The 281,341-nt window shown below is 49.4% G+C and overlaps 4 protein-coding genes and 1 long non-coding RNA gene across 8 annotated transcripts in view; 3 read left to right on the forward strand and 2 right to left on the reverse strand.

Moving 5' to 3' along the window:
* Positions 1-6,580: 6,580 nt before the first annotated feature.
* ITGB6 (integrin subunit beta 6) lies at positions 6,581-37,753 on the forward strand. Of its 3 annotated transcripts, XM_064167568.1 has the most exons (15): positions 6,581-6,641; positions 7,441-7,520; positions 8,939-9,143; positions 10,499-10,745; positions 12,556-12,721; positions 14,570-14,731; positions 16,094-16,189; positions 19,196-19,285; positions 25,378-25,512; positions 25,727-26,144; positions 27,041-27,263; positions 33,028-33,125; positions 34,625-34,744; positions 36,581-36,747; positions 37,383-37,753. In XM_064167568.1, the coding sequence occupies exons 1-15, from the start codon at positions 6,581-6,583 to the stop codon at positions 37,482-37,484; spliced, it is 2,370 nt and encodes a 789-aa protein (XP_064023638.1). In that variant the 3' UTR covers positions 37,485-37,753. The 3 variants fall into 3 exon arrangements, with proteins under 3 accessions (XP_064023638.1, XP_064023653.1, XP_064023646.1); XM_064167583.1 differs by lacking the exons at positions 27,041-27,263; positions 33,028-33,125; XM_064167576.1 differs by lacking the exons at positions 7,441-7,520; positions 8,939-9,143.
* Positions 37,754-45,842: 8,089 nt separating this feature from the next.
* PLA2R1 (phospholipase A2 receptor 1) lies at positions 45,843-104,643 on the forward strand. The gene is made up of 30 exons (XM_064164318.1): positions 45,843-45,976; positions 51,431-51,814; positions 54,550-54,717; positions 55,084-55,257; positions 57,189-57,302; positions 60,405-60,548; positions 62,115-62,303; positions 65,515-65,672; positions 68,212-68,319; positions 69,252-69,364; positions 73,100-73,269; positions 75,139-75,341; positions 76,157-76,302; positions 78,082-78,166; positions 80,463-80,595; positions 81,528-81,563; positions 82,604-82,761; positions 85,081-85,145; positions 85,647-85,750; positions 87,997-88,139; positions 90,704-90,821; positions 91,829-91,959; positions 93,196-93,340; positions 94,264-94,502; positions 95,611-95,779; positions 98,261-98,401; positions 99,577-99,693; positions 101,013-101,189; positions 102,737-102,766; positions 104,012-104,643. The coding sequence occupies exons 1-30, from the start codon at positions 45,874-45,876 to the stop codon at positions 104,227-104,229; spliced, it is 4,383 nt and encodes a 1,460-aa protein (XP_064020388.1). The 5' UTR covers positions 45,843-45,873; the 3' UTR covers positions 104,230-104,643.
* Positions 104,644-111,899: 7,256 nt separating this feature from the next.
* Positions 111,900-191,950, forward strand: LY75 (lymphocyte antigen 75). Of its 2 annotated transcripts, XM_064164264.1 has the most exons (37): positions 111,900-112,062; positions 116,098-116,157; positions 122,005-122,380; positions 127,083-127,457; positions 128,973-129,146; positions 129,960-130,124; positions 130,731-130,841; positions 133,737-133,877; positions 136,258-136,446; positions 137,986-138,143; positions 139,137-139,247; positions 140,235-140,323; positions 141,059-141,231; positions 141,388-141,584; positions 142,957-143,099; positions 152,170-152,251; positions 153,598-153,669; positions 154,935-155,058; positions 157,048-157,083; positions 157,349-157,524; positions 159,357-159,421; positions 161,101-161,177; positions 164,154-164,290; positions 165,852-165,957; positions 167,820-167,980; positions 168,973-169,102; positions 173,372-173,598; positions 178,016-178,184; positions 179,687-179,848; positions 181,842-181,964; positions 182,356-182,550; positions 183,659-183,879; positions 185,222-185,396; positions 186,730-186,897; positions 187,365-187,487; positions 189,875-190,042; positions 190,588-191,950. In XM_064164264.1, exons 3-37 carry the CDS (start codon positions 122,281-122,283, stop codon positions 190,770-190,772), a joined length of 5,208 nt encoding a protein of 1,735 aa, XP_064020334.1. In that variant the 5' UTR covers positions 111,900-112,062; positions 116,098-116,157; positions 122,005-122,280; the 3' UTR covers positions 190,773-191,950. The 2 variants fall into 2 exon arrangements, with proteins under 2 accessions (XP_064020334.1, XP_064020327.1); XM_064164257.1 differs by lacking the exons at positions 111,900-112,062; positions 116,098-116,157; positions 122,005-122,380; positions 127,083-127,457; positions 128,973-129,146 and having other exon boundaries at positions 129,972-130,124; positions 189,872-190,042.
* Positions 118,267-122,089, reverse strand: LOC135186540 (uncharacterized). Its single transcript, XR_010307014.1, has 3 exons — positions 121,993-122,089; positions 120,489-120,652; positions 118,267-119,261 (listed from the first exon to the last, which is right to left on the reverse strand). It is a non-coding gene; the product is annotated as an uncharacterized LOC135186540 (long non-coding RNA).
* Positions 191,951-200,756: 8,806 nt separating the features above from the next.
* Positions 200,757-281,341, reverse strand: part of LOC135186543 (unconventional myosin-X-like) — a 111,998-nt gene continuing 31,413 nt past the window's right edge. The window contains exons 6-41 of the mRNA XM_064164333.1: positions 281,091-281,215; positions 279,994-280,007; positions 279,267-279,351; positions 277,166-277,269; positions 276,004-276,133; positions 274,602-274,720; positions 271,104-271,250; positions 270,466-270,566; positions 266,032-266,098; positions 264,514-264,606; positions 256,688-256,756; positions 255,145-255,227; positions 254,015-254,123; positions 253,268-253,348; positions 252,077-252,201; positions 249,837-249,951; positions 242,295-242,401; positions 235,446-235,751; positions 233,616-233,655; positions 231,926-232,711; positions 230,538-230,661; positions 228,760-229,003; positions 227,201-227,296; positions 221,448-221,541; positions 219,857-219,912; positions 217,328-217,470; positions 214,475-214,669; positions 213,485-213,642; positions 212,423-212,546; positions 210,797-211,094; positions 208,297-208,504; positions 206,605-206,741; positions 205,558-205,681; positions 204,555-205,004; positions 203,584-203,775; positions 200,757-202,949 (exon numbers count right to left, since the gene is read on the reverse strand). Of these exons, the coding sequence (XP_064020403.1) occupies positions 202,836-202,949; positions 203,584-203,775; positions 204,555-205,004; positions 205,558-205,681; positions 206,605-206,741; positions 208,297-208,504; positions 210,797-211,094; positions 212,423-212,546; positions 213,485-213,642; positions 214,475-214,669; positions 217,328-217,470; positions 219,857-219,912; positions 221,448-221,541; positions 227,201-227,296; positions 228,760-229,003; positions 230,538-230,661; positions 231,926-232,711; positions 233,616-233,655; positions 235,446-235,751; positions 242,295-242,401; positions 249,837-249,951; positions 252,077-252,201; positions 253,268-253,348; positions 254,015-254,123; positions 255,145-255,227; positions 256,688-256,756; positions 264,514-264,606; positions 266,032-266,098; positions 270,466-270,566; positions 271,104-271,250; positions 274,602-274,720; positions 276,004-276,133; positions 277,166-277,269; positions 279,267-279,351; positions 279,994-280,007; positions 281,091-281,215 (5,563 nt within the window). The 3' untranslated portion in view covers positions 200,757-202,835. The remainder of the gene's footprint in view (positions 202,950-203,583; positions 203,776-204,554; positions 205,005-205,557; positions 205,682-206,604; positions 206,742-208,296; positions 208,505-210,796; positions 211,095-212,422; positions 212,547-213,484; positions 213,643-214,474; positions 214,670-217,327; positions 217,471-219,856; positions 219,913-221,447; positions 221,542-227,200; positions 227,297-228,759; positions 229,004-230,537; positions 230,662-231,925; positions 232,712-233,615; positions 233,656-235,445; positions 235,752-242,294; positions 242,402-249,836; positions 249,952-252,076; positions 252,202-253,267; positions 253,349-254,014; positions 254,124-255,144; positions 255,228-256,687; positions 256,757-264,513; positions 264,607-266,031; positions 266,099-270,465; positions 270,567-271,103; positions 271,251-274,601; positions 274,721-276,003; positions 276,134-277,165; positions 277,270-279,266; positions 279,352-279,993; positions 280,008-281,090; positions 281,216-281,341) is intronic.

A 281,341-nucleotide genomic window follows, 5' to 3' on the forward strand; every position in this document is an offset into this window, starting at 1 on the left:
AGGTGAGACAGGCACTTCCAAAAAGCACAGGACCTAAAAAATATCATTCTAACCTAACACAAATGACTAACTTGTTTAACAAAGGCAGCAGCATCTGCAAAGGCAGCAGCATCTGCAAAGGTAGAGCATCTGCAAAGGTAGCAGCATCTGCAGAGGCAGCAGCATCTGCAAAGGTAGCAGCATCTGCAGAGGCAGCAGCATCTGCAAAGGTAGCAGCATCTGCAGAGGCAGCAGCATCTGCAGAGGCAGCAGCATCTGCAGAGGTAGCAGCATCTGCAGAGGCAGCAGCATCTGCAAAGGTAGCAGCATCTGCAAAGGTAGCAGCATCTGCAGAGGCAGCAGCATCTCCAAAGGTAGCAGCATCTGCAGAGGCAGCAGCATCTGCAGAGGCAGCAGCATCTGCAAAGGTAGCAGCATCTGCAAAGGTAGCAGCATCTGCAGAGGCAGCAGCATCTCCAAAGGTAGCAGCACCTCCAAAGGTAGCAACACCTGCAGAGGCAGCAGCAGCATCTCCAAAGGCAGCAACATCTCCAAAGGTAGCAGCATCTCCAAAGGCAGCAAATGCAGCAAGGCAAAACACTGCTAAAGGTAGTAGGACAGTTAGCATCTGAAGACCTTCATACCTGAAATTTTTGCAGTAGTAATTCCTCTGCTCCAAAAGAGTAGCCATAAGATGGCAGCACTCTGACAAAGAGCTCCTAGAACCTCAAACCTTGTTTTGTTTTGGGTTTTGGTTGGGCTTTCCCCCCCCCCCCCCCCTCCCAGGAGGAAGGAGCAAGCAGCCCAAACGCTGCATGTCTGGAAATGGAAACTGTGCTGGCCAAGTTCAGAATAGCTCCTGGAAAGCTTCAGTAATGCAGCTGGATTCAGGCAATGCCTGAACCCATTTTCCTCAGCTTTTAGCAGCTGTTTGGGTGCTGAGCTAAATGTGCTTATCTGTTCAAGTTGCCTGCAGAAGAGGAGGCTCAGGGCAGAGCTCATTGCTGTCTGCAACTACTTGAAGGGAGGCTGTAGCCAGGTGGGGTTGGGCTCTGCTGCCAGGCAAGCAGTAACAGAACAAGGGGACAGAGTCTCAAGTTGTGCCAGGGGAGGTCTAGGCTGGATGTTAGGAGGAAGTTGTTGTCAGAGAGAGTGATTGGCATTGGAATGGGCTGCCCAGGGAGGTGGTGGAGTTGCCGTCCTTGGAGGTGTTGAAGCCAAGCCTGGATGAGGCACTTAGTGCCATGGTCTGGTTGATTGGCCAGGGCTGGGTGCTAGGTTGGACTGGATGAGCTTGGAGGTCTCTTCCAACCTGCTTGGTTCTATGATTCTATGATTCTAGATTAGCCTTATTCAAACCCTGTGTTCCAGCAAAGCACTGCACTTCTGTAGCTCTAGGTACAGCAAGATCAACTTCAGGTACATTTTTTTTCTGCAAGACCAGAGAAGAATCACTCTTTACAAGTGATTTAATCCCAGCTCAGTAGTTCAGAGTTTACACTTGGATAAATTAGTCCTGAATATATCCTAATTTGCACAAGTCTGCCTGTTTTCTCAAAAGCAAGTCCTCTCTCTGCACTAGTCAGCCAGCCCAGCTTGCTGCAGCACTGTGTTAAAGCTTTGCATTTCTCTTCAAATAATAGAATCAGGCAGGGTTGGAAGGGACCACAAGGAGCAGCCAGTTCCAAGCCCCCTGCCATGCCCAGGGACACCCTACCCTAGAGCAGGCTGCACACAGCCTCACCCAGCCTGGCCTCAAACACCTCCAGCCATGGGGCCTCAACCACCTCCCTGGGCAACCCATTCCAGCCTCTCACCACTCTCATGCTCAACAACTTCCTCCTCACAGCCAGTCTGAATGGAGCAAGTTACCAAAAGCTCTTCAGCTGAAGAGTGCAGCAGATGTGAAGTGCTGTGGGGTCACTGCTCGGCGCAGTTCCTGCCACCAGCGTGCTCAGGCTTGCAGCGGTACCCAATGGAGGTGCTTGCTCTGACGCCCCAGGACCATGTTTCAGAGCACAGGGAGGAGAAGGTGCAGCATGGAACTGCAAAAAGCAAACAGAAACTGAAGGCAGATTTGGGAGGCTGTGTGGAAGTCTCTGGCATGTTTTGAGTGCCATGGGCTGGCTGGCAGTCCTGCTTGAGCGCCGTGTGATTTCCCCCACTGGTTACTTCCGAGCCCTTCTGCAGTTTGGAGGTCTGGTTGCTTTTCTTGGAGTGTTAAGGTTGTATTCAAACCTGAAATTCAAGCAAATCTTTCAAGGTGCTCACTGATGTGAAGGAAACCGAGGACAAAGGTTTGCTCACGCCCTCGGCTGGAGCCAGCTGAGTCAGAGCTGTGGGCAAGATAAATAGAAGTTGAAAACACCCTGGATTGCTTTGCCTGCTGTTCCTTGCACAGTCGGTGAGCAATTTGTCCTTCCTCCTCTTTCCCTCTGTTTGTTCAGAGGTAGATTGTTTGCTTTACTCTCTGCCCTCCTCTAGCAGCAGCATGCTGCTCTGGGGGAGGAGACCAGAGCATGAATCACAGCCTGAGTCGTGAATCCCCACAGCCTCACTCTGCTCAGAGGTGGAAGGGAAAAATCTCTGTCCTCTCTCTGGCCCTTTGGCTCCCATGACCTGCTAGAAGGAGCAACAGAAACCCTCATCTTCTAAAGCTGCTTTTCATCATGCCTGCAAATAACTCCTGGAGAGGAGAGTGGGAGCAGCCTTTGCCTTTCCACACAGCAGCTCATATCTTGAGTGGGCTCTGTGGCTTACCCTATGCAGCAGTGTTCTGGTCCCAGGACTCTGGGTGGGTGTGATGTTAGTACATCCCAAAACGTGAGAGCTGGAGTGAAGCAGCTCAGTGCCTGCATGTTCAGATCTTTGCTTACTGCAGGGTCCATGTTGTTTGCACTGGGCCTGAATGCTTACAGCAGTTTCTTAAGGCTGATGTCATTTTTGTTTGGAGCAATACCCATCAGTGTGGGCAGCAGGACGAGGGAGGTTCTTCTGCCCCTGTGCTCAGCACTGCTCAGGCCACACCTTGAGTGCTGTGTCCAGTTCTGGGCTCCTCGATTCAAGAGAGATGTTGAGATGCTGGAAGGTGTCCAGAGAAGGGCAACAAAGCTGGTGAGGGGCCTGGAGCAGAGCCCTGTGAGGAGAGGCTGAGGGAGCTGGGGGTGTGCAGCCTGCAGCAGAGGAGGCTCAGGGCAGAGCTCATTGCTGTCTGCAGCTCCCTGAAGGGCGGCTGTAGCCAGGTGGGGTTGGGCTCTGCTGCCAGGCACCCAGCAACAGACGAAGGGGACACAGTCTCAAGCTGTGCCAGGGGAGGTCTAGGCTGGATGTTGTTAGGAAGTTGTTGTCAGAGAGAGTGATTGGCATTGGAATGGGCTGCTCAGGGAGGTGGTGGAGTGGCTGTCCCTGGAGGTGTTGAAGCCAAGCCTGGCTGGGGCACTTGGTGCCATGGTCTGGTTGCTTGGGCAGGGCTGGGTGCTAGGTTGGGCTGGCTGATTTTGGAAGTCTCTTCTAACCTGGTTGCTTCTATGATTCTATGTCAGGCATTCTCTGAAGCATCTCTCCTGGACTGGGTCTCTCAGGCTGGGTAGGGTTTTTCTGAAGCAAATGCCTTTCATTGCTGCTGGCCTATGAGTCTGGAACATCTGACTGTGTTCTACAGAAGGTTCTCTGTTGCAGAAACGTATTTTAAGCACTCATTCAGTAGAGTTCTGCACATTGTGGATGCCTCATCCCTGGAAGGATTTAAGACCAGGCTGGATGAGGTTTTGAGCAAGCTGGTCTAATAGAAGGCATCTCTGCCCACAGCAGAGGGTTTGGAATTAGATGATCTTTAAGGTCCCTTTCAACTCAAGCCATTCTGTGATTCTGTTCTATGATTTGGAAGCCAACCATGGATAGAATAATGTCACCATATGTTTCAAGGGCAAAGCAACCTGCCCTTTGCTTCTTCTGGATGCACTGAGGGGGTGAGTGTCACTCTGCATGATGGAGAGAAAACCCATCTGGCTGCTTCCAGTCCCACAAAAATCTCTGCTGATGGGCAAGAAGAGGGAAGTATTTTCTGAAGTGCAGGAGATGCTTCCCCACCCCAGCAAATATTCTGGGAGCTGCCTCAGCCTGTGGGACACTCAAGACTTCAACTTGCTCTGTATTTTTCCAGCTTTTCAGAGTGAGAGTGTGTACAAGAGGAGCAATGGAGATTAAGAGCTGGATTGTGTTTAGGCCAAGAGATCACTTACAAGAATTTCTCCTCCATATGGAGAGCTCTCCAGCTTTTAATTAAAAGAGATTTTCCTTGCTCTGCTGAGCTTGGAACATACTGATCCCTCCTGCTGACTGATCAGCTTTCACTGGAACTAACATGCCTCCCTTCTGAGGTTTTGTCTAGCACAAAAGGAGCTAACTGTTATTTTCTCTTGGGCTAGTCTTTCTGTACGGGCAGTTAAACTACACCAGTTCACATCCTATTTGCAGGAGAGGCTGCTGGTTTATCTACAATGAAACAATTTTTGGATTTGAAAGAGCCAGTGGCAAAAAACCTGCTTCTGAAGGCACACTTCCCACCCTGGAACCTTTGCAGACCCATCACCAAGCTGACTTGTGGCTTCAGCTCAGTTTTACAGAGAATCACAGAATCAGGCAGGGTTGGAAGGGACCACGAGGAGCAGCCAGCTGCAACCCCCCTGCCATGCCCAGGGACACCCTACCCTAGAGCAGGCTGCACACAGCCTCAGCCAGCCTGGCCTTAAACACCTCCAGCCATGGGGCCTCAACCTTCCCTGGGAAGGGAAGACTTGTTCTAGAGAGAAGAGCCTCCTATTATTAATGAAGTGCAACGTGAGTCTAGTGGGCTTTAGTTTCTTTTAGTCTCCATCCTCACCATTAGCTTTCTTTTTATCTGTTCCTCAATATTAAATGCTTGTTATCTGCCAGTGAATTTCATAGAATCATAGAATCAGTCAGGTTGGAAGAGACCTCCAAGCTCATCCAGTCCAACCTAGCACCCAGCCCTGGCCAATCCACTGGTCCGTGGCACAAAGTGCCTCATCCAGATTCATTGGATAAGCAGAATATCTTCTGTTGTTGCAGGCTGTTTGGTTGCTTGGTTTCTTGTTTGGCCACCGGGTTGCTGCGGGGCTGTTTGGCCGCCAGGTTGTTGCGGGGCTGTTTGGCCGCCAGATTGTGGCGGGGCTGTTTGGCCGCCAGGTTGCTGCGGGGCTGTTTGGCCGCCAGGTTGCTGCGGGGCTGTTTGGCCGCCAGGTTGCTGCGGGGCTGTTTGGCCGCCAGGTTGTTGCGGGGCTGTTTGGCCGCCAGGTTGCTGCGGGGCTGTTTGGATGCCAGGTTGTTGCGGGGCTGTTTGGCCGCCAGGTTGTTGCGGGGCTGTTTGGCCGCCAGGTTGTTGCGGGGCTGTTTGGCTGCCGGGTTGTTGCAGGGCTGTTTGGATGCCAGGTTGCTGCGGGGCTGTTTGGCCGCCAGGTTGTTGCGGGGCTGTTTGGTTGCCAGGTTGTTGCGGGGCTGTTTGGCCGCCGGGTTGTTGCGGGGCTGTTTGGTTGCCAGGTTGTTGCGGGGCTGTTTGGTTGCCAGGTTGTTGCGGGGCTGTTTGGCCGCCGGGTTGTTGCGGGGCTGTTTGGCCGCCAGGTTGTTGCGGGGCTGTTTGGTTGCCAGGTTGTTGCGGGGCTGTTTGGCCGCCAGGTTGTTGCGGGGCTGTTTGGCCGCCAGGTTGCTGCGGGGCTGTTTGGCCGCCAGGTTGTTGCGGGGCTGTTTGGATGCCAGGTTGCTGCGGGGCTGTTTGGCTGCCAGGTTGTGGCGGGGCTGTTTGGCCGCCGGGTTGTTGAGGGGCTGTTTGGCCGCCAGGTTGCTGCGGGGCTGTTTGGCCGCCAGGTTGTTGCGGGGCTGTTTGGATGCCAGGTTGCTGCGGGGCTGTTTGGCTGCCAGGTTGTGGCGGGGCTGTTTGGCCGCCGGGTTGTTGAGGGGCTGTTTGGCCGCCAGGTTGCTGCGGGGCTGTTTGGCCGCCAGGTTGTTGCGGGGCTGTTTGGCCGCCAGGTTGTTGCGGGGCTGTTTGGTCGCTGGTTTATTGTGGGGCTGTTTGGTCACAGGGAATGTGACCAGAGGGGATTTTTACATCTCTCCAGGTGCGCTCACTTGGCAATCACAATGATCTCTCTACCTAACCGAGTTTCTCAGGGAGCAACTAAAGTTGGTATTTCAGAAGAGCTTCTTAACACCTTCTGTTGACACAAAATCCCCTGCTCTCGGCTGGCTTGCTCTAGGACCCGGAGTGACTGGCACTGACAGAAATCTTCACCTGAATGAATTTCCCCTTTCTCCCTTATAAGGAGTCCAGGCAAAACAAGGAAGTGATAACCACCTTCACGTTACTCTGTGCAAAGCTTGTCCTCTTTACCTGCCCAGGTGGCTCTTGTTTTCACTTCTATTCATGCTCTGTTCCTGTAGGGTCGAGGCTTCCACGCGAGCTGGTGTAGGCGACACCCGAGAAGAGACCTTCTAGGAATGTGCTGTTCTTATGCCATTCTACCTTTGCGCAGACGATAACTGACAGGCTGAGATTTCCTTCTCCCTCAGTCAGCACTGAAAACGAATGGGGATTGAATTGCTCTGCCTCTGTTTCCTATTGCTGCAAAGAAATAACTATGTGCAAGGTAAGGCTCGGGGGGGAGAGAGATCTCTTTCAGAACTGCTTATGCCTTGCTGGAAGTGGATTCAAAAGTAGGTTTCTGTCTTTGTTTAGAAGTTCCTTTCTCTTTCAACACATTTATTCTTTTTGGACAGGCTGCTGTAGTGTGAAACTGCAAATTCACCTGAGATCTGCTATGATCATTACATAGAGATAGAAATTTGAGCAAAACAACTAACACTGTTCAACCCACTGAGGAACTTCACGCTGCACAAACGGCTGAGTGCTGCTTTTGGTACTTCACAGGCTCACAGGATGTTAGGGGTTGGAAGGGACCCAAGGAGACCATCGAGTCCAGCCCCCCTGCCAGAGCAGAACAATCCTATCTGACACAGATCACTTGAACAACAAAATCATAGCAAGTATCCGCAGCCCCAAGTGAGGCAATTTTAAGTGTGCAGAATGAGTATAAATCTCTTCTTTTAACATCTCCTCTTCTGTTGGAAATGTTTTACCACCCCAGAAACACTTTAATCAGGTGCACTAGGGAAAAATAAGGCAAGTCACCTTCTCAGTGAATGGCATCCATAAGGCACGCAAAGAGGATGTTAATTGCTGGCAATTGTGGGAGTTTAATGTCTGTTGCAGAGTTAATCATCTACCAAGAGAAATTCCATTAGGGAGGACTTTTATAAGTAACCCTAAATATGGCTAAATGTGTGCATTTTCCACCTCCTTCACTCTCTAAACGACAGGATTCTTCACCAAATGGAGTGATTAACCTGGTTATTAATAATCTTTTCTCTTCCTGGGCTTAAATCTAGGGACCTGTTCTCAGGAAAGCTCAGTGACTTGTGAAGATTGTTTGCTTTCCGGACCACACTGTGCTTGGTGTTTTCAAGAGGTAGAGTAAATTATATATACATGGATATAAAATATCAAAGTAAGCCTTGAAGTGTTTGTAGTAGCTCTGATTGATGAGGTCTTGACTTAATTGGGTCAGCTCCTGTTTCTGTAACGCATGCAGTGCTTAGTGGAGCCTCGTGGGGAAGCAAAAGTGGATTTCAATCCAGACTTTGTGGTTTATTCTTCATTGGGGGTTTGGTTGGGTTTTGTTTAAAAACAAACCCAAACCAACAACAACAACAACAACCCAACCCCCCCCCCCCAAAAAAAAAAAACAACAAAAAAAGAAACCCAAACACTTCATCTAAGGCAGAAATAAAAGTGCTATGAGAGGGGCTCAGGTCATCAGCCTCAGGGCTGCCTCGCCCACAGCCGCGATGCTGAAGCAGCAGACATCAAATCAGAGACCAGACTGCGCTCCCCGTGTTACATGCTGAGCCAGACAGTGTAAACAGAAAGTGCTCCAGTGAGTTTGCATCCACGAGTGATTCATCTGTGGTTGGTTTTAAATGTGACAAGTGTCCAGTTTGTAGTTAGTACAATGCTGCTGGAAGTGTGGTGGCTAAAAAATCTGGTTTAAATAAAAGAAAACAACCCATGTGCAAGTTAGAGCCTAGCTGGGGTATTATGGTGAGAGGAATTAGATGCTAGGCTGTGAAAAGGAAACAGTGCTGATGTCTGCTGCACTCATAGGCTTGCTGAGATGGATAAGAGCAAGAACATAAACATAGATAAGGCAGTTGTTTGCTCTCTGTTTTGGGGGCTGCACTTTTCTCTCTCTCTAACCTGCTGTCTGTGTGACTTAATCCATCTGCTTCCCAACCCCTCTGGCCAACCCTCCAAACTCACCTTGAACGTAAGGAAAAGTCTGGGATAAGGTAGAGAGGGGTGGGAGAAGGTGGAAGTGTGGTTGGGAGCCCCTCCTGGGCACTCTGGTTTCTAGGAGGGCTGCTGTGTTTCTGTATTACTTTTTAACTTGTCTGTTGCTGTCTCTAGCTGCAGAGATTGTTAATATCTGCCTGTGCATTGCGCTGAGCTGTAAAGCTTCATTCCTTAATTTCCATCTTGGCTGAGTCTAGTTTGGGTGATTTTCTTAAGTGTAGGGGGAGCAGGGAACACCCAAACCATCATACTGCTTGTATATTGTGCTAAGCTGTAAATATAAAGCTTAAATTCCAGCTCAGCTGAGTCTAGTCTGGGTGACTGGACAGGTGGGGTTGGTCTCTTCTGCCAGGTAAGCAGCAACAGAACAAGGGGACACAGTCTCAAGTTGTGTCGGGGGGAGGGGGGGGTGTTTGCATTCACTTGCACCTTTCTTTCTGCTCCTTGAATTGGACAGAGCTTTCATCAGCCAGGTGCTGGTGGCTGGTCAGTAAATATATTTAACTCATCCCTTCTTTCCCCTGTGTGCTTTAGAATTACATGAGCTTGGCTGGAGTTCATGGGAGGTGTGACACCCCAGGAAACCTCTTGGCGAAGGGATGCCAGTTGAGCGCGATCGAATTTCCCATCTCAGCAGTAGAGATGCACAAAAACAAGCCCCTAACTGTAGGCACCCAGAAGAACAATTCTGATGTCACACAGATTTCTCCTCAAAGAGTAACTCTCAGGCTGCGCCCAGGTAAGTCACTCAGGTCACAGGCGTGGGGCTATAGCTTATTTTTTCCTGCCATTGTGATATAGAATCATTGAACCAGTCAGAGTTGGAAGGGACCACAAGGATCATCCTCTTCCAACCCCTCTGCCGTGGGCAAGGACACCCTGCCCTAGATCAGGGTATGTTGATCAGATATGTTGAAGCTTCTTGGATTGAATGACAGAATAAAGATCAAAACCCCTGCTTTGAGTCCAAAGTTGTCACTTGTCAGAGAAAATCAGGTTCAGCTGAGTTCAAAATGCATTCACAGTGCTGCAGAAGTACACTATAAAAGTAAGGATACAATTTTTAACTCCAGTTCTGCTGTTCTCTTGCCACTGAAGTCACAGGGAGAGAATGGAAACTCCCTAGACCTGCCTACCCTACTCCTCTGCCTCTTCTCTGTAGATACAGCAGATTTTAGAGGCAGCACAAAACCTTGCTTTAAGGTTTCACAAGTTACCAGTGCTTATGGAAAGACTCCAGACCTGCTCTGGGGTCCTTGAGATGTGATTTGTTTCCTGGAGAAAATCTGAAGTAAAAAAATGTAAGAGACATCCTTGGGTCATGTCTTGCATCCAGCTCTGGAGCCCCCATTACAAGAGGGCTGTGGAGATGCTGGAGTGTGCCCAGAGCAGGGCCAGGAGGATGCTCAGAGGTTGCAGCAGCTCTGCTATGAGGACAGACTGAAAGAGTTGGGGCTGTGCAGGCTGGAGCAGAGGAGGCTCCCAGGTGACCTTCTGGTGGCCTTCCAGGATCTGAAGGGGGCTACAAAAAAGCTGGGGAGGGACTTTTGAGGCTGTCAGGGAGTGACAGGAGTGGGGGGAATGGAGCAAAGCTGGAGGTGGGGAGAGTCAGAGTGGACATCAGGAGGAAGTTGTTGAGCATGAGAGTGGTGAGAGGCTGGAATGGTCTCTTCTCCCAGACACCCAGCAACAGAACAAGGGGACACAGTCTGAAGTTGTGCCAGGGGAGGTCTAGGCTGGATGTTAGGAGGAAGTTGTTGTCAGAGAGAGTGATTGGCACTGGAATGGGCTGCCCAGGGAGGTGGTGGAGTCACCATCCTTGGAGGTGTTGAAACAAAGCCTGGCTGGGGCACTTAGTGCCATGGTCTGGTTGATTGGGCAGGGCTGGGTGCTAGGTTGGACTGGCTGAGCTTGGAGGTCTCTTCCAACCTGCTTGATTCTATGATTGTATAATTTTTACCATATATATATATATATAAATACATTGAGAAATTGGCATCTCTTGTAACCTCTGTGTAGCAGTGCTAATCTGCATGCCCTTTCCTGTGTAGCAGTGCTAATCTGCATGCCCCTTTCTCTTCATGACCTCAACAGGACATGAAGAGACAATTCAGCTCCAGGTTCGCCAAACAGAAGACTATCCAGTCGATCTCTATTACCTCATGGACCTTTCAGCCTCCATGGATGATGATCTCAATACAATCAAAGAGCTGGGCTCAACTCTTTCTAAAGAAATGTCAAAACTGACAAGCAACTTCAGGCTGGGCTTTGGATCCTTTGTTGAAAAACCAGTCTCACCCTTTATCAAAACAACAGCTGCGGAACTAAGCAACCCTTGCAGGTAGACTGGGGAAATGCCTACCCCTGTTTGCATGCCAACTTAAAGTCATAATGTGATTCAGGGTGACAGGAAATTCAGCAACCTCACTGGAACCTCTGCCCTCATCCAGGGTCAGTTTGGGAAATAAGATTTGTTGCTTTTCAGTTTTGCACTCTGATTGTTGTTCTCTTGAGTCCTGCGTTGCTTGGAGAGAGGAATCTGGGAGTGATCCTGCTCTGTAGCTTCTGCTGCTAGTTGTAAATGTGGTTAATGAGTTAACTAACAGGTGTGCCCAATCCTTTATTTGCTTTAATAGAATATATAGCATATATGGTCTCAAGGTGTGCCAGGGGAAGTATAGGCTGGATGTTAGGAGGAAGTTGTTGTCAGAGAGAGTGATTGGCATTGGAATGGGCTGCCCAGGGAGGTGGTGGAGTGGCTGTCCCTGGAGTTGTTGAAGCCAAGCCTGGCTGAGGCACTTAGTGCCATGGTCTGGTTGATTGGATAGGGCTGGGTGCTAGGTTGGGCTGGATGAGCTTGGAGGTCTCTTCCAACCTGGTTGATTCTATGTTTCTATATAACATTTTTATTGATAATTGATGACTAAGGAGGTGCAATCTCAAATGCACTGCAGAACAGCAGTTCCACATCGCCCAGCAGGACTAGATGCTAGGTTGAACTGGATAAGCTTGGAGGTCTCTTCCAACCTGGTTGATTCTATGATTCTATATAACATTTTTATTGATAATTGATGACTAAGGAGGTGCAACCTCAAATGCACTGCAGAACAGCAGTTTCACATCGCCCAGCAGGACTAGGTGCTAGGTTGAACTGGATAAGCTTGGAGGTCTCTTCCAACCTGGTTGATTCTATGATTCACACATCAGTGATGGTTTCCTTTAAGGCCTGGGAGTATCCCCCAAGCCCTAATCCTTTCCTAACCTAGGAGAAGCTGTGCTGAAGCTGGGCTGCAGAAGCTTGGTGGTGGTCCCCAGAAGTCATTAAGGGACTACAGATCCTAATGCGCTTCTATATATGACAGCAAGGTGCAGCAGGGAGCGCGGCAAGGACTGCATGCTGTTATCTGGCTGAACTGCTCTGCTCTAGGAGCCATTTCCCAGGCTTTATGCAGACCTCTTTACACTACCTACCCCGCTGGAAGCTTGTGATGGTTTGGGCTCTTACCTGCCCCCCCACACTTTTGGAATTGCCCCAGCTAACTGAGATGGCCTCTGGGAATATAAATGAAGCTATTTATTTTACAGCAGCAAATATACAAGCAGCTATTTACAATATATACAGTTGTATACAGAAATATACAAAGGATAAACAATACAGAAGCACAACTCCCCTCCCAGAAACCTGAGTCCCCAGGAGGGGCTCTCAAACCACCCCAACACCTCCCCTTGCCCTCTCAACCTTACCCCAGTTCTCAGGAAGAAGAGAGGTGCAGCCAAGAGGTTAGGGAGCAAGGTTAGTAGGAGCAAGGTTAATGAGATGTGACCAGGTCTGAAGGCAAAGGCAGAAGTGAAAAACAAAATGGGGAAAGTTTACTTCTTCTTCTTCCCAGAGTTCTCAGCATGACTGTGAGCGAAGAGACACAATTGTTTTTCATTTCACTGCCCGTTATCTAGTTATTTTACCAAAACATTCCAGCTTGCTTCAAACTAGCACAAAGCTCTCTGATTATCTTGTGTTTTTCACTAGATCCACCTCAGAGAGAGAGGAGAGATACACGACCAAACCCTAATCCATACCAGCCTGCAAAGTAGCCACTGTAGCGATTTTCCCCTTTGTGTTATGCATAAGCTCGTTCCCACTTATCTTGCAGAAGTGTTCCATACGAGTGCTTGCCCACCTTTGGCTACAAACATGTTTTGCCACTAACAAGTGATGCTGAAAGGTTCAATGACATCGTGAAAGGGCAGCGAATCTCTGCTAACATAGACACGCCAGAGGGAGGCTTTGATGCAATTATGCAGGCAGCTGTTTGTAAGGTAACTGAAACTTCCAGGTATAGTAGTCTTTATTTTCCTGGGTTCTCACTTCTGGCGTTATATGGTTGTGCTTGAAAGCACCAGATTGTTGTTATGCTAGACTTTTTCAGTGCATGGGATGGTTTGGGTGTTCCCTGCCCCCCCATGCTGAAGAAAATCACCCAGACTAGACTCAGCCAAGCTGGACGTTAAGGAATGAAGCTTTAGATGTGCAGCTTAGCACAATACACAAGCAGTGTGATGGTTTGGGTGTTCCCTGCCCCCCCACACTTAAGAAAGTCACCCAGACTAGACTCAGCCAAGCTGGACGTTAAGGAATGAAGCTTTAGATGTGCAGCTTAGCGCAATACACAAGCAGTGTGATGGTTTGGGTGTTACCTGCCCACCCCACACTTAAGAAAGTCACCCAGACTAGACTCAGATGAGCTGGAAATTAAGGAGTGAAGCTTTCTATGTACAGCTTAGCACAATACACAAGCAGATATTGACAATCTGTACAGATAGAGACAGAAACAGACAAGTTAAAAAGTAATACAGAAACACCACAGCTCTCCCAGAAACCACAGTCCCTAGGAGGGGCTCCCACCCACCCTTCCACCTTCTTCCCACCCCTGTACCTTATCCCAGACTATGCCTTATGTTCAAGGTGAGTTTGGAGGATTGGCCAGGGGGGTTAGGAAGCAGAAGAATTAGGTAGGCAACAAGTAAGAGAGAGAGAAGTGCATGCAGCCCAAAAGCCAGAGAGTAGCTCCTTTATGTTTGTGTTCTTGTTTTTATCCATCTCAGCAAGCCTGTGAGTGCAGCAGACATCAGCATTGCTTCCTTTTCACAGCCTAGCATCTAATTCCTCTCACTAAAATACCCCAGCTAGGCTCAAACCAGCACAATAGCCAGAAGTATTTTCACACAAATGTTATGGGGCTCTTGAACTGCCCTGTGCTGGTTTGAGCCTAGCTGGGGTATTTTAGTGAGAGGAATCAGATGCTAGGCTGTGAAAAGGAAACAGTGCTGATGTCTGCTGCACTCATAGGCTTGCTGAGATGGATAAATCAAGAACACAAACCTAGATAACAGAGTTGCTCTCTGGCTTTTGGGCTGCATGCACTTCTCTAACCTGACTAATCCTTCTGCTTCCTAACCTCCTTGGCCAACCCTTCAGACTCACCTTGAATATAAGGCAAAGTTGGGGGTAAGGTGGAGGGGTGGGAAGGAGGTGGAAGGGTGGTTGGGAGCCCCTCCTGGGCACTCTGGTTTCTGGGAGGGCTGCTGTGTGTCTATAATACTTTTTGCCTTGTCTATTTCTGTCCCTAGCTGTAGATACTGTAAATCTCTGCTTGTACATTGTGCTAAGCTGTAAACATAAAGCTTCATTCCTTCATTTCCAGCTCAGCTGAGTCTAGTCTGGGTGATGTTGTGAAGTGTGGAGGGGTGGGTAACACCCAAACCATCACAGCTACCTCAAGTAAAACATACATATTGCAATGTTTCAGTGTTTCTTTTGAATTGTCAGGGATAAAACAGCCCAGCAACATGCAACTATTTAATTACTGCATCTCTTTTCTTGATTGCTTCTTGTTTTTTCTCAATTTATCTTTGATTACCTATGTTTAGAATAGGAAGCAGGTTGGCAGGACTGTGTTCAGCCTGTTATTAAACACAAGAGACAAAATATTAGCCAAAGATAATGGAATGAAGATCATCTCTCGGGAGATGCTGTGATGGTTTTTTTCCTCTCCCTTGCAAATGAGTTCATTTATACTGAGATGTCCTTATCCAAATCACTTTTTCCTGCTCTTCTGTACTGTGAGTGCATTACACCCTGCTAAACTGATGTGTTTTTAATGACAGGAAAAAATTGGATGGAGGAACGATTCTCTTCACTTGCTGGTGTTCGTGAGTGATGCCGATTCCCATTTTGGGATGGACAGTAAACTGGCAGGGATTGTTATTCCCAATGATGGCAACTGTCATTTGGACCATAATAATGAGTACTCCATGTCAACTGTTCTGGTAATTGACTATGAATTTTGTGCAACTCTCACTCTGGAAATGTAAAGGTTAACACAAGAGACATAGAAAATTAATGACTATATATATATACACACACACCCCCCTACCTTTCTGACTGAGAGATGCTGGAGTTGAGGAATCCAGAGATTTTATCAATCTATTTTGTTTGTAATTGTGCAGTTCAGTAAAAAGAGAACAGTGTGAGAGGCCTGGAGCACAGCCCTGTGAGGAGAGGCTGAGGGAGCTGGGGGTGTGCAGCCTGCAGAAGAGGAGGCTCAAGGCAGAGCTCATTGCTGTCTGCAGCTCCCTGAAGGGAGGCTGTAGCCAGGTGGGGTTGGGCTCTTCTGCCAGGCAAGCAGCAACAGAAGAAGTGGACACAGTCTCAAGTTGTGCCTGGGAAGGTCTAGTCTGGATGTTAGGAGGAAGTTGTTGTCAGAGAGAGTGATTGGCATTGGAATGGGCTGCCCAGGGAGGTGCTGGAGTTGCCATCTCTGGAGGTGTTGAAGCCAAGCCTGGCTGAGGCACTTAGTGCCATGGTCTGGTTGACTGGCTAGGGCTGGGTGCTAGGTTGGCCTGGATGATCTTGGAGGTCTCTTCCAACCTGATTGATTCATATGATTCTATGATTATAGAGAAGAGAAAAATAAAGCACAAATCATACTCCTTTCCTGACAACCCAGAAAACACCTGGAATGGGACTGACTAATGTTTCCTTCTGCAGAGAAGGAAATATTTTTCATTAATTGTGGTCCCTATAAGAGTGTCAATTCAGGAGTTTAGAAATTTGTAGGACACTGCTGATATAGGAGAACCTTGCAGCTTAAGTACAGGCTTGATATTAGAAGGAAGTTCTTCACAGAGAGAGTGATTGGCATTGGAATGGGCTGCCCAGGGAGGTGGTGGAGTCGCTGTGGCTGGAGGTGTTGAAGCCAAGCCTGGCTGGGGCACTTAGTGCCATGGTCTGGTTGCTTGGGCAGAGCTGGGTGCTAGGTTGGACTGGGTGAGCTTGGAGGTCTCTTCCAACCTGGTGGATTCTATGATTCTAAATATATACACAATGGTGTTCAGTGTAAAGCTCTGGTGCAGTGCTAGTCTTTGGATTACACATACCTCACAGATGCCACTGAGCCAAAGGTCCCAGTATGGAGTCTGGAACTGTACTCTTCTGAGGGGGGTTTCCTTAAAAAGGACATGAGGAAATGCCATCCATGCTCTTTTACTTTGTATACATTTAGTGCCTAGTTATAGCTGATACTCTGCAGGGAATGCAGTGTCAATGATGACTGCTTAAATGTGTGTTTCCTGCCAGCTGATTAGCAACTGGCTGCACATGGAAAACCTGTTGATGTGGTTCTCTTGCAGGAGTACCCCACCATTGGACAACTAATTGAGAAACTGGTGCAAAACAATGTCCTGCTTATTTTTGCTGTGACCAATGAGCAAGTTCACACATATGAGGTGAGCAAACTAAAGATTTCAGTTCCCCATTATTCATTTCAAAGTTCAAACCTTTTTCACAGCTGATTCTGTGGTGCTGCTGTTAAGGGCTGGGTTCTGCAGGATGCTCAGGTAGTAACTGGCTGGGAACTTATATAAAGAGTCTTTTCTACCGAGGAAGTGCTTCTTCATTTTGCTAGTTTGAGCCTAGCTGGGATATTTTGGTGAGAGGAATTAGGTGATAGGCTGTGAAAAGGAAGCAATGCTAATGTCTGCTGCACTCATAGGCTTGCTGAGAAGGATAAAAACAAGAACATAAATATAGATAACAGAGTTGCCCTCTCTGGCTCTGGCTGCCTGCCCTTCTCTCCCTAACTTGCTGTCTAACTTAATCCCTCTGCTTCCAACCCCCCCTGGCCAATTCTCCAAACTCACCTTGAACATAAGGCAAAGTCTGGGATAAGGTAGAGGGGTGGGAAGAAGGTGGAAGGGTGGTTGGGAGCCCCTCCTGGGCACTCTGGTTTCTGGGAGGGCTGCTGTGCTTCTGTATTAACTTTAACTTGTCTGTTTCTGTCTCTAGCTGTAGAGATTGTCAAAATCTGCTTGTACATTGTGCTAAGCTGTAAATATAAAGCTTCATTCCTTAATGTCCATCTTGGCTGAGTCTAGTCTGGGTGGTTTCATAAGAGTGGGGGGGCAGGTAACACCCAAACCATCTCACTGCTTGTACATTGTGCTAAGCTGTGAATATAAAGCTTCATTCCTTAATGTCCAGCTTGGCTGAGTCTAGTCTGGGTGACTTTCTGAAGTGTAGGGGGGCAGGGAACACCCAAACCATCTCATTCATGTGTTGATGTTCTTAGGTAAGCCTTAAATTGGATTTCAAGCTGGCTCACACTAACTTTTGAAGTGGAGGATTGTCAGTCTAAGCATTGCTAAAGTGTCTATTTGCCATGGGAAGTAGATAGTTGGTGCAGTTTCCCCACACCTTCAAGGGCATGCACAGAATCTGCAAGCAGGGCAGTAGGGTTGTGTTCTGATCTGTGAGGTTTGAATCTGTCATCAATGCAAGCAAACAGGTGTCCATGATCAAGAACATCCTCCTGGTATCTGAAGGGGGCTACAAAAAAGCTGGGGAGGGACTTTTGAGGCCATCAGGGAGTGACAGGACTGGGGGAGAATGGAGCAAAGCTGGAGGTGGGGAGAGTCAGGCTGGAGGTGAGGAGGAAGTTGTTGAGCAGGAGAGTGGTGAGAGGCTGGAATGGGTTGCCCAGGGAGGTGGTTGAGGCCCCATGGCTGGAGGTGTTTGAGGCCAGGCTGGCTGAGGCTGTGTGCAGCCTGCTCTAGGGTAGGGTGTCCCTGGGCATGGCAGGGGGGGTGGAACTGGCTGCTCCTTGTGGTCCCTTCCAACCCTGCCTGATTCTAGGATCTATTCCAAAAGAACAAAGCAAGTCAGTGAGCATTGTCCTTGTGTGAAAGCCATTGCTGACAGAGCCTGGGGGAGCAGGGAGAGGGCCCTGAACTGGCACATGGGCACCACCATTGAACCATCTCAGTTTTACTCCTTTTTAAAGAGAAATTATTAAGATTCTGCAGTGTCCCTCAGGATAAAAAAAAAACCAACAACACCCTCCCAACCTTTTATATCCCTTGAGGTGGAAAGCCTCTCCCCAAATATCTCATCTTAAATCTGCTTCAACTCCACATCTAATTATATCAGACCCTGAAATTGACCCTTGCTATTTGCCATCCATTTCTTAGGAACAAAGGTGGACTAAAATGACTATGAGGACTTAGAAAGCAGCTCTTCAAATAGGCTTGTTAGATTCCATTAGTCTTAAGTGCAGTGTTCAGACTCTCAAATAGATATATTTTCTATTTCTAGCTCTGCATAATCCCCAGCAATTTAGACCAAAATAATTCAGCCCTTTAATATTCTTGATGCCCCTTCAACTGAATTTTCACTTTCTCTCTTCTCATGTATTGTGCATTAGTACTGGAGACACAAATAGGGTGGATTGGGCAGGCACAGCACATGTATGCTTGTAGCAGAGCTGCTGTTACCTACCTTTCCATGCAGCCACCTGCTGCACAGCAAACCTAAGAGAGGAGAAAAGTTTAGCTCTGCTTCTCTCCCTGACCACAAGAACTTCAAAAGCAGTATGTATAAAACCACTCAAAACTCAATACAAGAGAGAGGAGGAAGTTCCTTACACTGAGCTGTGATAATCTGGGATTATTTATTGAAAGGATTTCCACCCCCAGCCCAACCATAGCCAGCAGTGTGCACTTGCAGCCCAGAAAGCCAAGCAGAGCCTGGGCTGCAGCAGCAGAAGTGTGGCCAGCAGGGCCAGGGAGGTGATTCTCCCCCTCTGCTCTGCTCTGCTCTGCTCTGCTCTGCTCTGCTGAGACCTCACCTGGAGTACTGCATCCAGGTCTGGAGCCCCTGGGACAAGAGGGTTGTGGAGATGCTGGAGTGTGTCCAGAGCAGGGCCAGGAGGATGCTCAGAGGCTGCAGCAGCTCTGCTGTGAGCACAGACTGAAAGAGTTGGGGCTGTGCAGGCTGGAGCAGAGGAGGCTCCCAGGGGACCTTCTGGTGGCCTTCCAGGATCTGAAGGGGGCTACAAAAAAAAAAGCTGTGAGGGAGTGCCAGGACTGGGGGGAATGGAGCAAAGCTGGAGGTGGGGAGAGTCAGAGTGGAGGTGAGGAGGAAGTTGTTGAGCATGAGAGTGGTGAGAGGCTGGAATGGGTTGCCCAGGGAGGTGGTTGAGGCCCCATGGCTGGAGGTGTTTGAGGCCAGGCTGGCTGAGGCTGTGTGCAGCCTGCTCTAGGGTAGGGTGTCCCTGGGCATGGCAGGGGGGTTGGAACTGGCTGCTCCTCGTGGTCCCTTATTGAGCCCGCAGAGGTCCTTTAAACACCACAATTGTTTCTTTCAGTTGGCTCCAGTGTATTTTGGGGTTTGCCATATGGTAGCTTCTCGTTCTCATTTTTTTTGGTGTCCTTTAAATTCCTGTTTTATATTTGCAGAACTATGCAAAGCTTATTCCTGGAGCTACTGTTGGACGACTGCAGGAAGACTCTGGAAACATTCTTCAGCTGATCATTGCTGCTTACCAGGTAAGATTATTATGAAGTGTTTGGGTTTTTTTTTCTTGCATGTCTGCATTTCCAAAATCAGATTGGAGTTTGATAAGTGTCTTGGATTCTTCTTACACACTCCCCAGGGAGGTGGTGGAGTTGCTGTCCCTGGAGGTGTTGAAGCAAAGCCTGGCTGAGGCACTTAGTGCCATGGTCTAGATGACTGGCTAGGGCTGGGTGCTAGGTTGGGCTGGATGATCTTGGAGGTCTCTTCCAACCTACTTGATTCTGTGATTCTATGATTTTTGCCTTCTTAAATGCTGACCTTAACAACAGAAGTTGCATTCGTTATGAGGATTAAGTGAGCATGGAAACAAAATTCCAGTAACCTTCTGTCATTCCTTAGTTCTGCTGGAATTCCAAATGTGCATCAGTGCTCATCTGTCTCACCTTCTTCATAGTCTTATATAACACACCTACTCTTAAGCCTTCTTTATTATAGGTATTCCCCTGTGCTCAGCACTGGTCATGCCACATCGTGAATGCTGTGTCCAGGTCTGGGCTTCTCAGTTCAGGAGAGATGTTGAGGTGCTGGAAGGTGCCCAGAGAAGGGCAGCAAGGCTGGGGAGGGGCCTGGAGCACAGCCCTGTGAGGAGAGGCTGAGGGAGCTGGGGGTGTGCAGCCTGCAGAAGAGGAGGCTCAGGGCAGAGCTCATTGCTGTCTGCAGCTACCTGAAGGGAGGCTGTAGCCAGGTAGGATTGGGCTCTTCTGACTGTTCTTCTGTTGCAAGCAGCAATAGAACAAGTGGACACAGTCTCAAGTTATGCCAGGGCAGGTCTAGGCTGGATGTTAGGAGGAAGTTGTTGTCAGAGAGAGTGATTGGCATTGGAATGGGCTGCCCAGGGAGGTGGTGGAGTTGCCATCCCTGGAGGTGCTGAAGCCAAGCCTGGCTGAGACACTTAGTGCCATGGTCTGGTTGACTGGCTAGGGCTGGGTGCTAGGTTGGACTGGATGAGCTTGGAGCTCTCTTCCAACCTGGTTGATTCTACAATTCTGTTGTCCATGATTCTTTATTTTTCTGCTCTCTTTTTTTATCCTGAAGGTATTTTCAGTCTCCATTGCCTTCTGTGGTAAAAAAAAAGGTTAATTTGCACTGCATCAAGACAGAGTTTTGAGCTACTCTCTAAGTTTTAAAGTTTCACTTGAAAAGCTGTGGTCTTAAAAGAGTTTGGTGCATTTACCTTATCTTCATCTCTTTGTGATTTCATAATGTTTTACCACTGAGACACCTTCCACTCCCACCAATCTCCTTTCCAAATTAGACAATCCCAGCCTTTGAAGCCTGTCCTTGGCTGCTTCATCTCCTTAGTGACTTTAGTTGACATCCTGTTTACCCTCCCTGACTCCTCTGAGTCCTTCCTGAGATGTGGAAAGCAGAAGAGCTTGTGTTATGCACAGCAGGGCATGCTAAGGTTTCTAAGATGCCCTCTGCCTTGTTCTCAGCATTCTTGCTGATGACACCCACAACATTTTTGTCTTTTTAGCTGCTGAGTGCTTTGAGTAAATCATTTTCAGAGCTGTCAGTAGTGACCTCCGTGCAGCTCCTGGGTTGTTTCAACTGATCTTGGTTTCAGCCTACGGGCAGCATTGGTGCTCAGTCCTATCCCATAGTGTGAGGGATGCAGCTGCAGGCACTGTGCTCCTGCCTCCAAGCCTTGTGCCCTCGTTCAGGTACAGCATGTCTGGACCACGCACCGGAGCCGATCATAGGCTCTTAAAATCCCACACGCGTTGGGAGGCGCTCAAAGTGCGCAAGCAGCAACATGCCACACTCAGAATTTACTGGAGCCCATTCTATTAGACTTAGAGGCCAACAGCCCTATTGCTTCATGATGGAAAATTCTCCAAGCAGGAAGTACTGCAAACCACCTTATTTGACAGAAGTGAAGACATCTGCATTCTTTCGGGCTGGGAAGTGGGACAGGAGGGTAGGCTTATGGTTAAAAGGCACATGCAAAACAGAAAACCTAATTCCACTTCTGTCAGAGGCTTTTCACAGTATCACAGTATCATCAGGGTTGGAAGAGACCTCACAGATCATCAAGTCCAACCCTTTACCACAGAGCTCAAGGCCAGACCATGGCACCAAGTGCCACGTCCAATCCTGCCTTGAACAGCTCCAGGGACGGCGACTCCACCACCTCCCCGGGCAGCCCATTCCAGTGTCCAATGACTCTCTCAGTGAAGAACTTTCTTCTCACCTCCAGCCTAAATTTCCCCTGGCACAGCTTGAGGCTGTGTCCTCTTGTTCTGGTGCTGGCCACCTGAGAGAAGAGAGCAACCTCCTCCTGGCCACAACCACCCCTCAGGTAGTTGTAGACAGCAATAAGGTCACCCCTGAGCCTCCTCTTCTCCAGGCTAACCAATCCCAGCTCCCTCAGCCTCTCCTCGTAGGGCTGTGCTCAAGGTCTCTCACCAGCCTTGCTGCCCTTCTCTGGACACACTCAAGCATCTCAATGTCCCTCCTAAACTGGGGGGCCCAGAACTGAACACAGTACTCGAGGTGTGGTCTAACCAGTGCAGAGTACAGGGGCAGAATGACCTCCCTGCTCCTGCTGGCCACACCATTCCTGATGCAGGCCAGGATGCCACTGGCTCTCTTGGCCACCTGGGCACACTGCATACTCTCAGCAGTGCAATCCAATGCCCTCTGTCTCTGTTTCTTTACCCCCAGAAGAAGGAATAAATAACTGTTTTCCAGCCAAGAGCAGAATTAGGCTAAGCCTTCTAATGCTTTTCAAGTGCTTTCATCTTTGCTTGCCATACAAACATGAGGTTTGCTAATACCGTTCACCATGTGTCACTACCTAAAATCTTCAGAGAAGGAAGTAAGCAAGTTAGGAAACTCTGAGCTGTCAAAATATTTGTTGAGAGGAGTTCTTGTGTTCTTTCCAAGTGTGATTCATCTTCATCTCAAGTATATTTCTGTCTGCTTTGTTTGATATTGAAGTCTGCGTAGCTGCGTATTGCAGAGCTGTAGGCTAGAATGCAGTTGTGACAGCTACCAGGCTGTTGGGTTAATGTTATTTCAGGCTTTTAAATTTTCATTAAAATTCCACCTTTTTTTTTTTTTAAAGTAGTTGATTCATTCATTTAGAGGAAAATGAGCCCAAAGAAATAACATACCAAAAACCAGGTTTGTAACACTGCTTTGTCTGTGGTTTTGTTAAGGACAAAAAAACCCAAACCCTGTGAACCACAAATATTTCTCTGTGAACATCTTAAAGTTCACTAAAATGTATATTACTTGTCTCTAAACAATGGCCAAGCAGCTTGGTAAATGAGAATAGACTAGAGTCAATTAGGTTGGAAGAAACCTCCAAGCTCATCCAGTCCAACCTAGCACCCAGCCCTAGCCAGTCAACCAGACCATGGCACTAAGTGCCCCATCCAGGCTTTGCTTCAACACCTCCAGCCACAGTGACTCCACCACCTCCCTGGGCAGCCCATTCCAATGCCAATCACTCTCTCTGCCAACAACTTCCTCCTAACATCCAGCCTAGACCTCCCCTGCCACAACTTGAGAATCCTCAATTCAAGAGAGATGTTGAGATGCTGGAAGGTGTCCAGAGAAGGTCAACAAAGCTGGTGAGGGGCCTGGAGCACAGCCCTGTGGGGAGAGGCTGAAGGAGATGGAGTTGTTTAGCCTGCAGAAGAGGAGACTCAGAGTAGAGCTCATTGCTGTCTACAGGTACCTGAAGGGAAGCTGTAGCCAGGTGGGGTTGGTCTCTTCTCCCAGGCAACCAGCAACAGAACAAGGGGACACAGTCTCAAGTTGTGGCAGGGGAGGTCTAGGCTGGATGTTAGGAAGAAGTTCTTCACAGAGAGAGTGATTGGCATTGGAATGGGCTGCCCAGGGAGGTGGTGGAGTTGCTGTCCCTGGAGTTGTTGAAGCCAAGCCTGGCTGAGGCACTTAGTGCCATGGTCTGGTTGACTGGATAGGGCTGGGTGCTAGGTTGGGCTGGATGAGCTTGGAGGTCTCTTCCAACCTGCTTGATTCTGTGATTCTCTATTTGAGCCTCATAGTTTTGTAGCTGATGGCAGAAGGACTACTTGGTGACAGTCCCTGTAACGTTAGTGCATACCCAACATTCAGAGCTTTATCTGGAGCCTTGTTATGTTTGGCCCTTTTGTGAGAGCCCAGCTCTGGCAAACATACTGTTATCTAAGGCTCTCTGTGTTGTTTCAATAGTGGCATAAGCACCTAAATCTGAGTGTGAAGGGCAGAGTGGGCATATCTAGAGCTACCAACATTGCAAACCTGATGCCTGGAGCACAGTTTTACTGCTCTGGCTGTGTGCTGGAAAGAGCTCTGGGTATTACATGAATGTTTCTTGCATGCCATGTCTTGCATTGGTTTACTGGCAAAGTTTTCCTGATGAAAAGGTGTTACAGAAGTTCTACCAAGCACAACCCTAAGACAAATTTCCAGAGAACCCAGAACATGTACAAAGGACAGGGAGTAGCTGCTTGTGCAGGTTGATACCTATTCTACTGGTTTTACCCTACCAGACCTTTACTCCAGTGAGTCACCCTGATGCCTTTACTAGAATGACTCACTGAAGTCATGTCATTGGGCTGCCCCTGCCCTGATTGAAGTGCAGGGGGTATTTTGTGAAGCAATCAAGCTTGCAGGAGCACAAAGCCAAGACTTTTGCTTAGCAATTACTGAAGTACTTCTGAAAAATTCCCATTTACTGGCTCCACAGTCCAGTGAAGTCATAGGGAATTCCCCATGGTCTGCCACAGGCTTTGGATTAAGGTTAAGCTGTTTAAGCAGTGTGGCTGTAAAACATTTTCAAGAGTTAAGTATAAAAACTTGGTATGAGAGAGTTCAGGAAGTCAGGTTTTGATTTGAGAAATGAAATGTTCTGATACAAGACATGAGGACACTGCAAACTGTGATGTAAAATGTCTCATGGGACAGGAATTTCCATCAGGAGAAAAAAGGAAGGGACCAAACCCCCTCAGCTGCAGAAGCTTGTGGTGGAGCTTGTCTAGGGCTCGACCACTGGAAATTCTGGGCCAAACCTGAGCTCAGAGTCTGCCCTGTAAGGAGAGTGATTGTGAGATTTTATTCTATCAGAGCAGATAAAGAGGCAGCAATGTTGACACAGGGTGGCTAATCAGGAAAAGCCCAGTATGAGGAAGGCCAACAGGGACACAAATCTCTTCCTCTGTGAGACCAGACCCAAAGCAGAACCTCTATCAGTCAGCAGAGCACTTTGTGATGAAAGATGGTTTAATAAAACACTGAATCTGTGCTCCTGAAAGGGCAGTAAATAAGTCCCATGGCAGCAGACGTTAAACCAGTACCACCACTGCTTTCCACTGAAAGATGATTTTGTTGGCACTTGTGTTGTTTGGCCTGCTCCTCATTTCTCTTGCAACAGAAAAGGCTGTGCATGAAGTGCCAAACCCACACATTTGCTCAAGTGTAAGCTGGGATAAGTCGTGGTCTGTGTTAGGCAGATGTGGAGCATTAGCAGTACTTTGCAGTGTTTATTGCTCCATCCGTCTGGAGGTCAGACTGCTCAGGCCACCCCTTGAGTGCTGTGTCCAGTTCTGGGCTCCTCCATTCAAGAGAGATGTTGAGATGCTGGAAGGTGTTCAAAGAAGGGCAGCAAGGCTGGGGAGGGGCCTGGAACACAGCCCTGTGAGGAGAGGCTGAGGGAGCTGGGGGTGTGCAGCCTGCAGCAGAGGAGGCTCAGGGCAGAGCTCATTGCTGTCTGCAGCTACCTGAAGGGAGGCTGTAGCCAGGTGGGGTTGGGCTCTTCTGCCAGGCAAGCAGCAACAGAACAAGGGGACAGAGCCACAAGTTGTGCCAGGGGAGGTCTAGGCTGGATGTGAGGAGGAAGTTGTTGTCAGAGAGAGTGATTGGCATTGGAATGGGCTGCCCAGGGAGGTGGTGGAGTTGCCATCCCTGGAGGTGTTGCAGCCAAGCCTGGCTGGGGCACTTAGTGCCATGGTCTGGTTGCTTGGGCAGGGCTGGGTGCTAGGTTGGGCTGGATGAGCTTGGAGGTCTCTTCCAGCCTGTCTGATTCTATGATCTCACATCTTTTTCCTTTAAGGAGCTGAGGTCCGAGGTAGAGCTGGAGGTCTTGGGAGAGACAGGAGGGCTCAACCTGTCTTTCACAGCCATCTGTAACAACGGGACCGTTTCTCCACATCAGAGGAAATGTTCTCATGTGAAAGTGGGAGACACAGTAAGTAGAGAAGGACCTCTACAAAGACCTGAAGTCCAGCAAATTGAGGGCACCGGGGTAGAGAGTTTGCTCTCTGTCAATCTTCCCCCAGATAAGTCAAGAAGCAGTGGGTGGTATCCACCACCCTCTTGCTCTGTGCTCTGCATGTGCTTCCAGAGCACCCTGCAGCCTCACCTGTGCTGCAGCTCCGAACAGCCATCGCGTTGTGTTCCAGGTGTCTTTCAACCTGACCGTGAGCCTCTCCTCCTGCGAAAGAGGCAAAAGGCACATTGTGATCAAACCGGTGGGGCTCAGGGACACGCTGGAAATGGAAATTTATCCCCAGTGCAGCTGCAGCTGCCGGGCAGAGGCGGAGACGAACAGCCCAAAATGCAGCGGAGGGAAAGGCTCGTTCGAGTGCGGGGTGTGCGTCTGCAGCCCAGGGTACGTGGGGCCGCGCTGCGAGTGCCAGGAGAGCTCCCTCGGCGCCGGCTCCTGCAAGGGCTCGGCAGAGCAGAGCTCCTGCAGCGGCAGAGGCGACTGCTACTGCGGGCAGTGCGTGTGCCACCCGTCCCCGCACGGCAAGGTGTACGGGCCGCGCTGCGAGTGCGACGACTTCTCCTGCGGCAGGCACAGAGGGCTCCAGTGCGGAGGTACGGCCGCCCGGCGGAGCTGCGTGTCTCTCAGCTAGCACCTGGCGAAGCTGCAGCTTCACATATGCAGTGCAAGCAAGTCCATAGAAAGTGTAATCTGTTTCTGGGGGTGTGCAGCCTGCAGCAGAGGAGGCTCAGGGCAGAGCTCGTTGCTCTCTGCAGCTCCCTGAAGGGAGGCTGTAGCCAGGTGGGGTTGGGCTCTGCTGCCAGGCAAGCAGCAACAGAAGAAGGGGACACAGCCACAAGTTGTGCTGGGGGAGATTTAAGCTGGATGTTAGGAGGAAGTGCTTTGTAGAGAGAGAGTGATTGGCATTGGAATGGGCTGCCCAGGGAGGTGGTGGAGTTGCTGTGCCTGGAGGTGTTGAAGCAAAGCCTGGATGAGGCCCTTGGTACCATGGTCTCTTTGATTGGATAGGGCTGGAGGGGAGGTCGGACTGGATGAGCTTGGAGGTCTCTTCCAGCCTGGTTGAGTCTATGATTCTATGATCTAGCATCCTGTGATTCCATAGCTACTCTAAGTTGTTCTGGCTTTACTGGAGCATAATCAGCTACCTGGGTCAGATTTTTAATGGCTGTGTGTGACTGTAGCTCCAAGGATTTGGAAGTATATTGGCATACACCCATGTTAGGCAGTGTACAGTGTCACTCTGACATAATTATCACAGAATCAACCGGGGTGGAAGAGATCTCCAAGCTCATCCAGTCCAACCTATCCCCCAGCCCTATCCAATCAACCAGACCATGGCACTAAGTGCCTCAGCCAGGCTTTGCTTCAACACCTGCAAATAATAGAAGTTATTACTTACGTAGAAGTATGTTAAATGTTTTCCCAGGCAATGGTGGCTGTGGGGAGTGCACCTGCCACAGTGGATGAAGTATGTTAAATGTTTTCCCAGGCAATGGTGACTGTGACTGTGGGGAGTGCACCTGCCACAGTGGATGGACTGGAGAATACTGTAACTGCACAACCGACACCAGCGCCTGCGTTGCCGAGGACGGGATACTGTGCAGCGGCAGAGGCGACTGCGTCTGTGGGTCGTGTGCTTGCACCCATCCAGGTGCTTCAGGCCAAAGGTGTGAGAAATGCCCTCTCTGTGGTGACCCTTGCAGTTCCAGGAGGTAATGTCATAAGTTTATATCTCTGATGCTGATCTATTTCCTACAGTGCCTCAGGAGTGTGCTTACCGCTACTACTTGTGTGATGGTTTGGGGGTTACCTGTCCCCCACTCTGATGAAGTCACCCAGACTAGACTCAGCCAGCTGGAAGTTAAGGAATGAATCTTTATACTCTATGAGGAGAGGCTGAGGGAGCTGGGGTTGTTTAGCCTGGAGAAGAGGAGGCTCAAGGGTGACCTCATTGCTGTCTACAACTACCTGAAGGGAGGCTGTAGCCAGGTGGGGTTGGGCTCTGCTCCCAGACAACCAGCAATAGAACAAGGGGACACAGTCTCAGGTTGTGCCAGGGGAAGTATAGGCTGGATATTAGGAGGAAGTTCTTCACAGAGTGATTTGCCATTGGAATGGGCTGCCCAGGGATGTGGTGGAGTCGCCACCCCTGGAGGTGTCCAAGAAAAGCTGGATGAGGCAATTAGTGCCGTGGTCTAGATGACTGGATAGGGCTGGGTGCTAGGTTGGGCTGGATGAGCTTGGAGGTCTCTTCCAACCTGGCTGATTCTATGATTCTATATTTACAGCTTAGCACAATATACAAGCAGATACTTACAATCTATACAGCTATACCTGGAGGTGCTCAAGAAAAGCCTGGATGAGACACTTAGTGTCATGATCTGGTTGATTGGACAGGGCTGGGTGATAGGACGGACTGCATGATCTTGAAGGTCTCTTCCAGCCTGGTTGATTCTATGATTCCATATGCAGAACTATACAAGTTAAAAATAATACAGAAGCACAGCAGCCCTCCCAGAAACCAGAGTCCCCAGGAGGGGCTCTCAAGCACCCTTTCAACTTCTTTCCACCCCTTGACATTATCCCAGACTTTGCCTTACGTGCAAGGTGAATTTGCAGGATTGGCCAGGAAGGTTAGAAAGCAGAAGGATTAGTTGCACAGAAGTAGCCCAAGGAGAAAAAGCATAGTCTCCCAGAGACCCACACCAACTGTCTTATCTATCTTCATGTTCTTGTTTTTATCCATCTCAGCAAGCCTATGAGTGCAGCAGACATCACCACTGTTTCCTTTTCCCAGCCTATCATCTAATTCTTCTCACTAAAATATTCCAGCTAGCCTCAAACTAGCACAACGTGAAATTGGATTTGCAGACTAGAACCCAAGGGCTTCCATGCTATTTGAGAGAAGAATCAAGCAGGTTGAAAGAGACCTCCAAGCTCAGCCAGCCCAACCTAGCACCCAGCCCTGGCCAATCAACCAGATCATGGCACTAAGTGCCTCATGCAGGCTTTGCTTGAACACGTCCTGGGGCAACAACTCCACTATCTTCTATGACTCATGTATAGAGTCACAGAATCAGCCAGGTTGGGAGAGACCTCCAAGCTCATCCAGTCCAACCTATCCCCTAGCCCTATCCAATCAACCCAGACCATGGCACTAAGTGCCTCAGCCAGGCTTTGCTTCAACACCTCCAGGGATGAGGACTCCACCACCTCCCTGGGCAGCCCATTCCAATGCCAATCACTCTCTGTGCCAACAACTTCCTCATAACATCCAGCCTAGACCTCCCACAGCACCTCCTGTGCATCAACCATTTATTTCTTGTACAAACAGCTTTATGCAAAACAATTTAATCTCCTTCAAGCAGCACAAGTAAAACATCTTGCTTCTACTGCTGCCTCGGTTGTACAACTCATCAGAATGGTGGCCTCATAAAACCAGATGAACCTCAGTACAAAATAAAACCATCCCAGCATAGCTGCTACAGCAAAACTGAGGACTCACAGGGAAAAAAAATTAGCATTTGTATTACTGTTCTCAGGCATATGAATTAATAAGGTCACAGTGTCTGCTCAAGCCTTACACATGTACAGATTCATAGTCCACATTCAGTGAAGCTTGACTGAACTAGAAAAAAACCTCCCTCAACTGTGTCAAAGTAGGGCATAGTCTGGGATGAAATCCGTGGGTAGCAGTATGTCATGTATGTGGGTGATAAACTGGCAGTGCTGAAGTGCCTTCTGTTCACAGAGCATGCCAAATTGATGCAGCTTTCCTGCCATGGTGCATGCTCTATGCCAGGGTGCACGGAAAGAAAAGCACCCAAAGATGTGTCTGGCATAAGGGCTGGCCACTTTCAAGCAGGATGACTCTCAGCTGACCACCCATGCTTGTGTGACGTGAGCTCTTGTGGGACTCAAGTCAGCTCTAAGTGAGCAGTGCTCAGTAGAAATTGAAGCTGGAGGCTGAGTTAGGTTTTGTGTCATGCATGGCCCTGGTTTCGCTTGCTGAGCACCAAGGCAGTGTAAATGGCATTGCTGGTTCATGACAGTGTTGTGGTTATGATTTAGGGTTGAGGCTCATTTCTCTCCTAGACTTCCTCACCACTACTGTATGCCTGCTGACACTGCATCTGAGATGAGAAGTTACTCTCTGGCACGTAATTCTTCAGGCTGGAGCAGAGGAGGCTCCCAGGGGACCTTCTGGTGGCCTTCCAGCATCTGAAGGGGGTTACAGAAAAGCTGGGGAGGGACTTTTGAGGCTGTCAGGGAGTGACAGGACTGGGGGGAATGGAGCAAAGCTGGAGGTGGGAAGAGTCAGAGTGGAGGTGAGGAGGAAGTTGTTGAGCATGAGAGTGGTGAGAGGCTGGAATGGGTTGCCCAGGGAGGTGGTTGAGGGCCCCTGCATGGAGGTGTCTAAGGCCAGGCTGGCTGAGGCTGTGTGCAGCCTGCTCTAGGGTAGGGTGTCCCTGGGCATGGCAGGGGTTTGGAACTGGCTGCTCCTTGTGGTCCCTTCCAACCCTGACTGCTTCCCTGAAACACCTTTTATTTATTGTTGAAGTTAAATTTTCTCTTTTAACTTCCAAATCAAAGTGAGACTGTTTTGTCTGGGACTGTTCACCTTTCCCTCTCTACCTCTAATTCCCTTTCTTTGGAAAAAAAAAAAGGAGTGGAGAGGGAAATGCATCCTAGAAATTGTTATTGGTTCTATTACCTATATTTGAGTCTCTGTGATATTTAAACTAGAACAGAGACACCTTGCTAGAACGTGGGGCAAGGCAAGCCAAAAGAGACAGAAGGTTGGGAATACCTGGGTGGTGTAGCTGAGACAGCTGAAAGCCCAGGTCAGAGAAGGTGGAGAGCAATGCTGAAGAAGCTGAGAAGAATAATGGTAGCTTGAGAAACATGGCAAATATGACAAAACCACCAACACTGAATCTGTCTCCATGAGATAGAGGTTATCCCATTACCCTCTTCCACTCTTTGCTATCTCCAGAGCTAGTGATAAGGTCACAGGCTCACAGGATATTAGAGGGTGGAAGGGAACCAAGGAGATCATTGAGTCCAACCCCCTTGCCAGAGCAGGACAATCCTAACACAGATCACAGAGGAACACATCCAGACAGGCCTTGAAAGGCTCCAGAGAAGGAGACTCCACAGCCTCTCTGGGCAGCCTGTGTCAGTGTTCTGGGACCCTTACAGTCAAGAAGTTCCCCCTTGTGTTGAGGCAGAACCTCCTGTGCTGCAGCTTACACCCATTGCTCCTTGTCCTATCCCAGGGAGCAGTGAGCAGAGCCTGTGCCCCCCTCCTGGCCAGCCTACATCCCACACTTCCTCAGCTTGCTCACTAAAATGTCATGGGAGACTGTGTCAAAAACCTTGCTAAGGTCAAGGTAGACTACATCCAGTGGTCATCTCTATCCTCTGAAGATAAACATATTAGAATCATAGAATCAGCCAGGTTGGAAGAGACCTCCAAGCTCATCCAGTCCAACCTAGCACCCAGCCCCAGCCAATCAACCAGACCATGGCACCAAGTGCCTCATCCAGGCTTTCCTTGAACACCCCCAGGGATGGTGACTCCATGGATATATATTCCCATGGATATATCTAACTCAATGCCACAGGAGATGGCCATGGGTTTTCTTGCAATGTTTTGTTGCAGTTCCCTACCCTGTTTTTCAAGCAGTCTGTCCTTCAAACTGCTGCTCAGCATCTCAGCACTTCAATCTGGCTGAAGCTATTTATGGAGATCCAGCAAGAAACGTTTTACATCAAAAATGTTCAGCTAGGAATTACATTCCTTGTTTCCTCTTTCCATGCATAAACTCTGGATTTAGCAAAATCCACACTGAATTTATAGTAAGACTTTCAGAGGCTTCTAAAGGAACTGAATCAGATTCTGTGTTTTTAAAGAAAGCCCTGTGAGGAGAGGCTGAGGGAGCTGGGGGTGTGCAGCCTGCAGCAGAGGAGGCTCAGGGCAGAGCTCATTGCTGTCTGCAGCTGCCAGAAGGGAGGCTGTAGCCAGGTGGGGTTGGGCTCTGCTGCCAGGCAACCAGCAACAGAACAAGGGGACAGAGTCTCAAGTTGTGCCAGGGTAGGTCTAGTCTGGATGTTAGGAGGAAGTTGTTGTCAGAGAGAGTGATTGGCATTGGAATGGGCTGCCCAGGGAGGTGCTGGAGTTGCTGTCCCTGGAGATGTTGAAGCCAAGCCTGGCTGGGGCACTTAGTGCCATGGTCTGGTTGATTGGCCAGGGGTGGAGGTCTCTTCCAACCTGGCTGATTCTATGATAATTGTTTCAGTCATTCCACCTTCAAATAAAGTAAATAATTTCCCCATTGTGCTAGTTTGAGCCTAGCTGGAATATTTTGGTGAGAAGAATTAGGTGCTAGGCTGTGAATAGGAAACAGAGGTGATGTCTGCTGCACTCATAGGCTTGCTGAGATGCATGAAAACAAGAACATAAATATAGACAACAGAGTTGCTCTCTGGCTTTGGCTGCCTCCCTTCTCTCCCTAACCTGCTAACTAATCCATCTGCTTCCTAACCCCCCTGGCTGATTCTCCAAACTCATCTTGAACATAAGACAAAGTCTGGGATAAGGTAGAGGGGTGGGAGAAGGTGGAAGGGTGGTTGGGAGCCCCTCCTGGGCACTCTGGTTTCTGGGAGGGCTGCTGTGCTTCTGTATTACCTTTAACTTGTCTATTTCTGTCTCTAGCTGTACAGATTGTCAATAGCTGCTTGTGTATTATGCTAAGCTGTGGATATAAAACTTCATTCCTGAATTTTCAGTTCTGCTTAGTCCAGTCTGGGTGATTTTTCTTAAGTGTAGTGAGGTGGGGGGGCAGTTAACACCCAAACCATCACACCCATAAATTGCATTAGTATAATTAGGACCTTAATAATTCTTGAGGGATGTAATGATATTCAAGAGACATCTGTGGAGACACCTGAAAAGTGTCTTAATGCATTATTCAGCAGACTTTGAACAAAAGAAGATGTATAGGAGGTGCCCCAGCTTGATCTCTCTGAAGCCTATCTCAGATATTGTTCATCCCATAGGCATTCCTTCCACTGATATTTAGGATGAGCTCAGCTCAGAATATTTATGTCTGAAAATGAATGTTCTGTGTGAGTAACCTCAAGTCTTTGATAGACCTACGTGAATAATGCTGCCTGGGGTTCTGTTTGTTAGCTAATAAGCTGGGGAAGGAAAGAGGACAAGAAAGAGCACATCCACAATAGCTTTGTTCAGGTGGGTTTGGGATCTTTGGTGTTTTGTTGCTGGGGGTTATTTTTTGCTGTTTGGTTGGGTTTGGCTGGCAGTGCCTGTGATGTTTCTGAGCAGCACTGCATCCATGGCACAAGACCTTTTGTTTAGCTTCTCTTTTAAAATGCAGGCTCATCCACCCTGCCTTTTAGGTTGCTGCTGTGTGACAGGCACAGATTGATGGGCTGCTGAACTCTTTCCTGCAGGAGCTGTGTGGAATGTCACTTGGCTTCCCAAGGCAAGGCACCAGGAGAATGCAGGGAGAAATGCAAATTGGTGGATGCAACTGTCAGCACTGCAGAGGGTTGGTGCACTCAGTTTTCCTTCTCTCTCTGTGTGCATGGTTAATGGTGGCTTTCTCTTGTAGCCATTTTGTATTTGAAAGTAGTCTTGGGGTTGGCTATTAGGGGTTTTTTTTTGCCATGGAATTATATCAAGGATCATAAAGCACTTCCTGCCTACAGTTCTTCTGTGGTAAGCAGGAATCATGGAGTCATAGAGTCAAGCAGGTTGGAAGAGACCTCCAAGACCATAGAATTATAGACTGGTTAGGGTGGTGGAGCTCCTGTGGAGAGAATCATAGAATCAAGCAGGTTGGAAGAGACCTCCAAGCTCATCCAGTCCAACCTAGCACCCAGCCCTGGCCAATCAACCAGACCATGGCACTAAGTGCCTCAGCCAGGCTTGGCTTCAACACCTCCAGGGATGGCAATTCCACCACCTCCCTGGGCAGCCCATTCCAATGCCAATCACTTGTCCTGGTAGTAGTAGGATCAAACATTCCTGCCCTTTCTTACAGCTTATGACTTTGCTTTGAATGTCCTGGGCTTCACAGGCTATCCAGCAACTGCTGAACCACATTTAGCCATAGATACAACTCCTGCAAACCCACAGGGAGCTAGCAACAGATATTTGCAAGCTTGCCAAGACGTACCCTAATAGCTCAGTCATATCTCAGTGCTTTGAACCAGGCAGTTAGTGGGCAGGAAGCTGCTGGTTTCATGGACATGTTACGAAAGAGAAAGAAATGAGAGCCTGGGACATTGCTGTCACAGAATCAGGCAGATTGGAAGAGACTTCCAAGCTCATCCAGCCCAACCTAGCACCCAGCCCTGCCCAATCAACCAGACCATGGCACTAAGTGCCTCAGCCAGGCTTTGCTTCAACACCTCCAGGGACAGCGACTCCAGCACCTCCCTGGGCAGCCCATTCCAATGCCAATCACTCTCTCTGACAACAACTTCCTCCTAACATCCAGCCTAGACCTGCCCTGGCACAGCTTGAGACTGTGTCCCCTTGTTCTGTTGCTGCTTGCCTGGCAGAAGAGCCCAACCCAGGCACTTCCATTTCCCTGACATTCACACTCCCCTAGATCACCAAGATGCAGCAGAAGCTCAGTGCAGATTGATTACACCTGGAGCAGTCCCTCAGGAACAGAAGTGAAAAGTCAGAAACAAAACAAAGTTTGGGTTGGACAACATTTGTGACACTTGGTGGAAACTGACAGTATTGCTGTTTTCATCTTTCACTCCTTACCACCCACAGTTGAGGCTGTGACAAAGAATCATAGAATCAAGCAGGTTGGAAGAGACCTCCAAGCTCATCCAGCCCAACCTAGCACCCAGCTCTGTCCAGTCAACCAGACCATGGCACCAAGTGCCCCAGCCAGGCTTGGCTTCAGCACCTCCAGGCATGGTGACTCCACCACCTCCCTGATGGATGCCACCAGCCTCTCATGGTATGAGATGCTAAAGTCCATGTTATCTGAGCAATTCTATCCCCCCTCCCCCCATTTCTCTGCAGATTACCCAGAGGTTAAATCCATTCCCTGCTCTTTGCAGGGGGACAACGACTGCATAACCACGTTTCTGCTGGCTCTGGATGAGCAGGGAAGGACAGTCATTCACAGCATAAACCAGCAAGGTAGGCACTGAATGTTGCTTTTCCTAGGTGAAATCTGGTTTCAGAATATAGCAGAGTGAGCTGTGTGGAAGTGAGGGTTTTCTTTTCCTGCAGCACTGCACCTCCTTGTGATTGCAGCATTCCTCTGCTCAGTCAGAAGAGCACCTCCTCAAGTGTGGTGGAATCATAGAATCCAGCAGGTTGGCAGAGAAAGGAAGAACATGTTAAGGAATGCAGAGTTGATTACGTGGTGTGTAGTGACCCCACCACAACTCCACAGCTGCCACCTGCTGTTCAGCTCCTGGGCCTTTAAATCACAGTTTCACAGTATCACCAAGGTTGGAAGAGACCTCACAGAGCATCAAGTCCAACCCTTTACCACAGAGCTCAAGGCCAGACCATGGCACCAAGTGCCACGTCCAATCCTGCCTTGAACAGCCCCAGGGACGGCGACTCCACCACCTCCCCGGGCAGCCCATTCCAGTGTCCAATGACTCTCTCAGTGAAGAACTTTCTCCTCACCTCCAGCCTAAATCTCCCCTGGCACAGCCTGAGGCTGTGTCCTCTTGTTCTGGTGCTGGCCACCTGAGAGAAGAGAGCAACCTCCTCCTGGCCACAACCACCCCTCAGGTAGTTGCAGACAGCAATAAGGTCACCCCTGAGCCTCCTCTTCTCCAGGCTAACCAATCCCAGCTCCCTCAGCCTCTCCTCGTAGGGCTGTGCTCAAGGCCTCTCCCCAGCCTCGTTGCCCTTCTCTGCACACGCTCAAGCATCTCAATGTGTGGTGCTGCATGGGAATGTGTACTGAGCTGAGCCCTCCAGAAATTGATTTCATTTACAGAAATAAAGGCAAGGTGGCAGTGGGAGCCAGAGTGTTAAAGCACTGCTCAAACCAGACTCCTCTGAATTAGTGAAGTGATGACAACAGATACAAAAGTAAAGCGAAGCACAACCATGTGAGGCACAAAGTCTGAAATGACTTCTTCAATGTCCTTAAACCATGTTTCAGTAGAAGAGTTTGCAAAATAGTAGTGTTCACAGGATTTCATGAGCTGTCATAGAACCCACCAGGTTAAAAGAGACCTCCAAGCTCATCCAGCCCAACCTAGCACCCAGCCCTGCCCAGTCAACCAGACCATGGCACTAAGAGTCTCATCCAGGCTTGGCTTCAACACCTCCTAACATCCAGCCCAGACCTCCCCTGCCACAGCTTCAGACTGTGTCCCCTTGTTCTGTTGCTGCTTGCCTGGCAGCAGAGCCCAACCCCACCTGGCTACATCCTCCCTTCAGGCAGCTGCAGACAGCAATGAGCTCTGCCCTGAGCCTCCTCTTCTGTAGGCTGCACACCCCCAGCTCCCTCAGCCTCTCCTCACAGGGCTGTGCTCCAGGCGCCTCCTCAGCCTTGCTGCCCTTCTCTGGACATCTTCCAGCACCTCAACATCTCTCTTCATTTGAGGAGCCCAGAACTGGACACAGCACTCAAGGGGTGGCCTGAGCAGTGCTGAGCACAGGGGCAGAAGAACACTTTCATGCTCAACAACTTCCTCCTCACCTCCACTCTGACTCTCCCCACCTCCAGCTTTGCTCCATTTCCCCCACTCCTGTCACTCCCTGACAGCCTAAAAAGTCTCTCAGCCTTTTTGTAGTCCCCTTCAGATTCTGGAAGGCCACAAGAAGGTCACCTGGGAGCCTCCTCTTCTGCAGCCTGCACAGCCCCCCATGGCAGGGGGGTGGCAGTGAATGATATTGATGGTCCCTTCCAACCCATGCCATTCTGTGACTCTATGAATCTGCTGTGCTGTTTAATCAACTTAATTGATTGCCTATCCACAGTCCTATTTGGTTTTGCTCCCACAGACTGCCTGCAGCTGCCAAATATCCTGATGATAACAGTGGGTGTCACACTTGCTGTGCTCCTCATTGGCCTCGTGTTGCTTTGCATCTGGAAGTTACTGGTGTCAGTTCAAGACCAGAAAGAGGTGGCCAAGTTTGAAGCAGAAAAATCCAAAGTGAAATGGCAAACGGTAAGTTAAATGAGGTCCTTAATTGGGTTGCTGCTTGGTTGGTTGCATGGTGCACAGCTGCCTTTGAAATCTCCTGTCGTGGGTTTCTGCTTTCAAACTGAGGATGCTCAGAGGCTGCAGCAGCTCTGCTGTGAGCACAGACTGAAAGAGTTGGGGCTGTTGAGTCTGGAGCAGAGGAGGCTCCCAGGTGACCTTCTTGTGGCCTTCCAGGATCTGAAGGGGGCCTACAAAAAAAGCTGGGGAGGGACCTTTGAGGCTGTGAGGGAGTGGCAGGAGTGGGGGGAATGGAGCAAAGCTGGAGGTGGGGAGAGTCAGAGTGGAGGTGAGGAGGAAGTTGTTGAGCAGGAGAGTGGTGAGAGGCTGGAATGGGTTGCCCAGGGAGGTGGTTGAGGCCCCATGGCTGGAGGTGGTTGAGGCCAGGCTGGCTGAGGCTGTGTGCAGCCTGCTCTAGGGTAGGGTGTCCCTGGGCATGGCAGGGGGGTTGGAACTGGCTGCTCCTTGTGGTGCCTTCCAGCCCTGCCTGATGCTATGCTTCTATCTATCTGTTGGAGCTGAAACGATAGCAAGAGCAGTTAAAGAATTCTGACTCCCTTTGCTTCTGTTGCTTTTATTTTTGCTGTTGTTTTTGTTTTCAGGAAACAAATCCACTGTACAGAGGCTCAACAACTACCTTTAAAAACGTGACCTACAAGAACCAAGACAAGCAAAAAGGGGTCATGACTGCAGATCTCTATTAGCACTTCCAACACCACAGACCTAGTTTTACTGGCAAGAACCCTTGGAAGCCTTGTTTCTCCTCAGCTGATTATGTGACACCTGTCTCCTTGTTTGTAGTGCTATAGTCATTCTGCTAGAGAAAATATGCCCTGAGATGGGAAAACATGTTAGTGGGGGAGGTTGGTAGGAATGTTGAGAGCCCCTCACCTGAAAATATCACCACAACTACTTTTAATCTTAGCTCTGAGGATTGAGAATGATCATATAGAAAGCTACTTTTGTGGCAGTAGGTACCAGCAGTGTGTTGCATACTACTGTGCTCAAACACAGCATGCCACCTCTCTGTGTTTAGGAATGTTCTTGTACCAGTCATAGAATCATGGAATCAACCAGGTTGGAAGAGACCTCCAAGCTCATCCAGCCCAACCTAGCACCCAGCCCTGCCCAATTAACCAGACCATGGCACTAAGTGCCTCATCCAGGCTTGGCTTCAACACCTCCAGGGACAGCAACTCCAGCACCTCCCTGGGCAGCCCATTCCAATGCCAATCACTCTCTCTGCCAACAACTTCCTCCTAACATCCAGACTAGACCTCCCCTGGCACAGCTTCAGGCTGTGTCCCCTTGTTCTGTTGCTGCTTGCCTGGCAGCAGAGCCCAACCCCACCTGGCTACAGCCTCCCTTCAGGGAGCTGCAGGCAGCAATGAGCTCTGCCCTGAGCCTCCTCTTCTGCAGGCTGCACACCTCCAGCTCCCTCAGCCTCTCCTCACAGGGCTGTGCTCCAGGCTTGCTGCCCTTCTCCAAACACCTTCCAGCACCTCAACATCTCTCTTGAATTGAGGAGCCCAGAACTGGACACAGCACTCAAGGTGTGGCCTGAGCAGTGCTGAGCACAGGGGCAGAATAACCTCCCTTGTCCTGGCCACACTGTTCCTGAGCCAGCCCAGGATGCCATTGGCTCTCTTGGCCACCTGGGCACATTGCTGCCTCATCTTCAGCTACTATCTATCAGTACCCCCAGGTCCCTTTCCTTCTGGCTGCTTTCCAGCCACTCTGTCCCCAGCCTGTACTGCTGCTTGGGGTTGTTGTGGCCGAAGTGCAGAACCCTGCACTTGGCCTTGTTCAGTCTCACCCCATTGGCCTCTGCCCACCCATGCAGCCTGTCCAGGTCCCTCTGCAAGGCTCTCCTACCCTCCAACAGCTCCACACTGCTCCTAGCTTGGTGTCCTCTGCAAACTTACTGATGCTGGACTCAATCCCCTCGTCCAGATCCATTTGGGGGGGCTACTTTCAACATAAACAGATACTTTTTTCCCCAAGAAAGATATTTAAACTACTGAGGCTTCCTCACCTGTGTGCCTGAACAGATTTTTCACCATCTGCAAGGAGCATTATGGCCTATCTTCTGTTAGAGCTAAAGTATACAAAACCAGCACCTCTCTAATTCTTTTTTCTTGTCCTATTTCCCTCTTTCCATGTTGTTAGTGAGAGTTTGAGCTTACTACTTGCCATAAATGCTTACACTGTGTAATGCACAGCATCAGGAAACTAAAAGCCCCAAAGAAATCAAGTGCTGGCATAAACAGTTACAACATTTGGGCTAACAATGATGTGCTCTATTGTTTTATATCCTGTCCACTTTTCAGTACTCTGGAACAGATGAGTGATTTGGGACAATGAAGAAGGCAGGAATTACAACACAGGTAGTTAATTTTATTTCTGGAAAGCCCTGCCCACAAGTCTATACTAATAAGTTACATTTGGGTCCTAATTCAGTCAGAAAACTCCTCCCAAGGATGCTTCCGGGCAATTCATTCAGTTAGGAGAATCAGAAGAATTGGACAAGTTTAGCCACAAAATGGCTTTGCCTCACTTACAAATAGGCAGCCTGGAGCCCCAGGGCAAGTCTGTGCTGCTCACTGGGGGGGAGTAGGAATTTCAAGCTAGCTCCTGGCTCCTTTGTGGCAGAGTTGGAACTGCTCAGCCCTTGAGAGGCTTCCAGATCTTCCCAGGGTGCTGGGAAAGAGGCAGATGATCTCTGACCTGATCCTGGTTGCTCTTGGCACAGAGGTTTGCAGAGGTGCAGGCAGATCTCTTGCAGAGAGCACCATGTCAGTGGCACTTCTTGCCATGTGAGGCACTGAAATGTCTTCTCCTGGGAAACTTGAGGCACTTCAGTTTCCAGGTAGTTCAAGCCCAAAACATCAGGACTAAGGTGGTCTGAAGCACGAGGCAGAGCAGAACACATTGTCCAAGAGCAGTGAGCCAGAGGCAGCTCAAGTGCTTGCAACTTAACCCAATGTCTATTACTAGTCTGAGTGCAAAGGTTCCTTTGGCCACAGAGATTCACCAATCAAAATGGCATCTGCAAAACTGACTCTATCAGGTGAGCCCAGGGCTTGCTCACCCTTATTTGGGCAAGACACCAACAAGTACCTGTTTATCACTTTGGGAGGGGACATAATGGCCCCAGCCTTTGTTTTCCTCCCCCCCTACTTGCTTCCCCCATCAGGAGAAGGGTGAGGCAAGCCAGGACACTGGTCCAAATGTATATATGTATACACTTACAAAGGAGAACTTAGAGATCAAAGGTGCATTGACCCAGTCACAGGCAATTCTGTACATTCCCTATGGCAAATCCTGTATTTGATCTAAAAAAAATCAATGTGCATTTTGTAATAAATCTTCACAAAGTCTCTGTGACTTCATCCTCTATCCTCTGCAGTTCCAGGGTGTGAGACTGATCTGGTAGCTAGCTCTGAACCATGCCTGTTGTAGGGTCTGAGCCAAAGCCTGCTGGAATCAAGGGGTACAGATGAGGATCTAGTTTCAGTGAAACTATTCCTTTTGGTTTACAAAGACTGTTTGGTTTATACAAACTGCTTACTCCTACCTATTAGTGGAGGAAACCCTACAGCATCTATTTCCATGCAAAGAGAAACAAACAGTATCAGATGCCTTTGGGAAGAAGGTGATGCTCTAACCACACATTCATGACAAAATCATTGCCATGTAAAGGAGGTGCTGGCTGCCAGTAAACAGAGTGGATTGATTGCAGCCTGCTCTAGGGTAGGGTGTCCCTGGGCATGGCAGGGCAATTGGGGAACTGGCTGATCCTTGTGGTCTCTTCCAACCCTGACTGATTCTATGATTCTATACATTTCATGGTGAAAACTGTGCACAAAGACTTGCATCTGCAGCCCTTCCAACCACCAGATTCCCAGAGATGTCAGTGCAAGTTACGTGTGGGATCAGATCCTGTTTCCCTGGCACATGGATAAATTCCTGGGAGGCAAAGCTGGCCTCTGGATTTTATCTCAAATTCCACTTGAGTTAGAATTGCCTAAAGGACTAGAGAAATCTGGCTTTAGCCCATGTAAGTTATACCCAGGTATCTGTCCCACCTTACCTAGATATCTATCCCACCTTATTTAGATATCTGTCCCACCATATCTAGCTGTCTATCCCACCTTACCTAGATATCTATCCCACCATATCTAGATATCTATCCCACCATATCTAGATATCTATCCCACCTTACCTAGATATCTATCTCATCATACCTAGATATCTATCCCACCTTACCTAGGTATCTATCCCACCTTACCTAGATCTCTATCCCACCTTACCTAGATATCTATCCCACCTTACCTAGGTATCTATCCCACCATATCTAGATATCTATCCCACCTTACCTAGGTATCTATCCCACCTTACCTAGATATCTATCTCATCATACCTAGATATCTATCCCACCTTACCTAGATATCTATCCCACCTTACCTAGATATCTATCCCACCTTACCTAGGTATCTATCCCACCTTACTTAGGTAACTATCCTACCTTACCTAGGTATCTATCCCACCTTACCTAGATATCTATCCTACCTTACCTAGGTATCTATCCCACCATATCTAGATCTCTATCCCACCATATCTAGATATCTATCCCACCTTACCTAGGTATCTATCCCACCTTACCTAGATATCTATCTCATCATACCTAGATATCTATCCCACCTTACCTAGGTATCTATCCCACCTTACCTAGATCTCTATCCCACCTTACCTAGGTATCTATCCCACCTTACCTAGGTATCTATCCCACCTTACCTAGGTATCTATCCCACCATATCTAGATATCTATCCCACCTTACCTAGGTATCTATCCCACCTTACCTAGATATCTATCCCACCTTACCTAGGTAACTATCCTACCTTACCTAGGTATCTATCCCACCTTACCTAGGTATCTATCCCACCTTACCTAGATATCTATCCCACCTTACCTAGGTAACTATCCCACCTTACCTAGGTATCTATCCCACCTTACCTAGATATCTATCCCACCATACCCACATATCTATCTCACCATACTTATGTATCTATCCCACCTTACCTAGGTATCTATCCCACTGTACCTAGGTATCTATCCCACCAAGAGAACCTTTTAAGTTCCCTTTCTAAGAAGGCTGATTCTGCTGCTTACCATTAGGTTTGAAAGCCTTTTTTTTTTCTGTAGGTCACCAATTTCAATATTGAATGACATGTCAATATTCAAATGTTATTGGGAAAGTGATGTTTGCAGTTCATAGCAATCATTTGGTGGTCTCCATTCCCTTTTCCTGGAGGTTTAATTTCACAAAGCTCTACTGGCTCTCTTCCCATCACTTGTACTTTGTGATCCTCAGCAAAGATCCAATTTGGTCCTAGGGCAATGTCAACAGTCACAGGCTCACAGGATGTTAAGGGTTGGAAGGGACCCAAGGAGATCACTGAGTCCTGCCAGAGCAGGAGAATGCTACCTAACACAGACCACAGAGGAGCACATCCAGACAGTCCAGTTATTCCTCCTGGCAATCTGTCTCCAAATTACTCAGGCTATACAGAAATCAGCAGCAGGGTTTGCAGTTTCTCTGCTGCGACTGACTGTGCTCTAAATGTTCTGTGCACCTTCAAAATCATCAGGAGGAGATGATAGAATCACAGAATCAACCAGGTTGGAAGAGACCTCCAAGCTCATCCAGTCCATCCTATCCCCCAGCCCTATCCAATCACCTAGACCATGGCACTAAGTGCCTCATCCAGTCTTTTCTTGAACACCCCCAGGGACGGTGCCTCCACCACCTCCCTGGACAGCCCATTCCAGTGCCAATCACTCTCTCTGTGGGAATCATTAAAAATTAATCAAAAGAGAGAAAATAGAAGGCTTTGCTGAGGAAGGTCTCTTTGATTCAGGGATATCAAAGAACTAAGCTCATTCATATGAGCCACCCTCTTTAACTCCTACCACAAATTTTGACTAACCTCCCAGATTTCAACAGCTTTCAGTATCTCAGCTGGCATTCAGCCTAGCAAAAAGAGTGGTGATGGCTTTTTAAATTAACTCCACTGGTTTTAGCCTGTAGCATTTGGTTCCAAAGTCCTTGTTCCCATCTCTGTCTTCCCTGAGCTATGCGTGGTTTAGCTCATGGTGAGTGGGATGGAAAAGCCTTTCTGCCGTTTCCACAAGTGTTGTTTTGACCTAAGGCTGGACCTTGAGAGTGGCCAAAACAGTTTTTTTTTTGTTAATAGTAATACTTAGAATCATAGAATCAACCAGGTTGGAAGAGACCTCCAAGATCATCCAGTCCAACCTAGCACCCAGCCCTGGACAATCAACCAGACCATGGCACTAAGTGCCTCAGCCAGGCTTTGCTTGAAGACCCCCAGGGACGGTGACTCCACCACCTCCCTGGGCAGCCCATTCCAATGCCAATCACTCTCTCTGTGAAGAACTTCTTCCTAATATCCAGCCTATACCTCCCCTGGCACAACTTGAGACTGTGTCCCCTTGTTCTGGTTGCCTGGGAGAAGAGGCCACCCCCCACCTGGCTACAATGCCCCTTCAGGTAGTTGTAGACAGTAATAAGATCTCCCCTGAGATTAACTTCTTTTCGCTGAAGAGTTAAGCTGAATAAAAATAGAATAATCCTTAGCAGTTTGGTGGTATTTTGTGTACCTTTTACATCCTGCACATGCTGACTTAATGTATCTCGAAGGGATCGTTTTTCATTTGGTTGTATACAAATTGCATGTTAAACTGTATTGGACGTGTCCAGATTATGTTCAGCTTTGTTTCTGTGATAGTTTGGGTGTTAACTGCCCCCCTCCACTTTGGAAAATCGCCCAGACTAGACTCAGCAGAGCTGGAAATTAAGGAACGAAGCTTTATATTCACAGCTTAGCAAAATACACAAGCAGATATTGACAATATATACAGCTAGAGGCAGGAATAGACAAGGTAAAAAGTAATACAGAAACACAGCAGCCCTCCCAGAAACCAGAGTGCCCAGGAGGGGCTCCCAACCACCCTTCCACCTTCCTCCCACCCCTCTACCTTACCCAAGACTTCACCTTATGCTCAAGATAGTTTGGAGGGTCAGCCAGGGGGGTTAGGAAGCAGATAGATTAGTCACACAGACAGCAGGTTAGGTTAGAGAGAGAGGTACAGCCACAGAGAGTGACTGTTTATGTTCTTGTTCTTATACATCTCAGCAAGCCTATGAGTGAAGCAGACATCACCATTGTCTCCTTTTCACAGCCTAGGAAGTTGTTGGCAGAGAGAGTGATTGGCATTGGAATGGGCTGCCCAGGGAGGTGGTGAAGTTGTCATCCCTGGAGATGTTCAAGCCAAGCCTGGATGGGGCACTTAGTGCCATGGTCTAGGTGACTGGATAGGGCTGGGTGCTAGGTTGGGCTGGATGATCTTGGAGGTCTCTTCCAGCCTGGTTGGTTCTATGATTCCAAGTGTAGCCTTTGTTGATGACCCTGTGTGTCATTTCTGGGGTTTAGCACAATGGGTGACAGGCTTGTTTAGTGAACAAGTCTACAGTCCAATATTAGCTCTTCTGGGGAACACATTACCTGCTCTTTTTCAGCAAGTGTGTGCAAAAATTGCCTTATTCTACTATTGATTTTTTTCTTGGACAGGACTAAAAATCTAGGGCACACTAACCTCGACTTCAGCCATGCATGTTTTAAGCCTGCTGACCTGAGGTTAGCAAAGTCCTTATGTGTCTCTGTGACCTCCCAGATGTAGGCAGGCTTATCAGTCATTACAAGCACATAAATGTTTAACATTTAAACAACAAATTAGTTTCCCTGCCAGGATTGAAAAATAAAAGTTAAACAGGGGAAATTTAGGCTGGAGGTGAGGAGAAAGTTCTTCACTGAGAGAGTCATTGGACACTGGAATGGGCTGCCCGGGGAGGTGGTGGAGTCGCCGTCCCTGGAGCTGTTCAAGGCAGGATTGGACGTGGCACTTGGTGCCATGGTCTGGCCTTGAGCTCTGTGCTAAAGGGTTGGACTTGATGATCTGTGAGGTCTCTTCCAACCTTGGTGATACTGTGAAATCCTCCAAATGCTTTAACCAGTAGAGCAGCTGTGGGTTATGGTTCTCAGCTCTGTAAACCTATGCTAGGTAAGAGGCATAGGAGCACTTAGGAGTCCATGCCTAGGGCAATGAATTCAGATGTGGGACATATGAGAGTAGAAGCAGTTAAGAGCTACATGAAGACTGCAGGCAAAAGTAGTTCTACATAATAATGGCATGTAATTCCTCATTCTGTGGTGACTGTGTAATTGAGTTTTGTTCTACCTGTCCAAAGTGCCAACTTAACACTAGCTCTTATCAGAAGTTCAGCCAAGGGAATATCCAAGACTCCCCTGCACAGCGTGGCAGCATCCTCCCCCTCCAGCAGTGCAAGAGAGGATGCTCAAAGGGTAAGAGAGAACCAGAGTCACTCGCTTGTTTTCTTGGCACTTCCTGCAGAGATGCTGACAGCACGTTTGGGATGCTGCAAAGAGCTCTTTACACACTCTGTTTTACCCGCGTCCTTCTGGTCCCACTGCTGGGAGACACTTGGAGCTGCTGTGTGTGTAATTCGTATGCGTAGGAACAGCCACAGAAGTAGCAACCGTCCCCATGTCATGCCCGGGCAGAAATAGGAGCTGTCTAGCAGAGCTCTAGAATCACCCAGGCTGGAAGAGAGCTCCAAGCTCATCCAGCCCAACCTAGCACCCAGCCCCGGCCAATCAACCAGACCACGGCACTAAGTGCCCCAGCCAGGTGAATACAGAGCATTTTGTCCGCTTGCACCCACAGCCCCAGTCAGCCCGGCCGGCCCCAGCCGCACGCCCGGCGCTCCCAAGCCTCCTGCGATCCGCCCCTACCCGAGCAGCTGCGCTCCGGCGGCACCTGCGCGGCCCCCCTGCACCCTCCCCCGGGCCGCACGGAGAGAGCCCTCCGGGCCCGCCCCGGCCCTCCCCTCGGCCGCGGGGAGCCGCTGGGGTGGGGTCGCGCTTCTGCCCTCCCCGGGGCAGGGCTCGGCGAGGCCGGTTCGGCAGAGCGGGCGCAGTGCAGCGGCGATGCTAGGCTGGCGGCTTCTGGCTTGCTGCCTGCTGCTCGGCGGTGCCGGCTCGGCGCGGGGCGCCGCGGCCCTCGGCCAGGACGCGGTGCCCTCCCTTCGGAGTGAGTGACGCCGCCGTGGGCGGCCCGGGGAGGGAAGGGAAGGGAAGGGAAGGGAAGGGAAGGGAAGGGAAGGGAAGGGAAGGGAAGGGAAGGGAAGGGAAGGGAAGGGAAGGGAAGGGAAGGGAAGGGAAGGGAAGGGAAGGGAAGGGAAGGGAAGGGAAGGGAAGGGAAGGGAAGGGAAGGGAAGGGAAGGGAAGGGAAGGGAAGGGAAGGGAAGGGAAGGGAAGGGAAGGGAAGGGAAGGGAAGGGAAGGGAAGGGAAGGGAAGGGGCTGGCGGCGTGCAGCGTGCGCCCCGGGGGAGCTCACGGCGGGGCGCCGCCGGTCGGGCAGCGGCGAGCGTCCCTCTCCGCGCCGCGCTGGCGCTGCCCGGTGCCGTCCCTGCGTGCAGCGCTTGCAGGGGTGTGGGGGTCTGCGGATCTCCCCCTTGGGGTTCTGTTCCTCGGCCCCCTGCGGGGCCGCGGCGGCTCTCGGGGGCTGTGGGCTGCCACGACGTGTCAGGGCCGGGCGCGTCTCCTGCTGGGGCCAGCCCGACCTCGGCCGGCAGGTTTCGGGCAGGGCGAAGGTCTCGGCTCGCACAGGGGTGAGGGGTCCCGGGGGCGGACTCCGACCCAGCCCGGCCAGCTGTGCCTTTGCACCCTTTCTGTCCTGCTCACTTACATTGCTTTCATTGCACCTGGAAGGGGTACAGCTTTTTTTCGGTTTTTCTTTCTTCTTTCGCCTCTTTTCCCCCTCCTCCTTCCCAATAAATTGCAGTCATTTTCGGTATTGCCGCCTAAACAGCTGACACTGCCTTTAGGGAGGAAGGAGGTGGGGGTGAGGAGGAAGGAAACGAAGATCTCTTGTTCTCCTAGTTTTGTTACAGCTAATTTTTCACCCTTAGCGGTTCTGAACCGAAGTCATCAGGAGCTTGGAGGTACCGATCAGCTGTTAGCACTTCAGCTGTGGCTTCACATCAGCTTAAGGCTTTGCACCTGGGAGTTGCCTTTTGGCCCCTGGGAAGGGCTCGCAGATCAAAGCAGGGTGTTGCCCAGGGCCTCCCTCCACCTTGTCAGTGTCTACAGCGCAGGCTACCTCCTTGTCTCCCCTGGGGCTTGCGAGTTCATGGAGCCCCTCGCTGCTCTTCATCTGCAGGACTTTGGGTACAGACTTCTCCAGAGCCCAGGAGCTTTGTAACAACCTCCTCCTAAGAGAACACCTGTGAAGTGGTAGGCGTAGCTTCACAAGCTGAAAGGAGTAGAGCTTGAGAGGTGTTGTCGAGGTTTGGTGTTGCTCGGGTTGTGTCAATGCCTGACTTGGAAGGGCTGAGTTGGGGCCCGTCTGGAGCTGTCGCTCAGTCTGCCTGCTCTGGAGTCTTACTCTGCCTTGGCTTGGCTGTTGCCTGGGTCAGCAACGGTGTGAGCAGCAGGGGTAGGGAGATGCTCATGCCCCTGTGTGCAGCACTCGTGAGACCACACCTCGAGTACTGTGTCCAGTTTTGGTCAGCACAGCACAGGAGGGACACTGAGGTGCTGCAGCTGGGGCAGAGAAGGGCGATGAGGCTGAGGAGAGGGCAGGCAAACATGTCCTGTGAGGAGTGGCTGAGGGAGCTGGGGGTGTTTAGTCTGGAGGAGGCTGAGAGGGGACCTTATTGCCCTCTACAGCTGCCTAAAAGGAGGTTGCAGTGAGGCTGGAGCTGGTCTCTTCTCCTGAATTACTAATGATAGGACCAGAGAAAATGGCCTCAAGTTGTGTCAAGGGAGGTTTAGTTGGATGTTGGGAGGAAGCTCTTTACTGAGTGGGTGGTCAGGCACTGGAACAGGCTGCCCAGGGAGGTGGTGGAGTTGCCGTCCCTGGAGGTGTGTAAGGAAACAGTGGATGTGGAGCTTGAGGCTATGGTCTGGTGATGAAGGATGCTGGGATGAAGGTTGGACTGCCTGATCCTGGTGGTCCTTTCCAACCATAGTGATTCACAGTGCTGAGATGTTGTGCTGAGGGGTTTGGTTTAGTGAAGGACTTGTCAGTGTGAAACTCAGGGTTGAACTTGATGAGCTTGAGGGTCTTTTCCAATCTAAGAGATTCTGTGATTCTATTCTGTTGTGTTCTATTCTGCTGTGATCCTGGTGGTCCTTTCCAACCATAGCCATTCATAGTGATGAGATGTTGTGCTGAGGGGTTTGGTTTAGTGAAGGACTTGTCAGTGTGAAACTCAGGATTGGACTCAATGAGCTTGAAGGGCTTTCCCAGTCTAAGAGATGCTGTGATTCTGTGCTAGCACAGCTCTTGACAATGGCATTTTGTAGCTGGGGATCAGAAACAGCATTTTGAAGGGCACTGTGTGGCTCAAGGATTATGATCTGGTTGTTCTTGGCATAAGTTCCTGCAGAGTGAAAAAGAGGAGCATTCTGTTCTTGGTGGAGATCATCCAGATGGGTTGTTTGTGTAGATGGTAAAAGAGCCTTATCTTTTCTCAGCAGTCATTGCCACTTGTAAGGCTCTTACAGATAAAAGTATTCAGAGGTTGTGTGATGAAGGGGAATTAATTGATGCAAGGTGAGATTTATTTCAACACTGATATTGTTTATTAATTTTGGTACTTGGGAGTCTTGCCCCCTCTGACTACTAATTTTAATAATAATAATAGTTTCTTTAATTTAGAAAGGAGGCTGTAGCCAGGTGGGGTTGGGCTCCTCTGCCAGGCAAGCAGCAGCAAAACAAGGGGACACAGTCTGAAGTTGTGCCAGGGGAGGTCTAGGCTGGATGTTAGGAGGAAGTTGTTGGCAGAGAGAGTGATTGGCATTGGAATGGGCTGCCCAGGGAGGTGGTGGAGTCTCTGTGCCTGGAGGTGTTGAAGCCAAGCCTGGCTGGGGCACTTAGTGCCATGGTCTGGTTGATTGGCCAGGGCTGGGTGCTAGGTTGGGCTGGCTGAGCTTGGAGGTCTCTTCCAGCCTGGTTGATTCTATGGTAGATGTGAACTATATCAGTCTGAGAAGGCTTTTGTTGTTACTGCTTCAGAAGGCTAGGTGTAGTGAGTTAGAGCAGCTAGAAAGCACACGTGGCAGGAACTGTCACTGTGGAGCTTGAAGGGAAAATGGAAGTGCTGCTCAGGTGTTCAAGGCATAGGCTTCCAAGGCAGAAAATAAATATCCTGCTGTGATGGGAGGAGATCCAGGGGTTAATTACTCTTGGATTTCAGAGTGGACAAAATAGCTGAGCTGTGGTTTTGCTGATTTTCAGTTCCTCAGCTGCCCTCATTTTCTTTGCTCAGTCTATATGCCCAGTTAAACGTTTGCTCCCAAGACACCAAACAGCTGACTCCTTTTCACATACTTAGAATGTGATGTCACAGAGTTCAGTATATTTCTTAATGGTTCCAAGAAGGGCTGGATGTCAAGGCTAACCCCACAACATCTGCTGTGCTCTGAGGTAGCCAGATGTGGTTGAGCTATATGTGTCCAATAGGGGAGTGATACTCAGCCAGCAGCTCTCAGGGCATGGATGAAGTCTCCTTTTCTGTATCCTGTTTGCAATGCAGTTTGTTTTTCATAGAATCAGTCAGGGCTGGAAGGGACCAAAAGGATCATGTTTGGAGCAGTTGTGTGCATGAAGCTCTCTTTACTTAAAGCTTTGAACAAACTGATAGGTCAGATTTAGCACTAACAGAAGTGATGCTGTAATCATAGTATCAGTCAGGGCTGGAAGGGACCACAAGGATCATGTTTGGAGCAGTTGTGTGCATGAAGCTCTCTTTACTTAAAGCTTTGAACAAACTGATAGGTCAGATTTAGCACTAACAGAAGTGATGCTGTAATCATAGAATCAGTCAGGGCTGGAAGGGACCACAAGGATCATGTTTGGAGCAGTTGTGTGCATGAAGCTCTCTTTACTTAAAGCTTTGAACAAACTGATAGGTCAGATTTAGCACTAACAGAAGTGATGCTGTAATCATAGAATCAGTCAGGGCTGGAAGGGACCACAAGGATCATGTTTGGAGCAGTTGTGTGCATGAAGCTCTCTTTACTTAAAGCTTTGAACAAACTGATAGGTCAGATTTAGCACTAATACAAATGATGCTTTAATCATAGAATCAGTCAAGGCTGGAAGGCACCACAAGGAGCAGCCAGTTCCAAGCCCCCTGCCATGCCCAGGGACACCCTACCCTAGAGCAGGCTGCACACAGCCTCAGCCAGCCTGGCCTTAGACACCTCCATGCAGGGGCCCTCAACCAACTCCCTGGGCAACCCATTCCAGCCTCTCACCACTCTCATGCTCAACAACTTCCTCCTATCTCTGCCTCTATAGTTTCAGAGGGTGAAGAATGAATATGGCAGAGATTTTGCCAGTGTCAGCTGTAAACTTTTCAGTGTTTACTGTTAGTTGCACTTTCCAATCTGCTCTCCTACTTCCCCTCCAGGATTATTTTGCACTTTCCAGTGTGACTTCTTGTAAACTGGTGAATGAACCTTATTAATCAGTGTTTAATGATGCTAACAACATCCCAGCTTCTGCTTTTGTAGCAAATGAACAGAGTGTTTTATTGGTTGTCCACTATAGGAAACACATAAGCTAGCATAGAATCACAGAATGGTTTAGGTTGGAAGGGACCTCAAGGATCATCCAGTTCCAACCTCCTGCCATAGGCAGGGACACCTCCCACTAGGACAAGTTGCTCAGGGCAACTTGTTCTTTGAACATGATGGATGTCTTTGGGCATTCCTTTTTATCTAGTTAGCATTTATTTCTGTTATCCAGCATAGGAGTTGTTACATAGATTTGGTTTTGTGTCCTTCACATGCCAGAAACTAAACTGACAGTAGATTTAGAGCTGTAGTAGATTTAGAGCTGTAGTAGATTTAGAGCTGTAGTAGATTTAGAGCTGTAGTAGATTTAGAGCTGTAGTAGATTTAGAGCTGTAGTAGATTTAGAGCTGTAGTAGATTTAGAGCTGTAGTAGATTTAGAACTGTTATTTTCTTGAAGTGCCAGTTAATTCTGATGGATATTTTCAGTTCTCTTCCCAAACAGCTCCATCTCCAATATTTGTGTTTTGGTACTATTTGATCAATTGCAGTGTTCTGCAGACTGAAACTTCTTCTGGACAAGAGGAGGCTCAGGGGGAACCTCATTGCTGTCTACAACTACCTGAAGGGAGGTTGTAGCCGGGTGGGGGTTGATCTCTTCTCCCAGACAACCAGCAATGGAACAAGGGGGCACAGTCTCAAGTTGTGCCAGGGGAAAGTATAGGCTGGATGTTAGGAGGAAGTTCTTCACAGAGAGAATGATTGGCATTGGAATGGGCTGCCCAGGGAGGTGCTGGAGTTGCCATCCCTGGAGGTGCTGAAGCAAAGCCTGGATGAGGCACTTAGTGCCATGGTCTAGGTGACTGGACAGGGCTGGGTGCTAGGTTGGGCTGGCTGAGCTTGGAGGTCTCTTCCAACCTGCTTGATTCTATGATTCTTCTTTTTTTTTATTCCCTACAGATGAAGGGATGTTTATTATCCAAAGTGAAGACTCCAACTTGTGCATTCAAGTGGACACAGTTGGCCTTCATCTGGGAGACTGCACTCAGCTCTCCAAAGACATGCTGTGGAAATGGGTATCCAATCATCGTCTTTTCAACATAGGCAGAGGTACCTGCCTAGGACTGAACATCAGTAGACCAGAGCAGCCATTAAGTATGCTTGAATGTGATTCAACTCAGTACTCCTTAGGGTGGAACTGTGATGGAAAAGCATTGGTTGGTGCATCAGAATACAAATTAGCTGTTGAAAGTGACAAACGCCTTGTGGCCAAGAAAAGCTCTTCCTGTCAGTGGAAACAGTACATGTCCTATGGTGAAGACCTGTGTGAACACCCGTTTCAAGGTAAAAAAACATAGTCATGGGAATGCAGGTAGGAAAAGTAGTTTCAAAAGGTCTTCTGGAGCAAGAGCAGGTGCTTAGGATCCCTTAGAATCATAGAATCAGCCAGGTTGGAAGAGAGCTCCAAGCTCATCCAGCCCAACCTAGCACCCAGCCCTGGCCAATCAACCAGACCATGGCACTAAGTGCCTCATACAGGCTTTGCTTCGACACCTCCAGGGATGCAGCCTCAACCACCTCCCTGGGCAGCCCATTCCAACCTCTCACTACTCTCATTCTCAACAACTTTCTCCTCACCTCCACCCTGAATCTCCCCACCTCCAGCTTTGCTCCATTCCCCCCAGTCCTGTCACCCCCTGACAGCCTAAGAAGTCTCTCCCCAGCTTTTTTGTAGCCCCCTTCAGATCCTGGAAGGCCACAAGAAGGTCACCTGGGAGCCTCCTCCAGCCTGCACAGCTCCAGCTCTCTCAGTTTGTCCTCACAGCAGAGCTGCTGCAGCCCTCTGAGTGTTCCAGTGGATGCCCTTCTCTGGACATGCTCCAGCATCTCCACATCCTTCTTATCCAGAACTGCATGTGAATGAAGCTGGTGAGGGCCTGGAGCACAGCCCTGTGAGGAGAGGCTGAGGGAGCTGGGGGTGTGCAGCCTGCAGCAGAGGAGGCTCAGGGCAAAGCTCATTGCTGTCTGCAGCTGCCTGAAGGGAGGCTGTAGCCAGGTGGGGTTGGGCTCTGCTGCCAGGCAAGCAGCAACAGAAGAAGGGGACACAGTCTCAAGTTGTGCCAGGGGAGTTCTATGCTGGATGTTAGGAGGGAGTTGTTGTCAGAGAGAGTGATTGGCATTGGAATGGGCTGCCCAGGGATGTGGTGGAGTTGCCGTGCCTGGAGGTGTTGAAGTAAAGCCTGGCTGGGGCACTTAGTGCCATGGCTAGGGCTGGGTGCTAGGTTGGGCTGGATGCTCTTGGAGGTCTCTTCCAACCTGTTTGATTCTGTGGAACGGTGATTGTGGCTCTTGGACCTTTTGTAGAAGCTCTGAGGTTAAGCAGATACTCCCTGAAGAAGCTTGTAGAGGTTTCACTTGCACTGGATTCTCAATATTTTGGTGCTGGAGTGCAATAGAAAAATATTTTGACTGCTTGGTAAGACATTGATTGATTGTGTCAACAGATGTGTGCAACATCAGCTTTTATAGGTAGGTTGTTATTCCCTGTGGCATAAAAAAAGTCATTTGTAAAAGCTCCTTTGTCTGTTCACATTTCCTTTCCCATAGAGTGACAAAGAGAATAGAAAAAGCTTTAGGAAATCACTTTATGAATACTGGGAGGAGCAGGAGAAAATCATGTGGAATTGATCATTTGTCCTAGGCTAACAAGGGAAAAATAAGTAGGGTTTGCATCTGAGCATGTACTGAGTCTGCTAACTGTTGTTCTGTGTAGCCATTCTGAAATGGAAGAGCAGGTTTGATATGTTCATTGTTCAGGAATGGTTTGGGTTCTCTGTGTTTCCAGGGAAGTTATAAGAGTGTGCCTTGTTTCGTGGTGACAGAGTGCACAAACTGTTGTTTGCAGATTCTCTTCACCCAAATGATGCTGCTTATGCTTGTGATGTTGTGTTGTTGATTAGAAAGGGTATTTGTTGTTGCTGGTGGAGAAGGGAGCAGTGAAATGTGAGGGCAATGAAGTTGATGTGATCTTAATGTCTATGTGGAGGCAAGTGACAAGTGGAGCCCCTCAGGGATCAGTCCTGGGACCAGTCTTGTTCAGCATCTTTGTGGGTGCCATGGACAGAGGCACTGAGTGCAGCCTCAGCAACTCTGCTGATGACACCAAGCTGTGTGGTGCAGCAGCCAGGCTGGAGGGCAGGGATCCATCCAGAGGGACCTGGACAGGCTGCAGAGGTGGGCACAAGCCAAGCTCAGGAGGTTCAACAAGACCAAGTGCAAGGTCTTGCAGCTGGGTCGAGGCAATGCCAAGCAGAAATCCAGGCTGGGCAGTGGGTGGCTGGAGAGCAGCCCTGAGGAGAGGAACTTGGGTGTGCTGCTGGGGGAGAAGCTCAACAGGAGCCAGCAGTGTGCACTTGCAGCCCAGAAAGCCAAGCAGAGCCTGGGCTGCAGCAGTAGCAGTGTGGCCAGCAGGGCCAGGGAGGTGATTCTCCCCCTCTGCTGTGCTCTGCTGAGACCCCACCTGGAGTACTGCATCCAGTTCTGGAGCCCCTGGGACAAGAGGGATGTGGAGATGCTGGAGAGTGTCCAGAGCAGGGCCAGGAGGATGCTCAGAGGCTGCAGCAGCTCTGCTGTGAGCACAGACTGAAAGAGTTGGGGCTGTGCAGGCTGGAGCAGAGGAGGCTCCCAGGTGACCTTCTGGTGGCCTTCCAGGATCTGAAGGGGGCTACAAAAAAGCTGGGGAGGGACTTTGGAGGCTGTGAGGGAGTGGCAGGACTGGGGGGAATGGAGTAAAGCTGGAGGTGGGGAGAGTCAGAGTGAAGGTGAGGAGGAAGTTGTTGAGCAGGAGAGTGGTGAGAGGCTGGAATGGGTTGCCCAGGGAGGTGGTTGAGGCCCCATGGCTGGAGGTGTTTAAGGCCAGGCTGGCTGAGGCTGTGTGCAGCCTGCTCTAGGGTAGGGTGTCCCTGGCCATGGCAGAGGGGGTTAGAACTAACTGCTCCTTGTGGTCCCTTCCAACCCTGACTGATTCAGTGATTCTATGATCTGTGTTCTTGTAATCTCTCCCTTTTTGTTTATTCCAGAAACCTACACCTTGCTGGGGAACTCTTTTGGTTCTCCTTGTGTTTTCCCATTTCAGTATAACCAGAAGTGGTATTATGAGTGTACCAAAGATGGAAAAGGATTTGACTGGTGTGCCACGACGACTCACTATGACCAAGATGAGAAATGGGGGTTTTGCCCAAAGGCTGGTAAGATGTTGCTTGTCTTTTCTCTCCCCCCAGCCCCTGAGAGCATCTTGGAGTAACTCTAGGATGCACCCTGTTTTGAGTTACTTCCCTTTTGTTAGAGGAGCAAATAATCAGCTCGTAGAAATGAATCAAAAAAGAAAAGGTAGCTCTGTTGACTTCAGGAGAGCTTTGAAAGCCACCTGCAGATGCACTCCAGCAGCCATATGGAGCACAGCAGAGTATTTTATTCCTTTAAAGCCCTGTTTCCATGTGAGCTTTAACCAAGGAATGTGGAAGGAGTTCACGGTCACAGCTCTGCTGTCATAAATCGCCTTTCTACTCAGTTTGCAGTCTTGGGCTGTTGGTGACAAGTCTGTTTTTGAGCAGAGAGTGGCTGTGGCAGTTTCTGGAAGAAGAACCCTGACACTCAGCTTTGCTACCAGTTCAATCTTGTGTCTGCTTTGACCTGGCGCCAGGCACGGGCTGCCTGTCAGCTGCAAGGAGGAGACTTGCTGAGTGTCACCAACCCTGAGGAGCAGGACTACATAAGTAACTTAAGCAGTGAGTAGATGTTTCTTTAATGTCATAGCATCATAGAATCAAGCAGGTTGGAAGAGACCTCCAAACTCATCCAGTCCAGCCTAGCACCCAGCCCTGGCCAATCAACCAGACCATGGCACTAAGTGCCCCAGCCAAGCTTGGCTTCAACACCTCTGGGATGGTGTCCTTGTAGGAAACCTGCAGTTAGATCTTTACCAACAACAAAGTGGCAAGCTTTGGAGCTTTATGCTCTGTGAGATGTCTCTCCCATTGCTACTTGCGGGACTTGGTCATGTAGCACACCTCAGTAGAGCTGTCTGAAAAAGCAAGGTGAGTTACCACCCAGTAACCCAAGGGAAGAAGTGGTGGTATGAGTTATGTGAGAGTCATTGGCTTGATTCTGCCTTTGCACAGAGATTTCCATTCCTTCATGCAGCTGTCAGTAGGAATCATAATATCAGTCAGGGTTGGAAGGGACCACAAGGAGCAGCCAGTTCCAACCCCCTCTGCCATGCCCAGGGACACCCTACCCTAGAGCAGGCTGCACACAGCCTCAGCCAGCCTGGCCTTAAACACCTCCAGCCATGGGGCCTCAACCACCTCCCTGGGCAACCCATTCCAGCCTCTCACCACTCTCATGCTCAACAACTTCCTCCACTCTGACTCTCCCCACCTCCAGCTTTGCTCCATTCCCCCCAGTCCTGTCACTCTCTGACAGCCTCAAAAGTCCCTGCCCAGCTTTTTTGTAGCCCCCTTCAGATCCTGGAAGGCCACCAGAAGGTCCCCTGGGAGCCTCCTCTGCTCCAGCCTGCACAGCCCCAACTCTTTCAGTCTGTGCTCACAGCAGAGCTGCTGCAGCCCTCTGAGCATCCTCCTGGCCCTTCTCTGGACACACTCCAGCAACTCCACATCCCTCTTATAATGGGTGCTCCAGAGCTGGATGCAGGACTGCAGGTGGGGTCTCAGCAGAGCAGAGGGGGAGAATCACCTCCCTTATGGAGTCTGCCTGTTTTCTCTGGAGTATTGTACCAGTATTTACTTTCTCTGCAGCATACCCATGGGGGTCCCTTTCTCTCTCTTGCTCTTATTGCAAGTTGAACTTCCCCACATGTGAACGACAAGAACATTGTGTCAGGCTTGCAGTACATGTCTTGTATGTGAAAAATGGCAGCTCTGTTCTGACAAAAGGCTAACATTTCCTCTCTGGTAACCCTTTTGCTTTCCACCATGCAGTGAGCATCTCAGACAAATTTTGTGCAGCCTTCTGACAGCTTGGGTTTTGTGGGTGTTGCATTGCATGCAGAGAGGATCTAGTGGAGGAATGGGTGGTAGGGCTGTGATGTGAGAGGCTGCCTGAGGCTTCTTGCCCATTGCTGATTTTCAGTTGCAGGATAGAAGCAGAGAGGAGATGTCAAAAATACTTCTTTAGCTTTTTGATTATGAAAGGGCTGAAAGTTGTTTGGATGTGGAGAGCTGAAACAGGATAGCATTTTGTATCTGCTTCTTCTAGATTCAATTTCTAAGGTCAGCAACAACTTCTGCAAAGCCTTCCTGTGGAGTATCTTTTGAAGGATGCAGACTTCTGAGTTTATTCATTTCCATCTCTCTGTTGGTTAATAAAGTAATAGACTTTTCCTAAGGACAGAGAAAACTTCCTGGAGTGTGAGGTGATTTTTTTTTGTTGTTGTTGCTGGGGTTTTTTTTGTTTAGTATGGTTTTGATTTGTTGGGGACTTGCTTGTTTGTTGTTGTTTTATTCCTATTCTAAGGCACTTAGTGCCATGGTCTGGTTGATTGGGTAGGGCTGGGTGCTAGCTTGGACTGGATGAGCTTGGAAGTCTCTTCCAACCTGGTTGATTTTATGTTTCTATGACAGCAGATCTGTACCATTCAGGTATTTAATATCATGAGGGTAGTGTGAGGTATTACTTTGTTCATTTTCTTCTGTTTCAGGACAGCTAAATGCTACAGACAAAATGCTGTGGATGGGCTTGAGTCACCTGGCTGAAGATGCTGGCTGGCAGTGGTCAGATGGAGCGGCACTAGCGTTTGTCAACTGGAGAGCAAGTATGTGATGTTCCTCTTGGATGTGTTTGAGCAGAGCAGTTGTGTGCTGCCTGATACAACACTGCTGTTCCTACAGATAAATCATGCTCTGTAGTGTAGTATACCTATAGTATACATCTGGAGAGCAAGTCTGTGATGTCCCTCTTGGATGTCTTAGAGCAGTGCAGTTGTGTGCTGTCTGTAGCTGCAGCTTGATGCCACACTGCTGTTCCTACAGATACATCATACTCTGTAGTATAATATACCTGTAGTATACCTCTGGAGAGCAAGTCTGTGATGCTCCTATTGGATGTGTTAGGGCAGTGCAGTTGTGTGCTGTCTGTAGCTGCAGCTTGATGCCACACTGCTGTTCCTACAGATACATCATACTCTGTAGTATAATATACCTGTAGTATACCTCTGGAGAGCAAGTCTGTGATGTCCCTCTTGGATGTGTTAGGGCAGTGCAGTTGTGTGCTGTCTGTAGCTGCAGCTTGATGCCACATTACTGTTCCTACAGATAAATCATGCTCTCTAGTACTGCTATACCTATAGTATACATCTGGAGAGCAAGTCTGTGATGCTCCTTCTGGATGTGTTAGAGCAGTGCAGTTGTGTGCTGTCTGTAACTGCAGCTTGATGCCACACTGCTCTTCCTACAGATACATCATACTCTGTAGTATAATATAGCTGTAGTATACCTCTGGAGAGCAAGTCTGTGATGCTCCTATTGGATGTGTTAGGGCAGTGCAGTTGTGTGCTGTCTGTAGCTGCAGCTTGATGCCACACTGCTGTTCCTACAGATAAATCATGCTCTGTAGTACTGCTATACCTATAGTATACATCTGGAGAGCAAGTTTGTGATGTCCCTCTTGGATGTGTTAGAGCAGTGCAGTTGTGTGCTGTCTGTAGCTGCAGCTTGATGCCACACTGCTGTTCCTACAGATACATCATACTCTGTAGTATAATATACCTGTAGTATACCTCTGGAGAGCAAGTCTGTGATGTCCCTCTTGGATGTGTTAGAGCAGTGCAGTTGTGTGCTGTCTGTAACTGCAGCTTGATGCCACACTGCTGTTCCTACAGATACATCATACTCTGTAGTATAATATACCTGTAGTATACCTCTGGAGAGCAAGTCTGTGATGTCCCTCTTGGATGTGTTAGGGCAGTGCAGTTGTGTGCTGTCTGTAATTGCAGCTTGATGCCACACTGCTGTTCCTACAGATACATCATGCTCTGTAGTACTGCTATACCTATAGTATACATCTGGAGAGCAAGTTTGTGATGTCCCTCTTGGATGTGTTAGAGCAGTGCAGTTGTGTGCTGTCTGTAGCTGCAGCTTGATGCCACACTGCTGTTCCTACAGATAAATCATGCTCTGTAGTATAATATACCTGTAGTATACCTCTGGAGAGCAAGTCTGTGATGTCCCTCTTGGATGTGTTACGGCAGTGCAGTCGTGTGCTGTCTGTAACTGCAGCTTGATGCCACACTGCTGTTCCTACAGATAAATCATGCTCTGTAGAGTAGTATACCTATAGTATACCTCTGGAGAGCAAGTCTGTGATGTCCCTCTTGGATGTGTTAGAGCAGTGCAGTTGTGTGCTGTCTGTAATTGCAGCTTGATGCCACACTGCTGTTCCTACGGAGAACTCCTACTCTGCAGTACAGCACACATCTTATGTTGGGAGAAATTTGTATTCACATCCATGAACCAAAAGCCTCTTCTAGAGGTGTAGCATCACTTGGGGTGGATCTGTTCAAAGCATTACTGATATTAGTGATCTTGCCTTCTTGTCACTTACTTTTAAAGGTGTTTTTAAGATCCCAGTTGCATGTTGGAACACAAACCCTGTGAGGAGAGGCTGAGGGACTTGGAGTAGTTTAGCCTGGAGAAGAGGAGGCTCAGGGCAGACCTCATTGCTGTCTACAACTCCCTGAAGGGAGGCTGTAGCCAGGTGGGGTTGGGCTCTTCTGCCAGGCAAGCAGCAACAGAACAAGGGGACACAGTCTCAAGCTGTGCCAGGGGAGGTCTAGGCTGGATGTTAGGAGGAAGTTGTTGTCAGAGAGAGTGATTGGCATTGGAATGGGCTGCCCAGGGAGGTGGTGGAGTCACCATTCCTGGAGATGTTGAAGCCAAGCCTGGCTGGGGCACTTAGTGCTGTGGTCTGGTTGACTGGCTAGGACTGGGTACTAGGTTGGACTGGATGAGCTTGGAGGTCTTTTCCAACTTGTTTCCCGTTTGATTCTACGATTCCTAATGAAAAGTTATGCTCTAGCTCATTTCATGGGGAAAAGGAGTTTCAGTTTACATTAATATGCTGTAATCTACATTAATGTGCTGTAATTACCATTAACACATTATGATGAGCTATGCAATTAGCTTTGCTACAGTTTGAGGTGTGTCAGAGCTCAGATATAATCATAGAATCAAGCAGGTTGGAAGAGACCTCCAAGCTCAGCCAGTCCAACCTAGCACCCAGCCCTGTCCAATCAACCAGACCATGGCACTAAGTGCCTCATCCAGGCTTTGCTTCAACACCTCCAGGGATGGCAACTCCACCACCTCCCTGGGCAGCCCATTCCAATGCCAGTCACTCTCTCTGCCAACAACTTCCTCCTAACATCCAGCCTATACTTCCCCCAGCACAACTTGAGATTGTGTCCCCTTCTTCTGTTGCTGGTTGCCTGGCAGAAGAGCCCAACCCCACCTGGCTACAGCCTCCCTGCAGGTAGCTGCAGACAACAATGTGCTCTGCCCTGAGCCTCCTCTTCTGCAGACTGCACACCCCCAGCTCCCTCAGCCTCTCCTCACAGGGCTGTGCTCCAGGCCCCTCCCCAGCCTTGCTGCCCTTCTCTGGACACCTTCCAGCACCTCAACATAGACACCAAAGTTGATTGCAGCCTCTCATCAGTTAGAAGCAGCCAAGGAGGCGTTGCCACACATCTACAAATTGTGCTCAGTGTTCAGCTGTCTGTAGCATTGGTGTAACATTACTAGAAATGTGCAGAGATATTTCTACTTTGATTCAGTAAGACACAGAGAGCCACACAGCACCACTGCTCAAGTCCCAACTGATTTTTTTTGTGGTTCTGTGCTTCTCAAAAATGTGCTTGTAGATGTCTCTGATAAGCACTTGAAGGAACATCGTTGTGCAGTGATGAATGCGAACTGGAAGTACAGCTGGCAGAGCTATTGGTGTGACTCTGGATTGCCTTTTGTATGCAAAAAGCACTTAAATCAGACAGAGCATGAAACACTAGGTGAGTCTGGCAGTGTTGGCTGTGCTCTGTTTGGGGGGTGGAATGAGAACAAGGCAAAACCTCACGAGCATCAAGTCAGCAGAACAGAGTCTTAGCTGGGCTAAATACATGAGTTTACTCGTTTAAGTTGGACACAGTTTAACTCAAGTAATAACACTTCTGCTTCAATGCAGTCATGGTAAATGTGTTGGGAGTCTTAATATAAACATATTTTTTATGTACTTTATATTTGATTTGTTTGTGCACATGAGGCTTTCCCTTGTTCTCTGATCATTGAAGGAAGTCAGCAGAACAGAGTCTTAGCTGGACTAAATGCATGAGTTTGCTCCTTTAAGTTGGACAGGGTTTAACTCAAGTAGCAACACTTCCTCCTGCTTCAATGCAGTCATAGTAAATGTGTTGGGAGTCTTAATATGAACATAATTTTGATGTATATGGTATTTAATTGGTTCTTTACGTGATCAGAGAACAAGGAAAAGGCTCATGAGCATGAAGTCAGCAGAACAGAGTCTTAGCCGGACTAAATGCATGAGTTTGCTCGGTTAAGTCGGACAGGGTTTAACTCAAGTAGCAACACTTCCTCCTGCTTCAGTGCAGTCATGGGAAATGTGTTGGGAGTCTTAATATGAACATGATTTTGATGTACATGATATTTAAGTGGTTCCTTATGTGGGCAGAGAGCAAGGGAAAGGCTCATGAGCATGAAGTCAGCAGAACAGTCTTAGCTGGACTAAATACCTGAGTTTGCTCGTTTAAGTTGGACAGAGTTTAACTCAAGTAGCAACACTTCCTCCTGCTTCAGTACAGTCATGGGAAATGTGTTGGGATCTTAAAGTGAACAGAAGTTTTATGTACATGATATTTAATTGGCTCATGCACGTGAGGCGTTCCCTGATCGTGTAAGGAAGTCAGCAGAACAGATCTTAGCTGGACTAAATACGTGGGTTTGCTTACGTTGGACAGGGTTTAACTCAAGCAGTAACACTTCCTCCTGCTTAAATGCAGCACCTCCAAATCCCTCCTGTCCCAGGGGCTCCAGAACTGGATGCAGTACTCCAGGTGGGGTCTCAGCAGAGGGGGAGAATCACCTCCCTTGCCCTGCTGGCCACACTGCTCCTGATGCAGCCCAGACTCTGCTTGGCTTTCTGGGCTGCAAGTGCACACTGCTGGCTCCTGTTGAGCTTCTCCTCCAGCAGCACCCCCAAGTCCCTCTCCTCAGGGCTGCTTTCCAACTCAGCCAAGTATTTTGTAGGTAGTGCATCTGAAGAAGCTTTAGCTGGCTTTGGATCTGTTTCAGAGGTAACAATGGAGACATGTTTTAAGCTAAATAGGAGATTCTTTAGTGTATTTGCACTAGTCCAGAGCCCAAATGTTGACTCATTAATGAAAGTCAGTTTGCTTGGTAGGAGGTGTTGCATAGAGCATGAGTTTTGGCCTCCTCAGTTCTTCTTGGATGAACTGTTTCTAACATTTGAAGACTGAACAAAAAACAGCTCTGGATGTGTCATGAGCATGGGCTAACCTTGGCAATTCTATGTTTTATACACCAACTTGGTTAATTGAAAGATACATGGAAGTATTATGCCACCCACTGTGATGCTGGCTGGTACCCACACAATCGCTACTGCTACAGACTACATCGAGAGGAGAAGAACTGGAACGATGCTTTCATCTCCTGCCAGAGTGATGGTAGTGGACTCATTACTGTATCCTCCATGGCAGATGCAGAACTGCTCCTCAACCTGCTTGAAAGTGGTGAGTTTTGGGACTTAGTTTCACGTGTGTAATGTTTATTGAAGAGTTTTGTGATGCTCTTTTCATAGAACCATAAAATCAGTGGAAGGGACCACAAGGATCAGCCAGTTCCAAGCCCCCTGCCATGGGCAGGAACACCCTACCCTAGAGCAGGCTGCACACAGCCTCATCCTTAAAGACTGAATGAGGCACTTGGTGCCATGATCTAGTTGACTGGATGGGGCTGGGTGATAGGTTGGAGTGGATGATCTTGGAGGTCTCTTCCAACCTGGTTGATTCTATCCAGCCTGACATTAAACACCTCCAGCCATGAGGCCTCAACCACCTCCCTGGGCAACCCATTCCAGCCTCTCAGCACTCTCATGCTCAGCAACTTCCTCCTCGCCTCCACTCTGACTCTCCTCACCTCCAGCTTTGCTCCGTTCCCCCCACTCCTGTCACTCCCTGACAGCCTCAAAAATCCCTCCCCAGTTTTTTTGTATCCCCTTTTAGATCCTGGAAGGCCACCAGAAGGTCACCTGGGAGCCTCCTCTTCTCCAGACTGCACAGCCCCAACTCTTTCAGTCTGTGCTCACAGCAGAGCTGCTGCAGCCTCTGAGCATCCTCCTGGCCCTTCTCTGGGCTCCCTCCAGCATCTCCACATCCCTCTTGTAATGGGGGCTCCAGAGCTGGATGCAGTACTCCAGATGGGGTCTCAGCAGAGCACAGCAGAGGGGGAGAATCCCCTCCCTGGCCCTGCTGGCCACACTCCTCCTGCTGCAGCCCAGGCTCTGGTTGTGCACTCCTTTAACATCCTTGTCCCCTAAAGCATGTGGCTCACCCAAATGAAGCTTACAGAAATAGAAAGCATTCTGGGTGTTCCCTCTAGGGCTCTTCAGAAGGTACAGCATCACCTTCTTCAGTAAGCATACTTAAAATAAAGAAAGGGGTCAACAAAATCAACACAGTGAGGCCAGGTTAAACACACTAGGCTTTGTCCTTTGCTTTCCTGTTCTTGTCTGCTGGCTTGCAGAGCATGCAGTGATCACACTTATGCAAGAGTTGGACTGAGGAGCAACAACAGTTCAGCATGTCTTTTGTTCTCAGTCTGACCTTGTCCACATGGCCAAGTTGCTGCTGCTAGTTTGTTTGTAGAGTTGCTAGTCCACATTGTGCTAAGAGGTAGCACAGTTACACAAGGAGCTTCATGAACAAAGGCTCTGGTGCAGCACTGCCAAGACTTTTGTTGTCATAACATAGGCACAGCTTTTAGGAGGAAAAAAAGGAGGCTCAGGGGAGCCCTTATTGTTCTCTACAAGTACCTAAAACAAGGTTGTAGTGAGGTGGATGTTGGTCTCTTCTCCCAGGTAACAAGTGATGGGACGAGGGGAAGTGGTCTCAAGTTGTGCTAGGGGAAGATTTGGATGTTAGGACACATTTTTTCACCAAGAGGGTTGTTAAGCATTGGAACAGGCTGCCCAAAACAGTGGAGTCACCATTCCTGGAGGTATTTAAAACACATATAGATGTAGCACTTAAGGACACGATTTGGTGGTGGACTTAGCAGTGCTGGGTTAATGCTTGGACTCAATGGTCTTAAAGGTCTTTTCCAACCTAAATGATTCTATGGTTTTATAATAGTAGCAAAGTGACTGATTTGTGCACCCAGCTGACATCAGTGTGGTGGCAGAGCTGCACAGTTTGGCCATGAATTTAATCCTCCCAGAGCTGAGGCACAGTAATGTTTTTTTATCAACTTTGTCTCAGCAGGGATGGAGAGTTACTCTGGATTTACAGGACATCATCTCCCATTATCCTCTCTCCTGCCATCCATCCTCTTTGCTGCTGCCCTCTCTGTCTTTTTCTCAGGAGATAATGTAGTGGTTAATCTTCCTTAGCTCTTACCACCTTCCATAGACATTACTTCCTCAGATGCTCTAATGGATAGATTTAGTTGTTCTCTGCATTCAGCTTCAAAGTTGTCCACTTCTCTTTCAAACCTGCTTCAGGGTTCTCTTCAGAGGGGTTTCCATGCCCAGCAGCCTGTATACTTCTGGTTGTAATAACTGATCAAACCACAAGTCTTAACTTTCCTGTTTGGCAGCTCTTGTGGCTACAACTGTGTTATTGCTGGGACTTGAAAACATGACTCTGACAAAATGCAAAGCCCTGTGCCATGGAAGACTGTAAGAGGAAATCTTTCCCTTCCATGGCAGTTTCTGCCCTCTGCTCTTCAAAAAAGTGCATGTACTTTTGATTTGTATTTTCAGGATTTCAGAGCAGGTATCATCTATAGAGCCATAGAATCAGCCAGGTTGGAAGAGACCTCCAAGCCCATCCAGCCCAACCTAGCACCCAGCCCTGCCCAATCAACCAGACCATGGCACTAAGTGCCCCAGCCAGCCTTGGCTTCAACACCCCCAGGCACAGCGACTCCACCACCTCCCTGGGCAGCCCATTCCAATGCCAATCACTCTCTCTGCCAACAACTTCCTCCTAACATCCAGCCTAGACCTCCCCTGGCACAGCTTCAGACTGTGTCCCCTTCTTCTGTTGCTGGCTGCCTGGCAGCAGAGCCCAACCCCACCTGGCTACAGCCTCCCTTCAGGCAGCTGTAGACAGCAATGAGCTCTGCCCTGAGCCTCCTCTTCTGCAGGCTGCACACCCCCAGCTCCCTCAGCCTCTCCTCACAGGGCTGTGCTCCAGGCCCCTCCCCAGCCTTGCTGCCCTTCTCTGGACACCTTCCAGCACCTCAACATCTCTCTTGAATTCAGGAGCCCAGAACTGGGCACAGCACTCAAGAGGTGGCCTGAGCAGAGGGGCAGAAGAACCTCCCTTGTCCTGCTGGCCACACTGCTCCTGATGCAGCCCAGGATGCCATTGGCTCTGCTGCCCACCTGGGCACTGCTGCCTCCTCTTCAGCTCCTCTCTCCCAGCACCCCCAGCTCCCTCTCTGCCTGGCTGCTCTCAGCCCCTATGTCCCCATCCTGTAGTGCTGCTTGGGGTTGCTGTGGCCAAAGTGTATGTTCATCTCTTTTGGAAATAATGTGTTCTTCAGGGGCAGTAGAACATTATCTCATCCCTAAGGTTTCCTGAAGGTCACTCCTTTTTTTTTCTAACTTATTGTTTGTTTGTTTAAAATCTAATCCTTCCCAAAATCCCTTCATGTTCCGGGAACAACAGACAGAATTTCTTCACCATGCAAATCTGAAACTCTCTCACTCTTTTACAGAAAATGTCACTGAAACATGGATTGGGTTGCACAGTAATAACACCCCCATGGTTTTTGAGTGGTCAGATGGCACCTCAGTGAAGTTCTCTAACTGGCACAGCCAGGAGCCTAACACCTTGCAAAGAACAGGACAGCTCTGTGTTTCGGCTCAAGGATCTGTAAGTTTCCTTTCCTTCTGGAAGAATAATTGGACACTTCTACCTCATAGTTTTTCTCACTGTGGGTGTGTTTTAAAGCCATAACCTGTAGCATGACTTTGGTTTTGACTTGGAGTATATTCATGTTGTGGTAAATGCAATGTAGCCATCAGAAACCCATCAGTTTTGTAGTGCTGAAAGGGAAATGTGTTAGTCTGAGATGGTATTTTTCCCAAGGTGAATATCACAGTATCACAGTATCATCAGGGTTGGAAGAGACCTCACAGAGCATCAAGTCCAACCCTTTACCACAGAGCTCAAGGCCAGACCATGGCACCAAGTGCCACGTCCAATCTTGCCTTGAACAGCTCCAGGGACGGCGACTCCACCACCTCCCCGGGCAGCCCATTCCAGTGTCCAGTGACTCTCTCAGTGAAGAACTTTCTCCTCACCTCCAGCCTAAATTTCCCCTGGTGCAGCCTGAGGCTGTGTCCTCTTGTTCTGGTGCTGGCCACCTGAGAGAAGAGAGCAACCTCCTCCTGGCCACAACCACCCCTCAGGTAGTTGCAGACAGCAATAAGGTCACCCCTGAGCCTCCTCTTCTCCAGGCTAACCAATCCCAGCTCCCTCAGCCTCTCCTCGTAGGGCTGTACTCAAGGCCTCTCCCCAGCCTCGTTGCCCTTCTCTGGACACACTCAAGCATCTCAATGTCCCTCCTAAACTGGGGGGCCCAGAACTGAACACAGTACTCAAGGTGTGGTCTAACCAGTGCAGAGTACAGGGGCAGAATGACCTCCCTGCTCCTGCTGACCACACCATTCCTGATGCAGGCCAGGATGCCACTGGCTCTCTTGGCCACCTGGGCACACTGCTGGCTCATGTTCAGGCAGGTATCAATCAGCACCCCCAGATCCCTCTCTGTCTGGCTGCTCTCCAACCACTCCAACCCCAGCCTGTATCTCTGCATGGGGGTGTTGTGGCCAAAGTGCAGCACCCTGCACTTGGAGCTGTTGTTTATTCATTTTGAAATTCAGAACTTTTACCACCCCTGACCACTTGTTTTAATAATCTTGAGGTTCTTACATGGTCATGGAACTATTCTATAGGTAATATCTAGATCTAGTAACAACCAGCAAAATACAGAGTCATTACTTGAACTGGAAGAGAAGATTCCCATGGTCAAATGCTGCTTGTGGTCAGTGTACCTCTTGCTCACTAAATGGACTCAAGGAGCTCTTTCACAGCATTACAGTATCATCAGGGTTGGAAGAGACCTCACACATCATCAAGTCCAACCCTTTACCACAGAGCTCAAGGCCAGACCATGGCACCAAGTGCCACGTCCAATCCTGCCTTGAACAGCTCCAGGGACGGTGACTCCACCACCTCCCCGGGCAGCCCATTCCAGTGTCCAATGACTCTCTCAGTGAAGAACTTTCTCCTCACCTCCAGCCTAAATTTCCCCTGGTGCAGCCTGAGGCTGTGTCCTCTTGTTCTGGTGCTGGCCACCTGAGAGAAGAGAGCAACCTCCTCCTGGCCACAACCAACCCTCAGGTAGTTGTAGACAGCAATAAGGTCACCCCTGAGCCTCCTCTTCTCCAGGCTAACCAATCCCAGCTCCCTCAGCCTCTCCTCTGCTTGTGGTAGAAGGCAATGGAGAACTACAAAGAGGCTTTTAAGCTTTTACTCACAGAATTATTATTACTTGACTCACAGGAGCTAGCCACAGTCCAGACAGTGCCCAAACACTTTCAGCCAGCTCTGTTTGTTGGCTATTGAGACTTGATTCTTCCCAGGCTTCTGGGAAAAGGAGGCAGGCAGTCTCTGACCTTATCTCCTGGCTCCTCTGGGTGATCTATCTGTGTATCTCCAGGACTTCTAGTCTTAGCAGGAGACTTTCAGGTGCAGGCAGGATGTCTGCCATGTGCAGGCTGAGCACGATGTCACGCTGGCTGTGCAGTCTGATCGCGTGCAGGCATTTAGAGCCTGCTCCTGGTAAACCCATGGCAGCAGAGTTTCCTGCCAAACAATAAAGACACAGTCACAGGCAATTCTGTACATTCCCTATGGCCTATGAGCCTGCCAGGACAGCCTAGGAGCAAACAAATGAAAAGGAGGTTCAAGATAAAATTGTTCAAGAGTTATTTTTGATGCAGGTCCAATACGTTTAGTTGGCTGAAAATTTCATCATACAAAGTAACATCTTAAGTAAGGACAGTTGAAATCTGAACATTAACCTCACAAAGTGTTGGAGTGAGTAGGAAGAGAGTTCCTGTCTGTCCTGAAAAGTACCTGCTCTGACATGGCCACAGTGTTGGTGAATTAAGATGCATTGTTACATCCCAAGGAGTCCATCAAAGAGGCAAATTCTTTTGTGTCATTGATTCAAACCCACTTCTGCTTACAGTGCTGGTAGAAATAAATGCTCCATCTAAGGATGTGTAAATGGAAGGAGGAAAAATGGCTTATTTCTACTGAGAAGTCAAAGCAGGAGGGGGGACTGTGCATAGATAGGCATGAGAATGAGTGCTCACAGAACATACTGCTTTTTATCCTTCAGGAGGGACGCTGGAAGGTGAGAAAGTGTGAAGACAGATCTTTCTACATCTGCAAAAAAGCAGGGGAGTTTAGTAATGCCTCTGCTGAGCTGCAGTCTAACTGTCCAGAGGTAAGCAGCTTTGTGGTTTGGTTTCCTTTTGTGTTCTGTTTGGGATCCTTACTGACAGAAGTATATAAGAAACCTCTAAATGTAGCTATGGGACATGTGGATGTGAATAGATACTTAATTTTAGGGTTTCATGTTAAAGACCTACATATTTTGCTGGGGAAAAAAAATCTCCTTGCCCTAAAAAGCAGAACTGCACACAGTATAGCACCCTTGGAGCCATGTCCTCCTTGTGTTGGGGGCTCCAGAACTGCACACAGCCTGGCTCAGGAGCAGTGTGGTCAGGGAGGTTCTTCTTGCCCTGTACTCAACACTGCTTCAGGCCACACCTTGAATACTGTGTCCAGTTCTGGGCTCCTCAATTCAAGAGAGATGTTGAGGTGCTGGAAGGTGTCCAGAGAAGGGCAGCAAGGCTGGGGAGGGGCCTGGAGCAGAGCCCTGTGAGGAGAGGCTGAGGGAGCTGGGGGTGTGCAGCCTGCAGAAGAGGAGGCTCAGGGCAGAGCTCATTGCTGTCTGCAGCTGCCTGCAGGAAGGCTGTAGCCAGATGGGGTTGGGCTCTGCTGCCAGGCAAGCAGCAACAGAAGAAGGGGACACAGCCTGAAGTTGGCCAGGGCAGGTCTATGCTGGATGTTAGGAGGAAGTTGTTGTCAGAGAGAGTGATTGGCATTGGAATGGGCTGCCCAGGGAGGTGGTGGAGTTGCCGTGGCTGGAGGTGTTGAAGCCAAGCCTGGCTGAGGCACTTAGTGCCATGGTCTGGTTGATTGGGCAGGGCTGGGTGCTAGGTTGGACTGGATGAGCTTGGAGGTCTCTTCCAACCTGCTTGATTCTATGAGTGTATGTCAGTGGTGAGTGGACAGGAAGCACAGAAGGGGATCAGGTTTAAAACAACCATGTAATGGTTCCTAATCTATCAAATCATGTTTGTTTCTTTCAAGGGCTGGACAAGACATGGTGGATATTGTTACACCATTGACAGCACCCCTCGAAGTTTTGCCCATGCTGCCAGTGGTTATTTCTGCCCATCTGCACTTGTGTCAGTAACAAACAGGTAGTCCATCCTACTAGACATCACAAGGATGCCTCTAACAAGAGCTTCTAACTTTGCAAAGTGTTGCATGGCAAAAGATACTACCACTATGAAATAATATCTGCCTGAGGTGAGCACAGTTACTAACACTGGCTAAAATCAAAGGTGTGCTTTGCTTTATTTGATTTAACTGAAAGTAAATCTAGTTTAAAAAAGCCATTTTTTAGTCTCCTAAACATTCTAATCATAGAACCAAGCAGGTTGGAAGAGACCTCCAGGATCATCCAGTCCAACCTAGCACCCATCCCTGTCCAGTCAGCCAGACCATGGCACTAAGTTTCATAGCAATGTGCACATCTGAGCATGCAGCAAGCTAAAGAAAATCCTTTCTGCAGGATTGTGTCACATCTTGAAGGAACTTTAATAGTGGAAGAGCTGGAAACTGAGGAAAACAAAAAGGTGTTTAAGTTTCACAGCAGAAATGCATCCAATTCTAATCCAAATCAATTCATACTTTAGAAAGATTTCTACTTCTTCTCTACATTTGATGTGAGTGCTCGGCAAGCAGGAGGAGAGAATGAGTGTTTGAAAGCATTTGAGGTCTGTTGTCCCTTGCTTTGTTCCTGTTTGCCAGCTTCAGCAGAGGCTTCCTCTCCAGATGTCGGGTTTTCTCTGCTGTCTCTGTGGTTGACACTATGTGTTGGGTTCCCACTAAAGGTTAGGACATGCTGATAGATGCAGTACAGATATGCTTTAACTTTCACAAACAAAAAGAACATATGGAGGAACAGGAGCCAGCAGTGTGCCCAGGTGGGCAGCAGAGCCAATGGCAGGCTGGGCTGGCTCAGGAGCAGTGTGGGCAGCAGGACAAGGGAGGTTCTTCTGCCCCTGTACTCAGCACTGCTCAGGCCACCCCTTGAGTGCTGTGTCCAGTTCTGGGCTCCTCAATTCAAGAGAAATGTTGAGGTGCTGGAATGTGTCCATAGAAGGGCAGCAACGCTGGGGAGGGGCCTGGAGCAGAGCCCTGTGAGGAGAGGCTGAGGGAGCTGGAGGTGTGCAGCCTGCAGCAGAGGAGGCTCAAGGCAGAGCTCATTGCTGTCTACAACTCCCTGCAGGGAGGCTGTAGCCAGGTGGGGTTGGGCTGTTCTGCCAGGCAAGCAGCAACAGAAGAAGGGGACACAGTCTGAAGTTGTGCCAGGGGAGGTCTAGGCTGGATGTTAGGAGGAAGTTGTTGTCAGAGAGAGTGATTGGCATTGGAATGGGCTGCCCAGGGAGGTGGTGGAGTCACTGTCCCTGGAGGTGTTGAAGCCAAGGCTGGATGGGGCACTTAGTGCCATGGTCTGGTAGACTGGCCAGGGCTGGGTGCTAGGTTGGGCTGGCTGAGCTTGGAGGTCTCTTCCAACCTGGCTGATTCTATGCAATCTGCCCACCCTGAGAGATGAGGAGGAGAGAGGTACTGTAGTCAGCAGCCTTCAGACGAATGAGAGCTCGAAATGCAGGGAACACACAGACTGCCTCACGTGCAAGATCTGCACCAAGTGGAGTGTTGCCTGCCAGGTGGCTTCAGGATTGTGCCCAATGCATACAGTGCTGCTCTGCTGTGTGGCAGCAATCCTTACAGGGAGGATAGAGGACAAATTCTTGCAGCTCAAACAGAGGGAGCTGAGGGCGTGCTGCACATCACTGGAATCATGTCTGCTGGCTTCTTTGCTTGTTTGTTTCTGTTTGATGTTTGCTGGGTGTAGCCATCACTGTTTATTATGACAGTTCCTAGCTCCAGTGCTGGAGTGGCTGAGGAAGCCAATTGTTGGTTTAGCTTTGAGTTTGCCTTTTTTTTTCTTGACTGCTCTTGAGATTTGTTGTTCTGATGTGGAAAAAATCAAACAGGTTTCTAGTGTGGTGATCCTTAAATATTTGTTCCAAAGTAGGCTGAGGAGGAAGAGGAGGTGATTTTTGAAAAGAAAGACAACATGCAGAGGGAATGAAAGTTGAGAGTGACTGAAAGCTGTGATTTAGTGTTACCAATACATCTAGGGGTGTGCAGCCTGCAGAAGAGGAGGCTCAGGGGTGACCTCATTGCTGTCTGCAACTACCTGAAGGGAAGCTGTAGCCAGGTGGGGCAGGTTTTACATTGATGTCATCCTGGTGGTGTTCTTGTCACTTGTGTGTGAAACCAAGAAGTTCTCTGAGACCTTATCAAACTGGGAATTTCATAGCATCATAGAATCAGTCAGGGGTGGAAGGGAGCACAAGAAGCAGCCAGTTCCAACCCCCTGCCATGCCCAGGGACACCCTACCCTAGAGCAGGCTGCACACAGCCTCAGCCAGCCTGGCCTCAAACACCTCCAGCCATGGGGCCTCCACCACCTCCCTGGGCAACCCATTCCAGCCTCTCACCACTCTCCTGCTCAACAACTTCCTCCTCACCTTCACTCTGACTCTCTCCACCTCCAGCTTTGCTCCATTCCCTCCAGTCCTGTCACTCCCTGATGTCCTGGAAAGTCCCTCCCCAGCTTTTTTGTAGCCCCCTTTCAGATCCTGGAAGGCCACCAGAAGGTCACCTGGGAGCCTCCTCTTCTCCAGCCTGCACAGCCCCAACTCTTTCAGTCTGTGCTCACAGCAGAGCTGCTGCAGCCCTCTCAGCATCCTCCTGGCCCTGCTCTGGACACTCTCCAGCATCTCCACATTCCTCTTGTCCCAGGGGCTGCAGAACTGGATGCAGTTTGCTGTGTTCTCACAGGAACCCAATTAAATGTCCTCAGAAGCTGAATCTCTTTTTTTTGCATAATCCTATCCCAATTATATCTGAATGAATTACATTCAAGTGAGAAATCACTTACTATGTGCAACATTTATTACTTGCAAAAAGGTGTAAATCTCTCACAGAACTTTAAGGAACAAATTAAGGAAAGGAAAAGTGATTCCTTCTGCAGTTAGATCAGCTGCTGCTTTGAGACCTGCTTTCTTAGTGCTTTGTGTGTTCTGTTCCAGCACAATGCTTTTTTCTTTCCCCCCCTCCTTTCCTCTATAGCTTTTTCAGACCTCACTTTTTTTCTCTCATTTGTACAAGGGGATTCTTATTTTTATTTGAGCATCATTCCTACATGATCATAGTATCAACCACATTGGAAGCAACCTCCAAGGTCATAGAATCATAGTCACAGAATCAAGCAGGTTGGAAGAGATCTCCAAGGTCATAGAATCGTAGTCATAGAATCAACCAGGTTGGAAGAGACCTCCAAGATTTATAGGATCATAGAATCAACCAGGTTGGAAGAGACCTCCAAGATTTATAGGATCATAGAATCAACCAGGTTGGAAGAGACCTCCAAGTTCATCCAGTCCAACCTAGCACCCAGCCCTGTCCAGTCAACCAGACCATGGCACCAAGTGCCTCATTCAGGCTTTCCTTGAACACCTCCAGGGATGGTGACTCCACCACCTCCCTGGGCAGCCCATCCCAATGCCAATCACTCTCTCTGCCAACAGCTTCTTCCTAATATTCTGCCTTAACATCTTACAAACTCACAGCATTGAGTTTGTAAGATCTTAAACTGCTGTTTCTTCTATACACCCAAATGGAAGCTGCAGCTTTGTGCCTGGAGTCCCCCAGAGCATTCTGTAAGGAAGAACTGAATCCCCCCTTGTATTTCTCTCTTTTCTGCACCATTTAAATCACTGAATGAGAGCTGTTCACTCTAATACTAATGGACCTATTCTACTTAATAAACTCTTTGTCTTGGTTCTTTTGTTCAGGTTTGAGCAAGCTTTCATCAACAGCATGATTCGTAGCATGGTTCAATCTGAGAGAACTTACTTTTGGATAGGATTGCAAGACCTTAACAACACAGGAGAATACTTTTGGCTAAATGCAGCAGGAAATAATAGCTCTGTCAGCTACACAAACTGGAACAAGTATGAGCCACGTGAGTACTGTGCCAGTAACACCAGAAATGGCTTGGAGGATGTCAGTGCACTCCCTTTTCCTGCCACTAGTGCCTTAGCAGTCACTGGACAGTCCCAGTCCTTCCCTCACTGCCTGGCCAAGAGAGGAGAGAGGTAAACTTACATTTTCTATTGATTCTGCAAAGATGAGCTGGCCTTTGTGGAGAAGCCAGAGAGCCTCCCTGCTTCCCATCTGGGTGCTCTTGGCATGGGGATCCTGGTTGTGGCAGGGCAATGGGGGCCACTTAGAATCATAGAGCCAACCAGGCTGGAAGAGACCTCCAAGAGCATCCAGCCCCAACTAGCACCCAGCCCTGGCCAATCAACCAGACCATGGCACTAAGTGCCCCAGCCAGGCTTGGCTTCAACACCTCCTGGAATGGTGACTCCAGCACCTCCCTGGGCAGCCCATTCCAATGCCAATCACTCTCTCTGACAACAACTTCCTAACAACATCCAGCCTAGACCTCCCCTGGCACAGCTTGAGACTGTGTCCCCTTCTTCTGTTGCTGCTTGCCTGGCAGCAGAGCCCAACCCCACCTGGCTACAGCCTCCCTTCAGGTAGCTGCAGACAGCAATGAGCTCTGCCCTGAGCCTCCTCTTCTGCAGGCTGCACACCCCCAGCTCCCTCAGCCTCTCCTCACAGGGCTGTGCTCCAGGCCCCTCCCCAGCCTTGCTGCCCTTTTCTGGACACCTTCCAGCACCTCAGCTTCTTTCTGGAATTGAGGAGCCCTGACCTGGACACTTTTCCCACCTCCTGGTCTGGCAGGGGGGAAATTATCAACCGTGCTGCAGACACAGATAATTTTTGACAGTCTTCTGTGAGGTGCTTTAATTGATGACCTTTTCAGAGATGTCCTCAGGGCTTCCTGGGATTCCTATCAAAAGACTCCAGAGAAGTAATGAATTTTATTCAGTCAGTTTGTCATTTGTGTTTTATAGGGCAAACAAAAAGCTCCATTAGCTTAGTCTTAGCCACATTCCTGCCAGTAACACCACTGTGGAAGTTGTTTCTTCTTCCCCTTAGCTTTGCTAATACTTGGTTTGCTTGCTTGCTTTTGTTGCTTTATAGGATTCCAAAGAAAACATTCCAAGAAAACAAAAGCCAAAGAAATTAAATGGCTGCTCATTCTTGGAAATGTAAACTTAGCAACTGAGCATAGAGACAGAATAGCAGAGACTGCATTTCACTGATTGCTGCTCAGCTTCAGACTGTGCTTTATTGCTTCATGACTGCAGCTTGCAGTATTGTTGAGATGAGGAGGCTCAGGGCAGACCTCACTGCTGTCTACAGCTCCCTGAAGGGAGGCTGTAGCCAGGTGGGGTTGGGCTCTGCTGCCAGGCAACCAACAGCAGAAGAAGGGGACACAGTCTCAAGTTGTGGCAGGGCAGGTCTAGGCTGGATGTTAGGAGGAAGTTGTTGGCAGAGAGAGTGATTGGCATTGGAATGGGCTGCCCAGGGAGGTGGTGGAGTTGCTGTGCCTGGAGGTGTTGAAGCCAAGGCTGGCTGGGGCACTTAGTGCCATGGTCTGGTTGATTGGGCAGGGCTGGGTGCTAGGTTGGCCTGGCTGAGCTTGGAGGTCTCTCCCAACCTGGCTGATTCTGTGATTCTATGAAGCTGCATTAATCTGTGTTTGGTGAGAAGATTCCTTTGTCATGGTTCAGTATGCAGTAAGTTTGTAAGCCAATACAGGTTTATGAGCTGGTTGCTGAGCAGAGAAGTTGCTACATTTATAAGTTCATTGAGGCTTTATCCTGGAGGCTGATGCCAATGCAAGAGTCACTTCACTAAAAGGTCACAAAACTGAAATGTTTTATTCTGATTAGGAAACACTTATTGTCGTGTCTAGGCCGTTCTGGAGGGTGTGTGGCTATGAGAGGGCAGCAGCCTGTTGGTTACTGGGAGGTAAAAAGCTGCAGGAACTTCCAAGCAATGTCTTTGTGCAAGCAAAAAGTCAACTCTTTTGAAGAACCAGAGCTTACTTTCCAAAGACATTTGAGTTCCTGCTATTTTGGATGGGAGTCTGACACTCATCTGCTCAACTGTTACAAGGTACTTGAGAAATGTGGTTTGAATTTTTCAGATTCTGTATTGGTTTGGGGATAGACTAAACAGTGGCTGAGAGCAGCCAAGCAGAGAGGGACCTGGGGGTGCTGGGAGAGAGGAGCTGAGCATGAGCCAGCAGTGTGCTCAGGTAGCCAAGAGAGCCAATGGCATCCTGGGCTGGCTCAGGAGCAGTGTGGGCAGCAGGACAAGGGAGGTTCTTCTGCCCCTGTGCTCAGCACTGCTCAGGCCACCCCTTGAGTGCTGTGCCCAGTTAAGGGCTCCTGAATTGAAGAGAGATGTTGAGGTGCTGGAAGGTGTTTGGAGCAGGGCATCAAGGCTGGGGAGGGTCCTGGAGCAGAGCCCTGTGAGGAGAGGCTGAGGGAGCTGGGGGTGTGCAGCCTGCAGCAGAGGAGGCTCAGGGCAGAGCTCATTGCTGCCTGCAGCTGCCTGCAGGGAGGCTGTAGCCAGGTGGGGTTGGTCTCTTCTGCCAGGCAAGCAGCAACAGAAGAAGGGGACACAGCCTGAAGTTGTGCCAGGGGAGGTCTAGGCTGGATGTTAGGAGGAAGTTGTTGTCAGAGAGAGTGATTGGCATTGGAATGGGCTGCCCAGGGAGGTGGTGGAGTTGCCGTGGCTGGAGGTGTTGAAGCAAAGCCTGGCTGGGGCACTTAGTGCCATGGTGTAGTTAACTTGCCAGGGCTGGGTGCTAGGTTGGCCTGGACGATCTTAGAGGTCTATTCCAACCTGGTTGATTCTCTGATTGTTTGGCTTGCTGAAACAACTGCCCTCTAAAGTAATTTATGACAGTATCCATTTCATTGCAGGTATTTCACAATGAAAAAATACTGATGAGAAGAACATGGGAAGAAGCAGAAGAATTATGCCAAGATCTTGGTGCCCATCTTGCCAGTTTTAGCCACATCTATGAAGAGACTTATTTAAACAATTTATTGTACACAATTTTTGATAGGTAATTTATTATCTTGGTTTTGACACCAACAGTACTTAACTGTATTCTGTTTTTAACACCAACAAGGATACATCTTAAGGTGCATCTTATGTACAGTTAGTACTTAACTGTATTAATTTTGTCTTTGACACCAACAAGGATACATCTTAAGGTGCATCTTATGCACAGTTAGTACTTAACTGTATTAATTTTGTCTTTGACACCAATAAGAATGCATCTTAAGGTGCATCTTCTGTACAGTTAGTACTTAACTGTATTAATTTTGTCTTTGACACCAACAAGGATACATCTTAAGGTGCATCTTATGCACAGTTAGTACTTAACTGTATTAATTTTGTCTTTGACACCAATAAGAATGCATCTTAAGGTGCATCTTATGTACAGTTAGTACTTAACTGTATTAATTTTGTCTTTGACACCAACAAGGATACATCTTAAGGTGCATCTTATGCACAGTTAGTACTTAACTGTATTAATTTTGTCTTTGACACCAATAAGAATGCATCTTAAGGTGCATCTTATGTACAGTTAGTACTTAACTGTATTAATTTTGTCTTTGACACCAATAAGGATACATCCTAAGGTGCATCTTATGTACAGTTAGTACTTAACTGTATTAATTTTGTCTTTAACAGCACCAAGGATACATCCTAAGGTGCATCTTATGTACAGTTAGGACATAACTGTACTATTATGTAACAATTAACTACAATTTTGGTTCTTCCATGCCTATACTAGTGGACTAAGAAGTCTTGTCCCTAAAATGCCCTTAGAAATGCATGGAAGGACCTGTGTGAGCAACACTGTAATGTGATTCACCTATCCTGTAAGGACAGACTGAAAGAGTTGGGGCTGTTGAGTTTGGAGAAGAGGAGGCTCCCAGGTGACCTTCTTGTGGCCTTTCAGGATCTGAAAAGGGTCTACAAAAGCCTGGGATAGGACTTTTCAGGATATCAGGGAGTTACAGGACTAAAGGGAATGTTTGTGGAGGGATTTAAAAGCCATTCAGATGTGGTGCTGAGGGATGTAGGTTAGTGGTGACTTGGTCGTGCTGGGTTGATTGTTAAACTTGATGATCTTAAAGGTCTCTTCCAACCACAGTAATTCTGGGATTCTATGATTGAATAAAAGAGGAAAATCTAGAGGGGGAACTGTGAGTTAAAAGGCAGTTGAGGAGCTGATGTATCATCTTGCTGTGAGACCTGGTCTGGGAACTCTCACCATGAGAGTGGTGAAAGGCTGGAATGGGTTGCCCAGGGAGGTGATGGAGGCCCCATGGCTGGAGGTGTTTCATGCCAGGCTGGCTGAGGCTGTGTGCAGCCTGCTCTAGGGTAGGGTATCTGTGCCCATGGCAGGGGGGTTGGAACTGGCTGCTCCTTGTGGTCCCTTCCAACCCTGACTGATTCTATGATTCATCTTGAATATAATCTTCATAGTAGAGGTTGAGCAACTGTTAATGTCAAGGTGATAGTCTCAGGGGCTAACATTCTGTGTTGAAATGGAAACCTGGCTATTTTAACACTATTTTAAATGTTTTCATGTTTAAAAATAGAAGATTTATAGTAGGGAAACTCTTTTGATTCAAGGATTGAAGCAATGCATTGTCCATGTATGCATGTAAGACATTTCCTAATGCATTGCAGAGTGTAAATACATTTCTTTAGGCATTGCATTCAAGAGCAAGTGAATATGGGTATTTGCTGCATTTGAAGTATAAGTTCTGAAATAGCTAACAGAAGAAGTGCTTGAGGAATGCTGTTCTCTTTGTTCTCATCACAGGGCTGAAGAGAGACAGTTCTGGATTGGATTTAACAAAAGAAATGGGCTCTCCGGAGGGACGTGGCAGTGGTCGGACACAACACCTGTAACTATCTGCACACTCCAGATTGCAGCAGCCTTGAAAGTCACAGCTCTGCCTGAGCTCACGTAGATCAGCCTTATGAACAAACAGTGGCCAGGAGAACTGTTTGGTTTTGTGATGGTTTGGTGTTACCTGCCCCTCCCACCCCCCTTAAGAAAATCACCCAGGCTAGAGTCAGCCGAGCTGGAAGTGAAGGAATGAAGCTTCATATTCACAGCTTAGCACAATACACAAGCAGTGTGATGGTTTGGGTGTTCCCTGCCCCCCCTTTCTTATGAACTCACCCAGACTGGACTTAGCTGAGCTGGAAGTTAAGGGATGAAGCTTTGTATGTACAGCTTAGCACAATACACAAGCACTGTGATGGTTTGGGTGTTCCCTGTCCCCACTCTCTTATGAAATCACCCAGACTAGACTCAGCTGAGCTGGAAATTAAGGAATGAAGCTTTATATGTACATCTTAGCACAATACACAAGCAGTGTGATGGTTTGGGTGTTCCCTGCCTCCCCCCCCCTTATGAAATCACCCAGACTGGACTCAGCTGAGCTGGAAGTTAAGGGATGAAGCTTTGTATGTACAGCTTAGCACAATACACAAGCAGATATTGACAATCTCTACAGTTAGAGACAGAAATAGACAAGCTAAAAAGGTAATACAGAAGCACAGCAGCCCTCCCAGAAACCACAGTCCCCAGGAGGGGCTCCCAACCACCCTTCCACCTCCTTTCCACCCCTCTAATTTATCCCAGTCTTTACCTTATGTTCAAGGTGAGTTTGGAGAATCAGCCAGGGGGGTTAGGAAGCAGAAGGATTTGTTAGCAGGTTAGAGAGAGAGCTGCAGGCAGCCAAAGCCAGAGAGCAACTATGTTATCTATTTGTATGTTCATATCCATCTCAGCAAGCCTATGAGTGCAGCAGACATCAGCATTGCTTCCTTTTCACAGCCTAGCATCTAATTCTACTCAAAGTATCCCAGCTAGGCTCAAACTAGCCCAGGTTTTCATACACTTCACTTAAAGTTTTGGTTACAATAGTGTTAATACAATTAAAATAGCAGCCTGTGCAGAAGGGCTGTGCAGCTGTGAGAGGAGTTTGTTGGGATTGTGCAGAGTGAGCACATGCATGTTTTATGTGTTCTAAACATGAAAGGCCTGGATGAGGCACTTAGTGCCATGGTCTGGTTGACTGGACAGGGCTGGGTGCTAGGTTGGACTTAATGAACTTGGAGGTCTCTCCCAACCTGGTTGATTCTATGATGCTATATGTATACACTGGCACAGTTACTTGAGAGCCCTTGCATGAGCTCTGGATGTAAGCTTTATTTGTTCTGTGACTGTTAGGTTCCTGCCTGCATTCAGAGCTCTGTCTTTCAGTTTCTAAATACCATTGCTTGATTTTTGCATCCCTGAAGCCATTGGTGCCACATCACACTACTGCTTTAGTCCTTTGTATTGAAACACCAAACAAGTGCAGGGAGCTCAGTTTTCAGACTGTATTTGGTTTGCAGCCCTAAAGAACAAAATAACTCTGTTATGGTTACTGAAGTAATTGTGGAATGCAAGTAGAAATCTAAGTAATGAATGTATTGTACCAAAGGAAAGATCTCCACTACTGTCTATACCCTTCATAGCTGTTGCATTATTTTTCTGAAGGAGTCTCATGCAATATGGGAAGGATGCAGAGGACATGGAGGGAACATGAGTACTGACCCTGCTTTGCACAGTTTACTACCATAGTTTAGGTGGTCAGAGAATCAGCTAGGCTGGAAGAGACCTCCAAGCTCATCCAGTCCAACCTAGCACTCAGCCCTATCCAACCAGACCATGGCACTAAATGCCTCAGCCAGGCTTTTATTGAACACTCTAAGGCATGGCGACTCCACCACCTCCCTGGGCAGCCCATTCCAATGCCAATCACTCTCTCTGACAACAGCTTCCTCCTAACATCCAGCCTAGACTTGCCCTGGCACAACTTGAAACTGTGTCCCCTTGTTCTGTTGCTGCTTGCCTGGCAGCAGAGCCCAACCCCACCTGGCTACAGCCTCCCTGCAGGCAGCTGCAGACAGCAATGAGGTCTGCCCTGAGCCTCCAAACACCTTCCATCACCTCAACATCTCTCTTGAACTGAGTAGCTCAGAACTGGACACAGCACTCAAGGTGTAGCCTGCCCAGCGCTGGGTAGTTGCTTATGACGCTCTCACCACACACATCTCCAAAATCAGTCCTTTTTCCCCACAATGAACTATTGGAAGGCTTCATCTTGGCTTGTTGGAGAAGGATAACAAATGTGCTGTTCTCAGGTGGTCTCTTCGTTCTTGGAGAGCAAGTATGCTGGAGATGACTGGAGGAGCTGTGGTGTGTTCAGAGTGAACAGAACAGTGTTCCCAGCACGCTGCAGTGAGAGGCGTGAGTGGATATGCAAAATACCAAAAGGTGGGCTGGTAATTAACATCTTCTCTCTTACCCCCATTAATGGCAATTCAGGAGAGACAAGCAATAAGAAAAGGTTCTGAAAGCCTGCCTTTTACTTTGTTTCCCACATCTGGAGCTGTCCTCTTTGGTTTACTGCATGAAATCATGGCAGCCTTTAGGATTTGTTGGCCAGTTCTCAGGTCTAATATGTTCAGCCAGTTGAAGAATGGGTAGCAGTTAGGAGGAGTTATTGAAATCCTTGTTTGTAAAGGTGACTATTGTTCAGCAGGTGTGGCAGTTGTTTTGCTCAGTGTTTAACCCCTTTTAATCGCTCCTGAAGTAAAAGAGCAATGTTCTTCATTATTTTTGGTTATATCCTTGCCCTGTGGAGAAAGCAGCTCCAGTGAAATGTCTCTTTCCAATCATAGAATCAACCAGGCTGGAAGAGAGCTCCAAGCTCATCTAGTCCAACCTAGCACCCAGCCCTGTCCAATCAACCAGACCATGGCACTAAGTGCCCCAGCCAGACTTGGCTGCAACACCTCCAGGGATGGCAACTCCACCACCTCCCTGGGCAACCCATTCCAATGCCAATCACTCTCTCTGACAACAACTTCCTCCTAACATCCAGCACAGACCTCCCCTGCCACAACTTCAGACTGTGTCCCCTTGTTCTGTTGCTGGCTGAATGGCAGAAGAGCCCAACCCCACCTGGCTACAGCCTCCCTTCAGGTAGTTGTAGACAGCAATGAGCTCTGCCCTGAGCCTCCTCTTCTGCAGGCTGCATACCCCCAGCTCCCTCAGCCTCTCCTCACAGGGCTGTGCTCCAGGCCCCTCCCCAGCCTTGCTGCCCTTCTCTGGACACCTTCCAGCACCTCAACATCTCTCTTGAGTGAAATGTCTCTTTCCATTCTCAATCAGCAATGTTTTAATTTCTTTCTGTGTTTTTGCAGGTGTTAAACCAAAGAATCCAGATTGGTACCTAGCTGGTAAGAAAACATTTTGTGTTTTTCGCAGCTTGAAATGTTCTAACTTGGAAATACAATTTAAGACATTGGTAAAAATAAGTGTTCAGAGTTAAGAGTTCGCAGCAAGGAACTCCGTAGGTACTTGTGGCTGCAGATGAAAATTTGCCATTCCGGTTTAGAGTCAGAGAATCATAGGATCAACCAGATGGCAAGAAACATCCAAGCTCATCCAGCCCAACCTAGCACCCAGCCCTGGCCAACCAACCAGACCATGGCACTAAGTGCCCCAGCCAGGCTTTGCTTCAACACCTCCAGGGACAGCAACTCCACCACCTCCCTGGGCAGCCCATTCCAATGCCAATCACTCTCTCTGACAACAGCTTCCTCCTAACATCCAGCCTAGACCTCCACTAGTACAGCTTGGGGCTGTGTCCCCTTGTTGTGCTGCTGCTTGCCTGGCAGCAGAGCCCAACCCCACCTGGCTACAGCCTCCCTGCAGGTAGTTGCAGACAGCAATGAGCTCTGCCCTGAGCCTCCTCTTCTGCAGGCTGCACACCCCCAGCTCCCTCAGCCTCTCCTCACAGGGCTCTGCTCCAGGCCCCTCACCAGCCTTGCTGTCCTTCTCCAAACACCTTCCAGCACCTCAACATCTCTCTTGAATTGAGGAGCCCAGAACTGGACACAGCACTCAAGGGGTGGCCTGAGCAGTGCTGAGTACAGTACAGGGGACTATGTAGGAGCTCTGAAACATCAGACACTATTTGGCTTAAGGAAGAGAGTGTTGCCAGCAGTAAGCCCAGCCTCTGGGCTCCTCTCCATCATATTCAAACTGCCTTTTTTAAAGGCTGGGCACCTCTCCTAATGTTACTGCAATAGCATAGGATAGAGCAGAAAAGAAAAGTTTACTCCTAGCACAGTTTTCCCCCCGCTTAGGAGTTCATGTTAGGTGTAGGTCTTCTCTTATTTGTGGCAGATTTATCCTCTGAAAGCAGGCACAAAGAATGGCACTTGAAATGGAATTCTTACTTCTGCACACCACTGACTCTTCTGCTCTGTCCTAGAATTGCCATGGTCATACTACCAAGGAGCAGAGTACCTTTTCCATGTGGATCCTACAGACTGGGAAACCTACCAGTTCATCTGCAGCTGGCTTCGTGGGGCAGTGGCAACAATCAACTCTTCTGATGAGCAAGCCTTCATTCAAAACAAAATCAAGAAGGTAACAAAACCTTGCCCCTTGGGAAAACAAACTGATAGGCAGCCACTGGGTATTTTTCTGGTGCTTCTTTTGGACTATCTGCTTTCCAGGCCCCTCCCCAGCCTTGCTGCCCTGCTCTGGACACCTTCCAGCACCTCAACATCTCTCTGCAATTCAGGAGCCCAGAGCTGGACACAGCACTCCAGGTGTGTCCTGAGCAGTGCTGAGCACAGGGGCAGAAGAACCTCCCTTGTCCTGCTGCCCACACTGCTCCTGAGCCAGCCCAGGATGCCATTGGCTCTGCTGCCCACCTGGGCACTGCTGCCTCAGCTTCAGCTCCTCTCTGCCAGCACCCCCAGCTCCCTCTCTGCCTGGCTGCTCTCAGCCACTCTGGCCCCAGCCTGTAATGCTGCTTGGGGTTGTTGTGGCCAAAGTGTTGCACCCTACCCTTGGCCTTGTTCAATCTCATCCCATTGGCCTATGCCCATCCACCCAGCCTGTCTAGGTCCCTCTGCAGGGTTCTCCTACTCTCCAACAGCAGATCAAACAGCATTCCTGAGTCTCTTTGTCAGGAAGGTCTATTTTCTTCATTGGCCATTGCTATGTGAGTTGTAAGGTGGTGAAATCCAAATTATCACTGCAAGGATTGTGTGTTTGCCACAGCACAGGCTGCACTTCTGTTCTTTGAAGGAAAAAAATGCTTCTGAGAGGCAGTTGTGCTAGTTTGAGGCAAGCTGGAATGTTTTAGTAAGAAGAATTAGATTACAGGTTGTGAAAAGTAATCGTTGATGATGTCTGCTGCACTCATAGGCTTGCTGAGATGGATAAAAGCAAGAACATGAGTATTGCTGAGGGAGCTGCTCTCAGGCTTTTGGGCTGCATGCACTTCTCTCTCTAGATAAGACAGCATGTGTGTGTGTCTCTGTTGGAGCCTGTGCTTTGTCCCTGGGCTGCTTTCTCTGTAAGTAATCCTTCTGCTTTCTAACACCTTTGGCCAATCCTCCAAGCTCACCTTGCACATAAGGCAAAGTCTGGGATAAGGTAGAGGGGTGGAAAGGTGGTTGGGAGCCCCTCCTGGGGACTGTGGTTTCTGGGAGGGCTGCTGTGCTTCTGTATCACTTTTAACTTGTCTGTTTCTGTCTCTAACTGTAGAGATTGTCAATATCTGCCTGTGTATTGTGCTAAGCTGTGAATATAAAACTTCATTCCTTAACTCCCAGCTCAGCTGAGTCCAGTCTGGGTGATTTCATAAGGGGAAGGGCAGGTAACACCCAAACCATCACAACAAGTTATCTTTTACAGTGTCCTGCAAATTCAGAACTTTTTTGTTCTTGTTGCCTTTGTCCCTAAGTCCCAAAACCATGACTGTGGAGCAGCTAATCCTGAAAGTGAAGGCTGTTCATAGTTGAAGGCAGAATCAAGGCTAAATCAGGGAGTGCCAGGACTGGGGAGAGTCAGAGTGGCCATGAGGAGGAAGTTGTTGAGCAGGAGAGTGGTGAGAGGCTGGAATGGGTTCCCCAGGGAGGTGGTTGAGGCCCCATGGCTGGAGGTGTTTAAGGCCAGGCTGGCTGAGGCTGTGTGCAGCCTGCTCTAGGGTAGGGTGTCCCTGGGCATGGCAGGGGGGTTGGAACTGGCTGCTCCTTGTGCTCCCTTCTAACCCTGCCTGATTGTATGATTTAGCACCTGTTCTTCCTGTTAGAACCTCCTGGAGATGGCATATGTCTGAATACAGTCTGACTTTAGGAGCTTGTTAATGCTTTGAGAAGAGGGCAACATGTGCTGGTTTGAAGCTAGCTGGAATGTTTTGGTGAGAAGAACTAGATTACAGGCTGTGGAAGAAAAACAATGGTGATATCCGCTTCCCTCATAGGCTTGCTGAGAGATGTAAGAATAAGAATCCAAACATAGATAAGGCACTTTTACTGCTGGGGAGCTCCGAGCTGCATTTCTCTCTCTAACCTCTCTGCTGTTTCTCTGATTAATCCACTTTGCTTCCTAATCCCCTGGCTGAACCTCCATTCTTCCTTGGGACTGGGGTAAGGTTGAGAGGGGTAGGGGGAAGGTGCAGGGGTGGTTGGGAGCCCCTCCTGGGGACTCAGGTTTCTGGGAGGGCTGCTGTGTTTCTGTATTACCTTTTACCTTGTCTATTTCTGCCTATAACTGTATATACTGTAACTATCTGCTTGGATATTGTACAAAGCTGCAAATAATAAGCTTCATTCAGTTTCCAGAGCCATCTGAGTCTAGTCTGGGTGATTTCCAAAGTGTGGGGGGGGGCAGGGAACACCAAACCATCCCACAACAGCAGCTGAACAGCTGGGAACTCATTCTGTTTTGCAGCTGTCGAGCAGCGATGTGCGCTGGTGGATTGGGCTGCAAGCAGACAACCTCAGCGATGAGTTCCGGTAAGAACTGCCCCAGCTCTGCTCAGTGTGCCCTGTCTGCAGGCTGCTCTGCAGGTTGAGAGGCTAAGGATGACTGACTGAGAGGTTCTAAAACCAAACTTCACTTCTCAAGTAGATAGAATTCAGAATCTATTACCTTGGGTTTAGCTCCATGTTGCAGCATTGCTTTAGAAAGGCTTATAAAAGATAGGAGCTGAAGACATGAGCATTGCTGTTGGTTGCCTGGGCTTATTTTTAACCCTTAAAGAGCCATTTTCCACCTTGAACCTCCCTAAAAATGCTTTCAGTGGGGGTGTATTTTAGGTATCAACAGGAAAAAGTTTAACTAGAACCAACCAGGGAGGTGGTGGAGTCACCATCCCTGGAGGTGTTCAAGAGTAGACTGGATGAGGCAGTTGGTGCCATGGTGTAGTTGACTGGATGGGGCTGGGGGATAGGTTGGACTGGATGATCTTGGAGGTCTCTTCCAACCTGGTTGATTCTATGAACCCTTCTGTGCAGCTGGAGAGATAAATCACCACTAACATACCAGAACTGGAATGAAGAGAGGGGAAGAGATCCACAAACACCAGGGAAAAGATGTGGCTTCATTTCATCACAAACAGGTTTGTTCTGCATTTCCTTTTCCTACAGGAGTTGTGACAGCTGTCAGCTTCTGTTGGTGGCCAAACCATCTTTTTGGTTTCATTTTGAATGGCTCTCAAGAGGCAGAATCCACTTTAGAGTCCTCTTATGTATTTTTTTGTTCACGTAACTGCTTTTGTTGTCAGGAAAAACGTAGTAAATATCCTTGCTGTGCTCAGCAGCAGGGTTTGGCAATGCTGTTCATAGCTGCAGCAGAACTTGTGTTCAAGAGGCTGTCATGTGGCACAACAAGAATCAGAGATTCATAGAACCAAACAGGTCAGGAGAGTCCTCCAAGCTCATCCAGCCCAACCTAGCACCCAGCCCTGGCCAACCAACCAGACCATGGCACTAAGTGCCCCAGCCAGGCTTGGCTTCAACACCTCCAGGGATGGCAACTCCACCACCTCCCTGGGCAGCCCATTCCAATGCCAATCACTCTCTCTGCCAACAACTTCCTAACAACATCCAGCCCAGACCTCCCCTGGCACAGCTTCAGGCTGTGTCCCCTTGTTCTGTTGCTGGTTGCCTGGCAGCAGAGCCCAACCCCACCTGGCTACAGCCTCCCTTCAGGGAGCTGCGGACAGCAATGAGCTCTGCCCTGAGCCTCCTCACATGCAGGCTGCACACCCCCAGCTCCCTCAGCCTCTCCTCACAGGGCTGTGCTCCAGGACCCTCCCAGCCTTGCTGCCTTTCTCTAGACACCTTCCAGCACCTCAACATCTCTCTTGAATTCAGGAGCCCAGAACTGGATACAGCACTCAAGATGTGGCCTGAGCAGTGCTGAGCACAGGGGCAGAATAACCTCCCTTGTCCTGCTGCCCACACTGCTCCTGAGCCAGCCCAGGAGCCCTTGGTAGATGGTGTTTACACTCAGGGTTCCCTGTGGGGTTCCATGGAAGGGCCAACTACTCAGATGTGTGTTTGGGAGGAAAGATGAAAAAGAATTAACCTGGCTGCACTCCTAATTAACCTCAGCCTCAAAAGGCACAACTGAAAGCAGGTAAAACTTTACTTTGTACACATGTAACAGTGGGGGCTTGGTGCACGACCTTGGTGTGCTTGAGTCTGGCATTCCTGAAGTCACTACTGGATAAAAGGAAGTGACTTCACCTTCCCCCCTCCAACACACAGCAGATGGGAGCTGGCCAGCAACTTGTCGAGTGCACTGAAAAATGCAATTCTTCCTAATCAGGTCAGCATTCAGTGTCAGGACCTGCCCCTTGCCAAAACTTCTCAATGCAAGGAAGTCAAACTATTGTATCTGGCAGGCATTTTATCCCTAGGTTTTGAACATCCGTGATGATGTAGGCAGATGTTGTGTGACTCAGTCCTAACTTGGTAAAATCACACTGGGAATGCAAGCCTGAGCCCTATGGACCATCTAATCCACTGTGATGTGATAGGTCAGAGTGGCTGAGAGCAGCCATGCAGAGAGGGAGCTGGGGGTGCTGGGAGAGAGGAGCTGAAGATGAGGCAGCAGTGCCCAGGTGGGCAGCACAGCCAATGGCATCCTGGGCTGGCTCAGGAGCAGTGTGGGCAGCAGGACAAGGGAGGTTCTTGTGCCCCTGTGCTCAGCACTGCTCAGGCCACACCTGGAGTGCTGTGTCCAGTTCTGGGCTCCTCAATTCAAGAGAGATGTTGCAGTACTGGAAGGTGTCCACAGGAGGGCGCCAAAGCTGGGGAGGGGCCTGGAGCACAGCCCTGTGAGGAGAGGCTGAGGGAGCTGGGGGTGTGCAGCCTGCAGCAGAGGAGGCTCAGGGCAGAGCTCATTGCTGCCTGCAGCTGCCTGCAGGGAGGCTGTAGCCAGGTGGGGTTGGTCTCTTCTGCCAGGCAGCCAGCAACAGAAGAAGAGGACACAGTCTGAAGTTGTGCCAGGGGAGGTCTAGGCTGGATGTTAGGAGGAAGTTGTTGCCAGAGAGAGTGATTGGCATTGGAATGGGCTGCCCAGGGAGGTGGTGGAGTCACCATTCCAGGAGGTGTTGAAGCCAAGCCTGGCTGGGGCACTTAGTGCCATGGTCTGGTTGATTGGGCAGGGCTGGGTGCTAGGTTGGACTGGAAGATCTTGGAGGTCCCTCCCAACCTTCTTGGTTCTATGATTCTGTGTCCAAATATATTTGATCTTATCTTACTCAGCCCTTCTTATCACTATCTAAACTAGCTATAGAAAAATAAAACATTCCAGTTCTGGAGACAATATTGAACTGTGACTTTGCTTTTCACACAGGTCTCTGGGGTGATGAGAACTGTACTGTCTCTCTTCCCTGCATTTGTAAACGTAAAACTGCCTGGAAAATAGAGAAAAAGATTCCAAAAGACCAGAAACAACAAGGAGGATGTCCCAAAGGCTGGCTGCACTTCAGATTCAAAGTAGGTCTTTTTTTTTCTGCTGTTTGGTTGTTCAAAATGCTTCCATGTTTGCGACAGATATTGAAGGTCTTGAGGATTATTCAGTGCTTTAAGGTTTTATTCCTTTCTGAAATCAGGCAGGGTTGGAAGGGACCACAAGGATCAGCCAGTGCCAACCCCCCTGCCATGCCCAGGGACACCCTACCCTAGAGCAGGCTGCACACAGCCTCAGCCAGCCTGGCCTTAAACACCTCCAGCCATGGGGCCTCAACCACCTCCCTGGGCAACCCATTCCAGCCTCTAACCACTCTCATGCTCAACAACTTCCTCCTCACCTCCAGGCTGAATCTCCCCACCTCCAGCTTTGCTCCATTCCCCCCAGTCCTGGCACTCCCTGACAGCCTCAAAAGTCCCTCCCTAGCTTTTTTGTAGCTCCCTTCAGATGCTGGAAGGTCACCAGAAGGTCACCTGGGAGCCTCCTCTGCTCCAGCCTGCACAGCCCCAACTCTTTCAGTCTGTGCTCACAGCAGAGCTGCTGCAGCCCTCTGAGCATCCTCCTGGCCCTGCTCTGGACACACTCCAGCATCTCCACATTCATATTGTTCCAGGGGCTCCAGACCTGGATGCAGCACTCCAGGTGGGGTCTCAGCAGAGCGGAGTAGAGGGGGAGAATCACCTCCCTGGCCCTGCTGGCCACACTTCTGCTGCTGCAGCCCAGGCTCTGCTTGGCTTTCTGGGCTGCAAGTGCACACTGCTGGCTCCTGTTGAGCTTCTTCTCCAGCAGCACCCCCAGGTCCCTCTCCTCAGGGCTGCTCTCCAGCCACTCACTGCCCAGCTTGGCATTGCCTCGACCCAGCTGCAGGACCTTGCCCTTGGTCTTGTTGAACCTTCTGAGGTTTGCTTGTGGTTACCTCTGCAGCCTGTCCAGGTCCTGCTGGGTGTCATCTCTGCCCTCCTACCTGGCTGCTGCAGCACACAGCTTGGTGAGGTCAGCAAACCTGCTGAGGCTGCACTCAGTGCCTGTCCAACAACTGACTGGGTTATACAAAGGTTCTCTGTTATCATTATGTAGCTTTGCATGCAGAAGTTGTCTTAACATGTCCAGATCTCTCCTTGAGTTGCTGGAAGTAAATATTCATATCTGCAGAAGCCTTCTGAAGCCTATTTGTGCATTTGCTGTGAAGAGCCCACTTCATCCTGTCTCTTCCCATTTATGACAAATCCAAGAGTCTTTTCTGGTCTCTAAACAGATCTCTGAGCCTTTCTTGTGCTGAATGGATCCCTAACTGCTGCCCTCCTCTTAAAGACACTGTTTCAAATAGGCTTCATCCAACTCAATTACAAACCAAAGTCTGTATGCAGTCGAAGGTGGGAAGGCAATTATTTCATCAGGCTCCTCTTGAATACCTAAGTTCCTTAATTACAGCATGCATGGAGCTGACCAAATTTATCCCAGTGCTGAACAGCAGTGACTACAAAGATGATTTTAATCTAGATTGTGTTTGCCTTTAAACAGCAGATTTGAATCCAAGCCTGATTGTAGCTGACACCAAGCCTGTTGGTATCAGCTATTGCTGTTGTGTCTATTGCTCAACAGAGAAGCAATTGAGTATTTGATGCTCAGTAACAGCACTGTCTAGGTTCTAATTTAGTTTTTTCAGAGACCCAAATATAGTTGATAGAACCAATGACAATTTATAGGATGCTCTTCCACCTTCTTTCCCAAATGAAAGGGAATTAGATGGAGAGAGAGGAAAGGTAAAGCAGACCCAAAGAAAGAATCTCACTGAGATGTGGAAGTTAAAAGAAGAAATGTTTAACAATAAATACAAGGTATGTGAGGCAGGGAAGTTACAAAGCTATAGGGAAGGGAAAACAAGGTTCAAAACATGTAAATATACAACCAGGTTTGATGGCAATGGGTTTTGACTGCCTCCTGGTGATGGTGGCCACGTGGTGAGCAGCAGGAAAGAGGGATGGTGATGCAGGCAGAGAGCAAAACCAGCAAGTCCCCCTGCTTTTATGGATCTTAGAGAGGAAGGGGGAGTGGGCTGAACCACCATCACCTGGTGGTGTTCAGACCCACCCCTGGGGAAGGGTCAAGGCCACCTAGGGTCAGGTTCATGATCACTCCCCCCAGGGTGGTTCAAGGTTCAGAGCCACCTAGGGTCAGGTTCACAATGACTCCCCCCAGGATGGTTCAAGGTTCAGAGCCACCGAGGGTCAGGTTCACAATCAGTCCCTGCAGGATGGTTCAAGGTTCAGACCCACCAAGGGTCAGGTTCATGGTCACTTCCCCCAGGAGGGTTCAAGGCTCAGACCCACCTAGGGTCAGGTTCACAATCACTCCCTGCAGGAGGGTTCAAGGCTCAGACCCACCTAGGGTCAGGTTCACAATCACTCCCTGCAGGAGGGTTCAAGGTTCAGACCCACCAAGGGTCAGGTTCATGATCACTCCCCCCAGGAGGGTTAACCCTGTACACAGCATGTGAAATACTTAATTGATCACTCTTGCTGATTGCTAAGTAGATTTTAAAGTGGGGGGGAGGAAAATAAGCCTTTCTCAAACTCTCTTTCTAAAACAGTGCTTCTTGATACAAATTCCAAAGGAGCCAGAGCAGCTGAGAAGCTGGTACTCAGCCCAAGAGTTCTGCAGTAGCAGTGGTGGGTCACTTGCTTCCCTCAAAAATGAACTGGAGCAAGGTAGAGTACTGCAAGGATTGTTTCATAAATAAAACTTCATTAGGATGCTGTAGCAAAATCTCATCTTGGATGCATGTGGTGGTTTGGGTGTTACCCACCCACCCCCTCACTCTTAGGGAAATGAATTGGTTTGTGGTTGAACAATGATGACAGTGTTGGTCCAAAGTGAAGTATCTTCCTGGCATTCCCTTGCTGTAAATCCTACCTGTGAGTCAATTTTTCCCCATAAATTATTGACCATCAGGGTCTGGTTCATAGGAGAATGGAAAGAGAACTTTGATAATAGAAAAGGCACAGGAAGATTACTTACTCTGTCTATCAGAATTATAGAAGCAGTCAGGATTGGAAGGGACCACAAGGATCATCCAGTTCCAACCTCCTGCCATAGGCAAGGACACCTCCCACTAGAACAGGTCACTCAAGGCTTCATCCAACCTGGTCTTGAACACCTCCAAGCAGGGAGCAGCCACAGCCTCCCTGGGCAACCTGTGCCAGTGTCTCACCACCCTCACTGTAAAGAGCTTCTTCCTAACATCCAGTTTAAACCTCCCCTCTGCCAGTTTAAACCCATTCCCCCTTGTCCTGCCATTACCAGACCTTGTCAATAGTCCCAACCCTCCTGTAGTTCCCCTTCAGATACTGGAAGGCCACTTAAAGCCCCCTCCTCTGTAGCCTGTCCTCACAGCAGAGCTGCTGCAGCCCTCTGAGCATCTCTGTGGCCCTCCTCTGGACTGGCTCCAACAGTTCCATGTCCTTCCTGTGTTGGGGACTCCAGAACTGCACCCAGGACTCCAGGTGGGGCGTGAGGAGAGTAGAACAAAGGAGGAGACTCCCCTGCCTTGCTCTGCTGCCCACACTTAGGTGACACTGGAATGCCATCGGCGTCCTCAATTTCTAGTGATGTCACTGGTGAGGAATTAAATTTCTTAGTGCTTTAATGTGTTGGGAGAGGCTTTGTCTGTTCCTAAACAGCAACCAGTTAGCTTTCTTTCTGTTTCATTTCCCAGCTTTCATAACAATGAATCTATTTGGAAGGACAACGAGTGTTTGGATAGGTTTCCAGAGTGATGATTATGAAACAATGGTGAATGCAGACCCTCCGATGTATTCAAACTGGTCCCCAGCTGATGTAGTGCCTGTGAGTATTCCAGAGGGGCTAAGGTCAGAGAGAAGTTTGTTACAGCAACTGTCTTCTGTTAGATTTTGCCATTTCAGGCAGCCATAGGCACAGATTTATGGGCATAACTAGTGGCAGCCAAAAGGGCCCTTCTGAGACACTGACTGGAGTCACACTCCAGTGCAATTGCTTTCAAGCAGCAATGCTTGAATTACAGAGTCATAGAATCAACCAGGCTGGAAGAGACCTCCAAGTTCAGCCAGTCCAACCTAGCACCCAGCCCTGCCCAATCAACCAGACCATGGCACTAAGTGCCCCAGCCAGGCTTGGCTTCAACACCTCCAGGGACGGCCACTCCACCACCTCCCTGGGCAGCCCATTCCAATGCCAATCACTCTCTCTGACAACAACTTCCTCCTGACATCCAGCCTAGACCTCCCCTGGCACAACTTGAGACTGTGTCCCCTTGTTCTGTTGCTGGCTGAATGGCAGCAGAGCCCAACCCCACCTGGCTACAGCCTCCCTTCAGGGAGCTGCAGACAGCAATGAGCTCTGCCCTGAGCTTCCTCTGCTGCAGGCTGCACACCCCCAGCTCCCTCAGCCTCTCCTCACAGGGCTCTGCTCCAGGCCCCTCCCCAGCCTTGCTGCCCTTCTCTGGACACCTTCCAGCACCTCAACATCTCTCTTGAATTGAGGGGCCCAGAACTGGACACAGCACTCAAGCTGTGGTCTGAGCAGTGCTGAGCACAGGGGCAGAAGAACCTCCCTTGTCCTGCTGCCCACACTGCTCCTGAGCCAGCCCAGGATGCCATTGGCTCTGCTGCCCACCTGGGCACTGCTGCCTCTTCTTCAGCTCCTCTCTCCCAGCACCCCCAGCTCCCTCTCTGCCTGGCTGCTCTCAGCCACTCTGTCCCCAGCCTGTAGTGCTGCTTGGGGTTGTTGTGGCCAAAGTGTTGCACCCTGCCCTTGGCCTTGTTCAATCTCATCCCAGTAGCTCATGGTGGGTCTGAGCGAGGTTGCAGAAGAGAATGATTGATCTGGCACTGGTTTATGCCAAGGCAGTGCATGTTGGCCTTGGCACTGCAGTTTGCTCAAAGTCTTGGATGTTTTTATTCTGAGGTTATTGTTTAGAATTGTTTTTCTGGGAAGGTTCATTGTTGCACCCAAAGGTGTGTAGGCATTTATTCTTCCAAGTCTGGTGGAATAATCATTAATTGCTTTTGCAGAGTGTCTGATTAAGTTCTGTGTTGATTGCAGAGGCGACATTATAACAATGCCAACATGGAAGAACAACTTCCACTGTGTACATTAGTATCCAATAGCCCAAACTTTTATTTCACTGGAAAATGGTATTTGGAAAACTGTCAGAAAAGTTATGGATTTGTCTGCCAAAAGACTCAGGGTAAGGTTTTGTTTGCTTTGCTTTGCTTCTGGTCTGTTTTTTTCCACTAGGTGTGGCCGTTGGAGCTGGATCTCTAGCTCAGACTGAAATATGTCCAGAACTGAGAAACTTAAGAGTAGAAGCTCTGGGGGGAGAGGTGAACATTCAAGGGATAGGCCATATGCAGGGATGATCAAAGGGCTGCAGCAGCTCTGCTGTGAGCACAGACTGAAAGAGTTGGGGCTGTGCAGGCTGGAGCAGAGGAGGCTCCCAGGGGACCTTCTGGTGGCCTTCCAGGATCTGAAGGGGGCTACAAAAGAGCTGGGGAGGGACTTTTTAGGCTGCCTGGGAGTGCCAGGACTGGGGGGAATGGAGCAAAGCTGGAGGTGGGGAGAGTCAGAGTGGAGGTGAGGAGGAAGTTGTTGAGCAGGAGAGTGGTGAGAGGCTGGAATGGGTTGCCCAGGGAGGTGGTTGAGGCCCCATGGCTGGAGGTGTTTGAGGCCAGGCTGGCTGAGGCTGTGTGCAGCCTGCTCTAGGGTAGGGTGTCCCTGGGCATGGCAGGGGGGGTTGGAACTGGCTGCTCCTTGTGGTCCCTTCCAACCCTGCCTGATTCTACGATCCAGCTCTCAGAATAGCTCCTGTTGGGTGGTACTGATGATGGATTCGCCACACAGCTTGGTGTGGGCAGCAAACTTGCTGAAGCTGCACTCAATGCCTCTGTCCATGTCACCAACAAAGATGTTGAACAAGACTGGTCCCAGGACTGATCCCTGAGGGACTCCACTTGTCACTGGCCTCCACTTGGAAGTTCACAGTGCCTTCCTCAAACCAAGGAGATTACAAATTCAGATTAATTTATAACCATGGTTGTGGTATTTGAGAAGCTGTCCCACTGTGTTCAAGCTGTCTGCTTTAGAAGGTAACCAGATCCTTCCTTCTGGCAGGCATACCTGGACACGGCATCGGCGCATCTGAGACGCTCCCTGTGCTGCAGACGTTGGAGTATGGAAACCGAATGTACAGGCTGATCCAGGGGAACCTCACATGGTCTGCAGCTTTGAAAGCCTGCCTGGCAAATGGTGCTGAGTTGGTCAGCATTGCAGACCAGTACCACCAGGCTTTCCTCACAGTCCTTGTGAGTCGGCTGGGGTACAGCCACTGGATCGGGCTGTTCACGCTGGATGTACGTAGCGGACTCCCTGCCTCTGCACGTGAGGCTGCAGGGGAATGGTTTCCCAGTCATAGGCTAATGAGCTGTCTTGTTCATAGAATCAACCAGGTTGGAAAAGACCTCCCAGGTCATGAAATTATAGAATGAACCAGGTTGGAAGAGGCCTCCAAGGTCATAGAGTTATAGAATCAACCGAGTTGGAGGAGGGGTCCAAGATCATAGAATTATAGTCGTAGAATCAACCAGATTGGAAGAGACCTCCAAGGTCATAGAATCATAGTCATAGAATCAAGCAGGTTGGAAGAGCCCTCCAAGGTCATAGAATCATAGTCATAGAATCAAGCAGGTTGGAAGAGCCCTCCAAGGTCATAGAATCATAGTCATAGAATCAACCAGGTTGGAAGAGGCCTCCAAGGTCATAGAATCAATCAGGTTGGAAGATGCCTCCAAGGTCATAGAATCATAGTCATAGAATCAAGCAGGTTGGAAGAGCCCTCCAAGGTCATAGAATCATAGTCATAGAATCAAGCAGGTTGGAAGAGCCCTCCAAGGTCATAGAATCATAGTCATAGAATCAAGCAGGTTGGAAGAGCCCTCCAAGGTCATAGAATCATAGTCATAGAATCAACCAGGTTGGAAGAGGCCCCCAAGGTCATAGAATCAACCAGGTTGAAAGAGAGCTCCAAGATCATAGAATTATAGTCATAGAATCAACCAGATTGGATTAGACCTCCAAGATCATAGAATCATAGTCATAGAATCCACCAGGTTGGAAGAGATCTCTAAGATCATAGAATCAACCAGATTGGAAGAGACCTCCAAGATCATAGAATCATAGTCATAGAATCAACCAGATTGGATTAGACCTCCAAGATCATAGAAGCAACCAGGTTGAGAGGAGACCTCCAAGCTCATCCGGTCCAACCTAGCACCCAGCCCTATCCAGTCAACCAGACCATGGCACTAAGTGCCTCATCCAGGCTTTGCTTGAACAGCTCCAGGTCCTCACAGCAGAGGTGCTCCAGCCCTCTGATCATCCCCATGGCCAGAAGAAGATGAACTTGTATGGTACTGAGTGCCTCAGTTTGTCAGATTGCTGATGTGGCATTTGTTTTGGCAGGGTGGGCTTAGCTTTGGCTGGTCAGATGGCACCAGGTCGTGGTTTACCTTCTGGGCAGACGACGAGTCCCGGGCCTGGGGCAGCTGTGTTTACATCGACACCTCAGGGCACTGGAAAACTGCTAACTGTGAACGACTTCTGCAAGGAGCTGTTTGCCATGTGCCACCTGGTGAGTCAGAGTGAATTGTTGTGTCCAGTCTTTGCAGCTGCAAATGTGAGTACTGACAGTGGGGGGGATGCGAAAGGAAATGAATTGGTTCGAGGTCGAGCAGTGTTGGTCCAAAGTGAAGCACCTTTCTGGCATTCCCTTGCTGTAAACCCTACCTGTGAGCCAGTTTTAGTCCATAAATTATTGACCATCAGGGTCTGGCCCATAGGAGAATGGGAAGAAAACTTTCATAATAGAAGAGGCACAGGAAGGTTACTTACTCTGTCTCATCAGTGAACACTGCATTGTCTGCCAAAAATACAATCACACAATCAGGCAGGGCTGGAAGGGACCACAAGGAGCAGCCAGTTCCAACCCCCCTGCCATGCCCAGGGACACCCTACCCTAGAGCAGGCTGCACACAGCCTCAGCCAGCCTGGCCTCAAACACCTCCAGCCATGGGGCCTCAACCACCTCCCTGGGCAACCCATTGCAGACTCTCACCACTCTCCTGCTCAACAACTTCCTCCTCACCTCCTCTCTGACTCTCCCCACCTCCAGCTTTGCTCCATCCCCCCACTCCTGGCACTGCTAATAACATAGCTGTGATGGTTTGGGTGTTCCCTGCCCCTGCACTCTTATGAAATCACCCAGACTAGACTCAGCCAAGCTGGGAGTTAAGGAATGAAGCTTCATATTCACATCTTAGCACAATGCACAGGCAGATATTGACAATCTCTACAACTAGAGACAGAAATAGACAAGGTAAAAAGTAATACAGAAACACAGCAGCCCTCCCAGAAACCAGAGTGCCCAGGAGGGGCTCCCAACCACCCTTTCCACCTCCTTTCCACCCTTCTACCTTATCCCAGACTTTGGTTTACATCCAAAGTGTTCATGGATGGTTGGCAAAGGAGGTTAGAAAGCAGAAGGATTAGTTACAGGGAGAAAAGTACAGGCAGTAGGTGTGACAGAGACCCACTGCAACTGACCTGTTTGTGTTCTTGTTCTTATCCATCTCAGCAAGCCTCTGAGTGCAGCAGACATCAACATTGTTTCCTTCTCACAGCCTAGCATCTAATTCCTCTCACTAGAATATTCCAACTAGGCTACATACGTAGTTCAAAGGGAAATAAATTCATTTTGCTGCAGTTAACTGTGAGATGTGAGAAGAGAAGAATTTAGTGCTTTAGAGTCACTGATGGCACATGAAAAATTGGGCTTTCTTTTTTAAGGTAAAAATGTTTTCCTGTGTACTAAAATATGTAGCATTTCCTGCAACACTTCATTAGAATACAGAATTCAGGGCTACAGAATCTCTGGCAGCATCCATCCCCTGGAGCAGCTCTGCTATGAGGACAGGCTGAAAGAGTTGGGGCTGTGCAGGCTGGAGCAGAGGAGGCTCCCAGGTGACCTTCTGGATCTGAAGGGGGCTACAGAAAAGCTGGGGAGGGACTTTTGAGGCTGTCAGGGAGTGAGAGGACTGGGGGGAATGGAGCAAAGCTGGAGGTGGGGAGAGTCAGAGTGGAGGTGAGGAGGAAGTTGTTGAGCAGGAGAGTGGTGAGAGGCTGGAATGGGTTGCCCAGGGAGGTGGTTGAGGCCCCATGGCTGGAGGTGTTTGAGGCCAGGCTGGCTGAGGCTGTGTGCAGCCTGCTCTAGGGTAGGGTGTCCTTGGGCATGGCAGGGGGGTTGGAACTGGCTGCTCCTTGTGGTCCCTTCCAACCCTGACTGATTCTATGGTCCAGCTCTCAGAATAGCTCCTTTTGGGTGGCACTGATGATGGATAAGAAGCACTTACAATGGCTTCTGGGTGTGTTGAGGGGAAAGCTGGTTGGGAATCCTGCGAGTTAAAAATGACTCTGAGTGGTGCTGACTCATTTGTTTCTCAAGTGATGCAACTATACACAGCCCAAGATTTACTTGCCTTCTAAAAGCTGTGTTTTGCAGCTCAGCAGGATGACTGTGAGCCTGCAGGTAGTGTAGTTGAGTCTACAGCACTGCCAAAAAGTGATGCTGGGTATCGTAAAGCATCTTAAGGAGTTGTCCCGAGCCAGAGAGGCTCTTCACTGTGACACACTTCATACCAAAGTGGCTGAGTGCTGCATACTGATGGGAAACTCTGCACTGTGTCCTGGTATTTGGCATGAAATTATCTTTGTGGCTCAGTGGAGAAAAGCTCTGCAGCCCTTGGAAATCCCCAGTCCTCTGGGAGTTGCAGGGCAGCTCAGAGTGCTCTGACAGTGCCCGGAGTTTGCTCAGAACTCGCTCTGCCCTGGTTAGGTTGTCCTGGTATTGCTGTTGCAATCCAGCAAGGCTTTTGATCAGAAATAGCTCTTTAGCTCTTCTAAGGGTAGCATCTGTTTGTAATAGGTTTTCCCTGTGAAAAGCAGAGGCATAATGCAACAAGATTCTTAGTAGCATCACTCCAAGGCAGCGTGTGGAGCGTCCCATTCGTGCGTACCTTGTTGTGCCAATAAAGCTGTGCTGTTATTTCCATCACAGAGAAGAAACCCACTGCCCATAAAGGCTTGTGTCCAGAAAAGGCTGTTCCCTGGATCAAATTCAGAAGCAGCTGCTACAGCTTTTCTACAGTTCTGCAGGGCACAAATCTTGATACTGCATACAAAGTCTGCAGAAGTCAAGGTAAGAGATCATTTTGTAGCTCCAAAGCACCATCACAAGGGATGAAAAGAGCACATGTGTTCTGGAACAGCTGAAATCACACCATGCTGGCCACAGAACCCCAGGCAGTGCTGCAGGCTGGAGACAGAGTGGCTGAGAGCAGCCAGGAAGAAAGGGACCTGAAGGTTCTGGTAGATAGTAGGCTGAAGATGAGGCAGCAGTGTGCCCAGGTGGGCAGCAGAGCCAATGACATCCTGGGCTGGCTCAGGAGCAGTGTGGGCAGCAGGACAAGGGAGGTTCTTCTGCCCCTGTGCTCAGCACTGCTCAGGCCACCCCTTGAGTGCTGTGTCCAGTTCTGGGCTCCTCCATTGTAGAGAGATGTTGAGGTGCTGGAAGGTGTTTGGAGAAGGGCAGCAAGGCTGGGGAGGGGCCTGGAGCACAGCCCTGTGAGGAGAGGCTGAGGGAGCTGGGGGTGTGCAGCCTGCAGAAGAGGAGGCTCAGGGCAGACCTCATTACTGTCTACAACTACCTGCAGGGAGGCTGTAGCCAGGTGGGGTTGGTGTCTTCTGCCAGGCAGCCACCAACAGAAGAAGGGGACACAGTCTGAAGCTATGCCAGGGTAGGTCTAGGCTGGATGTTGTTAGGAAGTTGTTGTCAGAGAGAGTGATTGGCATTGGAATGGGCTGCCCAGGGAGGTGGTTGAGGCCCCATGGCTGGAGGTGTTTAAGGCCAGGCTGGCTGGGGCTGTGTGCAGCCTGCTCTAGGGTAGGGTGTCCCTGCCCATGGCAAGGGGGTTGGAACTGGCTGCTCCTTGTGGTCCCTTCCACCCCTGACTGATTCTGTCAGTATGTGAAGAGTGAGTGCCAAGGGCATGGAGCTGCTCTCGGCAGTGCCAGCGGCAGGCCAGGGGCAGTGGCTGGAAGCTGAGGTGTGGGAAGTTCCATAGCAACAGGAAGGAAAATGTTTTCACTGTGAGGGTGACTGAACACTGGAACAGGCTGCCCAGGGGTGTTGTGGAGCTCCCTCTCTGGAGATATTCAGGACCCACCTGGATCTGTTCCTGTGTGATCTGCTGTAGCAAATCCTGCTCTGCAAGAGGGGTTGGTCAGGATGAGCTTTGGAGCTCCCTTTCAGCCCCTGGCACTCTGTGAGTCTGTGATTTTTCATGGCTTGGATGTCCTGTGCTTACTTTGCAGGATCAAATCTTCTAACTATTGAGGATGAAGAAGAAAATGCCTTCATTCTGGAACAGCTGCACAGTGTTGGTTACTCTGTAGGGGTGATTTGGCTGAACACCTTGCTTCTTACAGACAGTAAGTTCTGGGTGGGAGATAACTGTGTAAGAGTCTGGTTTGGGTTTGGGTTGTTTTAATGTTGCTGTGACCATCTTCCAAGGAGCTATTAGTCTTTTGAGATTTGGGTTTTTTCCCTGTTTAGGGTAAACTTATGGTAAGCTTAGTAACAGCTCAGATTACTTAGTAATGGTTCAGAATGCTAACTAAGGATTCCAGCTTCCTGCCACTGTTACTTAGTAATATTCTGAATACTCAGTCTGTAAGCATGCATGTGAATGCCTGTGTTTTGTTCTTAAAGATGACACCACACTAGGAGCAGTGTGGAGCTGTTGGAGGGTAGCAGAGCCCTGCAGAGGGACCTGGCCAGGCTGGATGGATGGGCAGAGGCCAGTGGGGTGAGATTGAACAAGGCCAAGTGTAGAGTTCTACACTTTGACCACAGCAACCCCAAGCAGCACTACAGGCTGGGCACAGAGTGGCTGAGAGCAGCCAGGCAGAGAGGGAGCTGGGGGTGCTGGCAGAGAGGAGCTGAAGAGGAGGCAGCAGTGCCCAGGTGGGCAGCAGAGCCAATGGCATCCTGGGCTGGCTGAGGAGCAGTGTGGGCAGCAGGACAAGGGAGGTTCTTCTGCCCCTGTGCTCAGCACTGCTCAGGCCTCACCTTGAGTTCTGTGTCCAGTTCTGGGCTCCTCAATTCAAGAGAGATGTTGAGGTGCTGGAAGGTGTCCAGAGAAGGGCAGCAAGGCTGGGGAGGGTCCTGGAGCACAGCCCTGTGAGGAGAGGCTGAGGGAGCTGGGGGTGTGCAGCCTGCAGCAGAGGAGGCTCAGGGCAGAGCTCATTGCTGTCTACAACTCCCTGAAGGGAGGCTGTAGCCAGGTGGGGTTGGGCTCTGCTGCCAGGCAAGCAGCAACAGAACAAGGGGACACAGTCTGAAGCTGTGGCAGGGGAGGTCTAGGCTGGATGTTAGGAGGAAGTTGTTGTCAGAGAGAGTGATTGGCATTGGAATGGGCTGCCCGGGGAGGTGGTGGAGTCACCGTGCCTGGAGGTGTTGAAGCCAAGCCTGGCTGGGGCACTTAGTGCCATGGTCTGGTTGCTTGGCCAGGGCTGGGTGCTAGGTTGGACTGGATGAGCTTGGAGCTCTCTTCCAACCTGCCTGATTCTATGATTCTTTGTTTTTAAATCCTTAAGAGTAATCAAAAGTGCAGCTGTGGCCAAACAGACCACATCCTGGCATGCCACAGGAGAGTGTTTCTTTGGTGTAAGGATGAGTCCTACTCAAACAGAGATGTTTATCAAAATCTTGTGAGATTTTCATGGTGTCTTGTAACCTCTGTCCTTAGATGAGACAATCTCCTGGTCTGATGGTTCTCCCTTAAACTATTCTAACTGGGGCATCAGGGAGCCTGAATTTGATCATCTGAAAGGGAATTCCTGTATCAGCCTGAGGACCACAGATGGGGTTTGGCAATTATCACCATGCACAGAAAGAAAGGGCTTTGTCTGTAAAATGGATGCAGGTAGGTGCTTCAGGAAAGAAGGCAACTGGATCCTTACAGTCATTGTTTGCCCTCTTCCTTCTTGCTTCCTCACTTGTTCTTAGTTTTTATTTCAATAGTTCTGTTCCTTGGTATTAGAAAGAATAAAACAGAAATGCCCAACCAGGCAGCAGGACCTCCTCTGGAGAAACCTGGGCAGCCATTGTGGTATTGCCAGCTGTGACCAGGGCATTGAGTCAGCAGCAGTAGCTTTGCAGATGAGACCAATCTAGGAGCAGCTGTGGAGCTGTTGGAGGGTAGGAGAGCCCTGCAGAGGGACCTGGCCAGGCTGGGTGGGTGGGCAGAGGCCAGTGGGGTGAGACTGAACAAGGCCAAGGGCAGGGTTCTGCACTTTGGCCACAACAACCCCAAGCAGCACTGCAGGCTGGGGACAGAGTGGCTGAGAGCAGCCAGGAGGAAAGGGACCTGGGGATACTGATAGAGAGTAGCTGAAGCTGAGGCAGCAGTGTGCCCAGGTGGGCAGCAGAGCCAATGGCATCCTGGGCTGGCTGAGGAGCAGTGTGGCCAGCAGGACAAGGGAGGTTCTTCTGCCCCTGTACTCAGCACTGCTCAGGCCACCCCTTGAGTGCTGTGTCCAGTTCTGGGCTCCTCAATTCCAGAGAGATGCTGAGGTGCTGGGAGGTGTTTGGAGAAGGGCATCAAGGCTGGGGAGGGGCCTGGAGCACAGCCCTGTGAGGAGAGGCTGAGGGAGCTGGGGGTGGGCAGCCTGCAGCAGAGGAGGCTCAGGGCAGAGCTCATTGCTGTCTGCAGCTGCCTGCAGGGAGGCTGTAGCCAGGTGGGGTTGGGCTCTGCTGCCAGGCAAGCAGCAACAGAAGAAGGGGACGCAGTGTGAAGTTGTGCCAGGGGAGGTCTAAGCTGGATATTAGGAGGAAGTTGTTGGCAGAGAGAGTGATTGGCATTGGAATGGGCTGCCCAGGGAGGTGGTGGAGTCACCATTCTAGGAAGTGTTGAAGCCAAGCCTGGCTGGGGCACTTAGTGCCATGGTCTGGTTGATTGGGCAGGTCTGGGTGCTAGGTTGGCCTGGATGATCTTGGAGGGTCTCTTCCAACCTTATTCTATGATAAACTTTCTGTTGTGTGGCTGAGATGTGCAGAGCACTGAGCTGACCTCCATAGATGTGTAGTAAAGGCAGGCATAGCCCAGCAGAGCCCTGAGAGAGCTGAAGTGTTTCCAGAGCTCACCTCATGTGCCCAGGTCACTGCTGCACCACTGCACAGTTCTACTGCTGCATTTCTACTTCACATGTGGTTAAATACTACTGCTTATCCTTGCACAAAGCTCAGTGAATGTATTCTGCCAAGTTTAAGGTACTTTAGAAAGCAGATTAGGTGATGTTGAACTTGGTCAGTGGGAATCCCATTGGCATGAGAGAAGTTAAACAAAGAGCAACCTGCTCTTGTGTGCTGCTAGCTCCATTGTCTTCTCAGCAGCAGATTTGCCATGAGCATATAGAGTAACTTCTGTCAGCTCTGTGGGTAATTCTGTGCCTGTTCTGGATTCTGTTTCAGATATTGATGCAGCAGAACCCTCTGAAAATGGTGAGTTCTTTCTGTGGTTTGGTTTTGTTCCATAAGGAGCAATAAGACATCTGTGCTAGTTTGAGCCTAGCTGGAATGGTTTGGTGAGAGGAATTAGATCACAGGCTGTGAAAAGGAAACAGTGCTGATGTCTGCTGCACTCCTAGGCTTGCTGAGATGGATAAGATCATGAACATAAATACAGATAACAGAGTCACTCTCTGGGCTTTGTGGGCTGCACTTCTCTCTCTGGCCTAACCTGCTGTCTGTGTGACTAATCCATCTGCTCCCTACCCCTCTGGCCGACCCTCCAAGCTACCTTGGGCGTAAGGCAACATCTTGGGTAAGGTAGAGGGGTGGGAGGAAGGTGGAAGGGTGGTTGGGAGCCCCTCCTGGGGACTCTGGCTTCTGGGAGGGCTGCTGTGTTTCTGTATTACTTTTTACCTTGTCTGTTTCTGTCTAGATTGTAGCTATCTGCTTGTCTCTTGTGCTAAGCTGTAAGTATAAAGCTGCATTCAACTCCCAGAGCTGCTGAGTCTAGTCTGGGTGATTTCCAAAGTGTGAGGCAGGGCAGGGCAGGGCACACCCAAACCATCACAACATTTTAAGCTGATACCTTGCTGTGCTAGTTTGAAGCTAGCTAGAATGTTTTGGTGAGAAGAAGTAGACCACAGGCTGTGAAAGGAAACAGTGATGTCTGCTGCACTCATAGGCTTGCTGAGAGGCACAGGAACAAGAAATAAAACCACAGATAACCAATCTTACTTGGGCTGCTGGCTGAGCTGCATCTCTAACCTCACCCTCCATTTCTTTCCTAATCCACTTTGCTTCCTAACCCCACCCTGGCTGAACCTCCATTCTTCCTTGGGACTGGGGTAAGGTTGAGAGGAATAGGGAGAAGGTGGAAGGGTGGTTGGGAGCCCCTCCTGGGGACTCAGGTTTCTGGGAGGGCTGCTGTGTTTCTGTATTCCCTTTTACCTTGTCTATTTCTGTATCTAAATCTATATACTGTAAATCTCTGCTTGTCTATTGTGCTAGCTGTAAATATCAGCTTCATTCATATCTCCAGAGCTGGCTGAGTCTAGTCTGGGTGATTTCCAAAGTGTGTGTGGGGGGTGGGGAACACCCAAACCATCACAACATCATCAGCTGATACCATGTGAAGTGACCTCCTTCACTGTCCAGCCTGTGATGCAAACTGCATGACCTATCAACGTGCTGTGGTGCCCTTTGTGTTTAGAGTTGTGTCCTGTCCTTCTCTTGCAGCATCCTACCCGGGGCTGGCAGCTCTGGCTGTCCTGGTGACGTTGGTGATGCTGGCTGCCATTTCCCTCTTCCTCTGGTGCCTCTACAGGCAGAATACCCAGCTCTTCAGCAGGATGGTGTGGGTCAGAAACTCTTACTTGCCACAGATTGACAGTGACCTTCCTACTCTGGAAGAAAGCATCCTCATTTCTGATTTTGAGAGAAGCAGCAGCAGCTAAGTGGTCAGAAGTAGCAAGCTGTTGTGCCTTCCATATGGGACTTTGTGATCTACTATGGTTTCCTCCTTGTGAGTTCCTCAGGTAGACTTGCAGCCATCAGTATTAACACTGCAGAGGCTCCCTACCTTGGAGGACTTTCACTTCGTGGCAGGATGAGGCAAGAAGCACAGAGACATTGGCTCCTCTGGGAAAAGCCAGGAGCTGAAAGTATTCCCATGCCATAAACCTCCAACAGCACACGTGGAGCAGTCACATCTGAGGCCCTAGAGCACTGTGCCTTGTCCTGCAGCTTCTTCCTTCAGGGATGTTTGGGCTTCTGTGGTTTGGTTGGTTTGGTCTGTTTTTTATGTTCCAGAATCTGCTCTTGAGCCAACATTAAAATATGATCTTGACTTTAGCAACTCTGAAACACTTTTCAAGCATTATGGAGTAGGTCTTTTTTTTGTCTCTTCCTAACCATTCCTTCTGTGAAATGAATTCTTCAAGCAGGGGATTTTTGCCAAGTGGATTTCCAAGCTTTCAGAGTGGTGAAGTCACTTTTGACTTGGGAGTGACAGAGTTTTGGTAGTTTGGCCTGTGGTGCCTGGTTCATGTGGTAATAGTCTAGACATATAATGGCATATGAGCTCTGTCATCCTAAAGGTAATGTCCTGGCCAGTAGGACAAGGGAGGATCTTCTGCTCTTGTGCCCAGCACTGCTCAGGCCACCCCTTGAGTGCTGTGTCCAGTTCAGGGCTCCTCAATTCGAGAGAGATATTGAGGTGCTGGAAGGTGTCCAGAGCAAGGCAGCAAGGCTGGGGAGGGGCCTGGAGCACAGCCCTGTGAGGAGAGGCTGAGGGAGCTGGGGGTGTGCAGCCTGCAGCAGAGGAGGCTCAGGGCAGAGCTCATTGCTGCCTGCAACTACCTGAAGGGAGGCTGTAGCCAGGTGGGGTTGGTCTCTGCTGCCAGGCAAGCAGCAACAAAACAAGGGGACACAGCCTCAAGCTGTGCCAGGGGAGGTCTAGGTTGGATGTTAGGAGGAAGTTGTTGTCAGAGAGAGTGATTGGCATTGGAATGGGCTGCCCAGGGAGGTGGTGGAGTCTCTGTGGCTGGAGGTGTTGAAGCCAAGGCTGGCTGGGGCACTGAGTGCCATGGTCTGGTTGCTTGGGCAGGGCTGGGTGCTAGGTTGGGCTGGCTGAGCTTGGAGGTCTCTTCCAGCCTGGTTGATTCTGTGATTCTGAGTTTGTTTCCAGCCCTGGAGTTTTATCTTTGGGAATTATTTCAATGTGGAGTCCACTATCCAAGTTTGTAGACTGCAGTTTTTGCCTCTGCCTCATGGAGCTGCCTCTGCCTTGCTGCTTCTGCCTCACAGAGCTGCCTCTGCCTCACTGCTCTTGGACAATGTGTTCTGCTCTGCCTCGTGCATCGGAACAGCTTAGCCCTGATGTTTTGGAACTACCTGGAAGCTGAAGTGCCTCAAGTTTCCCAGGAGAAGGCATTTCAGTGCCTCACATGGCAAGAAGTGCCACTGACATGGTGCTCTCTGCACATCTGCAAGAGATCTGCCTGCACCTCTGCAAACCTCTGTGCCAAGAGCAACCAGGATCAGGTCAGAGATCATCTGCCTCTTTCCCAGCACCCTGGGAAGATCTGGAAGCCTCTCAAGGTCTGAGCAGTTCCAACTCTGCCACAAAGGAGCCAGGGACTAGCTTGAAATTCCTACTCCCCCCCAGTGAGCAGCACAGACTTGCCCTGGGGCTCCAGGCTGCCTATTTGCAAGTGAGGCAAAGCCATTTTGTGGCTAAACTTGTCCAATTCTTCTGATTCTCCTAACTGAATGAACTGCACAGAAGCATCCTTGGGAAGCTTTTCCTGTCCAGATCAGAACCTAAATTAGTATATAGTTGTGGGTGGGGCTTTCCAGAAATAAAATTAACTACGTGTTTCCTGATTCTTGCCTCCTTAATTGCCCCAACTGAATCAATATGCCTGAACTGTGATTCAAAGATGAAAAGAAGGTTGTGACTGTCTCTCCCTTCCTCAGGAGTATTTTGCCTATAACAGTTGAAGGAACTTAAACCACAAATGCTCTTCATCACCTGGAGTCCTGCATCGAGCTCTGGAGCCTCTATTACAAGAGACATTTGCAGATGCTGGAGTGTGTCCAGAGCAGGGCCAGGAGGATGCTCAGAGGCTGCAGCAGCTCTGCTGTGAGCACAGACTGAAAGAGTTGGGGCTGTGCAGGCTGGAGCAGAGGAGGCTCCCAGGTGACCTTCTGGTGGCCTTCCAGCATCTGAAGAGGACTACCAAAAAGCTGGGGAGGGACTTTATAGGCTGTCAGGGAGTGCCAGGAGTAGGGGGAATGGAGCAAAGCTGGAGGTGGGGAGGTTCGGAGTGGCCATGAGGAGGAAGTTGTTGAGCTTGAGAGTGGTGAGAGGCTGGAATGGGTTGCCCAGGGAGGTGGTTGAGGCCTCATGGCTGGAGGTGTTTGAGGCCAGGCTGGGTGAGGCTGTGTGCAGCCTGCTCTAGGGTAGGGTGTCCCTGGGCATGGCAGGGGGGTTGGAACTGGCTGCTCCTTGTGGTCCCTTCCAGCCCTGCCTGATGCCGTTTCTCGCCAGCCCGCTCTGGTGCCTGCAGTCTCGCTGTGGCCAGCAGGTGGCAGCAGTGCACACAGCGCGGACAAGGATGAGCTGCGAGGTAGCGCCGGGGGCTGCTGCGCATCCTTCAGGAGTTTAATCAAACGCGTAGCAAACCCTGGGATGTGCAGGACTGCAAATAGCAGTGCCAGCTCTTAGCTTTGGCTACGTCGTTCCAAAGCTCTCTTGGAAACGGTTTTCCAAGTCTCGGTGTTCATTCCAGCGGAGGGCTGAGAGGATGATGAGGGGACTGGAGGGCATGGCTGATGAGGAGAGGCTGAGGGACCTGGGATCTGGAGAAGAGAAGACTGAGAGGGGATTTAATCAATGTTTGTAAGCATCTGAGGGCTGGGGGTCTGGAGGGGGGGACAGGCTCTGCTCACTGCTCCCTGGGATAGGACAAGGAGCAATGGGTGTAAGTTTCAGCACAGGAGGTTCCAGCTCAACACAAGGGGGAACTTCTTTACTGTAAGGGTCCCAGAGCACTGGCACAGGCTTCCCAGAGAGGTTGTGGAGTCTCCTTCTCTGGAGACTTTCAAGGCCTGTCTGGATGTGTTCCTCTGTTACTTGTGCTAGATTGTGTGGTCCCGCTCTGGCAGGGGGGTTGGACTGGATGTTGCATCAGAGGAGGTTTAGGTTGGCTGTTGGGAGGAAGCTCTTTCCTGTGCAGATGGCCAGGCACTGCAACAGGCTGCCCAGGGAGGTGGTGGAGTCACCATCCCTGGAGGTGTTTAAAAGAAGAGTGGATGTGGTGCTTGAGGCTGTGGTCCAGTGATGAAGGATGCTGGGGTGCAGGTTGGACTGGCTGATCCTGGTGGTCCTTTCCCACCATAGCAATTCCTAGTGATAAGATGTTGTGCTGAGGGGTTTGGTTTAGTCAAGGACTTGTCAGTGTGAAACTCAGGATAGGACTCCATGAGCCTGAAGGTCTTTTCCAGTGTAAGAGATGCTGTGATCTCTTTGGGTCCCTTCCAAGGCCTGACATCCTGTGAGGCTGTGACAGAGAGAAACACTCAGGATGGGATAATTGAGGTCATTACATTGGTCCGTGGGATTTTCATTTGTCTGGAGGATGATGGGAACATCCACTTGGGGTCCTGAGTATTAACTAAGTAAACAAACAGGTCTTGGTGGAATGTTTTGGGTCTAATCCCTTTGATGGAAAAGTAGTTTACTGAAAGTTCTTCAGCCACATCTCTTTCTTGTAAATAGATTTGGCTTTGTGTTGTGTTTCTTCCTTGCATGAATGCAGGCATTGATACTTAGTAATTTATGTGGGAAAAGCAAGATAAAGAAACAAAAAAAAATTAGGTATTGCAGACATCCCTTGCATAAGGAATCATTGCACAGCACCACTGAAAGCAGACTTATCTCTACTGCTCTCAGTTTGTTCTGGAAGTTGCTCGGAGCAGAAGAGTTGCTGATTCCTTTCTATATACACTACCTTTATGCAGGATCTCTGTGATTTGGGTTCTAGGCATAGAAGAAGGGCAATGAAGCTGGGGAGGGGCCTGGAGCACAGCCCTGTGAGGAGAGGCTGAGGGAGCTGGGGGTGTGCAGCCTGCAGCAGAGGAGGCTCAGGGCAGAGCTCATTGCTGTCTGCAGCTCCCTGAAGGGAGGCTGTAGCCAGGTGGGGTTGGGCTCTGCTGCCAGGCAAGCAGCAACAGAAGAAGGGGACACAGTGTGAAGTTGTGCCAGGGGAGGTCTAGGCTGGATATTAGGAGGAAGTTGTTGTCAGAGAGAGTGATTGGCATTGGAATGGGCTGCCCAGGGAGGTGGTGGAGTTGCTGTGCCTGGAGGTGCTGAAGCCAAGCCTGGCTGAGGCACTTAGTGCCATGGTCTGGTTAATTGGCGAGGGCTGGGTGCTAGGTTGGGCTGGCTGAGCTTGGAGCTCTCTTTCAACCTGCTTGATTCTATGACAGCAATGTCCCAGACTCTCCTTTCTTTCTCTTTTGTAACATGTCAGGGAGTGACAGGACTGGGGGGAATGGAGCAAAGCTGAAGGTGAGGAGATTCAGACTGGCCATGAGGAGGAAGTTGTTGAGCAGGAGAGTGGTGAGAGGCTGGAATGGGTTGCCCAGGGAGGTGGTTGCGGCCTCATGGCTGGAGGTGTTTGAGGCCAGGCTGGCTGAGGCTGTGTGCAGCCTGCTCTAGGGTAGGGTGTCCCTGGGCATGGCAGGGGGGTTGGCACTGGCTGCTCCTTGTGGTCCCTTCCAACCCTGACTGATTCTATGCCTCTGTGTCCATGAAACCAGCAGCTTCCTGCACAGTAACTGCCTGGCTCAAAGCACTGAGATATGACTGAGTTATTAGGGTAGGTCTTGGCAAGCTTGCAAATATCTGTTGCTAGCTCCCTGTGGGTTTGCAGGAGTTGTATCTGTGGCTAAACATGGTTCAGCAGTTGCTGGGTAGCCTGTGAAGGCCTGGATGTTTAAAGCCAAGTCATAAGGCAAATGGGATTCTGGAATGTATTAGGAGGAGTGTGTCCAGCAGGTCAAGGGAGGTTCTGCTCCCCCTCTACTCTGTCCTGCTGAGACATCCTCTTCAATGCTGCCTTCAGTTTTGGGCTCCCCAGTTGAAGAGGGACAGGGATCTGCTGGAGAGGTTCTAGCAGAGAGATACAAGGATGATGAGGAGGCTGGAGGGCATGGCTGGTGAGGAGAGGCTGAGGGACCTGGGGCTGTTTAGTCTGGAGAGGAGAAGACTGAGAGGGGATTTGATAAATGTTTATAAGTATCTGAGGGCTGGGGGTCAGGAGGGGGGCACAGGCTCTGCTCACTGCTCCCTGGGATAGGCAAGGAGCAATGGATGGAAGCTGCAGCACAGGAGGTTCCAGCTCAACACAAAGGGCAACTTCTATACAGTAAGGGTCCCAGAGCACTGGCACAGGCTGCCCAGGGAGGTTGTGGAGCCTCCTTCTCTGGAGCATCTCAAGGCCTGTCTGGATGTGTTCCTCTGTGATCTGAGCTAGATTGTGTGGTCCTGCTCTGGCAGGGGGGTTGGACTGGATGATCTCCTTGGGTCCCTTCCAACCCTTAGCATCCTGTGAGCCTGTGATAAGCTGTGAGCAAGGGCAGCAATGTTTGATCCCACTGCTACCAGGACATCATTAAAGTTTTATTTCACTGCATTTAATCAATTTGGATAACAACACCAGAGAGAAGGGGGGAAAAAGTAATTATCCCATGGACATTCTGCATTCTGGAACTGGTATTCAAACAAAGGCCTAACAGAGCTAGGAGGTTTTGCTGTCTCCTTCTGGAGACAGAGGGAACATTGATGGGCTGCTGACAAAAGCTGGAGCCCCAGAAGCCCACATAGGAGCATGTTCCCAAACAGAAGGACACTCAAAACAGATCCAAGATGTAACCTAAGGTGCACAGTGCTCTGTCAGTGCCAGTGTTTATTGTTTTTAGGGTTGCATTTAAAAGCAGTGGCTCTTTTGATCCCTGCTAGCTGCTGACCAGGGAAAGAAAAATAAAGCTGACACAGAAAATAGCAAAATTTGCTGGCTGGAGGCCAAAACTTCACAAATGAATACTGAAGCCTAATATGTTTTGTTTGACTTCTTTGTTTCTGGTGGATGTTGACCGAATTCAGGAGGATGAGGATGCTTTGAGCAGAACCAGCTGGAGAAGCCAGCTTGCTAATTGTTAACCCTCTAGGAAAGGGATTGAAATGCAAATGGGCATATGCAACATTCCATCAGCTCTAATAAATAATGCAGGTCTCTTGGGAAAATAAATAGGATCATAGGATGTTAGGGGTTGGAAGGGACTCAGAGAGGTCAAATATTTACACTGTTCTTTGTGGCTTGAGCAGGAAAGGAAGAGATAACTCCTGTTCTGTATCTTTATTGATGATCTGGACCAGGGGATTGAGTCCAGGATTGCAGTCCCTGGCAGTGTTAAAGAAGGGACTGGATGGAGCACTTAGTGCCATGGTCTAGTTGATTAGTTAGGGCTGGATGATAGTTTGGACTGGATGAGCTTGGAAGTCTCTTCCAAACTGGTTGATTCTATGATTGCATGACTCTAGGTTTGCAGATGGCACCAATCTAGGAGCAGCTGTGGAGCTGTTGGAGGGTAGCAGAGCCCTGCAGAGGGACCTGACCAGGCTGCATGGGTGGGCAGAGGCCAATGGGATGAGATTGAACAAAGCCAAGGGCAGAGTTCTGCACTTTGGCCACAGCAACCCCAAGCAGCACTACAGGCTGAGGACAGAGTGTATGAGAGCAGCCAGGCAGAGAGGGAGCTGGGGGTGCTGGCAGAGAGGAGCTGAAGCTGAGGCAGCAGTGCCCAGGTGGGCAGCAGAGCCAATGGCATCCTGGGCTGGCTGAGGAGCAGTGTGGGCAGCAGGACAAGGGAGGTTCTTGTGCCCCTGTGCTCAGCACTGCTCAGGCCACACCTTGAGTTCTGTGTCCAGTTCTGGGCTCCTGAATTGCAGAGAGATGTTGAGGTGCTGGAAGGTGTTTGGAGAAGGGCATCAAGGCTGGGGAGGGTCCTGGAGCACAGCCCTGTGAGGAGAGGCTGAGGGAGCTGGGGGTGTGCAGCCTGCAGCAGAGGAGGCTCAGGGCAGAGCTCATTGCTGTCTGCAGCTGCCTGCAGGGAGGCTGTAGCCAGGTGGGGTTGGGCTCTTCTGCCAGGCAAGCAGCACCAGAACAAGGGGACACAGTCTCAAGCTGTGCCAGGGGAGGTCTAGGCTGGATGTTATGAGGAAGTTGTTGTCAGAGAGAGTGATTGGCATTGGAATGGGCTGCCCAGGGAGGTGGTGGAGTTGCTGTGCCTGGAGGTGTTGAAGCCAAGCCTGGCTGGGGCACTTAGTGCCATGGCCTGGTTGATTGGGCAGGGCTGGGTGCTAGGTTGGCCTGGATGATCTTGGAGGTCTCTTCCAACCTGCCTGATTCTATGATTTTGTAAGCTTAGCTGTAAAAAAAGGACATTGAGAATCATTTTGTTAAACAGCCTCACCTCAAGGTCTTAGATTTCATAATCTTGCTTCCTCTCGGAGGTCTCTTCCAACCTGGTTGATTCTGTGCTTGTGTGATCTCTTCTAGGCTTTCTCAGTCTTCCTGTGATGAAGCAGCTGCAAACATCTGAGGCAGTGCCTTCCAGGTTGGAAGAGACCTCCAAGCTCATCCAGTGCAACCTAGCACCCAGCCCTGGCCAAGCAACCAGACCATGGCACTAAGTGCCTCACCCAGCCTGTCACAATGCTTGTGAGTACCACCATGGTGATTTAGAACCACTGAAGTGGTGCTCAGCTGCAGTCACTTGCAAAAGTTTTGTTTCTTGCCTTTACTAATATCACTGCATCATATTGGCCAACTCACCTGTTTTTCTTTTGCTTTGAGTATTCAAAATACAAAATGGGGGAAGGGGAGGAAATCACAGGCTCACAGGATGATAGGGAAGGAACCCAAAGAGATCATCCTGTCCAACCCCCCTGCCAGAGCAGGACCACACAACCTAACACAGATCACAGAGGCACACACCCAGACAGGCCTTGAAGTCTCCAGAGAAGGAGACTCCACAACCTCCCTGGGCAGCCTGTGCCAGTGCTCTGTGACCCTTACAGTAAAGAAGTTCCCCCTTGTGTTGAGCTGGAACCTCCTGTGCTGCAACTTCACCCATTGGAATAATTATCCTTTAGTTATCTTCCCAGGAGAATGATTGCCAAGCACCATGCAAGCTGCAAAACCAACATATTGTTACTCAGGGGAAACCCTCTTACAGGAGCATCATGTTTCCAGACTCTTTCTGAGGCCAAACAGATCCAGGTTTTGCCAGAAAATTGATGGTAAAATTTCATACCCAAAGCTTCCCCCCCCTTCCCCTCCCACCTAAACTGAAAGTAACTTTTGTTCTCAACTCAGGCTAACAGCAGGAAAAGGAAGGAACTAAAACAACAATGTAATGAAATGCCTGAACCAAGTCTATTTTCAGTTACACATTGGGTTAAAGATGTGAGATGCCCACCCCCAAGTCATTCCATGCCAGCCTTGCTGTGGTGTCACATTGCAGCTGTAGCAAGCTTTCAAAATCCATCATACTGCTCATAACAAGGCACTAAACAAAAGCACCTTCTGTTGGAAGTGTTTCTGCTTGTTCATGCTTTCTCTTCGTGTCCAGCAGTTGGGTTTAAACATGTTTTACTAGAGGAGTAAAATAGACTCTGGCTTGAAGGCTCCACTAACTTTTGGGGGTTTTTAGGTACTACACTTTGGCCACAACAAGCCCAAGCAGCACTACAGGCTGGGGCCAGAGTGGCTGAGAGCAGCCAGGCAGAGAGGGAGCTGGGGGTGCTGGCAGAGAGGAGCTGCAGAGGAGGCAGCAGTGCCCAGGTGGGTAGCAGAGCCAATGGCATCCTGGGCTGGCTCAGGAGCAGTGTGGGCAGCAGGACAAGGGAGGTTCTTGTGCCCCTGTGCTCAGCACTGCTCAGGCCACCCCTTGAGTGCTGTGTCCAGTTCTGGGCTCCTCAATTCAAGAGAGATGTTGCAGTACTGGAAGGTGTCCACAGGAGGGCGCCAAAGCTGGTGAGGGGCCTGAAGCACAGCCCTGTGAGGAGAGGCTGAGGGAGCTGGGGGTGTGCAGCCTGCAGCAGAGGAGGCTCAGGGCAGAGCTCATTGCTGTCTACAACTGCCTGAAGGGAGGCTGTAGCCAGGTGGGGTTGGGCTCTTCTGCCAGGCAAGCAGCAACAGAACAAGGGGACACAGTCTGAAGCTATGCCAGGGGAGGTCTAGGCTGGATGTTGTTAGGAAGTTGTTGTCAGAGAGAGTGATTGGCATTGGAATGGGCTGCCCAGGGAGGTGGTGGAGTTGCTGTGCCTGGAGGTGCTGAAGCCAAGCCTGGCTGAGGCACTTAGTGCCATGGTCTGGTTGACTGGATAGGGCTGGGTGCTAGGTTCAATAAGTCATAGTAAGAACATGAGTGAGACTCTGCTCCAGTAGTAAGAGTTGGGAAAGGGCAGCAGGAGACCTGAATTCTACTTGGTGTTCTAGTAAACATTTCAGTGCTTTGAACAAAGTGGATCAGCTCCAAAATGAGACACTGGGAACTTGCTTTAGCTTGGTAATTACTGAGTAAATCTGGGTCAAGGTGGGTTCAGATGCCTCTTAGAAAAAGGGATTGAATGTGAGTCTGTCATAGCAAAGCTCCCTGAACTGTGCCTGTGTCTATTTAAAAGGGGTCAGCAGCTCCTCTTTCTCTGTCTGGGAGCTTTCTGCTGGACAAAGTTTAGAGAAAACTGAGGAGCTGAAAAGTTCTGCATTGTCAACACTTCTGTAAGTGTTATCAGCAGCAAAAGGAAGGCTAGGGAGCATGTGGGCCTGCTGCTTAGGGGGATGGTGCTGACAAAAGACATGAAAAAGCAGAGGTACTCAATGCCACCTTCACTTCTGTCATTAGGCAACCATGGCTGGGTCATGACTAGGGGGAGTGGAGCAAAGCTGGAGGTGAGGAGATTCAGAGTGGAGGTGAGGAGCATGAGAGTGGTGAGAGGCTGGAATGGGTTGCCCAGGGAGGTGGTTGCCCATGGCTGGAGGTGTTTGAGGCCAGGCTGGGTGAGGCTGTGTGCAGCCTGCTCTAGGGTAGGGTGTCCCTGGGCATGGCAGGGGGGTTGGAACTGGCTGCTCCTTGTGGTCCCTTTCCAACCCTGCCTGATTCTATGATTACCAGTAAGATTTGCTTTCAGGGAGCACCTGGAGCAGTGGGCACTTAACCTTCAGTAACAAAGACCAAAACATTTCAACAACTCAAATGAAAATGAGTTGCTGGGACCCAAGGGGCTGCATCCACAACTGCTGAGAGAACTCACAGGTGTCATTGCAAGGCCAGTCACAAATGTCTTTGGAAGCTGACAGTAATCAGAGGAAAGCAGGAAGTTCAAGGCAGCTGTCATGCCTAGCTTCAAGAAGAAAAGGAGGAAGGATGAAGGTGATTACATAATCAGCCTTACCTCAGTACCCAGGGAGATGATGGAGCAAATGATTTTGAAACCATTGCCAAGTACATTAAGAACTTGAAGATAGTTGGGAGTCACCACTGTGTGTGTTTATCATAGAATGATCCAGGTTGGAAGAGATCTCCAAACTCATCCAGTCCAACCTAGCACCCAGCCCTTGCCAGTCAACCAGGCCATGGCACTAAGTGCCCCAGCCAGGCTTGGCTTCAACACCTCCAGGCACGGTGACTCCACCACCTCCCTGGGCAGCCCATTCCAATGCCAATCACTCTCTCTGCCAACAACTTCCTCCTGACATCCAGCCTAGACCTCCCCTGGCACAGCTTGAGACTGTCTCCCCTTGTTCTGTTGCTGGTTGCCTGGCAGCAGAGCCCAACCCCACCTGGCTACAGCCTCCCTTCAGGTAGTCATCAGGGAGTCACAAGAGATCTGTGCTGTTCTCTACTGTCTTAATCTTCCACTTTCTCCCTTAGACACTCTGCCTCAAGCACATGAAAGCAGGTCACCAGCAGGACCTGTGCAGTGATGAAAAGCTGAGAGAAGTTCTATGAACTCCTTTGCATGCACTGTCCACCCACAAACTTTATCTCAAGTTGTGTAAGTGCTGAGTCACAGGCAGGTAGTTCTTGTTCAAGCCCCAGCCTGACGGAAGCTGTGTGGAATAACAAAAGCTATTTCAGTCTCTCGTTCAGAAATGATGGGAGTGAGGCACAAATAACTTCTTTACAGCAGAACACCCTTGAGTGAATAGAAAAATGCTAACAGCAAGTCCCAGCTGGGAGTGCCTGCTGATTCGGCCACCTAGCAGGAGCTGTCATGCAGCTCAAGGAGTGACTGTGCACCATATATCACCCACTGCTGTCTGCATGCTTGCTGACCTCACCAGGGAACTGTCTGGAGGCCTGGACAGCTCTACCACATGTGGAGAGGATGTGGTGGTGGTGGCAGTGCCAGGCTTGTGCATATTTACCCAAGTGCACACCAGTTCTATCTTTTATTTAGCTTCTGCTGCTTTGCCTGCCTTTAGAATCATAGAATCGTGCCTGCTGCTTCTTCTGTCTTCCCAAAATGCCACTGAGTCAAAGCATCAGCCAGGTTGGAAGAGAGCTCCAAGCTCCTCCAGTCCAACCTAGCACCCAGCCCTGGCCAATCAACCAGACCATGGCACTAAGTGCCCCAGCCAGGCTTGGCTTCAACACCTCCAGGGACAGCAATTCCATCACCTCCCTGGACAGCCCATTCCAATGGCAAATATTTTGTCTCCTCATTCCACTCCTGGAATCTCTTTCAGAGTTTGGTGTCACATTGCCACCCTCCAGTCTCTGGGCAGAAAGCAAGCTTCAAGAGAAAGGTAAGTCCATTAGTGGATCTGTTGTTTCTTATCCTCAATCCCTTGGAAGATTTGGGTGCCTGCAGATTTGTTACTCCACATGCTTTGGATTACAGCTTTTCCCAGCTAGCAGGACAGGGTTTTGGTGGAGTTCCTCAGAAAGAAGGGTTCAAGCATGGGGATCGTTTGCTCATTCCAATGAACACATGCAAAGACATTATTTAGCTTCTCTGGAAATCAATCATAGTATCATAGAATCAGCCAGGTTGGAAGAGAGCTCCAAGCTCAGCCAGTCCAGCCTAGCACCCAGCCCTGCCCAAGCAACCAGACCATGGCACTAAGTGCCTCAGCCAGGCTTGGCTTCAACACCTCCAGGGATGGCAACTCCACCACCTCCCTGGGCAGCCCATTCCAATGCCAATCACTCTCTCTGACAACAACTTCCTCATAACATCCAGCCCAGACCTCCCCTGGCACAGCCTGAGATTGTGTCCCCTTGTTCTGCTGCTGCTTTCCTGGCAGCAGAGCCCAACCCCACCTGGCTACAGCCTCCCTTCAGGCAGCTGTAGACAGCAATGAGCTCTGCCCTGAGCCTCATCTTCTGCAGGCTGCACACCCCCAGCTCCCTCAGCCTCTCCTGGCTGGATGAGGCACTTAGTTCCGTGGTCTGGTTGATTGGCCAGGGCTGGGTGCTAGGTTGGACTGGAATGACTTGGAAGTCTCTTCCAACCTGGTTGATTCTATGATTCTAATTGCTTTCATTGTTTCTGAACGTTACTTCCCAGGTTTCCATGCAGTGAGAGAAACAGAAGGGTCTCTAAACCCCTATAATGATACCTGGCCTGTTTATTCTGCACAGCTCTTTAAAAGACTCAGAATATAAGGATCCCTCACAGTAATAAACCCTTCAAATACAAAGGAAGCCTCAAAAGCTTGGACCTTGTGACAAAAAAAAAGTCCTATAGAGCTTGTTAAAGAGAGGTAAGAAATGCACAGAGGTTACTTTGCATCATAAATTTGCTGTGCAGTGCAGCAGTTTGGTAACATGCTGGAAGGTTAACCTGCTGCCACTGAAACAGGAAGCCTAAAGCAGCAGCAGAGAAAAGCCAATTTCTTTTCTGTTCCCTTTTTGCTAAAGGTGAACTCTTCTTTAATGCTTAGAAATAATGAAGTCTTCACCATTGAGTTAAGAACAAAACAGGCCAGAAAAACAATTGAAGTGTCTGTGACAAAAAGGCCATCCAGAGTCCATGCAAAGCCAAGTTAAGACCTCTCTGGATATGACCCTTCTGTATCCAGTCTGTTGCTGGATACTTGCCACCTTCCTTTGTACTTTTAGTCTTTTTGTTTTTCATGGCCACTGACTAAGACTGCCCAATGCCAAGCACACATCCAGGCTGGGCAGTGAGTGGCTGGAGAGCAGCCCTGAGGAGAGGGACTTGGGGGTGCTGCTGGAGGAGAAGCTCAGCATGAGCCAGCAGTGTGCACTTGCAGCCCAGAAAGCCAAGCAGAGCCTGGGCTGCAGCAGGAGGAGAACCTGCTTGATTCTATGATTCTATGGAATTACCTCCTCCTGAGCCTTTTAACACTCTTGGGAGATGCTGGAGGTAGCAAATCATAGAATCAAGTAGGTTGGAAGAGACCTCCAAGATCATCCAGGCCAACCTATCCCCCAGCCCTATCCAGTCAACTAGACCATGGCATTAAGTGCCTCATCCAGGCTCTTCTTGAACACCTCCAGGGATGGTGACTCCACCACCCCTTTGGGCAGCCCACTCCAATGCCAATCACTCTCTCTGTGAAGAACTTCCTCCTAACATCCAGCCTATACTTCCCCCAGCACAACTTGAGACTGTGTCCCCTTGTTCTATTGGTGGTTGCCTGGAGAAGAGACCAACCCCCACCTGGCTACAACGTCCCTTCAGGTAGTTGTAGACAGCAATGAGGTCACCCCTGAGCCTCCTCTTCTCCCAGTCTATTCTTGAACACCTCCAGGGATGGTGACTCCACCAGCTCCCTGGCAGGGAGCATTCCCTTCTCCAGCATTCCCTTTGCTCTCACTGGCGTGTGGATGTGCTCAGCCTAGCCAGTAAAACTGGATTACAAGGTGTTGATGGTAAAAGAGGGAGGAAGGTTGCTTATGCAAAGTATTTATTTCATGTGGTGAGCAGAAGAGAGAGGAGGTGGAGATTTATGGATAGCCAGGTGCTGACACTTTCTACAGGTGATGCTATTGTTATAAACATGTGGGAATAAAAGCAAAGCAATGATCTGCTGATGAGCAAGGCAGACTTCTGCTAGGAATCCAAGGCTCTCAGTAACCATTTTAGCACCTCAGAAGTGTTGCTTTTTTTGTTTTGCCTTTTTTTTTTTTAACTGGAAAGGCAAAGTAATCTGTTTGGAAGCAAGAGAGAAGGCTGCTGTGCTTCATTGTCAGCACTGTGGTTGAGTCCCTCCTGTGTCTTTGGTTATCTCTGTAGGCATCGTTGGTGCTTGCTGTGCTGGTAGTGCTGTTTTGCAGTGAGCTGCTGGTGGTCATAGAGTGGTTTAGGTTGGAAAGGACCTCAAGGATCATCCAGTTCCAAATCCCTGCCACAGGCAGGGACACCTCCCACTAGAACAGGTTGCTCAAGGCCTCATCCAACCTGGCCTTGAACACCTCCAGGCAGGAAGCAGCCACAACCTCCCTGGGCAACCTGTGCCAGTGTCTCACCACCCTCACTGCAAACAACTTCTTCCTAACATCCAGTTTAAATCTCCTCTCTGCCAGTTCAAACCCATTCCCCCTTGTCCTGTCATTATCAGACCTTGTCAATAGTCCCTCCCCAGCCTTGCTGTAGGTCCCCTTCAGATACTGGAAGGTCACTCCAAGGTCTCCTCGAAGCCTCCTCTTCATGCTGCAGAGCCCCAACTCTCTCAGCCTGTCCTCATAGCAGAGCTGCTGCAGCCCTCTCAGCATCTTAGTGGCCTCCTCTGGACTGGCTCAAACAGTTCCATGTCCTCCTTGTGTTGGGGGCTCCAGAACTGCCCCCAGGACTGCAGGTGGGGTCTGAGGAGAGCAGAGTAAAGGGGCAGAATCTCTTCCCTTGTCCTGTTGGCCACACTGCTCTTGCTGCAGCCTAGGACTGGAGATGTGATAACTTCTGTGATTTGCAATACTGAAATTGTTCACCACTTAAGTTGTGAGTAGTGCTGCTGCACAGCTCACATTAAATCACAGAATCAACCAGGTTGGAAGAGACCTCCAAGTTCATTCAGCCCAACCTAGCACCCAGCCCTGTCCAATCAACCAGACCATGGCACTAAGTGCCCCAGCCAGGCTTGGCTTCAACACCTCCAGGGACAGCAACTCCACCACCTCCCTGGGCAGCCCATTCCAATGCCAATCACTCTCTCTGACAACAACTTCCTCCTAACATCCAAATTCCTTAAAGTAGTAGGCTTTGGAATTGTATAATTTTGTTGAGTACAAACTCATTTTTCCAATTAGCAGAAACCTGCACTGAGAGTTCCATGAGTTATATGACATATCACAGGATATTAGGGGTTGGAGGGAACCCAAGGACATAATCGAGTCCAACCCCCATCTACTGATTTAGGATATCAGGGAGTGTCAGGACTGGGGGGAATGGAGCAAAGCTGGAGGTGAGGAGAGTCAGACTAAATATGAGGAGAAGTTGTTGAGCATGAGAGTGGTGAGAGGCTGGAATGGGTTGCCCAGGGAGGTGGTTGAGGCCCCATGGCTGGAGGTGTTTAAGGCCAGGCTGACTGAGGCTGTGTGCAGCCTGCTCTAGGGTAGGGTGTCCCTGGGCATGGCAGGGGGGTTGGAACTGGCTGCTCCTTGTGCTCCCTTCCAACCCTGACTGATTCTATGCTTCTAAATGGGATGCTGTTAATTTCAGAGTGGTCAATGTAAGCTCACTGCATGCTATTAGTTCCAAAGTTAAACTCTCCACACCAAAACTGGGGCAGTCCTCTAGTACACTGAAAATAGCACACGTTTGGGAAGGTTCATGGGGCTGCAGAGTTCACACCTACTGCTTTTTGGAATGGTGTTTTAGTTGAAAGAGCGACACAGCATCCCACCACACATTTAATTTTAGTTTCAATAGCTGGCTTTTGTATCAGGGCTCAGCACTGGCGAATTTTTGGCCTCCCACTCTCTGCATGGAGACTTTAAAGCTTCACACTTCCAGAAAATGAGACATTTTTGGTAGCATGAGCTTCAGTTTTGCTGGGGCTGAGGAACCCACTCTGACTGAACACAGGTTTTGATCTTTCAAAGAGCTCCTGCCTTGGCAGGCAGGTCTTGCTCTGTGCTTTGCAGCAGGAGAGAACATTTGCTGACTTACAGGTGCCTGGGTTTGTTTGCTGTCTTTCCATCCTGCCTCAGCTCCTGCATTCTCTGTGTCCGGATTCAGTTACCATCAGCCTTGAGTGCTGTGTCCAGGTCTGGGCTCCTCAGTTCAAGAGAGATGTTGAGGTGCTGGAAAGTGTCCAGAGAAGGGTGACAAAGCTGGTGAAAGTCCAGAAATTTATTATTTGAGACATTTTTTGGCATTTTACTTCAGCATCTACTATTACTTATCGATTTTGATGTAGATTGTCTTCACCTTTTGCCCTAAGCTTTCTCTTTCTTTCCCAACTGAACTTCTAAAAGTGTTTTGGTTTACTTTACATTTTTTCCTTTCCCTCCCCCCCTTTTTTCCATTCCCTCCCCCCTTTTTTCCCTTTCCCCCCCCTCCTTTTTTCCCTTCCCCCCCCTCCTTTTTTCCCTTTCCCCCCCTCCTTTTTTCCCTTTCCCCCCCTCCTTTTTTCCCTTTCCCCCCCTCCTTTTTTCCCTTTCCCCCCCTCCTTTTTTCCCTTTCCCCCCCTCCTTTTTTCCCTTTCCCCCCCTCCTTTTTTCCCTTTCCCCCCCTCCTTTTTTCCCTTTCCCCCCCTCCTTTTTTCCCTTTCCCCCCCTCCTTTTTTCCCTTCCCCCCCTCCTTTTTTCCCTCCCCCCCCCCTCCTTTTTTCCCTTCCCCCCCCTCCTTTTTTCCCTTCCCCCCCCTCCTTTTTTCCCTTCCCCCCCCTCCTTTTTTCCCTTCCCCCCCCTCCTTTTTTCCCTTCCCCCCCCCTCCTTTTTTCCCTTCCCCCCCCTCCTTTTTTCCCTTCCCCCCCTCCTTTTTTCCCTTCCCCCCCCTCCTTTTTTCCCTTCCCCCCCCCTCCTTTTTTCCCTTCCCCCCCCCTCCTTTTTTCCCTTCCCCCCCCTCCTTTTTTCCCTTCCCCCCCCCCTCCTTTTTTCCCTTCCCCCCCTCCTTTTTTCCCTTTCCCCCCCCTCCTTTTTTCCCTTTCCCCCCCCTCCTTTTTTCCCTTTCCCCCCCTCCTTTTTTCCCTTTCCCCCCCTCCTTTTTTCCCTTTCCCCCCCTCCTTTTTTCCCTTTCCCCCCCCTCCTTTTTTCCCTTTCCCCCCCTCCTTTTTTCCCTTTCCCCCCCTCCTTTTTTCCCTTTCCCCCCCTCCTTTTTTCCCTTTCCCCCCCTCCTTTTTTCCCTTTCCCCCCCCTCCTTTTTTCCCTTTCCCCCCCTCCTTTTTTCCCTTTCCCCCCCTCCTTTTTTCCCTTTCCCCCCCTCCTTTTTTCCCTTTCCCCCCCTCCTTTTTTCCCTTTCCCCCCCTCCTTTTTTCCCTTTCCCCCCCTCCTTTTTTCCCTTTCCCCCCCTCCTTTTTTCCCTTTCCCCCCCTCCTTTTTTCCCTTTCCCCCCCTCCTTTTTTCCCCCTTTTAATTTTTTCCCCTTCTTTTCTTTTGCTTTCTTTTTTTTTCCCTTTCCTCCTCTTATCCTCGTTTCCCCTTCCTTTTCCCCTTGCTTTTCCCCTCTTTACGGTGATTTCTAGCTAGCGACTGGCCTCCCCGTTCCGGTGTTTACTCCCGTCAGCAGTGACCACCCTCCTGCCGGAGCACCCCGGGCCGCCCCGGCCAGCGCCCCGGCCCCGCCCCGCACCTCGCCGCGAACTCAGCCTCGGCTCCTCTCCTGGCAACAAGTGACGCTCCCCGCGGCGGGCCAATCGGCTGGCGGCTCGCTGTCGCGGCCAGCCGGCGGCGGGCGCGACGCTCCGGCGGGGTGAGCCCGGCAGCGCGCCCGCTCCGCGCAGCCTGCGCTCAGCGGGAGGATGGCGCGGGCGGCGAGGCTCCGCTTGGCCTCCTGCGGCCTCGCCTGCCTCTTCTTCGCCTGCCTCTTCGCCTGCTGCGCGGCCCGTCAGCACCCCTCAGGTAAGCCGAGCGGCCACTTTGGGAGGGGGAAGGCGCTGCGCGGGTGCGGTGCGGCACACGGGGCGCGGAAGGCCCTTTGCTGCCCCGGCGGACGCCGAAGGACGAAGGCGATACGATGGCGGGCCTTCCGCCCCTATGGTCCGCGGCACCCGCGGGTGTTGCGCTGGGTGGCAAAGTCCAGCTGCGTGGAAACAACGTGGGAAAGTTAGAAGGGAGAGCGGAGAGCGGAGGGAAAGTCCTCAAGCCTCTCTCCCAGCTTTCGCGCTTCGCCTGGGGCGTCACGAAAGCAGCCGCGGCCCCGAGTGCCACGTTCCCTGTGCCCACGGTGCCGCGGGCAGGGCCGGTGCGGGGCCGGTGAGCGGCGGTGGGAGGGAGGCGGCCGTTCGGCCTGGTACCTCCGGAGAGGAGGAACTCGGACTCGGCCAGCTCCCCTGCAGGGCGTCGAGCCGTCACTTTCGCTTGGAGGAAGAGGAGGGAGGCTTCCCCTGCCCTCCAGAAACCAGGTGGAAAAAATCCACGTTGGCCAAAGCTTTCCAAGCCAAATGCGCTGGTTTGGGACAGCTGCTGGGAAACAAGGTCAGCTCTTTGCGAAGTGCTTTCCCCTCACGGACTTTGACGTCCCGCGGCAGTAACCAGGCTTGGCTTCGTAACTCGACGCCAGGTGAAACTTCATGGCAAGAGTGTAGCCATAAATTGCTGTACAAGAAGCCTCGGTGGGACAGTGTCAGCAGTTTTTTAGGAGGGGGGAGGCTTTTCCTCTTGATGCTGGAGTGAAGGCTGTGTAGGAAGAAGTGAAAGAAGAATGAGGAAGGGAGAGCGAGCTGAGAAAGGGCAAAGAGCATAGTAGGAGAATCTGAAACTAAGAAGCCTGGAGGGCACAATAAAAAGCAGTTACAGTGCTGAAAAAGTGCAGGGTAAAAAAGATGCCACCGAAGCAGGATTGGTGGCTAAAATTCCTTGTTTAGTTCACAGAGAGGATGAAGCAGTTGAAATGTTTAGGTATGTCAGGTTCCTCTGACGATATATGTCAGTATCCTTACCATGGTAAGTTTGCACAGGGTGTGAAGGGTCTTTTCTTCTTTCTGGGGGGGAGGATGGGTGTCAAGGGCCTTTTCAGGTATGTCTGTCCCAGTCAATTCTTTAATTAGATGAAAAGACAAAACAAAGCAGTGTCCTGTTTTGGTGTAGGGAGATGCTGAGAATCAAGCACGAACCTTTAACTGTAATGAAAACCACATGTGGACAGTGGCAGAAGTTGTGTTGTCCAGTGGTTTTCTTTTCATGTTTAAGTCCCTCCCTCCATATTTTAGTGAGAACCTATTTAGTGATGAAATATCATCTCTAATCTGCTCTGGTGAGACCCCAGGTGGAGTACTGCATCCAGCTCTGGAGCCCCTGTTACAGCAGGGCTGTGGAGATGCTGGAGAGTGTCCAGAGCAGGGCCAGGAGGATGCTCAGAGGCTGCAGCAGCTCTGCTGTGAGCACAGCCTGAAAGAGTTGGGGCTGTTGAGTCTGGAGCAGAGGAGGCTCCCAGGGGACCTTCTGGTGGCCTTCCAGGATCTGAAGGGGGCCTGCAAAAAAGCTGATGAGGGACTTTTGAGGCTGTGAGGGAGTGACAGGACTGGGGGGAAATGGAACAAAGCTGGAGGTGGGGAGAGTCAGATTCAGGCTGGTGATGAGGAGGAAGTTGTTGAGCATGAGAGTGGTGAGAGGCTGGAAGGGGTTGCCCAGGGAGGTGGCTGAGGCCTCATCCCTGGAGGTGTTTGAGGCCAGGCTGGCTGAGGCTGTGTGCAGCCTGCTTTAGGGTAGGGTGTCCCTGGGCATGGCAGGGGGGTTGGAACTGGCTGCTCCTTGTGGTCCTTTCCAACCCTGCCTGATTCTGTGGTTCTATGAAATGTACTGTTTGGAAGAAGTCACTCCAGTAGGTAGCTGTCTTAGGCATTCTGCTTCACTGTTTGACCAGCCGAGTACTATTTAGATGCTGTTTGGCACTTCAGCAGTGGAAAATTCACAAGTACACAGGGAAGTAGTGGTAGAATTCCCAGCATAACATCACTGAATATTTTCCCTGCTGTTCAGCCAAACCTATTATTAAGTCATATTAAAAAACAAACACAAGGCAGTAGGAATGTGATTGACAGTGCACTGCTATTAAATGCAAAACACTACTCAGCAGATTTCTTGTTTAAACACTGTAATAGCCCTGTGGCTCTTGGGTGGCTAAGATCCACTTCAGCCTGGCTAGTAGATGTTTTATCCTGTGGGCCCACCTCTGTTGTGGCATAGAAATTATTTTAGTGTATTTTTTTCTGTCTCTTGTGGCTTAAACCCACTGCCACTTGTTCTGTAGAGATGTAGTTGTACTGGCAGAGGTGTCAGCTTATATCAGTAGGGTGATCTGTGTCTTTTCAGTTGTGTACTATCTCAGATTGGGTTTTTTCCCCCTTTTTAATGCCAAGCTATGTCACAGCTTAAAATGACACTAAAATTGTCTGTCACTTTGAAAACTGTGCTCATGATCTTTTGTGTGGTGGGATACTCATTCTCATAGAATCAATCATGTTGGAAGAGACCTCCAAGATCATCCAGACCAACCTATCCCCGAGCCCTATCCAGTCAACCAGACCATGGCACTAAGTGCCTCATCCAGTCTTTGCTTCAACACCTTCGGGGACAGTGCCTCCACCACCTCCCCGGGCAGCCCATTCCAATGCCAGTCACTCTCTCTGACAACAACTTCCTCCTAACATCCAGCCTATACTTCCCCTGCCACAACTTCAGACTGTATCCCCTTGTTCTGTTGCTGGTTGCCTGGCAGAAGAGGCCAACCCCACCTGGCTGCAGCCTCCCTTCAGGTAGTTGTAGACAGCAGTGAGGTCTGCTCTGAGCCTCCTCTTCTGCAGGATGAACAACCCCATCTCCCTCAGCCTCTCCTCACAGGGTTTTTGTTCCAGACCTTTCACCAGCTTTGTCACCCTTCTCTGGACACCTTCCAGCACCTCAACATCTCTCTTGAATTGAGGAGCCCAGAACTGGGCACAGCACTCAAGGTGTGTCCTGAGCAGTGCTGAGCACAGGGGCAGAATAACCTCCCTTGTCCTACTGGCCACACTGCTCCTGATGCAGGCCAGGATGCCATTGGCTCTCTTGGCCACCTGGGCACACTGCTGGCTCATCTTCAGCTTACTATCTATCAGTATCCCCAGGTCCCTTTCCTCCTGGCTGCTTTCCAGCCACTCTGTCCCCAGCCTGCAGTGCTTCTTGGGGTTGTTGTGGCCAAAGTGCAGAACCCTTCCAAAAGCTGTGCCAGTTATTTTAGTTAAACTGGAGCTGCACTCACCAACTGCTTCACTCATGAGCCTGTCGTGCTTGTGTATCATAGATGATGCACACTTCAAAATTGCTTACTAAGCAGAAAGTATTATTAATTATGTTTCGTGGTACCTGCAGTAGATTAAAGCATTGGCAGATAATCAGGAAGATAAAGTTCTTTACCTAGTAAGCTTGCAGTCAAGTGTTGATCCAGTCAGAATGTGTTGGAATGAAAGGAAGAATCCTTGTTGGTAGAATTTGACTTGGAAAACTGGCTCATTTCATCTCCTCTCATTTTGTGACATCTTGGAAAGAAACCTTTTCTATCCCTCCAGAAATAAAGAATATTTGCTAAAAAGCAGGGAAATGTACTTAGTGTGGCATACACAAAAGAGATAATGAAGCATATTAACAGCAGTTCCTGTGCTTCTCCAGTAGTGTGTCTCAGAATGTGAGTAAGCTTTGGAAAGTGATACTCTGGAATGTGAGTATGCTGTGAAAGTGATACTGAATCATACCTGTGTGCAGATGTTGTTGGAGGGTAGGAGAGACCTGCAGAGGGATCTGGCCAGGCTGGATGGGTGGGCAGAGGCCAATGGGATGAGATTGAACAAGGCCAAGGGCAGGGTTCGACACTTTGGCCACAGCAGCCCCAAGCAGCACTGCAGGCTGGAGAGAGAGTGGCTGAGAGCAGCCAGGAAGAAAGGGACCTCAGGGTGCTGATAAATAGTTGCTGAAGATGAGGCAGCAGTGTGCCCAGGTGGGCAGCCGAGCCAATGGCATCCTGGGCTGGCTGAGGAGCAGTGTGGGCAGCAGGACAAGGGAGGTTCTTCTGCTCTTGTGCTCAGCTTTGGTCAGGCCACCCCTTGAGTGCTGTGTCCAGTTCTGGGCTCCTGAATTGAAGAGAGATGTTGAGGTGCTGGAAGGTGTCCAGAGAAGGGCAGCAAGGCTGGTGAGGGACCTGAAGCACAGCCCTGTGAGGAGAGGCTGAGGGATCTGGGGGTGTGCAGAGCCTGGAGAAGAGGAGGCTCAGGGGTGACCTCATCGCTCTGTATAACTACCTGAAGGGAGGTTGTAGCCGGGGGGGGCTGGTCTCTTCTGCTAGGTGGCCAGCAGCAGAAGAAGGGGACACAGTCTGAAGTTGTGCCAGGGGAGGTCTAGGCTGGATGTTAGGAGGAAGTTGTTGTCAGAGAGAGTGATTGGCACTGGACTGGGCTGCCCAGAGAGGTGGTGGAGTCGCTGTGCCTGGAGGTATTCAGGCATCACCTGGCTGGGGCACTTAGTGCCATGGTCTAGTTGACTGGCCAGGGCTGGGTGCTAGGTTGGACTGGCTGATCTTGGGAGTCTCTTCCAGCCTGGTTGATTGCATGATTTGTTTGTTCTTCTACAGGCAGTACTGCTTTTACCATCCGCCACGACACACTGGACAAGTGCATGCAGGTGGCAGAGTCTCGGCTGGTGATAGAGGAGTGCCAGGAGACAAGTGACGCTCTGTGGCAATGGGTGTCCCAGAATCGCCTCTTTCACTTGGGCTCCAGGCGGTGCCTGGGGCTTGATATCTTCACCAAATCACTCTCTCGATTGAAAATGGTGGATTGTGACTCAGAACTGATGCTGTGGTGGCGATGTGCTGATGCTTCCATCCTGGGTGCGTCTCAGTACAAGGTGACTGTCAAGGGCACTTATGTAACTGCAAGCATAAATGCAACAGACCAGTGGAGAAGCAGCCGCTCCTCTGACGATATATGTCAGTATCCTTACCATGGTAAGTTTGCACAGGGTGTGAAGGGTCTTTTCTTCTTTCTGGGGGGGAGGGTGGGTGTCAAGGGCCTTTTCAGGTATGTCTGTCCCAGTCAATTCTTTAATTAGATGAAAAGACAAAACAGCAAAGCAGTGTCCTGTTTTGGTGTAGGGAGATGCTGAGAATCAAGCACGAACCTTTAACTGTAATGAAAACCACATGTGGACAGTGGCAGAAGTTGTGTTGTCCAGTGCTTTTGTTTTCATGTTTAAGTCCCTCCCTCCATATTTTAGTGAGAACCTATTTAGTGATGAAATATCATCTCTAATCTGCTCTGGTGAGACCCCAGGTGGAGTACTGCATCCAGCTCTGGAGCCCCTGTTACAGCAGGGCTGTGGAGATGCTGGAGCATGTCGAGAGCGGGGCCAGGAGGATGCTGAGAGAGCTGCAGCAGCTCTGCTATGAGGACAGCCTGAAAGAGTTGGGGCTGTGCAGGCTGGAGCAGAGGAGGCTCCCAGGTGACCTTCTGGTGGCCTTCCAGGATCTGAAGGGAGGTACAAAAATGCTGGTGAGGGACTTTTGAGGCTGTCAGGGAGTGCCAGGACTGAGGGGAATGGAGCAAAGCTGGAGGTGGGGAGATTGAGCCTGGCTGTGAGGAGGAAGTTGTTGAGCTTGAAAGTGGCGAGAGGCTGGAATGGGTTGCCCAGGAAGGTGGTTGAGGCCCCATGGCTGGAGGTGTTTGAGGCCAGGCTGGCTGAGGCTGTGTGCAGCCTGCTCTAGGGTAGGGTGTCCCTGTCCATGGCAGGGTTGTTTGAACTGGCTGCTCCTTGTGGTCCCTTCCAGCCTTGACTGATTCTGTCAGCCACCTTCTGTCAGAACTGACACTTTCTGCTTTACAGTGATACAAAGGTTGTTGTTAGCAGACTTTGAGGATATTTTCTTTACTGGTAGGCTGTACAGTCAGATTCAGTGCATGCTGCTAGCTTGCAGCCTGATGGACTGACAGGATCCATCCATTTGCTTTGGCCTGGTAGTCTGTCCGCTTGCTGTGGGTTCCAGTCTCATCTGAAACGTCACACTTGCTGAATAAATGGTGAAAACCTGCTTTGCTTTATTTAAAAGCAGAATTTTCATTTTATTTGAATTACTGGGCTCATCTGACTGGCCCCTGCCAGCAGGCTCCAAGCATACTCTTGTATGTGTGGTTTATTAGAACCTTGTTCTGTAGTGCTATGTGCAAACGACCTGGCTTTCAACAGGACAGTGTATTTATCCCTAACTTACAAGGAAAGGGGACACAAGTTTCTGCTGTCTTATCCCCCACTAAGAAGAAAAAGTGCAAAAAAACATTGCCTTCTCATTTCTTTCAGTTTTGGTGTTGCTGTACATATCTACAACAAAGATAGGAAGTGTTAAGACCACAAGTGTGATCTGCATGTTTTTAGGTTAACTCTGTCCAAGCAGTAATACCAATTTGCCTGTCTTTTCTTCCCCTAGACAACTTATATCTCTGTCTTTAATATTTCCTTTTCCCTGCAGAAGTTTATACCAAAGATGGGAACTCCTATGGAAAACCCTGTCAGTTTCCTTTTCTCTATAATAAGACATGGCATCATGACTGCATTCAGGATGAAACACATCTGGGTGGGAAGTGGTGTGCCACGACTGAAGATTATGCTCACGATGGAAAATGGGGACTCTGCTTACAGCCAGGCACGTTTGGTTCCTAAGCATGTTCCAAAAACATTCTGTCTCTTGATGTGTGTATGGCTCCACCTTGCTGCATCACTTTACTGTTAAGCTGGGTAAAAGCAGGTCCTTGGGTGGGAAATGGAGTGCTCCATCTGGAGATGATGCTCATGATGGAAAATGGGGAATCTACTTACAACCAGGCACATTTGGTTTCTAAACATGATCAAAAAGCATTCTGTCTCTTGATGTGTGTATGGCTCCACCTTGCTGCATCACTTTACTGTTAAGCTGGGTAAAAGCAGGTCCTTGGGTGGGAAATGGTGTGCTCCATCTGGAGATGATGCTCATGATGGAAAATGGGGGCTCTGCTTACAGCCAGGCACGTTTGGTTCCTAAGCATGTTCCAAAAGCATTCTGTCCTTTTGCGTGTGTATGGCTCCACTTTGCTGCATCACTTTACTGTTAAGCTGGGTAAAAGCAGGTCCTTGGGTGGGAAATGGTGTGCTACATCTGGAGATGATGCTCATGATGGAAAATGGGGAATCTACTTACAACCAGGCACGTTTGGTTTCTAAACATGATCAAAAAGCATTCTGTCTCTTGATGTGTGTATGGCTCCACCTTGCTGCATCACTTTACTGTTAAGCTGGGTAAAGGCAGGTCCCTTTCTGCTGCAGCATTTACAGAACAATTAGCACACAGCTACTCTGCAGTACATGTCATTACCAATAAGCCTCTACAAATTGATAGACCTACAGTATTTTCATTTTCCTTTCAGAGCTTTCATGATGTTTCAGTGTAATTGTAGTTACATGTCCCTTCTGCTTCCTTCAGAGAGTGGTTGTCATGATATGTGGGAACACGATCCAGGATCTGAAAGTTGCTACCAGTTTAATACACAGTCTGCTCTTTCTTGGAAAGAAGCTTATATATCATGTCAAAGGCAAGGGGGAGATTTACTTAGCATCCAAGATGCATCTGAATTAAGTTACATACAAGGTAGGTGTAATTACTCACATACCTATATGAGGAAATCTTGACAGGTTAACATAAAGTGAAGACAGAGTTTTGGTTTCTGTCTTAAAATCTTGGATTAAAAGGTGATTGTGCTTTCATTTGTGTGGCAATAATCAGATACTAACCTCACTTCAGAGGTTAATTTAAAAGTCATCTGTGTGATTTCACTGAAGTGGTAAAAATGTTGCTCCTATTTGTACCGAGAAGTGTCCCAGAAATTTCAACTAGAGGCCAGAGTGGCAGTTGATGTTTTAGCAGCCTGTCACCCACTCATTGTTATGAAATCACCCTTGCTGATGTTTACACTTGGCCTGGAGGAGCTACCAGTGTGCCTTTGGGAATATGAAACCAAAGGACAAAGTTCTGAAGGCACTGGGAGGGAAGACTATGAGGTCTCTTCCAACCTTGGTGATACTGTGACTTCTGTGGGGGTATTCTTTCTTGGTTCAGCAAAGTTTGCGTGTCTGCTTAGAGCAGCAATCTTTCTTTGCTCAAAAGCATGCCCTTTCAGATCACATTTTTATTAAAGGGATATCAGTAAAGGATGAATATTGTAGATGAGTTGTTAAACCCAACATTTGTCTGCAGCTAAGGATGGCGTTGCTGAGATCTTTTGGATTGGCTTAAATCAGTTGGATGTTTCTGGAGGTTGGCAATGGTCAGATCACAAACCTTTGAGCTTTCTCAACTGGCATCCAGGTAATGATTTTTCTGATGGCAACATTCTCAGCACTGACTGGTGTTTTACATTGGTTTTTCTTGGGTTTTTTAGCCACTTTGTCATGGTTTAACCCAGCCAACAGCTAAGCAGCACCCAGCTGCTCACTCATTCCCTTCAGTGGTATGGGGGAGAGGATTAGAGAAGTAAAAGTGAGAAAACTTGTGGGTTGAAATAAACACAATTTAACAGGTAAAGTGTTATGTAAGCCAAGCAGAACAAGGAATTAATTCACCAATTCCCATCAGCAGGCAGGTGTTCAGCCATCTCCAGGAAAGCAGGGTTCTGTCACACATAACAGGTTCTTGGGAAGATGAGCATCATCACTTCAAATGTCCTTCTGTGCTAGTTTGAAGCTAGCTAGAATGTTTTGGTGAAAAGAACTAGATTACAGGCTGTGAAGGGAAGCAGTAGTGATGGCTACTGCACTCATAGGCTTACTGAGAGGTATAAGAGCAAGAATCTGAACACAGATAAAGTAGTGGCTCTCTGTCTGGGCTGTGGGCTGCATTTCTCTCTAACCTCACCTTCCATCTCTCTGATCAATCCATCTGCTCCTGAGCTCCCCTGGCCAACCCTCCATTCTTCCTTGGGCACAAGGCAACGTCTGGGGTAAGGTAGAGGGGTGGGAGAAGGTGGAAGGGTGGTTAGGAGCCCCTCCTGGGGACTCAGGTTTCTGGGGGGGGCTGTTGTGTTTCTGTATTACCTTTAAACTTGTACATTTCTGTATGTACTGTAAATATCTGCTTGCCTATTGTGCTAAGCTGTAAATATCAGCTTCATTCAATTTCCAGAGCCAGCTAAGTCTGGTCTGGGTGTTATACAAAGTGTAGGGGGGTGGGTAACACCCAAACCATCACACCTTCCCGTCCTTCCTATTCTCTCAGCTTTATAAGCTGATGATGTCTGTAATGTGGAGTATTCCTGGGATCAGCTGTCCTGTCTATGTTCCCTCCCAACATTTTGTGCACCCCTAACCTGCTTGCTGGTGGGTGGTTGTGGGAAGCAGAAATGGCCTTGGCTGTGCAAGCACATTTCAGCAACAACTGAAACATCCCTGTGTTATCAACACTGTTTCCAGAACGAGTCTAAAACATAGCCCCATACCAGCTGCTGTGGAGCTGATTAACTCAGTCCCAGCCAAAACCAGAACTCCCTTCTCTACTGGACTTCATCAGAAGCTCATTGTTTTATTTCAAGTTTGGGAGCATCTTTTCCTCCATCTTTATTTATGGATGATGACATTAATGACTAAAAAAGTAAAACCTACAAGTAGTATCTTTGGGGTCCACTTCAGTAAAGAACCCACAACTTTCCTCACTGCTAAATTTCAGCTTCCACTGACAGAATGGCATTGCTTTCCCTCAACTATCACCATTACTGATGTATGTGGACTGACATTACTTAGAGGATTAACTGTGTTTTGAAACTTCCAAGGTTGCTTAAATTCCAAAATAAAGATGAAAGAAGTATTAGACCTTTGAAAAACCTTTTCTAATTACTCCCAAGTTCCTAGTGGAATTGGTGAGAGTTGTTGAGAATTTTCAATATGGATTTGTAGCACTCTCATAAATCTGCCATGGATGTGTGTATATGACAATCCTGGAGGAATACTGAAGGTAATATTCTGTTATTCAAGCTGCATTTGAGCTTTTGAAAGTGGATTTTTTCTTTTCAGTTTCTAGAGTAGTGCTGCAGCTCTCATTTCTGGGAAAAGATAAGAAGTGGTTTCTGTTACTACTTTCAGAGCTTTTCTATGAAATTTCTGTGAGGTTTTCCAAATGTAGCCTGAGGACTCTTCTGCTGCTGCTGCTGCTTGTACTGCTGGCTGTGCTTTCTGGAGCTGTAATGGCACTGGCACTCTTTAATGCAAAGCTAGAGAGGAGTCCTGAGTTAGAGTAGGATAGTTTAGTTTGCAGTCATGTCCTCCCTCCTTGTGAAGAGTGCTTCCTGGTAGCTAACAGGAGTTTTGCCAGCTGCAAGTTGTGCCCATTACTTGTCCTTTCATTGCACACATCTGCAAATACTAGCCCTGTCTCTCTTCACCAGGTTGGAAAAGACCTTTGAGATCATCAAGTTCATCACACCTTCTGATTAACTGAACCATGGCACTAAGTGCCTCATCCAGCCTCCTTTTAAACACCTCCAGGGATGGTGGTGACTCTACTGCCTCCACGGGCAGCCCATTCCAATGGCTGATCACTCTTTCTGTTTTTGTCCCCCATGAAGAACTTAGACCCACCCCAAGGCTTTTTTATGTGAGACTAAACAAACTCAGTTCAGGAGGAGCTGAGGTGCTCTGTGTAGCACACAGCTCAGAGTTGCAGAGGATCTCAAAGAGAAAGCAGCATGCATCATTGGAAAGGGACTCCAAGAAAAGCTGGGGACTGAGTTGTTCTCTATGATTTTTTTCCTCAATTTTAGCCTTGTCTGCAGTTTCTGTTAAGGTGAGAATAATTATGGTTAGCACTGAAAGAAAGGGTGCAGAGCTGTGGGTGAAATAGGTGTGGAAAGAGACTGCCACAGGAAACTAAGGGATGCAAAATAAGGTTCTTCTCTGAGATATTTCTGGTCTGGGAAAGTGCTCAGCCAAGGGTTGGTTGTATTGTAAAGAGAGCATTCCTCTTGGTTCTGTGATGAAACAGTGGAAAAGAAGTCCAGATTCCTTGAGTCTGAAACTTTCAGTCTTACAAATAACTCTTGTGAGACCTATGGTAGGACAGGTGTCTTTATTCAAAGCAAGTCCTGTTCTTCAAGGTGCTATACTAAGCAAAGTATGGTCTTCCTATATTGAAAAGGAGTAGACAAAAGAGGCAGTTGCTACCTTACTGCTTGGTAATTTGTGCTCTTCTACATTCATTTGTGCCTGCCTGTAGATATGCAGAGTTTGTCCCCACTGGATGGGACTAGCTGTGTGGTGATGAATGCTGCCTCAGGTCAGTGGCAGAGTTACCACTGTGGAACTCCACTTCCATATATTTGCAAGAAGTCACTAAATGAAGTTTCAAGCCTCCCAGGTAGGACAGCTTATGGTTTTTGTTTGTGTGTGTGTATGGCAATATGAATGTAATGCTCACTTATGGAGTCCTTTTTTTTTCTCCCCCCCCTTCTTAGGCATCTCTGCCAAAACACTTTCACAACAGCTTTGATTTTTTTAGTAGAGCAGAAGCAATCTCTCTGTCTTCAGTGTCAAGATGATGCATCACAAACAGCTTTAATTTTTTTGCAGCTTTCTCATTCACACATAAAGCATTTCTCAGCACAGTCCTGCCCTTTTCATCACGTTTTTCTCCATGGCTTGTGCCTTCTTTTCATGTGTAACTGTAAGTCTGGAACTGGCAGTTGCCCCTTGAACTTTCCTGTCTCTGCTTTAAGCCCATTTCTCTCCTTCTTGGTGTGTATCGACATAAAATGTGACCTACTTATGGCTTAGATTGAACTCTGTTGAATTTGACCTGTTGAAATTGTCCCATGAGAGCCCCACAGGCATAAGCCCTGGAAATCAGGGTGCAAGAGTTGGTGCCTTGCCCAGTGTGTAATCTTTACTGGATCCACAACAGCTCTTACAAGATATCTCATCTCTCCACACACATACACAGTCCTTCAGGTTTTGCAGTGTCCAGCTGTGACACAAAGCTGCTTCCAGGCTCTTGGCTTTTTACCTACACCTGGATGTCCTGCTCTTCCCCCACGTGTGCTGTATTCTTTGGCCTGAGTTTCCAGGGCTTAAGCCTGTGGGGCTCTCATGGGACAATTTTTGCTGGAGGGATGAAGAATAAAAGGGATGAAGCAGTGTTGTGGAGGTGGTGTCATAAAGTGTCTCTGGCTAAGGCACGTTCTCTCCAGCTCCCTCCAGGCAAAGTGCATGCTTTTGAGGTGAACAAAAGAGACTAAGCAGTTTGAATTTAGACTGCCTCCATTTTTTTAAGTGATCCCTTGAAAACTAGTTGTCAGTTAACTATCCTTAATCTGTTCTCTGGCTTCTCAGCAGGGTATCTGGAGTTGTTACCAGTCTTTGGTCAGTGTTGTATTAAACACTGAATTTCTTGGAGTGTTTTGTAGCATGTTTTGAACCAGAAAGGATATTCATAGATGCCTTTTTTGGCATACATTAAACCACATTGAGTTCTTGAGTATCTCCATTTTCAGAAGGAAAAGGTATTTAAAACTAAGCACTTGTTTCCCTGGGAGCTGTTCAGGGATGGTCCCATGTGTGGCTTTACAAAAGTGTAAAGCTCTGCTAGAAGAAAACAAGCAACTTTATTTTAAGCTGCTGTCCTGCAATGAAATAACTTTGTTTGCCTCTGACTGCTTTTGAAATCTTGCTTACAATTACTTCTGAAACTTTCAGTTAGTAGCAGGCAGAACCTACTTAGTGTGATGCCTCCCAGCTTTTTACTTCCTCTAATTTCTTTCTCCATGACCCCAAAATGTTACATATCTCCACAGTGCTTCTCTTTCAAACCTGTTTGCTTAAACTGTGGCCCTTACTTAAATCATGGAGCCCTTGAATAGATGTGATTACATACTGATAATAGAATCATAGAACCAACCAGGTTGGAAGAGATCTCCAAGATCATCCAGGCCAACTTAGCACCCAGCCCTGGCCAATCAACCAAACCATGGCACTAAGTGCCTCATCCAGGCTTTGCTTCAACACCTCCAGGGACTGTGACTCCACCACCTCCCTGGGCAGCCCATTCCAATGCCAATCACTCTCTCTGCCAACAACTTCCTAACAACATCCAGTCTAGACCTTCCCTGCCACAGCTTGACACTGTGTCCCCTTGTTCTGTTGGTAGTTGCCTGGCAGAAGAGGCCACCCCCCACCTGGCTACAGCCTCCCTTCAGGTAGTTGCAGACAGCAATCAGGTCTGCTCTGAGCCTTCTCTAGGCTAAACAGGCCCAGCTCCCTCAGCCTCTCCTCATAGAGTTTGTGTTCCAGGCCCCTCACCAGCTTTGTCACCCTTCTCTGGACACCTTCCAGCACCTCAATATCTCTCTTGAATTGAGGAGCCCAGAACTGGACACAGCACTCAAGGTGTGTCCTGAGCAGTGCTGAGTACAGGGGCAGAAGAACCTCCCTTGTCCTACTGGCCACACTGCTCCTGATCCAGCCCAGAATGCCATTGGCTCTCTTGGCCACCTGGGCACACTGCTGCCTCCTCTTCAGCTACTATCTACCAGTACCCCCAGGTCCCTTTCCTCCTGGCTGCTCTCCAGCCACTCAGTCCCCAGCCTGTAGTGCTGCTTGGGGTTGTTGTGGCCAAAGTGCAGAACCCTGCATTTTGGCTGTTTTCAAGGTGCTACCAGGTTCAAAGTGTGTATGAAATGCCACCTTGGTGTACAAGCTGGTGTAAAACAAAAGACTCTAATTCTGTTTTTCTTCACTGTTAGAGTTTTGGAGACACTTGGATACTGGCTGTGATTCGGGCTGGCTTCCTCACCATGGCTTTTGCTACATGCTGTTGAACAGCCAAGCATCTTGGAGTACAGCAGATGAGCTGTGCAAAGCAAATAGGAGTAACCTCATCAGCATCCATTCGCTAGCAGATGTAGAACTGGTTGTTACAAAGCTTCATAATGGTGAGTTGAGATACTTGTACGGGACAGGTACCGAGTGCTGCACACAGTAAGTTACAGACTGCTTTCTGTGTCCTAGTGTGTGATTATCATAACCTCTAGCTTTTAAATGAAGGTGCTAACACTGAGGTTGTACCCAGGCTAATGCTGAGTGTTGCTCTTGGGATCACAGGATGTTTTGGGTTGGAAGGCACCCAAGGAAATCATCCAGTCCAACCCTCCTGCCAGAGCAGGACCACACAATCTAGCTCAGGTCACACAGGAGCACATCCAGACAGGCCTTGAAAGTCTCCAGGGAAGAAGACTCCACAACCTCTCTGGGCAGCCTGTGCCTGTGCTCTGGGATCCTTACAGTAAAGAAGTTCCCCCTTGTGTTGAGCTGGAACCTCCTGTGCTGCAGCTTACACCCATTGCCCCTTGTCCTATCCCAGGGAGCAGTGAGCAGAGCCTGTCCCCTGCTCCTGACCAGCCCCCAGATGTTTGTAAACATTGATTAAATCCCCCTTCAGACTTCTCTTCTCCAGACTAAACAGACCCAGGTCCCTCAACCTCTCCTCATAAGCCAGTCCCTCCAGTCCCCTTGTCATCCTCGTAGCCCTCCGCTGGATCCTCTCCAGCAGATCCCTTCAAGTGAGGAGCCCAAAACAGAAGGCAATATTCAAGATGAGTTCTCAGCAGGGCAGAGTAGAGGGGAAAGAGAACCTCTCTTGATCTGCTGCACACACTCTTCTTAATACACCCCAAGATCCCATTGGCCTCCTTGGCCACAAGGCCACGTTTCTTTCCCATGGCTAACTTGTTCTCCACCAGCACTCCCAGGTCTCTCTCCACAGGGCTGCTGTCCAGCAGTCACCTCCCAGCCTGTACTGGTGCAGTTTATTATTCCTTCCTAGGTGCAGAACTCTGCACTTGTCCTTGTTGAACCTCATTTGGCTCCTCTGTGCTCAGCTCTCCAGTCAGTCCAGGTTCCACTGGGTGGCTGTGCAACCATCAGCTGTATAAGCCAAGCCTCCCAGTTTGGTGTCATCAGCAAACTTGCTGAGGAGGCTCTGTTCCCTCATCAATCTCATTGATGAAGATATTGAACAGGGCTGGACCCAGCACTGATCCTTGGTCCAGGCCCTTTGTGTTAGCCCTGTTTTGGTTTGATCTTGTTTATTTGTTTGTTACTTACTTGCTATGGTAACCTACTTGTAGTTGCAATATTTTGACTACTGAATCACTGAACTCATAAGAGTACAGGCAATGCTTATGTTTTTTGTCTGCACTGTAATAATTACGTTTGCTTGAGATTTGTCCTTGTGTGTTCCTCTTTTCTGGAGGTTTTTTTCCTCCTATTTGTTACTTTCTCTGTGCAACTTACTCATATCGTGTATATAAGTTAAGAAACAAAATGACAGGAATACACTGTACTTGTTTCAAATGTCCTTTCTTACTGTAAGGAAAAAAAGTCTGTGCACTGTAGTGCTAAGAATCTAATTTTGCTGATTTCACTGAAATTGCATTTTAAAACTACAGCATTGTCTTAATGTTTAATTGCAGATGCTAAAGAAGAAGTATGGATGGGTCTCAGGAACGAGGATGTACCAACCTTGTTCAAATGGTCGGATCACTCAGCTGTGGATTTCACTTACTGGGATCAGAATGAGCCAAAAGTTCCTTTTAACAGCACTCCAAACTGTGTGTCATATTCAGGCGAGGTAGGAATGCAGTGCTGGGTTTTGAGGGGGTTTTTCCATCATGGTAGAGGCAACATTGACATGTGTGAAAGTCAAGGAGAGGAGTAAAGCAGATCATTTGTTTCTGGAATAATCCTTAAAATACAGATGTTATTTTTTCTGCCAGCAAACTTCTTAACATTATTTAACTGACCAAAGAAACTGGTCACAGCTTTGGCTGCCACAGCTGTTGGCCAGTCAGTTGTCCTTGTCTTCATTTTGGGTTATGTGTTTTGCTAGGAAGGATGAGGGCTGAACTGTTGAAAGGAACCAAACTCTGATTTCCCATTGGAATGGGCTGCCCGGGGAGGTGGTGGAGGCACCATCCCTGGAGGTGTTCAAGGGAAGACTGGCTGAGGCACTTAGTGCCATGGTCTAGATGACTGGCTAGGGCTGGGGGATAGGTTGGCCTGGATGATCTTGGAGGTCTCTTCCAACCAATTCTATGATTCTATGTTCAGTCATCTCCAGGACCGATTTGGCTTGCCCTGTCTGAGGGTGAGGCATGGGATACCACGGTAAAAGAAGAGAGGACAGACATTGGGACAGTGTATTTCATAAGGTTGGGTGGGTGAGAGGGATCACAAAAGCAAGCAGAAATAGAAGTAGGCTGTGTCCCATCTCCCAGATTAAGTCAAAAACTGGGCCAAGCGTCTGCCTGGTGATCTGTCAGTGGACCTCGTGCTCAACGCCTAAGCTGCCTTCTCCCACCTCTGCAGTAAGCTGAGCACTTGCACTCCCTGCACCCGTTTCCTTTGTGATCTGAGAGCTGGCACCAGAACCTCAGCATTTGTCAGCTTTCTCTCTCCTTTCCAAACATGCACTTAGGCATATAACCCAGGGCATCCTGGCCCTGGTGTGTTCGCCTGAGGCATTCTGGCTTGCTTTCTCCTGCTAATTCAGCTCCTGCACTAAGGAAATGGAAAGATTTTTGAAACTGAAATACTCTTTTTTTTCTCTTTTGCCTTCTCACAGTTGGGACAGTGGAAAGTCAAATCCTGTGAAGAGGAATTGAAGTATGTGTGCAAGAAGAAAGGAGAGATTTTGAATGAAACCAAATCGGATAAAAGTTGCTCATTGGAAGAGGTAATAGAAATTTCTCCTGCTTTCACATGGGCCAGAAACCTGAATAAAACCACTTATTTCCTCTGTGTCCCATTTCCATTTTGCCCATGCAATAAAATCTGTGGAACATTTTATCTGGAAAGGACATTTCTGTAGCCTGAGCCAAATTTCAGATTCTCCTAAGCAGGTTCTGGATGTTTTGTAGTTTTGTTTCCTTGCTTTGGTTTTGCATTTTGTTTGTTTCGGTTTGGCTTTTTGTTTGCTTTGGGTTTTTGGTTTGGGTTACAGCATAAATGAGGCTTAAAAAGATGTCTTTTCTGTTGTGAACAATCTTGGGATGGCATTGGCTAGCTGCTTCTGAATTCTGTGATTGAGTTTGATGTGGCATATTGCCTGAAACAGGAAGCATGTTTACCTCTTGCCTTTGTTTCTGCACAACCTTGGGGTCTCTTCAGAAGCTGACAGCCTGGTCAGTGACAGCTTTCTGTGCTGTTTGCACCTTAGTGGCATTGGTAGGCTAGCAAAGAGCTAACACATGAATGTTGTTGAATTTGCAGTGCAAATATAGAGGAAAAGATTTGAGTAAGAGAGGCATTTTGTAAGTTCATACATTTCCAGTTCCAAGTCTTATTTTCAGAAGTGAAAAAACAGTGGTAATGCCCTCTCATTATTCCTCTCTTTGAATCCTGCCACTGGTGGAACAGTGTGAAAACTCCTATTGTTCTGAATGAGACTAAGCTGTCACCCTTGTGTTTCTCTCCCTGAATGCACATAAGCAGTCAGAAGACTCTGTGCAGTCCAGCTAAAACAGCAGTGGTTTTTATTCCTGTGCTTGCTTTATTTCTTGGAACTGTGGGTCTGGACCTTGCATGTGATGAATTTCACTTTCCTGTATATGATGTGCCAGCTTATGGGCAGCAACCAGTGTTAGCAATGATTTACTTTCTGTCATAGATAACAGCTAAATGAGGTTGTTACAGCCAAACGTCTTTTTCATTCTCTAACCAGGGATGGGAGAGACATGGAAACTACTGCTACAAGGTTTACAAAACAGAAGTTTCATTTGGAGCACAGTGCAATCTTACAGTGATGAACAGGTAAAGCACACCTCTATGGGCATTTTCCAGAACAGTCTTGAAGATACAGCAGAGAAGAAAACCTCTGTATGCTGATTAGTGATTTGTGATGCAGATCAAGAGATGGAATTGCTTTTGCAGAGAACTAGGAGGCTGTGGCCAGGTGGGGGTCAGGCTCTTCTGGCAGGCAAGCAGCAACAGAAGAAGGGGGCACAGTCTCAAGTTGTGTGAGGGGAGGTCTAAGCTGGATGTTAGTAGGAGGTTTTTCACAGAGAGAGTGATTGGCATTGGAATGGGCTGCCCAGGGAGGTGGTGGAGTCACTGCCTCTGGAGGTGTTGAAGAAAAGCCTGGCTGGGGCACTTAGTGCCATGGTCTGGTTGATTGGGCAGGGCTAGGTGCTAGGTTGGACTGGATGATCTTGAAGGTCTCTTTCAACCTGATTGATTCTGTGACATTCTGTGGTCTGGTTGATTGGCTAGGTCTGGATGCTAGGTTGGGCTGGATGATCTTGGAGGTCTCTTCCAGCCTGGTTGATTCTATGATTCTCTGGTTTTTGTAGTGTGACAATGGTAAACCTACAATGTAAACCCTTGGAAATACCTGAAGTCCCAGCCTGTAAACCCTGTGCTGCATATCCAGCTGCCTGGCCAGCCACTTGATCTTACTTCATCTAATAATATGCTTGGTTTTCAAATTGTCTCTAGAGTTTCAGTTATCTATCAAATACTGACTCAAATTCATCTGTGAATTTTCAGATTTGAGCAAGAATTTATCAACAGTCTAATTAGAAAACACACAAAAGTTGAAGAAAAATACTTCTGGACTGGTTTGCAGGATATTAGCCAATCAGGAATATATTCCTGGGGTTTAGTGGATGGAGAGAAAACTGAAGCTGTGACCTACACTAACTGGAATTCTTTGCAACCAGGTAAACTTGACAGTAAGACAAATTGTATTAAGCAAGCACTGGAGTGCCATGTTGCAGAGCATCAAGCACAAAACAAAGTCATATGTCAGGAATCTGTGGATGGTTTTCAAAACCAGCCAATAACTTTAATTTGTCTTTGGTGACTTTAAATCCTAGAGTTTTCAGGAGGATGTGTGGCCATGCCCAGTGGAAGGTCTCTTGGAAAGTGGGAAACTAAGGACTGTAAAACCACTAAAGCATTTTCTGTCTGCAAAAAATACATTGGACTGCCTAAGGAGCCAGAAGTGCTCCCAAAGCCAACTGATCCCTGTCCTCCTGGGTGGCACAACGGATCTGGCCTCGCCTGCTACAAGGTAAAATCTTTGTCCTGTTAGATGCCAGTTACTCATTACTGTCTTGCAGCAAGTGTGTGAATAGATAGTTTGTGGCTTACAGCTGCTCTGGAGGGTTTCTCAAAGGTGTTTTACACTAGGAGGAAGAATTCATATTGACTGTCTCCAGATGTTCTCATGCATCCTCCACTACTGACTCCTGAAAGACACAGTATGCCTCTGCCTGCCTCAGCTTTGCACATCAGGGCTGAGCTGGATGACAGCATTTACCCAGTGCTGCGTTCTTGAGAGCTGACAGAAGTGCTGTGCCTGTATCATAGCCTCCCTGCCATTATCTGGCATGCAGAGACACCTGAACAGGGGAAGAAAACGTCTGCGTCACTCTGCTTTGTCCTCTTCCTTTCTGTACTCTGAAAATGTAAATAAGAGAGGTAGTATTTTCTCTGCTTTGAATATGGCTATCATACTTGCCCAAAAAAAATCAACCTCACTTGTACTTTACTGGTTTTGAAGTAAAAAGTAAGCAGCCATACTGTTAGCTGCAATAGCTCAAACAAGTTTCTGTTTAGAAGTGCAGGTTTTCCCCCTCCTGTTGACAATCAAATCAAGTTAAAGCTGAGGCGACTCCTTGGCTTGCTTATTCATTACCTCTGGAGTCAGTATCTGCAATGAGACATGCCTTGTAAACAGCTCATATAGCAAAGTGGGGAAACCCAGCTTGAGTAACAAGGCTGTGGGCAGGCAGCCCAAAGGGATGGGTCTATCTGATGTGCAGCGTAGCTGTCCCATAGCTGATAAGATGTGACAGCTGGTCCTGGCAGCTCCTCCAAAATTCTTGTTGACCAAGTGCTGTCTCTGTGTGTGTGTGTGTTCAGAGCCATCCAGCTGATGGCAACTGACTTGGATTGAAGTCAAGGGGATCAAGTGGACATGTTAGCTGAGGTGTGTGAGTCAACTATGCAACTCCTGATAGGTAGAGACAGCAGAGGGTGCACCAAAGCGCTCTCTTCTGCGGCACCCAGAGTCTTGGTTTCAGTGAACTTTGGCCTCTGCAGTTCACCATAAACTTGAAAGAAGAACATCTCTTAAAACCTATGAATTGGCTTGCAACTTTGGAATGAGTTGAGTGTTGTTTTCCACAGCCTTTCTGGTAAAGAGAAACAAGAAAACTGCCATATGGAATATGCTGCATTTCAAATCAATGCTGTCAGCTAAACTTCAGAGTCTGTTGTCAAACAGTCTGGGAAAAGAAATGGCTAAGAAGTGCTCTCCCTATGGAAACACCACTTACTCTTTCCTTCCAAGGGTGGCCATATTTGAGCATTTCAGGAGTGGCTGAAAAATGCTGTCACTTGTGTCGTGTTTGTACCCTGATGTTTGGCTGTTTGTGAAGTTCTTCCACAGTGAACGAGTGCTGCGAACCAGGACTTGGGAAGAGGCTGAAAGGTTCTGTGAAGCACTCGGAGGTCATCTGCCCAGTTTTAGTCACTCAGAAGAAATCAAGGCACTTCATTCTATCCTGAGAAAAATCATCAGGTAACAAACCAGCCACGCACTGGAAGTTTTGTTTCGGCTGCATTCTGCGGTAGATCGCAAATGCTGCTGCTGCTGACCCCGAATGGCAAGTATGAGACAGCACTTGGTGGCTGTTTCCCACAGTAAAAACAGCTAGATGTGGCATTTGAACTGCTGGTCATGTCACTGCCTTCCTGGAAAATGTCAAGGGAGTACAGCTTGGGCAAATGTTTTGCATTACTAGAGGGAGTGCAGGAAGAGAGTGATTTGCTTGAGCATCTTTCCGGTATTTGCATAGAGGTTTGTGTTGTTACAGAGTTTTCTTCTTGATGTTGATTTGGTTTTTCACAACTAGACAGTAGTTGTTGCTGTTGAAAAATGCATAGATTCAGGGAATGGTTTAGATTGGAAGGGAGCTTAAAGGTCATCTAGTTGCAGCCTCCCTGCCGTGGGGAAAGACACTTTCCACTAGACTGGGTCACACAAGGCCTCATCCAACCTGACCCTGAACACCTCCAAGGGGGGGATATTCATGACTTCCTTGGGCAACCTGTTCCAGTGTCTCACCACCCTCACTGTAAATAATTTCTTCCTAATATCCAGTCTGAATCTACCCTCTTCAAGCTTAAAACCACTCCCTCTTGTCCTGTCACTGCAAGCCCTTGCAAGTTCCTTTCCCAACCTTCTTGTAGGCCCATTTCAGGTAATGGAAGGCTGCTCCTTGGTTGCCCTGGAGCCTCCAGGCTGAACAGCCCCAACTCCCAGCCTGTCCCCATAGAGGAGGTGCTCCAGCCCTCTGATCATCTTTGTGGCCTTCCTATGGACCTGCTGGCAGCAGTTCCATGTCCCTCTTATGCTGGTTACACCAGAGCTGGATGCAGTACTCCAGGTGGGGTCTCACGAGAGCAGAGTAGAGAGGAAGAATCACCTCTTATGCTGCTGGTCACACTTCTCTTGATACAGCCCAGCACAGGCTTTGTCTTCAGGGCTGTAAGCTCTTTACCTTAGAATCATAGAATCAGCCAGGTTGGAAGAGATCTCCAAGATCCTCCAGTCCAACCTAGCACCCAGCCCTATCCAGTCAACCAGACCATGGCACTAAGTGCCTCATCCAGGCTTTTCTTTAACACCTCCAGGGACGGTGCCTCCACCACCTCCCTGGGCAGCCCATTCCAATGCCAATCACTCTCTCTGTGAAGAACTTCCTCCTAACATCCAGCCTAGACCTCCCCTCACACAACTTGAGACTGTGTCCCCTTGTTCTATTGCTGGTTGCCTGGGAGAAGAGGCCACCCCCCACCTGGTTACAATGTCCCTTCAGGTAGTTGTAGAGAGCAATGAGGTCACCCCTGAGCCTCCTCCTCTGCTGGCTGCACACCCCCAACTCCTTCAGCCTCTCCTCATAGGCTTTGTGCTCCAGGCCCCTCACCAGCTTTGTCGCCCTTCTCTGGGCACCTTCCAGCACCTCAACATCTCTCTTGAATTCAGGAGCCCAGAACTGGACACAGCACTCAAGGTGTGTCCTGAGCAGTGCTGAGTACAGGGGCAGAATAACCTCCCTTGTCCTACTGGCCACATTGTTCCTGATGCAGGCCAGGATGCCATTGGCTCTCTTGGCCACCCTGGGCACACTGCTGCCTCCTCTTCAGTCTACTATCTATCAGTACCCCCAGGTCCCCTTCCTCCTGGCTGCTTTCCAGCCACTCAGTCCCCAGCCTGTACTGCTGCTTGGGGTTGTTGTGGCCAAAGTGCAGAACCCTGCACTTGACCTTGTTCAATCTCATCCCATTGGCTTCTGCCCACCCATCCAGCCTGGCCAGGTCCCTCTGGTGCATTTATACATTGTAATGTCAGTTTTTCAGATAGGTCTCATCTTTATTCATGAAATGCTTCCTGACTGAACTGGCTGCTATCTTTTACAAACATGAATGATGTGGTGTCCAGCAATCTGGTTGGCACAGCTCCCATTTGGCATAGCTGCAATAACACTAGATGGGCATTAGATGGGTGCGTTGAGTTTTTTGGTATCAACAAATTAAATGCTACATAATTTATGAGTCTAAGGCTCTATTTTTAATCAAAGGAGCTGTTACTGCAAAGCTTTATTAGGCATTGGTGTGGTGTTAGATCCTTGTGTAATGTGAGGGTTTTTTTTGATTGGCAGCCTGTGTTTGGAGTACTTTTGCCAGCTTAAACTCCAAATGCTGACAGTTACATGATCTAAATCTTTTTCCTCCCTGAACTACATCGAGTTTATTTCAGAAGCTGCCAATGTACAACATTGTGATTGAATTTTGAAATCTGATGACTGAAGAGGTGCTTCTTGAAAATCCAGAGCCATTTTTAGATGTGTTACAAGTAATGAAAATGACTCAATATTTATGTTAATAAGACAAAACCAAACCTGCCTGCTCTATATGTAGTTGATTTGTCTTGTCAAAAAGCCACTTACGATTCCTTTGCTAAAGTGACTAAAGGCTCTGAAATAGAATCATAGAATCAGAATCCTAGAATCAGTCAGGGCTGGAAGGCACCACAAGGATCCTCTAAGTGTAACCCCCCTGCCATGGCCAGGGACACCTTAACCTAGAGCAGGCTGCACACAGCCTCAGCCAGCCTGGCCTCAAACACCTCCAGCCATGGGGCCTCAACCACCTCCCTGAGTAACCCATTCCAGCCTCTCACCACTCTCATGCTCAATAATTTCCTCTTCACCTCCAGCCTCACTCTCCCCACCTCCAGCTTTGCTCCATTCCCCCCAGTCCTGTCACTCCTTGAGGGCCTAAAAAGTCCCTGCCCAGCTTTTTTGTAGGCCCCCTTCAGATCCTGGAAGGCCACCAGAAGGTCCCCTGGGAGCCTCCTCTGCTCCAGCCTGCACGGCCCCAACTCTTTCAGTCTGTGCTCACAGCAGAGCTACTGCAGCCCTCTGATCACCCCTTGTGGCCCTTCTCTGGACACACTCCAGCATCTCCACATCCTTCTTGTAATAGGGGCTCCAGAAGTGGATGCAGTACTCCAGGTGGGGTCTCAGCAGAGAAACTAGTGCACAAATTATTTTTAGCTATTGATCATCTTCTACTATTTTTCAGTTAGAAATTTTGGGTTAGTGTACCTAATGTACAATGAAACATGACTAGGGGAGTAACTGATTTTATTTTCCTACAAGTACCTGGGATCAGTTTTCAGTTTGCAGACCTCTGACTTACTAATTATAGTTAATGGACATTTTTTGTTAGGGGTTTAAAGGTGGAGATTTTTTTCTCTCTTTACAGCCTGCTCTAGGGTAGGGTGTCCCTTTCTGTGGCAGGGGGGTTGGAACTGGCTGATGCCTGTGGTCTCTTCCAGCCCTGACTGATTCTGTGATTCTGTGAAAGTCAGCTGACACATGATGCTGCTGCAGTTCCTGTATTTCAGAAGACTTAAACTGAACCTGGAAGGGGAAGTCATAGAATCAGTCAGGGTTGGAATGGACCACAAAGATCAGCCAGTTCCAGCCCTGCTGACATGGGCAGGGACACCCTACCCTAGAGCAGGCTGGCCAGAGCCCCATCCAGTCTGGCCTTAAACACCTCCAGCCATGGGGTCTCAACCACCTCCCTGGGCAACCCATTCCAGCCTCTCACCACTCTCATGCTGAGCAGCTTCCTCCTCAGGTCCAGCCTGAACCTACCCATCTCCAGCTTTGCTTCATCCCCTCAAGTCCTGTCACTCCCTGAAAAGTCCTTCCCCAGTTTTTTTTGTCCTGGTACTTCAGTATTCCTCTACCAGAACTTAACTAAGGGGCAGTATAAGCCCAGTATGTAAATAAGGGTTAGTATAAACTGACTTTGCAGTCAGTGTTGATGTGACTGCATGTGTCAGATGTAACCCACACCACAATGTTTTCATCAGGGTTAACCCTTTCTCAAGCACTGCAGAACTTCTTGAACAGAAATATGACATTCAGTATTGCCCTAAGCCTTCTAAATACCCTTGGTTTGTTTAGATAACAAAATGAAGTGTCTAAGTTATGCTTTTAAATCACTTCTAAGGAGTGGAGAGTTCTGGAAACCAAAAGTCAAGAGTAGCTTGTCTGAAAATAAGCTTCTTTGAGACAGGAAAGAAGAAACTAAGGGAATTAGTTCACCAATAAGCTTCTTTGAGAAAGGAAAGAAGAAACTAAGGGAATTAGTTCACCAAGGACAAGTAGTTTAGATAACTGGGAGAAATCATCCTGGTGGTCCTTTCCAACCATAGTGATTCATACCAATTAGATGTTGTGCTGAGGGATTTGGTTTAGTCAAGGACTTGTCAGTGTGAAACTAATGATTGGACTCAATGAGCTTGAAGGTCTTTTCCAATCTAAGAAACTCTGTGATCCTAAGATAACCTCAGATGCGATTCACTGCTGAAGTGTGCTGGCATGCAGTTTCTGTGTTCCATCCCCTTAGTGCAAACACTGACCTAAGCTATTCATCCAGTGCACTTATTTCAGCTTGGGGAATGAGCCACACCTTGGCTTCTTTGGTTTGGGGTTTTTTTTTGCCTGTGCACAGTTGTCTGGTGACTCATTGAGAACTGTTTATTTTTAAATGCTAGCAAAAGTCAGCTTGGTTCACCAGGAAAAGGGCAGCTTGCCCAGTCCATTCTGTTCTTTACTCAGATTCCACCTTAGAGGCAAATGAGAGCTAGAATTGCTCCAGCCAAGTTGGGTGGCTGCCATAGGAAAATAAGATTTGCCTGCCAGCCTTCCCCTGCCTATAAGAAACAGGAGATAACCTCTTTTCACTTCTAAGAACACGACACAGACAGAATAGATCTGGTACTGTTGCTTCCATTCTCTTGAGGTTGTTGTTGTGAGCTTTCTGCAGCTTAGAGCTGGCAGCAGTTTGGGACATGAGGAGAGTAACAGCTTGGATTGGTTAGAAATAACATTTCAATGAGGGCACCTTACTGGAAAGAAATCAGTTGCCTTTTATATGCACAGCTCTGCTGCTGTAGTTGTTCTAAATCTAGAAAGCCTCACTAAGACTTGAGTTTGCAAGAGAAGAATACTTTTGTTCTGAACACACTGCTCAAAACAGCTGTAAAGCTGAGGTGCAAGTTGTAGTAATTCCATTAATACAGCTCCTTTTTTCTTCCTCTAAGGAGTTGGTGTTTAGGTGGATGGGAGATTCAGCTAATGGCAGGAGTCTGTTCCAGAGGGAAGAGCAAGAGGCCAAATGGACTTCATATATGCTTTTAGGCCAGCACTGCTAGGGATTGAACAATGCCATAAATTGCATGCTTAGGGAGTTGAGCCACGACTTCTGGCCTGCAACAGGACCAGTGTGGCCAGTAGGATGAGGGAGGTTATTCTTCCTCTGTGCTCAGCACTGGTCAGGCCACACCTTGAGTACTGTGTCCAGTTCTGGGCCTCTCAATTCAAGAGAGATGTTGAGGTGCTGGAAGGTGTCCAGAGAGGGGCAAAGAAGCTGGTGAGGGGCCTGGAACACAGCACTGTGAGGAGAGGCTGAGGGAGCTGGGGGTGTGCAGCCTGCAGAAGAGGAGGCTCAGGGCAGAGCTCATTGCTGTCTACAACTCCCTGAAGGGAGACTATAGCCAGGTGGGGTTGGGCTCTTCTCCCAGGCAAGCAGCAACAGAACAAGGGGACAGCCTCAAGCTGTGCCAGGGGAGGTCTGGGCTGGATGTTGGGAGGAAGTTGTTGTCAGAGAGAGTGATTGGCATTGGAATGGGCTGCCCAGGGAGGTGGTGGAGTGGCTGTGGCTGGAGGTGTTGAAGCCAAGGCTGGCTGGGGCACTTAGTGCCATGGTCTGGTTGATTGGGCAGGGCTGGGTGCTAGGTTGGGCTGAATGAGCTTGGAGGTCTCTTCCAACCTGGTTGATTCTATGAAATACTTTTATAAAAATACTTCTTGTCCAGAACTAGGTTGAGCTCCAAACCACAGTAACTGCACTTGGGCTCTTTATCATGTGTTGGAGCTGATGTAAGGGACAGAAAAAAATCCCCAGCAGTAAGAATAGAACAGTAGAAAAACTACTGGTTTATATTCTCTTAACATTGGTCTAACCTGCATTTATCTACCCCTGCACAACACTGACTTTTTCAATGGAAGTTTTAGTTCTTTGGGAAGGAAAAGCCACTGGTATTCTGCAGGGATTGCTGGAGATGTAGTTCTTTCATTGATAATCAGCCTGGAGTCCATAGTAAACCATAAACTGCACCTATTTTTTAGGTTAAAAGTCAGGATAATCTCGATTTTTTGGATACCAGTTCATAGGGTGAATCTTGAATACTTTGCAATGAGGAGACAGATACTTAAAATACAAGCAGACTCCTTGCTGCAGGCTTAATTGCAGTAGAGAATCAGTTAATATTTGTCTTAAATGCTTGGCTATATTATTTTCAGTGATGAGATGATAGTATAATTACAGAGGCACTCAAAGGGCCTTATATAAGGTTAAAAAGGATATCAAAGGTAGTGTAGCAGTTAGTGGATTGCTTATCATAGCATCAACCAGGTTGGAAGAGACCTCCAAGATCACCCAGCCCAACCTAGCACCCAGCCCTGCCCAAGCAACCAGACCATGGCACTAAGTGCCCCACAAAGGCTTGGCTTCAACATCTCCAGGCACAGCAACTGCACCACCTCCCTGGGCAGCCCATTCCAGTGCCAATCACTCTCTCTGCCAACAACTTCCTCCTGACATCCAGCATAGACCTCCCTTGGCACAACTTGAGACTGTGTCCCCTTGTTCTGTTGCTGCTTGCCTGGCAGCAGAGCCCAACCCCACCTGGCTACAGCCTCCCTTCAGGTAGTTGTAGACAGCAATCTGCACTGGTTAGACCACACCTTGAGTACTGTGTTCAGTTCTGGGCTCCCCAGTTTAGAAGGGACATCGAAATGCTTGAGCATGTCCAGAGAAGGGCGACGAGGCTGGGGAGAGGCCTTGAGCACAGCCCTACGAGGAGAGGCTGAGGGAGCTGGGATTGGTTAGCCTGGAGAAGAGGAGTCTCAGAGGTGACCTTATTGCTGTCTGCAACTACCTGAGGGGTGGTTGTGGCCAGGAGGAGGTTGCTCTCTTCTCTCAGGTGGCCAGCACCAGAACGAGAGGACACAGCCAGGGGAGATTTAGGCTGGAGGTGAGGAGAAAGTTCTTCCCTGAGAGAGTCATTGGACACTGGAATGGGCTGCCCGGGGAGGTGGTGGAGTCGCCGTCCCTGGAGCTGTTCAGGGCAGGACTGGACGTGGCACTTGGTGCCATGGTCTGGCCTTGAGCTCTGTGGTAAAGGGTTGGACTTGATGATCTGTGAGGTCTCTTCCAATCCTAATAATACTGTGATACTGTGCCATGAGCTCTGCCCTGAGCCTCCTCTGCTGCAGGCTGCACACCCCCAGCTCCCTCAGCCGCTCCTCATAGTGTTTGTGCTCCAGGCCCCTCCCCAGCTTTGTCGCCCTTCTCTGGACACCTTCCAGCACGTCAACATCTCTCTTGAATTGAGGAGCCCAGAAAAGGACGCAGCACTCAGGGTGTGACCTGACCAGTGCTGAGTACATCATGGCTGAACAGTTTCAAAAGAACCAAGAATGTTCATTGATGTCTAAGTGCTCAGTCAGCTGGAAAATATTGTTCTATTTTCAGGAGTGTTTGTAAACTGGGAGGGAAGCAGGACAAATTCCTGACCTGGCACACTTTATTACATAAACCCCAGATAGAAGTTCAGATACCTCTTAAACTTGCTCTTGTTCCTCAGGTAATTACTGCAGGTCCTTTTGAAATGAGCATCTCAAATTAACTTTGTAGTAGATATTCCTCTGTGGTGATCAGTTGCTTATGCTGCACTAAGTCTGTAGGTGACAATGAGGAGGGGAGGGTTGAGCAATGTCTGATTCATCATTTGAAAGAACAGTCACAAGAAAATAAATCCCTGAAGGCAAATTGCCAGAAGCCACTTGGCTGCTTGACATCCCTGAATGTTGGCTCACAGTTCTTCTTCCTCTGGAGTGGTACAGGGCATTTAACCTCTTGGAAGGCTCCTCAGTGATACTAAAAGACTGAAGACTCATCAGTGTGATCAGATCACAATTCCAGGATCATACAAGCACATGAATGTCAGAAAATTGATACTGGAGTTTGCAAAAACCCCAGAATGGGAATTGCTGGTGCCTGATGCTTTTCCTCTCATGGGAATGCTACCAAATGCAGTGCTGATGTCCTTGGGTTTCATGTCCCTAGCCCATGTCCTCTGGGCTGAGCTACTGTTTGTTGGTGCTGCACTGTCAGCTCTTTTGGGCTCAATCTAGCACCTTTATGGTGGCATGTGTGGAATAGTAGTGGCATAGTCTCACTAAAGGATTTCTTAACTTTGGTCTCTGAATCCATAACATTGCTCATACAGGTAAGGTCTGGATCCATCTCTCCATGTCATAAAGTTATTTTCATAAACTTTCCAAGGTCTGTCTTAAAATGACTTTGTCATCACTTTTATTGGGAGCCTTTTCTCAACTCTGACCTCTGCTGTTCAGCCTTTACTTGCAGTTTGTTTCTGAGTTGTGATTCGTTCAGAGTTTCTCCTCAAGTAGCTTCTTTTCTTGGAGAGTAGTCTCCTGAGGTACTGTACAGAATAATTATGTCCTTTCCCTTTCTTATTTTTTATCATGGCTAGACAAGAAATTCACTAATTCTTGTTCCTAGAATCAGTCAGAGCTGGAAGGGACCACTAGGAGCAGCCAGTTCCAACCCCCTTGCCATGGGCAGGGACACCCTACCCTAGAGCAGGCTGCACACAGCCTCAGCCAGCCTGGCCTCAAACACCTCCAGCCATGGGGCCTCAACCACCTCCCTGGGCAACCCATTCCAGCCTCTCACCACTCTCATGCTCAACACCTTCCTCTTCAGCTCCTAGGGGAAGGCATCCTGCAGGTCTTAGAGGGAGGTGCAGAAGATAAGCCTGCCGTTATGCCCATTTACTCTTTGAACTGCTACAACTTGCAGAAGTAAAGCTTTGGTTTGCTGCTTCATCCTAAGTAATGCCATAACATGAATCAGTCTTCCTGTAAATTGAGCTGAACTCTATATCTGGCTAAAGATTTTATCTTGTTTCTTTACAGCAATGACAGATGGGTATGGATTGGAATGAATAAGAGGAGTCCAGATTCTCTGGGAACCTGGCAGTGGAGTGACGATAAACCTGTAAGTTAACTTCTAACCAGGACGCCTCCTGTCCTGATTTATCTCAGCTTGGATTAAATGTAGATTGATAAATGCTTTAATTAAATATAGCAGATCCTTCAACAGATGAATAAATCAGAGGAAGATTGTTCACTTAAGAGCTGCCCTCCAGACAGATTTCCAGTTAAAAACATATCTTTAATAAAGCTAACCTGATTTTGTCTCTATTGCATTAACATAGTTTCACACAATTATACTAGTAAACATCTGAGAGCTAGTGGAGAGAATGCAACATGAGCCAGCAGTGTGCCCAAGTGGCCAAGAGAGCCAATGGCATCCTGGCCTGGATCAGGAACAGTGTGGCCAGCAGGACAAGGGAGGTTGTTCTGCCCCCGCTCTGGTCAGGCCACACCTTGAGTACTCTGTCTAGTTCTGGGCTCCTCAGTTCAAAAGAGATGTTGAGGTGCTGGAATGTATCCAGAGAAGGGCAATGAAGCTGATGAGGGGCCTGGAGCAGAGCCCTGTGAGGAGAGGCTGAGGGAGCTGGGGGTGTGCAGCCTGGAGACGAGGATGCTCAGGGCAGACCTCATTGGTCTCTACAACTACCTGAAGGGAGGCTGTAGCCATGTGGGGTTGGGCTCTTCTCCCAGGCAATCAGCAACAGAAGAAGGAGACACAGTCTGAAGTTGTGCCAGGGGAAGTCTAGGCTGGATGTTAGGAGGAAGTTGTTGTCAGAGAGAGTGATTGGCATTGGAATGGGCTGCTCAGGGAGGTGGTGGAGTTGCTGTGCCTGGAGGTGTTGAAGCCAAGCCTTTATGGGGCACTTAGTGCCATGGTCTGGTTGATTGGCATGGTCTGGGATCTTGGATGATGTTGGAGGTCTCTTCCAGCCTTGTTGATTCTGTGATTCTGTGCCACCACAGTGGGTGGAGTTAATCAGTTCATCATAGTTTAACAGAATTATACCAGTGAACACCTAGAAGCTAGTGGTGATAACACATCTTCATGCCACCACGGGGGATAGAGTTCAACAGATCATCACAGTTTAACGCAATTATACTAGCAAACATCTAGGAGCTAGTGGAGAGAACACAGTATCTTCATGCCACCACGGGGGGTAGACTTAATCAGTTCATCTCATTGATATGGAGACATCTCCAAAAATCTCTTATTCAAAGTACTTGATTTACTTGCCTGAAATGTCATAACAGTTATGTAGACTCAAAGCTGGTCCAGCACTGGTATTTAACACATATTAAACTGGTGATAAACAGAATGGGATCTCAGGTTTGAATGGCTATCTCTGGGGATTACCATAGCAAAAACAGCTGTAAAGTAATCCTTCTCTCCTCCTGTCTGTCCTGTAGGTAACCAGTGTTATTATGCCACTTGATTATATGGAGGATGAATATGACACAAGAGACTGTGCTGCACTCAAGGTTAGTTTCAATGTCTTTCAAAAACAACATGCACACTTTACATGGAAGTGCTTGGAACAACACACTTCTCCCAGCCATATATTGAGTTTAGGTTGACTTCTGAGATGTTTTCTTTGCATAGTGAAAAAGTAGCTAGAGTTCCCTTTACCAGTCTACACTTAGCATCAGTTTTCACTTAGGCAGTTTTGGTGCACAGAATGCTGTGCATTCTGTTTTGATGAACAGAATGATGAACTTCCTTAAGTAAGCTGAAGAAGAGGCAGCAGTGTGCCCAGGTGGCCAGAAGAGCCAATGGCATCCTGACCTGGATCAGGAAGAGTGTGGCCAGCAGGACAAAGGAGGTTATTCTTCCCCTGTATTCAACACTGGTCAAGCCACATTTTGAGTGCTGTGTCCAATTCTGGGCTCCTCAATTCAAGAGATATGTTGAGGTGCTGGGAGGTGTCCAGAGAAGGGCAGCAAGGCTGGGGAGGGGCATGGAGCACAGCCCTGTGAGGAGAGGCTGAGGGAGCTGGAGGTGTGCAGCCTGCAGCAGAGGAGGCTCAGGGCAGAGCTCATTGCTGCCTGCAGCTCCCTGAAAGGCTACAGCCAGGTGGAGTTGGTCTCTTCTGCCAGGCACCCAGCAACAGAAGAAGGGGACACAGCCTCAAGTTGTGCTGTGGGAGATCTAGGCTTGATATGGGGAGAAAGTTGTTGGCAGAGAGAGTGATTGGCATTGGAAAGAGCTGCCCAGGGAGGTGGTGAAGTCACTGTATCTGGAGATGTTGAAGCCAAGGCTGGCTGAGGCACTTAGTGCCATGGTCTGGTTGATTGGCCAGGGCTGGGTGCTAGGTTGAGCTGGATGATCTTGGAGGTCTCTCCCAACCTGGTTGGTTCTGTGATTCTATTGACTTCTTTTAAACTGTAAAGTATTTTACTACCAATCCTTTTCAGTGTTGCATAATGCTGTATACTGTGTGTCTCTTGTGTATTACACATAACACCTAAGGATGTAACCTAGAGTCTGAAACAAAAAAGCAGTCAGAGCCTTACCAGGTGTTTAACATCTAGATTGTATTTTCTGATCTGCAAATTTGAAACCTGTAGTAGGATGCACTTGAGAAGTTCCAGGTGTGCATGCCCCTTTTTATATGAAATAAATTGTGGGAGTAACTCCCCAGTGAAATAGGCTGGCTTGGCCACCAGACCTTTTAATGCAGTTTCATGTCACACCTCAGAGGCCTGTGCTGTACCAACTCACTTCTCTGTTTCTGCCTTTTTTACAGACCTCTCAGTTTTCACGAAGATCATTTTGGAGGTTTTACTTCCATGAAGGCAGAGACCTGGAATTTTACTTCAAGCCTTTTGATTGTGAAGCCAAACTTGAGTGGGTGTGCCAGATAACAAAAGGTAAACTACAGTTGCATCCATGGCCATTTCACCTCACGGGAAAGAGGTTATTATTTGTTACCTCTGAGTTGTCATCACCACCATCAGAATATTTGCAAACAATTGGTTTGCCATTTCCTTTCTGAACTCTTAAGAGGACAGTGCAGGAGATGTCTTGTGTGTTTCACATGCATACAGATGTGAGCTTGGAATATTCAATGCTGTATTGGAAAGTAACTGTGAGGAAGATGCAGTATCAGTACCCCCATGTTGTCTCTTGACTGATGAAGTAATGGCTTCTCATTAAGGAGGTTGATAAAAGACACCAAGTAGCAGCATTTGTGGACTTCTCTTTATTTTCCAACACAAAGCACTTCTGATTCTATGATTTTTCTTAGTGATATTTGTAACCATGTGAACACAGATATCTTGGGTGCATGGTTTGTTTCAGTTTTAGGTGAATTAGCCTTTACCAGAAAAAGTGGTGTATTATTCCCCACTCTCACAGAGGAGTGGGGAATACAAAAGAATGCCATGGCCTGTCTGCACAGATCCAGGTTTTTCCATGTGGTATGGAAAATGCTGCAATCCAGTAGGCTTTTCTACATTTTGATTGGTTGGTCAAAGGCATTTCAGGAAAGGAAAATTCATTGTTGTGGGGAGATGCAGGTTAACTGTATTAGTCTGTCACTTGCATTCTGATTGTGAGGAAGAAACCCACAGTTCATAGAATCATAGAATCAACCAGGTTGGAAAAGAGCTCCAAGCTCATCCAGTCCAACCTAGCACCCAGCCCTGGCCAATCAACCAGACCATGGCACTAAGTGCCCCAGCCAGGCTTGGCTTCGACACCTCCAGGGACAGCAACTCCACCACCTCCCTGGGCAGCCCATTCCAATGCCAATCACTCTCTCTGCCAACAACTTCCTCCTAACATCCAGCCCAGACCTCCCCTGCCACAACTTGAGACTGTGTCCCCTTGTTCTGTTGCTGGCTGCCTGGCAGCAGAGCCCAACCCCACCTGGCTACAGCCTCCCTTCAGGCAGCTGCAGACAGCAATGAGCTCTGCCCTGAGCCTCCTCTGCTGCAGGCTGCACACCCCCAGCTCCCTCAGCCTCTCCTCCTAGGATTTGTGTTCCAGGCCCCTCCCCAGCCTTGCTGCCCTGCTCTGGACACCTTCCAGCACCTCAACATCTCTCTTCAATTGAGGAACCCAGAACTGGACACAGCACTCAAGATGTGGGCTGAGCAGTGTTGAGTACAGGGGATGTTTAAGACTGAGGTGTGCAAAAGTCCTGTTAGTTTTCCATCAGCTTATTTGAAACTATTAAACAGGTATCATCTCCTATTATTTTTTCCATCATGCTTACTGAGATTCATGAGCACAGGGAGAGTGATTGGCATTGGAATGGGCTGCTCAGGGAGGTGGTGGAGTTACCATCCCTGGAGATCACAGTATCACAGTATCATCAGGGTTGGAAGAGACCTCACAGATCATCAAGTCCAACCCTTTACCACAGAGCTCAAGGCTAGACCATGGCACCAAGTGCCACGTCCAATCCTGCCTTGAAGTGCCCCAGGGACGGCGACTCCACCACCTCCCTGGGCAGCCCATTCCAGTGTCCAATGACTCTCTCAGTGAAGAACTTTCTCCTCACCTCCAGCCTAAATCTCCCCTGGCACAGCTTGAGGCTGTGTCCTCTTGTTCTGGCGCTGGCCACCTGAGAGAAGAGAGCAACCTCCTCCTGGCTACAACCACCCCTCAGGTAGTTGTAGACTATGCTGAAGCCAAGCCTGGCTGGGGCACTTAGTGCCATGGTCTGGTTGATTGGGCAGGGCTGGGTGCTAGGTTGTGCTGGATGATCTTGGAGGTCTCTTCCAACCTGCTTGATTCTATGATTGTCTGAATTCATCACTGTCATTATTGGTGATCAGAGTCATGTCAGAATCATAGAATCAAGGTGAACTTGAAGTGACTTTTGCTGTTGTTCTTTTGTTTCCCCTGGACAGGTAGTACTCCAAAGACACCTGAGTGGTATATTCCAGGTAAATGAACTTTTTTTGTGTATTCTCCATGTGAATGTAGTTGCTTATGCTCTATGTCTTTTAATTACAGTAGTTTAATCACTACTGTATTACTTGTATGATACTAACAAAGGTCATGACTGATAGAATTTGATGCTGAGAGAGCTCAGAGTGTAAGGAGTGTTGCTTCTTCGCAGCATCAAACTGAAATGCCTTACTACAGTCAGAAAATAAAGGATGAGGTTTTCAGAATTGCTTTCTTCTGTCTGATATTTCTGCTGTGTAGATGAAATTGGAATTCATGGAGCCCCACTTGTTGTTGATGGAGCTGAGCTGTGGTTTGTACCAGATAAAAATCTGAGCTACCAGGAAGCTATTTTCTACTGTCAAAACAATGATAGTGACCTGGCCTCTGTGGAGTCTTACCCAAAACTCAGGACAATACTGTCTCAAATAGAAAAGGTAAGCTGATGTAGTCTGTCTAACAAACACTTTTCAGTACAGCAAAGTTTTCTTACCAGTATTTCCAAGAAAAGAGGTTGCAAATCCATCATTTTTCTTGTTTTCATGCTCTCCTTACTAGTTTTTAATTGTACTTGAAAAGAAGTGTTTAAAGATAATTATTTTAATGCTAGTCCTGAAGGAAAGTGATGATGTTTAAAAGTAGCTTTAGTAACATGAAAAAACACCCCAAAGGAAAACTCTTCCAAGGGGAGACAAAGTGTCATAACAGGACCAGCATGTAGGCATCTCATTGTCTGCAGTTCTGGAGCCCCCAACACAAGCAGGACATGGAACTGTTAGAGTGAGTCCAGAGGAGGGCCACGAAGATGCTCAGAGGGCTGCAGCAGCTCTGCTATGAGGACAGGCTACAAGAGTTGGGGCTCTTCAGTCTGGAGAAGAGAAGGATTCAAGGAGACCTTACAGTGGCCTTCCAGTATCTGAAAGGGGCTACAGGAAGGCTGGGGAGGGATTACTTACAAGGTTTTGTAATGACAGGATGAGCAGGAATGGGTTTAAACTGGCAGAAGGGAGATTTAGACTAGATGTTAGGAGGAAGTTCTTTGCAGTGAGGGTGGTGAGACACTGGCACAGGTTGCCCAGGGAGGGTGTGACTGCTTCCTCCTTGGAGGTGTTCAAGGCCAGGTTGGATGAAGCCTTGAGCAACCTTGGTGCAAGGTGCCTCTGCCTATGGCAGGAGGTTGGAACTGGATATCTTGAAGGTCCCTTCCAACCTAACCCATTCTATGATTCTAAGTACTTCACTAAGAGTTGTGCCAGGTCTTCATTTGATGCATGGAAGTGCAGATGACTTTTCATCTGATGAGAGGATTTAATTAGAAGTGCATGATGGTCTGGTAGCTTTTACTGAAAGGGCCTTGTTGTGTTCAGAGCATTAAAGTGCATTCTTTTAAGGCATCTTAGAACAAACAAGTTTCAGCACCTCTGGCACTACCTGTCTTAGTGCTACTGCTTCTGAGATGATGCTTGGTGAAGTTAGCAACTTGAAAGCTCTCTTCATTAAATTTCTCCTGACAAGAAGTTATCTGCAAAGAGAAATTGCAAGGCAGAAAAAAGCAGAGGCTTTGATATGCTGCATTTGTAACGTTTTGGTGAAGTATTTGTTGATAAGATACCTGCTGGAAGAACAGGATTATTCTAAGGAAGGAAGGTTCTGTGGAACCACATCAGCTTTAGAGAATCAGCCAGGGTTGGAAGGGACCACAAGGAGCAGCCAGTTCCAACCCCCCTGCCATGGCCAGAGACACCCTAATCTAGAGCAGGCTGCACACAGCCTCAGCCAGCCTGGCCTTAAACACCTCCAGCCATGGGGCCTCAACCACCTCCCTGGGCAACCCATTCCAGCCTCTCACCACTCTCATGCTCAACAACTTCCTCCTCACAACCAGTCTGAATCTCCCCACCTCCAGCTTTGCTCCATTGCCCCCAGTCCTGTCACTACCTGACAGCCTGGGCAGCTTGCACCTATGTCCTGTTTGTATGGTGGTGTTCCTGATGTGGGTTTTACAGGAATGATGTATATAGCACACACTTAAGACAGTGTTGCAAGTTACCCTGCAGCTTTGTCCAGGACAGTGGACAAAAGGCTTTATTTTTCTAGTAGATATGGGGCTCCATGTATGTGACAAATCAGCCTCACACTGTGTTCTTTCCTGCTGCTGGAGAGCAGTAATTCCTGCCCATTTAGAAGCATTGAATTATCCTTGGTAGAATCTGGAGCTCTTTCTCTTTGGCTTGTGAAATACTGAGCTGTTTGTTCTTTATTTCCACAGTTATCAAACAGTGAACAGAAGTGGTGGCTGAAGTTCATTGATTATGGCTACAGTTACCATTCGCCGTATGTACACTAGTTGTGAGATAATTGATTGGAACCCTCTCTTGGGTTTTTTTGATGTGCTTTTAAGTAGTAGATTTAACCAGAAGGATTTCTGAAGGGGAATATCAGATTTGTAAAAGGTTACATTCCTAAGGAGTAAGATAAATGATTTGAACTCAGCTAGAAAATAGCACAGCACTGTTCTTCACTTTCATTCATATATACCTGCATCTGTTCCTGCTGTGCTAAACTTACCACCACAGAGTGCCTAAGCCAGAGAAAGTAGAGTTGTGTACTGCTCACCCCAAGCAATTAGTGCTTAAGACACTGTGGGTGTACAATTATAGAGTGGATATCTTTCAAAATATTATTGAAATGTTTTAATTCCCTGCCAGATTCTGAGTCAGACTCCAATTAGAAGCATTATTAGTAGCAAAACTCAAATTCCTAATGGCTAAATGATAACTGAATTCATAACCCATTTCTTCTGAGCTCCAGATTTCAGGCTGTTGTGCTTTGCTGTCTTAGTCCTGGCACATGAATCCTTGAAGTCTGTGGTCCTAGTAGCTCATCTATTCCATTGATCTTTAAAATCCTTTTATTGTTTTTAAGCCACTTCTCTCTTCTAATGGGAGAACTGGGGGGAAAAAAGTGATTTGCCATTGGAATGGGCTGCCCAGGGAGGTGGAGGAGTCACCGTGCCTGGAGGTGTTCAAGCAAAGCCTGGATGAGGCACTTAGTGCCATGGTCTGGTTGATTGGATAGAGCTGGGTACTAGGTTGGACTGGATGATCTTGCAGGTCTCTTCCAGCCTGGTTGATTCTATTCTGCTCTATTCTGAATGAATCTCTGTCTGGCTTTGAGGATGCATGAGAAATACCTGAGAACAGGGAGTGGGAAACTGCTTTAAGACATTGCTCTTCCAGTTAGTTAATGCCAATGTCTTGGAAGGCTTACATATAGTATGGCCCTCTAGTGCTGAGATGAGTCACAGCAAACCTAGCACCCTGCCACTGCTAGCTGCAGCGAAAGATCATGGTCTCCTGACAAGGAAAGAGTTTGCACTTTCCAAAATGTTAAAGCAATATCATAGAATCAAGCAGGTTGGAAGAGACCTCCAAGCTCAGCCAGCCCAACCTAGCACCCAGCCCTGTCCAGTCAACCAGACCATGGCACTAAGTGCCTCAGCCAGGCTTTGCTTCAACACCTCCAGATACAGTGACTCCACCACCGCCCTGGGCAGCCCATTCCAATGCCAATCACTCTCTCTGACAACAACTTCCTCCTAACATCCAGCCTAGACCTCCTGGCACAGTTTCAGACTGTGTCCCCTTGTTTTGTTGCTGGTTGCCTGGCAGAAGAGACCAACCCCACCTGGCTACAAGAACATGGGGGCTACTGCCCATTCTCATCACTTATCCTGCCTGTGCTGTGGTTTGCAGCATGATGATAAACAACCTCCTACTCTCATTCTCCACATCTTCTCAAGACAAATTTAATTTGGCCATGGTACACAAATACTGAGCCTACCACGTTTGTTCCTTCTCTAGTTTTCTCCCCTCTATCCTTTCTGTTGTTCTGGGGCATCTCCTAGAAGCAGTTACAAGCCCAAATTTTTGTTTGCACTGACTGTCACTATCAGAGTTTCCACCTGAAGATCAGCATGGATTGGAGATTGACTCTGAAATGTTTCTATCCAGTTTGCAGTTATTTTCACGCTTCCATGATCGATTCCTGAGAGATTGCTGGTATGTTTCTAGAAAGAACTGGTACAGAGGTAAGACTGGTTCTATTTTTTTTCCACTCTTCTCTGTCATTACTTTTTATTAAGAAAAAAAAATGTAATTACTGTTCTGCCCAGCCTCTTCCACTGAATGCAAATTGGTAGTGAATAAGGAGTAAATGGCCTCTTCATGATAATCACTGAATCATGGAATCAACCAGGTTGGAAGAGACCTCCAAGCTCAGCCAGACCAACCTAGCACCCAGCCCTGGCCAAGCAACCAGACCATGGCACTGAGTGCCCCAGCCAGGCTTTGCTTCAACACCTCCAGCCACAGCGACTCCACCACCTCCCTGGGCAGCCCATTCCAATGCCAATCACTCTGACAACAGCTTCCTCCTAACATCCACCCTAGACCTCCCCTGCCACAACTTGAGACTGTGTCCCCTTCTTCTGTTGCTGGTTGCCTGGCAGAAGAGCCCAACCCCACCTGGCTACAGCCTCCCTGCAGGCAGCTGCAGACAGCAATGAGCTCTGCCCTGAGCCTCCTCTGCTGCAGGCTGCACACCCCCAGCTCCCTCAGCCTCTCCTCACAGGCCCCTCCCCAGCCTTGCTACCCTTCTCCAAACACCTTCCAGCACCTCAATATCTCTCTTGAATTGAGGAGCCCAGAACTGGACACAGCACTCAAGGGGTGGCCTGAGCAGTGCTGAGCACAGGGGCAGAAGGACCTCCCTTGTCCTGCTGCCCACACTGCTCCTGAGCCAGCCCAGGATGCCATTGGCTTTCTTGGCCACCTGGACACTGCTGCCTCCTCTTCAGCTCCTCTCTCCCAGCACCCCCAGCTCCCTCTCTGCCTGGCTGCTCTCAGCCACTCTGGCCCCAGCCTATAGTGCTGCTTGGGGTTGTTGTGGCCAAAATGTAGAACCTTGCACTTGGCCTTGTTCAATCTCACCCCATTGGCCTCTGCCCACTCAGAATAATCTGATTGCATTTTTAATCATTTATTTCTTCATTATGGTAGAAGCCACAGTAATATATCTTGAATTCAGGTGACAACTTTTTATCTCTGATTGTCACACTTTTGCAAGATAAATTGATCAGGTGAAGTCTGCTCTAGGTGGATAACTTTTTGATTTTATGCTGCATACTCTGAGCTCAGGAAATTTAAGTTGTAAATTTGTGTTAGACAAAGGAGCTGGACTGAATATTTGCAGCCATGCCTGGATCTGAAGGTGAAAATATCACTGAGTAGTGGAGAGATACCAGAAGGGGTACATAGAGTAATGGAAATGCCACCTGGTGGTACTTGAAGCTTCTTACTTCCTTTTTGTCAACGTTTTATACTAGGGCTGTGTATAACCCCTAGAGAACAAATAGTTCCTCTTGTCTGCTACCTTTAGGGCACATCTCCCCCATTATTGTGTTTTATGCTATTGATTTGTTTTCATCCCTTTTGTCTAGGAAGCAAATCCAGTTACTGTAGCAACTGTGTAAAGCAGTACAGGCCAGACACTCTATATCACAGTATCATCAGGGTTGGAAGAGACCTCACAGGTCATCAAGTCCAACCCTTTACCACAGAGCTCAAGGCCAGACCATGGCACCAAGTGCCACGTCCAATCCTGCCTTGAACAGCTCCAGGGACGGTGACTCCACCACCTCCCCGGGCAGCCCATTCCAGTGTCCAATGACTCTCTCAGGGAAGAACTTTCTCCTCACCTCCAGCCTAAATTTCCCCTGGTGCAGCCTGAGTCTGTGTCCTCTTGTTCTGGTGCTGGCCACCTGAGAGAAGAGAGCAACCTCCTCCTGGCCACAACCTCCCCTCAGGTAGTTGTAGACAGCAATGAGGTCTCCCCTGAGCCTCCTCTTCTCCAGGCTAACCAATCCCAGCTCCCTCAGCCTCTCCTCGTAGGGCTGTGCTCAAGGCCTCTCCCCAGCCTCGTCGCCCTTCTCTGGACACGCTCAAGCATCTCAATGTCCCTCCTAAACTGGGGGGCCCAGAACTGAACACAGTACTCAAGGTGTAGTCTAACCAGTGGATGTTAAAGGATTCCTTTTGGCTTTAATGATCCTTAGGTCACAGACTCTTTGTGCCAGAGTATGAGATTAGTCCTCATTTTCAAAATCTCCTTATTTCATGGTTTCTCTTTTTTGATGTAGGCTCTGTCAATGTGAAGTGTTAACTACTGAAAGTAAGAGATCAGGCTCTGGATGTTTAGGGATACTGTTTTAGTGTCTGATGTAAAGAATTTGCATTGGTCTTTTGCTGTAGCTTTTAAAGCTTTAGACCACAGGCTCACAGGGTGTTAGGGGTTGGAAGGGACCCAAGGAGATCATCCAGTCCAACCCCCCTGCCAGAGCAGGACAATCCTATCTAACACAGATCACAGAGGAACACAGCCAGACAGACCTTGAGATGCTTCAGAGAAGGAGACTCAACAACCTGTCTGGGGAGCCTGTTCCAGTGCTCTGGAACCCTTACAGTAAAGAAGTTCCCCCAAGAGGTGGAACTTCTTGTGCTACAACTTACACCCATTGCTCCTTGTCCTATCCCAGGGAGCAGTGAGCAGAGCCTGTACCCCACTCCCGACTACCCCTCAGATGTTTATAAACATTGATTAAATCCCCTCTCAGTCTTCTCTTCTCCAGACTAAGCAGCCCCAGGTCCCTCAGCCTCTTCTCATAAACCATGCCCTCCTGTCCCCTCATCCTTGTAGCTCTCTGCTGGACCCTCTCTAGCAGACCCTTGTCCCTCTTCAACTGGGGAGCCCAAAACTGAAGGCAGTATTCAAGATGAGGTCTCAGCAGGACAGAGCAGAGGGGGAGGAGAACCTCCCTTGATCTGCTGAACACACTCTTCTTAATGCACCCCAAGATCCCATTGGCCTCCTTGGCCACAAGGGCACACTGCATAGTCCTTCACAGTGGTCACACTGAAAAAGACTTCCTATTGCTCTTTGCAGGGGTGGCAATTGGAGCAGGATGGGCATTGCCATAACTGTTCTTTTCAAACTTGTGTTTCTGCAGACTACCCAGTTAACTGCAACATGAAACTGCCTTTCATCTGTGAAAAAAACAATGCCTCCTTACTAGAGAGGCATGATCCCAGTTACCGCCCAGTCAGAGGAGGCTGCCCTAAAAGTTGGCTTCAGTTCCGGAATAAGGTATGGAGACAACTCAGATCAGTCACCCTGTGCTAGCTTGAGTGTAGCTGGGATGTTTTGGTATGAGGAATGAGATGATAGGCTGTGAAAAGGAAACACTGGTGATGGCTGCTGCACTCGTAGGCTTGCTGAGATGGATAAGAACAAGAGAGAGAACGCAGTTCAGTTGCTCTCTGCCTCTGGGGCTGCATGAACTTCTCTCTCTAACCCAGCTTGCTGCCTGACTAATCCTTCTGCTTCCTAACCCCCCTGGCAGACCCTCCAAACTTTCCTTGAATGTAAGGCAAAGTCTGGGGTAAGGTAGAGGGGTGGGGAGAAGGTGGAAGGGTGATTGGGAGCCCCTCCTGGGGACTCTGGTTTCTGGGAGGGCTGCTGTGTTTCTGTATTACCTTTTTAACTTGTCTGTTTCTCTCTGTATTGCAAATGTCTGCTTGTATATGGTGCTAAGCTCTAAATATAAAGCTTCATTCAATTTCCAGAGCTGCTGAGTCTAGTCTGGGTGATTTTCTTGATTGTGGAGGGGGGGGGCAGGTAACATCCAAACCATCACACACCTTTAACCTGTTTTCCATAGTCTAGTAAGCAGAAATGCCTTGTGGAAGGAGGTGAGGAAGTATCCCCTGTGTTCAGAAATTGACTGGGAGGTGGCTTTTGAAAGCTATGTGAAGCAATCAACATCTCCTCCACTTCTGTTCCTTATTCAGGGTTGATGGGTTCTTAATTTTAAAGAAGTGATTTTCATGTTTAGGTCCAGGAATGTTGCCTGCATTGTCTTATTTTGCCATCTGCTTTGAAGGAAGAGAAGGATTAGAGGGAGAGAAGATGAGGTTTCAGTGGCAGAAGCATCTTAGTTCTCTCACTGAATACTCATAGGCAGGCAGCAAGCTGTCAGATGCTGCATCCTAAGTTCTTTAAGGACTTAAGAGCTAGGAGCAGCTTTTAAGAGTGAACCAACAGATCAGAAGCCACAGAGTGGTGTATTTCAGTACTATGTTTTAAGGCAGACATCTAAAGTCGTAGTGAGACTGATCTCAGTTATTTGGCACACCATCATTTTGTACCTGAGAAGGAGTGTGCCTTGTGCCAAAGCTTGCAGATCTACTTCACATCAATGCAGAGCACAGCTTTGGAGTTCCCATGTAGTTTCCCACAAAAGGTAGCACATTACAATACAGGTTCCTGACCTATCTGACTTCAGAGTTCATGACCAACTTCTCCTTCTTAGAAACACTACCTGATTTAAAATTGCTGAATTGTGTTCATCAGTGAATGAGTTGTTAGTGAATGGGATCCTTTCATAGCTTGTCTTTTCTGCTGAATCTAATGAAAAACACATGCAGCTTTTATCTGTTCCTTTGATTTCTGAGAGAAAGAACTGTATGATATTGCAGGAAATTAGAAATGAGTTGTTAAGGTTGCTTTGACAACCTTTTTCTGTGAGTTATTTCTGAGGAGGCACTGGTATGATGCAAATCAGTGTCATTGTGTTTGTTTGTACCTGAGTTATTTCTGAGGAGGCACTGGTATGATGCAAATCAGTGTCATTGTGTTTATTTTGCAGTGTTTTATGAAGATGAAACCTGAATATTTAACATTTAATGCAGCTAATGAAAAATGTGTAACTTTTGGAGGCTCTCTTCCATCTATCTCAAATCAAGCTGAGCAAGGTACGATGGTGAACCCGGGGCGGGGGGGCACTTTTTAGTATGCAGCTTCTCTTCCAAATTCAGTAGAGTTCTGCTTAAGAACTTGAGCATAAAATCACTTAGTTATCTGCAGGCATATTGGAAGCATTCTGAAAATCTAAGTTAAAACTGTGCTATCGTTGCTTGTGTCACTGGAAGCATAGCATAGGAGTGCAGTCATCAAACATTTGAGCCAGTTTAAGAAGCAGCTTCTCTGTAAGATTGTAAGCTGCTAGAAAAAGAAATCTTGCATTAAGGGTTGAGGGTAAAAGGGTCATCACTGAATGAAGAATTCTCATGTTTTGCTTTGCAAGTTCAAACATAACTGAGACTTTGCACTGCAAAAAACACCTCAGGAGCTGCTTCCAAAATAAGCTCAGCAGCCGTCTGTGTGAAAAGAGGACGACAAGCACAGTGCCTGCTGGAGCACATAGGTCCTATGTCTTAAGTGTGTGTCTAAGCCAACCACCTGCAAGCTTTCAAGGACACTGATAGGAAGATGGAAGGCAGGGAAACTGCAAAACAGAGTGGTTCCACTGTTGGAACCTCACTCTCAGCTGTCAGATAAGCTGGAGTCACTGAGGTAAATGCAAGTGAAGAAGAAATATGTTCACACTGACTGCAGCTGAAGTTCAGCCATAAAGTGCTGAATGACACAGTTCTATTTGCATCAGTGTTCTTCTGGATGATCTATACCTGAAGTAACTCAGTTGAATTGTGCAATGTGCATGGAGCATACTTAATTCATAAGCCAATAACTTCTTGGCAACTGGAATATGGGAAGTGGACTACAGAGGCTGCCGGCAGCATCTGAGTGGTGTTCTCTTTTCTACTGCTGCTCTTGGAGTTGTAACCATACAGGAATATACATGTCTGAGGCCTGTGTGGTTTTGGATGCTTTTGAGATTGCAAAAGTGTAGCCATTCTGAAAACACTACATAGCAGGCTCTTTTGTCTGCTTTGGTGCATGTGGAAGTGGTTGCTGTTGTTTCTTGTTCATTCTTCTTTCCCTTTTGTAGTGTATATGGAAAGAAGGCACAGTCCTCTTCGAGAGGTGTGCCTCCTGTAGGCTGCTTCTGCTCTTCCCAGTGGCAATAGGTGTCTGGCTAGCTCTGACATGTGCATCTTCAGTGGCTTTGTCTAGCTCAGAAAATAGGCTCTGGCGAGTCTGCCATGCAGCCAATAGTTAAGACATGTCAGCAGTAGCTGATTGCACAGCTTCAATTTGTCTTCCTAATCTAGACAAGCTCAGTGAGTAGCTGGTGCCTGGGGACATGCTCAGTAAGAGGAGTCAAATTAAGGGGTTTTGTGCTGAGTTCTTTTACAACTACACCTAACTTCCTTTGTCCTGCCCTGCTTTCTCTGATGGTGGGGTGGGCAAACTCTGCCAAAATCCAAGAAATTACTCTGATTTATGGTGTACATGAACAGGAGAGAAAGATGGGAGCTACGACCTCCCCATCAATTCAGAGAAGACAGGAGAAAGCTCTTCTCTTAGCTCTGCAGGGAGAAAGTAGGTTTTGCAGTCCCCTGGGAAAGCAGCTACAGATGTTTGGATGTAAGTGCAAGAATACAAGTGATGGGCAGAGAAACAGGTTAAATCTGCTATGTGCTCCTCAGATGAGAGTTTAGAGGACAAAACCAACAGTGTGCTCCTTGCAGATAAAATCACCATGGAAGATGTTATCTTATGGGAGGAAGGGATAATAAGCATTTGGCAGTTACAAAGGGCTGGGAGAGGTAACACAAATGGGAATTGTCTTATCTTACCGAAGTGAAGTTTTTCAGGTGTTTACTGTTGTTGTCTTAAACACAATATGTACATTTACTCTTCTGCCCAACAGATTATATAACATCCTTGCTGCCTGGTATGCCAAAAGATATTTGGATTGGCTTGCAGTTTCTGTTCAGCACAAGGGAAAACAAATGGATAGATGAGAGCAGACTCTTGTATAGTAACTTTCACCCTCTACTGACAGGAAGACTAAGGAAAATTCCACTGGATGTAAGTTCTTACTTTTGACTTCTCTGTTGAGTAATGAAATTTGGAATATTGACCCTATCAAAAGAGAAGACTGCAACAAAAATTGTAACAGGTTGAATCCCCTGTTTAGTGGTTTCAATTGGCAAACCAAATTGCTGTCTACAACTACTTGAAGGGAGATTGTAGCCAGGTGGGGTTGGGCTCTTCTGCCAGGCACCTGGCAATAGAGCAAGAGGACACAGTCTGAAGCTGTGCCATGGGAGGTTCAGGCTGAATGTTAGGAGGAAGTTGTTGTCAGAGAGAGTGATTGGCATTGGAATGGGCTGCCCAGGGAGGTGCTGGAGTCTCTGTGCCTGGAGGTGTTGAAGGCAAGCCTGGCTGGGGCACTTAGTGCCATGGTCTGGTTGACTGGACAGTGCTGGGTGCTAGGTTGGACTGGATGAGCTTGGAGCTCTTTTCCCACCTGACTGATTCTATGAAGTGGCTGACAGTAATGGAGCTTTATTTGGAAGTTGCCATTAAGATAAAGGTAGACTGAGGTATGAAACAATGAAGGGTGAAGGAGAAGAGCTGAAACAATTATTTTAATGAGTCTTCTGGACCTTGTTTATGTAATGTAAAGACTGCATGAAAATAATCATCAACAAATGCCATCAGTCATTCTTGTTGCAGTTACACTTGGAACCCATCTCTAATCCATTACAGGCTGCTATTTTGTGTGTTGCTCTAACCCAGGGTGAGGCATAATAAATATAAGCAGATCACACCCACAAACAAGATTTATGTGGTAAATACTGTTAATATTCTCCCCTCTGGTTCAGGTTATGATTTCTTGGTTTGAGTCCAGACACCTGGTAGTGTTTGTAAAATAGCTAAGCTGTGTTGCACCACTCCTTTGAAGCTTCTTCAGCAAGTTCAGACAGCTCAGGTCTCTTAGCCTCATGTTCTTTCACCCTCTCTGCACAAGTATGTTTATGCCTTTGAGTCTGATAAAGCATATTTCTGGTTTTCAGCTTTTTGATGAAGAATTCAACAATCAGTGTGGTGTAATCCTCAATGGCCCCAAATCTCAGTATGTTGGAACGTGGAATTTCACTGCTTGTGCTGACAAGCACTACTTGGGTATATGCCAGAGGCCTATAGGTAAGTCTGAAGAGTCAAAATGATTGCAGCCAGAGCTTGCAGTTAAGATGCCAGGAGACCTTTTAATGCATGCAAATGGTTGCACTACAAGAGCAAGATTCTTGTAGAGGCTGAGCAGGTAAATTTTGGAAAAGCAGAGTGTGGAGGATCATCTCTCACCTATTTTCTCAGCCATTTAGACTATTTCCTTTTGCTTTTCAGAGCCCATTTCAGAGAGGTTCTGTTTTCCTGGGAGACTATATGGTTTCAGTGCTATGGGCTGCCCAGGGAGGTGGTGGAGTTGCCATCCTTGGAGGTGTTCAAGAAAGGACTGGATGAGGCACTTAGTGCCATGGTCTGGTTGACTGGATAGGGCTGGGTGCTAGGTTGGACTGGATGAGCTTGGAGGTCTCTTCCAACCTGGTTGATTCTATGATTGGCCAGGGCTGGGTGCTAGGTTGGACTGGATGAGCTTGGAGGTCTCTTCCAACCTGGTTTATTCTGTGATTGGACAGATCTGGGTGCTAGGTTGGCCTGGATGATCTTGGAGGTCTCTTCCAACCTGGTTGATTCTATGGTTCTATGGCAGATGGGGCTTTAATGCTGTATATGTAAAGAGGTCACATACATAAAGAGATGGAGCAAGTGATTTCTTTTTCCTCTGTGGAAGTGAGAACCTTGCAGTATTTCCATCCTCCTGTGTGTTTTAGCACTGTCAGAAAAGAGCATATGATACCTCATAAACATTGAAATCAATCTCCCTAAAGCAAATCTTGAGGGCATACATGGAGGGTGATAATTTGAAGTGATGCTGCTTCCCCTAGCTTTGCACAGATCTGTTGGTATTGAGTGGGTTTGCTTAATCTGAACTAAAAATAATGTTCTGCTGTAGCCACGTGGGTTGGTTGATGCCAGTTACTGGAAACAGATCAAACACATGGAGCTATTATATGTATTTAATGACTGCTATCAGCACATGTTCAGCATACCCACATCTGAGGATGTTCCTTTATGTAAATAGTCCTTTTAAGTAATTAACATGCTATCATCTAAAAAAAAACCCACCTACCCCACAGCCAGGTGGGCAGAACACCCAAGAATATGCCCACCTCCATTCTCACAGAGACAGAGATTGCCCTGCCCTCATTTAGCACAAATACTCTTCTGTTTTTCAGTGCCAATTACTTCAGATGTTGCCAATGTCCAGCTCAGAACCCTGGGTGGAAGAGTTGTAGTACTACACAATAAAAAAGGGGATTTTCATCAGTGTTGATCTATGCAGTGTCAGTCCAGGCTGACTAGAAGACTAAGTGCTTCTTCCTTGCCACAGCTGTAGAGGTTGTAGTGAGTAGGTTTTCAGACTGGCAGAGAATGTGTCCTGGCATGGCCTGATCTTACATTATCGTTGTATAGGAGCAATCAGGGTAATTCAGCAGGTGTCAGGGGTATCTGTCAGAGGATCCAGGTTGCCTAGAGCTTTATCCTAGGGAAAAAGGTGCCTCACAGTCCTTGGAACTCTTGACATATCCAGAGAAGGGTGAGGAAGCTGGTTAGGGGCCTGGAGCAGAGCCCTGTGAGGAGAGGCTGAGGGAGCTGGGGGTGTGCAGCCTGCAGAAGAGGAGGCTCAGGGCAGAGCTCATTGCTGTCTACAACTACCTGCAGGGAGGCTGTAGCCAGGTGGGGTTGGGCTCTGCTGCCAGGCAACAGCAAAACAAGGGGGGACAGCCTCAGGCTGTGCCAGGGGAGGACTAGGCTGGATGTTAGGAGGAAGTTGTTGTCAGAGAGAGTGATTGGCATTGGAATGGGCTGCCCAGGGAGGTGCTGGAGCAAATCCTGGCTGGGGCACTTAGTGCCATGGTCTGGTTGATTGGTCAGGGCTGGGTGCTAGGTTGGGCTGCATGATCTTGGAGGTCTCTTGCAACCTGGTTCTATGATTGTGATTTGCAGAACTTCCTGAGATTTTAATCATCATCAATTCCTGCTTTCAGAAGTGGGTACTGAGTGGTGCCCATGAACTCCGTGGTTCTTTTCCTTAGCTGTTCACCAAATGAAAGCATTTGGCATCAGACACAAACCACTTCAATCTGTTCCAGCCTTGTCACTTTCCCTATTTATTGAAAGCTGTAAATATCTAATTAATATTTTTTGTTTCTGTTTTCCTGTGTTTTGGAAAATGGCCCTGTCAGCCTGTCAATCATCCACTCATATCCTGGTATTTATAGAGGGAGATTTAAAGGAAACAAATTCCCTCTCAGACATTTCCTACTTCACATACATTAAATGTGATTGGTTTTCTCCCTTTTGGAAGGCAGACTGATTTTGTGTTGTATATAAAACGTTGGAGGTTGCCAGGCTTGCATGCTTTAGTTTGCCATCCACAAGCATGTTTGCATCTTGCATTTGCTGCATTTCATGCATAGAATGGCTAAAGTTGGAAGGGACCTTGGACATATGGAATCGTAGAATCAGGCAGGGTTGGAAGGGACCACAAGGAGCAGCCAGGTCCAACCCCCCTGCCATGCCCAGGGACACCCTACCCTAGAGCAGGCTGCACACAGCCTCAGCCAGCCTGGCCTCAAACACCTCCAGCCATGGGGCCTCAACCACCTCCCTGGGCAACCCATTCCAGCCTCTCACCACTCTCATGCTCAACAACTTCCTCCTCACCTCCAGCCTGACTCTCCCCACCTCCAGCTTTGCTCCATTCCCCCCACTCCTGTCGCTCCCTGAGAGCCTAAAAAGTCCCTCCCCAGCTTTTTTGTAGCCCACTTCAGATCCTGGAAGGCCACCAGAAGATCCCCTGGGAGCTTCCTCTGCTCCAGCCTGCACAGCCCCAAATCCCTCAGTCTGTGCTCACAGCAGAGCTGCTGCAGCCTCTGAGCATCCTCCTGGCCCTGCTCTGGACACTCTCCAGCATCTCCACATCCCTCTTGTAATGGGGGCTCCAGAACTGGATGCATATCTGTCTACTCTAACCTCCCCCACCACGGGCAGGGACTTCTCAGCTAGGCTCCACTGCTCAAGGCCTCACCCAGCCTGGCCTTGCACACTGCCAGGGAGGAGCCAGCTGCTATGGGTGCATTTGCTATGCATCACTGAGCTGTATGCCTTCAAGTGTGGTGCTGAGAACTGCAGTAACAGCCAGTGCTTAGAGCACAAATAGTGAATTCAACTCCTTCCTAGGCAAGGTGGATTTTCTGCAATTCATTAAGCACATATGGAGACAAAATTGATTCCTGCTATATTTGTGGATGGCAATGAGGAATTCTGGGACTGTACAGTACCAAGATCTGCACAGACAAGTTTCGTGCTCCATTAGATTTGCTTAAGCATAAATAAATAGGCTCAGGAGAGATAACTGAGTCAGGTTTAGCTACTGCTGTACTGCAGCAGAGAGCAGTTGCTCTCTCCCATTCATGTATTTAGTTGTTAGAATGCAATTTAAACTCAGTAAATAGGATTCTTGTTAGCTGTTCATCAAAAATAGCAAGTGTAAAAAGACATGAACCTAAGTAAAATGCTACACAGAAATAGATTGACTGAAAATGATATTTCTCTGCTCTGGTGAGAGCCCACCTGGAGTCCTGCATCCAGCTCTGGAGCCCCTGGGACAAGAGGGATGTGGAGATGCTGGAGAGTGTCCAGAGCAGGGCCAGGAGGATGCTCAGAGGGCTGCAGCAGCTCTGCTGTGAGCACAGACTGAAAGAGTTGGGGCTGTGCAGTCTGGAGCAGAGGAAGCTCCCAGGGGACCTTCTGGTGGCCTTCCAAGATCTGAAGGGGGCTACAAAAAAGCTGGGGAGGGACTTTTGAGGCTGTCAGGGAGTGCCAGGAGTGGGGGGAATGGAGCAAAGCTGGAGGTGGGGAGAGTCAGAGTGGAGGTGAGGAGGAAGTTGTTGAGCATGAGAGTGGTGAGAGGCTGGAATGGGTTGCCCAGGGAGGTGGTTGAGGCCCCATGGCTGGAGGTGTTTGAGGCCAGGCTGGCTGAGGCTGTGTGCAGCCTGCTCTAGGGTAGGGTGTCCCTGGGCATGGCAGGGGGGTTGGAACTGGCTGCTCCTTGTGCTCCCTTTCAACCCTGACTGCTTCTATGATTCTGTTGTGTTTTAAATACATATTTCCTAGCTCATGTGTCAAAACCACTTTCTTCTAACTATTAATGTAATCTCCTTTTGCAGTATTTTTTTTTCCAGGGGGAATTCAAAGACATTTTTCTGTTTGTTACAGAGGAACTGAGAGTTGAAAATGTATTCCAAGTTTAATAACCTAGTGTCTGGATTTCTTTCTTACACACAGGAGCTGCTGATAACCAGACAGAGCAACTTCTTAACGAAACATTGAGCTACCAAAATGTTAACTACATGGTGATTCCCAAGAATTTGTCCTGGAATGATGCAATGGCTGCATGCATAAATAACAAGATGCAGCTGGTTAGCATCACAGACCAGTTCCAGCAGGCTTTTCTTGCTGTTCAGGCTGCCCTTCGTAATTACCCGCTGTGGATTGGACTTTTCAGCAGAGATGTAAGTTTGGTTTTCCTCTCAGACTCTGGCTGAAGGTCATTTTTAGACTTGTGTGAAATAGAACCTGGGATTAAGAATGCAGGGAAGTTGGTGGTGGGGTCTAGTTGATTGGATAGGGCTGAACTGGATGGATAGGTTGGTCTGGATGATCTTGGAGGTCTCTCCCAACCTGGTCGATTCTATGAGTCTATCAAACCCCATGCTGCTCCACTCGCTATGGGAGAAGCTTATCCCCACAGGAGGTGAGCTCTGCCCTAAAATGAGGGAGTCCAAAAAGAGAGAATCACACATCAAGCTCTAAGTGTGCAAAGCCCTTTCTGCAATTAGCTGAAGCTCCAGAGTTTTACTTCAGAGGTACCCTAGTCCAGCAGTCTGATCTGAGATGAAGGAGTCCCAGGATGTCGTCTCACCTCCATTGCTCTGGGACCTCTGACAATTGCTTCATTTCTGTGCTTCTGTTTCCCTGCTCATCATCTTTAGGTTTGGGGTTCATGTTTTTGAAGCCAATGACTTTGTTCCCTGTCCTGCACAATAGGATGTTTATCCCAGCATGCCGTTACTGTAGCTGAAGCTCCAGAGTTTTACTTCAGAGGTACCCCAGTCCAGCAGTCTGATCTGAGATGAAGGAGTCCCAGGATGTCGTCTCACTTCCATTGCTCTGGGACTTCTGACAATTGCTTCATTCTGTGCTTCTGTTTCCCTGCTCATCATCTTTAGGTTTGGGGTTCATGTTTTTGAAGCCAATGACTTTGTTCTCTGTCCTGCACAATAGGATGTTTATCCCAGCATGCCATTACTGTAACTGAAGCTCCAGAGTTGTACTTCAGAGGTACCCCAGTCCAGCAGTCTGATCTGAGATGAAGGAGTTCCAGGATGTCTTCTCACCTCCATTGCTCTGGGAATGGGCTGCCCAGGGAGGTGGTGGAGTCACCATCCCTGGAGGTGTTCAGGCAAAGCCTGGCTGAGGCACTTAGTGCCATGGTCTGGTTGATTGGCCAGGGCTGGGTGCTAGGTTGGCCTGGATGATCTTGGAGGTCTCTTCCAACCTGCTTGATTCTATGATTTCTGAGGTAACTATTTTCATTTAGGGGTAACCATCTGGAGGGTCTCTAGATGAATGTTTTAAATCTTCAGTTCTCCAAGCTGCATAGCTTTTGAGTTCCAGTGGATGGATTGATGATGATGAGACTACTGAGTTTTAAAACACTGTAGGAAGAAGAGATCTATTGTAAAGTGGTAGTGACATAGATGGCTGAGTCATCTTTGTCTCTTCTGTTAGCAAATGACTAATTAGTGTTGACATTTAATGTCATCATCACTTTGTTTGCAGTACCACTCTAGAAAGAGAACCCAAAAAGGGAGAAGCTAGAAGTGGCAAATAAAATCCAAAATGAATCATTGAGTACTCCTGGAGATACATTTCCAAAGCTTAACTTAGACTCCATTGTTGCTTCATGCTGTCTGTACCTGTGCTTTGAGTTCAAGGGAGACATCCCTGAGACAGTTCAGTGGGTTTTTCTTTTTACTTCTCTTTGTTTTGCATTTGGAAAAGGCAATGCAAGAGGCACTGCTTTGACTTGGTTAGTCAGAGGACCTCTTTTAAGGTCTTGGCTGTGGATTGAAAGATTAATGCAATGGCTTGGGCTTGCTTGCAGGGTTTTTCTCCTTGCTGCTGAGCATGAAAGTCTTGAGATAATAGCAAGAAAAATAGTTACAATTGATTTGAGAAGTGCCTTAACCTACAAAGGTGTCTAGGTTCTAATTTAAATTTCCCTGAGACTCAAATATAGTTGATAGAACCAATAACAATTTCAGAGGTGCCCTTCCCTCTTCCCCCTTCTTTCCCAAATGAAAGGGAATTAGATGGAGAGAGAGGAAAGGTAAAGCAGACCCAAAGAAAGAATCTCACTGCGACGTGGAAGTTAAAAGAAGAAATGTTTAACAATAAATACAAGGTTATATGAGGTAGGGAAGTTACAAAAGTGTAGGAAGGGGAAAACAAGATACAAAACATGTAAATATAGAGCCAGATTTGATGGCAATGGGTTTTGTCTGCCTCGTGGTGCTGATGGCCACGTGGTGATGATGGTCACTTGGTGAAACAATAAGCAGCAGGAAACAGGGATGGTGATGCAGGCAGAGAGCAAAACCAGCAAGTCCCCCTGCTTTCGTAGATCTTAGAGAGGAAGGGAGAGTGGGCTAAACCACCATCACCTGGTGGTGTTCAGACCCACCCCTAGGGAGGGATCAAGGCCACCTAGGGTCAGGATCAAGATCACTCTCCCCAGGGAGAGTTAACGCTGTACAAAAGGTTAGTGGTGCTCACTCTGTGTCTGTGGTGTTGTGATCTTACTGTGTCAGTTCAAGAGAGATGCTGAGGTGCTGGAACATGTCCAGAGAAGGGCAGCAAGGCTGTGGAGGTGCCTGGAGCACAGCCCTGTGAGGAGAGGCTGAGGGAGCTAAGGGTGTGCAACCTGCAGAAGAGGAGGCTCAGGGCAGAGCTGTAGCCAGGTGGGGGTTGGTCTCTTCTGCCAGGCAAGCAGCAACAGAAGAAGGGAACACAGCCTCAAGTTGTGCCAGGGGAGGTCTAGGCTGGATGTTAGGAGGAAGTTGTTGTCAGAGAGAGTGATTGGCATTGGAATGGGCTGCCCAGGGAGGTGGTGGAGTGGCTGTGCCTGGAGATATTGAAGCCAAGCCTGGCTGAGGCACTTAGTGCCATGGTCTGGTTGCTTGGGCAGGGCTGGGTGCTAGGTTGGGCTGGATGAGCTTGGAGCTCTCTTCCAACCTGGCTGATTCTGTGATAAATACACTACTGAGCATGCTAGGCAAGGCAGGGGTGAAAATAGAACTTTGAGTATATACTTTGTGGAAAATACTTTTAAAAGGAAACCTGCACTTAGTGAAGAAAGGGAAAGCAGAACTACCTTTGAACCTTTATCCTAAGTGAAGATCAACTGATTAATTTTGCAGCACACAACTCAGGCATGCACTAGTTTTGCACTATTGCAACACTTGGGCACAATTCAAAAGTCACATGAAAGGAAATTATAACAAAACTGGTCAGCAGAACTTGTTACTCCAGTGCTGGAGTCGTAGACACAAAAGAAAGATACAAGCTCATTAAATTACAGAGCAGCAGGGGGATTTCCTGGAGAGAACTTGTAAGTGTAAGATTCCTAAAGGCTGGCTTGCATGCTGGTTGGTTGTGGTTTTCTTCTTATTCCTCTTGCACCCTCCAGGGCTAAAAGGCATAGGAGTTATTAAATCAGTTATCATAGAATCAGTCAGGGCTGGAAGGGACCACAAGGAGCAGCCAGTTCCAATCCCTCTGCCATGCCCAGGGACACCCTACCCTAGAGCAGGCTGCACACAGCCTCAGCCAGCCTGGCCTCAAACACCTCCAGCCATGGAGCCTCAACCACCTCCCTGGGCAACCCATTCCAGACTCTCACCACTCTCCTGCTCAACAACTTCCTCCTCACTGCCAGGCTGAACCTCCCCACCTCCAGCTTTGCTCCATTCCCCCCAGTCCTGTCTCTCCCTGATGACATGGAAAGTCCCTCCCCAGCTTTTTTATAGCCCACTCAGATCCTGCAAGGCCACCAGAAGGTCCTCTGCTCCAGCCTGCACAGCCCCAACTCTTTCAGTCTGTGCTCACAGCAGAGCTGCTGCAGCCCTCTCAGCATCCTCCTGGCCCTGCTCTGGACACTCTCCAGCATCTCCACATCCCTCTTGTCATAGGGGCTCCAGAGCTGGATGCAGGACTCCAGGTGGGGTCTCAGCAGAGCACAGTAGAGGTGAATAATCACCTCCCTGCCCCTGCTGGCCACACTTTTCCTGCTGCAGCCCAGGCTCTGGTTGGCTTTCTGAGCTGCAAGTGCACACTGCTGGCTCATGTTGAGCTTCTTGTCCACCAGACATGTCCTCAACCACCCCCCTGAGCAACCCATTCCAGGCTCTCACCACTCTCATGCTCAAGAACTTCCTCCTTACAGCCAGGCTGAACCATCTCCAGGTTTGCTCCATTCCCCCTCATCCTGTCACTCTTTGTTCAGTACTCATGTATTAGTTTCAGCAGTGTGGAGTAACTGAGGCTGATTACCAGTAACTGACTGTTAGCAGTTTTCCAAGACCAGGTAATTGTCTCTGCCATAGATGGGCAGGTGCAAATGATGTAGATTGAACACCTCATTGCTAGGCCTGCCTGACAATTTGCCTTCCACCTCAGCTAATACCTCTTTCTGCAGCTCCAGGAGCTAGAATCCCAACGCCTGTTAGGCTGTAAGCAGCAGATCAGACACCGAGGGCAGTGGCACACTTGCAGTTCTCACCAGGACCACTGCAAATGTGTAGCCAGTGTAAATATCTTCTCATGCCATTTCCTCTGCCAAGTACTCTCTTACTTCTGCAATGCTAGGGTGGAAAACACTACGGCTGGCTGGATGGGGAGCATGTGAGTTACAGCCGCTGGTCTGAGGATGATGAAGAAGCTGGTGAGGAATGCGTGGTGCTGGATACTGATGGCTTCTGGAGAACCTCTGACTGTGCCTCTGAAGATAGAGGTGCTATTTGCTACGCCTCAGAAAGTATGTATGTGCTACTCTGAGCCTAGCTGGGATGTTTTAGTGAGAGGAATTTGATAGGAAGCTTGCATCCAGAGCCCATGCAAGGGCTCTCAAGTAACTCTGCCAGTGTGTATATATATATGTATGTATACCTGGACTTCAGCTAGGCCTTTGACACCATCTACCACAGCAAGCTCCTGGCCAACCTGGCAGCTCATGGTTTGAACACATTCACTCTAATATGAGTCAAGAACTGGCTGGAAGGCCGGGCCCAGAGAGTGGTGGTGAATGGTGCCACATGCAGTTGGCAGCTGTCGCTAGTGATGTGCCCCAGGGATCAGTGCTGGGCACAGTCCTGTTCAATATCTTTATTGATGATCTGGAGTAGGGGATTGAGTCCAGCATCAGTGAGTTTGCAGATGACACCAAGCTAGGAGCAGCTGTGGAGCTGTTGGAAGGTAGGAGAGCCCTGCAGAGTGACTTGGACAGGCTGGATGGGTGGGCAGAGGCCAATGGGATGAGACTGAACAAGGCCAAGTGCAGGGTTCTGCACTTTGGCCACAACAACCCCAAGCAGCACTGCAGGCTGGGGACAGAGTGGCTGAAGAGCAGCCAGGCAGAGAGGGACCTGGGGGTGCTGGTGGATAGTAGGCTGAAGACGAGGCAGCAGTGTGCTAAATGCTAAGCTTAGCTCTTTAATACTGCTCATAGCTCCTGCTTTAAAACTCTACAGCCTGTTTAATTTGGTCAGTAAGAACTTTATGTACTGCTTATTGTACCGCAAGCAAAGCCTGGCTGGAGCACTGAGTGCCATGCTCTAGTTGATTGGGCAGGGCTGGGTGCTAGGTTGGACTGGATGAGCTTGGAGGTCTCTTCCAACCTGCTTGATTCTATGATTCTAATAGTACTAACCCAATTGTAACCAATATTTTGTGTGAAGTGTGGGGATTTGGAACCCTGTGCTAGTTTGAGCCTAGCTGGGGTATTTTAGTGAGAGGACTTTGATGCTAAGCTTGTATCCAGAGCCCATGCAAGGGCTCTCAGGTAACTCTGCCAGTGTGTATATATGTAAATGTGTGGCTCATGTTTAGAACACATAAAACATGCATGTGCTCTGCATAATCCTAACAAACTCCTTTCATAGCTGCACAACCCTTCTGCATGGGCTGCTATTTCAATAGTGTTAACCCTATTGTAACCAGTGTTGTATGTGAAGTGTGGGGATTTGCAACCCTGTGCTAGTTTGAGCCTAGCTGGGCTATTTTAGTGAGAGGAATTAGATGCTAGGCTGTGAAAAGGAAACAGTGCTGATGTCTACCTATATAACATAATAATAGTGAGTAGTTGCTGCCCTCTGTATTCTTCAATGCTGCTTGCTGGTGGGTTTGTTACTTCAAAAAGGAAAGGAAAGTGAGAGCACCAAGGTGTTACACTTGGAGAGGATGGTGCTCATTTGTCTTGCATGTCTGTCTTTAACTGTTGTTATTAAGTCATGTCCTGGTTGTCTCCTTTCCTTTCCCTAGAGAAGACTGAAAAAGAACAAGTTGCACAAGTTAAATGCCCACACAAGATTAAAAATACACCGTGGATATCATTTAGGAACAATTGTTACACTTTTATGGTAACAAAAAACAGATGGAGAGAGTTGAAGTCCCAAGAAGCTCATCATTTATGCAAGAAAATGAGTAAGTACTGTGTCATATTGCAGGTATTGATGGCATCTTATCAGCTGGGGGGAGATGAGTTTTAGATCTGAGTCACTTGCTTACAGTGACAGCAAAGGGAGCCTTAAGAAAGGCTGCAGCATCTGGAAATGTACAGGAGTGTTGCACTGCCCAACGCTGTTTGCTCCTGCGCTGCTCTGATGAAAAGTGCCATAGGTAGGAGAGTTTGAGAGAGATGGCTGGGGACCATTGCTAACAGAGCTCTGAAAGGCTGGAAGGTGTCTCTCTCTTTCTCTCTTTCTCTCTTTCTCTCTTTCTCTCTTTCTCTCTTTCTCTCTTTCTCTCTTTCTCTCTTTCTCTCTTTCTCTCTTTCTCTCTTTCTCTCTTTCTCTCTTTCTCTCTTTCTCTCTTTCTCTCTTTCTCTCTTTCTCTCTTTCTCTCTTTCTCTCTTTCTCTCTTTCTCTCTTTCTCTCTTTCTCTCTTTCTCTCTTTCTCTCTTTCTCTCTTTCTCTCTTTCTCTCTTTCTCTCTTTCTCTCTTTCTCTCTTTCTCTCTTTCTCTCTTTCTCTCTTTCTCTCTTTCTCTCTTTCTCTCTTTCTCTCTTTCTCTCTCTCTTTCTCTCTTTCTCTCTTTCTCTTTCTCTCTCTCTTTCTCTCTTTCTCTCTCTCTTTCTCTCTCTCTTTCTCTCTCTCTTTCTCTCTCTCTTTCTCTTTCTCTTTCTCTTTCTCTTTCTCTTTCTCTTTCTCTTTCTCTTTCTCTTTCTCTTTCTCTTTCTCTTTCTCTTTCTCTTTCTCTCTCTCTCTCTCTCTCTCTCTCTCTCTTTCTCTTTCTCTTTCTCTTTCTCTTTCTCTTTCTCTTTCTCTTTCTCTTTCTCTTTCTCTTTCTCTCTCTCTTTCTCTCTCTCTCTTTCTCTCTCTCTCTTTCTCTCTCTCTTTCTCTCTCTCTTTCTCTCTCTTTCTCTTTCTCTTTCTCTTTCTCTTTCTCTTTCTCTTTCTCTTTCTCTTTCTCTTTCTCTTTCTCTTTCTCTTTCTCTTTCTCTTTCTCTTTCTCTTTCTCTTTCTCTTTCTCTTTCTCTTTCTCTTTCTCTTTCTCTTTCTCTTTCTCTTTCTCTCTCTCTTTCTCTCTCTCTCTCTCTCTCTTTCTCTTTCTCTTTCTCTTTCTCTTTCTCTTTCTCTTTCTCTTTCTCTCTCTCTCTCTCTCTCCCCCTCTTTCTCTCTCTCTCTCTCCCCCTCTTTCTCTCTCTCTCTCTCTCCCCCTCTTTCTCTCTCTCTCTCTCTCTCCCCCTCTTTCTCTCTCTCTCTCTCTCTCCCCCTCTTTCTCTCTCTCTCTCTCTCTCTCCCCCTCTTTCTCTCTCTCTCTCTCTCTCCCTCGGGTTTATAATTGTTTTCTTCTTGCCAACTTTCTGCCTTTACAGTCATATTTACTTCATGTATTTTCCCCCCCTCCTTGCTGTGTGGGACACTTAGGTGAACAAAGTAAACACTTAGGTGAACAAAGAATAGTCCCATTCAGAAAAGCACGTGGGCTTTTTCCTTCCATCCTGAATGAACGACAAGCTCAGGAACAGCTTCCCTCTTTGTTAAACCATTGCTGGTGGCACTTCAGGCCATGCCTGCTTCCAGAAACTGGTTTTATTTTTCATGTGCTGATGTAAATTCACTCTTAATGCTCTTTCCCTGCTAGGCAGTGCAAGAAAGTCAGGGAAGTTTGCTGCTGGTTTTGTGTTCCATGCGGAGAATTTTGATTACATGGAACTTGAGGTGGCAGTAGGGCCCACAAATCTTTCTGAGGCTGCTACCTTTCCCTTATCCACAAAACCAGAGGGAGAACTCTTGATTCAAACCTTTGAACGTTGCTTTTTTGCACTGTTCATTTAATTACGCTGGCGTAAAGAGTGAGCCTTGACCCGGTCTTGACCTCTCTCTAATAATTATCAGCAATAATAGGAAAAAAGTATTTCTTTTGTAACTGAAAAGTTGATTTCTGAGAAAGTAACTTGAGGAACTTTTCAACAGACCCAGAAGCCTTTGTTCTGAGCGTTCGAGATGAGGAAGAGAATAACTTTGTTACTGAGCAGCTTCATGCATTCAGTGGCCTGGCTATGTGGGTCTGGCTGGGTGTGATTTATGATGACAATGGTAAGATTTAAGGTTTCTTCTCTTAATAACTGGATTGGAGACAAAGCTTACAGCATTCTGTGCATGCTTCTTGCATGTTTGGGTGTAGAAATAGAACCTCATTATACTTTTGCCTCCACTTTATATTTCTTCTAGAAGAGACTAACCGGATGTGCGTTCTGTTTGAGCCATAATTAGATCCAGGATGTCCTGTTTAGTCTAGATTTGATTGCCCTGAAAAGCAAGGCTTAATGGATGAGTAATGGTAATGGATTTAGCATTGTGTATGGAACTGATTTGTAGTAACTTTAGAGTGTCACTGCTTCCTTTCCAAAGTGAGCATCTGTGAATGTCATAGGTAGAGTTAAATGGTACTGCCAACGGTATAGTAAATATGAACCATCTTCCACAGATAAAGCTCTCAAGTGGTATGATGAAACTCATCTGACTTACAATAACTGGAGGCTGGGAAGACCTGACATAAAGAAGAACAGTTTTTTTGCTGGTGTTAACCTGGATGGGTTTTGGGATATTTACAATTACTCCCAAAGCTGGCATGCTCATCACTATAACGTGTACAGCATCCTCGCCTGTAAAATCGAAAGGGGTAAGTAAGAGAGAAGATCACACAGGATTACAGGATACTAGGGCTTGGAAGGGACCCAAGGAGATCATCAAGTCTAACCTTCAAGTCCCTCTCCTCAGGAATGCTCTCCAGCCCAGTCTGTATTTGTGCTTGGGGTTGCCACGACCCAGATACAGGACCTTGCATTTGGTCTTGTTGAACCTCTTGAGGTTGGCTTGTGCCCACCTCTGCAGCCTGTCCCAGTCCCTCTCGATGGCATCGAGTCCCACCCTCCTGCCAGAGCAGGACCACACAATCTAGCACAGATCACAGAGGAACACATCCAGACAGGCCTTGAAAGTCTCAAGAAAAGGAGACTCCACAACCCCTCTGGGCAGCCTGTGCCAGTGCTCTGTGACCCTTGCAGTAAAGAAGTTCCCCTTTGTGTTAAGGTGGAACCTCCTGTGCTGCAACTTACACCCACTGCTCCTTGTCCTGTCCCAGGGAGCATGAGCCTCATCCAATACTGCATATTGATTTAAATTGCAGAATCACAGAATGTGAGTTGGAAGTGGGTGGTGGCAGGAGTTGGAAGGGAGTCATGGTAGGAGTTGGAAGGGGGTCATGAAGGTTATCTGTTCTCATCACCCTGCTAAAGCAGATTTCCTAGAATGAGTTGTCCAGGCAGGCTGTGAATATCTATAGAGAAGGAGGCTCCACAAGCCAGAGGGGCAGCCTGTGCCAGTGCTCTGTCACCCTCGAGCTAAAAAAACTTCCCTCCTCTTCAGCTGAAACTTCTGGTGTTCCAGTTTGTTCCTGTTGTCCCATGTCCTGTTGCTGGGCACTAATTCTGCAGCAGCTGCTGTACAAGGCTTCAGTTTTGCTGCCAGTTGAACAAGTGGCACAGCTGCCTTGGGCTTCTGGGGTGATGTGATCAGGCTGTGCATCACTGCTGGTGTTTGCTCTACTCCTCCATCAAGTGCTCAGTGTTCAAAGTAGTGAAAGGTGACTTACTTGATGGAAGTGGCTTGCACTGAACACTTTAAGGCTTGAGCTGCATCGACACAAATTGATTTTAATGCTTCCTGCATGTTCCTAGTAACATGAATGAAGTGCACAGAACTTGTTGTATTCCTATCCTCTGAAACAGGACCCCAGCAGTCCAAGCTTCCACTGCCTGAATCTATTCCACATGGAAACAGAACATACAGGATCCTTCAGAAAAAGCTGACCTGGTACGAGGCACTGAGAGAATGCAAGCAAAATGGGAGTGATTTAGCAAGTGTCCACAGTGAATCACAGCAGTTATTTCTAGAAGATCTTGTCAAGAAGGATGGCTATCCTCTGTGGCTTGGGTTGTCAATTCATGATGTAAGTACAGCCTGTTGGGGAGGCCTGGAGCAGAGCTTGTAAATAATTCTGTGCACAGGATATGAAGTGTTTTCCAAGTTGTTGGAATCTGGATGTGCTGGAGTGTGTCCAGAGAAGGGCCACTGGGTGGATCAGAGGGCTGCAGCAGCTCTCCTATGAGGACAGACTGAGGGATTTGGGCCTCTTCAGGCTGGAGCAGAGGAGGCTCCCAAGTGACCTTCTGGTGGCCTTCCAGGATCTGAAGGGGGCTACAAAAAAGCTGGGTAAAGACTTTTCAGGACATCAGGGAAAGACAGGACTGGGGGGAATGGAGCAAAGCTGGAGGTGGGGAGATTCAGCCTGGCCATGAGGAGGAAGTTGTTGAGCAGGAGAGTGGTGAGAGGCTGGAATGGGTTGCCCAGGGAGGTGGTTGAGGCCCCATGGCTGGAGGTGTTTAAGGCCAGGCTGGCTGAGGCTGTGTGCAGCCTGCTCTAGGGTAGGGCGTCCCTGGCCATGGCAGGGGGGTTGGAACTGGTTGCTCCTTGTGGTCCCTTCCAACCCTGACTGACTCTGATTCTGATTAGTCCAGGTCAGGACTGACTCTCCAGAGCAGTTCAGGAGCTGACTTCCATCAAATTGTGTCCCTCTCCCAGGAGGCAGAGCAGGAGGCAACTTCAGATCTTCCTCCCCCTCTGTCTGCTGAATCTTGGAGCCAAAAGCTTGTGGCCCCAAGCCTGCTTCCCACACAAACTGCTGGACCTGGTCATGGAAGTTAACTGGCAGGACTGGCAGTGGACTGATCTGGCAGACACCTCTACGAGATGTGTGATTTCTCTGCATACCTTTGCCACCTCTGCCTGCTTTTTGGTCTCAGTGGGTCCCTCCACTTCCCACAGCTGACTCATCACTGCTGTGGGTTTGCAGCGGTAGGAGCTAGTACTGCAAAGCATTCCTGAGCTGCCCAGCTTCGCTTGCTGAGGCCATCTCAACAGCTTAGCAGTTTACACCGTATCTAGCAATGGTCATAGCAAGGAAGGCAGAGTGCTCAAATGGAACAGCAGGAGGAAATGAAGTGAACTGTTTCCTGCAGAATGAAAGGAGGCAGATTGCAGGTTTAAACTTGTGAACATGCTGCACTTCCCTCAGCTTGCACAAATAATCAGGAATTAATGTTAACTGATTGGAAAATAACAGAGTGTGTTGTACATTTCTTTAGCTTGGATGTAGGAAATGAGGCCACCTGCACTTTATCACTCTAGAAGGGCTGAATCCTTCTGCAGGACTCGGTAATGACTGACAAAACTTAAACCACAGCATATGGTTGGGGTTTAAAAGCTGTGGGGTTTTTTTTTTCTTTAATTAGGGAAGTAAAACTAATTTTGAATGGTCAGATGGAAGCCATTTTGACTACTATCCTTGGGAACTGGAGCACTCAAATACTACTGAGAACTGTGTTCTGCTGGATACTAAAGGGTCTTGGAACCGTACAAAATGCACAGGTGTCGCTGAAGGTGCCATTTGCTACACCCCTCCAAACAGTAAGTGTTGGTCTTAGTGTTTTGTGTAGTTGTCTTATCTCTGCCATCTTTACATGTTGTATTTAGGACTGGAGATGAAGGCTGAAATGCAACATGATTCCCTCTTAAAGAGGAGTTGTCTGTCAGGAGCGGTGAAACACTTTGTGCTGGTTTGAGCCTAGCTGGAATATTTTAGTGAGAGGAATTAGATGCTAGGCTGGGAAAAGGAAACAGTGCTGATGTCTGCTGCACTCATAGGCTTGCTGAGATCTATAAAAACAAGAACATAAATATAGATAACAGAGTTGCTCTCTGGCTCTGGGTGCCTGCACTTCTCTCCCTAGCCTGCTGTCTAACTAATCCCTCTGCTTCCTAACCCCTCTGGCCGATTCTCCAAACTCACCTTGAACATAAGGCAAAGCCTGGGATAAGGTAGAGGGGTGTAAAGGAGGTGGAAAGGGTGATTGGGAGCCCCTCCTGGGCACTCTGGTTTCTGGGAGGGCTGCTGTGTTTCTGTATTACTTTTTACCTTGTCTATTTCTGTCTCTAGCTGTACAGATTGTCACTATCTGCTTGTGTATTTTGCTAAGCTGTGAATGTGAAGTTTCATTCCTTAATTTCCAGCTCAGCTGAGCCTAGTCTGGATGATTTCATAAGTATAGGGGGGCAGGTAACACCCAAACCATCACACTGCTTGTGTACTGTGCTAAACTGTAAATGTGAAGCTTCATTCCTTAATTTCCATCTCAGCTGAGTCTAATCTGGGTGACTTCATAAGTGGGGGGGCAGGTAACACCCAAACCATCACAGACGTGCAGCCTGGATGAGCATCATTTTTAATGAGCCTTACAATAGCTGAACTTGTAAAGAGTGGCTGAAAATAAACCCTCGACTCTGAACAGTAACAGGAATAGAACAAGAGAAGTTTTGGTGATGGAAACAAATCAGATCCCAGCCTTTACCATTTCTTCTTGTGGCTTTCTTAAGTGTGGGGGAGCAGGTAACACCCAACCCATCACACACTTCTAAATACTCAGGGCAGATTCATGCTCTCCATTTCAGTGGCAAAAAGCTCAAACACTCCTGGTCACTTTTTGCTTGCCTGTAGTGTGACTGTCAAACTGCATGTGTCCTTATCAGTCACACACAAACTTCCAACCCCCTTAAAAGGCAAGAAAAAATGGTCCCCAAGTCCATTTACAGATAAATTCATCTGTAACAGGTGAAGAAACAAAGTAAGATAATTGAATCGCGGGTGTTGGTAGGAGTAGTCCTCATTACTTGCTCAACTGTCCTGTTACTGCACAAATTCTTGCAGCAGAAATCATGTCATCTTTTTGCTTGGTCTTTGCAGAGAGACAATTACAGCCAAAGGAAGCAAGCAGAACCCCAGGCTGCCCACAGATCAGTGACACCCTGCCCTGGGTACAGTACAAGGATCACTGCTACGCCTTCGACATGGCCTTCTATAACTTTTCAGTGTACAGTGTGGAAGATGCTAAGAAAGTCTGCCAGAAACTGAGTATGTTTGCAGGTTGTGTGTAAAGAGCATAATTAGTTCACCACTTGAAAAGAAATAAAACCCCACAAGGAAAAAAACCTACACTGGTTCATAGTTTAGCTTCTCACCTCTTCTGCTTCTCTTTAGAAGAGGAATGAATAGATTCATAGAATCAACCAGGTTGGAAGATACCTCCAAGTTCATCCAGTCCAACCTAGCACCCAACTCTATCCAGTCAACTAGACCATGGCACTAAGTGCCTCATCCAGGCTTTTCAGTAGTGTAGGGGGTGGAGGTTTGTATCTTTGTTCAGCAGGTTCCTTCTAGCTAATTTCACAAGCCCACATCTTTATTCAGCAGGTTACTTGTAGCTAATTTTAGAAGCCTCCATCAGCAAATCTTTTCACATGGTAATTGTTACTCCACAGAACACTCAATCTACAAGCTCTGAAGCTGCAATTCTGACTGGTTCTTTTTCTTCCCCTTAGATCCTTCAGCAACCCTGCTGACTATAGTGGACGCTGAAGAAAATGCATTTGTGAGCACACACATAAAGGAAAATGATCTCATCACCAAGAATGTATGGCTTGGCCTGGCTCAGAGCTCTAAGGGTGAGAAGTACCAAGCATGTTTGAGTGTTTTTGTGTCATGAATAAAAATGCACAAATCCTTGAACAAGAAAGCAGTTTTGTGAGGTTGATAGCCTACAGTAACTCCTGACTGAGGTTTAAATCCCTTGTTGAGTGTTAGAAAGCCCTTAGGGCTTCATTGTAGCTTAAGTCTCTTCCTTGTGCACACTGAAGATATTCAGCAATCACTGAAATTCCTTTTTCCCCTGTGCTGTCGTTGCTGCTTAATGGTTCAGCTGCAAATGCATCTAATGCTAGAGATCTGGCAAAGAGGTGCCTAAAAGTGATCTCTTCATCTTGATTTAAATTTATTTTTAACTATTTAATGATTTATTTTTTTCATTTTTCAATTAAGTCTCTTCCTTGTGCACACTGCAGATACTCAGGAGCCACTGAAGTTCCTTTTCCCCCAGTACTGTCGTTGCTGCTTAATGGTTCAGCTGCAAATGCATCTAATGCTAGAGATCTGGCAAAGAGGTGCCTAAAAGTGATCTCTTCATGTTGATTTAAATTTATTTTTAACTATTTAATGATTTATTTGTCCATTTTTCAATTAAGTCTCTTTCTTGTGTACACTGAAGATAGTCAAGAGCCACTGAAATTCTTTTTTCCCCAGTGCTGTCGTTGCTGCCTAATAGTTCAGCTGCAAATGCATCTAATGCTAAGATCTGGCAAAGAGGTGCCTAAAAGTGATCTCTTCATGTTGATTTAAATTTATTTTTAACTATTTAATGATTTATTTGTTCATTTTTCAATTAAGTCTCTTCCTTGTGTACAGTGAAGATAGATACTCAGGAGTCACTGAAATTCCTTTTTCCCTAGTGCTGCCTAATACTTCATCTGCAAATGCATCTAATGCTAAAGATCTGGCAAAGAGGTGCCTAAAAGTGATCTCTTCATTTTGATTTAAATTTATTTTTAACTATTTAATGATTTATTTTTTTCATTTTTCAATTAAGTCTCTTCCTTGTGCACACTGCAGATACTCAGGAGCCACTGAAGTTCCTTTTCCCCCAGTACTGTCGTTGCTGCTTAATGGTTCAGCTGCAAATGCATCTAATGCTAAAGGTCTGGCAAAGAGGTGCCTAAAAGTGATCTCTTCATGTTGATTTAAATTTATTTTTAACTATTTAATGATTTATTTGTCCATTTTTCAATTAAGTCTCTTCCTTGTGTACACTGAAGATAGTCAAGAGCCACTGAAATTCATTTTTCCCCAGTGCTGTCATTGCTGCCTAATAGTTCAGCTGCAAATGCATCTAATGCTAAGATCTGGCAAAGAGGTGCCTAAAAGTAATCTCTTCATGTTGATTTAAATTTATTTTTAACTATTTAATGATTTATTTATTCATTTTTCAATTAAGTCTCTTCCTAGTGTACAGTGAAGATAGATACTCAGGAGTCACTGAAATTCCTTTTTCCCTAGTGCTGCCTAATACTTCATCTGCAAATGCATCTAATGCTAAAGATCTGGCAAAGAGGTGCCTAAAAGTGATCTCTTCATCTTGATTTAAATTTAACTATTTGATGATTTATTTTAAAGTTTCTTTAAATGTGATAGATTTGGTGTGAAACCAAAGCTACTCAGCCGTGGAAATAAGACTCAGCTAGGAACGTTCATTTTAAAGCAACCTACAGCAGCTTCAGTTTTCAGTTTGGTTGAAACAAGTCCAGATCAAAACAGCTTGAAATACTCTAAAATCAAATATCAAAGTACTCTTGCACTGAGGATGGTGAGACCTCTGACCCAGATTGGGCAGGAGGTGGGAGATGCTTCCTCCCTGGAACTATTCCAAGTCAGGTTGGCCAGGGCTCTGAACGACTTAATCCAATTGAAGATGTCTACAACTACCTGAAGGGAGGTTGCAGCCAGGTGGGGTTGGGCTCTTCTGCCAGGCACCCAGCAACAGAACAAGAGGACACAGTCTCAAGTTGTGCCAAGGGAGGTATAGGCTTGATAAGGGGAGGAAGTTGTTGTCAGAGAGAGTGATTGGCATTGGAATGGGCTGCCCAGGGAGGTGATGGAGTCACCATCTCTGGAGGTGTTCAAGACAAGCCTGGCTGAGGCACTTAGTGCTGTGGTCTGGTTGATTGGAGAGGTCTGGGTGCTAGGTTGGACTGGATGATCTTGGAGGTCTCTTCCAACCTGGTTGATTCTATGTTTCTATGTCCCTGCTGACTGCAGGGAGGTTGCACTTGATGACCTTTAATGGTCCCTTCCAACCTAAAGCATTCTAAGCTTGGGCATTATTGCTTTTATCATATGGGACAGATACTCCACCCCTGTTTCTTTTGGCAACCTAACGAGGCCCTTAGGTCGTGAATGTGTAGCATTACAGCATAGTCTGTATCTTTTCTCCCTCCAGCAGATCAGTCCCTGAACTGGCTTGATGGCTCATCAGTTAATTATGTCAACTGGGAAAACAGAAGTGCAGAGATCAACGAGAAATGCAGTGTTATCCTGTCCACAACTGGCACGTGGGCCAAAGTCGACTGCAGTCGTAGTCAAAGCAGAGTGGTTTGCAAAGCTCCTCTAGGTACGGACCCGCCGAGTCCGGCAGAGCCTTCCTGTGGCAGTGACTGTAACCAGGAGTTTGGGTTTTGGTGGGGAAGGTCTCTAGAGAAGAGGAGGCTCTCAGGTGACCTCTTGTGGCCTTCCAGGATCTGAAGGGGGCCTACAAAAAGGCTGGGGAGGGACTTTTGAGGCTGTCAGGGAGTGGCAGGGCTGGGGGAAATGGAGCAAAGCTGGAGGTGGGGAGAGTCAGAGTGGATGTGAGGAGGAAGTTGTTGAGCATGAGAGTGGTGAGAGGCTGGAATGGGTTGCCCAGGGAGGTGGTTGATGTCCCATGGCTGGAGGTGTTTGAGGCCAGGCTGGCTGAGGCTGTGTGCAGCCTGCTCTAGGGTAGGGTGTCCCTGGGCATGGCAGGGGGGTTGGAACTGGCTGCTCCTTGTGGTCCCTTCCAACCCTGCCTGATTCTGTGACCCCAAACACACACGGTCTTAGTGTGTAGCCACATAAGCGTCAAACAAGATCCTCTCAGCCAAACTACTGAATAACTACTTGTGTTTTCTTTCATTACAGGTTCTAACCATACTGGAGTGGCTGTAGCATTTGCCCTGCTCATTATCTTAGTCCTAATTGTTGGCTTAGTGTGGTACCTGTATAAAAAGCAGCATCTTCACTGGAGTGCCTTCTCAACAGTACGCTACCAAAGAGGGATGAACGATGATGAAACAGATGATATGTTCACAAAAGACAGCTATTGAGGAGCTGTTCCTTCTGGGCCATTTAGCATGAACTTCACTGTGTGAAGCCTTAAGGAATATGAACTATTTGATGTTTTCTTACTTCTTTTTGGAAAAGCAATAAGAAGGTTATTCCTGGGGTGGGGGGGGAGGTTTTGGTCTTTTATAGAAGTGCAATTTTTACTCAAGTCCACGGTAATTAATTACGTTTGACCTCAGCCATGTGTAAGGTGGAAGGTTTCTAAACTTCTGTGATACTTTTTCATCTACCAAGGGTTTTTCTCTTCACCTGAAAGAAGGTTTTAATGGAATCATTAATGCCAACAGCACTTCAGGCAACATCACCTTGATGAATGCACTCAAAGCCGCTTACATGAATTCTCCATCCTTTGTCCAATTATCCATCAGTAACTTCATGCCAAATGGTTTACCATTCTGATATGCTGTAAGGGTTTTGCTGCTTATGTTAGGTTACCCTGGAGAAGCAAGAAGCAGCTGGAAATTTTGGTACAGCAGGGGTGAAGGGCCTTACCAGACAATTAAGAATTCATTCCCATCTAGCTAGCATGGTAATGTTTTCTTCTTACAGTGGAGGGAGATCATACTGTGATTGTTTTCCCCTCCCAAACACATGAAAGCCCCTCTGTGTTGTAGAGGCCAGACAAGAATCTCTCAGAATGTAGTCATGGGGAAATACCTTACACTAAAGCCATACCATCTAGGAGGAAATTAAATACACCGAGATTGTTTGAAGCCTGAGACTGTGGCAAGCTAGCAGATCACTGCTCTTATCCCCTAAGGTGGGGCTCATGAAGATAACCCGTTAAGGGCTAACTGCAAACACAAGCACAACTCAAGATACAATTGAAAGCCTTAGCCCTCTGAAAGCCAAGGCACGAACGTTTCATCCTGCGACAGAACTGCTCCTTAAGCAAAGTGGTTGTTCTGTTGCATTTTAACAGCTCCTTTCACAACGTTCTGAAAGCACAAAACAGCAGAAATTTTTACAGTGAAAATCAGCATCTGAACCTAAGCATTATCAAATAAGATGATAAAAAACTGCACTGGGAGAAGTTTTTTAGAGAAAGAAACACACCACACTCTCTTCTGCATCCTCAGACTACTCCTAAATTAGACTGGAATGATTTCCTTGTAGATTAAAACACCAACATGATTTCCTTGTAGATTAAAACACCACCATGATTTCCTTGTAGATTAAAACACCACCATGATTTCCTTGTAGATTAAAACACCACCATGATTTTCTTGTAGATTAAAACACCACCATGATTTTCTTGTAGATTAAAACACCACCATGATTATTTCCTTGTAGATTAAAACACCACAATGATTTTTCCTTGTAGATTAAAACACCAAAATTATTTTCCTTGTAGATTAAAACACCAAAAATATTTTCTTGTAGATTAAAACACCAAGATGATTTTTCCTTGTATATTAAAACACCAAAAGTATTTCTCCTTGTATATTAAAACACCAAAATGATTTTTCTTGTAGATTAAAACACCTAAATGATTTTCATGTATATTAAAACACCAAGATGATTTTTCCTTGTATATTAAAACACCAAAAATACTTCTCCTTGTATATTAAAACACCAAAATGATTTTTCTTGTAGATCAAAACACCAAAATGATTTTTCTTGTAGGTCAAAACACTAAAATGATTATTTCCTTGTAGATTAAAACACCAAAATGATTTTTCTTGTAGATTAAAACACCAAAATGATTTTTCTTGTAGGTCAAAACACTAAAATGATTATTTCCTTGTAGATTAAAACACCAAAATGATTTCTCCTTGCAGATCAAAACACCAAAACGATTTTTTCCTTGTAGATTAAAACACCAAAATTATTTTCCTTGTAGATCAAAACACCAAAACGATTTTTCTTGTAGATCAAAATACCAAAACGATTTTTTCCTTGCAGATTAAAACACCAAGATGATTTTTCCTTGTAGATTAAAACACCTAAATTATTTCCTTGTAGATTAAAACACCAAAATTATTTCCATGTAGATTAAAACACCAAAATTGTTATTTCCTTGTAGATTAAAAAACCAAAATGATTTTTCTTGTAGATTAAAACACCAAAATTATTTCCATGTAGATTAAAAAAACAAAATTATTTTTCTTGTAGATTAAAAAACCAAAATGATTTTTTTCCTTGTAGATTAAAACACCCAAAATTATTTCCTTGTAGATTAAAACACCAAAATTATTATTTCCTTGTAGCTCAAAACACCAAAATGATTTCTCCTTGCAGATCAAAACACCAAAATGATTTCTCCTTGCAGATCAAAACACCAAAATGATTTTCCTTGTAGATTAAATCACCAAAATTATTTTCCTTGTAGATCAAAATACCAAAACGATTTTTTCCTTGCAGATTAAAACACCAAAATGATTTTTCTTGTAGATTAAAACACCTAAATGATTTTCATGTATATTAAAACACCAAGATGATTTTTCCTTGTATATTAAAACACCAAAAATATTTCTCCTTGTAGATTAAAACACCAAAATGATTTTTCTTGTAGATCAAAACACCAAAATGATTTTTCTTGTAGATCAAAACACCAAAATGATTTTTCTTGTAGATTAAAACACATATTAGCAGGGGAAGGAGTGTGTGTGGGACCTATTCTATTTCAAGATGCAGAAAACAATCACCCAAAGGGTAGAAGGGTTAGGTGATAGGTTGGACTTGATGATCCAGGAGGTCTTTTCCAACCTGGTAAATTCTGTGACTCTGTGACCAAAATGATTTTTCTTGTAGATTAAAACACCAAAAAGATTTTTCCCTTGTAAATAAAAACACCAAAGTGATTTTTTTCCTTGTAGATTAAAACACCAAAGTGATTTTTCCTTGTAGATAAAAACCCCAAAATTGATTTTTATGTAGATTAAAACACCAAAATGATTTTTTTCCATGTAAATAAAAACACCAAAGTGATTTTTTCCTTGTAGATTATAACACCAAAGCAATTTTTCCCTTGTAGATTAAAACACCAAAATGATTTTTCCTTGTAGATTAAAACACAAAAATTATTTTCTTGTAGATGAAAACATCAAAATGATTTTTCTTGTAGATCAAAACACCAAAATGATTTTTCCTTGTAAATAAAACCACCAAAATTATTTTCTTGTAGATTTAAACACCAAAGTGACTTTTTCCTTGTAGATTAAAACACCAAAATTATTTTCTTGTAGATTTAAACACCAAAATGATTTTCCTTGTAGATTAAAACACCAAAATGATTTTTCTTGTAGATCAAAACACCAAAATGATTTTTTCTTGTAGATTAAAACACCAAAGTGATTTTTCTTATAGATTAAAACACCAAAGTGATTTTCTTGTAGATTAAAACACCAAACTGACCTGCTCCAAGGACAGGAGTGTTGCAGTGGCAGTGTTCCTTATTCTGTAATGAGCTCCTCCTGCCATTTACTTCCCCTAATATTCTGATCTCTAATAAGAGTAAATGTTCAACTATCTTTATGGGTGAAGTCTGTCATCTCTCCAAGAAACAAGGCATATCTTTAGCTAAGAAGAGAGTGAGAAAGGCTGTGTGGTAAATAACCTTTTGTACATAAATGCTGAGCAGACTTGAGTATTTTACCTACAACTTAAACTTGATTTTTATGTGTGATGTGTCCCTGTGGCCTGTTCCATACACTCCAAAGAAAGCTACAAAGGGAGAAAAGACAGAATGGTGATCAGTTAAGGTGTGGGGAAAGTCTTCAGGCTTGTTTTTAATGCACATTCATGCAGGAGGCTATGTCAAGGACTGACTCCATTGCCCATTGATGGAGGTATGGTACAGTAAATTGGGATGCCTTTGGTCTGACGTGCTGAGAAAAGTACTACTGATTTCTCTGAAGCAATGGTGTGAGGTCATGATGTTCAACTGCCCTTTTCCCCCTGCAGTTTCCTTATGTTGGCAGCACTTTTCTTTGTTCCTGTTTGCACTATTTTGATAAGCAAGCGTTTATCATTTGTATGGAGAGCTTTCGAGCCTGTTCAAGCAGCAGCCTGAAGGGACACAGTGAAGGAACCACTGTGCTAGTTTGCTGATCAAAGAAGTAAGCACTTTGTTGTTTATTTGGTACTTTGGGGCACGATTGTGAACGTTTTCTTTCTTCTACTTGAGGTAGCTTGTGGGGAAAGTCGTTAAGGTGATAGTGGCTATGCAGAGAAAAGAGCCCTCTCTGCTTTCCTGGACTTACCCTGGTCTGAGAGGTGTTAGAAACATAAAGCCTTGTTCCTTTCATCTTCTGGTTTAGTCCATAGGCAAAAGTGCTTTGCCAAATGACTTCTAACCGAATGGACTAAAGAAAGTGTTGGTTATTGCCCTTTCCTAACAGCAGTAGTAAGTGGCAACAATTACTTGCAGTCTCTCATCTCTTGAGACACATTAGTTTTAGAGATGTTGGTACTTGGAGCATTTTTTAGGTGTGAATCTCAAATGGAAAATGGAAGTGAGTAGTAAAAGCCTAATTCTGCAACAGCCCTGAGCAGCTGCTGTTTGTTGTTAAAAGAACTGTGTAATTTATTCTTATAAATGATGTAAATACTCTGCTTTTCAGGCCCCATTTCTTGTGTTTGCTTCCTCGTACCCAAATTGTCTCATCACTGGTAATTCCTGAGTAAGCACCACTGCCTTAGTGCAGCTGACTGACCCATTTTATCTGATAGACACAAATTGCTTAGCAGTGTTGCTGTAATAAAGTTAAATGAAACAGTAAACCTCTTACACTGCTTTTCATAGAATGGTTTAGGTTGGAAGGGACCTCAAGGAGCAGCCAGTTCCAACCTCCTGCCACAGGCAGGGACACCTCCCACTAGAGCAGGTTGCTCATCCAACCTGGCCTTGAACACCTCCACAGAGGGAGCAGCCACAGCCTTCCTGGGCAACCTGTGCCAGAGTCTCACCACCCTCACTGCAAAGAATTTCTTCCTAACATCCAGTTTAAATCTCCTTTCTGCCTGTTCAACCCCATGCCCCCTTGTGCTGTCACTACCATGTCTTGTCAATAGTCCCTCCCCACCCTTTGTGTAGGTCCCCTTCAGATACTGGAAGGTCACTCCAAGGTCTCCTCAAAGCCTTCTCTTCTGCAGGCTGCAGAGCCCCAACTCTCTCAGCCTGTCCTCATAGCAGAGCTGCTGCAGCCCTCTGAGCATCTTCGTGGCCTCCTCTGGACTGGCTCCAACAGTTCTGTGTCTGTCCAGTGTTGAGGGCTCCAGAAATGCCCCCAGGACTGCAGGTGGGGTCTGAGGAGAGCAGAGCCAAGGGGCAGAATCCCCTCCCCTGCCCTGTGCCCACACTGCTCTTGCTGCAGCCCAGCACAGGGTTGCTGTCTGGACTGCACTCACACTGCAGGCTCATGTTGAGCTTTTCATCACCCCAGACCCAAAGGTCCTAATCCTCAGGACTGCTCTCAGCCCTCCCCCACCCATAGAATCATAGAATCAACCTTCTCTCAACACCTTCCAGCACCTCAACATCTCTGCAATTGAGGAGCCCACAACTGGACACAGCACTCAAGGGGTGGCCTGAGCAGTGCTGAACACAGGAGCAGAAGAACCTCCCTTGTCCTGCTGCCCACACTGCTCCTGAGCCAGCCCAGGATGCCATTGGCTCTGCTGTCCACCTGGGCACTGCTGCCTCATCTTCAGCTCCTCTCTCCCAGCACCCCCAGGTCCCTTTCCTTCTGGCTGCTTTCCAGCCACTCTGTCCCCAGCCTGTAGTGCTGCTTGGGGTTGTTGTGACCAAAGTGTAGAACCCTGCACTTGGCCTTGTTCAGTCTCACCCCATTGGCCTCTGCCCACCCATCCAGCCTGGCCAGGTCCCTCTGCAGGGCTCTCCTACCCTCCAACAGCTCCACACCTGCTCCCAGCTTGGTGTCATCTGCAAACTCACTGATGCTGGACTCAATCCCCTACTCCAGATCATCAATAAAGATATTGAACAGGACTGTGCCCAGCACTGATCCCTGGGGCACACCACTAGTGACATGTGGCACCATTCACCACCACTCTCTGGGCCCTCCAGCCAGTTGTTGAGTGAATCTGTCCAAGCCATGAGCTGCCAGCTGTGCCAAGAGCTTGTTGTGGCAAACAGTGTCAAAGGCTTTGCTGCAGTCCAGGTAGACTACACCCACAGCCTGCCCTGCATTCAACAGGCAGGCCACTTCTGTTTTCCTTCTCCTGACTTGTGCCCAGTCTGTGCCATGGGAAGGTTAATGCACAGCTGCCAACAGCTCAACCAGCAGTGTGATTTTAATGAATAGTGTTCCTGCATCCTTAACTCATCTGCCATAGGAAGCAAGCAGCAGTGTTTCTGCAGGAGCACTGTGTAGGCCTGATGCATTTGTTGTATTCCTTAGGCTTCTTCCCTTCAAACCAAGCACACCCACACCATCTGCTCCTGGCTCTGCACATATGTTACCCATCTAAACATTTCTGATAGGGGGAAGTGAATTGCAGGGCCTGGCAATGAGGTTGTTTTGACCAAACCTTACAAGGTTTGCTGCCAAAAGTCAATTGCCACTGGGCCCTTTTGTGCATCCACTGTCACTGCCTGGATGGAGCACAGCAGGAGCTACATCACTCAAGAGCACAGAAGTTACTTCTGTTGTCAAGAATCAGAGCATCAACCAGGTTGGAAGAGACCTCCAAGCTCAGCCAGTCCAACCTAGCACCCAGCCCTGGCCAATCAACCAGACCATAGCACTCAGTGCCCCAGCCAGGCTTTGCTTGGAGCACAATAAGCAGTACATAAAGTTCTTACTGACCAAATTAAACAGCCTGTAGAGTTTTAAAGCAGGAGCTATGAGCAGTATTAAAGAGCTAAGCTTAGCCAAAAAAAAACATCAGGAGATGAGCCACTGAAGAGAAAAGATTCAAGTGCCTCTCTAATGGACCTTTCCAGTGTCACTGCCACTCTAAAGGACCTTTCCCATTTAGATGTGAAGAGCTCTAAGCCTCTCAATGATCTTGTTTTGCTGTGGCTGCAAAGAAAAGCCCAAACCTTACAATGTTTGCTGCCAAAAGTCAATTGCCACTGGGATCTTTTGTGCATCCAGTGTCACTGCCTGGATGGAGCATAGCAGAAGCTGCATTGCTCATGAGCACAGAAGTTACTTCTGTTGTCAAAAATCAGAGCATCAACCAGGTTGGAAGAGACCTCCAAGCTCAGCCAGCCCAACCTAGCAACCAGCCCTGGTCAAGCAACCAGACCATGGCACTAAGTGCCTCAGCCAGGATTGGCTTCAACACCTCCAGGGACAGCAACTCCACCACCTCCCTGGGCAGCCCATTGCAATGCCAATCACTCTCTCTGCCAACAACTTCCTCCTAATATCCAGCCTAGACCTGCCCTGGCACAGCTTCAGACTGTGTCCCCTTGTTCTGTTGCTGCTTGCCTGGTAGAAGAGCCCAACCCCACCTGGCTACAGCCTCCCTTCAGGTAGTTGTAGACAGCAACAAGGTCTGCCCTGAGCCTCCTCTGCTGCAGGCTAAACCACCCCAGCTTTTTCTTGAAGTACAATAAGCAGTACATAAAGTACTTAGTGACCAAATTAAGCAGCCTGTAGAGTTTTAAACAAGAGCTGTGAGCACTACTAAAGACCTAAGCTTAGCAAAAAATAAAATACCCAAGAGATGAGCTACTGGAGAGAGAACATTCAGCTGCCTCTTTAATGGACCTTTCCCATTTAGTGCTGAAGAGCTTTAAGATGAGAGTTGACAAAGCACTAGAGAAGGAACTTTCCTGTTGGTAATGAACTTGCAAGCAGTGCATAGCATAAAGGCCATTAAAGAATGTTATTATCTTGGGTTTATTCTACTTTCCCCTCGAAACCTCCTTCTGCATTCTCTTGTAGTATCTGCCAGGAGCTGAAATGTTTAACACAGGGGTAGGAGGAGGCTGCCAGATGAGGCTTTTATTGTGCTTACACAGTAATGCAACACAGGCTGTGAGTCCTTCTGGATTTCTGCTTGCCAATGCAGAAGGGACTATAACTGCAAACAGAACAACAGTTGTTTGGGAACTCTGCTCCTTTGCAGCACAAACAGAGCTCACTCCAAGGTGGCTTTTAAGCATGTGGGATTTCAGTGGTACAAGTAAAGCCTGGATGAGGCAATTAGTGCCGTGCTCTGGTTGATTGGCATGGGCTGGGTGCTAGGTTGGACTGGATGAGCTTGGAGGTCTCTCCCACCATGGCTGATTCTATGAAAATAATGATTGCAAAGTCTGCTTTCTGCCTTCTGCTGGCCCCTTATGTACATGCCTTTTTGTTAGGCTGAATGAGAGCAAAGCTCTCCCTCTGCACACTGAATCTCAGGAGACCTACCTGGACACTGAGGATGCTGCTGCTGCTGCTGCTGCTGCTCTATGAAACTTCTCTTGGCAAGGCCAGGAGTTCTACTTCCCTTTTAAAAGATGATGCAGAATCATACAATTGGCCTTAGCCAGCCTGGCCTGAAACACCTCCAGCCATGGGGCCTTAAACACCTCCCTGGGCAACCCATTCCAGCCTCTCACCACTCTCCTGCTCAACAACTTCCTCCTCGCCTCCTCTCTGACGCTCCCCACGTCCAGCTTTGCTCCATTACCCCCAGTCCTGGCACTCCCTGGCAGCCTAAAAAGTCTCTCCCCAGCTTTTTTGTAGCCCCCTTCAGATGCTGGAAGGCCACCAGAGAACCTCCTCTTCTCCAGCCTGCACAGCCCCAACTCTTTCAGTCTTTGCTCACAGCAGAGCTGCTGCAGCCTCTGAGCATCCTCCTGGCCCTGCTCTGGACACACTCCAGCATCTCCACAGCCCTCTTGTCCCAGGGGCTCCAGAACTGGTGTCTCAGTTCTAATTTAAATTTCCCAGGCTCAGATACAGTTGATAGAACCAATAACAATTTATAAGAGGATTTTCCCTCCTCTCCCTTCTTTCCCAAAGAAAAGGGATTAGATGGAGAGAGAGGAAAGGTAAAGCAGACCCAAAGAAAGAATCTCACTGCAATGTGGAAGTTAAAAGAGGAGAAGAACAATAAATAAAAGGTAGTTGAGGTAAGGAAGCTACAAAAGGATTAGGGAAGGGAAAACAAGATACAAAAGGTGTAAATGCAAGCAGATTTTGATGGCAGTGCCTCCTGGGTGATGGCCACGTGGTGAAACGGAGAGCAGCAGGAACCAGGAATGGTGATGACTGATGGTGAGCAGAAGGCAGGGGAGAGAGAGAAAAAAACAGGAACTCCTCCTGCTTTTATGGATCTGAGACAGGCAGTGGGAGTGGGCTACACCACCACACCTGCTAGTATGCAGACCCACCCCTGGGGAAGGGCCAAGACCACCTGGGGTCAGGGTGAAGACCACTCCCCCAGGAGGGTTAGCCCTGTACAACTGGATGCAGGACTCCAGGTGGGGTCTCAGCAGAGCAGAGCAGAGGGGGAGAATCACCTCCCTGGCCCTGCTGGCCACACTGCTGCTGCAGCCCAGGCTCTGCTTGGCTCTCTGGGCTGCAAGTGCACATTGCTGGCTCCTGTTGAGCTTCTCCTGCAGCAGCACCCCCAAGTCCCTCTCCTCAGGGCTGCTCTCCAGCCACTCACTGCCCAGCCTGCATTTGTGCTTGGCATTGCCTCCACCCATCTGCAGGACCTTGCCCTTGGTCTTGTTGAACCTCCTGGGCTTGGCTTGTGCCCACCTCTGCAGCCTGTCCAGGTGCCTCTGGATGGGTCCCTGCCCTGCAGCCTGTCTGCTGCAGCACACAGCTTGGTGTGGGCAGCAAACTCGCTGAGGCTGTACTCAGTGCCTCTGTCCATGGCTGAACCAGACTGGCCCCAGAATCTATTTTCTACACTCCACCACAAAGGCCAAATCTGCTTCCAGGAGGCAGTGCTGCTGCCTCCTCCTGCCTGCAACACTTGCACGTTGCATCAGCTCCCCGAGCAGCCACCTCCAGAGGGGCACTCAGTGTCTGAGTGAGTACAGCCTCTGCAGTCCAATAATTTATTAAACTTTCATCTTGTAAAGCCAGTTACAAATTAAAACAGAAACCAACAAAAAAAGAGACAGCAGAAGGATTTCTGTAATAGAAATGAGCAAAATTACAACAAACAGTCGGGGGAGTTACATTTCCAAGTGGGTTCAAGCTGCCTGCAGCAACCCAAGAGCCAGAACACAGAGCTGGTGCAGAGTGAAAGGGCTAAGCAAGGCTGCTTTGATACCTAAAGCGACCTGCTCCGTGTGTGCACCGATACAAAGTGCTGCTCCTCAGGCGGCCTCTGCGGTCCTGCTCTCTGGCTTGTGGTCTGGCCCTGCTTGTGTTCTTTGTGACAAAAAAAGGGGCTGGCTGTAGGATCTCTCAGTAAAGCAATTTAAGGCAAAACTCCAGTTGAAGATACGACACAGTAGTGGCTCTGCTCTGAGCTGGTTGTGCGGCGAGTGTCTGCATGCGCTGCGAGCGCAGTGGGGTGAGAGAAAAGCCTGCACTATCTACACTGGTCCCTCTTGCACTGGTAACCTGAAAGCTGCACTGCTCTGCAACAACACAGTGTCAGCAAATGGGCTTCTGGATTATGGGATGCTGAGGATACACAAGGGCCATGGAAAGGGACTCGCCCTCAGGTTCCCTGCCGGCTAACACAGCCGATTTATAGCGTGACTGATAGTGAACAGTGTTAAACCATGACACCAAGTGTGGAAGCCAAGAGACCTGGAGGTGGCTGGCACCTGTCACTGAGGAGAAAGCAGAAATAAGTCTGCTTCTTCAAACTGCAAGTAGCCAAAAGCAACCTCCTCCCAGAAGCAGTTGTTTTGGCAAAACAGCATCGCCTTCAAGCTGTGCTGATGATGAGGGACCTAGAGGGGACGGGAAGGGGAGTTGGAGACTCAGCGATGGAAGTAGTTCCAGTTAGGATTCAGAGGATGGTTTGGGATCTGCTTTCAGAGGATGGTTTGGGATCTGCTTACAGTGGTCTAAAGGGAAGGGGAAGTGTTGTCTCTAACAATTTATCCAGGCACCTATGCACTCACTAGGAAACAGTCCACTTGAAACTACAGTGGTGGGATCTCAGGCGTGCTAAAACCCCGTGTAAGGAAGAACGTTATGGAGGCAGGCTGCTCACCAGAAAAAGCCCTGACCTCCACCTGAGACCCCCAGGCTGTGAAAAGCTCTTCTGGGAACGCAGCTAAGTCAATCTCCCCTCCTGGGCTGTGCAGGGGAAAGGCAGTCTTCACTGTCAGGCAGCAGGCGCTGTTTGGAATGTACCTGGCTTGGCACCTGCTGATCTGCTTCTGTGGTGCTAGTCCCAGAGATCTCCTCCTATGGTGGAGTGTTCAGAATTTTAACTTAAAGTGCCACTTTTTACAGTTATGTACCTGTGAACTTCTGCTGGAAGGCAAAGAATCACCTTGGCTATTGTTATCTGTTTGTTCAAAGCTCTCTCCCGGAGGATGACAAAGCTCTCTCCACACCTGGCTGGGCCACCTGGCTTCCATTAGACAAAGGCATTTTCTTGTAAGACCAGATCAGATCTTTAGTATAACCTGAAGGAAAAAATAACCAACCCACAGTGATTTGTGTTCTAGAGCTGCTTGCACAATAAATAACCCCCCCCCAGGATACTCTTTTAGCAGCTCATCCTGCAATTCCCACGACCTCAGATGTCTGCGTGTTGGAAATCCCTAAGGAAGCTTAAGTCTGCCTCCTGTGGCGCAGAAATGGTTCTTGTGGACTCTTCTGCCAGTAGGACAGGTAGTGGTGACAGCAGCAGAGGACACAAAGGAGTAGGAGGATGCTTCTGACTCGGCTGCTTTAAAGTACATTGTTCATCAAACAAGCAAGAGGAGAAGAAGTTTTGGGGTGGGTAACATTGAGCAGGAGGGGTTACTGTTTGATGTCCGTGGGCAGAGGTGCCCATCCCGTGGTGCTGCAGGTGTCACTTCAGTTTCTAAGTACAGTAGTCAGTCAAGTGGAGTTCTTGAAAAAGCCATCCTTGCTACACTTGTGCTGGCAAGTTGCAAATACCAAACCACTACACAACTGCTTCTCTCTTGTGGCAGCTCATCCCTATCACCTGGTCCAGATGCTAGCGTGGCTGTCCGTGCTGGTGCCCGATTTGACGCTGCAGCGCTTCTTCACGATCATGTTGATGTATGCCTTCATGATCTTGATTATCTCACCCACCTAGGGACAGCACAGCAGAGGATCAGCACATGGAAATCTACAGAATCACAGAGTCAAGCAGGTTGGAAGAGAGCTCCAAGCTCAGCCAGTCCAACCTAGCACCCAGCCATAGCCAGTCAACTAGACCATGGCACTAAGTGCCTCAGCCAGGCTTGGCTTCAACACCTCCAGGGACAGCGACTCCACCACCTCCCTGGGCAGCCCATTCCAATGCCAACCACTCTCTCTGCCAACAACTTCATAGAATCAAGGGTTGGAAAGGACCACAAGGATCAGCTAGTTCTAAGCCCCTGCCATGGCCAGGGACACCCTACCCTACATCAGGCAGGCTAGAGCCCTGTTCAGCCTGGCTTTAAACATCTCCAGCTATGGGGTCTCAACCACCTCCCTGGGCAACCCATTCCAGCCTCTCACCACTCTCACACTGAACAGCTTCCTCCTCACATCCAGATGGGTAGGTTCAGGCTGGACTTCCTCCTAACATCCAGCCTAGACCTCCCCTGGCACAGCTTGGGACTGTGTCCCCTTGTTCTGTGGCTGGAACTCTTGCAAATAAACCTGTCTAATCCTTATTATGTGAGCTTCACCCAGGTGCTAGTAAAGCTCCACATACAAGTCTTGTACTTTCATGTACCTGAGGTGTTTCAAAGAACATTTCTCTCTCATCCACTGTAATTTTGAAGGTGTTAGGCTGTGGAGCTCCAAAGAACACAATGTGCTCGTACTGGAAGGTTTCCAGTGGTTTAGGCTCTCCTCGTTTGTAGATGGACACGTTCTCTGTGCTGACTCCAAGCCAAAGGTCATTTGGAAATCCACCTTCCTTGCACTGCAGGGAAAGAGAAACATGAAATGTTGCATAAATGCATTGGAGGATGAAAAGCCTTCCAGTTCTGGCTCCTGCAGGACATCTCAGCTCCTCACTCCAGTAGAAACAGAAGGGTGTCTGCAGAGAGGATCCTGCAGGCACTCCTGCTGCAAAGACTGAGAAGTGAAAAGGCTGTGCGAGTTGAGCAAACTGTAACCTAACACCTAACAGCTCTCATTAGACTTCGAAGTGCTTTAGGAACTACAGGAACAATTAGGAACTACACAGACAATGCAGTGAGCACAAGCAGCTCCCCCTGGTAACCCACCTAGGCAGCCACAAAACAGATACAGCTGGAACTGTGGCTTTCCACTCTGGCAGGCTGAGCAGAGTGGTCTAAGCGACCCAGTGTGAGCAGTTTCTGTTGTGCTGCTGCAAAACAGGACTGCACTTCTGCTGGTAAGGAGAAGAGAGTTTGATTTTACTTCTGCTGTCACCAGCCACCACCTTTTTAAAGTCCCCCCCCCAAACTCCAGGATGGCATTGCCATTGCAGTGAAGTAGGAACCCACTGACTCCCTCCATCTACCAGGACGCAGCAGCTTGCTTGCTCTGTGCTCTCTGTGTCACACCTGTTTGGGTGGCAGCACATCAGGCTTACCCTCAGCTTACTAAGGCAAAATGCAGCCAGCTCCTGGCATTCACTGCTGCTGCTGAGCACTGTAATGCAGAGAGCTGTGTCTGCTCTCCAGGCTGATACCTCTCCCCGGCAGAAGTCACTTGAGTTTCCACATTGCTCACCTCGACATCAAAGAGGGTTGACCCATAACCTGGCCACTCCTTTACAATGGACATATATTTCACCATGGCCTGATGCTGAGAGAGACCCTGCAGCTTGGTCCACTTCTGTGCTATGCTTGCCCGAGCAGCTGACAGCTCTTCCTTCACCCACATCTCCATCATCTGCTCCTCTTCGATCTTCTGCTTCTTTACAGAGCCTGTCTTGAAGCCACGTTTCAGCGTCCCTTCCAGGAAGCTGGTCCGTCTCCTCTCCAAAGTATGGCTGCTAGTGCCAGTGTTCTTGGTTGACTGCAGTATCTTGGACTTCAGCCTGTTCACTGGGTAGATCCCATCCAGGCTCCAGCTTATTTTAGAGTAATCTCCATGGAGATACTGCAGTCGCAGAGCTGCTAAGCGCTGCAGAGTGTCCTCCGGCGCAGGAAAATGACCATCGATGAGGCTTTCATGAGCCTACAGACAAGGCATAGAGTCAGAGTCAACCAGGTTGGAAGAGACCTCCAAGCTCAGCCAGTCCAACCTAGCACACAGCCCTGTCCAGTCAACCAGACCATAGAATCATAGAATCAGGCAGGTTGGAAGAGACCTCCAAGCTCATCCACTCGAACCTAGCACCCAGCCCTGCCCAACCAACCAGACCATGGCACTAAGTGCCTCAGCCAGGCTTGGCTTCAACACCTCCAGCCCCAGCAACTCCACCACCTCCCTGGGCAGCCCATTCCAAAGCCAATCACTCTCTCTGACAACAACTTCCTAACAACATCCAGCCTAGACCTCCCCTGCCACAACTTCACTCTCTGTCCCCTTGTTCTGTTGCTGCTTGCCTGGCAGCAGAGCCCAACCCCACCTGGCTACAGCCTCCCTGCAGGCAGCTGCAGACAGCAATGAGCTCTGCCCTGAGCCTCCTCTTCTGCAGGCTGCACACCCCCAGCTCCCTCAGCTTCTCCTCACAGGGCTGTGCTCCAGGCCCCTCCCCAGCTTTCTCACCCTCCCAGAACAAGCTTACCTGCTCAAACATGAAGGCAAACTCCACCCCATCTTTAGGAACATTCTCTATATCCAAGAAACAATAAAGCTTAAAATAGAGCTGCCACTGTCCCTCTTCCTCCTCTTCTTCTGAGCCAGCAAGCCTGTAAGGTAAAGAAGGGAAGAAACCAGTAAGCAGAAGCAGCACAGTACTGGGATGTCCACAGAGCAACTCACACTATGAAGGCATCCCTGGAGCTCTGAAGCAAAGAGCCTACAGAAATATCTAATTCAGCAGGACTATGTCAGTGCAGCAGACTTTTCTGGAAGCTTCCATTTTTGTCTCTGTGCAAACCACACAGGCATGTAATTCACAGAAGAGAGTCATAGAATCAGTCAGGGCTGGAAGGGACCACAAGGAGCAGCCAGTTCCAACCCCCCTGCCATGCCCAGGGACACCCTACCCTAGAGCAGGCTGCACACAGCCTCAGCCAGCCTGGCCTCAAACACCTCCAGCCATGGGGCCTCAACCACCTCCCTGGGCAACCCATTCCAGCCTCTCACCACTCTCCTGCTCAACAACTTCCTCCTCACCTCCACTCTGACTCTCCCCACCTCTAGCTTTGCTCCAAATATGGCCTCTGTCAATGTCAGCCTCTGCTCTGAGAGGGAAGAAAGCACCAGCCTGTGCTCCAGGCCCCTCCCCAGCCTTGTTGCCCTTCTCCAAACACCTTCCAGCACCTCAACATCTCTCTTGAATTGAGCAGCCCACAACTGGACACAGAACTCAAGCTGTGGCCTGAGCAGTGCTGAGCACAGGGGCAGAAGAACCTCCCTTGTCCTGCTGCCCACACTGCTCCTGAGCCAGCCCAGGATGCCATTGGCTCTGCTGCCCACCTGGGCACTGCTGCCTCCTCTTCAGCTCCTCTCTCCCAGCACCCCCAGCCCCCTCTCTGCCTGGCTGCTCTCAGCCACTCTGTGCCCAGCCTATAGCACTGCTTGGGGTTTGAACAGAACTGCCCAGCTGTGCCCTAACCCAGTGTTACACCCAGCTGGGAGGTCAGGGTTTCATGACACATTCTCCTACCTCTCAAACTTGGCCAAGATATCAGCCACAATGACTCTGCTCTCAACAGCACGATCCACCTGCTGGCTGTGCTCAAAGAGAGCAAACATGTTCCGGCTGTCCTCCATCGCCAAGCCTCGGATCAGCTTCTCAACCACCTGCAAAACCAGAGGGGCAGAGCAGAGAGCAGGGATTGCACACAGTCACAGGCAAGGACCAGTGCTCACTCAGGACCCTCACCACTTCACAGACCTCCACCACAGCTTCCCCTTAAGTGTTTTGTTCTCAGATGAAAGACTTCTAACCTTAATGGTCACCCCTTGCAAGGAAGTCATTACTTATGCTTGGTTGTCCTTGCTGCTCTTCTCTGAACCTCTTCAACCTCCACTACCCTTTTGAAGATCAGAACTCTGCACACAATGGATTTAGAATCACAGAATCAGGCAGGGTTAGAAGGGACCACGAGGATCAGCCAGTTCCAACCCTCCTGCCATGCCCAGGGACACCCTACCCTAGAGCAGGCTGCACACAGCCTCAGCCAGCCTGGCCTCAAACACCTCCAGCCATGGGGCCTCAACCACCTCCCTGGGCAACCCATTCCAGCCTCTCACCACTCTCATGCTCAACAACTTCCTCCTCACCTCCACTCTGAACCTCCCCACCTCCATGTCACGGTGATATTCTTGATGCCTGCAGTAACAATTCTGTTCTTCAGTACTGTTTTGACCTCTGTTTAATACTGTTTTCAGACAGGGAATCCTGCTTCTGACCTGCCAATGATCAGTGCACCAGTAGGATACCCTCTCCAGAAAAATTACATTATGGATTTCAACTGCAACTTCAACTTCTGCAGAAACCTCTGCTTAGCAGTGCTCAAAATTAATACCTTTCCAACAGGCAGACCACCACAGAACCATAGAATCAATCAGGTTGGAAGAGACCTCCAACCTCATCCACTCCAACCTAGCACCCAGCCCTGGCCAACCAACCAGACCATGGCACTAAGTGCCCCAGCCAGGTTTTGCTTCAACACCTCCAGGGACAGCAACTCCACCACCTCCCTGGGCAGCCCATTCCAATGCCAATCACTCTCTCTGACAACAACTTCCTAACAACATCCAGCCTAGACCTGCCCTGGCACAACTTCAGACTCTGTCCCCTTCTTCTGATGCTGGTTGCCTGGCAGCAGAGCCCAACCCCACCTGGCTACAGCCTCCCTTTAGGGAGTTGTAGACAGCAATGAGCTCTGCCCTGAGCCTCCTCTGCTGCAGGCTGCACACCCCCAGCTCCCTCAGCCTCTCCTCACAGGGCTGTGCTCCAGGCCCCTCCCCAGTCTTGCTGCCCTTCTCCAAACACCTTCCAGCACCTCAACATCTCTCTTGAATTCAGGAGCCCAGAACTGGACACAGCACTGCAGGGGTGGCCTGAGCAGTGCTGAGCACAGAGGCAGAAGAACCTCCCTTGTCCTGCTGCCCACACTGCTCCTGAGCCAGCCCAGGATGCCATTGGCTCTGCTGCCCACCTGGGCACTGCTGCCTCATCTGCAGCTCCTCTCTCCCAGCACCCCCAGCTCCTGTGCAATTGTTCCCTGTTGACCAAAAATCCAAAGCACCTCAGGGGATTTCCCCAGGTTTTTGGATATTAATGCCAAACCATTAACACCCCTACAGAAATGAACCTTCCTAACAGATGCCTCATTTCCCATCCAATTACCTCCCCAGCACTCGTGTGGGAGTTGATGGTGATTTTACAGGAGCCGCCGCCGTGGCAGTACACCGTGGTGGTCATTTCTTCACGGGTGAGAAGAGCATGGATCTCCTCCTGGGAGGGCACAAACTCCCTTGTCTTGGTCCTCTTCAGGGAATCACTTATGAACTGGGCATACCTGTCTATTTCTGAGCCTGCAAAGAGGTCTCTTACCCTGTTTGTACAGATAAAACAAACGCGTTACACAGTGAAGCAGAAAGTGTGCACAGCACCACGCAGCTTGGACTGCTGTAGGCAAAGAGTTCAGGAGAGAGAAGGATGTAAAATGCAACCCCAGGAAGAATGAGCCTGTTTATTTCATGGTCTGGTTGACTGGATAAGGCTGGGTGCTAGGTTGGACTAGATGAGCTTGGAGGTCTCTTCCAACCTGGCTGATTCTATGATGCTAATTCCTAAACCTGCTCTTATGAATCATTCCAGAATCACTTCAGGGGCACTTATCAGCAACAATAAACAAGCAGCTGAAAGCTTCAGTATCACCTGAAGGTAATCATATCATAGAATCATAGAATCAACCAGGTTGGAAGAGACCTCCAAGATCATCCAGTCCAACCCGTTGTAATGGGATTCACTATCCTGGCAGAGTGATTGGCATTGGAATGGGCTGCCCAGGGAGGTGGAGGAGTCACCATCCCTGGAGGTGTTGAAGCCAAGCCTGGCTGGGGCACTTAGTGCCATGGTCTGGTTGATTGGCCAGGGCTGGGTGCTAGGATGGACTGGCTGAGCTTGGAGGTCTCTCCCAACCTGGTTGATTCTATGATTCTAATTCACCAAATTGAGATTAAAAACTGTCAGGTCAAATGTGAAGTTGTTTTCATTTAGTCTTAATTGTTGTTGGGTTTTGTGTTTCAGGGTTTTATTTATTTCCTGGATGTGCTTGAGCCACTGTCACAGGATTTTGCACAACTGAGAAGATAAGGAGTGGATGCTTGTACAAGGTTCTCTTCCCTACAAGCACAGCAGTTCCAGGTGTAGCAGTCCCTGAAGCTCCAGTGATAAAACAATGGAATAGCAACATGAAATATATTCCTCAGCATCTCTCAGAAACTAGTCCTGGATAGAGCTATGCAGTGTCCTAGCTTGGGAGAAATCAAATAGATCACAGAATCATAGAATCAAGCAGGTTGGAAGAGACCTCCAAGCTCATCCAGCCCAACCTAGCACCCAGCCCTGCCCAAGCAACCAGACCATGGCACTAAGTGCCTCAGCCAGGCTTTGCTTCAACACCTCCAGGGACAGCCACTCCACCACCTCCCTGGGCAGCCCATTCCAATGCCAATCACTCTCTCTGCCAACAACTTCCTCCTAACACCCAGCCTAGACCTGCCCTGGCACAACTTGAGACTGTCCCCCCTTGTTCTCCTACCCTCCAACAGCTCCACACCTGCTCTTAGCTTGGTGTCATCTGCAAACTTACTGATGCTGGACTCAATCCCCTGGTACAGATCTTCAATAAAGACATTGAAAAGGACTGTGCCCAGCACTGATCCCTGGGGCACACCACTAGTGACAGCTGCCAACTGCATGTGGCACCATTCACCACCACTCTCTGGGCCCAGCCCTCCAGCCAGTTCTTGATTCATATCAGAGTGAATTTGTCCAAGCCATGAGCTGCCAGCTGTGCTAGGAGCTGCTTGTGGCAGATGGTGACAAAGGCTTTGCTGCAGTCCATGTAGACTACATCCACAGCCTGCCCCACATGCACCAGGCAGGGAACCTGATTGTAAAAGGAGATCAGGTTGGTGAGACAGGACCTGCCCTTCCTAAGCCCATGCTGGCTGGGCCTGATCCCTTGGCCATCCTGTAGGTGCTGTGTGATGGCACTCAAGATGCCCTGTTCCATGCCCTTGCCTGGTCTTTCTCATCACTAGTGGATGGAGTGAGGCCAGATGGTGACAAGCTCAACCCCAACCACTTTGGAAAGCTGCACTGGACACTGGAGATGCATTGGGAAGAGATGCAAAGTATTTGGTTCAGGAAAGCTACAGGCTGAAGTGAATGAGAAATACAAATTGTAAGCCTCGTGTAGGTAGCTAAGCAAACAGTGAAAGAGCACAGACAGGATCTGCAGTGCTGCTCCAGAGGGCACGCTCAGCCTGTGGCAGCTGGAAGGGAGCACAGACTTCAGTGGCTATGGGCAAGCGCTGCCCTCGCCTTCCCTGCAGGCTAACTTTCACCTGGATGTGAGCAAGCAGCAGGTCACCAGCCACTTCAGCAGTCCCAGGGAACTGTGTTTGGAGCAGCCTCACTCTCCACATCCTTTTGGTACAGCTGATAGGTGGCAAGGAGGGAGTTTGAATGCTACGGAACAACTGGTAGCGAGGAACGTGGGGAAGGTAGGAGACTGCCACACCACCAGAAGCTGTCTGCACAGGAGGAGGGCAAGAGAGGTAACTACAGCAGGCAGTGGAAGGAAAGCAGAGAGACAAGGAAGAGGCCACAGTACCTCCTCAGGTGGAACCTGAGGTAGCGCAGGATGCCTCTGCTGGGCAGGAAGGTGCAGCTCATGCACGACATCAGCTGCCAGTGGTGCAGGTTGCCAGTGCTGTTAGGATGTGGCATGTGATTGGTCTGTTTGATGAGCTGACAGTACACTTCATCACGGAGGGGCTTCAAATCGTGGCAGGTCTGCAGGATGCCCTGGATGATGGGTATGGGGTCAGACACGGTCTCGATTTCCTGAAGGGAGTTGAAGATCTTCACTGCTTCATCCTGTAAGCTGCTGTAACCTTTCTCTTGTTGCACTGGGGAACAAGCACACAGGTGGCAAAGAGGTGAGCACCTCATTTTCTACTGGCCCAGCTGTCAAAGAAGAGCAAGTTCATCTCCTGAACCTGTAATCAAAATTCATGAATGCTTCCCTTTTAGATATGTACACAGAATCAGAAAATCAAGCAGGTTGGAAGAGAGCTCCAAGCTCAGCCAGCCCAACCTAGCACCCAGCCCTGGCCAATCAACCAGACCATGGCACTATGTGCCGCAGCCAGGCTTGGCTTCAACACCTCCAGCCACAGCAACTCCACCACCTCCCTGGGCAGCCCATTCCAATGCCAATCACTCTCTCTGCCAGCAACTTCCTCCTAACATCCAGCCTAAACCTCCCCTGCCACAACTTCACACTGTGTCCCCTTGTTCTGTTGCTGCTTGCCTGGCAGCAGAGCCCAACCCCACCTGGCTACAGCCTCCCTTCAGGCAGCTGCAGACAGCAATGAGCTCTGCCCTGAGCCTCCTCTGCTGCAGGCTGCACACCCCCAGCTCCCTCAGCCTCTCCTCACAGGGCTTGTGTTAGATGCTGCTTCAATTCACATCTGCAGGCATCTCACTTGTCACCTCTGCAAACCTACTGCACAGAAAAGCACAGGAATGTTTCCAAGGAAAACCAGCACTGAAAGCCAGTTTGGGCTTTGCTGTCTGCAGATGAGGTGTCAAGAGACAGCTGTTGACACCTCACCTGAGGATACAGGTGGAATGATGGCAGAAAGTCATCTGTGTGCAAACTATGTCCTCTCTGAGAACACCTATAGAGAAGAGAATCATAGAATCAAGCAGGTTGGAAGAGACCTCCAAGCTCAGCCAGGCCAACCTGCACCCAGCCCTGCCCAACCAACCAGACCATGGCACTGAGTGCCTCATCAAGGCTTTGCTTGAGCACTTCCAAGGAGGGTGACTTGTACATGTTGTTTTCTTTCTTCTCACAGCTAAGGATTCAATTTCTCTCAGTAAAATGTTCCAATTAGCCTCAAACCAGCACGTCCTGTTGTGTGATTTCCACTGCATTCATTCAAGATGCAGCTGTAGCTCTAGGCTGACAGGCTGTGTGTGCCCTGGATGGGTGATACAAATACCTGCCCCCACTCACTTTAAGATTCAGTGCTCCTAAGATACAAGGCAGTGGACAGAATACATTCTGGGTACAGCAAGGAACTGCTTCCTCTCTGAATCCTGCGAGCTACCTTGTACCCAATGGAATTCAACTGTACAGAGTGAGCTTACAGTCCACTTTTGTGGTGCTCAGGCTCCACACTGGTCCTGAACACACAGATGGACTCTGTCATGTGGGTAAAATACTTACAGTTGACACTAACATCTCCATAAGGCAGTGGGAGCAATGGGGAATGCAGGGGGTGCTGGGTGTAGCGCAGGATCGGGTTCCTCCTGTATGTCTGCTCCACCACTTCCAGGTTGGTGCTGTTTTCCTGAAGAAAAGATATATATATCCTCAAACTGGGACAGTCCTGTGCAGGATGGGCTTGTACAGGCAGCTGCCAGCTCAGGCACAGCATCACAGAATCAAGCAGGTGGAAGAGACCTCAAAGCTCAGCCAGCCCAACCTAGCACCCAGCCCTGGCCAATCAACCAGACCATGGCACTAAGTGCCCCAGCCAGGCTTTGCATCAATACCTCCAGGGACACAGTGACTCCACAGCTCCCTGGGCAACCCCTGCCAGACTCTCACCACTCTCATGCTCAACAACTTCCTCCTCACCTCCACTCTGACTCTCCCCACCTCCAGCTTTGCATCATTCCCCCCACTCCTGGCACTCCCTGACAGCCTCAAAAGTCCCTCCCCAGCTTTTTTGTAGCCCCCTTCAGATCCTGGAAGGCCACAAGAAGGTCACCTGGGAGCCTCCTCTGCTCCAGCCTGCACAGCCCCAACTCTTTCAGTCTGTGCTCACAGCAGAGCTGCTGCAGCCTCTGAGCATCCTCCTGGCCCTGCTCTGGACACTCTCCAGCATCTCCACATCCCTCTTGTAATGGGGGCTGCAGAACTGGATGCAGCACTCCAGGTGGAGTCTCAGCAGAGCAGAGCAGAGGAGAATCCCCTCCCTGGCCCTGCTGGCCACACTCCTCCTGCTGCAGCCCAGGCTCTGCTTGGCCCTCACAGACATTTAGGTTTTGTTTAACTGCTGTGTGTTCTGGTTTTTGTTTGTTTTGATGGGGGAGGACTCCTCAGGGGTCGGGGGTGTGTGGGTACCTATGGGAGTGCTGCTGGCTTGGTGCTGAGTTTTGGGTTGTTTTCTTTAACCCAAGACAGTAACCTCATTTCTGGCTACATCCTCAGCAATGAGTGGGCAAGGCCAGTGCTGAGCTGGCTGCTCCCAGCTCCCTTGAGAGTCAGGATGCTGGCACCTACCCTGATGTCTCGAATGAGCTGCTGTGTGGGTGTCTGGATGGGAACTTTGCTGTCGATGACACCTTGGATGGCAGAGGCCCAGCGCATGGCTTCGTTCAGCAGCTTGGTGTACAGCCTGTAGGAGTGCTTCCGCCCGTGGACAATGATGTTCCAGTAGCCTGGGGGAGACAAGCTGGAAGGTGAAACCTGCCTGTCACAGCATCTTAGAATCAGCCAGGCTGCAAGAGACCTCCAGGCTCAGCCAGGCCAACCTAGCACCCAGCCCTGGCCAAGCAACCAGACCATGGAATCATAGAATCAACCAGGGTGGAAGAGAGCTCCAAGCTCATCCAGTCCAACCTAGCACCCAGCCCTGGCCAAGCAACCAGACCATGGCACTAAGTGCCTCAGCCAGCCTTGGCTTCAACACCTCCAGGGACAGCAACTCCACCACCTCCCTGGGCAGCCCATTCCAATGCCAATCACTCTCTCTGCCAGGAATTTCCTCCTCACATCCAGCCTAGACCTCCCCTGGCACTGCTTCACTCTGTGTCCCCTTCTTCTGTTGCTGGTTCCTGGCAGCAGAGCCCAACCCCACCTGGCTACAGCCTCCCTTCAGGTAGTTGCAGACAGCAATGAGCTCTGCCCTGAGCCTCCTCTTCTGCAGGCTGCACACCCCCAGCTCCCTCAACCTCTCCTCATAGGCTTTGTGCTCCAGGCCCCTCCCCATCTTTGTTGCTCTTCTCTGGACACCATCCAGCACCTCAACATCTCTCTTGAATTCAGGAGCCCAGAACTGGACACAGCACTCAAGCGGTGGCCTGAGCAGTGCTGAGCACAGGGGCAGAAGAACCTCTCTTGTCCTGCTGCCCACACTGCTCCTGAGCCAGCCCAGGATGCCACTGGCTCTCTTGGCCAGCTGGGCACATCATCATTACAGTGCTACACCATTCCCTCTTTAGCCAGCTCCACACATGTAAACTCTGCCCATGAGAGCTTGCTTTCTCTTACCTGTGTCTTTGAAGACCCTCTCATCAGGCTGCACCACAGAGCACAGGCTGTTGAGCACCAGGGTGCCAAGCTTGGCAGCTGTGCGCTCAGATGACTTGTAGTAATCCAGGGCAGTGTTTGTCAGCACGAACCAGCGCTTCTTCAGCTTCAGAGAGGACATCTTGTTGCTGCTCTGAACCTCTTTATGAAGCCAGCCTAGCAGGGCAACACAAACACGTCAGGGCTTTCACCACCTTTCTTGCCTGCTGGCTCTCTAACTCAGTACTGTCTACAACTACCTGAAGGGAGGCTGTAGCCAGGTGGGGTTGGTCTCTTCTGCCAGGCAAGCAGCAACAGAACAAGGGGACACAGTCTCAAGTTGTGCCAGGGGAGGTCTAGGCTGGATGTTGTTAGGAAGTTGTTGTCAGAGAGAGTGATTGGCATTGGAATGGGCTGCCCAGGGAGGTGGTGGAGTCGCTGGGGCTGGAGGTGTTGAAGCCAAGCCTGGCTGGGGCACTTAGTGCCATGGTCTGGTTGCTTGGCCAGGGCTGGGTGCTAGGTTGGCCTGCATGAGCTTGGAGGTCTCTTCCAACCTGCTTGATTCTGTGATTCTATGAACAGAATTGGGAATTTGGTCTGAGTTAGAGAACCTCTCTGCAGAAAGGTTCACACTGGGAGCCTAAAGCTCTCCTGCAGAAGCCTTCTACAGAGTCTCTCAGCCCAGCATTTGCCACAGAGCTCTGACACTCTGCACTCCTGTGCAGTTCTTTAAAAATCATAGAATCGGCCAGGACGGAAGAGACCTCCAAGCTCATCCAGCCCAACCTAGCACCCAGCTCTGGCCACTCAACCAGACCATGGCACTAAGTGCCCCAGCCAGCCTTGGCTTCAACACCTCCAGGGACAGCAACTCCACCACCTCCCTGGGCAGCCCATTCCAATGCCAATCACTCTCTCTGACAACAACTTGATAAGCTGAAAGCACTAAGGAAATTTAAAACTATTTGAGACAAATGAGGGAATCTTTTGCAGTGTGTGTGTGTGTGATCACTGCTCATGTGATAACTACTGCATCCAGCTCCAGAGCCCCTGGGACAAGAGGGATGTGGAGATGCTGGAGTGTGTCCAGAGCAGGGCCAGGAGGATGCCCAGAGGCTGCAGCAGCTCTGCTGTGAGCACAGACTGAAAGAGTTGGGGCTGTGCAGGCTGGAGCAGAGGAGGCTCCCAGGTGACCTTCTGGTGGCTTCCAGGATCTGAAGGGGGCTACAAAAAAGCTGGAGAGGGACTTTTGAGGCTGTCAGGGAGTGCCAGGAGTGGGGAGAATGGAGCAAAGCTGGAGGTGGGGAGAGTCAGAGTGGCCATGTGGAGAAAGTTGTTGAGCAGGAGAGTGGTGAGAGGCTGGAATGGGTTGCCCAGGGAGGTGGTTGAGGCCTCATGGCTGGAGGTGTTTGAGGCCAGGCTGGCTGAGGCTGTGTGCAGCCTGCTCTAGGGTAGGGTGTCCCTGGGCATGGCAGGGGGGTTGGAACTGGCTGCTCCTTGTGGTCCCTTCCAACCCTGACTGACTCTAGGATAAGCTCTAACTACAAACATAATTTAAATCACTTGCTTAGCCTCAGAATATTCTCCTTGCCTCACTGTGGCTACCATAACCAGGTTAGTTTGACAGACTTATGTGATGGTTTGGGTGTTACCTGCACCCCCCCCCCACTTAAGAAATTCACCCAGACTAGACTCAGCAGCTGGAGATTAAAGAGTGAAGCTCCATTTACAGCTTAGCACAATATACAATCAGCACAATCTAATTCCTCCCACTAAGATACCCCAGCTAGGCTCAAACTAGCACAACTTAGGAGAGCAGCAAACCCACAGAACTCTCTCTGTCTCTATGACAGGTGTCAGAAGGAAGAGAGCTCTCTGCAAACAAATGCTGCAGTGTCATGCCACAGCCAGGCTAAGCCAGCTGCTCCAGCAGCCATGCTCCCTCCTATTCCCTGTTGGCATTTGCTGGATGTCTTGAATTAGGCTACAGACCAACATTAGGAAACTGAATGTATAAAGCAGAAGTTATTTTTTCTAGTTTTAGCTCTCTAAACCCACCTGACACGAAATCAGGGACGAGCCAGAGCCAGCACAACACAGCATGTGGCAAGCAGTGGACAGGAAGGTGGAATCATAGAATCAAGCAGGTTGGAAGAGACCTCCAAGCTCAGCCAGCCCAACCTAGCACCCAGCCCTGTCCAATCAACCAGACCATGGCACTAAGTGCCCCAGCCAGCCTTGGCTTCAACACCTCCAGCCACAGAGACTCCACCACCTCCCTGGGCAGCCCATTCCAATGCCAATCACTCTCTCTGCCAACAACTTCCTCCTAACATCCAGCCTAGACCTCCCCTGGCACAGCTTCAGACTCTGTCCCCTTGTTATGTCTTTGCAGCAGAGCCCAACCCCACCTGGCTACAGCCTCCCTGCAGGCAGCTGCAGACAGCAATGAGCTCTGCCCTGAGCCTCCTCTGCTGCAGGCTGCACACCCCCAGCTCCCTCAGCCTCTCCTCACAGGGCTCTGCTCCAGGCCCCTCCCCAGCCTTGATGCCCTGCTCCAAACACCTTTCAGCACCTCAACATCTCTCTGGAATTGAGGAGCCCAGAACTGGACACAGCACTCCAGGGGTGGCCTGAGCAGTGCTGAGCACAGGGGCAGAAGAACCTCCCTTGCCCTGCTGCCCACACTGCTCCTGAGCCAGGAGAGAGGCAGAGAATGATCGCTGCAGGAAAGCAGCTAACCCCTGGGTTAGTTCAGCTGCAGCCAACCCCTTGCTCCCCACATCTCACGAGGAAGATGAGCTTCACATGTCCCAGGTGCAGACATTTCCTTACCTCTGACAAGGAATTCCTGGCCATCGACCTTGGATTCCCCTTTGGGCTTCTGCAGCAGGGAGATCCAGTGGTGCATCTCCTCCGGGGTGTCGCTGTTGCAGTGAATCACTCGATTGGCTGTGATGATCACGAAGGAGTTGGGCCTGCCAGCAAACACAGGCACTGGAGTTGCTTGCAACCATAACATTGCCTCAGCTCCCAGCACACCCAAGTCCCAGCCTCTACCTTCCTGCAAACGACGCAGAAAGATTCCCTGAATCCAAACTACAGAGAAGGGTAGAAATGCTTAAGAGCATCTCCTACAGATAAGCCAGATTGGAAGAGAGCTCCAAGCTCATCCAGCCCAACCTAGCACCCAGCCCTGGCCAATCAACCAGACCATGGCACTAAGTGCCTCAGCCAGGCTTTGCTTCAGCACCTCCAGTGGTGGTGACTCAAGGGGTGGCCTGAGTAGTGCTGAGCACAGGGGCAGAAGAACCTCCCTTGTCCTGCTGCCCACACTGCTCCTGAGCCAGCCTAGGATGCCATTGCCTCTGCTGTCCACCTGGGCACACTGCTGCCTCATCTTCAGCTCCTCTCTCCCAGCACTCACAGCTCCCTCTCTGCCTGGCTGCTCTCAGCCACTCTGTCCCCAGCCTGTAGTGCTGCTTGGGGTTGTTGTGGCCAAAGTGCAGAACCCTGCACTTGGCCTTCTTCAATCTCATCCCATTGGCCTCTGCCCACCCATGCAGCCTGGCCAGGTCCCTCTGCAGGGCTCTGCTACCCTCCAACAGCTCCACACTGCTCCTAGCTTCATCTCATCTGCAAACTTAATGATGCTGGACTCAATCCTCTGAGTCCAGCATAGAGATACTGAACAAGACTGTGCCCAGCACTGATCCTTGGGGCACCCCACTAGTGACAGCTGCCAACTGCATGTGGTACCATTCACCACCACTCTCTGGGCCTGGCTCTCCAGCCAGTTCTTGACCCATATCAGAGTGAATCTGCCCAAGCCACAAGCTGCCAGCTGTGCCAGGAGCTGCTTGTGGCAGATAGTGACAAAAGCATTGCTGAAGTCCAAGTAGACTACACCCACAGCCTGCCCCATGTTCTCCTTGTCCTGTGACAGACAAATGTGTCCTATCAAAAGGACATTCCCATTTTTACACAGAACTGAATGGAAAATATGACCTATTCCAAGAGGGCAGAGTCAAGAAAGCTCTGCAGGCAGCCATTCATTTCTGAGTCAAGAAAGCTCTGCAACCATTTGTTTCTATGAAATAAAAGGGGGATTAAGAAGCACAATGCAAAGAGGAAGCAAAAGGTAAAAACCCCTCAAATGGAGCAATTGTTTGGCTGTTCTGTAATCTTAATAGCTAACATTTTACTTCAGCCCCCTTGTTAAATCTTCTGCTCTGGTTGAACCTGTTAACATTTAATTAATTCCCCAGTGTTAATATAAAGTGATAGGAGATCAGGAGCAGTGTGGGCAGCAGGACAAGGAGGTTCTTCTGCCCCTGTGCTCAGCACTGCTCAGGCCACACCTTGAGTGCTGTGTCCAGTTCTGGGCTCCTGAATTCAGGAGAGATGTTGAGGTGCTGGAAGGTGTCCAGAGAAGGGCAGCAAGGCTGGGGAGGGGCCTGGAGCCTCTGCTCCCCTATGAGGAGAGGCTGAGGGAGCTGGGGGTGTGCAGCCTGCAGAAGAGGAGGCTCAGGGCAGAGCTCATTGCTGTCTACAACTACCTGAAGGGAGGCTGTAGCCAGGTGGGGTTGGGCTCTGCTGCCAGGCAAGCAGCAACAGAACAAGGGGACACAGCCTGAAGCTGTGCCAGTCGAGGTCTAGGCTGGTTGTTAGGAGGAAATTCCTGGCAGAGAGAGTGATTGGCATTGGAATGGGCTGCCCAGGGAGGTGGTGGAGTTGCCGTGCCTGGAGGTGTTCGAGCAAAGCCTGGCTGGGGCACTTAGTGCCATGGTCTGGTTGATTGGCCAGGGCTGGGTGCTAGGTTGGGCTGGCTGAGCTTGGAGCTCTCTTCCAACCTGGCTGATTCTGACTCTATGATTCTATGATCTCTTCTCTGCAACTAACCAAGCTGTGAGCTACAGCCTGTGCTCTGTTGCACTGCCAAGGTTTCAAGAAGAGTGCAGGTCTCTAGGTCCATCCATTAGTCTGCCACATTGCTGTTTCCCTACACTCCCCAGATTCACTCAAAATTCCTCTGCTGAAAAACTCAAAGTGTTGCTTTTGCAGGACATTTTTTTGTTCAGGGTTAGTAAGAGGTAAGACTACAATTTCTTGACACTGAAGGTCTGTGACTTCCACTTTGAAGAGGGAAAGGAGAAGCTTTCACTTGAAAATACATCTGAAACCTTCATGTCAGCTAGCTTGATGTCACCTAGCTTGAAACAAAGACCTCAGCCATGTCTTTTTTCTGCAGGTAAGCTCTTATGAGTCTAAACAAATGCAAACCCCAAAGAAAAATTGGACCTGCCCAGGAAATGATCTTAAGAGAGTTTCTGATCTAAGAGATGGTCAGGTTGCTGTACCTACCTATCAGGGTTGTCTGAGGCACAGACAGAGTCAATGAGCCCAACATCCAGGGTGCCCTGGACAGTGAGAAAGACACAGAGTCAGTAAACCCAGCATCCAGGGTGCCCTGGACAGTGAGCAAGACACAGAGTCAGTAATCCCAGCATCCAGGGTGCCATGGACAGTGAGAAAGACAGAGTCAGTAATTCCAGCATCCAGGGGTGTCCTGTACAGTGAGCAAGACACAGAGTCAGTAAACCCATCATCCAGGGTGCCCTGGACAGTGAGAAAGACACAGAGTCAGTAATCTCAGCATCCAGGGTGCCCTGGACAGTGAGCAAGACACAGAGTCAGTAATCCCAGCATCCAGGGTGCCCTGGACAGTGAGAAAGACACAGAGTCAGTAATCTCAGCATCCAGGGTGCCCTGGACAGTGAGAAAGACAGAGTCAGTAAACCCATCATCCAGGGTGCCCTGGACAGTGAGAAAGACAGAGTCAGTAAACCCATAATCCAGGGTGCCCTGGACAGTGAGCAAGACACAGAGTCAGTAATCCCAGCATCCAGGGTGCCCTGGACAGTGAGAAAGACAGAGTCAGTAAACCCATAATCCAGGGTGCCCTGGACAGAGAGAAAGACACACAGTCAGTAATCCCAGCATCCAGGGTGCCCTGGACAGAGAGAAAGACACAGAGTCAGTAATCCCAGCATCCAGGGTGTCCTGGACAGTGAGCAAGACACAGAGTCAGTAATCCCAGCATCCAGGGTGCCCTGGACAGAGAGAAAGACACAGAGTCAGTAAACCCATAATCCAGGGTGCCCTGGACAGTGAGAAAGACACAGAGTCAGTAATCCCAGCATCCAGGGTGCCCTGGACAGTGAGAAAGACACAGAGTCAGTAATCCCAGCATCCAGGGTGCCCTGGACAGTGAGAAAGACACAGAGTCAGTAATCCCAGCATCCAGGGTGCCCTGGACAGTGAACAAGACACAGAGTCAGTAATCCCAGCATCCAGGGTGCCCTGGACAGAGAGAAAGACACAGACAACAGCAATTGCTTGCACCTTAAAGCACAGACATTCTCCTTCATGAACTGGATTGGAACTGAAAGCATTCTTCTGGATTCCAATGGCTTGAGTAGAAATGACCACATGGGAAAGGCACAAATGAGTCATTTTTGCTCTCTAAACAGCAGGAGAAGATGTGCAAAGGCCCCACAGGATTGGAGGAAGATCGGAAGCCACAAATTTCCAGAGAGCATTACGAGGCTCTGAAACAACCTCTGCTGGTATCTCAGTCCTTGCAAAACACATCAATACGTCGTTGTTCTCAAGGATGTGTCCTCTGTCTGGAACAACTGTGACCCAGACTAGCCCAATAATCCCACTCAAAGACATTTCAGCTGCATGAGGCAGCTCCCCTCCAGCCCAGGAGTGCTGGCCATCCACCCACCACAGCCACCACGCTCCCTCTCTGCAACGTCACCTTTGCTCTTCCTTTGCAATAGCTGCCCAGCTCTCTTATAGTGCTCGTGAGCTACAGCAGTGCAGGTGGCAAAGAGTTAAACACAGAGGGCTCTAAGCATGCCCACGGGCTGGTTGCACAGTAACTCACCACAGCATTCTTTGGGTTGGCCTGTTCATCTTGCATCTCCCTCAGCTGCTGTACTGTAGCGCTGTGTACTTGGCTCAGGACGTTGAACCAACCACTGGCAACAAAAACAATATCACAGTGTCACCAAGGTTGGAAGAGACCTCATAGATCATCAAGTCCAAGCCTTTACCACAGAGCTCAAGGCCAGACCATGGCACCAAGTGCCACGTCCAATCCTGCCTTGAACAGCTCCAGGGATGGCGACTCCACCACCTCCCCGGGCAGCCCATTCCAGTGTCCAATGACTCTCTCAGGGAAGAACTTTCTCAGACTCCAAGTTAAGAGGAATCAGACTCCAAGTTAAGATTTGGGGAGTGAAGTTGCCTGCCAGGGAGAAAATGTCTCCATCCACAGCTTCCTGAGGACTGTGCTGCAAACCATGTCTTGAGCTGACCATAGCAAGTTCTCATGGCTGCCTTCCTCCTTATTCACCTGTGCTAGTTTGAGCCTAGCTGGAATGGTCTGGTGAGAGGAATTAGATGCTAGGCTGTGAGAAGGAAACAAAGGTGATGTCTGCTGCACTCATAGGCTTGCTGAGATGGATAAGAACAAGAACACAAACATAGATAAGGGCTGAACTTCTCTCTCTAACCTAACCTGCTGTCTGTGTAACTAATCCACCTGCTTCCTAACCCCCCTGCCCAACCCTCCAGTCTTCCTTGGGCACAAAGCAACATCCAGGGTAAGGTAGAGAGGGGTGGGAGAAGGTGGAAGGGTGATTGGGAGCCCCTCCTGGGGACTCTGGTTTCTGAGAGGGCTGCTGTGTTTCTGTATTGCTTTTTACCTTGTCTGTTTCTGTCTGTATTGTCAATACCTGCTCCTACATGGTGCTAAGCTGTAAATACAAAGCTTCAGTCAATTCCCAGCTCGACTGAGCCTAGTCTGGGTGACTTTCTTAAGTGAGGGGGGGGCAGGGAACACCCAAACCATCACAGTACCCATTAACATCCTGTGCATGTTCTTCAGCTCACAGACAGCTGCTCCCCCAAAATCAAGTTCCCTACTTGCTACTCAAGGAACTGTAAGCAGGCAACAGCCTTACCACAAGCACACAGCAGCAGCCTGAGAGGCTGTGCTAGTCTGAAGCTAGCTAGAATGTTTTGGTGAGAAGAAATAGGTTACAGGCTGTGAGAAGGGAACAAAGGTGATGTCTGCTGCACTCATAGGCTTGCCGAGATGGGTAAGAACAAGAACACAAACATAGACAATGCAGGTGCTGTCTGGGCTCTGGGCTGCACCTCTCTCTCTAACCTAACCTGCTGTCTGTGTGACTAATCCATCTGCTTCCTAACCCCCCTGCCCAACCCTCTAATCCTCCTTGGGCACAAGGCAACATCCAGGGTAAGGTAGAGACGGGTGGGAGAAGGTGGAAGGGTGGTTGGGAGCCCCTCCTGGGGACTCTGGTTTCTGAGAGGGCTGCTGTGTGTCTGTATTACCTTTACCTTGTCTGTTTCTGTCTCTAGCTGTATAGATTGTCAGTATCTGCTTGTACATTGTGCTAAGCTGTGCATATAAAGCTTCATTCCTTGACTTCCATCTTGGCTGAGTCCAGTCTGGGTGACTTCATAAGAGGGGGGGGGGGGCAGGGAACACCCAAACCATCACACTGCTTGTACATTGTGCTAAGCTGTGCATATAAAGCTTCATTCCTTGACTTCCAGCTGGCTGAGTCTAGTCTGGGTGATTTCATAAGAGTCGGGGGGCAGGTAACACCCAAACCATCACACTGCTTGTGTATTGTGCTAAGCTGTGCATATAAAGCTTCATTCCTTGACTTCCAGCTCGGCTGAGTCTAGTCTGGGTGATTTCATAAGAGTGGGGGGGCAGGTAACACCCAAAGCATCACACTACTTGTACATTGTGCTAAGATGTGAATATAAAGCTTCATTCCTTAACTTCCATCTTGGCTGAGTCTAGTCTGGGTGACTTCATAAGAGAGGGGAGCAGGGAACACCCAAACCATCTCACTGCTTGTACATTGTGCTAAGCTGTACGTAGAAAGCTTCATTCCCTAATTTCCAGCTCAGCTGAGTCTAGTCTGGGTGATTTCCACAGTAACACCCAAACCATCACACTGCTTGTGTATTGTGCTAAGCTGTGAATATGAAGCTTCATTCCTTAACTTCCAGCTTGGCTGAGTCCAGTCTGGGTGATTTCATAAGAGTGGGGGGACAGGGAACACCCAAACCATCACACTGCTTGTACATTGTGCTAAGCTGTGAATATAAAGCTCCATTCCTTAATGTCCAGCTCGGCTGAGTCTAGTCTGGCTGATTTCCACAGTAACACCCAAACCATCACACTGCTTGTACATTGTGCTAAACTGTGAATATGAAGCTTCATTCCTTAACTTCCAGCTTGGCTGAGTCCAGTCTGGGTGATTTCATAAGAGTGGGGGGACAGGGAACACCCAAACCATCTCACTGCTTATACATTGTGCTAAGCTGTGCATATAAAGCTTTATTCCTTAACTTCCAGCTTGGCTGAGTCCATTCTGGGTGATTTCATAAGAGTGGGGGGACAGGGAACACCCAAACCATCACACTGCTTGTACCTTGTGCTAAGCTGTGAATATAAAGCTCCATTCCTTAATGTCCAGCTCGGCTGAGTCCAGTCTGGGTGATTTCCAAAGTAACAACCAAACCATCACAGAGCAGCAGACACGAGTTGCAAAGGCAGGGTCAGTCGGGCATCTCCCTAGCCTGGAGCCCTCGAGGCAGCAGCAAACCTTCACAACCAGAGCCTCTCTGACTCGCCCATAAACTTGCAAATCACATGGCTGTCAATTTGTCATGGTTTCAACTCTAAGCCACTCTGGAGGGTTTTGTCTGAGAAAGGGCTTCTCCTTACAGACATACCTGGAGGCTAAGCTCTGCTGGCAACAAGCAGATTCTTATCTGCAGCTTCCAGTGAGAGCAGCAAACATCAGAGTTCATGGAGGATTCTCAAACTGGATGCTTTAAGACAGCTGCTGATCTGCCCTTTGCTAGTGCAAGGGTTGCTGGTGCTTTCTTCCCTCTCAGAGCAGAGGCTGACATTGAGAGAGGCCACATTTGGAGCCAAGCTGGAGATGGGTAGGTTCAGGCTGGAGATGGATAGGTTCAGGCTGGATGTGAGGAGGAAGTTGTTGAGCATGAGAGTGGTGAGAGGCTGGAATGGGTTGCCCAGGGAGGTGGTTGAGGCCCCATGGCTGGAGGTGTTTGAGGCCAGGCTGGCTGAGGCTGTGTGCAGCCTGCTCTAGGGTAGGGTGTCCCTGGCCATGGCAGGGGGGTTGGAACTGGCTGCTCCTTGTGGTCCCTCCCACCCCTGACTGATTCTTTGATATTTGGTTACTCTTAGCAATTCTGCAGTGCTATCTTAGGGCATGCCTCTTGCAGTGGTGGAACTCTCAATGCTCCTTCAGCTACTGCCCCTTGGGTTTGCAGGTTTTCATGTGGCTGCTTTTTGGTCTGGCTCCGTTTCATTCGCATCCAAACGCCTTACCCCTTCCTCTCCCTGCACCTCAATGGAACAACAGCAGACCCTAAACAACTGACAAAACCAGAGCAGAGAAACAGTCCCAGTGGCTGGGCTGAGAAAGCAGAAGCCTTGCTAAGTGTGAAAAACGGGGAGACAGGAGCAGCCAGCAACAGTAACCTCTTAACTTGGTTTTGCATAGCCAGAACAGGTTGTCCAACCTTCCCTTAAACAACTGATTCCCACTGCCCAGTCAGGATGACAAGAAGGAAGGACATGAGTCATTTGTTTGCCTTGCCCTGGGAAGATTTTGTCAGATGACACTAGAGACTCTGATAAGCTGCAGCCTTTTCTCTGTCTCCTGGATAAAGCCCAGCTGCTCTCGCAATCATTGACAGAGAACATGAATGGAGTTTTTGTTTGATCCAAGATTCCACTCCATAAATAAATCAGCTATTAGATGTTCCACTTTAGAGTAAGGTCCTGTGTGTCTCCTGAAGTAACCCTTGAATTTAGCATAGAATCACAGAATCAGTCAGGGTTAGAAGGGACCACAAGGAGCAGCCAGTTCCAACCCCCCTGCCATGCCCAGGGACACCCTACCCTAGAGCAGGCTGCACACAGCCTCAGCCAGCCTGGCCTCAACCACCTCCAGCCATGGGGCCTCAACCACCTCCCTGGGCAACCCATGCCAGCCTCTCACCACCCTCATGCTGAACTTCCTTCCCATGTCCACTCTGACTTTCCCCACCTCCAGCTTTAGTCCATTCCCCCCAGTTCTCTCACTCCCTGACAGCCTCAAAAGTCCCTCCCCAGCATTTTTGTAGCCCCCTTCAGATCCTGGAAGGCCACCAGAAGGTCCCCTGGGAGCCTCTTCTTCTGCAGCCTGCACATCCCCAACTCTTTCAGTCTGTGCTCACAGCAGAGCTGCTGCAGCCCTCTCAGCATCCTCCTGGCCCTGCTCTGGACACTCTCCAGCATCTCCACATCCCTCTTGTCATAGGGGCTCCAGAGCTGGATGCAGTACTCCAGGTGGGGTCTCAGCAGAGCATGCTCACAGCCACAGGAGGGGATGGCAATCCTGTGACTGAGAAGCTGAATCACTGCCTGGGTAGCTGCAATGGGGAGTCCCCACAGTAGGTGTGTTCCATCCCAGTCAGCACTAAGTACCACTGGAGCAAACCTCCCCTTCTCTCTTTTGCTAGGCTCTCCTGTTTGCCAGGCTCTCCTAGGAGTAGTTGGGTCAGACCTGCACTGAAGGAACAAACCTAAACTCCTTAAGGACCTGCGACACAGCTTAAGGACCTGTGTGGGGCAAGAGGCTGGGGCCAGACTCTTGTCAGTGGTGCCCAGGGACAGCATTGGGCACAAACTGGTACCCAGGAGGTTCCCCCTGAATAGGAGGAGAAACTTGTTTGTGCTGAGGGTGCTGGAGGCATGGAGCAGGCTGCCCAGAGAGGTTGTGGAGTCTCCTTGCATGGAGAGCTTCCAAGCCCAGTTGGGCACTGTGCTGCTGGGCAAGCTGCTGTGGGTGTCCTGCTTTGGCAGGAGCTTGAACTAGATGACCTCCATCCCCACCATGCTGGGATTTTGGGATTCCCCCAGAACTGCTTGGCCAACAGCCTGTAGACAGTTTGATCACTACTGATTTCCTCCTTGTTCAACCAGGCATCAAGGTCTCTCTCAGCTCCTGTGTGCTGCAGAGCTCCTCTGGGAGCAGGACCAGCAGCTTGTGAGGTGTTGGGTTGGAAGCAGAGAGAACCAGGAGCTGCTGGGAGGTGTTGGGTAGGAAGCAGAGAGAACCAGGAGCTGCTGGGAGGGGCTGGGTAGGAAGCAGAGAGAACCAGGAGCTGCTGGGAGGTGCTGGGTAGGAAGCAGAGAGAACCAGGAGCTGCTGGGAGGTGCTGGGTAGGAAGCAGAGAGAACCAGGAGCTGCTGGGAGGTGCTGGGTAGGAAGCAGAGAGAACCAGGAGCTGCTGGGAGGTGCTGGGTAGGAAGCAGAGAGAACCAGGAGCTGCTGGGAGGGGCTGGGTTGGAAGCAGAGAGAACCAGGAGCTGCTGGGAGGTGCTGGGTAGGAAGCAGAGAGAACCATGGAGGAAACCTGGCAACAGCACACCAACCAAAGGTGTTGAAGCAAGCCTGGATGAGGGACTTAGTGCCATGGTCTGGTTGTTTGGCTAGGGCTGGGTGCTAGGTTGGGCTGGGTGATCCTGGAGGTCTCTTCCAACCTGGTTAGTTCTATGATTCCTTCTCATACCTGGCATCTTCTGGTGACTCTGCAACAATGTGGTATATTCTGTCTTCTGTCACAATGTCCAGGGCATTCTCCTTCTCATGAATATCCACAATCTCCCTGGAACACAGCAAATCACAAGAGACAAAACTGAAAACATTTCACAGGCTGAAAGTTCCAAAAGGTTGTTCTTCTCTTCCACATGATCTTGTTCACCACACAGAAGGCAAACTGATGGTCAAGATGTCTTGTAATTCCAATGGAAAGACAAAATTCCCCCAAACATAGGTTTGAAACTTCTGGGGTCCCCTTTAGAAGTATTAGCAGGCTTAGCCTAGTAGACAAGCAGAGCTTGAGGCATTACATGTGTTTTCTGCAAGACACCAGCAGACCAGGTGGAAGAAGAGATAAAGGAGAGGTTCTCCTTCCCCTCTGCTCTGCCCTGCTGAGACCTCATCTTCAATGCTGCCTTCAGTTTTGGGCTCCCCACTTGAAGAGGGACAGGGATCTGCTGGAGAGGGTCCAGCTGAGGGCTACAAGGATGATGAGGGGACTGGAGGGCATGGCTGGTGAGGAGAGGCTGAGGGACCTGGGGCTGCTTAGTCTGCAGAAGAGAAGACTGAGAGGGGATTTAATCAATAAACATCTGAGGGTTGGTGGGGACACACACACAGGCTCTGCTCACTGCTCCCTGGGATAGGACAAGGAGCAATGGGTGGAAGCTGCAGCACAGGAGGTTCCAGCTCCACACAAGGGGGAACTTCTTTCCTGTAATGGTCCCAGAGCACTGGCACAGGCTCCCCAGAGAGGTTGAGGAGTCTCCTTCTCTGGAGCATCTCAAAGCCTGTCTGGATGTGCTCTCCTATGTGATCTCTGCTAGATTCTGTGGTCCTGCTCTGACAGGGGGGTTGGACTGGACAGCCCTGTGAGGAGAGGCTGAGGGAGCTGGGGGTGTGCAGCCTGCAGCAGAGGAGGCTCAGGGCAGACCTCACTGCTGCCTGCAGCTGCCTGCAGGGAGGCTGTAGCCAGGTGGGGTTGGGCTCTTCTGCCAGGCAAGCAGCAACAGAAGAAGGGGACACATCCTCAAATTGTGCCAGGGGAGGTCTAGGCTGGATGTTAGGAGGAAGTTGTTGTCAGAGTGATTGGCATTGGAATGGGCTGCCCAGGGAGGTTGGTGGTGGAGTAGCTGTGGCTGGAGGTGTTGAAGCCAAGGCTGGCTGGGGCACTTAGTGCCATGGTCTGGTTGCATAGGACTGGGTGCTAGGTTGGGCTGGCTGAGCTTGGAGCTCTCTTCCAACCTGCTTGATTCTATGATTCTCTGATTTTATGTACTTAATTAGCCCCTCCTGGTCTGGCTTGGAAAGAGGTTCTGCCAGATTCTGAACTACAAGACTGCGAAAACAACTCCCAAGTAACCACAGAGTCCCTTCAGAGCGAACCCAGAAGCTCTAAGTGTCTTTTCTCTCCCTTCCATCTCTGAGTCTCCTAGCCCCAGGGGAGCAGACACCCCAGCTGACACCCCAGCAGCCGTGCACACCTGGCTGCTGACCGGCAGGCACAGAAGGCTTTGCTGCTGCACTCACTTGGCCCTTCTGATATCGATGGTGCCCTTCAGCCTCTCCTCGCTGTCGTTCTCGAAGTACATGAGCCGCGCCTCGCGCAGCACGAACCAGCGCCGCTTCCAGTTGCGGCGCGAGAGCGTGGACATGCCGCCCCCCTTCTTGTACAGCCAGCCCGACTTGAGCGCCTCCTGCTTGGTGCGGAACCACATGAAGGCCTCGTTCTTCAGCACGCACCAGCGCCGCCTCCACGGGTTCATCAGACCCCCTGCAAGAGGCAGGCAGGGAGGTTACGGCCAACCGCAAGCAGGACCACCCTGCTCTCTTCTCTCAGGTGGCCAGCGCCAGAACGAGGGGACACAGCCTCAGGCTGTGCCAGGGGAGACTTAGGCTTGAGGTGAGGAGAAAGTTCTTCCCTGAGAGAGTCATTGGACACTGGAATGGGCTGCCCGGGGAGGTGGTGGAGTCGCCGTCCCTGGGGCACTTCAAGGCAAGGTTGGACGTGGCACTTGGTGCCATGGTCTGGCCTTGAGCTCTGTGGTAAAGGGTTGGACTTGATGATCTGTGAGGTCTCTTCCAAACCTGATGATACTGGGATACCCAGCCCAGCCCTCTGCCCCTGCTTGCCAGCGCTGCCGCTCCTGCAGGGAGCCCAAAGTATAGGCTGCATGGTAGGAGGAAGCTGTTGGCAGAGAGAGTGATTGGCATTGGAATGGGCTGCCCAGGGAGGTGGTGGAGGCACCGTCCCTGGAGGTGTTCAACCAAAGCCTGGCTGAGGCACTTAGTGCCGTGGTCTGGTTGGCTGGCTAGGGCTGGGGGATAGGTTGGAGTGGATGAGCTTGGAGGTCTCTTCCAACCTGCTTGATTCTATGATTCTATGACAAGGTCATGCTTAAGCTTGGACAGAGGAGAAACAGCAACAACAACAAAACCAAACCCCACCAAAACCCACGAAATGCAGAAGTATTTTTGGTATGTTCTTCAGTTTGGTAGCTCACAATGAGCCATCTAAGCCCATCCCGAGTGCGCACAACTAAGCCTCAGCAGCAAAGATGTCCACCAGGCTAATTCCCTCACATCCACCTCCCAGCTCTTTGGTTTGGTTGCTTGGAATGAAAACACAGAAAACAAAAGAGATCACACAAAGAACTAAGAGTAGATGGAGATGTTAACGCTGGAGGAACAGAAGAGGAAAGCTGCTCTCCTGAATGCTGGAGGAACAGAAGAGGAAAGCTGCTCTCCTGAATCCATCCTTCCATGGCTAGGAGCAGATGGAGATGTTAATGCTGGAGGAATAGAAGAGGAAAGCTGTCTCCTGAATCCATCCTTCCATGGCTAGGAGCAGATGGAGATGTTAATGCTGGAGGAATAGAAGAGGAAAGCTGTCTCCTGAATCCATCCTTCCATGGCTAGGAGCAGATGGAGATGTTAATGCTGGAGGAACAGAAGAGGAAAGCTGTCTCCTGAATCCATCCTTCCATGGCTAGGAGCAGATGGAGATGTTAATGCTGGAGAAACAAAAGAGGAACTCTGATTCCTGAATTCATCCTTCCATGGCTAGGAGCAGATGGAGATGTTAATGCTGGAGGAATAGAAGAGGAAAGCTGCTCTCCTGAATCCATCCTTCCATGGCTAGGAGCAGATGGAGATGTTAATGCTGGAGGAACAGAAGAGGAAAGCTGCTCTCCTGAATCCATCCTTCCATGGCTAGGAGCAGATGGAGATGTTAATGCTGGAGAAACAAAAGAGGAACTCTGATTCCTGAATTCCATCCCTCGATGGTTTTGGCTACCCTCACTTACCTTTCATGTAGAGGTAGCTGTGAAAATAGGGTGGTCCTGAGCCATTGAAGATGGTGACTCGTCCATTGCAGAACTCCTCATCTGTATCAATGTAAACATCCACTTCTTCTTCACTCTCCAGGAACTCAAAGGAAAAGAAGAAACAGAGGCTGCTTGAGTTCCCCTGGTAGCAGGAGGACTGGAGCAAATTAACAAGGCTACAGAAGTCACTTGTTCAGAAGGTGCAAGACTCCACATCCTCCCTTCACCAAAAAGAAAGCAATACAGCAAAACCAGAGGCTTGACAGCTTAGCCATTAATGCCTACAGCAAGAGTCTCCAGAGCAGGGAATTTTCACACCAGAGAGGAGCGTGGCATTCAGCAGTGGACATGCCTGGAAAACTCCAGTTACCTGCTGTGACAAACCTTCCTCCTTTTTGAGGTGCAGGCCACAGTCCAAAATCTAATCAAGTGGCTCTTCAATTCAAGAGAGATGTTGAGGTGCTGGAAGGTGTCCAGAGAAGGGTAACAAGGCTGGGGAGGGGCCTGGAGCAGAGCCCTGTGAGAGGAGGCTGAGGGAGCTGGGGGTGTGCAGCCTGCAGAAGAGGAGGCTCAGGGCAGACCTCATTGCTGTCTACAGCTACCTGATGGGAGGCTGTAGCCAGGTGGGGTTGGGCTCTGCTGCCAGGCAAGCAGCAACAGAACAAGGGGACACAGTCTGAAGCTGTGCCAGGGCAGGTCTAGGCTGGATGTGAGGAGGAAGTTGTTAGCAGAGAGAGTGATTGGCATTGGAATGGGCTGCTTGGGGAGGTGGAGGAGTCACTGTGGCTGGAGGTGTTGAAGCAAAGCCTGGCTGGGCACTTAGTGCCATGGTCTGGTTGATTGGGCAGGGCTGGGTGCTAGGCTGGACTGGATGAGCTTGGAGCTCTCTTTCAACCTGCTTGATTCTATGATTCTAAATGATTCTATGACTAGAAGAGGAGAAGTTTAGGTGATGGAAACCAATCAGACCCCAGCCTTTACCATTTCTTCTTGTGGCTGTCCCCTGGAAGCTGACTCAAGCTACCTCAGTGAAATCTCTCTAAGGCAGAGCTTACACCTCCAAGCAAGGAGACTGCTTTCAGCCTTCCAAAGGGGTGCTGCATTGATATGTGGTGATGGAAATAAACCTAAAGCAGCCTAGGTACACATGTGCTAGCTTGTGTAGCACTAGATAGTGGCCAGTCAGAAGCCCTCTGGCCCTCAGCCTGTCCATTTTCCTTTTCTCCCAGGTGATTACTGATGCAAGAGGGAGTTAGATATTGGTAACAACACCCAGAACAAGCATGCACAGAAGAACACCACGAGGATGTTGTAAGTATCAACCAAGTCATGCTGATGTCTGGAAAGCTGCGGGGAAGGATCCTTACCGAGTCCAAGCTGCCACGGTTGGAGTCTAGGCTGGTACCATGGGAGTGTCTCAGACCTTCTTCACCATCAAGAGGCTCAGCTGAGGCACTGCCTGCATCTCCACAGCCATCAAACTCCTCATGGTCATAATCAGACTCCACATCTTGGGGCGGAGTGTAAAGTGGCTCTCCCACTTCTCTGCTGCTAGTCCTCTGCCTATCTGAGACGGTGCTGTACACGCTGTCTGCTGGGCCAGATGGGGCTCTCTGCTCCTTGTGGCTAGAGGTCCTCTCCACAGGCTGTCCTGGAGCAGAGGTAACCTCTCCCACTTCCCTCTGGAGAAGTGAAAGCCTCGTGTCCACAACTTTCTCCGAGCGGTGACTGTTCCTTGTGCTGTGCTGGTTCAAGACCAAGCCGGGTGTGGGCTGTCCTTCATCATCAGCGTGAAAGCCCTCATCCACCTCCTCCTCAGCCAGCGGTGCCCGCAGGCTGCAGTCCATGCTGAGCGCTCCCTCGCTGGAGAGCGAGCGCTCCAGGTTCTGCACGCTCTCATCCAGACTGCCGAAGTCCAGCAGCTCCAGGAACTCCTGGGCAACCCTCGAGGCCTCCTTCTCCAGCCGCTGGATCTCCTCCTGGCGCTGCCGGTGGATCTCGTTGCGGGTGTTTTCACACACCACAGACAGGTGATCCTCCTGCTGCTGCTGCAGCTTCTCAATCTCCTTCTCCAGCCTCAAGATCTCCTCCATCTGACGTCTCTCTTCTTCTTGCAGAGGGATCTCTACCTCCTCACTCGTTACTGCTTCCACCTTAAAGAATCACAGAGCCATAGAATCAACCAGCTTGGAAGACACATCAAAGATCACCCACTCCAACCTAGCACCCAGCCCTGCCCAGTCAACCAGACCATGGCACTGAGTGCCCCAGCCAGGCTTGGCTTCAACACCTCCAAGGATGGTGACTCCTCCACCTCCCTGGGCAGCCCATTCCAATGCCAATCACTCTCTCTGACAACAACTTCCTCCGAACATCCAGCCTAGACCTCCCCTGGCACAGCTTCAGACTGTGTCCCCTTGTTCTGCTGCTTCTTGCCTGGGAGAAGAGATCAACCCCACCTGGCTACAGCCTCCCTTCAGGTAGTTGTTGACAGCAACGAGATCTGCCAACAAGGAGAGGCTGAGGGAGCTGGGGGTGTGCAGCCTGCAGCAGAGGAGGCTCAGGGCAGAGCTCATTGCTGCCTGCAGCTGCCTGAAGGGAGGCTGTAGCCAGGTGGGGTTGGGCTCTGCTGCCAGGCAAGCAGCAACAGAACAAGGGGACACAGTCTCAAGTTGTGGCAGGGCAGGTCCAGGCTGGATGTAAGGAGGAAGTTGTTGGCAGAGAGAGTGATTGGCATTGGAATGGGCTACCCAGGGAGGTGGAGGAGTTGCTGTGCCTGGAGGTGTTGAAGCCAAGCCTGGCTGAGGCACTTAGTGCCATGGTCTGGTTGACTGGGCAGGGCTGGGTGCTAGGTTGGACTGGATGAGCTTGGAGCTCTCTTCCAACCTGCTTGATTCCATGACTCTATTTTGAGAGAACAAGGCCTGAAGAAAGCAGATTTTAACAAAGGTGTCACACCACAAAAGCAGTATGAGCTGCAGGCCAAGCACAGGCACTGAAGGACTCCTCACAACCACTCAGAAGAAGACAGGTGGAAAGGACAACTGCCAGACTTACCTGAGCCACTTGGCACAGCGCATTCGCTTGCTCCTTTTCTCTGTTGGAAAACGAAACACAGCAGTGAGTTCTCCTACAGGATGCTTTGGGAATCACATGGAGATATCCTCCTTCCCTGGATAAGGTTAAAACAAGCTACCTGTTGTAAGACTGACTTAAAAGCTCTTGTAATGTAGTGAAAAAACAATTCTCTGCAGTGAGCAAGACCTCTGTGGTGGGCATGACCTCTGTGGTGGGCATGACCTCTGTGGATACAACAGATTTCTTTTCCCCCACACACTGAACTTTCAGATCAATCAGGAAATTGGATTAGTTGGAACACACTAGGAAGGACACAGGCAACAGGGACAGAATGACAGATCAGTCAGAGGTGGTGGAGTTACCATCCCTGGAGGTGTTCAAGCAAAGCCTGGATGAGGCACTTAGTGCCATGGTCTGCTTGACTGGATAGGGCTGGGTGCTAGGTTGGGCTGGATGAGCTTGGAGCTCTCTTCCAACCTGCTCTATGATTCTGAAGATTTGGGTGCTGCAGTTTGCACAACATCTCAGTGGCACTCAAAACCTAGTTTACTATTAAAGGCTGAAGAGGTCAGAGTTTGTAAGTAAAGACAAGTAAAGAATCAGTAAAAAAATAAATACCCCACAGTGCTGCATCTCCACTCAGCTCAAAAAGGTTGTACTCAGAGGGAAAGCTGTCACTACAGCCAGTTCTTCTATAGCAAGTGTGCTACAAGCATCTGGAGTAGCAGGCAAACACCAGGGTTATGCACAGGGAGCATGGATAGGTTGCAGCTGGACAGAAGAGTCTGCTTTTAGCAACCAGCGTGGAGCTAAATGCAGCCTGGCAGTGGTGACTTTCACATCTGCAGTTCAACTCTGTCTATTTAAAAGCTGCAGTTCAACTCTCTATAATACTCTGGCACTTGCAGCCCAGAAAGCCAAGCAGAGCCTGGACTGCAGCAGGAGAAGTGTGGCCAGCAGGGCCAGGGAGGTGATTCTGCCTCTCTACTGCACTCTGCTGAGACCCCATCTGGAGTACTGCATCCAGTTCTAGAGCCCTTACGACAAGAGAGATGTGGAGATGCTGGAGAGTGTCCAGAGCAGGGCCAGGAGGATGCTCAGAGGGCTGCAGCAGCTCTGCTGTGAGCACAGACTGAAAGAGTTGGGGCTGTGCAGGCTGGAGCTCCCAGGGGACCTTCTGGTGGCATTCCAGGATCTGAAGGGGGCTACAAAAAGCTGGGGAGGGACTTTTGAGGCTGTCAGGGAGTGCCAGGGCTAGGGGGAATGGAGCAAAGCTGGAGGTGGGGAGAGTCAGAGTGGAGGTGAGGAGGAAGTTGTTGAGCATGAGAGCGGTGAGAGGCTGCAGGAGCAGGCAGACCAGACATACTCTCGAGTGTGAGAGCCACTGTGGCAGCACAGGCGTGCCCCCCATCTTGTTTTCTGACCCTGCTCATTGGCCACACCAAGATCCCTGGCACTGGAACCTTCTTACACTCCTAATGCCTCCAAATTTTGGCAGGCTGCATAAAACTTCCTTCACCTATTGCCAAGACAACGAGAAAATGCTGCGCCTCTGCCCAGCGAGTGAAACTGCCTCCTTTCATCTATATTTGAAAGTGGAAAAGCACCAAGCAGGGGTAAAAACACAGCAGAATTGGCTCTCCTAGAGGAAGCAGGATACTCCTCTCCCACACTGCTTTTCTATTCTAGGCTTCCCCAGCCCACAGCCATCTCCACCCTAGCACTGGGGCACTGTCTCGTGCAGTTCTGCTCCAGTGCTAACCTGGTGCCGCTGCCCCACACCCACTGCCACACCTCAGCCTCTTGTACCTTTCCTTCACCTCTTCCTCTTCCTGCTTCCTCCTACGCTCCTCCTCTTCTTGCCATTGTCTTTCCTCTTCCTCTCTTCTGATCTGTTCTTCCTCTTCTTGCTTCCTTCTCTCCTCCACTTCCTGCTTCTGCCTGAGTTGCTGCTGCAGCAGGTGCTGGTAGAGGCTGCGAGCGAGGTGCCCACGCCAGTGCCTCTGCAGGGTGACTGCAGACGCCTTCAGCCGCAGCAGGCTCTTCTTCCAGAAGTATGCACGGTAGTTCTTTTGGATTAGAACAACACTGGCTAGCACCTTTTGATACTTCTTCCTAAAAACCAGAAAGAGACACTTCATGCACCAGGAAGTAACAGGTTTGCCTTTCCCATCGCCTTGGACATGGAGCATTCTTGCCGCATCCACCCGGACAGGAGTCTGGAAGAGTGCTGCTCAGAGATGACCCAGTGCCTCTTCCTCCACTGCCAGTGCTCTCCTCACTGTTCTCACTCCTATACCTACCCTTGGCTTCTTTCCACGGAGCACCTGATTTTGTGAAGGTTCTCAAGGATGAAGGCCAAATACAGGGCACATGTAAAGGGAAGAGAAGGTCTGCTGGCCCAGAGTCTCCTTGCGTCGTACATTAAACACACTCACTGTGCAATTAGCAACATCACTCAGACTGGATTTATTAGAATCAGAGAAACAGCCAGGTTGGAAGAGAGCTCCTACCTCATCCAGTTCAACCTAGCACCCAGCCCTGCCCAGTCAACCAGACCATGGCACTAAGTGCCTCAGCCAGCCTTGGCTTCAACACCTCCAGGCACAGCGACTCCACCACCTCCCTGGGCAGCCCATTCCAATGCCAATTACTCTCTCTGACAACAACTTCCTCCTAACATCCACCCTAGACCTCCCCTGCCACAACTTGAGACTGTGTCCCCTTGTTGTGTTGCTGCTTGCCTGGCAGAAGAGCCCAACCCCACCTGGCTACAGCCTCCCTTCAGGGAGCTGCAGACAGCAATGAGCTCTGCCCTGAGCCTCCTCTGCTGCAGGCTGCACACCCCCAGCTCCCTCAGCCTCTCCTCACAGGGCTCTGCTCCAGGACCCTCCCCAGCCTTGCTGCCCTGCTCTGGACACGTTGTAGTATCTCAACATCTCTCTTCAATTGAGGAGCCCAGACCTGGACACAGCACTCAAGGTGTGGACTGACCAGTGCTGAGCACAAGGGCAGAATAACCTCCCTTATCCAACTGCATGGTCTTACCACATGAGAACAAGTGGCTAAAGGCAAATCACTCCAGGAAAAGGGCAAAAATAGACCTGATCCAATTAAATTCATATTGTTTAAGGAGAAACATTGTGATGCTACAATATTAGCATGGCACTTAGTCCCATGGTCTGGTTGATAGGTTAGGGCTGGTTGCTAGGGTTGGACTGGATGATCTTGGAGGTCTCTCCCAACCTGGTTGATTCTATGATTGATTGCTGAACATAACATCATAAGAGGATCCCACAAACATCATTCACTGCAGAACATTTTGCTTAAGCAATAATGGTACCCAGAATCAACTTTGCAGCACTTTAGAAACAAAGAGGATGGTACAGCCCCAAAAGAAAAGAATCATCATTCAGGATTTCTGTAGGCTAGTTAAGTTCTAGGAAAAGTCAGTCCTTGCCACTGCATCACAGACTATTTTTATCAAGGATCCAAAAAAAAAGGAGTTATTGATAGACTGCATCCAGCTCTGGAGCTCCTATGACAAGAGGGATGTGGAGATGCTGGAGAGTGTCCAGAGCAGGGCCAGGAGGATGCTCAGAGGCTGCAGCAGCTCTGCTGTGAGCACAGACTGAAAGAGTTGGGGCTGTGCAGGCTGCAGAAGAGGAGGCTCCCAAGTGACCTTCTGGTGGCCTTCCAGGATCTGAAGGGGGCTACAAAAAAAACTGGGGAGGGACTTTTTAGGCTGTGAGGGAGTGACAGGACTGGGGGAATGGAGCAAAGCTGGAGGTGGGGAGAGTCAGAGTGGAGGTGAGGAGGAAGTTGTTGAGCATGAGAGTGGTGAGAGGCTGGAATGGGTTGCCCAGGGAGGTGGTTGAGGCCCCATGGCTGGAGGTGTTTGAGGCCAGGCTGGCTGAGGCTGTGTGCAGCCTGCTCTAGGGTAGGGTGTCCCTGGGCACGGCAGGGGGGTTGGAACTGGCTGCTCCTTGTGGTCCCTCCCAACCCTGACTGATTCTATGACATTTGTACACGATACAAACCAGGGCAAATGACAAAGGAGTTCCTATTACACAGCAATCTGGGCCAGTTTGTAAACCAGGCTCAAGCAAACATTAAACAATCCCAAACAGCCAAACATGAACTGTTGCAGTGAGAAACCAAAAGCCAAACACACCTGAGATGAGACTATGTTAGGAAGCAGCAATCCCAAAAGAGTGTTTCAGGGCCACAAAGATGAGAGGTGGAGGCAAACTCCCATCACAATGCTGTAAGAGAAAGCACTGCTGGGGTTTTTATACTTGCAAGTAGAAATAACTGTGGTAGAAGGGGACTGCAGTGCTACTTTTAGCCTGTGCTCAGTGCTAGCACCTCAAGAATGATGTCAGACCTGCAAGTGGCTTCTGAGGAAGTGGGATTGGAAGCAGAAAGTCTGGCTTATAAAAGAGAGTACTTGCTCCATGACCTTAAGAAAGAGAAGATCATGGAAAAGTCAAAGTATCCACATTTTTGGCTGGCATTTATGTTTATCCAACAGGCAGCAAAAGACTTAACTCACCTGCAGCCTCTGCAGGTTGGAAATAAAGCAGGCATTTGATAATGCAATGTATTTAGACCCCTTACCATCATGCTGCAGGGAAATGATACTTTTGTGCTATGGAAATCAAAGCCTCCTTTACTCCAAACCAGAAACTGTAAAGGGAAATTCTATGGGGCTGTAATGCAGTATCTTGGACCAGCAAATCCTGCAAGGTCTCACAGCCCTAGAAGGCACACTGGGAGCTGCACAGTGTTCTCACATATCCTCTCCCACAGACGTTCTGCAATCCCTCCAGGAAAAGACACACCTCCTGGCAATCAATCTCCCCTCAAGTGGCAACAGGGACCCATGCTGACAGGTTGCCACCTCCCTGCACATCAGATGCATCAGCCTAGTCAAGAAAATCAGGAGAGGGATGCTGGGGTTGTTTAGCCTGGAGAGGAGGAGGCTCAGGGCAGAGCTCATTGTTGTCTACAACTACCTGAAGGGAGGCTGTAGCCAGGTGGAGTTGGGCTCTGCTGCCAGGCAACCAGCAACAGAAGAAGGGGACACAGTCTCAAGTTGTGCCAGGGGAGGTCTAGGCTGGATGTTAGGAGGAAGTTGTTGGCAGAGACAGTGATTGGCATTGGAATGGGCTGCCCAGGGAGGTGGAGGAGTCACCGTCCCTGGAGGGGTTGAAGCAAAGCCTGGCTGAGGCACTTAGTGCCATGGTCTGGTTGACTGGATAGAGCTGGGTGCTAGGTTGGGCTGGATGAGCTTGGAGGTCTCTTCCAACCTGGTTGGTTCTATGACAGCAGTGCTGTGCAAAGGTCTTGCTCTCTTCCATAAGCAATAAGCCAAAGAGAGGAAGCACAGAAAAAAGAAGAGGAAAAGGGAGTAGGTGATAAGAAGCAGGAGGGGTTAGATTAGTTGCTCCTGGCCTGCAGTCCCCTCACCCCTACTCCTTCTGCCCTGCCTGCGCCCTGCAGATGGGCTGTGAACAGCTGCAGACGCACACTCCCCGCCACAGCAGGTCTGAGAGCATCCAAAAAGGGCACTCTCACAAAACGCATCTGCTGGAAACTCTCTCAAGTGCAACATGTGCCAAGTCCTGCCCAGCTACAGGCTGGCTGGGCCTGCTACTCTGCCAGGCTGAAGTGCCCCCTCATTCCTCACGCCTGCAGCCAAGCCTGCACACACCCTTTAGCTGGAACTGCTGCACAGGAGCTGTGCATTTCATTCCCTCGGTGCAGCCTTCCACTTACCTTCTGGCTCTGGCTAAAGAAATTCAACCTGCACTCCATGCTAAGATGCTGGGAGACATGCTGACCGCAGACTGGGACAGAAGATGGGAGTGGCTGCAAGGCTGCCTTTAGAATGCAGTTAATTATTCTGTCAATGAGCTGGAGTTAGCAGTTATGCCTCCCAGGAACAGAGAGCACAGGGCTATGGGGTCATTTCCTCCTGTCCTCTTCCCCTAAGCAGTAAGGTCCTGCAGAATCCAGGGATACAGCCAAATCTGAAGAGGGATCTTGCAAGCCTGGGAACAGTTATGTGTATTTGAACTGGTGAAGCTGTGACCTGCAGCTCAGAGCTCTACAAATTAGCTATGAAAACTGGGGTCATTTGAATGGGCTTGATTTTCTTGCCTCACATTTTGGTGACCAGAGCTGCAAGAAATGAGAGCCAAAAACCCCAAAGTTCTCACCCTTATGACTGGTTCTCCAGGCTCACAGAACAAGGTCACCAAGAGGGAGAAACCCCCACCCCCGTGGCAGGGGGGTTGGAACTGGCTGATCCTTGTGGTCCTTTCCATCCCTGGCTGATTCTATGATTCCATTCCATGAAAATCTTTCCTGTGTCATATGTACCCTTCTTTGCAAGGCACCAAATGGATTTAAACACACTTATCCTTGCAGAGCTCAACAGAAACAACATCAAGCTTAATACAGTGCACACTACCATCCCTGACCTCGGCCCAGCTCTCCAAAGACCATTCCTACTTGCCCAGATGAACTCTACTGGACTCTCTTCAACACAGGTGCACTGCAACTAGAAATTCCTCTCAGGGAAGTTTTCCAGTTTCCCTCCCTAGCTCTTTCCTCACTCCCTGCCCTCCTCCTCTGCACAGTTCAGTTACCTCCAGCTGCTTGTGAGGCTTTCCACTCTGGCTGCAGAAGTGTAGCTTGTTCTTAAAGATGAGACTCAGAAGAGAAAACATGTGGGATGAGGAATTTGGCTCTGTGGAGACTGAAAGACCACAGCATTTCTAGCCAAGAGGACATTACTCCAGCACTGTCTCCATCACAGGCTTGCCAGGCAGCAGCCACCTCCCCAGGAACTCAGAAATGCAGTAATCCAGTTTGCTTGCAGTGATGCTTCCCAGAAAAATCAATCTTCCTGTAACTAACCCCTACCCCTGTCTCCAAAAGCTAGACACAAAGTAAAACAGAGCAGAGGCTCTCACACAAAGGACTTGCAATCTCACCTACAAACAACACAGGTAGCTCATTTATCTTCCTAGAGGGAAATTAATCACAGAATCACTGAATCAGACAGGGTTGGAAAGGGAGCACAAGGAGCAGCCAGTTCCAACCCTCCTGCCATGCCCAGGGACACCCTACCCTAGAGCAGGCTGCACACAGCCTCAGCCAGCCTGGCCTTAAACACCTCCAGCCATGGGGCCTCAACCATCTCCCTGGGCAACCCATTCCAGCCTCTCACCATTCTCATGCTCAACAACTGCGTCCTCACTTCCAGGCTGAACCTTCCCACTTCCAGCTTTGCTCCATTCCCCCCACTCCTGTCACTCCCTGACAGCCTCAAAAGTCCCTCCTCAGCTTTTTTTGTAGCCCCCTTCAGATCCTGGAAGGCCACCAGAAGGTCACCTGGGAGCCTCCTCTGCTCCAGCCTGCACAGCCCCAACTCTTTCAGTCTGTGCTCACAGCAGAGCTGCTGCAGCCTCTGAGCATCCTCCTGGCCCTGCTCTGGACACACTCCAGCATCTCCACATCCCTCTTGTCATAGGAGCTCCAGAACTGGATGCAGGACTCCAGGTGGGCTCTCACCAGAGCAGAGCAGAGCAGAGCAGAGCAGAGCAGAGCAGAGCAGAGCAGAGCAGAGCAGAGCAGAGCAGAGCAGAGGGGGAGAATCACCTCCCTGGCCCTGCTGGCCACACTCCTCCTGCTGCAGCCCAGGCCCTGGTTGGCTTTCTGGGCTGCAAGTGCACACTGCTGGCTCCTGTTGAAATGAAACAAATGCATACAAATCCCCTGAGGCAAAAATGTGTGCTTTGCTGATATCCCACGCTGCCAAGGGAGGGCACAACCCTTGCACACATCTCCCAACGCAAAATGAGCTACCTGGTGTAAGCAGAGCTCTAAGAGGACTGCCTGCTGGAAGAGCTCTGCTGGGCTGGGACTTCACCTTCCCACTCTCCTGACTGACAGGTGTCTGGAGCAGAGACCAGCCAGGAAAGAGCATCTTAGTGGGATTAAGCGTGCATGCCACAGCCATTAAGGAGTCAGCTGTTACACTGCCTGCGAGGGGCAGAGGAGGGGCAGTTTGCCCGCAGTTGGTTCTCCCAGCCCTCCTCCGGTCAGGTGCAAAAGGGAGCGGCAAGAAGAGATTACTGGTGCAAAGCTGGCCAAAAACCAATTCTGAAGAGTTAATTAAAAGGAGAGGGAGATCACGAGGCAAACAGGCAGGGCGAGGAAAGAGGGTGAGCAAAGGCAGAGCTGCAAGTGAAGGAGAAGCGGTTTGCGGGGGAGGGAGCAGAAGAGAATTGACAGGCACAAGGAAAAGGAGGTGACCCAAAGCGTAGGTGGGGCCCAGCCAGGAAAGCCCCGAAGGCAAGGAAAAGGTGGCATCGGAGGCAAGCAATGGGTACTGAGGTCCCTCCCTGCAAGAAGCCAGCAGAGCGGCGTTGACGGAAGGTGCAAGTGTGCACAGGATCGAAGGAGGGGTGGCAGAAAGGTTTCGACAGAACCGAAGCTGGCAAGGAGGTCAGATGCTGCAACTCCCCCTTGGAATATAGGAAGGGAAGAAGGGAAGGATGCGAGGGGACTAGAGAGCAGAGCAGGGGGTCGGGGGCCACCCATGCAGGCAAGCGCAGGGATGGTAGGGCAGCCCCCAGCACTGACCTTGCCATGTAGCCCAAGACGTGGGCTCGGATGACTACAGCTGCTTTCCTCAACTCCTCTTCCCGATCCTTCTCCAGCTTCTGCTCAAGAGCTTCCTTCAGGAAAACCTGACGCCACGGGGAGGAGTTTCAATAAACACAAAGAGAGGAAAGAAGTCAGTCCCCGGGAGAGCCGGGAGATTTCGTGCCCGGTGACCAGCGCTCAGCGCGCTCCGTGTGCGGCAGCCGCTGCCCGCCGCTCGCTGCCCGCTGCCCGCTGCCCGCTGCCCGCTCCGGCGCCTGCCCCGCTCCGGGCACCGGCGGAAACTTCTGCGGCGGCAGCCAAACTCTGCACCCAGCCCCCGCCTGCCTCACTCTGTGGTCAAGACTTAAAAGAGAGAGAGAGAGAGAGAGAGAGGGAGGGAGAAGAGGAAGGAGGGAGGAGGAGAGCCTGTGCTAGCGCCTGTGGTTAACTCTTTCCCGGCGGGCGCCGTTCCCTGCTCAGCCCAGTACCTTCCTGCAGCAGGCACCGACACCCGCTCGGGCGATGAGTTTTCAGACGCCGGCAACCAGAGTAATGTAAGAGACTTGGAAAGCTGAAAGCCCTGTCGAGGTGCAAAGCTAAGCCTACCTTCAGTCCACCACCAACCTCCAGAAGCCCTGAGGTGGGGATGCTTCCCTGCTGACGAGGTTCAGCAGCGCAGCTCACGTTAGAGAGAGGTCTCCAGGTATTACCGGTAGCATTTCAGCGACCAGCATTTTAATCCTCAAGCATCCTCCATGCTCTGTGTTTCAAGCCTCTGCTCAATACTAAATGCATGCATGAGGGACGGTGGTGCTGTCTTAGAGAGAACAGGACTGAGATACAAGCAAGATGAGGGCACATTCACGGGAGCTGGCACTACACTAGCACAGGGTGCTGAAATAAATGCCTTGCTTTTTGAGAGGGTCTGCAGTCTGCATGCAGCTCCATAGCACTGTGGATACACTGGAGAGGTACCCAGCTGAAATTGGCTAAGTTATGTGCCCGTACAAGCTGCACTCGCAACTGCCATATGGCCACGTCCGTGTGACCTGCTGCCTGTACCGGCCAAAGCGCTGCAGGGGCCAGCAGCGGAACAGATTACACCGGGAGAGTGCTGTCCCACTTGTCAAAGCCCTGCCCTGAGCACAGGCTGAGCTGACAGTCTGCAGAACTACATAGAGCCATAGAACCAACCAGGTTGGAAGTGACCTCCAAGCTCATCCACTCCAACCTAGCACACAGCCCTGGCCAATCAACCAGACCATGGCACTAAGTGCCTCAGCCAGGCTTGGCTTCAACACCTCCAGCCACAGAGACTCCACCACCTCCCCAAGCAGTCCATTCCAATGCCAATCACATTCTCTGCCAACAACTTCCTCCTAACATCCAGCCTATAATTCCCCTGGCACAACTTGAGACTGTGTCCCCTTGTCCTCTTGCTGCTTGCCTGGCAGCAGAGCCCAACCCCACCTGGCTACAGCCTCCCTTCAGGGAGTTGTTGACAGCAATGAGCTTTGCCCTGAGCCTCCTCTTCTGCAGGCTGCACACCCCCAGCTCCCTCAGCCTCTCCTCACAGAGCTGTGCTCCAGGCCCCTCCTCAGCCTTGCTGCCCTGCTCTGGACACCTTCCAGCACATCAACACCTCTCTGGAATTGAGGAGCATTAAAGTCTGAAAGCACGAGATCACTTTCATCAGAGGAAGGAATGATTGAAGAAAACACAGAAAGTTACTCCTGCCATATCTGTTTGTATCAGAACCTGCCCAAATTGTACCCCCCAGTGCAGCCCTGCAGCCTTCCTCACCCAGCTGCAATGCCTGCGTGCACCCTCTGTGCGACAGCGAACCTGTTAAGGTTAGGTGCAGATCAGCAGACACCAGCATCACACTGTGTGCACCCATGTGCATGGAAGCAGGATCATAAGATTCTTGGGGACAACACTGGGAAAGCAGGAAGTGGGTCACTGTGACCTGGATGTCAAATAGCCTACAGAAACCTCCTCCTTCAAAGAGGCCCTGCAAAAGAGCAGGCTGAGATGTGGACGCGAACCCTTTCCAACAGCAAGGGTTACTGCCTTAGCCACAGGAGAGCTCTGCTGCAGCTATGGCCAAGTGTACCTCTGCTGGTTTGAAGCTAGCCAGAACGTTTTGGTGAGAAGGACTAGACTGCAGGCTGTGAAAGGAAAACAGTGGCGATGTCTGCTTCCCTCATAGGCTTACTGAGATGTACCAAAACATCAGTCAGAATGCAGCTAACACACTTGGCACCACTCTCGCTGGGGCTGCTGGCTGGGCTGCATCTTACTCCCTAACCTCACCCTCCATTTTTGGGACTAGTCCACTTTGCTTCTTAACCCCCTGGCTGAACCTCCATTCTTCTTTGGGACTGGGGTAAGGTTGAGAGGGTGGGGGGGAAGGTGAAGGGGTGGTTGGGAGCCCCTCCTGGGGACTCAGGTTTCTGGGAGGGCTGCTGTGTTTCTGTATTCCCTTTTACCTTGTACATTTCTGTCTATAACTGTATATATACTGTAAATCTCTGCTTGTCTATTGTGCTAAGCTGTAAATAATAAGCTTCATTCATGCTTCCAGAGCTGGCTGAGTCTAGTCTGGGTGATTTCCAAAAGAGGGGGGGGGGGGGCAGGGAACACCCAAACCATCACAGTACCCAAAGATCCAGGTGCACTGAGGCAAGGGGCACAGAAACTGCTGCTCCATCCTAGCAAACCTCTAGTGGCACCTGAGCAGGAGCTCCTCCATCATCACGGGACTTGTTTGCATCCAAGCCCTCACCTCTGCCATGCCACCGGATAAAACCTGCCCTATAGACATTAATACCTTCTACAAACATTAATGTGACAATTGCCAGCACAGCAGCTGCTCTATTCTTAATGAAAAACACAAAGATCATCCTGCCCTTCCTCCTCCATTTCCTTTCCCAAGCTACACAATCCCCTGCACTAATTCACGGAGTCTTTTCCTTCCTCCCCCAAACAATTGCTAGGGATATAATTATCCTTCTATTCATTTTGCAGGAAGTATTCCCCCTTCAATAAGCCTTTCTCTTCACTCACCCCATATACTTCTTCCTAGGTTACATCTTCATTGGCCTGTCACACTTCTTTTCAGGAGCTACTCCTGACTCCCTAAGCCAAAGTCACTGCCTGGGTACCCAGAACTGCACCTGTAACAGAAAAAGCTGCAGGAAGGGGGCACAGGAAACTTCCCTCCCAGGACAACGACCTACACTTTGTGCCCCTTAGTTGGTAGCTTCACTTCATTCTGGGCTGAAAGCCTCTGGAACAATTAGGCCTCTTCTTGATCAACCCAAGTGTCCCAGGGCTGTGTTACCCAGCACTGCTAAAACAGACATGGACAAAGCACTCCAACAAGAAAACTGCCTCAGCAGGTTTGCTGCCCACACCAAGCTGTGTGCTGCAGCAGACAGGCTGGAGGGCAGGGATCCATCCAGAGGGACCTGGGCAGGCTGCAGAGGTGGGAACAAGCCAGGCTCAGGAGATTCAACAAGACCAAGGGCAAGATCCTGCAGCTGGGTCGAGGCAATGCCAAGCACCAATCCAGGCTGGGCAGTGAGTGGCTGGAGAGCAGCCCTGAGCAGAGGGACTTGGAGGTGCTGCTGCAGGAGAAGCTCAACAGGAGCCAGCAGTGTGCACTTGCAGCCCAGAAAGCCAAGCAGAGCCTGGGCTGCAGCAGCAGAAGTGTGGCCAGCAGGGCCAGGGAGGGGATTCTCCCCCTCCGCTGTGCTCTGCTGAGACCCCATCTGGAGTCCTGCATCCAGCTCTGGAGCTCCTGGGACAAGAGGGCTGTGGAGATGCTGGAGAGTGTCCAGAGAAAGGCCAGGAGGATGCTCAGAGGCTGCAGCAGCTCTGCTGTGAGCACAGACTGAAAGAGTTGTGTCTGTGCAGGCTGCAGAAGAGAAGGCTCCCAGGTGACCTTCTGGTGGCCTTCCAGTATCTGAAGTAGGCCACAAAAAAGCTGGTCTGCCCTGAGCCTCCTCTTCTGCAGCCTGCACACCCCCAGCTCCCTCATATTCTGAAAGGTTTATCTTTTAGAACAGGGAACATCTATTCTATAAGGCATGTGCATGGGAGTTTGGTCCTTGGTGTAGCTCTCTTGCCATGCTGGGAAGTCACTTCAAACTCCATGTTTGCCAGCTCTCCCCACCCCTTTCTAAAGCTTCCCAGGCACAAGCAGCTTTGCAGCACATATACTCCACAAAGGCTTTAACACTGAAACGTTGTGAGCCTGGCAGCCACCCAAGCACTGTGGATTAGCTGGGGCCAAGTATGACTGCAATGGTGCCCGATGTGAAGGGACCAGTGAGGAGACCCCAGATTCCCAAATCAGAGGTGGGGAATGTTTTAACCTCAGAGCAGAAATACAGCTCAGTCACAGAACCTTTTTTTCTTGAACATCAGCAGAAGCATGTGAAGGAAGGCCTTAGAAACTTCAGGTTAGCACATCTCCTTCCCACAGCCATGGCCAGTGGTTTCCTTGGTTCTCATGAAGTTCATAGCCCAGACTAGCAAGTGGGCAACCACCACTTATCTAAGCAAGGAGAGAGGGATCTCACTCTCTAAGAAGCATTGCAAGTCTATCCACTCATGAAGAAATGGTTCCTCTAAGCAACAAACAGCATCACTTTTTCACTGTGAGGGCAATAAGAGCACTGGAATAGGCTGCTCAGAGAGGCTCTGGAATCTCCTTCACTGGAAACATTCAAAACCCACCTGGGTGCACTGCTGTGTGACCTGCTTTGGTAGGAGGCTTGGGACTAGATGATCTCTCAAGGTGCCTTCCAACCCCTGATATTCTATGACTTGATGCTCCTACCTGACCTCTTGAGCAAATTAAATGTGAATGTCACTGGAAACACTTCCACTCTCATTGTGGCTCTGGAAGTATTCTGAACTACTATTTAGAAGGCATAAGGGCAAAACAAACCTGCAAGAAAAAATTGCTTTCATGGCCCACTGCATGTTCTGGGTATGGGCTGCACACCCATCAGTCAGAGCTGCTGTCTGCACTGAGCACCACCCACTTGGGAATAGCCTCTGGAGAACTCACTGGGTATGGGCTGCACATCCATCAGTCAGAGCTGCTGCCTGCACTGAGCATCACTCACTTGGGAACAGCCTCTGGAGAACTCACTGGGTATGGGCTGCACACCCATTAGCTAGAGCTGCTGTCTGCACTGAGCATCACTCACTTGGGAATAGCCTCTGGAGAACTCACTGGGTATGGGCTGCACACCCATCAGTCAGAGCTGCTGTCTGCACTGAGCATCACTCACTTGGGAATAGCCTCTGGAGAACTCACTGGGTATGGGCTGCACATCCATCAGTCAGAGCTGCTGTCTGCACTGAGCATCACTCACTTGGGAACAGCCTCTGGAGAACTCACTGGGTATGGGCTGCACACCCATCAGTCAGAGCTGCTGTCTGCACTGAGCATCACCCACTTGGGAATAGCCTCTGGAGAACTCACTGGGTATGGGCTGCACACCCATTAGAGCTGCTGTCTGCACTGAGCATCACTCACTTGGGAATAGCCTCTGGAGAACTCACTGGGTATGGGCTGCACATCCATCAGTCAGAGCTGCTGTCTGCACTGAGCATCACTCACTTGGGAATAGCCTCTGGAGAACTCACTGGGTATGGGCTGCACACCCATCAGTCAGAGCTGCTGTCTGCACTGAGCATCACTCACTTGGGAACAGCCTCTGGAGAACTCACTGGATATGGGCTGCACACCCATCAGTTAGAGCTGCTGTCTGCACTGAGCATCACTCACTTGGGAATAGCCTCTGGAGAACTCACTGGGTATGGGCTGCACACCCATCAGTTAGAGCTGCTGTCTGCACTGAGCATCACTCACTTGGGAACAGCCTCTGGAGAACTCACTGGGTATGGGCTGCACACCCATCAGTCAGAGCTGCTGTCTGCACTGAGCATCACTCACTTGGGAACAGCCTCTGGAGAACTCACTGGATATGGGCTGCACACCCATCAGTTAGAGCTGCTGTCTGCACTGAGCATCACTCACTTGGGAATAGCCTCTGGAGAACTCACTGGGTATGGGCTGCACACCCATCAGTTAGAGCTGCTGTCTGCACTGAGCATCACTCACTTGGGAACAGCCTCTGGAGAACTCACTGGGTATGGGCTGCACACCCATCAGTCAGAGCTGCTGTCTGCACTGAGCATCACTCACTTGGGAATAGTCTCTGGAGAACTCACTGGGTATGGGCTGCACACCCATTAGCTAGAGCTGCTGTCTGCACTGAGCATCACTCACTTGGGAATAGCCTCTGGAGAACTCACTGGGTATGGGCTGCACACCCATCAGTTGGAGCTGCTGTCTGCACTGAGCATCACTCACTTGGGAACAGCCTCTGGAGAACTCACTGGGTTATGGGCTGCACACCCATCAGTCAGAGCTGCTGTCTGCACTGAGCATCACTCACTTGGGAATAGCCTCTGGAGAACTCACTGGGTTATGGGCTGCACACCCATCAGTTGGAGCTGCTGTCTGCACTGAGCATCACTCACTTGGGAATAGCCTCTGGAGAACTCACTGGATATGGGCTGCACACCCATCAGTCAGAGCTGCTGTCTGCACTGAGCATCACTCACTTGGGAATAGCCTCTGGAGAACTCACTGGGTATGGGCTGCACACCCATCAGTCAGAGCTGCTGTCTGCACTGAGCATCACTCACTTGGGAATAGCCTCTGGAGAACTCACTGGAGTATGAGGGAAGCTATGACAGTTTCCCAGTCTGACTTCTGCAGCAATGTACCTCAGGATGTGTGAATCTGTCTCAAAGCTTGAAAAAAATTCACCCTGAAACACTCAGCTCCTTTCCCATTACCTGAAAGACAACAGTACTTCTCCAGCTGGATATTTGGAGAACATCCTCTCCACCCCCCACCATGCCCAAATCAAGACTGCAGCAGGTAAGAGAGACATCTTCAGCACTCACTGAAATCTGAATGATGCAGATGGGGAGGAGTATTTGGATACCTTTTGCTATCAAATGTATGCTAGCATCTGGGCTAACTGCAGAGACTGTTGGCTGAGCTGCCACAGCAGGAAGCAGTCCCCTATCTGCTGATCTAGCTACCTATTGACAGTTTAGATCCACACCAAGCAGCAGCTCACTGCCTCCAGCAAGCATTTCAGTTAGCCAGGCATAGCAAAACACCTGGCACAGGAGGCAAGAGCTAAAAGCACACATAGCAGTTGCATAGAAGAAGACTCTTGTTCACCTTCAACTGGATCAGGCACAACAATATCAGCCTGGCTTGGCCCACTAAGAGTTTAGACAACATCAGAAAACCTTCTACATCTCTAGCTGCATAAGATGGGAAGTGTTTCAGATGCTACAGGTCAGTGGCATAGTCCAATGTATGTAAAGGGTCATGATGACTTTGCCCTTTCTACTGACTTGCATCTCACCAGATGGAATTCCATCCCTAGTAGCTGGGAAAAACCCAAGTCCTGCCCCACCCTGCCAAAGTACCTTGGTTTTACCCAACTGCCATTCCTTCCTGCTGCTGTCATAGCTCTGGAGAAAGCCTGCACACACAGCTTTGCTGTTGTCTGAGAGATTGGGTCCCTTCACAAGCATCTTGTACCTAGGAACCAAACAAAATGACATGAGATAATGTATATGATAGCAAACCACCCCCTCCCAAAATGATGTTTGAACTCTAATTATCCCCCTCCCATTTGTCTTTCTCCTTCAGGGACCTCCCTTCTTTGTGTTTGCCTTCCAATTTGGAAATTTCCCTCCTGGGCTGGCTCAGGAGCAGTGTGGGCAGCAGCACAAGGGAGGTGCTTCTGCCCCTGTGCTCAGCACTGCTCAGGCCACACCTTGAGTGCTGTGTCCAGCTCTGGGCTCCTCAACTCAAGAGAGATGTTGAGGTGCTGGAAGGTGTTGAGAGAAGGGCAGCAAGGCTGGGGAGGGGCCTGGAGCACAGCCCTGTGAGGAGAGGCTGAGGGAGCTGGGGTTGTGCAGCCTGCAGCAGAGGAGGCTCAGGGCAGAGCTCATTGCTGTCTGCAGCTGCCTGCAGGGAGGCTGTAGCCAGGTGGAGTTGGGCTCTGCTGCCAGACAACCAGCAACAGAAGAAGGGGACACAGTCTCAAGTTGTGCCAGGGGAGATCTAGGCTGGATGTTAGGAGGAAGTTGTTGTCAGAGAGAGTGATTGGCATTGGAATGGGCTGCCCAGGGAGGTGGTGGAGTCTCTGTGCCTGGAGGTGTTGAAGCAAAGCCTGGCTGAGGCACTCAGTGCCATGGTCTGGTTGATTGGCCAGGGCTGGGTGCTAGGTTGGGCTGGCTGAGCTTGGAGGTCTCTTCCAACCTGGTTGCTTCTATCATTCTATGATCCACCAACCTTTATCTGTTCCTACCAGGCTGGCAATTCTTGTTGCAATCCCAGTAACAAAACACCAACTCCACAGCATTTTCCAGTGTCTCTCCTAAACATGAGCATTCATCAGACAGAAGTGATTTTGTTCAGCATTGGGGTGGCATTTAACGTCCCAAGAGACAAAGGGAGCAATGTTCAGTGCTTCCAGCTTTAAACTTCAAGAAATCCTTTTGATGCAGCTAATTAAAAGAAATAATCACTCTTTCTCCAGTATTAATTGTCAGCTACACTGTCCATTAAAATTTGCTTCAGCCTGCCAGATTAAAGCTTTCAAGCATGGTATCTTCTTATTACATATTATGACCTGCTGAGTCTCACAGTATCACACCAGCAAATCTGTGGCAAGGCTAGAAGAAAAATGGCCTTTTCCATGCTGGCTTCTACCCTACAGGCAAGCTTCCAAAAGGGCTTCCAAAGCATTCTGTGCTACAGTCAATAAAGCCATGTGTAGAAAGACATCCCACAAAGGATCTGTGCTGGTAACTGCAGTTACTGAGGGAACAAACATAAAGAATACCTTGGGGTGTGGTACAGTCATGGAATCAATCAGGTTGGAAGAGAACTCCAAGCTCAGCCAGTCCAACCTAGCACCCAGCCCTGCCCAAGCAACCAGACCATGGCACTAAGTGCCCCAGCCAGCCTTGGCTTCAACACCTCCAGCCACAGAGACTCCACCACCTCCCCAAGCAGCCCATTCCAATGCCAATCACACTCTCTGCCAGGAACTTCCTCCTAACATCCAGCCTAGACCTGCCCTGGCACAACTTCAGACTGTGTCCCCTTCTTCTGTTGCTGGTTGTCTGGCAGCAGAGCTCAACCCCACCTGGCTACAGCCTCCCTTCAGGTAGCTGCAGGCAGCAATGAGCTCTGCCCTGAGCCTCCTCTTCTGCAGGCTGCACACCCACAGCTCCCTCAGCCTCTCCTCACAGGGCTCTGCTCCAGGCCCCTCCCCAGCCTTGCTGCCCTTCTCCAAACACCTTCCAGCACCTCAACATCACTCTGCAATGGAGGACCCCAGAACTGGACACAGCACTCAAGGTGTGGCCTGAGCAGTGCTGAGCACAGGGGCAGAAGAACCTCCCTTGTCCTGCTGCCCACACTGCTCCTGAGCCAGCCCAGGATGCCATTGGCTCTGCTGCCCACCTGGGCACTGCTGCCTCATCTTCAGCTGCTCTCTCCCAGCACCCCCAGCTCCCTCTCTGCCTGGCTGCTATCAGCCACTCTGTCCCCAGCCTGTAGCGCTGCTTGGGGTTGTTGTTGCCAAAGTGTTGCACCCTGCACTTGGCCTTGTCCAACCTCACCCCATTGCCCCTGCCCACCCCTCAGTTACCTGCTGAGGAAGTCCTGCAGGAGGCGCCGCACAGGGAAGCCTGCTCTCCGAACCTTCACTGTCTCCAGCATCCCTGAGTACCGCAGCTGGTTTAGCACCACGTCTGGATTGAAGAGGTTCGGTGCCTAGGCAGTGAGCCAGGGTGAGAAGCAAAGGCAAGGGGAGACAGAAGAGGTGTTCATGTTGTGCTTCCTCTCTGCTGTCTGCAGCAGTGCCTGTTTCTCTGAGCACAGCCAGCCACGGGCTGTACGCCCATTGCTCTGCAGAAAGTCAGCTGTGCGCATTTGGGCACGACAGGGGAAAAAAGGAGGCTGTTTGGATCAAAAGGAAAGCAACCTCACAGCAATGCATGGTGCAGAAGAAGGGATGGAAGGGGGTTGGGCAGATCTGAGCTTAAAAATACATTCAGCAGATTGCTGTCATAGTGAAATCCCAGCAGTGAGGCAATGATGCAATGCACCAACACATGCAAAATGCAGGACTCTGACTCAGTTCTTTGCTGGCTCTTTCCAAGCCAAACTGCAGAGTTCTTTTCTGCCCTGGAAAGCCCAGCACACCTTTTTCTGCCATATCATACGGGGTTTCAAATCACAGAAAGACAACAATTGGTTCAGAGCTCCCCACACAACCTAGTGAGCAGCACACCCTCCTGTCACAGTTCATCATATGAGTGAGAGCCAGCTTGTCCTGTGACAGCCCTGTGACTAGCTCATGGAGCATCCACCTCCTCAGAGCCAGGGATCTGTGGGACATGCTTCCCTACTGCACAAACCCTGCATTCCAGCACAAACTGTCTACAGGCACCACAAACGTGAACAATTGGTTCTAGCACAGCTCTGAACTCTGCACAAGCCTGGCTCAACTCTAGGCTCGATCAGCACAGGAAGAAGTGGGAATGGCTACGTGGTACCCTCAGCAGGCACTCTGCCATCTGATTGCCAGGAGGAAGGTGAATTTTTCCTCCCCATAAAAACAAGGAGAAGGAAAAAGGGAAGGTGAGGCAGAACTGCTGCGATGGATTATGCAAAATGAATCACCTGTATTGATTTTGGTATCCAGGCCAAGATTGTTAACAGCTATGAAAACTGTTTAGTAACATTAAAACTTGCCAGAAATCTTCTTCACAAGGTTCAAAACCACCCTGAGAGCACCTGTGTCACATGCATGCATTTTCCTGGAAGTCAGACTTGCCTTTTCTGTATTGGGTTTGATGCAACGGATGAAGAATGGGTTGGAGGTACTAAGGGTGGCCATCAGAGAATGGAGAGAATCCTACAAAGCAGCAAGACAAAACCCAAAGGATCAGTGGCTACAGCAGAGTTAAGTGGCTACATTTGATGTAGTAAGAGTCCTTCATGCAGCCCTCCCGTTCCTAACGCCCTCTGACTGCCAAAACTGCCACACAGAGTTAGTTTACTCTTAGCACTGCTTCCATCTTCCTTCTCAGAGCTGCACAGCTGATGAATTATGCTTGCAAGACTCTCAACATTTCAATATAGGAAACTGAAACTGTGAAACTAACAGAAAGTTTGCAGACAGCCTAAGGGGGTTGAGATTCATACAAGGCAGGGCCCCTCAAGAGGCTTTCATTGGACTTAGCACTGTATCTGTAACAGATACAGCCTCAAAGGACACCCACACACACATAGGGGAAACACCAAACCACCAAGCACTAGAGCAAAGAGATCCTAGAGCTTTCTACATCCAGCTTTTCCTCTGCCACCCTGCCCAGTTGTAGCATTTCCCATCTGACACCAGACAGAAACCCTTGGGGCAGCAGCACTGTGGGTTTGGGGTTTTTTTTTCACACTACAGCATTCCTGCATATTTTTGGTGCTGGACACAAAACAAGGATGAATGACTCCTCTTGGCTGCAGGCTTTGCTTTCCCCATCTGCTCCTCCCCAGAAGCCTGCTGGCAGCTTGGAAAACATCCTACCCTGAACTGGGAGCTGACAGTCGGTCTGCGCCTTTGGGTGCCCATTTTCAGCGTCTCCTCGCCGCAGCGACTGCAGACTCGCTCAAAAAGGTCATAGATGAAGTCCAGTCTAAGGGAGAAGAAAGGAATGAAAAGAAGATGCAAGACACCCACCACCTGTGAAAAGATCATAGAAGCAAGCAGGTTGGAAGAGACCTCCAAGCTCAGCCAGTCCAACCTAGCACCCAGCCTTGCCCAAGCAACCAGACCATGGCACTAAGTGCCCCAGCCAGGCTTGGCTTCAACACCTCCAGTGATGAGGACACCACCACCTCCCTGGGCAGCCCATTCCAGCCTCTCACCACTCTCATGCTCAACAACTTCCTCCTCACCTCCACTCTGAATCTCCCCACCTCCAGCTTTGCTCCATTCCCTCCCAGTCCTGGCACTACCTGACAGCCTGACAGCCTGCAAGATCCCTCCCCAGCTTTTCTGTAGCCCCCTTCAGATCCTGCAAGGCCACCAGAAGGTCCCCTGGAAGCCTCCTCTGCTCCAGCCTGCACAGCCCCAACTCTTTCAGGCTGTGCTCACAGCAGAGCTGCTGCAGCCCTCTGAGCATCCTCCTGGCCCTGCTCTGGACACTCTCCAGCATCTCCACAGCCCTCTTGTCATAGGAGCTCCAGAACTGGATGCACTACTCCAGGTGAGGTCTCAGCAGAGCAGAGCACAGCAGAGGGGCAGAATCACCTCCCTGGCCCTGTTGGCCACACTTCTGCTGCAGCAGCCCAGGCTCTGCTTGGCTTTCTGAGCTGCAAGTGCACACTGCTGGCTGCTGTTGAGCTTCTCCTCCAGCAGCACCCCCAAGACCCATTGCTCAGGGCTGCTCTCCAGCCACTCACTGCCCAGCCTGTACTGGTGCTTGGCATTGCCTTGACCCAGCTGCAGGACCTTGTGTTTGGTCTTGTTCACCCTTCTGAGCTTGGCTTGTGCCCACCTCTGCAGCCTGTCCAGGACCCTCTGGACGCCATCCCTGCCCTCCAGGCTGGCTGCTGCAGCACACAGCTTGGTGTGGCCAGCAAACTTTTCTCATGAATGTGGCTTAATGCAGCCCAAGAGATGTGGCTTCCCCACAAGCATAAGGGCAGCAGTACCTGCTGTCTTTCAGCATGTTTAAGATGTCATCTCGAAAGGTGTCTCTGTTCTTCTCCAGGAAGCCTCTCACATCATACAGCACCTGCAATGCAGACAGAGCCACTGGAAGAGTGCTGCACAAATCACCACCATGCCCATGTGCAGGGCCTCCAGCAGAGCTACGGCAGCAATGTCTGGGCATCAAAGAGCTCTGCAGTGAGCAACAAGAAAATGTCTTATTAGCCATTAGAAAACAATAAAAACAATAAAATCCAACCAAAACCCAAAAACCATCCCAAAACCACAAAAAACCTCCCCACAGCCAGGAGCCAAAGGGGAACAGCTGCAGACGTTTGCCTGTGGTGTGCAATTCTCTGCAAGGCACAAGGCACTCCACTCACCTCAGGGAATCCTAACCAATGCCATGACCTCCCAACAACTAGTGCTCAGCAGATATGAGTCCAGGAGCAAGCTCAGGATCATTTTGGTTGGAAAAGACCTTTAAGATCAAGTCCAACCAATAAGGAGGCTCACAGGATCAAAGGATGTTAGGGGTTGGAAGGGACCCAAAGAGATCATCCAGTCCAACACCCCTCTGCCAGAGCAGGACCACACAATCTAGCTCAGGTCACACAGGAACACATCCAGACAGGCCTTGAGAATCTCCACAGAAGGAGACTCCACAACCTCTCTGGGCAGCCTGTTTCAGTGCTCTGGGATCCTTACAGTAAAGAAGTTCCCCCTTGTGTTGAGCTGGAACCTCCTGTGCTGCAGCTTACACCCATGCTCCTTGTCCTATCCCAGGGAGCAGTGAGCAGAGCCTGTGCCCCCCTCCTGACCCCCAGCCCTCAGATATTTATAGACATGTATTAAATCCCCTCTCAGTCTTCTCTTCTGCAGACTAAGCAGCCCCAGGTCCCTCAGCATCTCCTCATCAGCCATGCCCTCCAGTCCCCTCTTCATCCTTGTAGCCCTCAGCTGGACACTCTCCAGCAGATCCCTGTCCCTCTTCAGCTGGGGAGCCCAAAACTGAAGGCAGCATTGAAGATGAGGTCTCAGCAGGGCAGAGTAGAGGGGGAGGAGAACCTCCCTTGATCTGCTGGACACACTCCTCCTAAGAGACCCCAGCATCCCACGGTTAGGTTAGCCCATCTGTAGTGTGCAGGTGCCTCTCCTTGGCATGCTTCCACCTGCTCCACATGCCTGCCTAAAGAAGAGCAGCATTTAACCCTGAAGGCTTGGAGACCTTTTCCTTCTAGCAACAGGTATTTAGTCTTTATAGCTCCTCCCCAAAAGCCAAATTTCCCTTTTGACTTTTACTTACTTTGGATTTTGTTTGTGAATGCCTAAGGAAAGACAACATGAATAAGGGAATCAAGGAGTTCATTCCCCAAACCCAAAGCTACCTGAGAATCTCAAACAGAAGTCCAGAGAATGTAATACTGGAGAGTGACACTCCATGTTCTGGCATGTGGGAACACACAGCTCAGAGATACTCTTCACTTTTGGAATCTGAGCTCCAGGTCCTCAAGCCCAAGACACACCAAGAGCACACACACCTACCTCCCCAGCGTAATGCCTGATGCCAAACTGATGGTCTGTCACCCGAGGCTTCACATAGTAGTGGTTGCTCTGAAATGAAACAAAGAGAAGGCTTCTTGTGATGCCAGGTTAACCCTATAGGAGAGGCTGAGGGAGCTGGGGGGTGCAGCCTGCACAAGAGGAGACTCAGGGCAGAGCTCATTGCTGTCTGCAGCTCCCTGAAAGGAGGCTGTAGCCAGGTGGGGTTGGGCTCTTCTGTCAGGCAAGCAGCAACAAAACAAGGGGACAGAGTCTCAAGCTGTGCCAGGGGAGGTCTAGGCTGGCTGTTAGGAGGAAGTTGTTGGCAGAGAGAGTGATTGGCATTGGAATGGGCTGCCCAGGGAGGTGGTGGAGTTGCCATCCCTGGAGGTGTTGAAGCCAAGTGTCTTGGGTTCAAATGCAAGTTCCCAGAGACTCTTATAAATTTGGTAGACCCAATGACAATTTATAGAATTTATAGAGTTTATAGAGTGCCCTCCCCTCCTCCCCCTCCTTTCCCCAAAAGACAGGGAGAGAGATAAAAGGTAGGGACACCCCAATAAATCAATCTCACTCGATTTGGAAGTTAAAAAGGAAAAGTTTAACAATAACTTAGAAAAAAAAGGGATTGGAGGTAGGGGAGTTTACAAAGGATGAGGAAGGGAAAACAGCAAAATACAAAACAGGGATGGATACAACCCGAGTAGTGTGATGGTGTCTCTGCCTCGTGGCTGGTATACAGTATCAGTGTGTGTGTGCGGTCATGAACGCAGGTAGTGAGCAAGAGGGCGAAAAGAGGAAGAGACAGGAGAACTCCTGTCTTTTATACCACAGGAAGTGGGGGGAGTGGGCTAACCATCACCTGGAGTGTGGCCCACCCCTGAGGAGGGGCCAAGACCCCTAGGGTCAGGTTCAGGGTCACTCCCCCAGGAGTGTTAACCCTATACATTCCACCCCTTGGTTAGACCACTTCCACCTTCCTAAGAACAGTCTTCTTCTCCAAAGATGGGAAAAGTGTCCATGGGTTAAGAGTTCGTGAAGTCCTTCTTGGTCCCCGGCTGTATCCCAAGGCGATGTGTTCCTCTGGTCCGGTGCAGGTTGCTGAGATGTGAGCAGGGCAGGAACGGAAGAAAAGTCAGTGAATCAGGAACAGTTCTTGTTGGTACTCAGGAAAAGAGTCTTTTCCCTCTGCGAAGAAAACATCAGGAACAGTCTCTTCATGTCTGGCATCAGGGGAACAGGTGTAGATGAGATGGCTGTAGACATCCTCTGGAGGGAAATCAGGAACAGTCTCTCACTGCAGGGCATCAGTGACGAATCAGATGCAGGGTTCTGGTTGGACGCCGTGGTGTGATGCGATGCTGTAGGACTCTGGATAGCTGCTGCTGTCATGTAGGTTCTGTTGGACGCCGTGTAGTGGTGAGGGTATAACTACAAAAAACAACTTGTAACCCCTTATGAACTATAATACAAGTATTGCACAACTATGATACAAGTATTGCACAACTATGATACAACTATTATACAACTATAATACAAGATAACCTGAAATATCTGGAACACATGGAATCAACTCTGAGATTTCAAAACCTTTTCAGCTAAAGAGAGGTTTCTCTGAGGGACACACTCGATAACACCAGTTTCCATCATCACCCAGTATGTGTGACCAGGACCCTCTGCAGATACCACCCCTTTGATAGGTTTTCCCCCACCAGAGGCAGGAGCAACCCACACAGTCTTTCCCAGTAGATTCCTTTCACAGACTACAGGAACTCCATCTCCCTCAACTATGGGCAGTAGGGCAGACTGAGCAGGACCAGCTCTGTTAACTGATCCCCTGCTGTTCACCAGCCAAGTGGCTTCTGCAAGGTGCTTCTCCCAGTTTCTGAGAGTTCCACCTCCCATAGCCTTCAGGGTGGTTTTCAGCAGACCATTGTGTCGCTCAATCTTTCCTGCAGCCTGTGGGTAGTATGGGATGTGATAAACCCATTCTATCCCATGCTCTTTTGCCCAGTTGCTTACAAGGTGGTTCTTGAAATGGGTCCCATTGTCTGACTCAATTCTCTCTGGGGTTCCGTGTCTCCACAGGATGTGGCTCTGCAGACCCAGAATGGTGTTACGGGCAGTAGCATGAGGTACTGGGTAGGTTTCCAGCCACCCCGTGCTTCCCTCCACCATGGTTAACACATACTGCTTGCCACTACGAGACCGAGGCAGAGTGATGTAATCAATCTGCCAGGCCTCCCCATACCTGTACTTTGACCACCTTCCCCCGTACCACAAAGGCTTCATGCGCTTGGCTTGCTTTATGGTGGCACAGATGTCACATTCATGGATAACCTGAGTTATGGCCTCCATGGATATGTCCACGGACCTGTCTCGGGCCCATTGGTATGTGGCATCTCTTCCTTGGTGGCCAGAAGAGTCATGTGCCCACCGAGCTAAGAACAGTTCACCTTTGTGCTTCCAGTCCAGGTCAATCTGGCAGATGTGGGCAGCCTGGTCAGCTTGGTGGTTATGCTGCTGCTCTTCAGTGGCTCTGCTCTTTGGGATGTGAGCACTGATGTGGCGGATTTTAACTGGCAGTTTGTCCAGGCGTGCAGAAATGTCTTGCCAGAGATCAGCAGCCCAAATAGGCTTCCCTTTTCTCTGCCAATCATTTCTCTTCCACTCCTTCAGCCACCCCCATAAGGCATTTGCTACCATCCATGAGTCAGTGTAGATGTATAGCATTGGCCACTGCTCTCGTTCTGCAATGTCCAGGGCCAGCTGGATGGCTTTCACCTCAGCATACTGGCTGGATTCGCCTTCTCCATCTCTTGCCTCTGCAACCCTGCGTGTGGGGTTCCAGACGGCAGCCTTCCATCTTCGCTTGCTGCCTACCAGGCGGCAGGATCCATCTGTGAAGAGAGCATATGCCTTTTCCTCCTCAGGAAGGTCACTGTATGGGGGGGCTTCCTCGGCACGGGTCACTGTCTTCTCTTCTGCTGGCTTTCCAAAGTCAGTACCCTCTGGCCAGTTGGTGATGACCTCCACAATGCCTGGACGTTCGAGAGTCCCCATCCTAGCCCTCTGAGTTATCAGAGCCATCCACTTACTCCAAGTGGCATCTGTGGCATGGTGCGGAGTCGAACCCTTCCCTTTAAACATCCAAGTCAGGACTGGAAGCCTTGGAGCTAAAAGGAGTGGTGACTCCGTCCCAATCACCTCAGAAGCAGCTCTAACTCCCTCATAGGCAGCTAGGATTTCTTTCTCTGTGGGGGTATACTTGGTCTCTGAGCCTTTGTATGCCTTGCTCCAGAACCCGAGTGGGCGGCCTCTTGTCTCATCAGGAGCTTTCTGCCATAGGCTCCAGCTAGGACCATTCTCACCGGCTGCAGTGTAGAGAATGTTCTTAATCTCTGGGCCGGTTCGAACTGGTCCCAAGGCCATGGCATGGACCACCTCTCGTTTGATCTGGTCAAATGCCACCTGCTGCTCAGGTCCCCACTCAAAGTTATTCCTCTTTCTTGTAACGTCAAAGAGGGGTTTCACAATTTGACTGTACCCGGGAATGTGCATCTTCCAAAAGCCCACAAACCCCAGGAAGGATTGTGTCTCCTTCCGGTTAGTGGGTTCCACCATAGTGGCCACTTTATTCACCACATCCATAGGGATGTGGCGTCGGCCATCCTGCCATCGAACTCCCAGGAACTGGATCTCTCTGGCAGGCCCTTTCACTTTGCTTCTCTTAATGGCAAAACCTGCATCCAACAGGATATTAATGATCTTCTCACCCTTCTGGAAGACCTCCTCTGCTGTCTCACCCCATACAATGATGTCATCGATGTACTGCAGATGTTCCGGAGCTCCACCCTTCTCCAGTGCAGTCTGGATGATGCTGTGGCAGATTGTAGGGCTGTGCTTCCACCCTTGAGGCAGTCTGTTCCAGTGGTACTGGACTCCTCTCCAGGTGAAGGCAAACTGCGGCCTACATTCTTCTGCAATGGGGATGGAGAAGAAAGCATTAGCAATGTCAATTGTGGCATACCATTTGGCCTCCTTTGTTTCCAGTTCATACTGCAGCTCCAACATGTCAGGCACGGCTGCGCTGATTGGAGGAGTCACTTCATTCAGGCCTCGGAAATCCACCGTGAGTCTCCACTCCCCCGTCTCCTTTCGCACTGGCCATATCGGGCTGTTGAAGGGCGAGTGGCTCTTGCTGATGACAAGCTGCTGCTCCAGGCGGCGAATCAGCTGCTGTATGGGTAGCAGGGAGTCTCTGTTGGTGCGGTATTGCCTGCGATGAACTACACGAGAAGCAATAGGTAACTTGACATCTTCCACCTTGTGGGTACCAACCACGGAAGGGTCATCTGACAAGCCAGGCATGATAGACAGCTGCTCTTTGTCTGCAGTCTCTACAGCTGCTATGCCAAAAGCCCACTTGTTCCCCTTTGGATCTTTAAAGTACCCTTCCCGGAGAAAGTCAATCCCCAGGATGCAAGGTGCATCAGGGCCAGTTACTATGGAGTGCTTCTCCCACACATTCCCGGTGAGGCTTATCTCAGCCTGCAGCACAGTCAACTCCCGAGACCCCCCTGTGACTCCTGCAATTGTAACAGTATCTGTCCCCCTGTGGCTGGAGGGGATCAGAGTGCATTGGGCACCGGTGTCTACCAACGCTCTGTACTTCTCGGCTTCAGAAGTGCCAGGCCATTTCACAAACACGTCCCAATATACTCTGTTATCCCTGGCCTCCGCCTGGCTGGAGACAGGGCACCTCTAATTCTGAGCAGTGTGACTGCATGAGGCACATGGACCTGAGTTACTGGCTTCACCACCCCTTGAGCGAGAGCGCTGCCTGCGGGACACTGGGGCAACCCCTCTTCTGGAGGAGTTATTCCCTGTGTTTGTCCCCTGCAGTTCCCTTACCCTGGCCGATAGAGCTGAGGTGGGCTGGCCATGCCATCTATCCATGTTTTCCCCATGGTCACACAGTGTTCTCCAGAGTGACCCCCTGTGTGTACCCTGTCTGCTCTGGGCTGGTCTCCTGCGGGGAGGAGGAGGAGCACGGCGGCGTGTGTTCCTTACAGCTGAGACTTGCACCCATTCTGAAGGTGAAGAGCAGTCCTCCTCTGCCTTCTGCATTTCAGAGAAAGAGGCTTTCAGCTCGTTCATTTCTTGGGTGAGGGTCTCTACAGTGGCAATTAAGGTTTTCCTCGACAAACTGTCTTCAAACTGTCTCAGGTCATTCACAAACTCCCTGATTGTGGGAAGGTTGTTGGGGTCTCTGCCCAGCAGCAGTGCTCCCAATGTGGGGGCATATGTGGAAGGGGCACACTGAGTCAGTTTCTTTAAGAGGGCTGGCTTCATGCGGACATCATCAGGGTCCGAGGGCCTCTGGTCGGCTCCATAAATTATCTCTTGAACCGCCATTTGCCTCAGGTATGAGATACCCTGTTCCATATCTGTCCATCTAAGGGGATGGAAAATCATGTCATCCTTAGTCGGGTACCTGTACCTCACAGCTATCAGAAGCCTGGCCCAAAGTGAGTGGGTACCATCGAGCCTTCCCAGCTCCTTATCCACACCTCCATCCCTCGACAAGGATCCCAGTTGCTTTGCCTCCCTGTGATCTAGGTCCACTGTTTCTGCTCCTGCATCCCAGCATTTCAAAAGCCAGGCTAAAAGGGACTGTCCGTTTGCCCTTGCATACTCCTGCCTTATGTGCCTGATTTCCTTTCTGGGCGTGGAGCTGATAAGGATCACTCCATTATCAGGTCCATTTCCAGCTGGTTGCTGTTGCTGGGGGGTGCTGGTTCCCGAAGAGGTCCCTTGCCCTGGATCGGTATCTGCGGGAGGGTTTTGATTTGATCTTGCTGGCCGCGTCGTAATTGGCGCTAGGTGAAGGGGGCTGGGCTGAGGGGGCAGGGTCCGGGGGGCTGCCCTGGGCGGGACCGGAGGCGGAGTTCGGGGCGGAGCCGCGCTAGGGGCGGTGCCTGCGCTGGGGGCGGCCGGAACGGCCTGACCTGTCGCCCAACCCCCGCAACTGCAGCTGGGGCAGTGAGGACCACCCCTCCCCCTAAGCACCCTAATGGCGGCGCCCACTCGATATTTCCACGTGTCCCAGTTCACCGCTATCTTATTAATTCCCAAACCCAGATTTACACACAGTGAAATAACAGCTATCCAGTACCATTTCTCGCCCAAAATATCTGGAGCTTCTGTGCTCCAATGCATATACTCAGACTGATTCCATGTTCCAGAAACATTTCTAAACACAGTGATATTACTAACAGAATTCAGGAAATAGGCATAGACTCGGGCAGGCAAATGCTTAGAATATTCCCAGAGCATATCAATGACAATCCAGAAGACATGGTAACTTATAAACTTTAACAGCCAGCCCCACAACAGCCATGCAAATGCGTTAATGATTAAGACTTTCAGAATATCCATTTTTTTTTTTTTTTTAACTTCCAAATCTTCTCTGAAAGAATTCTTTCTACCTAGCCCCACGTTGAGACGCCAAATAAATTGTCTTGGGTTCAAATGCAAGTTCCCAGAGACTCTTATAAATTTGGTAGACCCAATGACAATTTATAGAATTTATAGAGTTTATAGAGTGCCCTCCCCTCCTCCCCCTCCTTTCCCCAAAAGACAGGGAGAGAGATAAAAGGTAGGGACACCCCAATAAATCAATCTCACTCGATTTGGAAGTTAAAAAGGAAAAGTTTAACAATAACTTAGAAAAAAAAGGGATTGGAGGTAGGGGAGTTTACAAAGGATGAGGAAGGGAAAACAGCAAAATACAAAACAGGGATGGATACAACCCGAGTAGTGTGATGGTGTCTCTGCCTCGTGGCTGGTATACAGTATCAGTGTGTGTGTGCGGTCATGAACGCAGGTAGTGAGCAAGAGGGCGAAAAGAGGAAGAGACAGGAGAACTCCTGTCTTTTATACCACAGGAAGTGGGGGGAGTGGGCTAACCATCACCTGGAGTGTGGCCCACCCCTGAGGAGGGGCCAAGACCCCTAGGGTCAGGTTCAGGGTCACTCCCCCAGGAGTGTTAACCCTATACACCAAGCCTGTCTGGGGCACTTAGTGCCATGGTCTGGTTGGTTGGCCAGGGCTGGGTGCTAGGTTGGACTGCATGAGCTTGGAGCTCTCTTCCAACCTGCTTGAGTCTATGATTCTCTCTGTAAAGAACTTCCTCCTAACATCCAGCATAGACCTCCCCTGCCACAACTTGAGACTGTGTCCCCTTGTTCTGTTGCTGCTTGCCTGGCAGAAGAGCCCAACCCCACCTGGCTACAACCTCCCTTCAGGTAGTTGTAGGCAGCCATGGGGTCTGCCCTGAGCCTCCTCTCCTCCATGCCTGGGGTGCTGCCTGTGTCCTGCTGCAGACCAGCAGAACCCAGCCTCCCCTCACAGACTCTCTCACTCTTGCACCCCTGCAGCAGCACTCACACTCTCAAACGTGACTTGCAGTCAGAGGCACTTTGATGGTGTTTTGTTTAATTGCTCTTAGATCTCAACAAGAAAATTCATCACCTCCACAAGCCCCAGGGAATTGAGCTGTGTGAGGAATGGGCCTCAGATGCAAATCTCTATGCACAGCCTGTGGGGTGCACCCTCTCCCTCTCTCCACGTGCACAAGAGCCTCTCTGCAGGCTTATTAAACACTTGGAGCCTGATTAAACGTTTGCAGGTTCAGCTCTAAGGCATTTTAAACTTCCTGCACAAAGCACACATTTTGCATCATCAAAGCCTTCACTTTCACTTTTGACATGCTGATGGGGCTAACAGAGTGATCATTTGACTGCCAGGGTTATTTTCTGACTTACCATATGCTGGCTGTGAAGCTTTTCCAGCAGGGTGTTGTCTGTGCCTTTGGGGAATCGACTCTCTTCATTCACCAAAGCCAGCAGACCCAGTTTCTACAGCCAGACAGGAGACAGCCTTTTACTGCCAGTGAAAGCTCTAGGTTACCAAGCCAAGAACTGGTGATCTGGACAGCACATTGAGCAGTAACCCTCCAGTTACAGGCAGCAAAGGTGGGACTGAAAGCAGAATTCTGCCCAGTCAATGCATTTGGCAAGCAGAATATCAGCGAGGTTAAACATAAACAATTCAGATGGAAGCTTCAGTGCAGTGCAGCTCCCTCTGCAAAACTGTGACACCCTCCCTAAGGTGACTCTTAACAATCAACAGAGATCTGCTCTTGAGCCAGGACTATGGTTACAAAGCTGTGACACCCTCCCTAAGCTGACTCTCAACAGTCAGCAGAGATCTGCTCTGGAGCCAGGACTATGGCTACAAAACTGTGACACCCTCCCTAAGCTGACTCTCAACAGTCAGCAGAGATCTGCTCTCTTGAGCCAGGACTATGGTTACAAAGCTGTGACACCCTCCCTAAGCTGACTCTCAACAGTCAGCAGAGATCTGCTCTTGAGCCAGGACTATGGTTACAAAACTGTGACACCCTCCCTAAACTGACTCTCAACAGTCAGCAGAGATCTGCTCTTGAGCCAGGACTATGGTTACAAAACTGTGACACCCTCCCTAAGCTGACTCTCAACAGTCAGCAGAGATCTGCTCTCCTGAGCCAGGACTATGGTTACAAAACTGTGACACCCTCCCTAAGCTGACTCTCAACAGTCAGCAGAGATCTGCTCTCTTGAGCCAGGACTCAGCAGCTCATCGTTTTACCACAATGGGAAGAGGATCAGGAAACAGCAGGAAAGGTCTAAAGACAATCAGCAGTCCCCACTGTGATCCCTGGAAACTGCCACTGATCAAGGGAGGTTCTCCTTCCCCTCTACTCTGCCCTGCTGAGATCTCATCTTCAATGCTGCCTTCAGTTTTGGGCTCCTCAGATGAAGAGGGACAGGGATCTGCTGGAGAGGGTCCAGCTGAGGGCTACAAGGATGAAGAGGGGACTGGAGGGCATGGCTGGTGAGGAGAGGCTGAGGGACCTGGGGCTGCTTAGTCTGCAGAAGAGAAGACTGAGAGGGGATTTAATCAATAAACATCTGAGGGCTGGGGGTCAGGAGGGGGGCACAGTCTCTGCTCACTGCTCCCTGGGATAGGACAAGGAGCAATGGGTGTAAGGTGCAGCACAGGAGGTTCCAGCTCCACACAAGGGGAACTTCTTTCCTGTAAGGATCCCAGAGCACTGGCACAGGCTCCCCAGGGAGGTTGTGGAGTCTCCTTCTGTGGAGATTCTCAAGGCCTGTCTGGATGTGTTCCTCTGTGATCTGTGCTAGATTGTGTGGTCCTGCTCTGGCAGAGGGGTTGCATTGGATGATCTCCTTGGGTCCCTTCCAACCCCTAGCACCCTGTGAGCCTGTGTCACTGCTCACCTTCTCAATAAGGTCCAGGCACTCCGCATTATCCATCCAGTCAATGGCTTCCCAGTTGATTCCTTCCCTGACAGTCAAGAACAAATAGAGAAAGATGTGAAATGCAAGGTCCAGTGCCTTGAGATGCAGGAGAGCAGAAGCAGCTGAGCACAGTGGCTGTCCCAAGAGGCAAGACTATTTGCAGGAAAATGAGGCTTTGCCATGGCTGAGGAAAAAGAACAAGGGACACAATGCACTGCTAACACAAGGAGACAGCAGTAGGAGGTGGCCTTTCCTCCTGGCCTGATCCCAGGGATTTGACCTGATGCTCATCTTGTAGTCACTGAGCAAATCCCACACACAGCAGTAAGAAATTAGAGCTGCTCTCAGTTGCACTTTCAGAAGTGATCAGCATCAGCCCAAGTGGTGGTGATCATAGAATCTAGCAGGTTGGAAGAGACCTCCAGGCTCATCCAGTCCAACCTTGCACCCAGCCCTGGCAAATCAACTGGACCATAGAATGAAGCAGGTTGGAAGAGACCTCCAAGATCATCCAGTCCAACCTTGCACCCAGCCCTGTCCAATCAACTGGACCATAGAATCAAGCAGGTTGGAAGAGACCTCCAGGATCATCCAGTCCAACCCATCACAGTCTGCTACACAACTTCAAGAGTAAACTGCTGCCCACTAATCAGGACAGCAGGCCTGAAGCACCTCTGCCCTAAGACTGAACCACAATTCATAGGTCCACCAGAAGAGTAGACAGGAGCAGCTTTTCAGGGAGAGTTTTGAAGAGGATGACACAGACAAGCTTTGGCCTGAGCTGCAGAGGAGCTGCCTGGTAGCCCTGCATTTCTGAGAGCAGGAGCTGATGTAGGTACAGCTGAATGATAAGTGTGCTCTGGACATCATCCATGGCATTCTGTAAAGCTCTGCTGGATGTGTTTTCTCCTCTACTACCAACTTCTTAACACTCTCATAAATTAGTCTGGTTGTTAGGAGGAAGTTGTCAGAGAGAGTGATTGGCATTGGAATGGGCTGCCCAGGGAGGTGGTGGAGTCTCTGTGCCTGGAGATGTTGAAGCCAATCCTGGCTGGGGCACTTAGTGCCATGGTCTGGTTGATTGGCCAGGGCTGGGTGCTAGGTTGGACTGGATGAGCTTGGAGGTCTCTTCCAACCTGCTTGATTCTTTCATTTTATGATTTTATGTACTTAATTAGCCCCCTGGTCTGGCTCCATCCAGGTGGGGTTGGTCTCTTCTGCCAGGCAACCAGCAATAGAAGAAGGGGACACAGTCTCAAGCTGTGCCAGGGGAGGTCTAGGCTGGATGTTAGGAGGAAGTTGTTGTCAGAGAGAGTGATTGGCATTGGAATGGGCTGCCCAGGGAGGTGGTGGAGTTGCTGTGCCTGGAGGTGTTGAAGCCAAGCCTGGCTGAGGCACTTAGTGCCATGGTCTGGTTGATTGGCCAGGGCTGGGTGCTAGGTTGGGCTGGCTGAGCTTGGAGGTCTCTTCCAACCTGGTTGATTCCCTGATTTCTGTTTTCAGAATTGAGAGAAGAGCCCTGGCTCAGGAATCACAGAAGCACAGAATTCCAGGGGCTGGAAAGCACCTTGAAAGCTCATCTGGTCCAGCCTCCCTGCCAGAGCCGATCACACTGCAGAGCATCCAGGCGGTTCTTGACTATCTCCAGAGGCTAAAATCCTGTGATCCCCCAAGAATAACCTGGTGAACAGCTAACAATAAACTTCCCTTGCTCTTCCCAAGATTCAGGCACAGAACTTGAACTCCTATGTAACAGTCAGGACCAAGTCTTTTGTGGTGGCGATGCCATCCTTACTGCAAGCTTCCTGCAGCGGTGGCCCTGGGCTGAGAAGTGAGTGCATAAAGAGCCTCGCAGTTTTGTAACCCTTAGAATGGCATCAATTGCCTATTCAACTTAAAAGGCTGCTCTCCTTTGCCCTCACTGATCCTATTCAATTGCTCCATTCACTAACATAAAGGCTTCTGTTTCAGAGCCAGGGCTAAGCGTTTGCCTAGCAGCTTCCTCTAGGAGCAGAGACACTCTGGAACACTGCAGGTACTACACAAAATACAATCCAGAATGAAGCCCACAGAAGAGAAACAGCTGTGCAAAAAGCCTCCATGTTCTTTAAGCTCAGCAAATAGTCTGCTTCAAAGGTGCTGGGCTGAGTTACAAAGCCCTCTCCACAGCACGGGAGCCACTAGGACAGAAAGAGCTGGCAGACAGCAAATCATCTACCTCTAGGGAGCTGTGAGGTACCTAAACATCTGCTGTTAGGAGTAGCAGGCTTTGCACACCCAGAATCCACCTGCAGATGCTCAGAGGGCTGCAGCAGCTCTGCTCTGAGGACAGGCTACAGGAGCTGGGGCTCTGCAGCCTGGAGAGGAGAAGGGAGAGGATTCTGCTCCTTTACTCTGCTCTCCTCAGACCCCACCTGCAGTCCTGTGTGCAGTTCTAGAGCCCCCAACACAAAAAGGAACACAGAACTGTTGGAGCCAGTCCAGAGGAGGCCACAAACATGCTCAGAGGGCTGCAGCAGCTCTGCTATGAGGACAGGCTGAGAGAGTTGGGGCTCTGCAGCCTGCAGAAGAGAAGGATTTGAGGAGACCTTACAGTGGCCTTCCAGTATCTGAGGGGGACCTACAGGAAGGCTGGGGAGGGACTATTGACAAGGTCTGGTAATGACAGGACAAGGGGGAATGGGTTTGAACTGGCAGAGAGGAGATTTAAACTGGATGTTAGGAAGAAGTTGTTTGCAGTGAGGGTGGTGAGACTCTGGCACAGGTTGCCCATGGAGGCTGTGGTTGCTCCCTCCCTGGGGGTGTTCAAGGCCAGGCTGGATGAGTCCTTGAGTGACCTGTTCTAGTGGGAGGTGTCCCTGCCTGTGGCAGGAGGTTAGGACTGGATGATCCTTGAGGTCCCTTGCTGTCTGCAGCTGCCTGAAGGGAGGCTGTAGCCAGGTGGGGTTGGGCTCTGCTGCCAGACAAGCAGCAACAGAACAAGGGGACACAGTCTCACAGTATCACAGTATCATCAGGGTTGGAAGAGACCTCACAGATCATCAAGTCCAACCCTTTACCACAGAGCTCAAGGCCAGACCATGGCACCAAGTGCCACGTCCAGTCCTGCCTTGAAGTGCCCCAGGGACGGCGACTCCACCACCTCCCCGGGCAGCCCATTCCAGTGTCCAATGACTCTCTCAGGGAAGAACTTTCTCCTCACCTCAAGCCTAAATCTCCCCTGGCACAGCCTGAGGCTGTGTCCTCTTGTTCTGGCGCTGGCCACCTGAGAGAAGAGAGCAACCTCCTCCTGGCCACAACCTCCCCTCAGGTAGTTGTAGACAGCAATAAGGTCTCAAGCTGTCCCAGGGGAGGGTCAGACTGGATGTTAGGAGGAAGTTGTTGGCAGAGAGAGTGATTGGCACTGGAATGGGCTGCCCAGGGAGGTGGTGGAGTTGCCATCCCTGGAGGTGTTGAAGCCAAGCCTGTCTGGGGCACTTAGTGCCATGGTCTGGTTGATTGGGCAGGGCTGGGTGCTAGGTTGGGCTGGCTGAGCTTGGAGGTCTCTTCCAACCTGCTTGATTCTATGATTCTATAATTCATTCTACAACAACTACCTGAGGTAGTTGCTCTTGAGGTTACCACTGCCTTAAGTAAATCATTACTGACGTCAGCAATAAGGCCAGTGACCATGTGTTCCAACAGTGTGTGATGCATTGGGTGTTCCCTGCCCCCCCACACTTTGGATATCACCCAGACTAGCCTCAGCCAGCTCTGGAGATAGGAATGAAGCTGACATTTACAGCTTAGCACAAGATCCAAGCAGATAGTCACAGTGTACACAGAAATAGACAAGGTAAAAGGCAATACAGAAACACAACAGCCCCCCCAGACACCTGAGTCCCCAGGAGGGGCTCCCAACCACCCATCCACCTTCTCCCACCCCTCTCAACCTGACCCCAGTCCCAAGGAAGAAAGGAGGTTCAGCCAGGGGGGTTAGGAAGCAAAATGGATTAATCAGAGAGGCTAGAGAGAGAAATGCAGCTCAGAGCTCCCAAGCATGTTTGAAGTGTTGTTCTTATCCATCTCAGCAAGCCCATGAGTGCAGCAGACATCACCCTGTGTCCCCTTCACAGCCTCTGACCTAATCCATCTCACCAAAACCTTCGAGCTGGCTTCAAACTAGCACACAGCATGAGCCCAAAGCATTCCCACGCAGCCAAGAGACAGATGGCAATCTGGACTTCCCAAAAGCTACCAGGGAGAGAGCTTTTGCTCAGAGACAAGAGACCTGTGCTGGCAAAGCACTCAGAAACACAGCCACTGCCCCACAGCGCAGCAACCTCTCCTGCCCCAGCGGCACAAAGCAGGAATGATGTCCCCCATGCCAGCAGCCCTGAAGGCAGGTGGAGCCCAGCTCTCTCTGTGTGTCACCTGTTGTACTCCAGCTGCTCCAAGGAGAAGATGTGCTTGTTGAAATACTCCTGGAGTTTCTCGTTTGCATAGTTGATATTAAACTGCTCAAAGCGATTCACCTGTAAGGGGAAACAGACGTAGTAAAGCTTCACAGTCTGCAACACAAACCCTGTGAGGAGAGGCTGAGGGAGCTGGGGGTGTGCAGCCTGCAGCAGAGGAGGCTCAGGGCAGAGCTCATTGCTGTCTGCAGCTCCCTGAAGGGAGGCTGTAGCCAGGTGGGGTTGGGCTCTGCTGCCAGGGAAGCAGCAACAGAAGAAGGGGACACAGCCTGAAGCTGTGCCAGGGGAGGTCTAGGCTGGATGTTAGGAGGAAGTTGTTGGCAGAGAGAGTGATTGGCATTGGAATGGGCTGCCCAGGGAGGTGGTGGAGTTGCCATCCCTGGAGGTGTTGAAGCAAAGCCTGGCTGAGGCACTTAGTGCCATGGTCTGGTTGATTGGCCAGGGCTGGGTGCTAGGTTGGACTGGCTGAGCTTGGAGCTCTCTTCCAACCTGCCTGATTCTATGATTTTAAACAGGGTAGAAACCAACCACAATTCCTTCCTGCGTGCACAGACATCTCCACAAGTAACCCACCCCACAACAAAGAACAATCCAGACCTGAAAGTTCTCGAAGCCAAAGATATCCAGGATGCCCACAGACTTGAAGTTTTCCTTGCCTTTGATCTTCGTATTGATCTTGCTAATAAGCCACGAAAAACACTGGGAATAGAGTGCCATAGAGAGGGAATCCCTGGAGTCAGCTGCCTGTTAAATGCAGAGAGCAAAAACACTGAGTCACAGGGAGAACAGAAGGCATTAAGAGGGACCACAAATCTCTATGGGGCTTCAGGTTCCTCCACTCCTCTTCAGAGCACTCAGGAAGAAAGAGACCTTGGGGTGCTGGTAGAGAGAAGCTGAAGATGAGGCAGCAGTGTGCCCAGGTGGGCAGCAGAGCCAATGGCATCCTGGGCTGGCTCAGGAGCAGTGTGGGCAGCAGGACAAGGGAGGTTCTTGTGCCACTGTGCTCAGCACTGCTCAGGCCACTCCTTGAGTGCTGTGTCCAGTTCTGGGCTCCTCAATTCAAGAGAGATGTTGAGGTGCTGGAAGGTGTAGAGAGAAGGGCAGCAAGGCTGGGGAGGGGCCTGGAGCAGAGCCCTGTGAGGAGAGGCTGAGGGAGCTGGGGGTGTGCAGCCTGCAGCAGAGGAGGCTCAGGGCAGAGCTCATTGCTGTCCGCAGGTACCTGAAGGGAGGCTGTAGCCAGGTGGGGTTTGATGAGGCTGTGTGCAGCCTGCTCTAGGGTAGGGTGTCCCTGGCCATGGCAGGGGGTTGGAACTGGCTGCTCCTTGTGGTCCCTTCCAACCCTGCCTGATTTTGTGATTCCAAGATCCTCCTTTTCACTCCAACCTCACTGAGTTTCTCCTCCTTTCCCGTCCTGGGTAGTGTCTCCTCTCCAGCAGCCCAAGGCCAGGGGCACACAACAACCTCACTTCTCCCCAGAAGAGAACATTTCCAAGCATGGCCTTGTCTATTTCTTTGCTCCATCAGATGATCTATCATGTCAGTGGGGATGGAGAAAGTCCTTGAGGCCATGGCTCTGTAGTATCTCTGGCTACAACAGCAAGTTGGGGTAATTTTCCAGGAGCAGGAGCTCCCCATCCAGCTGGAAGCAAAGCTGCCTTCCCCACGATCCAGCTCCAGTGAGACTTTGAAAGGCTCCTTTCATCCTCTCAGCTGTGCCTGCCTGCAGGCCAGTTCATCTATTCAGTCCCCTGAAATGTCAAAGCTCAGCTGGGTAAAGAGCCCATTACACACCCAGCCATCCCTGGCAGCTCTACCACTGCAGCTCTATCACTGGGGATAGCTGGGTGCAGAGCTTACGTGGGCACAGCCTCCACAGGACCAGTGCAAGAAGCTTGCCTGCTTAAGGCAGAGTAAGGACCAGCTACAAGAATTTTCTTGCCACCTCAGGACTTCACTGGACTGCAAGCACTAAGTGTGGGGTGCAACAGGCTCAAACACCAGGAACAGCTGTCAGGGAAAGCTCTGTTCAGGGAGACTCCTGTAAAGCCTACAAGTGTGCACCATTCCTCTGGGCTGTATGGAGTCTCTCTGCATTATCTCCCAGGTGACCTTCTTGTCTGGAGCCTCGGGGACAAGAGGGATGTGGAGATGCTGGAGAGTGTCCAGAGCAGGGCCAGGAGGATGCTCAGAGGCTGCAGCAGCTCTGCTGTGAGCACAGACTGAAAGAGTTGGGGCTGTGCAGGCTGCAGAAGAGGAGGCTCTCAGGGGACCTTCTGGTGGCCTCCCAATATCTGAAGTGGGCTACAAAAAATGCTGGGGAGGGACTTTTGAGGCTGACAGAGAGTGCCAGGAGTGGGGGGAATGGAGCAAAGCTGGAGGTGGGGAGAGTGAGACTGGAGGTGAGGAGGAAGTTGTTGAGCAGGAGAGTGGTGAGAGGCTGGAATGGGTTGCCCAGGGAGGTGGTTGAGGCCCCATGGCTGGAGGTGTTTGAGGCCAGGCTGGCTGAGGCTGTGTGCAGCCTGCACTAGGGTAGGGTGTCCCTGGCCATGGCAGGGGGGTTGGAACTGGATGATCCTTGTGGTCCCTTCCAGCCCTGACTGATTCTATGATTCTATCTTCCAGAGCAGCTTGGGAGCTCTGCAAGGTAAAACCATGTGCTTGTGCAACTACCAAAGCCTCCCTCACACCTTCTGCATGACACAAGCATAACCAACTCCTAGTCAGTGTAGGTGACTCCAAACCAGCATTGTGCATTGCCATTTGCAAGCAAACTCACCTGTGCAGCCTGAAAAACACAGTCAATAGAGGGACCTGGACTACTACTAAGGGCAAAATACTTGAGGACACAGCTGAGCACCCACGAGGTGCAACAGGGAGCCCTAAACTTGAATGGATGATACAAGAGGGAGGTAGGGCCTGGAAATGCAGAAGTGCCCATCTCTCCAGCCTGTCCAGGTCCCTCTGGATGGATCCCTGCCTTCTAGCAACCAGCAGGGGGAAGGCCTAGGCTGGATGTTAGGAGGAAGTTGTTGGCAGAGAGAGTGATTGGCATTGGAATGGGCTGCCCAGGGAGGTGGTGGAGTTGCCATCCCTGGAGGTGTTGAAGCAAAGCCTGGATGAGGCACTTAGTGCCATGGTCTGGTTGATTGGCTAGGGCTGGGTGCTAGGTTGAACTGGATGAGCTTGGAGATCTCTTCCAACCTGGTTGGTTCTATGCTTCTATAAGTGGTGGGCATGGATGGGCACAGGTGGGCCTGGGGAAAAGATGGTGGGTCTGGGGAGAAGATAGGAATGACAGAGAGGAAAAAGATGGGACTGAAGCAGAAGCTGAGAGCACACAAGGCTGTGCTTGTGGATTAGAAGGGTGAGAGTGGCTCAGGCCTTGGAAGAGGCTGCCCAGGAGCTGGTGGAATCCCCATCCCTGGGGACGTTTCAGAAGCACATAGATGGTCTGGGTGACTGGACAGGGCTGGGTGCTAGGTTGGACTGGCTGAGCTTGGAGGTCTCTTCCAACCTGGTTGATTCTATGATTCTATAGATATGGTGCTTCAGGATGTAGTTTCATGGTGATGGGAGTTGGGTTAGGGGTGGACTGGATGATCTTAAAGGTCTTTTCCAGCCTTCCTGACTTTAATGACTCCATGCTTCTGCATCATGCTCTTCCTGCTCTCCTGTGCTGTGCCCTTCACGCTGCGCAGTGGCGTCTCTCGCATCGTGCCCCTCTTCTTCTACCCCTTTTTCTTCTTGGAGAGGCAAGGGTGGGCTTGGGGAGGAGATGGTGGATTTGAGGAGAAAGTGTTGGGACTGGGGAGAGGGCTTGTATTGGGCATGGGTGGGAATGGAGAAAAGATCTGGGGAGCCCATGGGAATGACACAGAGGATGAAGCTGGGGATGAAGCAGAAGAGCACAACACACAAGGGTGGCATTGGAAAGAAGAAGTGTGAGAGAGTGTTGAGGCTTTGCAGGAGGTTGCCCAGAGAAGTGGGGAAGTCACCATGCCTGGAGGAGCTGAAGGAGCACGTGGATGTTGCACTTGAGGCTCCAGTTTAGTGTGGATGAAGTGGCAGGAGCGTAGCATAGAGTGGGACACTTACCTGTTCCACAGTGAGAGGGGAGCTGATTTCTTCCCCGCGCAGAATCATCGACCTCTGCGTCAGAACTTCAGAAAGCTGAAAGGCATCCAAACCCAGGAGGTCACTGGCAGTGTTCAGCACTGGAACACAGGAGCACACACTTTGTTCTCTAAAGGAAAGAGGTCACTGGCAGTGTTCAGCACTGGAACACAGGAGCACACACTTTGTTCTCTAAAGGAAAGAGGTCACTGGCAGTGCTCAGCACTGGAACAGAGGAGCACACACTTTGTTCTCTAAAGGAAAGAGGTCACTGGCAGTGCTCAGCACTGGAACAGAGGAGCACACACTTTGTTCTCTAAAGGAAAGAGGTCACTGGCAGTGCTCAGCACTGGAACAGAGGAGCACACACTTTGTTCTCTAAAGGAAAGAGGTCACTGGCAGTGCTCAGCACTGGAACAGAGGAGCACACACTTTGTTCTCTAAAGGAAAGAGGTCACTGGCAGTGCTCAGCACTGGAACAGAGGAGCACACACTTTGTTCTCTAAAGGAAAGAGGTCACTGGCAGTGCTCAGCACTGGAACAGAGGAGCACACACTTTGTTCTCCTGCATGGATCCCTGTCACTCATGGGGATCCACATCCTGCAGGCCAGTGAGGAAATCCCAGGGACTTCCACAAGGCAAGTGACTAAGCCCCAGCACAAAACACACTCTTCTTTGCTACGGCCTCTGCATATCAAAAGCTGTAAGCTCCCACAGCCAGCCTGAGGCAGGGCCAGCAGCTGTTATGGGCCACAGACACTCCTGTGTAAGCCAGCTCCTCTGCTGGCAACAGGAAGAGCAAAGCACTGTGTAAAGCTCAGCACCAGCAAAGCAGTTATTGAACGAGAAAATGTGTTCCTAAAGCCTCAAAAGGGCAGCCTGAGCGTTGGGTTTCTAAACTTATATGCCAGGAGGAGAGGCAATTAACTTAAAACTTGAAGCACTTGCAGTAGAGATTTATTGCCTCTGTTTAGACTCTCTTTACCAAACCAGCTCAGACAGGATAAGTGCAACAGAGTGCCCAACAGCAGCTGCCTCCAAGAAAGATGAGATAAAGTCTGCAGCAGGCTAGTTTTATCTCAGACTCCTCCCTCTTCCTATTTCTTCCTGCTCTTTCAAGGCACAAGAGAGACTAAAAGGCTGTGGGCTCAGTCTGAGTGTGTCCAGGAGAACAAATGGATTAGAGAGCCCAGGCAAATCATACCAGTGGCTCTGGAGCCAGGCATCCTGTGGCAGTGCTTTTGCAGAGTTAAACTGCAAGGAAATTGCTGGCAAAATCACCACAGAGCAGCACAGGAGAGGGACAAAGGATGATGGAGTGAGCTTCCTCTGAGGCTTTATGGGGCTCTGCATGGTCCATCAAGATGTTAGGGTCCTGCTTACCTGCTTTTGTTGTAACTTGTGCCCCGCCAGCAGTCATGAATTCAATGTTCCCCAAGTGAAGTGTGCCAGAAAGAAGTTTGAAGATGTCTCTGATTTCTTCAGTGCTGAAGTCCACCACCTTCATGGCAGTCTGTGCAAAACCACACAGCCAAGGTTGGATGCATGTACAGCTGCATGCACAGTGCAGTGCAACCACCACCCTCCCGCACAGCCCATATCAGATGTGTTCAGAAAGACAGAGCCATGAATCAAAGTGAAACATGGGTTTGATGGGTGGACCACCAGGTGGACAAAGCACTGGCTTGAGGGCTGCACCCAAAGAGTGGCTGTCAATGGCTCCATGGCCAAGTGACAAGCAGAGTCCCTCTGGGATCAGTCCTGGGACCAGTCTGGTTCAACATCTTTGTTGGAGGGCCAAGCAGAGCCTGGGCTGCAGCAGCAGAAGTGTGGCCAGCAGGGCCAGGGAGGGGATTCTGCCCCTCTACTGTACCCTGCTGAGACCCCACCTGGAGTACTGCATCCAGTTCTGGAGCCCCTGGGACAAGAGGGATGTGGAGATGCTGGAGAGTGTCCAGAGCAGGGCCAGGAGGATGCTCAGAGGGCTGCAGCAGCTCTGCTGTGAGCACAGACTGAAAGAGTTGGGGCTGTGCAGGCTGGAGAAGAGGAGGCTCCCAGGTGACCTTCTGGTGGCCTTCCAGGATCTGAAGGGGGCTACAAAAAAGCTGGGGAGGGACTTTTTAGGCTGTCAGGGAGTGACAGGGCTGGGAGGGAATGGAGCAAAGCTGGAGGTGGGGAGAGTCAGAGTGGCTGTGAGGAGGAAGTTGTTGAGCATGAGAGTGGTGAGAGGCTGGAATGGGTTGCCCAGGGAGGTGGTTGAGGCCCCATGGCTGGAGGTGTTTGAGGCCAGGCTGGCTGAGGCTGTGTGCAGCCTGCTCTAGGGTAGGGTGTCCCTGGGCATGGCAGAGGGGGTTGGAACTGGCTGCTCCTTGTGGTCCCTTCCAACCCTGCCTGATTCTCTGATTCTATAAAGCTGAGTTTCAGACTCATTGAATACCAACTTTTGGCTTAGGGCAAATGAATTCTGCCTGTGAGACCCAGACTGTGCAGCATGGTACACTCATGGCCTTGTTCTCAAAAGTTCAGGAGTTAGGACAGGACTCACCATGACCTTACTGAACATCTCTGTGTCGTTCAGGTTCTGATCAGTCACACAACCAGACTGGTTCAAGTAGCGATAAGTCTCTGGCTCGGAGAGGGAGAGGCTCTCTGCAGCAGGGGACAAAGAGGCAAGGAAGAGAAAGAGAATTTATTCAGCAGTCAGCCTTGTCACACTGCTTTCCACAGGGACAGAGTTCCTCTGAGCAGATTCCACATCCCTCAGCAGCCACACCTAGGCAGTGAATGTGCTGAGGAAGGCAACGAGGAGGCTGTGTGGCAACAAAGCTTGCAGATGGTATGCAAAATGCTTTGTAACAGCCAAATCCCAAGCTGCAGAGGTGTGAAGAAGACTGCACTACTGAATCGACCCAGGAAAGCAAACAAACAAACAACAAAAGCCCAGAAGATTAAATTCAGTCTCAGAACTTAACTATGCATATACAGTAATGACTTCTAAACTGGGTATCACCACCTGAGAGAAAGCTCAGGCAATCACAGCAAGATCTCTGACAATGCCATCTCAGTGCTGATGCCATCTCAGTGCTGAGCAGCAGGCAAAAACTTCCCTCAGTTTTAGAAGGAGCAAAGAACTAAGGCAGAAGGAGTACAGAACTAAGGCAGAAGGAGCACAGAACTAAGGCAGAAGGTGCACAGAACCAAGGCAGAAGGAGCACAGAACTAAGGCAGAAGGAGCACAGAACTAAGGCAGAAGGAGCACAGAACCAAGGCAGAAGGAGCACAGAACCAAGGCAGAAGGAGCACAGAACCAAGGCAGAAGGAGCACAGAACCAAGGCAGAAGGAGCACAGAACCAAGGCAGAAGGAGCACAGAACCAAGCCAGGAGGAACACAGAACTAAAGCAGAAGCAACACAGAGCTAAACTCTAAACCAGAAGGAACACAGAGCTAAACTCTAAACCAGGAGGAACACAGAGCTAAACTCTAAACCAGGAGGAACACAGAGCTAAACTCTAAACCAGAACTAGGTGCTGCACTGCAAAGGGGATTGCTTCCACAGCTGGCAGCTGCTGCTTTCTCCACATGCCCTCTGCCAGCCCCACTTTTCCTGTCCCTCTGTACAAAGCTGTCTGGTCTAATTCTTATCACTACTATTAGCTAAACTGAAGGTTTGTGTAGAAGTATGTTAGTCCAACCTCTGAACTCCCTGAACAGCTTCCATCAGCATCTAAATCAAGGATCCTTACCCTTCCTTTCCCTTCAGCCAGCTTCATTACTTCATCACTTTGCAGACACTTTACCTTCCAGCCCAGAATGCCTGAAGTGTTTACTCTCATATGGCATTTCTGCCACAGAGTCACAGAATCAAGCAGGTTGGAAGAGACCTCCAAGGTCATCCAATCCAACCTAGCACCCAGCCCTGTCCAATCAACAAATCATCCTCACCCTCCTTCTTTCTTTCAACTCCCCCTTCTCTTTCTCATGAAATCACCACATGGCCTTCAGGAAAAGCTTAAATATGAAGTATCTGAAATATCTACTCTGCTCTGCTGAGACCCCACCTGGAGTACTGCATCCAGCTCTGCAGCCCCCATTACAAGAGGGACGTGGAGATGCTGGAGTGTGTCCAGAGCAGGGCCAGGAGGATGCTCAGAGGCTGCAGCAGCTCTGCTGTGAGCACAGACTGAAAGAGTTGGGGCTGTGCAGGCTGGAGCAGAGGAGGCTCCCAGGTGACCTTCTGGTGGCCTTCCAGGATCTGAAGGGGGCTACAAAAAAGCTGGGGAGGGACTTTTGAGGCTGTCAGGGAGTGCCAGGACTGGGAGGGAATGGAGCAAAGCTGGAGGTGGGGAGAGTCAGAGTGGCTGTGAGGAGGAAGTTGTTGAGCAGGAGAGTGGTGAGAGGCTGGCATGGGTTGCCCAGGGAGGTGGTTGAGGCCCCATGGCTGGAGGTGTTTGAGGCCAGGCTGGCTGAGGCTGTGTGCAGCCTGCTCTAGGGTAGGGTGTCCCTGGGCATGGCAGGGGGGTTGGAACTGGCTGCTCCTTGTGGTCCCTTCCAGCCCTGCCTGACTCTATGACTCTTTCCATGCTCTCCACCTGCTCCCATGCTGGGCTGCAAAGATGACTGAGCCAGCCCAGAAAATGCACTTACCTTTCTGCTCCCCGCTCACACCAGCTAGCAAAGCATAGAAGATGTGGTAGTTCCTCTCTCCAGGGTTCTGGTGCACCACTCTGTTCTGAAACAAAGAACACAGGAGTAGCCAGCAGAGAAGACATCACACTTGTGGCTGCAAAGGCAAAGAGAGGACCAGGACACAGGCAAATCTCCAGGGCCAATGCACAGGAGAGGCCTCTTCCAGTTTGGCTATTGTGTGGTGTAACTAAGCTCTGCATAGAGACCTTTCCAGGTGTGGCTGTGCAAGTGAGCACACACAGGCTTCTCTGAGCAAACCCAGAGCATGTGTGCATGGCCAAACTGAACCCTGGCAGCTCTAACCCTGCTCCTCAGGCCAAAGCAAGCTACATCAGAGCAGAGATGTCCCTTAAGGATTTGTACCCCCCCCCCATATTCCTCCCCATGGAACTGAGCTCCCAGGCACTTGTCCTTTCTCCCTTTCCTCTTGGTGAACTACTTCTTCTTGGGAGTTTCTCTGTAATGCACAGAGTTTATCAAAGGCAGGTGAACAGCTGCTGAGAGATAAAGAACAAACATCGCTCCTGCACCATCCTCTTCCTCAGCTGGGACAGCTGCAGTAGTAGTAACACCTGAAGAGCTAACAATGCCAGTGTGCTGCAGTGGTGGCAGCATCCAGGAGGTCTGGCACTGCAGCACTGTACTATGAGAGGGTCACCCAGCAGCCAGCAGAGTTGGTACCTACCTTCTCCAGTAAATCTGAGCAGCATGTCAAGGAGAAAGCATTCAAATGACATACACACAGGTCCCTTTGACCACCAACAAAGAACCTGCCAGACACCTTAAGATGAACCCTCTGACAACCAAGAAATCATTCAACAACTGTTGCTTTGGAAAGTGGACTAAGAGCAGCCCCAAACATCATCTTGGTTCTTCTTCCCTACTCCTCATCCAAGAAAGTATGATATGATGAGGCAGCAGTGTGCCCAGGTGGGCAGCAGAGCCAATGGCATCCTGGGCTGGCTCAGGAGCAGTGTGGGCAGCAGGACAAGGGAGGTGCTTCTGCCCCTGTGCTCAGCACTGCTCAGGCCACCCCTTGAGTGCTGTGTCCAGGTCTGGGCTCCTCCATTGCAGAGAGATGTTGAGGTGCTGGAAGGTGTCCAGAGAAGGGCAGCAAGGCTGGGGAGGGGCCTGGAGCAGAGCCCTGTGAGGAGAGGCTGAGGGAGCTGGGGGTGGCAGCCTGCAGCAGAGGAGGCTCAGGGCAGAGCTCATTGCTGTCTACAACTACCTGAAGGGAGGATGTAGCCAGGTGGGGTTGGGCTCGGCTGTCAGGCAAGTAGCAACAGAACAAGGGGACACAGCCTCAAGTTGTGCCAGGGGAGGTCTAGGCTGGATGTTAGGAGGAAGTTGTTGTCAGAGAGAGTGATTGGCATTGGAATGGGCTGCCCAGGGAGGTGGTGGAGTTGCTGTCCCTGGAGGTGTTGCAGCCAAGCCTGGCTGGGGCACTTAGTGCCATGGTCTGGTTGCTTGGGCAGGGCTGGGTGCTAGGTTGGACTGGATGATCTTGGAGGTCTCTTCCAATCTGCTTGATTCTGATTCTCTGATCTTCCAGGCAGCAAATTCTAGAGATTTAAGTAATTAGCACCATGCAAGCCCAAGTCCCTGCCTTAGGTTGTACCCAGACAGAAGGTTTCCAAGGTCAGGTGCTCAAGAGCCACAAAACAAACATTTCTTCCCACTTTAAGCACCAAATTTGGCCACAGTTACAAAACTGCCTTTGAGAAATTGTGATGAGGCATTTCCTCAGTCCATCCCTTCCTGGTCCACTGGAGAAAAGGATACAGTCAGTTACTTGGCCTCCCTGGATGTGTCCATGTTGAGAGAAGTGGAGCTGGATGAACTTGCCAAAGCGGCTGGAGTTGTTGTTATAAACTGTCTTGGCATTTCCAAAGGCCTCCAGAATGGGGCTGCAGGAAGAAGGCAAAGAAGGCAAGATTGTTGATGAGACACCACTGAAACAAAGCCATGGTCACAGCCTTTGGCCATCAGAGAATCGTAGAATCAGGCAGGGTTGGAAGGGACCACAAGGAGCA

Source organism: Pogoniulus pusillus, chromosome 2, assembly GCF_015220805.1.
Source record: "Pogoniulus pusillus isolate bPogPus1 chromosome 2, bPogPus1.pri, whole genome shotgun sequence".
Taxonomy (NCBI): Eukaryota; Metazoa; Chordata; class Aves; order Piciformes; family Lybiidae; genus Pogoniulus; species Pogoniulus pusillus.

Excerpts from the sequence above, each read along its gene's own strand:
- ITGB6 (XM_064167568.1), top strand. The coding sequence starts at position 6,581 with ATGGGGATTGAATTGCTCTGCCTCTGTTTCCTATTGCTGCAAAGAAAT. Across the intron at positions 16,190-19,195 it reads AGCAAGTTCACACATATGAG|AACTATGCAAAGCTTATTCC; the intron begins GTGAGCAAACTA and ends TTATATTTGCAG. Across the intron at positions 36,748-37,382 it reads CCAAAGTGAAATGGCAAACG|GAAACAAATCCACTGTACAG; the intron begins GTAAGTTAAATG and ends TTTTGTTTTCAG.
- PLA2R1 (XM_064164318.1), top strand. The coding sequence starts at position 45,874 with ATGCTAGGCTGGCGGCTTCTGGCTTGCTGCCTGCTGCTCGGCGGTGCC. Across the intron at positions 93,341-94,263 it reads TGTCTGCCAAAAGACTCAGG|GCATACCTGGACACGGCATC; the intron begins GTAAGGTTTTGT and ends TCCTTCTGGCAG. Across the intron at positions 98,402-99,576 it reads CAAAGTCTGCAGAAGTCAAG|GATCAAATCTTCTAACTATT; the intron begins GTAAGAGATCAT and ends CTTACTTTGCAG.
- LY75 (XM_064164264.1), top strand. The coding sequence starts at position 122,281 with ATGGCGCGGGCGGCGAGGCTCCGCTTGGCCTCCTGCGGCCTCGCCTGC. Across the intron at positions 127,458-128,972 it reads ATGTCAGTATCCTTACCATG|AAGTTTATACCAAAGATGGG; the intron begins GTAAGTTTGCAC and ends TTTTCCCTGCAG. Across the intron at positions 157,525-159,356 it reads TACTGTCTCAAATAGAAAAG|TTATCAAACAGTGAACAGAA; the intron begins GTAAGCTGATGT and ends TTATTTCCACAG.